We start from the raw sequence: 257,488 nt of genomic DNA, 5'->3' as shown, positions 1-257,488 counted from the left end.
GAAGCCTCGCCCTTGCCCCCAGACCCCACAACAGGAGCTGGCCTGTGCTCATCCAGGAGGTCGGGGCCTGGAGCAGGCGTGCGGGCCAGCCACCTCCATAGTCAAAAGCCCGGTAGTCCCTTCAGGGGCTGGGCTGGGTGCCAGGACGGCCGGGGGCAGAGGAGGAGAAAGAAGCAAGACCCAGGCCCAGGGCTTGCCCCGCTGGGCTCAGGCCCCGCTCAGCAGAGCAGGCATTCGGCTCTGGGGGCTGCAAACACAGGCCAGCCCTCACGTGCAGCCCTGGGGAACTGCGAGTCAGAAGGAGGGGTGCCGGTCTGGAGCTGCCTAGGACAATATTTGGACAATTTTTTTTTCTTTGAGATGGAGTTTTGCTCTTGTTGCCCAGGCTGGAGTGCAATGGTACGATCTCAGCTCACCACAATCTCCGCCTCCCGGGTTCAAGCGATTCTCCTGCCTCAGCCTCCAGAGTAGCTGGGATTATAGGCATGTGCCACCATGCCCAGCTAATTTTGTATTTTTAGTAGAGACAGGGCTTCTCCATGTTGGTCAGGCTGGCCTTGAACTCCTGACTTCAGGTGATCCGCCTATCTCAGCCTCCCAAAGTGCTGGGATGATAGGTGTGAGCCACCACGCCAAGCCAATGTTTAGACAATTTAAGTGAAACTGAATGAAAACCAGGCAGCTCACTTCTGTCCCTCTCGCGGCCATAGCCGATAGGTCTCTGCAGACCCCAAGGCCAGGTGAGTGAGACCTGGCGGCCAAGTGTGGGCCTGGCTGGCATCCTGAGCCTGCTCCCACCCATGTCTTGCCCCTTCAGGGGATCTCCCACCCTCCGTTCCTGCTCCTGCAGGAGCACAGCCCTCTGTCCTCTAACCCCCAGCCTCCTCAGAGCCTCCCCTGCACCACAGACCATGGTGGGGGCTGCGGCCTGAGACTGGTCCCACCCTGTGAGGTGTCCATCCTCCCCTCCCTCCTCTCCTTGGGGCAGGCCTGAGCCCCCACTTCCAGCCCTGTGAGGGGTGCGGTCAAGATGGGTGCCTGGCACCAGAGCAGGGGCCAGCAGGACATGATGGCCTGGGACCCAGGTACTGAGGCAGGTGGCAGGGGCTGCTACGGGGCTGGGCATCTTCTGACCTCTCCTTTGAAGCTGCGGCTGGCTTTGGACCCAGACCCCTCAGCTAAGAATGGGGTTGGGCGGTCCGGGCTGGGTTCACACTGTGCGTTTCTGGGCGCTGAAGCCCACCTCTCCTCAAAGACCCCTCTGCCTGCCTCTCCCCACTGGGGCTGCCTTGTCCCTGGTCCCAGTGCAGCTTGCAGCTAGGACATTCCTGTCCCCCAGCCCTAGCTCTCAGACGAGTGGAGTCTCCATGGGGCACAAAGAGCTGGGTGGCACTGAGGCCCGGTGCAGTGAGGGGCCTGCCGGGGACTGGAACTCAATGTTCGGGGACAGTTTCTTGTCCCCAGGGTCCCTGGGCCACGAAAAGCTCCAGGGTCAATCCAGAGTCCCCAAAGCCCAGGCCTGCTGCCCAGCCCAGTTCACACTGCCACCCCTGCATCCCTGGGGTCTGCTGGGTGCTTCTACCTCCTCCTCCATCCTAGCAAGCTCCTATTCACCCCTGAAGACCCAGGCAGAGGAAGCTCCCCTGACTCAGGCTGGCCTTGTCCCCTGCCCTCTGCTCAGGCTTGTCCCCTGCCCTCTGCTCCTGGGAGATGGCAGTGTGCAGGTGTTCTGCAGGCAAAGCCCGTGGCGGGCCTGGGTGTTGGACCCCCCTTTGTCCAGGCCTCCCTAGAGGAGCCAGCCCTGCACCACCACAGCCCTGGGCTCCACCTCGGCCCTGTTGTGTCACGTACCTGCGCCCTGGGGGGATGCTCAGAGGGGTGAAGATGGGCAAGGCACCTGCGTTCCAGCAAAGGAGCAGGCACAGAATGGGGAGGAGGGAGGAAGGAGGGTGTGGAGTACAGGGCACTAGTGCTCCAGCCTAGTGGGCACCAGGGAGCTTTGGGTCTGACCTGGAGGTCACAGGAGCCACTGCAGGTGTGGGGTGGGGCAAGATGTGGGGGATCCCCTGGCCGCCATGGGCACAGGGGACAGGAGGCCACCCAGGACAGCAAGGTCCCTGTGGGGGCTGGGGCTGGGGTCAAATGTGAGAAGGGTGTAATTTCAGGCCTTTGTAGATGGCCTTGGGCCTAGGTGCAGGCTCACACCTTCCTAACCTCCCGCCCTGACCTGGGGCCCCTCCCTGACGTGGTGGGCAGAGCCCAAGCTGGCTGGGGTGCCAGGTCCCACCAGGGTATTAGGGGGCAGGGCCTGTGAGGCCGTACCCCTGGAATCACTCAGCCCCGGGCCTGCCACCCGGGAGATGAAAGGCCCTGCCCCTCTCGGGGCCCACATGCCCTTTGAAGGCTGTGGGAATGCCTGCAGGGCAGGCGAGTGCCAGGCGTGAGGGGGTTGCTGGGGCCAAGGCGGAGGCCCAGAGGACGGCCCAGGCCTGCACCGCCTCCTGGCTGAGCACCGGCCACCCTCCCAAGGCCACATTGTCCTGCACTTCCCAGCTCTGAGGTGCCAGTGGATGAGGGAGGGGAGGGGGCAGGGACGTACGCCCCTCTTAGACCTGGGACCCTGTCTCCCATCTGGACTGCCTCTAGAGGCAGGGGCCCTGCATGTGGGTGTGAAAGCAGGGTTCACCCACCCAGTTCGGGCCTTAGTGACATGCACTCAGCCACAGCCACAGGGCCCTTGAGGAGGCCGCCTGAGGCCCCTCCCCCACCTCCTCTCCAGTCCAGGGTGGGAAGACGGGTCTCCGGCCATCCCCTCTTCAGGGGTCAGCACAGAAGCTCCAGCCAGAGCCTGGTTCCTGCCCTCTTCAGGCCAGGGCTGTAGGGGGATGTCCTGCCACTGGCAGGGGTCGGCCGCCTGCCCTCACCCTCCTGGCTCCGGCGGGCGCGGCTGGAATGTTTGCCTTTGCTGTTTGCCCGGGGCGGGGGGGGCAATGGGGGGGTGAGCGCGGCCCCCCGGGGAGCCCTGTCCCGTCCGGCTGGGTCCGCCAGGCCAGTCGGCCGTGGAGGGGACCCTCCGGCTCCGACGGGGAATTCCAGGGCCGGCGATGGCGCAAAGGGTGCTTCCTGCCCGCGGCGGTCCCTCGCCTGCTCCGGCCCGGGCGGCTCCGACTGGGAGACCCGAGCCCAGAGGCGCGCCCCGCCCCGCCCCGCCGCCCCCTCCGCCCGCTCGCCCGCCTCCGGGGCTCCTCGCGCGGCTCGGAGATTATGCAAATCCCCAGTGGCTCCTTAATTAAATCCCTAACGAGGCGCTGGGGCCGGGCCAGGGGCGGCGCTGAAAGCCGAGGTCACGCTCCAGAGGGGCCCGGCCCGTCTGCGACCAGGGGGCCCCCGCGCCCCTCCCGTCCTGGGAACCACGGCGCAGCCGGAGGGGGCGGGTCTCCCCTCCCTCCCCCTCCCCCTCCCCTCCCCCTCCCTCCCCTCCCCCTGCCTCCCACCTCCTCCTCTCCTCTTCTCCCTTCCCCCCTCGCCTCTGCCCCGCCCGCCCGGCAGCTCCCAGCCTCGGTGTCCCCACCGGGCGGCGCGCGCGGACCCTCCGGGCGCCGAGGGCTGGGGTCCCGGGCGCGAGGCCGCCGGGTCGGGGGCGGGGCCGGCGGGGGCAGCGGCCCCCCGCGCCCCGCGCTCCCCTTTCAGCCGCCTGTTGTTGGGCCAACAGCTCGGGCCGCGGCCGCCTGAAAGGCCGGGATTAGCGAACATTAGCGGCCTTTGAGCGGCGCCCGGGGCGCCCCTTCCGCCCGCCACGCCCGCGCCGGCCGGAGCCCCCCGCCCCGCGCCCCGCGGCCGGCTCTCGACCCCGCTCCGCCCGCAGCGGCCCGGAGCTGCCCTTTGTGCAGAGCTGGGGCGGCCCGTACCCTCGTGCCCTTCGGAGACACCCAAGGGTGTTCCCCAGGTGGAAGGGGTGACGCCCCCGCTAGGTCACGGCCACCGCCCCCCAGCCCACCCTACCTTCCACCCCCACCCCAGGCGCCGGCTTCCAGCCCTTCTGCGAAACCCCAGCACCGCCTCCTCCCGGCAGCCTGCGGGAGTTTCCTGGGCTCAGCCCCGGGTCGCTGGGTCCCTGCAGGCCTCCCGTCCTCCTGGAAGCCCTGGCTCCAAGGTTCCATAGGCAGGTTGGCACCCTTCTCTACCCCTTCCCCCCCGCCCGCCGCCTCACTCTTTTCTCTCAAAGTGATTTCTGGGCCCTGGGGCCAGAGGGGAGGCTGCTCAGGAGAGGTCGCTGTCCCCAGACAGAGCTCAGGGCCCGCTCACATATGCGGAGCGCTATCTGAATGTCCGGCCCTATCCCAGGACACCTGACCCAGATTACATTACAAAAAGAAGGTGTTGTTACTACCCTCATTTTACAGGTGGGAAAATGAGGTGCAGTGAGGCAGCCCAAGGTCACCCCACAGCAGGTGTGGAGGGGGAACTTGACCTCAGCCCCAACACCAAGGCTGTCCTCGCGGGTTCTCACCTGGCCCCGCCGTCTCCAGGGCCGCCTATTTAGGATAATTGCTGGCCCAGGAGCCCAGGGGCTCTGCACATCTGCCCAGCCCTGCAAGGGCCTAGGGCCAGGGTCTTGGCCTGGACCACAGGCGCGTGGCTGGCCCTGCGGTCTACAGGGGATGGCCTGGGCCAGGCTGCCCTCTCTAATCCTCCCTCTGTTCCTGCTCATGCTGGCCCGAACCGCAGCTCGACCCTCGCTGCCGCCCAGGACTCGCCTCCAGCAACCCAGCCCCAGGGACACGTGCACACGCAGGCACACACAGGCACACGCAGGCACAGGCACCCCAGCAGGCGCCCCGGCCTCGGGAGAGTAAACATCTTCACCAGAGGAAGCAGCAAGCCCTCTCCCAAGAGAAAAAATGTGGCCAAACCTGACCCAGGCAGGCCTGTGGGGGGCTGGCTGGGGGCCCTATTCCTGCTGCCACCCAGAGTCATGTTGGCCTCTGAAGTTTAGTGGTAAAACATTGACAGTCCCCTGCCCCCCACCCACAGGCCTAGCACCCACACGGGTTGCGTTCTGGGAGGAGCGTGGGGCCAAGCAGACCAGCAGGGCTAGGCAGGTGGGCACCAGGTGGGCACCTACAGGTGCTGTTGCCCCAGCACACGTGTGGGTGGGCTGCAGTGAGTCCCCAGAGGGCTGTATCGGCGGGCCCCCTCTGCCCCCTGCATGCCCACAGCCCTGTGTCTCCTGATACCCCCACCCTGTGCCCAGACAGTTCAGGACCAGTTCAGGCAGGTGTGGGGCCTGTGGGGCTTCAGGGGGAAGCCTTGGCTGTAGGGGGCACCCGTTGGAGCCTATCAATGCCCAGGGCAGAGGCTTTGTGGGTCCTGCCTGCCAGAGTCCTCTGTCCTAGGCCCCAGGGTGATGAGCCTGAGCCCAGGAGCCCTATCTTTGCTGTTTGGAGGAGTTTTTGGGCAGCTCCGACCCCCTTGCCTCTGGAAAGGCAGAGTCCTCTGAGTCCCCCATGGCTTCCACCCTCCTGGCCAGGACAAGGATGGGCCTGGCCGGATCCTGTGACTCTGAAGAAACCACAGGAGCCTGGGGTTTGCAGTGGGAAACCTGATCAAGTAATGACAGGGTTGATGTGGGGGCAACTGGCTAAGGGGGGGGAGCACTCCTCCATGGGGATCCCATGGCCTCCATTTCCCACTGAGACCAGGCAGCAGGGCCAGTTCTCTGTCTTTGCTCTTGTACCTTCAACCCTGGTACTTTCGGCAGCTCCTGGGTCAGTTGGGACTGCTCTCCTGGAGTCAGCTCCAGGAGGGGTGTCAGGCCAAGGGGAAGCCATGCCCCATGCTTCGGCCAGCCTGCCTCTTTGTCTCATCCCTGAGCCACCTCCAGGCCCAGGTCCTAGGTGAGGGCTGGGACAGCAGGGAAGTCACGTGGAGTGAGGAGGAACCACAGTTCCCAGGGGCCTGCAGCCCTTCAGCGCCCCGAGGCAGGGCTCAGCTGCCCCACTCAGGGCTGCCCTGAGGGGGCTGCCCCACTCAGTGTCTGGGCTGGACCCCTCAGGCCTGGTTTCTAGCACCTGACCAGGCCTATGGGCAGCTCCCAGGAAGCCCAATGCAAAGGCGGACGTGCAGGAGTTCTGGAGGATTCTACAGTGGCTGGCCACACCCCTGCGCCCACTAATAGACCAGGATCCACCGACGACCCTTTCCCACCACCCGAAGACACTTTGTGGCAGGCCTATGTTTGCTCAGCTTTCTAAAGGGGAAACCGAGGCAGGCACCAGCATGCAGCGACTACCTTGGTCACCCTGGCAGGAAGGAGGAGGGCTGGTGAGGAGGGGGATGTGGCCTTTCAGCATTCATGGGCGTGGGGCGCTACTGTGCAGGTTCAGGCGGGGCGGGCTCTGGGGTGGAACCGGGGCGGGCGCCAGAGCCTCCCTGGGCCCCGCGGCAGCCCGGGCGGGCAGCTTTAATTACCGCTCGCTGGGCCCATTGAGCCTCGCGCTAATCCGGGCCGCCGCCGCGGGCAGCCCAGGCGGGTGCCCCCTCCCCCTGCGGCCCGGGCACGGGGTCCCCGGGTTCTCACGTCCCGCCGGCCCCAATTAAAGCGAGCTCGGCGGGGCCGCTGCTGTGCTAATGAGCTCTGTGGGCCTCTGGGCTCTGTGCCGGGGGTGCAGAGCCGGTGGGGGTGGAGCTGGCTCTGAGAGGGTGACTTGGGACCATTCCTGGGAAAAAGCCCCAAAGACTCCCCCACTCCGTGCCCACCCCCCAGGAGAAGCACCTGATGGGGGAAAGGCTGGCAAAGCCCTACGGGGTCTGCAGGACTCAACCCCGGAAGTCAGGACACCCACCATCGGGCAGGGGTGGGGGAGGATGGCTTTCCGGAGAGCAGCGTGGCCAGGTGGACACCGGGCTCAGGGTGGGGTGGAGTCTGCCCACTGTCTCAGCTCTCTGAGGGCTTCCTCTCCTCCGGACATGGTGGTTGTGGGCACTGGTGGCCTGGGACGAAGGCCATGCTGGTGCATGTTCTGGCATCCACCTGGGGCTTGACTCCTGTGGGACACAGACACTAGGGGGGCCCCCTGGGCTTTTCACTCAGAGGAAACCTAACCCCAACCTTAACCCTAACATTGGGACCTGAAAGGCAAAAGGCAGGTGAGGGCTGAGGTCTCTACAGCCCAGGGCTCCAGGCTCTGCAGCTCTGGGTAGCAGAGGAGGCAGGGGAGCAGGACCAAGGACGTCTCAGGCCCACCAGGGGTGCCCGGCCTCAGACTGCACAGGGCAGCCCTGTGAGGTCCCTGGGGGCTCTGTGGGTTTGCAAATCTCTCCCCACCCAGGGCCTTCAGGTCACTCTGGGGCGCTGTGACCTGACCAAAGACCTGGGCTCAGGGTTGAGGCTTGGCCATGGCGATGGGGAGCTATAGTGATGAGGGGGTCCATGGCGACAGGAGGACCTGTGTCAATAGGGTGGTGGCACAGCACACAGGACTCATCAGGGAGAAACTGGAGGGTCCCGGGAGGGTCCCTGGCCAGACTGCGTGCCCGAAGGTCATGAGGACAGTGGGTGGGTGCTGGGCAGGGGCTCTCTGTCTCGGGTGGCGCGTCACTGCCGGGAGCATCTACTTTGCTTGGCTGGCCTGGTGTGCTGTGTGCGGCCTGCGAGTGGCCACCCCTCTGTGGGTCCAGTTGCCTGTCTGGAGGCCAGGCTGGGTGTGTGGGGACCCTGAGGGGGCTAGAAGTGTGGGCCAGGACCCCTCCTCCCCCACCCCAGCCTGCCTGGTGCTGGGGCCTCGCGGTTTTGCTGGGGCCTCTGGGTCTGGCTTGTGGCGCAGCCCCGCCCCCGCCCTCCAGTTCTGCACCGCAGCTCGGGGCCCCAGACTCTGAAGGGGGGCGAATGGGGGCCTTGGCAGGCAGAGGCCCCAGCTCAGCCCACAGAGGCCCAGAGAGGAGCCACTGGCAGTCTACAGGGGGCTCGGGGCAGGCATGGGGAGGAGTGGGAGCACGGGCCTCGGCTTCCTGGTGCCAGCAACATGTGTCCTGATCCCTAACCTCTCTGACCTGACCACTTGCAGGGGGCCTGGGGCCTGCTCAGCAGGGCACTAGCAGGGACTCTGCCCTGGCCCCTCTGTGCACACAGACACGCAGGCACACGGACACACAGGCACACGTGTGCACATGTCTGTGGGCGTGGGGCACACCCATGAATACATGGCCCCTGGGCAAACATAGTCCTCAGCCCTGGGAGGGGTCCCTGGGAGGGGCCCTGGGTCTGGCCCCTGGCAGGGTCTGGGCTCAGTGGGTGTTTGTGGTGCCTGGCAGCGGTGGAGGCCGGGAGTGTGCAAAGTGGCCTGCAGCCTGCGTGATGGTGGCCCAGTTTACTGGGGGAGCCCAAGCCTCCGAGGCGGGGGATCAGGGGTGACTGTGACCAGCCAGCTGTCAGACTGGACCACAGGGGTAGGGACATTGCCCAAAGCCAGCTCCATGCCATGCAGAGGTGTGGGTTGACCACACAACTGTGTCCAAAGACCCAGAGATTGTGGGGACCCAGGGACAGGTCAGTCCCTCCCCACCACCCCATCTCAAAGCATGGGAAACTCAGGCTACTGTCAGGGGACACTTATGGTACCATCAAAAGATGCTCATGTTCCTGTCTTCCCAGGGCTGGGCAGATGACGATGGCCAAGAGTCAGGCAGGGGCTGGGGGGTCTGGGGAGTTGGCCCAGGCCTCCACCTCCTTCCCCCACATCCTCTCTGGCCACCTTGTTTGACTGGGGGATGAGGGAGGGGCCAGTTGTGTCCAAGGTGGCTTGTGTTCTGGAGAGGAAGGGACCCTTTGGGTCCCCCAAGCCTGCTGCACTCCCACCCCATGCCCCTCCCTCTGGGCCTCCTGATGGAAGGCAGGAAGGGGGGTTCTCACTTCCAACTGGCCCTCCCCTGGGCCCTGGCCCACCGTGCCCACCTCTCTGCCTGGCTCAAGCCAGTGCCAGCCCTTGTTCCCTGGACAGCCGGTGAGCGCTGGAGGTGTTATCTCTGACAGGAGCAGAATGGAGTCGTCGCGCCCAAAGCAGGTGTCGGCGCCTGGGATGGGGCCAATTGGAAATCCGACCCTGCTCACCACCCCCCACCCGCTGCAAACCTGGCGGGGCCGTCCCGTCCCGGGAGACGCAGAGATTAGCACGGCTCCTGTCCTGTCCCTCCCCAGCAGATCTGCCCCAGATATGGGCAGGGGCCGGCATGCAGGGGCTGGAGCCACCTCCAGAGAGAGATGGGCTCTAGAGGTTGGGTCAGGGCCGAGTGGGTCAGCTGGTTCTCTGGTGTTGGTCTCCCATTTGCCGGGTGGGGCCACCCCTGCAGCATCTGAGTCTGTGGGGGCCCAATCTCAGATCCCAGCTCCCTTCCTGCTCAGATGGCAGCGAGATCTGGGTCAGGGTGGGGGCCGGGAGGGAGGCACATTCAGGTTGGTTGGCTCACCCGGCTGTTCTCACACCGGCCTCCCTCCGGGCATGCCGGACCCAGACCATCCCCAGGGGGTGACAGTGAGCTGCCAGCTGACTGGCTGCTGGCCTCTGCCTGCCATGACCTCCACGCAGGGCCCTCAGGTCCCACCTCCCACCCCTGCTGCCCTCACTGGCCATGCACTTCTGCTCTCAGACCCCCGACTCAGCTGTGGCCTGCTCTGGGAAGCCCTTCTGAGCCCTCCACCCCAGGCCTCAGCCCCACCTCCCCTCGTGTTCTCATTGCCTGAGATGGGCCTGTTGGTCTAGATGGAGGCTCCCCTCTGCCCTGTGGCGCTGTGCATGGGGTGCGGGCAGCTGCCAGACCAGAGCCCGTGTCTGTTCTGACCCCTCATGGCTCAACGTGGGTGATGGGGAGGTGGGCCCCAGGACAGGGGTGAGGGGACCTCAGGAGTCATCTTCCAGCAGGCACAAATCCCAGCAGGTGCTCAGCTCGGGCCTGGGACAGCGGCTCTGGGCTCTAGGGCTCCTGAACTCGATGCTGGGCTTGTGGCCCTCTCCTCCGGGCCGGCTCTCCACGCCCAGGTGGACAGCTCCCAGGCCCTGCGCCATCCTCTGGTGCGGCTCAGCCAAGCCCCCAGCCTCACCTGTTGCTGGGAAGGCAGCTTCAACTTCTTGGCCTTCCTGCCTCCATTCTCCTCCATTCAGCCTGGGCTGGTTCCTGAACCCCACGTCCTGAGTCCTGATCGTGGGCACTTCCCTTGGAGAGAGGCCCCTCAGGCCATGTCCTGGCTCAGGGAAGGGTGGGGGTGTTAGGTGTGCCCCTGACTGAGGTTTTTGACACGGTTGTGTGAGGCTCTGCTGCAGCCTCGTCTCCAACTCCAGACCTTGGGGATTTGCCCGAAGTCCCCAGGCTATCCACCTGCCTGCCCTTTCCTCCCTACCCAGCCGTATGCACACGGGGTCCTGGCCAAAGCAGCTGAAGCTGCAAGAGCGTCCAGCCTACGAGGCCACGGCGGCCTCAACCAGGCTGTGTCTCCCAGACTCGTCCCTGGGCTCAGTGCAGCTTCTTGGCCAGGAGTCCGAACTGTGAGCCCCACTGGCTACTATGGGCCTTTTCCAGCCATGAGGGAACCCAGGCCCCAGAAGGAGGATGGGTTTCTCATTCTGCCCAGGAGAGGCTCAGGGTGGGCCGATATTGTCAAGAACCCCACCCTACGTGGGCCGCCTACAGATGCTGGCCTGAGCACATCAGAAGGACAGAGCTTTGGTCTTAGGAAGGTGCCTCTTGGGCCACGTCGGAGGATGGGGCTGAGGCTGCCAGTGCTGTTGAGGTGGGCCACGGGGTCAGGGCAGAGGCTGCAGCCCTGGGGTGTCAGGCTATGTGAGGGCAGGCTAATTCTGAGCAGGGGGGCTCTTGGTGGTCTGTGGCCCAGCGTGGGGGGATGGCGGGTCTACCCTATTCATGGCAGAACAGGGTGGCTTGGGACCCAACATAGGTCACCCAAGGCACAGGGATGCTCTTCCCACTGCAGGCCAAAGGAGCACTGGTGCATGGGATAAGTAGACCCCACATTGGCGGGTTTTCCCCTGAGGTCCTTGGAGGGGTAGACCTCCAGACAAAGGCCAAGGACCAACTGCAATATCCCCCAGAGGGAGCTGCCCTTTGGGGCTTAATTAGGAGCTCCTGGGCACCAGCAGGCCGGCCCAAGGGGGCCTCTGACATGGTGGCTCACACCTGCAATCCCAGCACTTTGGAAGGCCGAGGTGGGAGGATCACTTGAGGCCAGGAGTTCAAGACCAGCCTGGGCAACATAGCAAGACCCTATCTCTTTTTTTTTTTTTTTTTTTTTTTTGAGATGGAGTTTTGCTCTTGTTGCCCAGGCAGGAGTGCAATGGCACGATCTCGGCTCACTGCAACTTCCACCTCCCAGGTTCAAGCGATTCTCCTGCCTCAGCCACCCGAGTCGCTGGGATTACAGGTGTGCACCACCATGCCCGGCTAATTTTTTGTATTTTTAGTAGAGACAGGGTTTCACCATGGCCAGGCCGGTCTTGAACTCCTGACCTCAGGTGATCCGCCTGCCTTGGCCTCCCAGAGTGCTGGGATTACAGGCGTGAGTTGGCCTCCCAGAGTGCTGGGATTACAGGCGTGAGCTACCGTGCCCAGCCAAGACCCCATCTCTAAAATAAATAAATAACCCAGGGGGCCTCTGAGTTCTGAGTTCTGTCCATGCCCATAGCCTCCAGCACTCCCTGTGGGACAGCCCCCAGCTGGAGATCTGGGGTCCCGCGTGCCCTGCACCTCACATCCTGGACAGTGGGGCTCCCTCCTCACCCTCAACCTGCTCCTCCCATGGTGTCCCCAAGTTTCCTGCCCTCACTGCCACCCTTGCTTCAGAGACCACAGTCACAGTGGCTGAGAATCACCAGAAGTCCGGCTGCCCTGAGCCAGCCCACAAAGCCCATTGGCCGTGGATGAGCGGACACTGGACAAACAGCCACAGGCCCCATGCTCCAGCTGGGCGGGCCAGGCCACTGACATGCCCACAGCTGTGTCTCCGCGGCCCATGAATGGACCGTGTCTGTCTGGACAGGCGCCGGGGGCTGGCAGGCGCAGCGCCTGGGACACAGTGGACAGTGCTGGGTCAGCGCTACTCGGCTGCCGGGGGCAGGTAGAAGCCTCCCACCCCTTCCCGACCCCCACTGGACCAAGGGCCCAGGACTTAGCAGCAGGCCTCACCACACACGCCGGGGGCTGTCCGCTGTGCTTCAGGGCTCCAACTGCAGCATGTGCCACCAGGAAGTCCTCCAGGAAAAAGACAGCCCCTGCCTGCCAGCTCCCTCAGGCCCAGGCAGCCCCAGGCTCTGTGTGAGTCAGTGTGCAAGTGCAGAGGCCAGGGCTGTCTGCCTCGAGGGAGTTCAGACTGTGGTGTGTTGGGGGGGATGGCAGTGAGGGGCAGCAGGGCTCAGCCCCAGTCCTTCCCCTTTTCATAAATGTGCTTCCGCCCCAACAGCTGATCAGTCAGCAAACCCATGTGGCTGGGCCTTCCAGCCACACCTGGGCTCTAACTCTTCCCGCCCTCACGGCCACCACCTGCTCAGGTCAAGGTGGTCTCCTCTCACTGGGACCCATGCCCACCTCCCCCCTGCATCGGAGCCCCTGTCCAGCAAACAGTCTTTTGAAAACCTTATGTAGGTCACATGCCTCCTCCATCAGCTCCCTGAGCCCCCATTTCACTCCAACAAAAGTCTCAATAGCAGCTCGCAGTGGCCTCCTCCCGTGTCCCAGGGGCCACTCGGCTGCCAGCCCGCCCTGTTGTCCTCAACCTTGACCCTGGCCTCAGGGCCCTTGCAAGCTGTACCCTGGGTCCGGGTGATGCAGGGACCTGGCCACAGCCCGTTCACTCGTTGTCTCTCAGCCCCACCCTCACTGGCCATCGTGTAGGTGGCCGGGGCCTGGCTGGCCACGTGAGTGCAGCACTGCCCGCGCTAGGATTGCATCTGTTATTCAGCCACAGTGCTCATCCAGGCTGGGCTGGGCGGCTGTCTGCTCACAGGCGTCTGCCACTCCTGGAGGGCACACAGCTTGCTGGGCCATGCGGGCCGGGTGGGCAACAGAGCCTGCAGTCCCTTCCGTGGGCCTCCGGCCCAGCCCCCCCATCCCACAAACACACACACCAGACTCTCCCCAAACATGAATCCATTTCCATTTGTACCACTGATTGTCTGCACGGACAAAGGCCCCTTTCAGACATGTCAGAGGTTCAGCAAATAAATAAATGAATGAAGTCCTGGCAGAGGAAGGGGTATGGGATGGGCTGGGGGGTGGCCGGCACCTCCTGTAGGTGGCCCAGCCCTCAGAGGGTGCCTGAGCTGGGCAGATGGCCCAGGGCACCAAGGGATGGGCCCCCACCTAGGTGGCTGGAGTTGTGTTTGGTGGGGTTTGGAGTGTAAGAATGGAAATTGGGGGTTTTACATGCTCCTGCAAAGGTGAGGCAGGCTCTGTGTGGAGTTGGGGTGCCGGGTGATACACCCTGGCTGCTGTGGGAGGATAGACTCAGAGGCCCCAGGCCCGGGCCGAGCAACGGTGGGTTGACAGGTCCCTGTGTGTTCTCAAAAGCTGGGAACATCCCCACGCGCCCCTTCTTAGGGTTTCGGCTTGGACTCGGACCCAGGGACCACCCTTAGTCCAGGGGAGTAACCCACCTGGTGCGTCTGAGCTCCACAGTGTGTGAGCTGGAATGGGGGCCCCCATGAGCTGCCTTCCGGGGAGGAGGCTAGAGCTTCACCTCTCTTCCTGAGACCTTCCAGCTCCACAAGGCTGGAGCTCAGGGGGACATGTGCCCCAGGAGGCTCCTCCCAGCCGTGCCTGGGTCAGACCCCCTGAGACCCCCGTGCTGCCCCCAGCCTGGGCCTGAGGATGCCTTAGGGGTAGGCCCAGGGTCCCACCCCAGCCTCTTCCACCAAGGGGGTCGGGGTACCCAGAAACCTCGAGTGTGGCCCTGAGCTCCTTCTGCTCCAGTCCCCATCCTAGGCTCCTGGTGGCTGGAGTGGGGCCCTTGGGAGGGTGAGGGCTGCTCTTCATAGACGGGCAGGGCCCAGCTGGTCTGGGAGACTGCAGACCATGGGTGGGGCTCCCCAGTCAGGTCCTAGCCCAGGCAGGGACCATGTAGGGGTTATCCATTGTCCTTTCCCCCAGGGCAGAAACAGCCAGAAAGAATCTTAGCTGGGCAGCTGGAAAAGGGGGCTGGCCAGATCCAGGAGGACTGCCTGGAAGAGGGGGCTAGGGAAAAGGCCTGCAGAGGTGGCTGGGCCTGATGGGAGCTGGGCTGGCCGACTGCAGGGCTGGCCACTCCAGTCCTGCCCAGCCAAGCCCCCAGGGCAGCGCTGACTCCTGGCCATTCTGGGGACAACAATAGCAGGCATTTAAATTCCAATTGAGTCGGCCAGAGTGGCCGCGGGCGTGAGAACGGGAGCCCCCACCCCCAGCCAGAGCCCCGCCCGCCACATTCCTGCCTCCCCGGAGATGGCCGTGGCCAGGGCCGTCGCCAGGGGGCCGGGAATGCGGCGCTCAATGGCTTGGGACAAGGGCCCATTGAGCAGTGACGGCCAGGATTGAGCCGTCAGTGCCCCCCACTCGGGACCCCTCCTCTGTCCCTGCCCCTCCCCCCAGCGTTACTGGTGTCAGCTGCTCCAGGGACCCTGCTGATACTCTTCTGGGCTGGGCCCTGAGCAAGCATGGTCCTGGGGTCCATGTGACTGACCGCTGGCCTCCACCTCACATGCCCTCGCCACCTGGCAGCAAAGGGGCCTCCCGCTTCACGCCTCTCTTCTGCCTGAAGCCCCAGGGGATTCCCAGTGTCCACAGGCATCAGAGGCCATGCTTCTCCAGCCACAGGGCCAGCTGCCCGCCACCTCCCTTGCACTGCTTGGTCCTCCTCCAGCCCAGCCCTGTTCTGTGGCACCCAAGAGGCCTTGCCTGGCCGTCACCCACCCTCGCCAGCCCCAGAGGGAGGGACCCCTTTTCCTGCTCTGCCCAGCGCCTGCCTCGAGCCTGGCACTCAGGGGCACCTACTGTATTTGAGGAGTCAAGGTTTTCATGCAGTGTGGCCCCCAGGACCTCAGGGCATGATGGCCTCAAGAAAGCCTGTAGGAAGTGAGGGTGAGAGGAGGCATGGCAGTGGCCCCTTGTCCTGAACCCGCTCGAGCCCCGTGGTCAGAAGCCCATGCCAAGAGGCCAGCCCAGGCCCCCCGAGCCTGCATCCCACCTCAAGCCCGGGTCTCCCTCTCTCCTCGGCTCTGTGATGCCTGCCACAGACCAGGGCCCATCAGTGTCCATCTCCCACCCAGACAGGGTCCCCGCCAGCCCTAAGCATGGCCAGCCCAGCATGCTTTGCTCAGTCCTCACACTGTGTCTGGGCACAGCCAGGGCGGGAGCGTGTCAGGAGAACCAGGGAGCCTGGCCTGGGATGGGGTGGTCCCCAGGCTGGCCAGTGACAGGAGGCATAAAGTCCTCAGCTGCTGGGGCCTCGCTTGGGAGAGAGCTTGAAGCTGGGGGAGGCTGGCACCACGCCCAGGGGACAGGTGTTGAGGGGCCCACCTGAACATCTCCTTCCACTCTGCTTGGGAAAGGAGCTCTTGCCCCCGTCCCCTGACCACCTCGATGGAGGATGCCCTGGCGTGGGGAGAAGGGAGCATGCATGGCTGGAATGGGCAGCCTGCCAGGCCTGCTACCTCCCCCAGCGAGTGGCGGGAACCCCAGACAGGCCCAGTGACGGGCCGAGGGGCAGGACCTGGGCTTCCAAGTGCTCCCAGGGAATGGGGCCCGGGACTCCAGGCAGCATTACCCGCTAGGCTCAGCCTGACCATCCGCACGCTCAGGACCTGGCCCAAGCACTGCTGAGATCCCTGGAGCAGGGCCCCATGCAGGGCTGACGCACCAGCCTCCTGCACAAAGTGCCCAAGAGCCCCACCTCCAGCCCAGGCCACCATGTGGCCTTCGAGGACAGGGCCATGGCCTATGGCCCAGATGAGCCTCCAGGGCCGGGAGCAGCCCCTGACACCTGGGAGGTGCTCACTGGGTGGCTGTGGATTGAATTAATTAGTGAAGAGCGAAGGGTCAACGCCTGATTCACAAGAGTCCTGTGAGGGCCGGTGGCCCGCAGCACAGGCCTCTGAGGTCCCCAAGCCTGGCCCTCGCTGCCCTGGGGTTCGGGGAGCACAGGCCTGGAGCAGGGCCCTCTGCTGGCCTCAGTCTCCACACCTCATCAGCTGGGCTGGGCGTGGGGCAGGGCCCGTGGCCAGGCCCTAGGGTCAAGGACAGCTGCAGGAGGTTCCTCTGGGAACTGCCTACCCCTCGGGGCCCCAGCTGGCCTCAGTCTCGCTCTGGTCCAGGCCCAGGTACCACCCTAGGAGCTCACATGTCCCGAGGGGCTGCCCACCTTTCAGCCTCCTCCCCAAACCCATGGGGTCATCTGATGCCTCCAGGCCACTGTGGAGGCTGTGCCTGTGGTCAGGAGGCCCACACCTGGCGGGCAGGATTTGAGAGTAGACGGGAGGGTTGAAGAGCCCTGGGGGGTAAGGTAGGGCGGTGGGGAGAGGATGCAGAAAGAAGGTCCGGGGAGCGGCCAGGGGAGGGTGGAGAGCGAGGTGGTCAGAGAGTTGTTCGGAAGCCCTAGCTGTGCTGAGCTGGCCGGGAGCCCAGAAGCCGTAAGAGTCCCCAGCAGGTGGAAGGCTGAGGTGGAAGAATTGCTTGAACCTGGGAGGCGGAGGTTGCAGTGAGCCAAGATCGCGGCACTGCACTCCAGCCTGGGCAACAGAGTGAGACTCCGTCTCAAAAAAAAGAGTCCCGAGCAGGAAGGGGACTGAGCCCACCCAGGTTTCCATGGGCCCTAGAAGGTCTGAGAGAAGGGACTGAGGAACAGGCACCATGGCGAGGCTGCGAGAGGGTGCTCAGACATCCCGTGTGGGCAACAGGGCCCGGACCTCAAGTGGATTTTGAAAACAACACAGCTCCAGCAGCGCTGTGAGCAGGGCTGGACCCACCACAGCCTCACCTCGCTCCCTGCGGCCTGGCCTGTGCCAGCTCCTGAGGCCCAGGTGGCCCTGCTCAGTGTCTCTCAGCTCTGGGGTCCCTTGGCAGGCATGGTGTCCAGCCCAGAGCTGGTTATGAGTCCCCCGTGGCTCTGCCCTCTCCACTGCTCCAAGGCACATCTGCAGGGTGGGGTCCAGAGTCTCAGCCCTGGGAGGGGGAACATGGGCACAGATGCCAAGGGTGGGGGTCGAGCCCTCTGTCAGCCCACAGAATCCCGCTGCACTGCTCTCTGCTGAGCATGGGGCACCTTCTTTCTCTCTTTGCCCTGCCTGCCGGGCAGCTCAGACCAAGCCAAGGGCCCAAGGGTAATAATTCTCTCTCCCCAGGTTCTGCAGTGTTTTTTTTTGTTTGTTTCTGGGCCTCAATAAATCTGATGTATAGGGCTGGGGGCGGTGGCTCACACCTGTAATCCCAGCACTTTGGGAGGCCGAGGCGGGAGGATAATGAGGTCAGGAGATCGAGACCATCCTGGCTAACACGGTGAAACCCCATCTCCACTAAAAATACAAAAAAAAAAGCCGGGCGTGATGATGGGCACCTGTAGTCCCAGCTACTCAGGAGGCTGAGGCAGGAGAATGGCGTGAACCTGGCAGGCGGAGCTTGCAGTGAGCCCAGATCGCACCACTGCACTCCAGCCTGGGCGACAGTGAGAGACTCCATCTTAAAAAAAAAAAATTGGCCGGGCGCGGTGGCTCTAGCCTGTAATCCCAGCACTTTGGGAGGCCGAGGCGGGTGGATCACGAGGTCAGGAGATCGAGACTATCCTGGCTAACATGGTGAAACCCCGTCTCTACTAAAAATACAAAAAACTAGCTGGGCGTGGTGGCGGGCGCCTGTAGTCCCAGCTACTTGGGAGGCTGAGGCGGGAGAATGGCATGAACCCGGGAGGCGGAGCTTGCAGTGAGCCCAGATCATGCCACTGCACTCCAACCTGGGAGACACAGCGAGACTCCATCTCAAAAAAAAAAAAAAAAAAAAAAAAAAAAAAAAAAAAATTACAATAAATAAATCTGATGTATAAAAGCTGTGTCTTCTCAGAAGCTTAAAGCTCCAACTGGGCATGGTGGCTCCAGCCTATAATCCCAGCACTTTGGGAGGCCAAGATGGGCAGACTGCTTGAGCTCAGGAGTTCGAGACCAGCCTGGGCAACATAGCAAAACCCCGTCTCTAAAAAAAAAAAAACAAAAATTAGCTGGGTGTGGTGGTGCTCGCCTGTAGTTCCAGCTACTTGGGAGCTTGAGGAGGAAGGATGGCTTGTGCCTCGGAAGCAGAGGCTTCAGTGAGCTGAGATTGCACCGCTGCACTCCAGCCTGGGTGACAGAGCCAGACCCTGTCTCGAGAAAAAAGTAAAAAAAAAAAAAAAAACACAGGAAGCGTACAGCTCCACCGTGCCAAAGCTGTGCAGGGTACACGTCTCTCTGTTCCCAGCCCTGAGGCCTGGATAGGATGAGAGGACCCAGCCCGCTAACCCAGTGCAGCCCCAGCCCCGGCAGAGTTACCACCCAGACCTGCAGCCCCGGGCCGGACTGGGGGTGGGGCAGCCCTGAGCTGGGCCCATGCTGTTCACAGGAGCCAGCTGTCTGCTGTTCGACTGGAGTCCTGTCTCTCACAGAGTCCCCGGTCAAGCCTGGGTGCCCTCTACTGCCTGTGAGCCACACAGCAGGTCTGGGGGCTTCCTGCCGCCTCTCCTGAGCATGCGGCCCCACAGGCGTGCCCGCCTGGGCAGCTGCTCCAGGGTCTGGGGGCAGCCCAAGGCAATGCCCAAGCAATAGCTCACAGCGCCTTCCAGAAGTCTCCAGACACTGAGGCCTCTCCTCGCAGACCTGGTCACAGCTCACAGCCTATATTGCCCCCACTCTATGGATGGCTGCATGTGTGAGCCACGGCCATGCAGGGAGCCCGGTCCTCCGGGCTGGGGCCGGCCCTGAGATGGGACGCACAGTCAGGAGGTGGGTGATGGCCAAGGTGAGGGGCTCGGGGAGGGGGCCGGTCATGGCATCAGAGCCGGGTTACTATGGGGCCTGGCCATTGAGGACAAACGGGGTGATGACAGCAGGGCCCCAGGAGGGAGCCTGCAGCCCATGACATTCAGAGCAGAGCATGGGAGATGTAGGAAAGGGGGTCAGAGGACCTACTGGGTCTTTCGGGGTGTACAGTGCCGGCAGGTGCCCAGTGCCTCCGGCCCCTCGTCTGAGGGCAGTGGAGACAGGTGGTGGGGGTGGTGCAGGGCGGCTGGGTAGAACCTGAACAGAGAGGCCCTGGGGAACAGGCTGGCTGTCGAGTCTCCACCTGCCCAAGCTGATTTCTGGCACTACCAGTTCCGTGAGCTCCACAGTAGCAAGCAGTGGGGTCCTTTAAGCTCCCCAGGCAGAATGCCAGGTCTGCACCCCTCACGGGCCTGCATGCATGAGCCGAGCAACCTGAGTCAAGGGCGTCCTTAGGAGAGGGCGTGTGGGGCCGCTCTGGGGGTCCTGCCGTGCTGTGCTGGGGCCACAATGTCAACGTTGCAGGGCAGAAAGGTCCGGTCGCCTCCCTGTGATCCCTGGGCAGGACCATTTTGTCCTGGGGGAGCTAAGGGTCTTCCAGCAGTAAGGGGTGGGTGGGCAGAGGCAGGGATGGGGGTGGGATGGGGGTCTCTTTGAGACTCACCGGCCCCTGGTTTTGGAGATTTGCCCCTCCCCCTGCTCTTCAGTGGGGTGGATCCGGGAGGACCACGGAGCCCGCAGTAGCTGGTGGACCAACCCTGCCCAGCAGGCGCACTGATTGCCCCAAGGCAGGGCTGGAAGCCCAGGCAAGCCCAGGCCTCTGTGGGGCCAGAGAGGAAGTGGGGAAGGAAGAACCTCTGTCGAGGGAGGTGCCCGCCCTTGGACTCGGCTTGGTCTGAGTTTCCTGGCAGCCAGGGCAAAGAGAGAAGGTGCCCCAGACTCAGGAGAGAGTGGTGCAGCAGGGTTCTGTGGGCAGACGGAGGGCTCAGCCTCCACCCTTGGCACCTAGGGTGGGGGTCACCTGCAGCCCGTCCATCTCCGCAGTGCCTACCCTCCAGGAACCAGGTTAAAGGCTGGGCAGGGGTATGGGGACCAGGGCTTCAGTCCCAAGGTGCCTGTGCCATTGTCCTGCAGTTCCTGCACTGCCAGGAGGATGATCCTTGAGGGCTAATGAGCCCCACACGGCCGGGGCGAGCCTCGAGGCCAAGACACAACTCTTGTGGAACCCTGGCAGCTTCTCTGAGGTGGTCATGTGGAAGACGGGGGTGTGTCCTGGTGCAGCAAGCTGGGGGTTGCTTGGGAGGGAGGACGAGCTTGACCCAAGGGAGGGTGCTTGATGGGCAGTCCTGAGGTGCTCAGCCAGGGAGGGGCTCTGCGTGATATGCTGTGCACTCAGGGCAGGGGCTGTCCTCCCGAAACTGAGCTTCTTCGCTTGTCTTCTGACTCACTTATCTCCCCGAGCCCCGGAGATACAAGGATCACAGGCGGGGGCCCTTTCCTGAGCTGGCCAGAGCTGGGCAGGATACTTTGGGTACGCAGCTTTTGTGGGCTAGCCTGGAAACTGGGCTATCCTGGACACTGCACTGGCAACAGGTTGTCTGGAGCCAGGTCAGGGCACATGGGGCTGGAGAGAGCCCTGAGCCAAGGCTGTCAGCTGAAGCCTCCGACACTACTTGTATCCCTAGGACAATCACACATGTGGGCACACGCGCACGTGACCATGCAGGCACGGGTCCGGGCACCAGACTGTGCTGCCACCTGAAGCCCCTGCCCTGGCTTCGGACGCCCATTTGGCTGGGCACGGCAAGGCGGCGGCCTTGGCACAGGGAGCCTGCCCAGCCTTGCTCTGACCCAGTTTTCCGTGCCCAGGCAGGCGGGTGGCACTGGAGTGGGGGCTCCAGAGCTTCTCTTTGGCAACACCAATCCCTGGGTCCGAAGCAGCTCCGCAGGGGCACCTGGCTGGCTCCATGTGCCCTGGGCGTGTCCTCTGAGAGGGTGGGTGCACCCCCTGGGATGTGACCACCCAGCCTCAGTGGTTTCACACCCTGGAACCAGTGCCATGCCCCTGCCTTCTGTCTGTGGTCCCTAGGCACACAGCTGCCGCTGCCTGAATGCGCTCTGCCTGCCCTGCCTTCTGCCTCTAGATGAACGGACCTGTCATCCAGGGACCGATCCCTGTGGCCCTCCACTCTAGACCTGCAGCCTGCTTCCTTGCCCACTCCTGGGGGTCAGTCACGGCCTGGCTGGAGACCAGATCCTTGAGGGGTGAATTTGGGGTTAAGCCTCAGAGCCATAGGGCCTGGGCAGACCTCAGAAGACATCCCGGAGAAGGGAGGGTGGAAGGTCCCCATGGGCAGGGAGGCGCAGGGAGCAAAGACTGCTGGGAGTGGGGAGGGGAGCTGGGCGGGCGGAAGGGCGGCCGTGGGAAGCCAGCCCTAGCCTGGCTGGCCTGATAAGCTGCCCCTTTGATCCGCACTGAGGCAACACAGACCCCCATCCTGAGATAACCCCAGGCCCGGGACCTGAGGCTCTGGTCAACCCGCCCTCCCTAGTGTGCACTGCCCTGCCCCTCCAGCCCTGGGTGGACCCTGGCCCTGACAGTGACTGGTCCTTGCTCAGTTGCAAGCTGGGTGGGTGCAGTGTGAGCCCAGGCCTGGCAGGCACTCCATGTGCCCCCACCCCAGGACCTGCTGGTCCTCACCCTGCCCTCAAAGCCTCCCCGGCCCAGTCTCTGTGCCCAGCTCTCTGTCCCCTCTGGTTGGGCACGGGCACCTCCCCCGCCCCCCGGTTCCCATCCCCTTCACTGTGCCCCTGGGAGGCCCCTGAGGCCCCCACTCCCCAGCTGGAGCTCAGCAGGTTTGAGGCCCTTTGGGCAGCCCTATCTGACCAGGGCTATGGTGTGGCACAGGTGTAGGCACAGGTGTGGCATAGGTGTGGGCACCAGTTATATGTGGGGTGGGTGCGCACTGCCTAGGCACCTTCTCCCGGGCGCCTGCCTCTGCCTGGCGCCGGTCAGCACCCCCATGCCCTCAGTCCCTCCCCTGCCCAGGTCAGTGGACAATGAAGCTGTCAGCAGACCGGGGCCGGGGGGAGGCAGGCAGGCGTGGCGGGGGAGGGAGGCCTCAGGAGGTGAAGATGACTCTATTAGGGGCTGCAGACCTTGCTCCCACTGTCCTGCCCAGCCCTGGGGCCTCCGAGAGCTGGAGGCAGAGGTGGCCCCAGGCTCGGGGCAGAAAGGGGGGGGCGTCTTGTCCATCAGGGCCCCAGTCAGCCTTGGGGCTGGGTCCTTGGAAGGGCAGGCCCATAGATGGAGGAGCCCAGAGCATGGGGCTGGCCACAGGTGGTCAGGGAGGGTCCGAGTGTGGCTGAGAGCTGCGTAGGGATGAGGTGTCCAGGGTGCTGATATCCCAGCCCTGCCGGCCTCCTAAGGCACCCGCGGCCCGCATCTCCCTGCTGAGCAGAAGCAATGGGGGACACTCTACCCAGTGCCTCAGCACACCTTCGGTCAATGGCTGCTAGGATATACCCCAACTGTAAAATGGAGCAGCCCTGTGGCTTCAACAGACACCCCTCCCCAGTGCCTGCGGCTGAGCTGGAGTGGCAGGAGGGCTTCCGTGGGAGCAGGTGGCAGGAAGCACAAGGGCTGGGGGACCCGCAGAAGCTCCGCGCCTCCGGGAGGCTGGGGCCAGAGCAGCCTTCTTGCAGGGGCCCTGGTTTCAGCCCTCACCCTGACTGCCCTGCTGGATCCAGGCAGACAAGGCCCCACATACACCACAGCAAGGGCCCAACCCACCAGCCAGGCCCTCTCCTTGGCAAGAGGCAACTTCTGTTGTTGACAGAAAGGCCAACAGCTGGGCTAGGGGAGGTCTCCAGGGACCAGCCACGTCCCACTTCCTGGGGGCTGGAGAGGACTAGGGAGGGTGGCCCGGGGTCCGTGATCATCAGGGCCTGGCCTAGGCCTTCTCTCCCAGATTCCCCCAGAGCTGGAGTCCCCAGAGCCATGCCCCTTCCCTTGCATACCCAGGTTCCCGGGCCGTCTCCTCCTGGACACTTGCGGATGTTGCCCCTGCTCTCCCCACTGCCCTCTAAGCAGGCGTGAATAGTCCCTCACAGCTTGGGAGACTGAGGCCCCCAGGAGGTGCCTCTTACCCAAGACCTTGGAACCGGGTGAGGTCCTCCGGGCCCACCAGGACCCGCCTCAGACATCAGGCTTTGCACTTACAGCCCCACTGCCAGGCCAAGGGCCTCCAGCTGCAGCCTCTGCCGTCATCTGCCAGGTTCCGGGGCTGAACATCAGCGCCCTGTGCCCCTGCTGAACGTGCCGGGTGGGGCCTGGCTGGAGACTGCACCTGGAGGCAGGGCTCCTGAGGAGGCTGCCCAGGGAGCCAGAGCCACACAGCTGCCTCCTCTAGTCAGCCCTTGCCGGGGCAGCGTCCTGCAGTGGCTGGGGGTGGGGCGGGGTGGGGCAGGGCTGCCGTCCCTCATGCTGCTGGGCACCTGGTCTGGGGCAGGGGGCTCCGGCCCATCGGTCTCCCTAAATACTGTGGTGAACCCCCCACCCTTCCCAAGCTCAGCTGAAATCTCCCTGGAGCAGGGCTGTCGCATTAGACCACTGAGCGCCTCCTGCTGCCTGCGGCCCTGTGCCTCAGTTTTCCCACCTGTCAAGTGGGGGTTGGTGATGCGGCTGGCATGAAGTTTCTGTCAGGAGCCACCAGCACTCCACACCTTGCCATCCACCAGTTCTCAGCCACACAGAGTGTGGGCTTGCCCCAAGTCAAGCCATTGGTGGGGGTGGGGCCATCCCCACGCCCCCGGCTGGGCTGAACGGGATCTCCAGCCTCTCATGGGCAGCTGCCTGCTGGGCCCAGCTGGCCACTCTGGACTCTTGGGCCCTGGCCGGAAGCACCACTGAGGTTGTCCATGGCTTGGGGACGGGCGAGCAGAGGGTGGCCAGGTGAGGCCCTGAGAAGGGACTCTGGCCGAGGCTGGCCAGGTGACAACCAGAGTGGCGGGCAGGGCTGAGAGGAAGGGGCATCCCGAGGAGAGCGGAGGCCGCGGAGGGAGGAGGGTGTGACGTGGGGTTGGACCGGCGGCCCCGAGGCCTGGATTCCTAATTCAGCCGGAGCCTGTGGAGTCGGGGCTTGTTTATTCTTGGCAGGAAGGCTGGTGCTGGGGGGGCAGAAGTGGGGAGTGAAGCCTTTTCAAAAAATAATAATAATAAAAACGCTCATTTAGAAGGCTCCCAAGGCGTGCTGAACTCCAAAAGGGTCTTGGAAAAATTGCTGAGAAGGTTTAAGTGTAAATGGACCCAAAACACCATAATTAAATTTCCCTTAAATTTACCAGAGTTTGGGGTCAAAGAAAAAATAAAACTTAGAGAAAATACACTTGAGGTTTCAGGCCGATGCCAAGTGCTCAGGAAAATAGACTGTGAGCTGCTCAGCGGCTACCGGCCTGGCCCCGCCATCCTGGGAGCGGCCCAGCCTTAACCCCTCCCTGGCCAGCCCTCCGCTGCCTGCCCCACCCACCCCTGCGGGGGACCCCACCACCACCTCCTGCTGCTTCTACACGTTGGAGCAGCCCTCCTGTGCCAGCCTCCAGGCAGGGAACTGGGACCCCCCACCAATCCCAGGCTGGGGCAGGAGCCCAGGGGGAGCCTGAGTGTTCACCCCCGCCCCCATCCCTACACCTCTCTCGTGTCTGCAGACAGCTCTGGTTTCCTTTCTTTGCTCATCTGGGAGCAGCCACATTTTCCAAACCAAAGTCAGAACTTGAGGTCTAGTGGTCTGAGAGAACCAAACGGCAAAAAGGCCAGAATGTTTGAACTGGGACTGTCCCGGCATATCCAAGTCGACAGCCTCCCAGCAGCTCATGATTCATGGTGTTACCCTTTTTCCTCAGCCTGCCAGGAAGCTCAGAGCTAAAATTAAGGATCTTGCTAGCTTCGTTGGGTTAGGGATTTGGGAATTTTTTCTTCTTCTTCTTCATGTTCTTTAAAATTTCATTTCTGTCATAATGAGCAAATCAAGGTTTGTTTTTTTAACTCAATACTCTTCAAATTCCCTGAGAATAAATTTAAAAGGCAAAGTCAGGCATGATGGCACATGCCTGTACTTGGGAGGCCGAGGCAGGAAGATTGCTTGAGCCCAGGAGTTCAAGACCAGCCTGGACAGCATAGTAAGACCCTGTCTCAAAAATAAAATAGAAGGCAGAAACTACGCATAAACTGTAACAGTTATGGCCCCACTAACAGCCCAGCCCAGTTCAGCAGGGCTATCCAGGGGCCCCTTTTCCTCCATCCCATGGTGGCCTGCCCTGATCCCTGGCACCCAACCCTGTGCCCTGCCAGTGTGGAAGGGCACTAGTGGTTCCTGGGGAAGGTGGTAGGAGATGGGGAGCTCCCAGGGGAGATCGCATGGCTCCCAGGGGTCCCATGGGCAGAAGGGACTTGATACCCACTCGGGACCTCCGTGTCCCCTGTCCTTCCACTCAGCCTCATGGCAAGGCCGAGGGAAGCTCCCCGCAGCAACCCCTGCCCTAGGCCAGGTTCTGATCACAGAGGGGAGCTGGGCAGGAGGCTCTCTCTGGCAGCTCCCCTGCCTTGGGTTCCAAGTCTCCAAGCCTTGGCCTCCCTGCCTGCCTCCCTGTCGGGAACGGTGGCACTGCCTGCCCGGAGCACTGTGGAGAGCAGGTGGTGCGGAGCTGAGTCTGTGCTAGGAACGTCCCCTCTGTTGAAGGTGCCTCTGCCATTTTCCGAGTACCTGCAAGGCAGGCATAGGAGAGGTGGGTGTGAGCAGGGCTGTGGGCAACCTGCTGAGGCCCTGCACCCAGGATGGGCCTCCCTCCCAGGCACCCTCTGCCACTCACCCACACAGGACCCAGCAAACCAGGCTGCCCAGCTCTGAGTCACCACCGGGGCTGGGCTGGGCCAGGCCATCAGCCCCACGTGCCACTTGCCTTGGCCCCTGCCTCCCACGATCACCTTCAGGGGGGAACCCCTGGGTGTGGGCCTCAGGAGGTGGGTGGGGGTGCAGCGGGAGTGGGTAGGGAAGTGTAAACTGGGGTTCAGCAGATGGGAAGTTCCTGTCCAGCCAGCACCTGCTTGGAGCCTCCTGCACATGCGGACCCTCAGCAGGCTCCCCCAATCCTCACCTGCCCTCCCTGCCCCAAGGGCCCCAGAAGGGCCTACCTCATCAGGTACCAGGAGGATGAAGCCGGATAATATTGCAAAGGGTCTGTGGAAACGCTTGGGCAAGGGCGCTGTGATGAAATCGTGGCTACTGACGGCTAATGTGCAGAGAGTCACCGAAATTCAGGAGTCGACCAGCCGGCCTGGCCTCACCTCAGTGTCGGGGGAATGCTACCTGCACCTGTGGGCTTGGAAGCAACTCATTTGAATAAGCCAATTATTCAGACAATACTAAACTGAGCTTTCAGGCAAGACCTCCCTTGGCCCTGGCAGCCCTGGGGCAGAGCGGCCAGCAACTTGCTGGTGGCCATGGTGGCACTAGGACCCCGTGAAAGCAATTTGGCAAAATTAGCGGAGTCATGGAAATGCTCCTGCCCTTTGACCTAACTGCTCCCAGACAGTGCCACTGGAGAAGCCATTCAGAATGTGGAGGGCGCCAGAGGAGGCAGCTGCCATGCAGTGCATAGTGGGCAGAACGGCAGTCCCCAAAAGACATGGTCATGTCCTCATCCCTGCAGCCTGTGAACCTGACCGTATTTGGAAAACGATCTTTGCAAGTGTAATTAAGGTGAGAATCTTGAGATGGGGGGATCATCTTGGATTATCCAAGCGGGCCCTACATCCAACGACAAGTATCCCTATAAGAGATGGAAGAGATGATGTCAGAGTGGGAAGCAGAGGCTGGAGCAATGCGGCCATGAGCCAAGGGACACTTGGAGCCCCCAGGAGCTGCAAAAGGCAGGAAGGTCCTCCCTGGAGCCTTTGGAGGCAGTGCAGCCCTGCCTACACCTTGATTCCAGACATCTGGTCTTCCAGACTGTGAGAAAGTAAATTTAAGTCAACTAGTGTGCAGTAATTTGTGAGGGCAACCTAGAAATGCAGGATGCTACTGAACGAGGGAGTCCCAGGCTGCAACTGGAGGGAGAGGCGGTGGGCTGGGGCCAGGGCTGCGGGGAAGAAGGGAGGGAGTGGGTCATCAAAGTGCTCGGTCCCCAGTCCCTCCTCCTGCCAGCACTGCCCACTGGCCAAACCCACCCAGAAGCTGGAGACTAAGGGACCCTGAGAGATAGGGTCTGCAGGATCAGGCTTTCAGGGACAAATGGGAGAGGGACTGGGGTAGGGACACACGGGAAACAGAGCCCTACTGGGCATTTCTGCCAAGGAGAGGATCCTGGTGGGGAAGAAAGCAGAAAGCTATGTGTCCACAGATACATGGATGCTCCCCTCCTAGAGACCAGGGGCCGTGGGTGCAGAGGGAGCCAGTCCTTCTTGGTGGTAGTGGGAAAGCAGCCGACTGCTCCACTGAGCCCTTCTACCTACAGAAGGGGCCCCGCTCAGCAGCTGTTCTCTGAGGGAGACCTGCCCCATGCATGAGCTCCTTCCCACAGTCCCATTCAGTCTCCCAGGGGGAGGGGCAAGACTGTCAGGAGATGGCCACACGCATCCTGGTGCTTTCAGAACCTGATGACTTAGCTGGTTAAGAGAGCTAAGGCTGGGCCCGGTGGCTCACACCTGCAATCCCAGCACTTTGGGAGGCCAAGGCAGGTGGATCGGTTGAGGTCAGGAGTTCAAGACCAGCCTGCCGAACATGGCGAAGCCCCGTCTCTACTAATGATACAAAAATTAGCTGAGTGTGGTGGTGCACACCTGTAATCCTAGCTACTCGGAAGGCTGAGACAAGAGAATCACTTCAATCAGGGAGGCGGAGATTGTTCGAGCTGAGATTGTGCCACTGCACTCCAGTGCGGATGAGAGAGTGAGACTCCCTCTCAAAAAAAAAAAAAAAAAAAAAAAGAGCAGGGCCAGTGTGCTGCTGTGCCCTGGGGAGCGGTGTCCTGGGAGGGGCCTGACTGGCAGTGGCCTGGGGCTGTGCTCTGGAGGGGGCTGGACAGTGCACTTGGAGGTTAGTGAGGCTGGGCCCCAAGATGGTCTGGGGACATGGACTTGGCCAGAGCAGGAAACAAGGGTGGCCGAGGACAAGTGCTGAGCCACCAAGTGGGCACAGAGAGGTGGGCATGAGGGCTCCCTGGGAGCAGAGCCCTTCCAAGGCCCTGAGGTCAGTCCAGGGACACCCTGGCCTCTGGGAGCTGCAGGGTTGAGCTGTGCATGGGCTGGGTAGGGTCAGCAAACAGCCAGTCACTGAGGGACTTTTAGCGCCCATTTTCCTGATGACTACATTTAGTCCTGGAAGCCACAAGCCAGGCGGGCAGCAGACTCGGCTGGCCCTCCCCCCAGCTCACTGGCTCCCATGGGCTCCGGACCCCCTTGGGCTTTGCCTGAAGATGGGAGCAGTTGGCCTTTTCCTTGTGAGGGTGGACACAGAAGCTAACAGTCATGTGGGGTAAGGGGACCCAGACACCCGCAGCGTCCCACGCAGGGCAGTATCTTCCCCTCCTGGGAACCCACCTCACCAGTCCCAACCCTCCTCAGCTGGACTCTGAGCCCGCCCCGTGGAGCCTAGAACCTCGGGCCAGCTCAGGCTCTGCCACCAGCTCTTCGTTATTCTCCCTCAGAGCCGGGCTGCGCTCCCCAAGCCAGGGGTCTCCAGCCCCTGCCCTTCATTCTAGGCCGGGCAGGCAGCCAGTCCCAGGCCTGTGTCCTCCTGGGGGGCAGGGGTAGGGACCTCTCGGGGCTGGGCACTCAGGCGGCTTAGGTGCATGCGGCTCGGCCCCAGGTTAGTCAACGCAGCCTCTGCTCCTCGCCAGTCAGGTACGCAGGCCGCGCCGGGCTGCCCCAGGCCTGCGGCGCACACCGGAGGCTCGGCCTGGAATGCCGCCCTGCCCTCCTCCACCTGAGGAATTCCCGCTCACACCACAGGGTTCAGCTCCGCGGCATCTTGGCGACGCCTCCTGACATCCCGACCCCCGCCGAGACCTCCCCTCTGAGCTCCTGAGCACAGCCTCAGGGGACCCCAGCTGCGCGCTGTGCAAACGGAGGCCTGCGCTCGCCCTCGGTGCGCCCCGTGCCCACCGCCCACCGGGCCGCCCCGCGGTGCGATTGGGGGCCTCGCCCGCCTGCCCCGGCTCCCACGCCCTCGAGACCGCCGGGCGCCCCCGCCCGGCCACGCCCCCTCGGATGCCCCGCTCCGCCCCCCCTCGGATGCCCCGCTCCGCCCCGAGGGGGCGTGCCTTGCGCCCCGGCGAGTCGGGCGGGGGCCGGGCGGGAGCGGGGCGGGGCCGGGGCGGGGCGCGGACCGTCCCCCACTGGCTGCGGCGCGCGGGGCAACCCAGGCTCAGTGCGCGGTGGCGGCGGCGGCGGCGGTGGCGGCGTCGCGAGCAGCTGGCGCCGCGCGGTCCTGCTCTGCCGGTCGCACGGACGCACCGGCGGGCCGCCGGCCGGAGGGACGGGGCGGGAGGTGGGCCTGCGGACAGCGAGCCGGAGCGGGAGCCGCGCCTAGCGAGCCGGACTCCGGCGCCCGCCAGGTCGGTGCTTGGGTCCGGGCAGGCGCGCGGAGGGGTCCAACGGTGCGCGCGGAGGGGCCGGGGCGCGGCAGTCGCGGAACCACAGCAGTCCCTGCGGCGGGCCGGGCCGGGGCGCGGGCTTCCCGTTCCGGAAAGTTTGCCGCCGCCGCCGCCGCCCTGGGAGGGCTCTGCAGCAGCCAGGGAGGGAAGGGGGAGGAGGGAGGAACCGCGGCGGGGAGGAGGCGGCCGGCGCCAGGCGGCCCGGGAGCTCTGGGCGGCGGCGGGGGCGGGCGGGGCGGCTGGGGGTCGGAGGGGTCGGGGCGCAGGAGCCGGCCACCGCCGCTTTCGTCCCTACCCGCGCCGCTAACGAGCTGCCCTCCTCCTCCCGCAGTTTCCCAAGCGGCGCCCGCCTCCCGCCGGTGCCCGCGCCGGGCCGTGGGGGGCAGCATGCCCGCGTGCGCCGCCTGAGGACGCCGCGGCCCCCGCCCCCGCCATGGGCGCCCCTGCCTGCGCCCTCGCGCTCTGCGTGGCAGTGGCCATCGTGGCCGGCGCCTCCTCGGAGTCCTTGGGGACGGAGCAGCGCGTCGTGGGGCGAGTGGCAGGTAAGAAGGGACCCACTGGGCACGGGAGGGGCCGGCCCGTGCGGGCAGAGGCGTTGGGGACGGGAACCGGCCCCAGGTCGGAGGGAACTCCGGGTGTGAGTGACGCCCCGGGGTCAGCGCCCGGATTCCGCTGCCTCCTTCCCGGAGAGCGCGGCCAGCGGTAGCGCGGCGACTTGTGGGGCGCCTGGAGCCGCAGGTACCCCCCAAATGCGAGGCCGCCACGGGGAGCCAGGCCGCAGCCCCATCCCCTGCGGCTCCCCAGCCCTGGCCTGTCGGGAGGGCGCGGGTTTCCCCATTTCCACGATTCCCGCTGTTCTTCGGGTTCTGCGCAGACGGAAAGTTCCCATTGTTGGCGTCCCCCTCCCCCGGGCCCCAGTTTGTGGCAAGCTTCGGCCAAGGGGAGAGGCCGGACTTCAGAGGGTGGGTGTGCGCGTCAGCGAAGCCCGGCCCCTGCCCGCCGGACGAGGCTGCAGCCTCCAGCGCCCCCGCTGCCGACCCTGCCAGTGCCTGGGGGCTGAGGGCGCTTCCCCGTGGGTGCGCGCCGAGCTCCAGGCGAGCGAGGAGCGCGTGTCCCAGCGTCGCGGGCCCTAGACCGGGCTGGCGGTCCAGGTCCTGCGGGACGTCAAGGGTCTGAAGGGAGGTGAGGGGAAGGGGCGCCCGGCCCGCCCTGCACGCGCGCCGCGGTTCCTCGCGGGTCGGGCCGAGAGCTCCGCTGCCGCCGCCCCGTACACGCTGCCGGCTCCGGGCGGGCGAAGGGGGCGCGCACAGCCCAGCCCGGCGGCCGCGCGGAGGGAGGCCCTGGCCCGGTGAGTTCGCGCCCCACCCGGGCCCAGGCCCGAACAGCCGCTCCTTTGTACCTCGGCGCGGCCACAGACCGCGCATTGATGGCGGCGCGGCGGCTCGCGGGGAGGTGTGAGCGGCTGCGGGCGCGGCGGGCCGGGGAGGGCGCCGGGAGGGCCGAGGCAGATGGCGGCCGCCCCGCCCGCGCCCCCGCGCCCCTTTCTCCGGCGGCGGCTGCAGCCTCCCGGAACAATGTCATTTTTTTTATGAATGAAAGTGGCCCGGCGCTTGAATGTGCGTGTCATTCAGCGGCGTGACAGGGGCCGTCGGGAGGTCAGCGCGCGCTTTTAGCGCCTGCTCGGGCGGCCCCGCTTCCAGGGGTGCGGGAGGGGCGGCCGCGGGGGGAGCCTGGCTTTCGTATTCTCATTCAGATAAAGATATTACTCCCTGCGGCCCGGGAATGTCAGCCAGCCCCGGGGAGGGGCGGCGGCCAGGCTACGGAGCCTCTCCCGGATCCCCGGCGGGCGCGCGGGGCCTCCCCTACTCGCCCCTGGAACGCCCCGCCTCCCGCCTTGGGGCGGCGACCCCGCCCGCACTGGAGCTGGTGAAACAGGTAGTGAGTTGATCGGTCAATAAACTTAATCCGGTTCCTTAACAAGATGGGCCGGGCAGTAAAAATACAAAGACCTCGTGAAATGGACTGAGGTCTAGGCTGGCGCTTGCCTGGGAACATAAATTGTGGAGCCTTGGCTGGCAGTGGTCAAGGGCGGTGGGGAAGGTTTTGGCCCCTGGACTGCCCTGGCCACCCCAGGCCCTGCCAGGACAGCCGCCATCTCCCCAGAGGGCTGTGTTCCTGGTTGGAGCCTAGGGGGACCCCCCCAGGGTGCAGGGAGGAAGACAAGGTCGGCTCTCCCACAGCGCCACACCCCCCAGCAGGGGTCTCGGGGTGCAGGGTCTTTCCTGAAGGTGCTGACTGAATCCTCCCCCACCCCTCCTCTGCCGGGCTGGACTTTGAGCCGCGTGGGCCTCTGGGTGGTTCATTAACCTGGGCTGAGCGTGGCCTCCAGGTCCTTGTGTGAGCCTAGGAACCCCTCGTTACTCACCCCCCAGCCCCCCAGCTCTCAGGTACTTGGAGCTGGAACTGAGAATGGGGCACCCCTTGTTACAGCTGAGCTTGGGTGGGAGTCCAGGGGCTTGGGGGTCTCCTGGAGGAGGGGGGTCCAAAGTCACCCCATCTAGGGAGGCAGGCAGCCCTCACCTGAGTGACTGAGGAGTGAATGAGCTGGGAGTGGAGCCACCTTTGGTGGGGTAAGGGGTTGGCCTGGACCTCCAGACTGCCAGCCCAGGCTCAGGTGCCCTCTTCGAACCTCAGTTTCCTCACCTGTCCAAGAGAACCGATAATGGCAGGCTGTTTGAAGGATTAGGCCGGATAACCCTGGCAAGCCCTCTTTAGCCTGCCCAGCCCCCAGATTCCTTTTTTCCTGACTTTATTGTGAAACTCTGAAGAGGAATGTCTCCAGGTGGGGAGACAGGGAGGCTGGACTTTTGGAGGCTTCCTCCTCTTAGGCTATTTTATGGCCCCTGCCTGGCAATACCTCCTGTCCCCCAGAGAGCTGCAGAGAACTTCATGTGCATCCAAAACCAAAACGTGTTGTTCCCTGACCCTAAGCCCTCATCTCACCCCAAAACCCAAATAAACCCCTGGGGCAGCCAGCTCTGGAAGTGAGTCTGAATTTGCTCCTTGTTCTCTGGGGTCAACCAAGGGGCTTATGATGGAGCAAGCCTCCCCCACCCTCTCACCCATGCTCCTTCACATGCACTGGGCCTCCACTGCAGAGACCTGGAACCTGGAGGAAGGTTCCCCAGGCCAGAGTTTAGCCGTCCCCAGCACCCTGGCCTAACGGTCATCAGTCCTGGGGCAAGAGACCCAGGGCAGGGAGCGCCTCTCACCCACACTCTCACTTCTCCAGGCACCCAACAGGGTGTGGTGCCTTCCCTGAGCTCCTGGGCCTGTGGGGTGGGATTTTCACATTGTGCCACAATGGGGGAAACTGAGGTACATGACCAGTGAGTGGCAGAGTCTCTGGGACTAGGAAACATCCCCCAGGTCCAGCACAGCCCCTCTGGCACACAGCAGAGGGCCGTTGTTGGCATGTGGAGCCCAAGTAGAGGTTGGCACTGTGTGGGGTTGGGGCGCCTGCAGGAGCACGTGTTGTGGGATCCATAGAAAGGGGGGCTACCCCGCCTTGGGTACAGCAGGAGTTTTGTCTGCGATGTGTTTGGGCACCAGTGTCTGTGTGGTGTCAGTGGGGCCTCCCTTTTGTTGATCAAGAAAGAAAACCTTTCCTGGGGCTGCTGGGAGGCTAAAGCTCTCCCATGCCTGGCAGCTGGGTGGGGTATGGGGGCTCCACCCAACTGCTGACTCCCCAGGGGGGTCAGACCTTGAGCTCACAGTGGCCACTCATGCCTTGTGTCACAGCGTCCTTCACCTGGTGTTCCCCACCCAGCCTCTGCTGGGGTGCCCTGGCCTCTGTTGGCACCTAGTAGGCAGGCAGCAGGGGAGCAGTCAGGGCTCCACCCTCCCCACCACACACGGGCAGATGGCCACCGGTGTGGCTGGCCTGGGGCTGCTCTGTCCCCCATTCCCCCGCGCTGGACCAGGCTGAAGCGAATACTTGTGTGGATGGCTTGACCTGTTGTCTCCACTCAGACCAAACCGGAACCAACCGGCTGTTGCCCTTGGGCCAGGGCCTGCAGCTGAGGCTGCCATGACCAGCCTGTTCTCGGCCTTCTGGGGGGCCTCGAGCAGCTCCCAGCTCTGGGTGGTCCCCACAAGACACTGGCCAGAACTGGAGGGCTGGAGGTCAGGCCGGGAGCCCCCCTGGCTGCAGGGTCCCTGCAGGGGCAGTCTTTGAGCTGTGGGTCCCTGTGGGGTGAGGGCTCCCGTGATGCTTCAGGGGATGAGTGTGGGCCCTTCTGGCTGGCAGGGTCACGCTGGGCACTGGGCGTGTGTGGCTGGATTAGGTGGGTTGGGGAGAATAGGGCCTGGCCAGGCAGTCAGGGACTGGTGTGGCCAGAGTGGGCAGCTGGGTCCCCGAATCTAGGCCACGCGTCTGCAGAATGACAAGTGATGGCGCAACCCGCCCAGCTGGGTCTGAAGAGGGAGGCTGCCTGGGGGACCACCCACCCCCGTCCCGGCCCCAAGCCCAGGCCTCCCGCCTGCACGCATTGTCTGGCCCTGGCAGGGAAGCCTAGGGGTGATGGTCCCCCCAGCCCTGCCCGTGGTGTGTCCTTGGGTCACAGGCTTTGGTGGCTCCGGGGAGCTGGGAAGCTGCTGGGGAGGGACCCAGGGGCCGCCTGCACGTTTGCCCCTGTGGGTGAGCCCCAATCCCAGCATCTCAGCTCCCAGGGAGGGATTGGGGCTGCTGACCTGCTCTGTGGCTCTCACAGCTTCCTGCCCCCAGCCTGGTCCTCATCTGTGAGGGGGCCCCTGTCCCCCTGCAGGCAGCAGGACCCCACCACCAGGCCCCCTTGAGGGCCCACCTGGGCCTCCCCAGTCCCCGGCCTGTGAGACCCCCCTGGCCAGACCCAGCGACGTGTTCGTACTTTGCTCTTCTCGGTGTGTTTTCTGTCATGACTGCTGTGTGGAGCTTCCATAGGAACTGCAGGCTACAGAACCTTGTCCGCCCCAGGGAGCCCTCACCCCCGCCCCAGCCCCCTTGCGCTGCCCCGGCCTGTGCTCTGCCCGGTGAACCTGTGCATTGCCCCCCAGATCCGTCCATATGGCCACGTGACCCTGCACCTCCTCCTCCTCGCCTGTTCTGTTCCCTGGCTGTCCATCGGAACTGCTCTTCAGGCCCATATGGGGTGTGGGGGCTGCTGAGAGGGACGGGCCCCTCCTGGGGTGAATCTGCACCACGAGGGGGCTGGGCGACCAACCCTGTCGTGGTACCTCTGTCGTGGTACCTCTGTCGTGGTACCTCTGTCAAGTACCTCTGTCGAGCTCAGTATCCTCCGAGCTCCATTTCAGCCGAAGGCCAGCGAAGGGCAGCCTGTCCCCTTTGCCCCCAGCACCTGCCCATTGTGGTGCCGCCTGTGAGACAAGCAGGGATTTTATGTTTTCAAGCAGTTGAGCAAATCAAAAGAACGAAGAGTCTCACTTTGTGACACTTTGAGATTTGAATTCTCCGTGTCCATGAATGAAGCGTTGTGGGGGCACCGCCGTGGGGCTGGCTGCAGGTTGTGTGGGGAAGGCGGCTGCCACACCAAGGCAGACCGGAGTCCTTGGGACAGAGACTGGTTGGCAAAGCAGAAGATAGAGACCTCTGGCCCTTTCGGGGCACGGTTTCCAGCCCCTGGTCTGGTGGGACCCTGGATCTGGGTCAGAGCCTTCCTCACTCAGGGCGGCTGAGGCCTCCACTGCTGTGTCTGTAAACGGTGCCAGGTTTGGGGGTGCCTGCCTCATGGTCGCCCATCTTGCCCGCAGAAGTGTCCGGCCCGGAGCCCAGCCAGCAGGAGCAGTTGGTCTTCGGCAGCGGGGACGCTGTGGAGCTGAGCTGTCCCCCGCCCGGGGGTGGTCCCATGGGGCCCACTGTCTGGGTCAAGGATGGCGCAGGGCTGGTGCCCTCGGAGCGTGTCCTGGTGGGGCCCCAGCGGCTGCAGGTGCTGAATGCCTCCCACGAGGACTCTGGGGCCTACAGCTGCCGGCAGCGGCTCACACAGCGCATACTGTGCCACTTCAGTGTGCGGGTGACAGGTGAGCTCTGGGGCCACGCCAGCTACAGAAATGAACCGAGTGCCGGGCTCCCTGAGTCCCTGTGTGGGTCAGGAGCGGCTGGGGGTCTCTCTGGTCATTAGTGGAGAGGAGGGCACCCCCAAGAAGTGTTGCCCAAATGGGGGACTCTTCCTCACCTGGAGGGGCACCTGGGGGCCTCCTGGGGCAGGTTGGGCATTGGACATGGCCGTCTCTGCCTTGCAGATGCTCCATCCTCGGGAGATGACGAAGACGGAGAGGACGAGGCTGAGGACACAGGTGTGGACACAGGTGGGAGCAGGGTCCAGGATCAGGCCGGCCACGGTGGGGCCTGCTGCCACTGCCAAGCCCTGCCCTCCACAGGCAGCTAAGGGCCTAAGGCCCTGGGACAACCTCCCTGGGGTTACCCCAAAGGTCCAGTCCCCTCAGGATGCAGGAGGGGCTGAGCCACTGACATGGCTCTAGATGCCCGACCCTGGCTCCCTGGTGGCAGAGTTGTGGTGCACGGGGACACCCGTGTTGCTGATGGGGAGACTGAGGCACAGGGCCCTAGGGGTTCTAGGAGCAGGAGGAGGCCAGGGCTGGCCTGTGGAGCTCTGGTGTTGGCCATAGGCGAGGTGGACACTGTAGGTATGAGCGTAGCACGGCAGGGCGCTCAGGTGGCTGCCATCGGGTGGATGGACCCAGGGTGAGGGCGCCAGCCGGAGGCACCTACCACAACCAGTGGCGGGCAGGGTGGCTGGCAGGAGGGTGGCTGGTGGGTGGGCTGCAGCTGTGGGAGAGCTGTCGGGGACGATGCCTGGTGTCCCGGCCTGGAACACTGGCAGGTGGACTTTGCCAAGTTGTAGAGCGGGGAGGTGGGACTTCTGGTTTTGGAGGGACTCTGAGGTGAGTGCGTGCAGGGAGGGTCACCATGGCACAGACGTGGGGGGCAGTCACGACTTGCAGGCTGATGGTGTGTGGGCCGGGTCCCTGGGCCAGTGGCGTGAGCAGGTGAGGAGGGGAGGCTGAGTCCATGAGATAAACTGAACTGGGGGAACTCACCCTGGGGGTTTCCAGGAGGCCTGGGAGGGAGCTCAGCACCCTGGGGTGCCTCTTTCCAGCCCGTGTCCACGCTGCTTCTTGCTGGGCCTCAGTGCCCCTGATGGGTGTGTCCCCGGAGGGGGCTGGCCGTGAGGTCACTGAGAGGAGGACTGCTCCCCTCCTGGGGGATGCCAGCTCAGCCTTGCCCGGAGTCCTGGCAGGAAGGCAGTCCCAGCCCTGAGGAAGGAGAAAAACCAGTTGGGCTGTGAGGGAGGGGTGGTGGGAGCCCTGGACATCGAGGTGGGAGGAGGCAGGGCCTGGGTGCCCGTCAGACTCGGAGCTCTGCAGAGGGTGGTGTAGGGTCTCTGATTCCTGTGGGCCCATGCTGCACAGCTGCCTCCAAGGCTCCTGGCTCTGCAGGTGACTGGGCTCCTCTCCCGATAAACTGCTCTCAGGTCCTGGCTTGTCCACTACATCAGGCTGCCCCCTTGGTCCTCAGTCTCCCCGTTGGTGGGCCTGGCCCCTGGCAAACCTCTCTGGGCGGGTGGGCTCCCCTGGACAACGCCCTGTGCCCCGCAACTTCACAGGTCCAGGCAGAGCATCCTGGAGGGAAGGGAAGGGGAAACATGGCCCAGCTCTGAGAAAGCCCTGGGATGGGAACGTGGTGTGGAGGCTCCTGGGAGCCTCATCCCACCCTCTTCCTACACAGGAGGGGAAACTGAGACTGGGGGTGGGCAGGGGCAGCTTTGGGAAGGAGGTTGTTCAGAGGGGCCTCTGCTCCCACTCGGGTCATGGCCTTCACGTGCACCTCGGCCAGCAGGGGCCCCTTACTGGACTCGGCCCGAGCGGATGGACAAGAAGCTGCTGGCTGTGCCGGCCGCCAACACCGTCCGCTTCCGCTGCCCGGCTGCTGGCAACCCCACTCCCTCCATCTCCTGGCTGAAGAATGGCAAGGAGTTCCGCGGCGAGCACCGCATTGGAGGCATCAAGGTGGGCGCGGCAGGGTGGCTCTGGGCCTGGCAGGCGCGGTGGTTGCTGCCTCCACTCACTTGTGCCCCGCTGCAGCTTCGGCACCAGCAGTGGAGCCTGGTCATGGAAAGTGTGGTGCCCTCGGACCGCGGCAACTACACTTGCGTGGTGGAGAACAAGTTTGGCAGCATCCGGCAGACATACACGCTGGACGTGCTGGGTGAGGGCCTTGGGCTGGCATGGGTCTGGGCCCGCAGTGGTGGCAGCGGTGAGGGAGGGGTGGCCCCTGAGCATCATCTGCCCCCACAGAGCGCTCCCCGCACCGGCCCATCCTGCAGGCGGGGCTGCCGGCCAACCAGACGGCGGTGCTGGGCAGCGATGTGGAGTTTCACTGCAAGGTGTACAGTGATGCGCAGCCCCACATCCAGTGGCTCAAGCACGTGGAGGTGAATGGCAGCAAGGTGGGCCCCGACGGCACACCCTACGTCACCGTGCTCAAGGTGGGCCACTGTGTGCTCATGGGTGCTGCGGCTCGGGCTCCTGGGCTGGCCCCAAGGGTGCCCCATGGCTGGGGGTTGCGTGAGGATTGGGGATTAGGGGTTGGAGCTTCGGGGGAAGAAGCTGTGGGGGTGCTCGTGGGGCCGAGTCTCAGCCACCCCACACCTCGAGCCACAGGCAGCTGCGGTGGGAGCTGTTTCTGTGTCTGCAGAGGGCCAGCCTCGGCCACTGAATCCCTGACATGGAGCTGCCCACAGGGGCCTCTCGGGGGTGGGTGTGACTCGGGCAGCAGTGGTGCCCCAGGACAGGAGGGCAGTGGCCAAGCCCGCCAGGCCCCCTCTGGACCTCAGAGGCAGTGGCCGAGCCCCGACTTGGCCAATTGGCAGTCGTCAGCTGTGTGCATTGGGGCCCGAGCTTACTGTCTGCCTGCCTCCCGGAGCCCTTAGCTCTGTTCCCACGGCTGCCGGGTGGGGGCCACTGAATTGGGACAGTTGCGACACTCAAAGCCCAAAGAGAAACATCTGTTCAGAGAGAAGACGGTCTGATGGGGGCGGGGAGCAGGCCCAGGGCGAGGGTGGAGTCCAGACCCTGCCCAGAGAGAGGCCACCTCCGGCCCTGTCCAGGGCCCAGGTTCTGCAAGAGCCCCGGGGAGGGCAGGCCAGGCCAGCGACCAGGGGCTGTCTGAGGGTCTGGGCTGGGTTGTTGGGGTGGAGGCAGAGACGTGCATCCTGTGGAACCACAGCCACCGTGAAGTGCCTCCACGCCTCCTCCAGGCAGCCTTCGGGGCTGACGCAGCCCAGCCTCCGTCTGTACCTTGGGGGTCTCCCATATTCTGCCTCGTGCCCGGCGGGGCTGCCTCAGGGGCGTGCCTGAGCCGGGTCTCTTGTCCCCGCAGTCCTGGATCAGTGAGAGTGTGGAGGCCGACGTGCGCCTCCGCCTGGCCAATGTGTCGGAGCGGGACGGGGGCGAGTACCTCTGTCGAGCCACCAATTTCATAGGCGTGGCCGAGAAGGCCTTTTGGCTGAGCGTTCACGGGCCCCGAGCAGGTAACGACTCTGTCCCATGCCGGCCGGCACAAGAGCTCCAGCTCCAAGGCCCTGGCCGCGCGCCCTGCACGCCCCGCACGCCCAGCCCTGCTCGCTCCCGCCCCCGGCTCGCGCTCCGCTCGTGGCCGCCTGGGCAAGGCTGGCAGCTCCAGCCTCCACGGTGACCGTCCGCTTCGAGCCCTGTGGTCTGCGCCGACCCTTCCCGCACGCCTGCGCCCCGCACAGGAGGTGCCCGGTGCCCACCGGGCCGGCTCCGTGCCGTCTGTGAGCGCCCCCTTCCGCCTCTCCGCCCCCGCCCGCTGCCTGCTCGCTTCCGCAGCCTGTGTGTCCGTGTGTCCATCCTCCACCTGCACCCGCCCGGCTCTGCGCTAACCCGCATGCTGCCTGCCCGCCTGCCGCTCACCTGGGACAGAGGACTCGCCGGTGGAGGGGCCTGGCTTCGGGCTCGGTACCGGTGCACCAGGCGGAGGGCCCTCGGCCGCGTGGCGGTGACCAAGTTGGCGGTGGCTGAGGAGTTGGTGGTGGCGGCGTTTTCCTTGCAGCGGCTGGATCCTGCCGTGTGGACTCTGTGCGGTGCCCGCAGGGCGGTGCTGGCGCTCGCCTATCGCTCTGCTCTCTCTTTGTAGACGGCGGGCGCTAATACCACCGACAAGGAGCTAGAGGTTCTGTCCTTGCACAACGTCACCTTTGAGGACGCCGGGGAGTACACCTGCCTGGCGGGCAATTCTATTGGGTTTTCCCATCACTCTGCGTGGCTCGTGGTGCTGCCAGGTACCGGCTTCTGCTGCTGCTGCTCCGCACTGTCTCGGGGACGCTGGCTCGGGACATGCCACAGCCGCCAGGACGGACGGGAATCCTGTAGCTTATGGCTGCCCTGCTCCTTGAGCCCTCACACTGGCCCTGTGCCCGGTGTGGGGACAACGTTGGCCTGGCCCGGTCCTGGTCCCAGAGGGGCCCCATCAGCCCCCTCGAGCCCCCTTCCCGTCTGGGTCCCCAAAGGCCCCTCCTGCGGCTCTGGTGTCTCCTGGGCGCCTGGTGGCGGTGTGGGACTGGCTGGCTCTGCTGGGCTCCTCCTCTCCAGGGTCTGGCCCTCCAGACTCACCCGAGTTACTGACCGCAAGACCTTCCAGACAAGGCGGGTGCTGAGGTTCTGAGCCCCCTCCCGCTCCCAGTGGTGCCTGCAGCTCTGAGCCAGGGGCATCCATGGGGGCCCGGGGTGGGGGCCAGGCCAGGCCTCAATGTCCGTGTCTTTGCAGCTGAGGAGGAGCTGGTGGAGGCTGACGAGGCGGGCAGTGTGTACGCAGGCATCCTCAGCTACGGGGTGGGCTTCTTCCTGTTCATCCTGGTGGTGGCGGCTGTGACGCTCTGCCGCCTGCGCAGCACCCCCAAGAAAGGCCTGGGCTCCCCCACCGTGCACAAGATCTCCCGCTTCCCACTCAAGCGACAGGTAACAGAAAGTAGATACCAGGTTCCGAGCTGCCTGCCCGCCGGGCCTCCCGGAGTCCCCCTCGGCCCACGCTGGTCCTTGGCTGTGCGAGCCCTCTCTGCAGCCAGGCGGGCTCACCTCTCCTTGTCTTTGGTCACCATGTAGAGCCCAGGGTACTTTGGGACACAAAACATTCTAAAAATCTTCATTCAATGCTGGTGGAAGTCAGAATGCCCCCGCTTCCGGCCCAGCACTGACCCCCAGCTGTACCTCCACGCCCCATCGCCCACACGGCGCCAACCTGCCCCTGCTGACCCAAGCAGGTGTCCCTGGAGTCCAACGCGTCCATGAGCTCCAACACACCGCTGGTGCGCATCGCAAGGCTGTCCTCAGGGGAGGGTCCCACGCTGGCCAATGTCTCCGAGCTTGAGCTGCCTGCTGACCCCAAATGGGAGCTGTCTCGGGCCCGGTCAGTGGTGCTGAGGGCTGGCGTGGGCTGTAGGGGGCTCGGTGGTGGGGGTGACACAGCTGCCAGGCAGAGGCCTGGCTGCGTTTAGGGGCCATCAGGGATGTGGTGGATGTTGGGTGTGGCTGGGGCTCTGTGGAGATGCTCCTGGGAGGGGTGCATGGCAGTGTTTCAAGGTGCCGTATTTGGAGGGGCAGCAAGGGCAGGAGGCCGTAGGTGACACTCTTCATCCTTACGAGCAGGCTGTAGGGGGAGCATGGAGGGCTTCCTGGAGGTGGTGGCTCTGGGCCTCAAGGGCTGGGCCAGGCGGGGGTGGGGACCGTGGTGGGCTGAGAGTGGATGAGCTTGCACGCTCATGGCCCCTCTGCCTCCACTGCCAGGCTGACCCTGGGCAAGCCCCTTGGGGAGGGCTGCTTCGGCCAGGTGGTCATGGCGGAGGCTATCGGCATTGACAAGGACCGGGCCGCCAAGCCTGTCACCGTAGCCGTGAAGATGCTGAAAGGTGAGGAGGGGGCGACCAGGGGTGCAGGGCCGGGCTGGGGGTGCCGCCGCCTGACACAGGCCCTCCCTCCTTGCACAGATGATGCCACTGACAAGGACCTGTCAGACCTGGTGTCTGAGATGGAGATGATGAAGATGATTGGGAAACACAAGAACATTATCAACCTGCTGGGCGCCTGCACGCAGGGCGGTAGGTGTGGTGGTAGCGGCGGTGGTGCCAGGTGGGCAGCCCTCCTGGGTCTGGCAGCCCCTCTGAGGAGCCCGTGCCCCCAGGGCCCCTGTACGTGCTGGTGGAGTACGCGGCCAAGGGCAACCTGAGGGAGTTTCTGCGGGCGCGGCGGCCCCCGGGCCTGGACTACTCCTTCGACACCTGCAAGCCGCCTGAGGAGCAGCTCACCTTCAAGGACCTGGTGTCCTGTGCCTACCAGGTGGCCCGAGGCATGGAGTACCTCGCCTCCCAGAAGGTGAGCAGGGTGGCAGGTGTGGGTGGAGCAGGCTGGGCACTGCCCTTAGATGCTGGGAGCAGCAGGGAGAGGTGGAGAGGCTTCAGCCCTGCCTCCCATCCCTTCCCCAGTGCATCCACAGGGACCTGGCTGCTCGAAATGTGCTGGTGACCGAGGACAACGTGATGAAGATCGCAGACTTCGGGCTGGCCCGCGACGTGCACAACCTTGACTACTACAAGAAGACAACCAACGTGAGCCCGGCCCTGGGGTGGGGGGTGGGGGCCATGCCAGGAGGACACCTGGCGCCAACACTGCCTTCCCACCCCCTCCCAGGGCCGGCTGCCCGTGAAGTGGATGGCGCCTGAGGCCCTGTTTGACCGAGTCTACACCCACCAGAGTGATGTGTATGTGTCCTCCAGACCCCTGGCTTCAGGGGTGGAGGCGGGAACTGGGCAGAGCCAGGACCCCAGCTGCAGCCCCCACGCCTGTGCCCTGGGGCTCTTGGGCGTGGTCTCTACCCCTCCCTGGGGCAGCAGCGCAGCCCTGGCCTGTTCCCCTGGTGCCTGCCCAGGTGTCTGTCCTGGGAGTCTCAGGACAGCCTGACCTCGCCTCCCCCTGCAGCTGGTCCTTTGGGGTCCTGCTCTGGGAGATCTTCACGCTGGGGGGCTCTCCGTACCCCGGCATCCCTGTGGAGGAGCTCTTCAAGCTGCTGAAGGAGGGTCACCGGATGGACAAGCCGGCCAACTGCACACACGACCTGTGAGCGCCATCCCTGGCCCTCCACTGGCTCCTCGGGTGGGAGGCCCTCCAGGGCTGGGTGGGGTAGGGACTGGCAGCCCTTCAGGATGTTCCCGAATAAGATGGGAGGCGGCGGGGCTCACACCTGAGCACCCTGCCCGCAGGTACATGATCATGCGGGAGTGCTGGCATGCTGCGCCCTCCCAGAGGCCCACCTTCAAGCAGCTGGTGGAGGACCTGGACCGTGTCCTCACTGTGACGTCCACCGATGTGAGTGCTGGCTCTGGCCTAGTGCCACCCCCATGCCCCCCCTGCCCCCGGCCATCCTGCCTCCCAGAGTGCTGAGGTGTGGGGCAGGCCCTCTGGGGCACAGCCTGGGCACAGCGGTGGCTGTGCGAAGAGGGGCTTTGTGGGACAGCGCTCACCCCACCTCCCACCAGCAGGAGTACCTGGACCTGTCAGCGCCCTTCGAGCAGTACTCCCCCGGCGGCCAGGACACCCCGAGCTCCAGCTCCTCAGGGGATGACTCCGTGTTTGCCCACGACCTGCTGCCCCCGGCCCCACCCAGCAGTGGGGGCTCGCGGACGTGAAGGGCCACTGGTCCCCAACAATGTGAGGGGGTCCCTAGCAGCCTACCCTGCTGCTGGTGCACAGCCACTCCCCGGCATGAGACTCAGTGCAGATGGAGAGACAGCTACACAAAGCTTCAGTCTGTGTGCATCTGTGTGTGTGTGTGTGTGTGTGCGCACGCACATCCGTGTGTGTGTCTGCGTGCGTGTGCATCTCGTGGCCTCCAGGTGCAGAGGTACACCCTGGGTGTCCCTGCTGCTGTGCAACGGCCTCCTGACGTGCTGCAGCACCAAGGGGCCTTTGTTCTGGGGGGACCCAGTGCAGAATGTAAGTGGGCCCACCCGGTGGGACCACGGGAGCTGGGCCCAGCATGGCCCCAGCCTCTGCCTTTGCACCACGGGACATCACAGGGTGGGCCTCAACCCCTCCCACACCCAAAGCTGAGCCTGCAGGGAAGCCCTACGTGTCGAGCACCTTGTTCCTGGGGGTGTTAGTGGCACTGCCCCCCGACCTCCAGGCTTTCCCAGTTCCCACCCTGCCCCTCAGAGACTGAAATTACGGGTACCTGAAGATGGGAGCCTCTACCTTTTATCCAAAAGGTTTATTCCAGAAACTAGTGTACATTTCTATAAATAGATGCTGTGTATATGGTATATATACATATATATAAAATATATGGAAGAGGAAAAGACTGGTACAACGGAGGCCTGCGACCCTGGGGGCACAGGAGGCAGGCGTGGCCCTGGGCGGGGAGGGAGGCCCCAGGGGTCTCACCCATGCAAGCAGAGGAGCAGGGCCTTTTCTGGCACTGCAGTTTTGTTTTAAAACTGGACCTGTATATTTGTAAAGCTATTTATGGGCCCCTGGCACCCTCGTTCCCACAGCCCAACACTTCTAGCATTTAGCCAGCCACATGGCGGAGAGTTTTAATTTTTAACTTATTAACAGCCGAGAAGGTTTATCCTGCCTGTAGAGGGACAGCCAAGAATGTACATCCAGCCTGCCCCGGAGCTGGAGGATTCCCTCCAAGCCTAAAAGGTCGTTAATAGTTGGAGGTGATTCCAATGAGTAAGGATATTTTATTTCCTTTGTCCTCCTTTTTCAGGAGAATTAGATTTCTATAGGACTTATCTTTAGGAGATTTATATTTTGGACTTCAAAGCAAGCTGGTATTTTCATACAAATTCTTCTAATTGCTGTGTGTCCCAGGCGGGGAGATGGTTTCCAGGGAGGGGCCGGCCCTGCGTGCAGGTTCAGATGTTACTAGATGTTACAAGTTTATATATATCTATATATATAATTTATTGAGTTTTTACAAGATGTATTTGCTGTAGACTTAACACTTCTTACGCAATGCTTCTAGAGTTTTATAGCCTGGACTGCTACCTGTCAAAGCTTGGAGGGAAGCTGTGAATTCAGTTGGTTGGTTCTGTACTGTTACTGGGCACTGAGTCTGGGCAGCTGTCCCTTGCTTGCCTGCAGGGCATGGCTCAGGGTGGTCTCTTCTTGAGACCCGGTGCATGGTGGCCAGAGGTGTCACCCAAACCTGCAGGTGCGATTTTGTTAACCCAGCGACGAACTTTGCAAAAAATAAAGACACCCGGTTCCTAACCTGGCTCTGAGGTTTCTGCCTCCCGTTCTTCTGGGATAGGGGAGGGAGGGGTCACTGGCCACTGGGTGGTCCCAGGTGGATGCTGGCAGCAGCACCGAAGGTCCCTGGTGGTCTGGGAGCCCCAAGGGCGAGGAGACTATGGGAGGGCCCTGGTGGGAGTGAGCAGGGTGCCTGGGGGTGCACTGCCCTGGCTGCTCCCAGCTTGTGGGTTCCTGAGGTGGTGGTGGTGGGGAGGGTCCTGTCCCACTAGCTGTGAGGCAGGCCTTCCCTCATCACCCCACCCCTGGCATCCGCCTTCCCAGTCAACTGGGGAGCTTTCTGGGCATCCCCCCCATGGAGCCAAAAGTAAGCAAAACCCTCTTGGGGCCCTCGGGGGCTACACAGGTGGCCACTCTCTGGGTCAGCCTCTGCCCTCCCAGGCTGGGCAACTAGTGCCCCCACTGCCTTGGGCTCCATCAGGGTCCCCCACAGTGACACAGCACCTTTGGGCAGATGAGGTGCTGATGGGGGTGCTGAGAACCCAGAGATGGAACCGGGCCCTTGCCCAAGTTCATAGCCCTAGCAGGGTGGGAGGACAGCCTGGTGAGAGCAAGTCTGGGAAGGCTTCCTGGAGGAGTGCCATCTCCTGACTCCCCACCACCCTCTGTGTTGTCCTCCCCTCTGCTCTCCTCCCTCTTGTCCTCCCCTCCGCTCTCCCCATCTGTGCTGTCCCCACCTCTGCCGCTCTCCCTCTGCTCTCTTCCCCCATCCCCTCTGTCCTCCCCACCTCCCTCTGCCGCTCTCCCTCTGCTCTCCTCCCCCATCCCCTGTCCTCCCCACCTCCCTCTGTCCTCTCTGCCATCCTCCCTCTTCTCTGCTGTCCTCCCCGCTGCTCTTGTCCCTTCTGCCATCCTCCTTGTCTCTCCTCCCCTCTGCTGGCTTGAGAGCAGGGTTTCCCAACCATGGGCTGCATGAACTTTCACTCTATACTCTGGCTCCAAACTCACCTTTAAGGTCAGGGGGTGTTCCTGGCCCCCGTTTCCTGGGCAGGCAAGGGTTTAACTCAACCCCATTCAGGGAAGCACATGTGGGCGCAGGCCTGGTGGAAGCAGCACAGTGACCTCACAAGGGGCTTTCCCTAATGCCCACACCTGCCCAGAAACCCCATGCTGGGCCCGGAGGCAGGTCTGACGATGGGACGCCAGATGACAGTGGCAGGATGGGGAGGCCTACATGGGCCTGAAGGTCACAGGCTGAGGCCTGCAGGGTAGTGGGGCGACCAGGCCAACAGGCAGGCAGTGACAGCAGTCACACCAGGCCGGCAGAGCATGGGGCTCGGAGCGCAGGCCGGGGGCGCCACCTAGCGCTGGCTGGCAGTGTCCCTGCTACAACTTGAGGCACTTCTCCAGTCAGGGCCCTGGTGGACCTCTGGTGGGCACAGTGGGACCCTGAATGGGTGCTGGGGACCAAAGGGCTGGGCCACCGGGAGAACAGTGGCCCATGAAGGTGCTGGTGGGCCAGTCTCCTCCTCCTCAGAGCGCTTCCTTAGAGAACCCAGATGGCAGAGCATAGTCCTCGAAGCTGCCCCACCAGGGGCTCCCCAGCTGCCTCCCCCTGTCCCATAAGAAGGTGAGCCCATGAGAGACCCCAGCTGTCAGCACAGCTGAACCTCCACCATCAGGGTACCCTCTAGTGGCTGGGCATGCTCTAGGCTGGCAGGGTCCCCGCCCTTGCTGTCTGCTGATGGCTTTCTGAGGGGGACGTGTCTCATGGGAGGCCCGGCTTCCAGGACACAACTCGTGGCTCCTGGGGTCACCAAGGGCACCGGGTTTGTTCATAGCTCTTGGGGTTGCTGTCCCCATGAATGAGCACCTCCCACCCCAGCTGTGGGTCCATCATTTCCTCTGATCAATAAGGGCCTAAGGGTCAAGGGAGGCCCTGAGGGAGGACCCTCAGTGTGAACAAACCAGCAGCCAGGGCCACAGAGAAGCCCGTGAGGCACCCACAGGGCCTGGTCCCAGTGTGGGCAGAGCCACCTAAGGGATGGCTTCTGTCTACCGAGAAGGGTTGGAAGCCAAGACGCCGTGCTGCTACCCTGGCACTGGAACCATCCACGCACTCCTGCAGCCGGGCCACGCTGAGGCAGGTAGGCATCCAGAGGTCCGGACGGGGGCTGCCCTCCATGCCCCCAGGCCATCACACGTCCCTCAGGGTGTCTGGGCCCTGCCTGTGGGCTAGACTGCAGGCTGAAGGCCCTGCCTCGTCCAGGACTCCTTAGGGCAGTACTTGGCGCCCTTTCCCCTCAGCTGCCTGAGGAGTCTTTCGGAAGAGCTGGCCCTCCTGGGTGACACCTCGGCCAGGGTCCCAGCCGCTAACCCCAATACTCCCAAGAAGACACTGAGGTCCCCAGAGCAGGGAGAGCATGACCAGGTGACAGGGCCACTGGCCTGGAGAACGTCCCACACTGTTCCATGAGCTCACACTGTCACAGGACCTGGGAACGTGGGCCTCCTGACCCTGCAGACCATCCTGCAGAGCAGGAAGCGTGAAGCCAAAGGCTAAACCCATGGAGGGCGGCCCAGCACTCAAAACCCCAGGGATGGTGAGGCTCCTTCCGGAACTGGCCTCGCAGCCACGCGCACCCCAAGGCCCAGCCCCTGCAGCCACGTGGACAGCACTGCCGGCTTCCACTAGCTCCTGTGTGCCCAACGGTTCAGAAATATTATTACTCTGCACTGTTACAGGAACAGATTTGATGTTTTAATAAAAATACGAGTTCTACAAAAGGTGCTTAACACGGCCCAGGACGGGCTCTCCGGTGGTCAGCCCTAGGACCCCTGAAGGACACACAAAGACAAAGCCGGCTCGCCAGCACGCTCCTGCCAGCACCGGGACCCACTGGGAGACACTGCAGGTTGTCCTTCATTAAAAAAAAAAGTCTGGATTGTGACATTCCAAAAGGAGTCTAGAAGCTGTATGCCCAATTCCTGAATCCCTACGCTAGAACTGAGTTTAGGCTGGGCGCAGTAGCTCACGCCTGTAATTCCAGCACTTTGGGAGGCTGAGACGGGTGGCTCACCTGAGGTCAGGAGTTCGAGACCAGCCTGACCAACATGATGAAACTCCGTCTCTTAACAAAAACACGCCCGTAATCCCAGTACTTCGGAGGCCAAAGGTGAGCGGATCACGAGGTCAGGAGATGGAGACCATCCTGGCTAACACGGTGAAACCCCGTCTCTACTAAAAATACAAAAAAATATTAGCCGGGTGTGCTGGTGGGCGCCTGTAGCCCCAGCTACTCGGGAGGCTGAGGCAGGAGAATGGCGTGAACCCGGGAGGCGGAGCTTGCAGTGAGCTGAGATCCTGCCACTGCACTCCAGTCTGGGAGATAGAGTGAGACCCTGTCTCAAAAAAAAAAAAAAAAAAAAAAGCCAGGCATGGTGGCGGGTACCTGTAATCCCAGCTACTCAGGAGGCTGAGGCAGGAGAATTGCTTGAACCCAGGAGGTGGAGGTTGCAGTGAGCCAAGATCGCACCACTGCACTCCAGCCTGGGTGACAGAGCAAGACTACGTCTCAAAAAAAAAAAAAAAAAAAAAAAAAAAAAAGAAGTGAGTGTTTAGCTGGAGTGAGGAGGAAATACTGAATTCCCAGGTCAGGAATTCCAGTTCCATTTTCACCAGGCACAGATATCCCAGCTCCTGAAAAAGGTCAAGACTGACGGTCTGGCACTGGGCAGGTGTAAGAAAGGACTGTTTTAAGAACCTTATTACACAAAGCTCTTATTTCTGGATCCACCACTGCTTACATTTGCACCCGGACACCACTTTGAGGTGCAAGAAGAAAGGTCAGGACATAGAGAAAAATGCACACAGAACGATGAGAGAGGATGATGAGGGAGCAAGCCTGCATCAGAGCACGGCTGATGTCTCGGAAGCCACCAAAGGCACCCACCAGAGCCTTCCCCACCTGCCAAGCCCCTGCAGCACCCGGAGGGCAAGCCGGCTTCCTGGGGCCATGCGGAGTCCAGGGCAGAGGGGACAGTGGGAGGGGCTGCCTGTGGCAGTGGCTGTTCACATCAACAGCACTCAGCCGAGGCAGTGAGGATGAGGACGAGAGCCGGGGCAGCTGACTGGGCCCAGGATACAGCTCACAGGAGGGGCGTCTGCACACACCTTGCAACTGCAAGGCTTCTTCTCAAAGGCAAGTACACTTGGACAAACCAACACGAGGCTACTTACACAGGGTGAGAGAGTTCATAAATATTAATTAAGGATCTAAAACAAACTTCTTTCTCAAATAATTGAAATCTGAAAGCTTTTGGAAGCCAACTGTCCCTGAACAAAGTTTTACAATCGAGAAGTATCTCCTGTTCCTATTTTGTCAAGTTTCTTTGATGGCCGAACAAAAAGAAGCTTCAAGTAATGGAGAAGGCATCATCTGAGTGCAGCTGCTTTCCTGGCTGCCTGTGCCGTTCCTGTCTTCCAAATCCTATGCTTGGAGGCCCCCGGAGGGACATTTTTGCCAGGAACCAACCTGACGTTAAAAAGATGAGTGTGACACAGCTGGCTGGGCAGGAGGGTGGAGGTGGCCACAGGAGTCTGCCCATGCCCTGGCCAGCCCGACCATGCTGCCGAGTGCTGAGAGGCCGCCCCACCCAGAGGGCACAGGGCAAACCCTAAGCACTGAGAGTTTTGCCCGTGAAGCCTCAGGGGATGCCCTGTGCCGCATCCTTGTGCCTCGTTGACCAGTCTGCTTGCTAAAGGAGCCCAGGGACCTGAGCCTGCAACACCGTGAGGGGTGAGAAGAGCATGCTGCTGTGGGTGCACCGGACTCAAACCTCCCATCAGAAGTTACAAAGAACCCCAAATGCGCTTCAGAGTTCCGCCAACCCCTGAGCCAGGCTCATCCCTGACACAGCGAACCCACTGCAGCCCCCGTGGCGCACACCCCAAGCACCACCCAAGGGAGCCCCATGGCCAGGGCTGTGTCAGTCGCGCCGCTTGGGGCAGAGACGGCTCTTGGGGCAGGCAGACCGGTGTGGGAAAATTCTACGCCAATCAACTGCTTAAAGAATTGGGGAAAATAGAAAGTCAAGAAAGGGCTCCGATACACAAGGGAAACCGCATGTGAGAACCGGCACTCCCAGCAGGGAGATGTCACTCTCCAGAGGCCATGGAGATGGCAGACACCTCTGTCTCCACAGTGACCCAGATCCAACTGAAAGTGTGCAGGAAGCCAGGTCTATTGACGTTGAAATCCAGAAACCAAGGTCCACAGGTGAATGGAGGCATCTTCAGCCCTGAGGAGGCCAGGCTGTGTCTCCTGATGCCTCTGAGGGTGGGCACAGCAGGCAGCTCCCTGTGGGCAGAGTCCACGTGGTCCTTATTCCCCTCCCTGGGGACAGGGCAGCACAGTCAGACGCTGAGACATGAGGCCACACGCAGGGGGGCACCTTCCTGCCTTGGCCTAGCCCGACCGCCTCTGGAGTCAGGAGGCCGTGGCAGCCACACCACAGTGTGGCTCCAGACACGATTCTGTGGACGGATTCCAGGATTCCAGACAGATTAAATCTCCGTGGAATGATGAAAATTAAAATTTACTTGATTATGGAAGTCTCTGATTTATTCCAGCCAAAATATTAAATGAGCCACTAAGAATCACCACAAAGCAATCGCCAGGGTGGCGGCACAGCAGAAGGACGGGTGCCCAGGCCGGTGGCTCTAGCTCTTCACCTCTGCGACCTCCTTCTCTGCCTTCTCTTTGGCCTTCTCCTTCTCCTCCACCTTCTCCTCTTTTTCCAGTGTTGCTACAATCTCGGCCACCTGGCTGGTGGAGATGTGAACATCTTCTTTGTCCACCAGCTCAATCACCTACACACATGGGAAAGGGAGAGGCTCAAGTGGCTGCACCCTGCAGCACAGTGAGGCGGGGCGGGTGGCAGCAGCATGCATGCAACCGCTGCCTGTGGGCCCCTGGGTCCTCAGAGCACCAGTTCCCCCAAGGGGGGCCACAGGCCCTGGGGAAGGGGCTCAGAGAGTGGGAGGACAAAGGAGCCAGGGGGCTGCCTTGGCAGGTGGCAGACAGCACAATGGGGCTGCCAGGGTTCAGTTCCTGCTCTGGTCGGGAACCTGGGCCATGGCTTCTCAGGGCAGAGTATGGTGACATGCAGGGACTTTGTCCCCATTCTGCCACCCAGAGCAGCAGGGAAGGGAAGGGCAGCTGTGCAGTAGATATCGGATCCTTGCTTCCAAACTGAACTGCAAGGAATCAGCCAATGTTCCTGATAGACGTTTAGAAAATCACTAACCTGAACCAGCCAACGCTTGTGATAGATGTCTGGAAAATCACTAACCTGACACATGCACTGGGAGCCACGAGGCAGCTTCCCCTCAGAGATGTCAGTGATTGGGAAAATTGGCGTCCACACTCAGGCTACAGCCCTGCCTTCCCTCCAGAGACTGGATCTTGGGCCAGGGTCTCCCGGGTTACCCTGGAACCTGAGTGGCTGCACTTGGGAGCTCAGCCCAGCAGTCACCTCTCAGCCTCGGTGGCCCCTGGCAGGTGTGAGCTGCCCCCCGGGTCCCGAATGCAGACGCCTCTCAGTCTCGGGGGTCCCCGGCTTCCCTACGCAGACACCTCTCAGCCTCAGAGGTCCCCGGCTCCCCTATGCAGACGCCTCTCAGCCTTGGGGGACCCTGGCGGCTATGAGCCGCCAACCCGGTTCCCTGTGCAGTTGCCTCTCAGCTTCAGGGGCCCCTGAGAGGTGTTTGCCGCCCCCCGGCCCCCACTATGCCACCAGCTGGGGGTGGGGTCCAGGGAGGCGCGTTGTGGTCACTCGGCGCGTTTGTTGTCTCAACACTTGAGTTTGTAACTTCAGTAATTTCTCACTTCTGATGTTTCCAATGAGAGCAGTGGCTCAAAGGAGCAGTCGCAGCGACAGACCCAAACCCGACAGGAAGGGGTAGCTGCCCAGGAGGGTGCCGGGCATGCAATGAACAGTCCCCCTGCCCCGCCCCACCCCAGAGCAGGTGGCAACTGGCCCGCGCGGTCCGCAGTGAGGCCCACCTTGACAAGGTCGTCGATGTTGACCTTGCCATCCTTGTTTTCATCCAGTGCTGCAGCCAGGCTGGTGAGCTTGCTTTCAGGAATGTGCTTGACTTGCTTCATGGCACTGATGAGCTCGGCGACACTGATGACGTTCTCCCTGTGGGAGCACAGCCTGCATGTGGCCATGGGCAGATGTCCTGCTACACGGGGCCTCACTGCCCACACCTGTGGCTGCAAGTGGTCAGCACTGACACAGGCAGCTCCACGTGAGCCAGGAAACCCCCAAGGTATGATCCCATCCTGAATACACTGCCAAGAGCTCCCAGAGCCAGCCTGGACACAAACACAGAAACACCACCGGGTCCAGGGTTTCCACGGGCATGTCTGCCCCTCAGTGGCCACCCCTCCGGGGCCATGGCTGCTGGGCAGTGGTCCTCAGGCCTGTGGCCACTTGGCAATACTTTCATGATCATGGAGGCTGTGGTGCTCTAGGCAGATGAGGGCCTCCAAGAGCAGGGACAAGAGCATGAGCAGGGTGCCACAGGCAGCCTGCCTATAACGCTGTGGGGGTGGGGGTGGAGATTTGGAGCCTGCAGGGCACCAGCTGTTGCCCAACAGCTGTTTCATTCGCCCAGAAGGGACTCACACAACGGCAGCTCCCTCAGCCACTGCTGCAGCAATCTGGGACATGTCGGGCAAAGAGAAGGCCGACTGCCGGAATTGGTGTCATTACTGAGTGTGGGTGGGGTCAGGAAGAGGGAGAGGCAAGAGAGAGCCTGGTAATTCGAGGAAACAGAAGCCAAGAGAGGCGGAGGCTGGAACAGGAGGGGAGAGGGCTGTGGGAAGAGGAAGAGGGGCCAGGAAGGGAGGAACTGCTCTCAGAGAGGCAGAGACTGAGATGCCAGTGGGTCCCTGGCTGGGACTGTTGAGTCAAAGGAGGAGAGGCAGCTAGGCAGAGGCCAAGATGTGCCCTTTGGAGCCAGAAGGGCCCAGCTTGGATCCAGCAAAGGGACCAGGCATCCTGCGTGAGTCTCCCATCCCTCTCCCACGCCCGCCACCTCACTCACCCCGTGGGCATGCCGCTGGCCGGGGCCAGCTTGCCAGCTTGCTGGTCCATCTCCAGCTGCGAGATCAAGCCGTCAATCTGCCCGATCATCTGCTGCACCCTTTTTGTCAGTCTCTTGCTGGCTTTAGATTCTTCCACGTATTTTTCTTCACCAGTCTTTGAAAGCTCCTTCTTGATCTCCTGCAAGTCCTAATAAAATTATTTTAGTTGTAAAAAGTTTGTCTTAAAAGAAAAACAGGGCCAGGTGCAGTGGCTCACGCCTGTAATCCCAGTACTTTGGGAGGCCAAGGCGGGCAGATCACCTGAGGTCAGGAGTTCGAGACCAGCCTGGCCAACGTGGTGAAACCCCGTCTCTACTAAAAATACAAAAATTAGCTGGGCATGGTGGCAGGCGCCTGTAATCCCACTTACTCGGGAGGCTGAGGCAGGAGAATCGCTTGAACCCAGGAGGCAGAGGCTGCAGTGAGCTGAGATTGTGCCAACGCACTCCAGCCTGGGCAACAGAGCGAGACTCTGTCTCAAAAAAAAAAAAAAAAAAAAAAAGAAAGAAAGAAAAAAGAAAAAGGAATCTGGTTGGGCACAGTGGCTCATGCCTGTAATCCCAGCACTTTGGGAGGCCAAGGCAGGAGGATCACTTGAGGACAGGAGTTCGAAACCAGCCCAGGCAACATAGCGAGACCTTATCTCTATTAAAATTCAAACAAAAAATTAGCCAGGTGTGGTGGTACACACCTGTAGTCCCAGCTACCCAGGAGTATGAGACAGGAGGATCGCTTGAGCCCAGGAGGTCGAGGCTGCAGCGAGCCAAGATCACACCACTGCACTCCAGCTTGGGTGACAGAGCGAGACCCTATCTCAAAAAAAAAAAAAAAAAAGCTAATAAATTAACTTGTAAAGGTAATTAAATCCATTAATTCAAACCAGAGAAAGTTACAAACTGTATTTCTATCATACAAATTTCTTATTTTTGTACACTGCCTTTTTAGCAAAAGATACAGAATCTACTCTGAATCTCAATTTCCTTCATATTTGTTAAAGAAAAATTAAGTGAACGAATTAATCAAGGAAATTAAGTGTCTTTTTTTTTGAGATAGGGTCTTGCTCTGTTGCCCAGGCTGGAGTGAAGTGGCATGATCTCAGCTCACTGCAGCCTCCAACTCCCAGCCTCCCACTCCCAAGCAATCCTCCTGCCTCAGACTCCGGAGTAGCTGGGAGTACAGGCACACGCCATCATGCCTGGCTATTTTTGTATTTTTTGCAGAAATGGGGTTTCACCATGTTGCCCAGGATGGTCTCAAACTCCTGAGCTCAAGTGATCCTCCTGCCTTGACCTCCCAAAGTGCTGGGATTATAGGCCTGAGCCGCCAGTGCCCAGCTTTAAGTGTCTTTTTAAATTTGAAGTTGTTTTTTTCCCCACGAATAAACATCATGGGGAGGCGAGGAGAGGGGAGGGAAGGAACAAGCTGAGCTGGTGATAAGCACCTCACATCCAGTGGAGAACCCACAAGGCATGAGGCTGTCATAAATCCAGAAATGGCAAATTATTTTTGCCAATTGAAAAATCAGTCATCACTACCAACAGAGCTATGAAAACAGTTTTAAAAAAGTCATATTGGCCGGGCACGGTGGCTCACGCCTGTAATCCCAGCACTTTGGGAGGCCGAGGCGGGTGGATCACGAGGTCAGGAGATCGAGACCATCCTGGCTAACATGGTGAAACCCCGTCTCTACTAAAAATACAAAAAACTAGCCGGGCGTGGTGGCGGGCGCCTGTAGTCCCAGCTACTCGGAGGCTGAGGCAGGAGAATGGCGTGAACCTGGGAGGCGGAGCTTGCAGTGAGCCGAGATCGCGCCACTGCACTCTAGCCTGGGTGACACAGCGCGAGACTCCGTCTCAAAAAAAAAAAAAAAAAAAAAAAAAAAAAAAAAAAAAAAGTCATATTAGGGGCCGGTCGTGGTGGCTCACGCCTGTAATCCCAGCACTTTGGGAGGCTGAGGCGGGTGGATCACGAGGTCAGGAGATCGAGACCATCCTGGCTAACACAATGAAACCCCGTCTCTACTAAAAATACAAAAAATTAGCTAGGCGTGGCGGTGGGTGCCTATAGTCCCAGCTACTCAGGAGGCTGAGGCAAAAGAATCACTGGAACCCAGGAGGCGGAGGTTGCAGTGAGCCGCCGAGATCACGCCACTGCACTCCAGCCTGGGCAACAGAGCTAGACTTTGTCTCAAAATCATATTAGGAAGTAATATTTACCAAAAAAAAAAAAAAAAAAAAAAAAAAAAAAAAAAAAAAAAAAAAAAAAAAAAGAAAAAAATCACCATGGAAGAAAAGAAAAGCCACTTTTACATAATCATGAATAAGATTTCATCATCGGCCGGGCGCGGTGGCTCAAGCCTGTAATCCCAGCACTTTGGGAGGCCAAGGCGGGTGGATCACGAGGTCAGGAGATCGAGACTATCCTGGCTAACATGGTGAAACCCCGTCTCTACTAAAAATACAAAAAACTAGCCGGGCGTGGTGGCGGGCACCTGTAGTCCCAGCTACTTGGGAGGCTGAGGCGGGAGAATGGCGTGAACCCGGGAGGCGGAGCTTGCAGTGAGCCGAGATCACGCCACTGCACTCCAGCCTGGGAGACACAGCAAGACTCCGTCTCAAAAAAAAAAAAAAAAAAAAAAAAAAAAAAAAAGATTTCATCATCAAGTGACCAAACTCTTCATGAGACACCTTCCCATGTTTAGAGACTAAAAGATGTGGCCAGGCACGGCGGCTCACACCTGTAATCCCAGCACTTTGGGAGGGCGATGCAGGTGGATCACTTGAGGCCAGGAATTCGAGATGAGCCTGGTCAACATGGTGAAATCCTGTCTCTACTAAAAATACAAAAAATTGAGCTGGGCGTGGTGGCACATGCTTGTTGTCTCATCTACTCGGGAGGCTGAGGCACAAGACTGCTTGAACCCAGGAGGTGGAGGTTGCAGTGAGCTGAAATTGTGCCACTGCACTCCAGCCTGAGCAACAGAGCAAGACCTTCTCTCAAAAAAAAAGGTGCACATGCATCTGTGGCCAGAATGGCACACAGCCACATTCTAGAAGATTGGTCCAGCCAGAATGGCTATGGAAAAGTTACTGTATAGGTTTATTTATAATTTGCTTTCCTCTCCAAATACTCTCTGGCCAGCTTATCGAGTATCTGACGGAAGTATTATGTAATACTTTTGGGGCCAGTACAGCGATTTTACTCTTCTTGCAGTCTCAGAGTCCAGGGAGCAAATCCCACCCACCTCGCTGTAGTCCTGCATGTCCTCCTTCAGCAGCTCCAGCTCCTCCTTCTCCTTGGTGAGTGACTTCTTCTGTTCCTGCAGCTTAGAGCAGGCATCGCTGAGGATGTCAATTTCCTCCTTAGTGATCTGTTCCTCCTGAGATAAAAATGGTCAAATAATAAAGCCTGAGCCAAGGGAAAGAACTAGCCTGTTCCCAAGTGACCGGCTGCTCTGTTCATATTATATGGACAGCCCAGGGCAAGAGTCTCACTGGACACTCATTGGTAACAAGAGACCAGCAGGGTTCAGGTTCAGTGCTATGCTGGCTGCATGCATGCAGTCACTGTCTGCCCTCATATGCCGAACCGCATTTGTTTAAAGCGTGTCATCTATGAATTGACACATGTACTGTGAAACCTTCACTACAGTCAAAGAGTCACCTCCAAATGCATCTTCATGTCCCCACTGGGACCCGCCGCCCACCCCCAGCAACCTCAGGTCCACCTCCTGCCACGGCAGACTTGGGTGCGTTTTCTAGCATCTGAAATAGACGGATCAGCCAGTGCACGCTCTTTTTTTGTCTGGCTTCTCTCCCTCACTTATTCTGAGATGTGCTCCTGTGGTCGTGTGTTTCTTGTTTTTTGAGACAGGGTCTCTGTTGCCCAGGCTGGAGTGCAGTGGTGCAATCATGGCTTGCTGCAGCCTTGATTGCCCAAGCTCAAGCAGTCTCCTGCCTCAGCCACCCCAGGAGCTGGGACTACGGGCACACATTGACATGTCTGGCCAACTTTTAATGTTTTGTAAAGACGGGGTCTCACTATGTTGCCCAGGCTGGTCTCAAACTCCTGGGCTCAGATGATCCTCCCACCTCGGCCCCCCACCGTGCTGGTATCACAGGTGTGGGCCCCGCACCCAGCCCCTCTGTTGGGTTTTTCTTTCCCTCAGCAACACTTTACAGCAAGCACTTCGTGGACAGCATTTGCATATCTTTTTCCAAATTTATCCCTAAGTAGTTCATTTCGGGGGGTGCCATACCGTTCAAACCTTCTCTGACTACTCATTACCATAGTGAAGCACAATTGATGTTCACACCATTTGTAAATAAAGAGTTTTCCTTTTTCCTTTCTGATGTATATGGTTTTGTTTTCTGTATCCAACTGCCCTGACTGAAACCCCCAGGCTGATGCTGAGCTCAGACACCAGCTGATGCTGAGCTGAGGACAGACACCCTCATCGACGTCTCACCACTGAGGGTGATGGCAGCTAGAGGTGTTTCAGCGGATGCTTTTGACTGGGCTGAGAAAGCTGCCCATGTGTGCAGGACATCTGCGTATCAGGAACGGATACTGGGTTCTGCCCTATGCTCTTTCTGCAGCTACCGAGATAAAACATTCCCGGCTTTTCTAATTTAGTCGGTTGTTTTTTTTTTTTTTGAGACGGAGTCTCGCTCTGTTGCCCAGGCTGGAGTGCAGTGGTGTGATCTCGGCTCACTGCAAGCTCCGCCTCCCAGGTTCACGCCATTCTCCAGCCTCCCAAGTAGCTGGGACTACAGGCGCCCGCCACCGCACCCAGCTAATTTTTTATATTTTTAGTAGAGACGGGGTTTCACCGTGTTAGCCAGGATGGTCTCGATCTCCTGACCTCATGATCCACCTGCCTCGGCCTCCCAAAGTGCTGGGATTACAGGTGTGAGCCATCGCGCCTGGCCAATTTAGTCTGTTAATGTGGAAATTACATTTAAAAAAATTTTGGCCAGACGCAGTATCTCAAGCCTGTAAACTCAGCACTTAGGGAGGCCGAGGTGGGAGGATCACCTGAGGCCAGGAGTTCGAGACTAGCCAGGCCAACATGGTGAAACCCCATCTCTACTAAAAATACAAAAATTAGCCAGGTGTGGTGGTGGGCACCTATAATCCCAGCTATTCAGGAGGCTGAGGTAGGAGAATCACTTGAGCCTGGGAGGTCAAGGCTTCAGTGAGCCGAGGTCACGTCTCTGCACTCCAGACTGGGCAAGAGAGTGAGATCCCATTTCAAAAAAAAAAAAATTCAAGCCAATTTGTATTTTTTGGACAAATCCCATGTAATCATGATTCTTTTTACATAATAGTTCTATTTGATTTGCTAAAAAGTTTAATTTTTTTTTTTTTTTTTTGAGACAGAGTCTCATTCTGTTGCTCAGGCTGGAGTGCAGTGGCGCAATCTCTGCTCACTGCAAGTTCCACCTCCCAGGTTCACGCCATTCTCCTGCCTCAGCCTCCTGAGTAGCTGGGACTACAGGCGCATGCCACCATGTCTGGCTGATTTTTTGTATTTTTAGTAGAGACAGGGTTTCACCATGTTAGCCAGGATGGTCTCAATCTCCTGACCCCGTGATCCACCCACCTCGGCCTCTCAAAGTGTTGGGATTACAGGTGTGAGCCACTGCACCTGGTCCCAAAATTTTTTTTATGGCTGGGCACGGTGGCTCACCCCTGTAATCTTAGCATTTTGGGAGGCTGCGGCGGGAAGATCACTTGAAGTCAGGCGTTTGAGACCAGCCTGGCCAACATGGTGAAATCCCGTCTCTCCTAAAAATACAAACATTAGCCAGGTCTGGTGGTGTACGGCTGTACTCCCAGTTACTTGGAAGGCTGAGGCAGAAGAGTCGCTTGAACCTGGGAGGCAGAGGCTGCAGTGAGCCGAGATGGCGTCACTGCCCTCCAGCCTGCGAGTTTAAGATGGAAGGCACCAGGAGGCATCCCATGTAGGCAGCACAGGTGCCTGGAGGCTGCACCTCACAGGCTGGCATGGGGAGTCTGAAGATGCCGCAAGCCCAGATCACCCCACAGGAGGTGACAGCAGGTTGGGCCTGTGGAGGAGGCTTCACCTTGAGGGGCCACATTGCCCTCCATTGTCTGTGCAAGCTGACAAAGGGCCCTGAAACCTGCCGACTGGCATCTCTACCTGCCACACTGTGGGCCAGGGTGCCAAGTTCCTGGCAGCCTCAGCTGTCGTGCACCCAGGCACAGTGCAGAGCCCAGCCGGACTCACTCTCTTCCCAACCACCAAGCCTCCCAGGGGCCCACTGGCCTCATCCTCAACCCCTTGCACCATCTCCTCTCACTGAGGGCTATAGGTGCCCCAGCTAACCTGTCCCCATCCCTGCCCCACAACTGTCCACAAAGCCAGGCCACGCCCTCCTCAGCCTCCAGTGCCCCAGAACCTGCCTCGTTACCTTCAAGCCCCCCAGCACCGGGGCAGTGTCCTTCAGGGTCTCTGACCGCAGGACTGTGTCAGACACTTCTGGCTGCAGCTCAGCCCCTAGCCTTTGGGGAACGGCTACCACACGTTCGGGCTCAACGTCCTTCTGAAAGGCAAGGCGACACCGGCCCGGCGCCCGCCGTCACACAGAAGCAGACTTCTCAATCCCCGATGCTCAGAATGGATGGCAGAGGCCACATTGGGAGCAGGCCTGCCGGTGACAGCGGGCAGCACACCTGCCACAGGAGGTCCCTAGGGAGGCTTCATGCAGCTGCCAGGTCACCTGGGGCCCTCTCTGGAACAGGCTAGAGCACCTCACCCATCTCTGGTCTCCCCATGACTCCACCAAGCTGTCCTGTCACTTGCAGAGAAGGAGGCTGAGCCTGTGGGTGGGCACCATGCATGTGACCCAAGAGGACCACAGGGCCCGCGTTGAAGAGGAGCCCAGAGCCTGGGGTAGTCTGAGGCTCCTCTGCCAGCGCCCCTCACAGCAAGTCCCTGAGGAGAGAGTGGGCACTGCTGTGTGCTAAGCTTGCCCCTCTGAGATGGCTAAGGTACATCTCCCATGAGCACCACCGTGGCCATCAGGGAGTCCCAAAGTCAGAGTTGCAGCCACCACACCCGGGCACCCTGTCTCCCTGACTACTCCAGGGGGAAATAAAAATGCAGGACAGAGCTATAGGGCCACGCACGTGGGGGGCCAAGCACGCGGGAGGCCAAGACTGTGGGCTTGTGGGGTTTCTAGGGAGGCTGGGTCAGGACAGCCTCATGCCCCACGGAGCAGGGCCACCGCTTACCGCCGCCTCCGAGCGCTTCTGCAGCTCCTTCTCGCGGTGCTCCTGCTGGATGGCCGCCTCCTCTTGCAGCGTGGCCTCCAGCTTGGCCTTGTTGTCCACCTGCTCGCCCTCCACCTCGGCTGCCTTCACCTGCGCTTCCTTTGCCTTCAGAAGAGGGTACACCTGGGAGTGAGCCCCAGAAACTGCCAGAGGCCCCTGCTGTCCCTAACCTCTGTCCTCTGCCCCTGTCACCAGCTGGGCTTCACACACAGGACAGAAGGCACTGCCGAGGTGCCGCCTGCAATTGCTGGGAGTCCTCTGGGCCACCCTTTGTGCTCGCCCGGTGACTCCTGACGTGCAGGGAAGGAGCACAGGCGCTGCTGACACAGTTCCAAGGGCCGTAGCACAGATCCACAGCAGCCAACATGTGGCCAGGTCAGGACCACACAGGGGATGGCAGGCTAGGGGCCGGTGAAGAGGGATGGAAGGAAGGGGACAGGTGGCTGGGTGGGGGCAATAGCAAGGGGGTAGAGGGGAGGTTGTGTGGGTGGGGGGCTCCTTGCCCATGGTTGAGGAATGAGCACTCTTGCACGCCTCCCCCGACCACAGAAAAGCCACCCCAGAAGAGTGGGGCCAGCTATGAAGAGATGAGGTAAAAGGGGTCTCCGACAGCACGTACCACAATCTCTGGGAGGGTCTGCAGTGTGGACTTGAGCTGGTCGGCTGGAGAGAGGGTGTCCGGGAGGTACATGGCCCGGGACAGGATGAGCAGTGATGTGGGGATTTCCTGATGCAGGTGCAGGTCCAGCCACTGCAACCAAAGCCACATTCAGCAGATGGGCAGCCCCTCAACCCCACCGCCAACACAGCAGGTCAACCCTTCTCATCACCAGAAGAGCCCTCAGAGAAGATGGTGTCTCAAGTTCTAAAAGGTCTATTTGTTGCTCTGCTGTGTGAACCGATGACGGCCTTAGTAAACAAAACACCAGAGAGGCTCGGGGGTCAACAGCCCCCACAGCGAGGACCCCAAGGGCCTCAGAACAGGGCACCAACTCTCCACTTAAAAACACCCCAGGGGGCCGGGCGCGGTGGCTCAAGCCTGTAATCCCAGCACTTTGGGAGGCCGAGGCGGGCAGATCACGAGGTCAGGAGATCGAGACCATCCTGGCTAACACGGTGAAACCCCGTCTCTACTAAAAATACAAAAAACTAGCCGGGCGCGGTGGCGGGCGCCTGTAGTCCCAGCTACTCGGGAGGCTGAGGCAGGAGAATGGCGTAAACCCGGGAGGCGGAGCTTGCAGTGAGCTGAGATCCGGCCACTGCACTCAAGCCTGGGTGACAGAGCAAGACTCCGTCTCAAAAAAAAAAAAAAAAAAAAACACCCCAGGGGCTGGGCACCTATAATCCCAGCACTTTGGGAGGCCCAGGTGGGCGGATCACCTGAGGTCAGAAGTTAGAGACCAGCCTGGCCAACATGGCGAAACCCCATCTCTACTAAAAATACAAAAATTAGCCAGGCATTGTGGGGCGCGCTTGTAGTCCCAGCTACTTGGGTGGCTGAGGCACAAAAATTGCTTGAACCAGGGAGGCAGAGATTTTATCGAGCTGAAATCGCGCCACTGCACTCCAGCCTGTGTGACAGAGCAAGACTCTGTCTCAAACAAAGAAAACCAGCCCAGGTCAACATATAATGGGCCCGCAGAGGCAGTGCCACTGAGGCCGGTCAGCACTCAGGCCCCCGCAGGCTCTGCACAGACCAGGTTCTGGGACTGGCTGCTTGAGTGACACCAAGACAATCCTCCAAATGCGCAAGAAAGACCGTGACAATGTTTGGAGACAAACTGAACATGGGGCAAAACATGAGAACAAACCCTAAGAGAAGAAAGGCAACGCTGAGAGGTGGGTAGAGAAGGAAAGTGTAAACACATGACACTCGGGCCCCCAATGCACCACACTCCCCTGGGGGCTGAGGGGCTTGGGAAGGGACGGCATCTGCCCCCCTGCTCAGATGCCCCTGTGTGTGTGGCCCATGTCCCCACGGAGCTCCAGAAGGCTGGGCAGAGTGCTAGGGAGGTTAGCACCCATGCCAGACACAGAGAAGGCTCTGCTGGGGAATCGATGGAAGACGCAGCTGTGGAAGGCAGGGGGTGCCACAGGATCACACCATAAATACTGTCTGTGTCGAGAGGGGAAGTGTGTTCACACACTTTCATCTACTCTTGCAGGTTGTGTGAAAAACCCGGCAGGAGGATGACGACCAACAAGGGCATGCCAGTGCCAGGGCACTGGGAGGAAACTGGCTGGAGCCCTGCACCCCTTAACCTTTCCATGTAAGAGTGAGTGGCCGGGGCCACCACTGCCCAACCTACAAGCCACTTGATCTGACGGCACTGGGAACAGGCACCTGCTCAGGGCACGGCCAAGAGAGGGGGCAGCTCCAGACGTCAGACCACGCCATGCCACCCAAACCTTCCATGGCCCCAGTTCAGAAAGAATCAAAATGTGAACATGTCTGACATCTCAGAGGTGAACTCTAGTCCTCATCTGACTACAGATAATCAAAATAGTAAGTTACTAAGGTCTTTAAAATCAACTAAAAGCAAACAAGAAAAAATCAAAGCAATATTCAAAAGGCAATGAAAAGCGAGAATGCAGGGGTGTGAATGTGATAAGACCAGAAGGGTGAGAAACAGCCCAAACATCCTAGCCGTCCCCAGAGAGGTCAGAGTGTCGCCTCGCCAGGCCCGCCCAGAGTTTGGGAAAAGCCTCCAAGTGGCCTTTCAAGGCTGACGTTTCCCTTGAGCCGATGCTGGCCTGGCATAAGGCAAGTATTCACGCACCTGCTTCAGCTGGCCCCTCAAGCGGTCTTCCGTGACGCCCAGGGCCCGCATGCCTCGTGCCCGACATGCCGCCTGCAGCTCCTTGACGTTCAGGCTGTCCACCCCTTCCTCAGCAATCAGCTAGAAAACAAAGCAGTGAATTATCATCCGGGACAGCTGCTGGTGGGTCACCGTGTCTATGTGAACACCTCCAGAGTAAGTGGCTAACAGGTTTTGCCAAGCAAGAATCAAACCACTGCCACCAAAGCCCAGTTCTAGGTTTGAAGTGGCTGGAACCCTGTGATGGAGGGTCAGGATCTTGGGAAGTGCAGAACGGCCACGACCAATCCCCTGAGACAAAGAAGTCCACCTCCATCCCTCTGTCCTGATGGCAGAACCAGCCCCACCCTGGCTACTCCTGTCACCTAATGTTTCTCCTGATCCCCACAGTCCACCATCTGCCAAAGTGTGCCCAGGATGGAAAAGAAAGAGGGACAGAAGGAGAGGGAACCAGATACTCTGAAGATACATCCTGACCCCATACCCAAAGGGCCCCTCTCTTCTGCTCAGCCCAAGGTCACTGTGACCCCAACTGGAAAAGCAAACAGGAGTCCCAGAGATAGAAGACACCAAGGCATACAGGGAGCAACAGGTGAAGAGAGACACAGAGAAGTAATGACAGCCACCACTAGGTAGATGCTGGCAACAGGGCTCCCACGCCAGGACTCTGCAGCAGGGCCCATCATTTTAGAGTTCACTCCACCTCACAACCACCCTGTGGGGTAGGCAGTACCACCATCTCCACTTCTAAAACCAAACTTGACATAACTGTGGACACACATCCAGTTTTAACAAGTAACAGAGCTCCTGTGCATAAGATGCCTCCCCTAGTGTAATGTCTCACCAGCAGCACTGCAATGAGCACATGCCACCCACCCAGTCAAGACAGAGGCCACCTTCCCCAGCTCCCGGTGCTGTCCGTTCAGATACGCTTGTCTCCACGTCTGCAGCTGTCACCTGGAGTGCTCTCTGAACAGGATCATGCCGGACGTCACCTCTGGGGTTCCCTGAGGACCCACTGGGGGTGCTGTGGGTATGCTGGGTTAGGCCTCTCACTGCCACGCAGCATTCCACAGCGTGCGTGCCCTCCTTAGCCAAACCCTTCGCCCACCGAGCTGGGCTCCTCTGGTTGATCAGCAATGAAGCTCTTTCTGTCTGCTTTCTCCTCCCTGTCCTCCTGTGGGCTGGCTGACCTCTGTTAGATTTCGCTCTGGGGGTCTGAGTCTCTGTGCAGCATTTTTAGTGTTGCTCTGCGGATTGCGACACACAATCCACGGGCGCAGCTCACTGCAGTGCGGTGGGGTCGGCACTCCCCCACGAAGGCAAGCACTGAAGCCTCCCCTCCGTCTGTTCTCAGCTGTCGCCTCCACCGCATCGTCACCTCCACCCCACCACGGAGCACGTCCCTCAGCCTCGCTTGCTACAGAAGGTGCAGGGAGAGCGCAGCCTGCTGTGCCGACCCTCACTCTGGTTGCTGGGAACTCCTCCTGCTGCCACGAGGTACTTTCTGTTACTGTTTCCTCTCTGGTCGAGGAGCTTCCCTCAGCCCTTCCTTTAGGGGAGGTCTGCTGGTGACAGTCGCAGCTTCCTTCCCTCTGATACTGCCTTGGCTCCCCGTCATCGCTATATTTTTGCTGGTGATAGATCTTTTAACAATTGAAAAATAATGCTCCACGTCCTGTGGTCTCCACAGTTCCTGGAGAAATCCATTGTCATTCAACTTTTCCCCTAATAGTAAAGATGTCGTTCTTGGCCAGGCACAGTGGCTCACGCCTGTAATCCCAACATTTTGGGAGGCCGAGGTGGGAGAATCACTTGAGCCCAGGAGTTTCAGACCAGCTTGGGCAGCATAATAGTAAGACCTCATCTCTACAAGAAAAATAAACAAAACTAGCCGGTGTGGTGGCGCACACCTGTGGTCCTAGCTACTTGGGGGGCTGAGGTGGGAGGATGGCTTGGTTCTGGGAGGTCAAGGCTACAGTGAGTTGAGATTGTGCCACTGGACTGCACTCTAGACAGGGCAACAGAACAAGACACCATCTCCCCCAAAACCCAAAAAAAGACCTGGCATTCATAAATGAAACAACAACCACACACACATACACACACGTGTGCGTGCACACACATACACACACACACACACACACACGATGCCTTTCTCTCTTTGCCTTAAAACTATTGTCTTCAGGTTCATTAGTTTGACTCTGATGTGACTTGGTGTGAATTTTTTTGGATTTATCTTATTCAGGGTTCACTCAGCTTCTGACGTTTGCAGATTTACATCTTTAACTGAGCCTGGGAAGTTTTCAGTCAGCCATTATTTCTTGAGGTACTCTTTCAGCCCTGCTCTATCCTTTCTCCTCCGGAACACCAGATAACACAGATGGTCAACACTTGCTACAGCACAGGCTGTGGGGCTCTGTTCAACGTTTTCTACTATTTTCTCTCTGTTGTTCAAATGGGTAATTTCTATCATTTTATCTTAAAGTTTACTCGTTCTGTATTTTATCTTCTCCATTCTGCTGTTGACCCCACCCAGGTTTTGACTTTGGATACTGTATTTTTCATTTGGTTCTTCTTTTTTATTTTTATTTTTTTAAGAGACAGAGTCTCCCTCTGTTGCCCAGGCTGGAGTGCAGTGACACAATCATGACTCACTGCAAGCTCAATCTCCCAAGCTCAAGCAATCCTCCCGCCTCAGCCTCCTGAGTAGCTGGAGCTACAGGCGCAAGTCATCACGCCCAGCTAATTTAAAAATTTTTTTGTAGAGGTGGGGGTCTCACTATGTTGCCCAGGCAGGTCTCAAACCACCGGGCTCAAGGAATCCTCCCACCTTGGCCTTCCAGAGTGCTGGGATTACAGATGTGAGCCACCGCACCTGGCCTTAGTATCTTCTCTGAATATCTTTTAATATTAATATTTAATAATATCTTTTCTTCTCTTTCTTTGCCAAGATCTATTTTTCAAGTGTTTTACTCTGTTGTGGCTTTTGTAGCTTTGCATTGGTGGCTGTTTGAGGCCCAGGTGCAGGGTCTCTAACTGTCATCTCAGGGTTGGTACCAGGCGTTGCCTTTTCTCATTCACTGATACCTTCCTGCTTCTTCAATCTAGATCTGACTTCCAGTTTGTCGCAGCTGACCTCCTCTGGTGCATGGTGGCATGGGTGGTGGGTATTCTAATTTGCACAGAGTTTGCAATTGATGATCTGGCATCTACTAATCCCAGGGCCAAGCTAACAAGGCCAAAGCTGTTTCCACCTCCCTGTGGTCCAGCTTTCAAGCACCAACCACAAACCCCAACGTCTGTGTTTCCCTTCCTGCCCAGTCAGACATGTCTCCACCTGCTGCACACAAGGAAGGCAGGCATCGTCCCCCCGAGCTTACTGCTCCCCATGCGTGTGGAGGCTTTGTGGGGCCAAGTGACAGGGAAGCTGTGGGTAACACATTTCTCTCAATGGCACTGACCTCTCCATGTTGTCACTCATTCACATCCATAAGCTAAATCCTAGGCATATTTCAGAAGTGGTGGGAGAGCTGCCTCGGAAGAAATGCAGGCTCCCCACCCAGCCTCCACAGACATCCGCGGGAGCGGTGCTGCTTGCTACCGCTGGGAGCGGGTGCGTGGGAGTTCCAGCTCTCACAGGTGCCTCTCCCAGCAGGAGGGCAGAAGCATCTCGGTACTGTCTCCTACCTGGCTCCCACGGGCACAATGGTAGACATGGCCTTGTTCCTGCTGGGCAGTGGTCAAAGTCCCAACTCCCCGCTGGGTCCCCCAGGCCACCCCAGCAGTGGGGAAGTGTGGCGGACACACTATCAGATGAGAGGAAAGCTCAAGCCCCCGACGTGGTCTCCACTGACACTACAGGGGCTGGCCCCGCTCAGCCTTCTCTGACACCATCCCCGCCAGGGCTAGGGTGCCTGCTGGGTCCCAGCAAGGGCAGGATACAGGCTTCCCACATGGCCTTGCCTTGATTCGTAGGAATGACTGGCCCTCAACCTGCTCACCAGAGATGCAGGCATTCCCTTCCTGGAAGAGGCCAACACTGCCCTGAACCTCTTTATCTTCCATAGGCAACGCCTGCATCCAGGAAAAACGAAACACTGCAAACAAAATCAAAAGGGAAAGCAAAAGAAAAAGGCCTACGGATCACCCAGTTATTAGAGTAATCAATGTGAACTAGAGTTAGTGCGTTCAAGAAGACAAATGACAAAACGAACAGTTTTACCTGAGAACTGAAATCTTAAATTAAGAGCTCCTAATATGAATAAAAGAGTAATCAGCTGGGCACAGTGGCTCACACCTGTAATCCCAGCACTTTGGGAGGCCAAGGTGGGCAAATCACTTGAGGTCCAGAGTTCGAGGCCAGCCTGGCCAACGTGGTGAAACCCTGTCTCTACCAAAAAATACAAAAAATAGTCAGGCATGGTGGCGGGTGCCTGTAATCCTAGCTACTCCAGAGGCTGAGGCAGCAGAATTGCTTGAACCCAGGAGGTGGAGGTTGTAGTGAGTTGAGATCTCGCACTGCACTCCAGCCTGGGCAACAAGATTGAAACTCCGTCTCAAAAAAAAAAAAAAAAGGAGTAATCAGACCCAGAAGGAGGGCAGCGCCCTGAAAGCACAAAAGGGCGTGAAACACAGTCAAGTGCGTGCGATGGACGGGACAGGGCAAAGGGGCAAACGGACCCTCGATGAGGCCCCTCCTCATGGGAGGAGAGAGGCACGGAGGCGCCGTCATCAATAAGCAGGACGAACACAAAGACAGACACACCTAAGCAAGTTATTGTAAAACGGATGAAATCCAAACACAGAGAGATCATCCGAGAAGCTGCCAGAGAAAAGACATCCATCTTCAAAGGATCTGCAATCTGCAAGTGGCAAGACTCCTAGTGAGCTTATTTTCCATTGTTCAGCATCTTCCCGAGTCTCTACAATGAGGACATGCTGCTTTTGTCATCAGGAAAAAAAAAAAAGGTAAACGCTATAGCTGTGGCGCAGAGTGTGGCCGGCTTACCTTGTCGTCTGCTTTTATGGAGCGCAGCCGCATGGTGAGCTGGAAGCGCAGGAAGTTGTTGGTGCCGATGGACTGTAGCTCCAGCAGCTTGCACAGGGCCACCAGCTGCGGCCGCGTCAGGTTGTCCAGGGTAAGCTCATCCTCAAATAATTTGGAAAAACGCATGATTTCCTCATTGCTAGGCCTCTCCCCCGTCTCCCGGATCTGCGGAAGTGGTCACAAGGGTCATCCCTGGGGTACGTGCCCACCCAGCTCCCTCCCATGACCAATCACATTCCCAAAAGGTGCTGCCTCTCATCCTCAGGGACTCAAACCATTGACTTCTTTTTTTTTTTTTTTGAGACAGGGTCTCGCTCTGTCGCCCAGGCTGGAATGTAGTGGTGTAATCTCGGTTCACTGTAACCTCCGCCTCCTGGGTTCAAGCGATTCTCCTGCCTTAGCCTCCCGAGTAGCTGGGATCACAGGCTGCGCCACCACGCCCAGCTAATTTTTGTATTTTAGTAGAGACAGGATTTCATCATGTTGGCCAGGCTGGTCTCAAATGATCTGCCCGGCTCAGCCTCAAACCACTGACTTCTGACTCAAGTGCTGGGCTAGCCTGGGGAGAGGTGGTATCTGGCCTCTGGACCTGCCCTTCCTGAGCCAGTAAAGCTGAGGCTGCTGTCTGCTGGGGGAGAGGCCTGGGCCTACCGGCTGCTGCATGCAGGTCCTGTGATCCTCTCTCTGCCACAAAAGTGGCTGGGACCCTGCTGCTCTGGGGCAGGAAGAGGTGCACCCGTATGCACCGACATCTCCCACAGATGACTGCCTGAGCCTTGGGGGAGGGGTGTGCCATCTAGCTCTTTAGGGAGAGCTAGATTCCCTTAGCACAGATCACTCAGAGCCCTTTGGGTGACCCTCTGTGGTTCCTCCCACCTGAGGGACAAGCCACTAGCTCAGTCTCTGCCAAGAGCTGGGTTAGGAGGGTCCCTAGCAGAGAGGACAGACGAGGGAGGACGAGCCTGACTTGGTGCCCAGCTCAAATCGTAACATGCAGGATGCCAGCTCCAAGACATGGTTTCAGGTGTGCTCCTGGGGGCCACCCTATGCAGCACACCAAAACGCGGGTGACCGCAAGCACGTCCTTCTTGGCAGCTCGGCAGCCCAGGAAAGGTTGGGACGAGCCCCTCCTCCCACTCTGCAAGGTGCAACATCCTGGGTGAGGCTCCCAAAGCATGGCTCCCCCTAGAACATCTTGCTGGAACCACCACCCACTCCTTGGGGGCTCAGCAGCCCCATGGCCGTGCCGCCCCCTTCCAAGAGGCTTCTCTGTGGTTAGGCCTTGGCCTGGCAGTCTTTTCTGTCAAGGGTCAGACAGCAAGTATTTCTGGCTTTGCAGCCGTGGAAACCACTCGCCTCCGTGCTGCAGTGGGAAAACCCCACAGACAAGGCACACGCATGGCTGGAGTTTCTAGCCCCAGGTTTAAGCTCTTCCTGCACTTCAGACATCCTTCTGACTCCGAAGTGTCCCAAGTCCCTCAAGCCAATGACACTGGCCTCGTCAGCCCCATCTGGTCCTCAGGGATCTCGTCCATGGCACCCACCCTCTCCCCCATCCTCACCTCACGCCACATGACCACAGGAAACCTTGAGGGCCGCTCCTCCTCTAGAGCCCCCACTGCTCTCACAGTCCAGGCCTCTGACCAGCCCCTGGGACCTGGGACCTTCTTGACTGAGTCTAGCCAGAGGGCAGTGCCCAGCAGAGGAGCCCGGCCAAGCCACCCACACCTCACAACATCAGGGTCTCGGGCCCCTCATGGGTCAGATTCTACTGTGCCTGGAGGACTGCAGGGTGATGAGACACAGACACCCGTGATTCTGAAGGCTGATGAGGAGCAGCTACCACAGCTCAACTCACTGGGAGCTCAGGGAGGCCAGACTCCTGACACTCCACTGGCCCCCAACTGAGCCTCCTGGGTAAAGTCTCAAGCGCCAGCCAGCCACCTGGGGGAGCTCCACTCTGCTGAGCACAGCGAAGGGGAAACAGAAAAGCAAGGAAGGCTCCCTGGTGAGGTCACAGGGACTCAGACGCATCACAGCACCTTCTGGAAAAATACAGAGAAGTCTTTGGTGGCGCTGCCCTTGGCTGCCTTGTTCTTCAAGGCCATCTCTTCGATGGTGTCCTGGAGGAACTTGGCCAGCTCCAGCTTGACCCGAAGCTCCTTCTTCAGTCTCTCCTCCTGCAAGGGCAGAGAGGGCACTGCACTCCAGGCCCCGGCCTCTCCTGCCGGCACCTAGACCCTGGGGCCTCCTGGAGGGTGGGCTCAGGAGTGCACTCCAACTGCTCAGACTGTGGTTTGGGCAAGGAAAACATCTCACGTTTGTGCCCAACCCCCACCCCCAGAAACATTTCACAAAACACTGACTCATATAAGTGCAATACATTCTCAAACCCTTTTATTTCATGGTTTTAAAAAATACCCCTGTGTGCCAGGCACAGTGGCTCATGCCTGTAATCCCAGCACTTTGGAAGGCCAAGGTGGGTGGATCACCTGAGGTCAGGAGTTCGAGACCAGCCTGGCCAACATGGCAAAACCCCGTCTCTACTAAAAACACAAAAATTAGCCAGGCATGCACACCTGTAATCCCAGCTACTTGGGAGGCTGAGGCACAAGAATCTCTTGAACCCAGGAGGTGGAGGCTACAGTGAGTTAAGACTGCACCACTGCACTCCAGCCTGGGTGACAAAGTGAAACTCCATCTCAAAAAACAAAACAAAACAAAACAAAACAAAACAAAAAACAAACAAACTCGTGTGATCCCCTAAAGCAAAGGTCGGCACACTTTCCATTAACAGGCTAGACAGGAAAGCATTTGGCCTTCATGGGCTGTGTGGTCTAAAACAACTGCTTAATTCTGCTGGTGCCTCACAGACAAGACACATGATTGGGCATCGCAGGTTCCCACAGGGGACTGAGAACAGGCAGGGTCCAGATCTGGCCTGTGGGCTGCAGCTGGCTGACCCTGCCCCAGAAGGACCTCACAACTCCCCTACAGCATGAGGAACACTGGTCTAGAAAACCTGTATTTTAAAACACATTGAGCTGGAAGCAGTGGTTCACACCCGTAATAACAACACTTTGGGAGGTCATGGCAAGAAGATTACTTGAGCCCAGGAGTTTGAGACCAGCCTGGGCAACATAGCAGATCTTGTCTATAAAAAACAAACAAAATAAATTAGTCAGGCATGGTGGCTTAGCCTGTAGTCCCAGCTATTCGGGAACTAAGACAAGAGGATCACTTGAGTCCAGGAACTTGAGGCTGCAGTGAGCAGTGATCGAGCCATTGCACTCCCGCCTCGGTGACAGGGCAAGACCTGTGTATGGTGGTACACGCCTATAATCCCAGCTACTTGGGAGGCTGAGGCAGGAGAATCTCTTGAACCCGGCAGGCAGAGGTTGCATGCAGTGAGACAAGATCGCACCACTGCACTCCAGCCTGGGTGACAGAGTGAGACTCTGTCTCAAACACAAATAAATAAATAAATAAATAAATAAATAAATAAAGAGAAACAAATCCAAAACCCAGCATCCACTGAATAATTATCGCATAGCAGCACAAGGACGATATGAAGATACATAAAGTCTCGAAAATGTCTAGCACTTGAAATAGTCACAAACAAGGAAGCTACCACAATGAATTTCAATCTTGTTCCAAAACAAGCAGTTGGGATGCCGCCCTCACCTTGATGGACTGAGTCTCAAATGTGGATGGCAACATGTTGGGGAAGAGCTTCACAGCAACTGGCAGCAGAAACTCCATGAACGGCACCACCACGAACACGAGGAATGGCACCAGGCGGAAGAGGTCAGCGCAGATCCGGAGAAACTGGAAAGGGGTGGAATCCATCAGAGGGGAGTAGAGCACATGTGGGAACAGGGGCAAGGGGTGTGAGCATTTCTCCTATAACGGTTTAAAGGCACAACCTCAGGCAGCGACTCACACAACCCACTGAGGACTCTAAGTTCTAGAACCACTCAGCAGACCACTACCGAAACCCACTTCTTTCTCAGGGTCCAAAGCAAGTACCAGCAGCCTCCAGAAAAGGAGGGTATAGTGCTGACACCAAGGGCCACTGGGTGCTCCCGGCGATTCGGTCCTCCAAGGACACTGGCCAGCAATCCGGGCTCGGGGCCAGCAAGTGAGGGCTCAGGCTGAGGACTGGGCATGACTAGAGTGGTGAGGGGTCACCAGGATGGGCTGACCCATACCTTCTCCTGGAGGGTGCTCTAGAAGCAGGGCTTCTCTCGTGTTTCCTCAGACTATACTACAAAGCAGTCATTAGGAAAAAACCCAAGTATTTCATTGACATAAACAAACTAGTGCTTGATGCCATTAAAGAAACACCCAATTTGAAACAATCAGAAATCCCCGGGAAGCCTGAACAACTGCTGGAAAACAGCGTGGGTGATGCTGCCCCTCCTCGGTGCTGCTCACGTGGGTCCTTTGGCCAAGGTGTTCCGTGTAGTTCCTATGTTTCCACTGGCAATCCCAGGTGTGAGCAATCCCAGGGAGACGCCCTGAGAGCAGCAATGTCCTCTTCCTCCTCCCCAGCCTCTCTCTCCCGACCCTGCATTCATGGAGCCAGCCTCTACTCTCATGGACACAAAACAGAAGCTCCCTAACTCTCCTATCTGTCATCTGTAGGAGGGGAGAACCCTGCCTTCCTGTACATTCATTTTTCTATTTATTATTGCACTGGACCCATGGACTCCTATATTTTTTTCACTCATTACAATTTATGACTGTCTTTATTCCCAAACGGTGCCGTATTTGGGCAGGACATATCCTTAAAGCTGGTACGTGTTTTTTGATATGTCTCATTAATTTTTTTAGCAGTTCTACTGAGGTGTAATTAATATACCATAACATTCACCTATTTTAAATAAATTTGGCCGGGCGCGGTGGCTCAAGCCTGTAATCCCAGTACTTTGGGAGGCCGAGACGGGTGGATCACGAGGTCAGGAGATCGAGACCATCCTGGCTAACATGGTGAAACCCTATCTCTACTAAAAAAATACAAAAAACTAGCTGGGCGAGGTGGCGGGCGCCTGTAGTCCTAGTTACTCGGGAGGCTGAGGCAGGAGAATGGCATAAACCTGGGAGGCGGAGCTTGCAGTGAGCTGAGATCCGGCCACTGCACTCCAGCCCAGGCGACAGAGCGAGACTCCATCTCAAACAAACAAACAAACAAAAAAAAAATAAATAAATTTGATGATTTTTGGTAAATTTATACATTGTGAAATCATCACTAAAATCCAAATTTACAACTTTTTTTTTTTTTTTTTTTTTTTTTTTTTTGAGACAGAGTCTCGCTCTGCCGCCCAGGCTGGAGTGCAGTGGCCGGATCTCAGCTCACTGCAAGCTCCGCCTCCCGGGTTCTCGCCATTCTCCTGCCTCAGCCTCCCGAGTCGCTGGGACTACAGGCGCCGCCACCTTGCCCGGCTAGTTTTTTGTATTTTTTAGTAGAGACGGGGTTTCACCGTGTCAGCCAGGATGGTCTCGATCTCCTGACCTCGTGATCCGCCCGTCTCGGCCTCCCAAAGTGCTGGGATCACAGGCTTGAGCCACTGCGCCCGGCTCTTTTTTTTTTTTTTTTTTGAGATGGCATCTAGCTCTGTCATCCACATTGGAGTGCAATGGTGCGATCTCGGATCATTGTATTTTCACCTCCCTGGTTGGAGCGATTCTCCTGCCTCAGCCTCCCAAGTAGCTGGGATTACAGACATGTGCCACCAAGCACAGCTAACTTTTTTATATTTTTGGTAGAGACAGGGTTCACCATGTTGGCCAAGCTGGTCTCAAGCTCCTGACCTCAGGTGATCTGCAGCGCTGGCCTCCCAAAGTGCTGGGTTACAGGCGTGAGCCACTGCACCCAAACAAGAAAATAACTTCTTAAATGTTTTAAACACAAAAGCGGAACTACAAATCCCATCCTCTTAGAGCACATTTAAGTGCACAGGATTATCTTTATTTTTTTTATTTTTATTTTTTGGAGACGGAGTCTCGCTCTGTCTCCAGGATGGAGTGTGGTGGCGCGATCTCAGCTCACTGCAACCTCTGCCTCCCGGGTTCAAGTGATTCTCCTGTCTCAGCCTCCTGAGTAGCTGCGATTACAGGTGCCCGCCACCACGCCCAGCTAATTTTTGTACTTTTAGTAGAGACAGGGTTTCACCATGTTGGCCAGGATGGTGTCGATCTCTTGATCTCCTGATCGGCCCGCCTTGGCCTCCCAAAATGCTGGGATTACAGGCGTGAGCCAAGGCGCCTGGCCAGGATTATCTTTAAAAAGGAAGGCTGGTGCCGGGTGCAGTGGCTCATGCCTGTGATCCCAGCACTTTGGGAGGCCGAGGCAGCAGGACTGCTTGAGGTCAGGAGTTTGAGACCAGCCTTGGCAACACAGTGAGATCCAGTCTCTACAAAAAATTTAAAAATTAGCCTGGTATGGCAGCAGTATCTGTGGTCCCAGCTACATGGGAGGCTGAGGTGGGAGGATCCCTTATGCTTGGGAGGGCTGAGGCTTTGGTTAGCTTTGAGGGTGCAATTGCACTCCAGCCTGGGTAGGGGAGCGAGACCCTATCTCAAAAATAAAAATAAGTAAATAAATACCAGAGTCACACAAACGTGATATAAACCCCAAGAGCTAGAAACCATGAGGTGTCCTTGGGAGGAAAGGGTGGAGCGGACAGGAGATGAGGCTGCACCTGGGAGAGTGGACTTGATTCTCACACAGGGCTGCACTCTCTGCGGCCCATGGTGTCCCACGGCTCTCACAGAAGCAAACGATATCTGTGCTGAAGAAAACTAGCTCACCACCTACATCATACAAGGTGTACCCCTCTGAAGTGAGATTCCATCTCTTTTAACTTAAAAAAACTAACTAAAAATAAACTAATCGAGCTTTTAGACTTAAAAACATAGCCACTGAAAATAAAACCTCAGTGGTTGCATTAAATAAGATTACTTCAGCTGAAAAGAAAATGAGTAAAATAGAAAGAAGACATCTAGATTGCAGCCCCGAGACAAAGACAGAAAATGGAGAATCTTTTTAGAACCGTGAAGGACAGCAGGAGCTGGTGCACCAGAGGCCAAACCAGGAGCCCCAAGAGCCTGGCCACTGGTGAGCAAGCAGGTTCTACGACAGATGGCAGATGTGGAACCTTGGGGTCAGGAGCACGGATCCCAACAATAAAAACAAACTCACCCAGAGAGACACACACAGCCCTCCAGACAAACCTGGAAGCAATAAGACAGACAGGGCCTGCACCTGCACCAGAAGTGCAACAGTGCCGACGCAGACCCCTCCCTGGAAACAGCAGCGGGGAAGGGGAATGGCATCGAGAGGGTCAAGGCATCGAGAGTGGGTGGAGGTGTGTGCTCAAAACTGCTGGTGGGAGAGTCGAAACATGAGCAGACGGTGTTGCAATTCAATTCAGTGGCTAGGTGCGACTTTGCATAGGTGTGGTGTTATGACAGGTATTAGTTCCTGGCTCAACTGCCCTTGTTACAGTCTTTTGTGATAATGTTAGGTGTGTCGGGCCTCGGGGGCAGGCCTCTGACCTCCCTACCCTCCTTTCACCTGCCCTCAGGCAGGTCACTAATCTTCCCAACTTCTTGACTATGGGTTTTAAGACCCTCCCTAAAGAGGGTTCCGCCCTATGCCCTGAGGGAAGGAATGCCCAAGAGGACTGGGTTCAAGGAGCTTCCAGAAAGCTGAACACGGTAGAGGTTCACCGGGAGTTGTGACCCGGGAAGCATGGAAGCTCCATGCCCCTTCCCTGTACATACCTTGCCTGATGGTCTCTTCACCTGTATCCTTTGCACTATCCTTTATACTAAACTGATAAGTGTTTCCCTAAGTTCTGTGAGCCACTCCAGCAAATTAATCGAACCCAAAGTGGGGGTGGGGGTGCCATCACACCTCATGTAGCCCATAAATACATGTACCTAGTATGTACCCACAAAAATAAAAAATTAAAACAATTTAAAAACAAAGAGGGGGCCAGGCATAGTGGCCCATGCCTATAATCCCAGCACTTTGCGAGGCCAAGGCAGGTGGATCACTTGAAGCCAGGAGTTTGAGGGCAGCCTGGCCAACATGGTGAAACCCCTCTCTACTAAAAATATAAACATTAGCCAGGTGTGATGGTGTATGCCTGAAATCCCAGCTACTCAGGTGGCTGAGGCAGGAGAATCACTTGAACCCAGCAGGCAGAGGTTGCAGTGAGCCAAGACTGTGCCACCACACTCAGGCCTGGGCGACAGAGTGAGACTCTGTCTCAAAAAATAAAAATAAAAATGAAGAGGGGTCGGTGGGAACCTAACTTGAAGCCAGTCTGTTAGAAGTTCCAAGAGGCCTGGACTTGAGACTGGTGGGCGGCATCCTGGGGACAGAGTCCTCACCCTGTGGGATCTGATGTTATCTCCAGGTAGATGTTGTCAGAACTGAATCAGAGGACACCCAGCTGGTGTCTGCTGTGTGGTCTTCTATGTGGATGACTGTTGCAGTGGAGGGGAGATGAAATACACGGGTAAACCGAGTTTTTCCTAGGCAATAGGTTTTTTTCTCTACCAAACAGAAAGCAAGCCCTAAAAATAACTTTCAAGCAATCTATAGAGTGAAAAGAATTTGGGCACGGCCCAGCACGGTGGCTCACACCTGTAACCCCGACACTCTAGGAGGCTGAGGTGGGAGGATTGTTTAAGCCCAGGAGTTTGAGACCAGCCTGGGCAACAAAGTGAGACCCCGGATCTACAAAAAACAATTAGCCAGGTGTGGTAGCACAAGCCCGTGGTCCCAGATACTCGGCAGGGTGAGGCGGGAGGATTGCCTATGCCCCGGAAATTGCGCTACTGCACTCCAGCCTGGGTGATACAGCAAGAAAAAAAAGAAAGGACTGGACATGTCCCCATTACCTGCCTGCGCTCCCGGCGGGTCAGGGTGTGGCCGTTGAGGATGCGCCAGAGCATGCGTGCTGCGATCTTGGTGTCGATCCATAGCAGGCGGAAGCCATGGTAGTAGTGCTTCAGCTCGTCCAGCACCCTCTGCCCCAGGGACTTCTTCACCACCACCTCTGCGGGGGGGCTGTACACTGGGCCACCTTCCTCCAGCTTCTTGTTTTTGTCCTTCAAGGACTTGAGGGACTTCTCTACTACCGAGTCATCGCCAACAGGGCGTGAAGAGTGCCAGCCGCGCACAGGAAGGCACCGAGGTCCCACGACCACAAAACCCACAGAGGTAGAGGTCCATGGCGCTCCCAACACCGTGCGAAGGCACTCGGGTCTCAGAGTCCAACAGCCGAGGTGATCACCTCTGAAGGATGGGTACACAGGGTGGATGGAAGTGCAGCAGCCAAATGGAACATTCCTTGAAAAGGGAAGAGTAGAAAACAGTATTAAGAGCCAGCACTGGCCGGGCGCGGTGGCTCAAGCCTGTAATCCCAGCACTTTGGGAGGCCGAGACGGGCGGATCACGAGGTCAGGAGTTCGAGACCATCCTGGCTAACACGGTGAAACCCCGTCTCTACTAAAAAATACAAAAAACTAGCCGGGCGAGGTGGCGGGCACCTGTAGTCCCGGCTACTCGGGAGGCTGAGGCAGGAGAATGGCGTAAAAACCCGGGAGGCAGAGCTTGCAGTGAGCTGAGATCCGGCCACTGCACTCCAGCCTGGGCGACACAGTGAGACTCCGTCTCAAAAAAAAAAAAAAAGAGCCAGCACTAGCCTTTGACAGCTCAGCACCAAACACCAACAGCAGCAAAACCCACATGCCCCGTGCCATGCCATGTCACAACCACACACAGTCCCACCTACTTCCTGATGTTTGCACTGCCCCTGGGGAGCCCTTCGGAAGGGAGGCCAGGACAGCGTGCAGCCCCCTCAGCCCCACACCTCGTCGGACAGCAGCATGGGCTTGCTGATCCCCACAGAAGGGCGGGCAGGTCAGACACAAACACAATCAGCAAAGGATGGATCCCTGGGTGGGTCTCCCAGGCCCACTCCCAGAGACTTGGGGAGGTAGGGTGCATCGCTTTGGCACTTCGTGGGGGAATGGAGGGCAGAGTAGAGACTTTGTTGACTTTGGAGGTCCTCTCCTCCAACAAGTGACTTTCTGGAAAGACCCGTGGCTCTTGAGCAAGACCTGCAGATCAGTAAGGGTGCTCGCTGACCTCAGATCTCTACACTAGCTGTCTGCAGGCACCGGAGCAAAACAGTAAAATCCAAAGAATAAGGCCCAAAGCCCATCTCCTCCTCCTCTACGCACCTGTCCACTCTGGCACCAGCAGGCTCTGAGATCAGAGCCTCACACCTGCCCCCTTGCCTGGACATCCCTAGCTCACGCCCTTGCTTTACTCAGACCTCCCTGACCACTGCACCGCTCTGGCCTCTCATCCACAGTGCTGCCTCCTAGCGGGTGCCCTGCTGACAACTGGCCATCTTAGAGACCAGGTGCATACTGTGTGCACCACACTTGCTTTCTCCCAACCGGAATGTGGGTCTGCGAGGGCCAGAGAGCAGGCTCGAGGCCTCACAGGTGGCAGCGGGAGGCTGGCACTAACCCAGACCCATCTCGGTCCAAGCTGCATCGGCCCCAGCAGCCGCCTGTGCCGTATCCATCACAGAAAGGCCTTGAGGAGGCCACTGCAGCCCGAGCATCTGCAGCATGGACTGTGCCTGGCCCAGAGCCTACGGTTTGTGTGCAACACAGAGACTATCATTTGACCGCAACGTGGTGCCACAACACCATTTACAGTCCAAAATTCAAACAGCTGACCTGTGCGAGGCCCTTTCAGGCTCACGATCTCCTGCGTGTCTTGCCTGGCACACTAGAAACTCCCCTGCAATTGGGCACAAATCCCCCCTGGGTGGCCCGAGCTCACCTAAAAGGCCATGTGTGTCGCATAACTTCACATCAGCTCCTCCTGCTTCCATCAGTTCTCTGTGCCTGGCCTGACACCAGCGGCAAAGCCGGAGTTCCGGAGCAGACTGTTGGAGCTCAAATTCCAGCTCCACTACTTACTGCTGTGTGACCTTGACTGAGTAATTTAACCTCTCTGTGCTTTGGGAGCATTTCTAGTGAATTCGTGTGTTAATAGATACTAAGTACCAGGACAGTAACTGAGACATGGGAACACCCACCAACGATGTGGCTCCTGTGATTACCACTGCCTCACAGCCTCGGAGAAGCCACCGATCAGAGCTGAAAGCCAGGCGGAGACTCTCCGGACCCACTGCTTGTCTCTCAGATGGGGATACTGGGGGCCTGCAGACACAGGCCTGCCTCGGCTTGTAGCCCGGAGAGGGCAGTGCGACTGGTGCAGGGCACTGTCAGCCCAGGGCAGCTTAGAGTGAGCGCACACCAGGATCAGAAGCCCAGGCAGCGGGGGCTCCTCTCTGCACCAGTAATGGTCTGGGATCTCCCACAAGAACTCTCCCAGGCTCAGAGTCTTCCCTCAATTGCAGACAAGCAAACCCAACACTGACCTCATGGAAAGGTTCTCAAGAATACGGGAAAGAGACACATGGAAGGTGCCTGGTGGACACCGGTGAGGCCTGGGAGGGGCAGAAAGGGGGACAGGCACCCCCCCTTGGTCACCTCCCCCATCCCTGTGAGGGCAGCTCCAGGCTCTCTCCAGGGTGGCCCAGCCCCACCCACCATGTCTCTAGGTTCTCCCCAGCTCTGGAGTCACCTCTGAGCCAGGAAGAGGCCCCTGAATCCACACAGTCCAGAGTCAAGGCATGCCGAGGGCCGAGCCACACAGAATGCAGCAGAGCCCACGCAGCCTCAGACTGCCCCCTGGCCAGGCTGTGTTCCTTCTGTGAGGTGGGCTCACCTCCCAGTGTGGGTGACGACAGTGCCCGTGCATGGGAACACACCTCCTCCCTACATCAAGCTGAATTACACAACTTCCCAACCCTCAGTTAGCAAGGAAGATGGTGGCTTCCACAAGAAGGCATGATGCCAGCAGTCACGGGGTGTTGACAGGCAAAGACGAAGACTCAAAAAAACAGACCAGGCAGAGAAGCACAAGGCGGACTCAGTGAAGGCAGGGAGCCATCCAGAGTTGGACACACCCACAGGGGCCTGGTCCTCACCACAGTAACATCCCCCGGCAAATCCCATCAGCATTCACACTAAGTACAGATTTAGAAACAAAAATAGCCTCACATCAGCTGAGGTCTCCCCACTGAATGAGATTCAGGTTTGCTGGGTCTCACAACTGCTGTCTGACAGTCTGCTTAGCCAAAGTCTGGGCGCTGCTTCTCTGCCTTTGTTTCTATGGGAAAGAACGCTGGAAGCTGATACATAATGTCCATGATGTTCTCTTGGATCAAAAATACTCTGGCAGGGCGCAGTGGCTCACATCTGTAATCCCAGTGCTTTGGGAGGCCAACGTGGGTGGATCACTTGAGGCCAGGAATTCAAGACCAGCCTGGCCAACATAGTGAAACCTTGTCTCTACTAAAACTACAAAAATTAGCAGGGTGTGGTGGCACACACATGTAATCCCAGTTACTTGGAGGGCTGAGGCATGAGAACTGCTTGAAGCTGGGAGGTGGAGGCAGCAGGGAGGCAGAGGCTACAGTGAGCCAAGACCGTGCCACCACACTCCAGCCTAGGTAACAGAGTGAGATTGTCTTAAAAAAAAAAAAAAAGCTCTATCAGCTGAGCACCATGGCTCACACCTGTAATCCCAGCACTACACGAGGCCAAGGAAGGAGGGCTGCTCAATTCCAGGAGTTCGACCCTAGCCTGGGCAACATAGTGAGACCTTGTCTCTACAGAGGAAAAAAAAAAAAAAAAAGGCCAGGCGTGGTGGCTCACGCCTGTAATCCTAGCACTTTGGGAGGCTGTGGCGGGTGGATCACAAGGTCAGGAGTTTGAGACCAGCCTGGCCAATATGGTGAAACCCTGTCTCTACTAAAAATACAAAAATTAGCCGGGCGTGGTAGTGCATGCCTATCATCTCAGCTACTTGGGAGGCCAAGGCAGGAGAATCACTTGAACCTGGGAGGTGGAGGTTGCAGTGAGCCAAGACTGTGCCATTACACCCCAGCCTAGGCGATAGAGTGAGACTCCGTCCCCGGCCGCCCCAAAAAAATGATCCACCTACTCACCCTCAGAGATCTGGGCCATTTCAACTGAAGATTACCTGCATCTGTAAAATAACTGTTTAAAAAAACTAATGTAGGCCGGGCGCGGTGGCTCAAGCCTGTAATCCCAGCACTTTGGGAGGCCGAGACGGGCGGATCACGAGGTCAGGAGATCGAGACCATCCTGGCTAACACGGTGAAACCCCGTCTCTACTAAAAAATACAAAAAACTAGGCCGGGCGTGGTGGCTCAAGCCTGTAATCCCAGCACTTTGGGAGGCCGAGACGGGCGGATCACGAGGTCAGGAGATCGAGACCATCCTGGCTAACACGGTGAAACCCTGTCTCTACTAAAAAATACAAAAAACCAGCCGGGCGAGGTGGCGGGCGCCTATAGTCCCAGCTACTCGGGAGGCTGAGGCAGGAGAATGGCGTGAACCTGGGAGGCGGAGCTTGCAGTGAGCTGAGATCCGGCCACTGCACTCTAGCCTGGGTGACAGAGCAAGACTCCGTCTCAAAAAAAAAAAAAAAAAAAAAAAAAAAATACAAAAAACTAGCCGGGCGAGGTGGCGAGCGCCTGTAGTCCCAGCTACTCGGGAGGCTGAAGCAGGAGAATGGTCTAAACCCGGGAGGCGGAGCTTGCAGTGAGCTGAGATCCGGCCACTGCACCCCAGCCTGGGCGACAGAGCAAGACTCTGTCTCAAAAAAAAAAAAAAAAAAAAAAAAAAAAAAAACTAATGTAAATGGTTACGATTTATAGCTACTTGTCTGGTGACTCCAGGTGTGTATACTGTGTGACCAAAATAAAAAGTAAAAGTTTTTGGCTGCTGAAACATTACCACCATCCACAATTCTTTTTTTTTTTTTTTTGAGACACAGTTTTGTTCTGTCACCCAGGCTGGAATATAGTGGCACAATCTGGGCTCACCGCAAGCTCTACCTTCCAGGTTCACAAAGTTTTCCTGCCTCAGCCACCGAGTAGCTGGGATTACAGGCATGTGCCACTACACCCAGCTAATTTTTGTATTTTTAGTAGAGATGAAGTTTCACCATGTTGGCCAGACTGGTCTCAAACTCCTAACCTCAAGTGATCTGCCTGCCTCAGCCTCCCAAAGTGCTGAGATTACAGGCATGAGCCACTGCACCTGGCCTCATCCATAATTATTATACATATATTTTTGAGACAGACTCTCCCTCAGTTGCCCAGCCTGGAGTGCAGTGGTGTGATCCTGGCTCACTGCAACCTCCACCTCTTGGGTTCAAGTGATTCTCCTGCCTCAGCCTCCCAAGTACCTGGGATTACAGGCGTGCAGCATCACACCCAGTTATTTTTGTATTTTTAGTAGAGACGGGGTTTCACCATGTTGGCCAGGCTGGTCTTGAACTTCTGGCCTCAAGCGATCTGCCCACCTCAACTTCCCAAAGTGCTGAGATTAGAGACGTGAGCTACTGTGCCTGGCCTCATCCTTAATTCTTGATAAGTAAACAAGTCCATCAAAACAGCTGTACAGTCCTCATTGTTTAAATTTTCAAGTAGACGTTCAAAACTGGGAACTTTAAAAAAAGTTACGTGACTAAAGTACAGCTTTTATGTTTTGTTGTTGTTGTTGAGGCGAGTCTCACTCTGTAGCCCAGGCTGGAGTGCAGTGGCGCCATCTTGGCTCACTGCAAGCTCCGCCTCCCGGGTCCCACTTCAAGCAATTCTCCTGCCTCAGCCTCCCAAGTAGCTGGGATTACAGGAACATTCCACCATGCCCAGCTGATTTTTAATTATTAGAGATGGGGTTTCACCATGTTGGCCAGGCTGGTCTTGAACTCTGACCTTGTGATCTGCCCACCTCAGTCTCCGAAAGTGTTGGGATTACAGGTGTGAGCCACCGTGCCCGGCCAGCTTTTGTTTTAGTATGAAATTTAAATGCTAAAAAGTTGCTGGACAAATTCAACATCCATTCCTAATAAAAAGAGTAACAGACAGAACAGGCCGGGCGCGGTGGCTCAAGCCTGTAATCCCAGCACTTTGGGAGGCCGAGACGGGTGGATCACGAGGTCAGGAGATCGAGACCATCCTGGCGAACACGGTGAAACCCCGTCTCTACTAAAAAATACAAAAAACTAGACGGGCGCGGTGGCGGGCGCCTGTTGTCCCAGCTACTCGGGAGGCTGAGGCAGGAGAATGGCATGAACCCGGGAGGCGGAGCTTGCAGTGAGCTGAGATCCGGCCACTGCACTCCAGCCTGGGCGACAGAGCGAGACTCCGTCTCAAAAAAAAAAAAAAAAAAAAAAACCAGACAGAACAAAGATTACTTAAACCCAAAAGCTAACACCATATGTCACAAACACTACATTCTGTATTTCCTGCTATTGTGATACTGCATGACTGACTACAGCTGCTCTGACACAGATCTGGCTACTGAGCTAAGAACTGAAACCACCCCAGAAGCAGAAGCCCTGGGAAAGAAAAGGCAGATGATTACTGTGTACTAAGATCACAGCCATAAACTAAACCTGGGCTGCTACAAGAGCTGAACAAATAACAGGAAAGGGGTCAGATACAAGAAAATTGTACAACTTAGCAACTTACGGGACAGCAATAATCACTTAGAAAAGACAATGAAAAGAAATAGAAAATAATAAACGTCTGGAAATTATCTAAAATGCAATGCATGTGACCTATACAAAGAAAATAGGCCGGGTGCAGTGGCTCATGCCTGTAATCCCAGCACTTTGGCAGGCCAAAGTCAGGAGGATTGCTTAAGTCCAGGAGTTTGAGACCAGCCTGGACAACACAGTGAGATCCTGTCTACAAAAAATACCGAGAAGAAAAAAATTTAGCAAGGCGTGGTGGTACGTGCCTGAAGTCCCAGCTACTCAGGAGGCTAAGGTGGGAGAATGGCTTGAGCCTGAGAGATCAAAGCTGCAGTGAGCCATGATTGCACCACTGCACTCTAGCCTGGGCAATGAACAGAATGAGACCCTGTCTCAAAAAAAAAAAAAAAAAAAAAAAAGTAATATTCCTTCCCAACTGCTTTGATGGGTTTAATGACACTTCAGTTACGATCCTAAAAAGACTGCTTTAGAAGTGAAATGGTTCAGCTCATCTAGAAGGACAGACAAACACTCAAAGGAAAGTCCAGAGAGATGAGGTTTGGGGGAACTGGTCCCCAGGGAGGAACACCTGCTGGAGAACTCACTAAAGAAAATAACGGGAGCAGCTAGGCGTGGTGGCTCATGCCTGTAATCCTAGCACTTTGGGAGGTTGAGGTAGTTGGATCACCTGAGGTCAGGAGTTCAAGAAGAGCCTGGCCGATGTGGTGAAAATTCTATATTTTCGTACTAAAAATGCAAAAATTAGCTGGGTGTGGTGGCGGTGCCTCTAATCCCAGCTACTAGAGAGGCTGAGGCAGGAGAATCACTTGAACCCAGGAGGCAGAGGTTGCAGTGAGCTGAGATCACGCCACTGCACTCCAGCCTGGCGACAGAGCGAGACTGTCTCAAAAAAAAAAAAAAGAAAAGAAAATGCAACCGCAAGCAAAAAAACATAAGAAAATCAAATTTTTTTCTCATCCAAAGTTATAATAAAATTACGCTATTTGTGGACCTTAAAGTTGCAGTTTCTGCCGGGCATGGTGGCTCACAGCTATAATCTCAGCACTTTGGGAGGCTAAGGCGGGCGGATCACGGGAGGTCAAGAGTTCAAGACCAGCCTGGCCAATGTGGTGAAACCCTGTCTCTAATAAAAATACAAAAATTAGCCAGGTGCAGTGGAGCATGCCTGTAATCACAGCTACTTGGGAGACTGAGGCAGGAGAATCACTTGAACCTGGGAGGCAGAGGTTGCAGTCAGTAAGCATGTGCCACTGCACTCCAGCCTGGGTGACAGAGCAAGACTGTCTCAAAAAAAGTTGCAGTTTCAAAGAACCAACAGACATTAAATGAGACTTGCTGTACACCAAAATACTGACACTGGACACTTTGAAGGTTCAGTGGCCAGTGCCCACTCCAACTGGAAGTCCAAAAATTAAATTCCATTTAATTCCTGTTAGGGGACAGGAAGGCTTCTGTCCCCAGCCCTCCAAGTGAACTGGGCACTGAGGTTAGGAAAGCTTCTATACTTCCTAAAGATTAACTGAGGCATGTGACAATCATTTTCAAAATGGAAAAATAAAGGTTTAAAAGAAACAAAGAACAGGAAAGTAGGATACACTGTTTCCCTCAAAAGTCAAGAGTCACTGGTGACTCTCCACCATTTTCAAACCCTGTTTTCAAATAGACAGGTGCAGAGTGATACTGATTTACTCACAGGCAGCTCCTCAACCCCAGGGTGTTGGCACAGCTGAGATGAGCAGGATCCCCCGGACTACCTATAACAGGAACAGGGGAAAATAAATAAGTAGTAAATCAGGGATTTATACTGATACCTTTTTTTGTTGTTGGTTTTTGGAGTTTCGCTCCTGCGTCCAGGCTAGAGTGCCAATGGCGTTATCTTGGCTTACTGCAATCTCCGCCTCTTGGGTTTAATCGATTCTCCTGCCTCAGCCTCCTGAGTAGCTGGAATTACAGGTGCCCACCACCATGCCCAGCTAATTTCTGTGTGTGTGTGTGTGTTTTTTGTTTTTTGTTTTTTTTAGTAGAGATGGAGTTTTACCACGTTGGCCAAGCTGGTCTCAAACTGCTGACCTCAGGTGATCTGCCTGCCTTGGCCTCCCAAAGTGCTGGGATTGCAGGCATGAGCCACCGTGCCCAGCCTTTTGTTCATTTTTATTTATTTATTTGACTTTGCCCAGGCTGGAATGCAGTGGTACAATCACGGCTCACTGCTGCCTTGAACTCCTGGGCTCAAGGGATCCTTTTGCCTCAGCCTCCCAAGCAGTTGGGACTACAGGCATGCACCATCATGCCCGGCTAATTTTTGTAAAGACGGGGTTTCATTTTGTTACCTATTTGCCTAGGCTGGTCTCCAACTTTTGGCATCAAGCGACCCTCCTGCATTGGTCTCCCAAAGTGTTGGGATTACAGGCATGAGCCACCACGCCCAGCCTGATATCTTCTAAGTCTGAAAGAAGGCGGGGTGCCGTGGCTCACGCCTATAATCCCAGCACTTTGGGAGGCAAAGGCGGGTGGATCACCTGAGGCCAGGAGTTCAAGACCAGCTTGACCTACGGTGAAATCTCGTCCCTACTAAAAATACAAAATTAGCCGGGCATGGTGGCGCATGCTTGTAATCCCAGCTACTTGGGAGGCTGAGTCAGGAGAATCGCTTGAACCCGGGAGGCAAAGGTTGCAGTGGGCTGGATTGTACCACTGCACTCCAGCCTGGGTAACAAGAGTGAAACTCCGTCTCAAAAAGAAAAAAAAAAGGTCTGAAAGAGTACAGATCTCTTTTGTAGAAACCTGTGTGTGGGCCGGGCCCGGTGGCTCAAGCCTGTAATCCCAGCACTTTGGGAGGCCCAGACGGGCGGATCACGAGGTCAGGAGATCGAGACCATCCTGGCTAACACGGTGAAACCCCGTCTCTAACGAAAATACAAGAAAATTAGCCGGGCGAGGTGGCGGGCGCCTGTAGTCCCAGCTACTCGGGAGGCTGAAGCAGGAGAATGGCGTGAATCCGGGGGGCGGAGCTTGCAGTGAGCCGAGATCGCGCCACTGCACGCCAGCCTGGGGCACAGAGCAAGACTCCGTCTCAAAAAAAAAAGAAACCTGTGTGTGTAAGTTTCTGGAACCCAGTTCTGAGTGTTGGCAGGTTTCAGAACATTGCTAAGTGAAGGGTCTGCCCCAGTTAGGAAAACAGTATCTCAAAGTAGTCCTAAAGAAAGATGGGGAGCCTCAAGTAGACCCTGGCTCCAGACACCCCAAGAGGGAAGCCAAGCAGGCCAGCCCTAGGGAGGGAGCACTCCTACCAGTTGGCACCATCCCCACTCACTTCAGCTGGCTCTGGGAGAAACGTGATCTCTATGCAGACAGCCCTACAGAGCAAGCAATGACCCCAAGGGGCAAGAGCTGTAAGAATTACTACAACCACAGGCCGGGCGCAGTGGCTCATGCCTGTAATCCCAGTGCTTTGGGAGGCCGAAGCGGGTGGATCACCTGAGGTCGGGAGTTCAAGACCAGCCTGGCCCACATGGTGAAACTCCATCTCCACAAAAAAAAAAAAAAAAAAAAAAAAAATTAGCCAGGCATGATGGCAGGTGCATGTAATGCCAGCTACTTGGGAGGCTGAGGCAGGATAATCACCCGAACCCGGGAGGCAGAGGTTGCAGTAAGCTGAGATCACGCCATTGCACTCAAAAAAAAAAAAAAAAAAAAAAAAAGAATTACTAGAACCACAAACACCAAGAGTAAGCCATTTCTTGTATAAACAACAAGTGATAAGCGTACAGCACATTTCTAGGATTTCAACATGTTTTTGATGTTTTCCCTAACTTGCTGTAGTTCCTACAAGCATAAAGTCGGAGTTAATTCATACTACCGACATTCAGAGCCCACTGTGGTCAAACTTCATGCTGGGAACAAGACAGGAATAGGAGCAGCAGGGCCAGAGGCACCAGCCCATGGAGGTGTCAGGCCAGGCTGTGCAGAGGCTAGGTGGTACCAGAGCCAGCAGGTGGCACCTTGAGATGCCCAGTGGCCTTGAACCTCTAGGCAGTGGGGTTGCAATGAGTCCTCAGCCAGGGAGCAGAAAGTGCAGGTTTAAGATGGGGGAGCTCACTCCAGCCAGCCACGAGAGCCAGCATGAGAGGAGGGACAAGATGGGGAGGGCAGGCACTGATCCTGCTCCCAGCGGACCCACTTGTCACTTCACCTCATTTAACAGGAGGCAACCCTCATGCTTCTGTGGGGAAGGAAATTCCTAGCACGTGCCACATTTATGGCTTGTAACAGTCTGGTCTGTAAATTGGGAGCTGGGTTAAGGGAAAAATGTTAGCTATGTTCTCATACACATCAAGTTACATTTTAAGTTAAAATTTAAAAGCACAGTGCAAGTGAACACACCAAGACCCTTCTCACTCCAGCTGAGACCAGCTTTGGTCCCTCACCTTTCTCCACATGAAGGGGGCCCAGCACATTCTCCACTATCCTCCCCACGCCATGGCACCTTCGGCCCCTCCACCCCTGCCCTGGCCAGCTCCTGCGCCTTAAGGGCTCAGCCCAGCAAGCAGGAAGGCTGGCAGGTCCCCAGAGCTCCCTGATCTGCCCCCCGCAGTGATCCTACCTTCTCTCTAACACTTGCTGTCCCACGGGCTCCCTTACTAGGCTCTCCCTAAAACCTGTTCTGATGGCTTCTGTTCCCAGCTCTCCAAGGAACCCCAAGTCAAGGCCATCCAGGGCGATGGGGATCACTGCTCCATGTCCCTCATGAGCACAGATGTCATCTGTGGCCAGGCCCTGCTGGGAGCCCTTCTGTTCTTTTTTCCAACATCAATGAATTCTCCAACTGGGAGTCCAACAATTTAATTCCATACTGACACTACCCGGAGTTAGCCTACAGGGTAAGGGCTCAGTCGACAAGACTGCCCCCACTCCATATGCCCAGGCTACCCACATTTCAGCTGACTACAAATTTGAGGGTTCCCATGACTGCCTTGGTTTTGATAATTCACAAGAATGACTCAGATGCCAGCAACGGGCTCTACTTACTATCACAGTTTATTATAAAGGGTGCCTAGGAACAACCAGATAGAGAGGCCAAGACGCCAAGGCCAGAGAGGTCCTGAGCACAGGATCCTTTGTCCTGTGGAGCAGGGTGAACACCAATGGGAAGCCTCACCAGCCTCCTCACCCGGAAGTTCTCATCAAGGCTTCATGATTGATTACAGTATTGGCCTACTGGCCATGGGGACTGAACTAAATCTCCAAACCCTCTCCCTTCCTGGAAGAGGCAGGAAGTTCCCACCCTCTAATCACATCACGGCCAGCGCCTCAATCTATCTAAGGGCTTGCCTAGAGTCACCTCATTAGCATAAACTCAGGTGCTGTGATAATGAATAATAGAAGACACTCCCAATCTCACGCCTGTAATCCTAGCACTCTGGGAGGCCAAGGTGGGTGGATTGCTGTTGAGCTCAGGAGTTAAGCCTGGGCAACACAGAGAGACCCTGTCTCTACAAAAAATAAAAAAAAATCAGCTGGCAGGAGGATCGCTTAGAGGCTGCAGTGAGCCATGATCAAGCTTCTGCACTCCAGCCTGGGTGACAGAGCAAGACCCTGTCTCAAAATACAAATAAACAAAAAAAGACACTCCCATCATTCAGGAAACTTCCAGGGTTTTCAGCCCTCAGTGCTGGTGCCAGGATCGGGTCAAAGAACAAATATATTTCTTATCATAACACACCTTTCTTCACCTGGCTTCCAGGAGACAATGATCCCCTTGCCACTGCTGGGACATCCTCCCTACCTGACCTCCACCTCTTCCCCAGGCAATCTCTTCCCTGACTTGAATACACACCCCCCACAGGTCTGATGAGCACCGCACAGTCCACACCTCCAAGAACTCTCAACTCACCCCCTGCCTCGTGCTCCTCCCCAGTTTCAACAAATGGCACTGTTGTCCCCAGGCAGCTCAGGCCAGAGGTCACCTCTCCTACACAGCCCTTAGGGTCAACCCCGCTTCTACTCATAAAGCGATTTCCTCCCAAAGAGGACAATATGGAGAGGCAGGAGAAGAGTAACTGGGCAGTGAAAACCTGACCAACACCACTTCAGCCTACCAATCAAGGTCAATATCAACAGTGACAAATCATTTGGACAGCATGGAGCCTAGATATGATGTGATGAGGATGCTTCACCTCTGTGGTCTTCCTCCAGAAAAACCATCTTTCCCAGCTTGATTATGAGGAAACATCAAAAAATACCAGTAGAGCAGCAAGCACCCTACACTCCACCTGAGCACTACTCCTCAAAGATGTCAAGGTCACTGCAGACAAGGAAAGCCTGAGAAGTAATCAAGGTGGGTAGTGCAGATGGGTCCTGGGACAGAAGAAAGACCTTAGAGTGAAGAATAGGAGAGTAAAGAAAATCTGAACTTTGGGAGGCCGAGACCATCCTGGCTAACACGGTGAAACCCTGTCTCTACTAAAAAAATACAAAAAACAAGCCGGGCGAGGTGGCAGGCGCCTGTAGTCCCAGCTACCTGGGAGGCTGAGGCAGGAGAATGGCGTAAACCTGGGAGGCAGAGCTTGCAGTGAGCTGAGATCCGGCCACTGCACTCCAGCCTGGGCGACAGAGCGAGACTCCGTCTCAAGAAAAAAAAAAAAAAAAGAAAATCTGAATACATTATGGACTTTAGTGAACAGTAACAGATCAAGGTCAGTTCATTAACTGTGACAACGAACCCTACTCATGTAAGATGTTAGTAGCAGGGGCCTGCAGCACTCCACTTGATGTATCACTCATAGGGGTTCAGGGACCTCCTCCACAGTCCAGCCCTGGGTTGTGCTGGCTCTGAAATCCCTATTGTTCCTACAGCAGACCTGCCAGTGTCCCTGTCACAAAGTGCAGTAGTAACTACGGAAGACATTTGTTTTCCTGAAATGACAGAATCACACATAAAAAGTTAATTATTATTATTTACCAAAAACCTGCTACATAAGCATGAAGTGGCAAAAGTACTTTTATCACCATCAAGAGGTCCAGAGAGAGCTCTAACATCTAACACAGCAACTGGAAAGACCAAATGCTGAGCTCCACCTTCAGACTGTGCAGTTTCACCACCCAACATCCTCCCACCACTCCAAAAGTTTTAGTGGCTCACCAGCCATTATTGTTAAAAATTACAAGAATTGGGGGCCAGGCGAGGTGGCTCACGCCTGTAATCCCAGCACTTTGGGAGGTTGAGGTGGGTGGATCACCTGAGGTCAGGAGTTCGAGACCAGCCTGGCCAACACCAGGAAAACCGTCTCTACTAAAAATACAAAAATTAGCCAGTCGTGGTGGTGGGTGCCTGTAATTCCAGCAACTCAGGAGGCTGAGGCAGGAGAATCACTTGAACCCAGGAGGTGGGGGTTGCTGTAAGCCAAGATCACACCACTGCACTTTAGCCTGAGCAACAGATCGAGACACTGTCTCCAACAGATCAAAGGTGAAGTTGCTGGGAGCACACCCACTTGCACTTTTAGCAACATGGAGACACTGTCTCCAAAAACAAAAAAAAAACAAAAAAAAAAAAACCAAGAATTGGGAGGATACATTCAGGGCAACTTCAATCTCTCTCTCTGGGGGTGGGGAACAGAGACAAGAATTGAAGCTGGGTGTCTGGGCATGGTGGCTCCTGTAATCCCAGCACTTCGGGAGGCCAAAGCAGGAGGATCACTTGAGCCTTGGAGTTCAAGACCAGGCTGGGCAACATATCGAGACCTGTCTCTACAAAAAAATTACAAAAAAAAAAAAAAAAAATTAGCTGGGTGTTGTGTGGCACAATTAACAACTTGGGAAGCTGAGGCAGAAGGACAGCTTGAGCCCAGGAGTTGGAGGTGCAATTCGCACCACTGCACTAATTACTTTGAGTCCCCCTTAGCAAGTTTTATGTTTATTCCAATTTTACAAATAAGGACATAAACTCAGATAAGCTGGTTAATGAGAGAGAAGGAGGAGGTGGGCACACCCTGGAAGAGCATTCACTCCAGGCAGCACCTTAGGTTAGGGTGGCTAAGGCCACGCACCCTGAGGACCCTCAGGGCTCCGGAGTCCGCGTGTCCCCGGGTGCAGGTCGTGGCCTAATCACACCACAGGGGTCTGTGGGTGCTGGCATCACCTCATGGGTGACGGACCAGGAAGGCTCCCGCGGCCCAGCAGGTCCTGCTCGCCGGTGTCTGCCCGGCCCATCCAGTCTCGTCTCCGGGACCCCAAACGTGACTTAAGGGCACGGCCGACCTCGTGCGTGGACCACACGTTCCACGGAGCTTACTCGCGCAGGACGCGCCAGGGCTGCCCAGCCCTTCAGAACTTTCCCAAGCCTGTCTCGGAGGCAGTGACCCGCGGGGACCCGGCCGCTTAAGGTCACAGCACCAGGCAGAGGCCCAGCGGCTCCGCCCGGCGCTGGCGGTCCAGCCTGCGACGAGATTCGGGGCCCCCACCGGCCCACAGGGGCTCCGGAGGCCGGGACCGCCGGGACCGCCGGGATCCCGCATCACGCGACAACCAGCCCGAACCCGAGGGTCGTCCGCGCTCCCGACCCACCAGCCCGGAGCCGGCCCCGCCCTGGGCGCCCGCCGCTTACCCCGCGGGGCGGTGACCCGAGACGGCGGAGGGAGGCGGGCGGGCGCCCGGCCGCGGCAGCTCCTCAGTAAGATGGACGCCATGTGCCCGGGCGCGGCGGCCGCTCAGGCCTCCCGAGCTGCCTCCTTCTCCTTCTCCGCGGCTGCCGCGTCTCTATGCCGTCCCGGCGGCGCCTCAGGCCCGGCCCGTGCGGACGGCTGACGGCGGCGGCTGGCCTCGGACTGGCGGCGCTCAGCTCAAGGACCCGGCACCGGCGGCGGCCTTGTCCCAGCACAGACGTCCAGAGACACAGGGCGGGGCGGCCAGGCCGCAGCTCCCATTGGGCCCCTCAGCGCCCGCCGCCGGCCAGGTGAGGGGCGGACCGCACCACCGCGGACTACCGGTTCCGGCGTGCACCGGGACGGCCTGCACTCTGGGGCGCGGACTACCGATCCCGGCGTGCACCGGGGCGGCGGACTACCCCGAGGCGCGGACTACCGCTCCCGGCGTGCACCGGCACCGGAGCAGTGGGCTTCCGGGGCTCGCTGTATCCTGGTTCCCGTCGTACCGTGGACGCCACCGTTTGCAGCGTGGCGGCGCAGGAGCTGAAGGAGTCGGCCGCGCTTGCGCGGGTATTGTCTTTTCGTCTCCGGGCGGTGGCAACATCGGGTGTGTCCGGAACTTTTCTGGGACTAAGTCCTGCACCCACGAGTAGAAAACGGCTCCTGAGAGCTTGGGGCTCCAAGGGCAAGTCAGGGGACGCTGGGGATGGAGAGGCGCCCTTGTCGCCCTCGGCCGCGGTCCCTCGCCGGTCTCCCCTGCTCTGTGGCTCTACTTTCGGAGGTTTGCACTCCGGCGCGCGTAGCCCTGAGTGCCTCTTCCCTGCCTACCAGGCGGCCCTCCCCAGATACGGCGCTGCTCGGCGTCGGGGGTCCCCGGCCACCACTAGGGGGACGGGAGCGCAGGGTCCTGCCCCGAAGGACAGGGCCATGCCGGCCCCTGGAGGCGAGGGCACTAGGCTGGGCGGCGGCGCAGCCAGTACACCACCGCCAACCCCGGCACACCGCGTCCTCCCGTCTGAGCTGGAGGGATGGACGTGGGTCCTGCGTGGGCGCGGGGGGACCCCTCGTTTCGCTCTGGCCTAAGCAGCCCCTGGGGTCCCGGGCGCCGCAAGGGCGTCAGGTTTCCTAACCTGGGCCAAACCCCGTCCGCTCCACCTCCCAGTCCAAGAAGGAACAGCCGAAGGCCAGGACACCAAGGACCTGGCTCGGAGTCTCCAGAATTCCCGCCAGAGCTGGGCTGGGCTCGCGGACCGCTCATGCGCTGTCTCCCAAGAGCCTCCCCGCAGCCCATTTTAACAGCCAACCTGACTAGTCCAGGGAAGAGAGACCGTGCAGCCTCCTAGCAGACCGTGACCTCTGAGCCCCACCTTCCCCTTCCTTCCCTAAAATGAGGATCCCTGAGTTGGGGCAGAGAAAGCAGACAGTGAGAAATATGGGGACCTGCGGCGCTGGGGGCCCAGCTGGTCGAGATCTCCAGCTAGGAGATCCCCAGCACGGCATTTGCCCTGCCCTCTGTCTTGTTCAGGGATGTAACCTGCCTCCTTCTGCTTCTCCGCGGCACCTCAGGACACTGCCTGGGGAGGGTTTTGTAGTGCACACTCAGCATCTCTGTTCCCTGGAGCACATGGGGTGTGAAACGCCAGATGCCAGCCAGCTCCCCAGTCTTGAGAGGCTGGTTGAATGGCACATCTCCCTAGGAGGCTCCCTCCCCAGGGTCCCCTCCGCCCCTGCTGTCCGTGCAGTCGGTCCTCACCTATCAGGAAAACTTGGGTTTAGCCTGCTCGCCTGGGTGGTTTTCCCAAACAGGAACTGCCAGGTACTGGGCCTGGATGCGCTTGGATTCCCCATCTCAGGTGGGAGAAGGGGACATTGTTTAGTACAGGGCACTCTGAAGCCGTTTGTAAGTCCCTGTGTCCACACTGGTCAGTGGGCACTGCAGACATCAAATGCAGACTGAGTTTAAGCACAACTAGGCCTGAACCTAGGCCTGTGCTGCCAACAGACGTGAAGGGGCCCCGTTTCCACACATCCCTCAGGAGACAAAAGGGGGATACAGAAGGATAGTCCTTGTCTCCCCACCCAGGGTCAGGCCTGAGCTGGAGTGGACAGTTGGTCAGGCTCAGAAAGAACTGGACTTTTTATGGCTCAGCTGTAGGACACTGTCCTAGTCCTGGTCGGGACATTGGTCCTGAGCACCAGATGACCCTGCCCGATGCTAGCTAGGGAGGGAGACCCCAGGGAGGGGAGAAACAGGGCTCCTCCTGTTGATGCCGTGGGGTCCCAGGTGTCCTGACAAGGCCAAGCAGGAGGTGGTGACTGCCCCATCTGTGCTAGTGTCTGTTTACAGGACTTTGAAGGACACTGGACGAGGGGGGAAGCCCTCCCTGCAGCCTCCACCCTGCCCAAAGTGCCAGGTGTGAGGAAATGTGGAACACGCCCTTGCCTGCAGTTGGGATGAACCACCATCCCTGGACCAGGACAAGGAAAGCCTGGCAGTGGAGAGAACCACCATCCCTGGACCAGGACAAGGAAAGCCTGGCAGTGGAGAGAACCACCATCCCTGGACCAGGACAAGGAAAGCCTGGCAGTGGAGAGACAGTAGCAGGACTGATACAGGCAGGTGCTGTCTGCCATGCTTGTGCAGCCCAGGCAGGGTGGGATCTTAGATAAATTAATTTTCAACAATTAAAATAGCCGTGGTCAGGCGCAGTGACTCACACCTGTAATCCCAGCACTTTGGGAGGCCGAGGCAGGCTGATCACGTGATCAGGAGTTCGCGCCCATCCTGGCCAACATGGTGAAACCCTGTCTCTACTAAACATACAAAAATTAGCTGGGGATTATTAGGGTGCATCCCTGTAATCCCAGCTACTCGGGAGGCTGAGGCAGGAGAATTGCTTTAACCAGGGAGTCGGAGGTTACAGTGAGCCGAGATTGCGTCACTGCACTTCAGCCTGGTGACGGAGTGAGATTCTGTCTCAAAAAAAAAAAAAAAAAAAAAAAAAAAAAAAAAAAAAAATAGGTCAAAAGAAATAAGTAGAAATCTGGCATCCAGCCAGCTGACTGTGTACTCTTAAGGCTGGAATGAGGCCTTCCAGTCCCGCATCTCCATATGCAGCAGAACAAGGTCACAGAACCATGGCGCAGGGTTTAATAGCAAGCACTGTTTTCAGCCTTTCTCTCTCGCTGTCTCTTTTTTTTTTGGTTTGGGAAACTTCCTTTTCCTTCTCCCTATGTGCCTCACAAATCACGCATAACCTTCCATAGTCACTCATGTGTATACAAGTGACAGAGTAGAGAAACAGGACAGGAAGTCCTGGTAGCACACGGACGCATTAGGGAGGTTACGGATGTAGTTAGGGAGGGGGTTAGGGACCCAGTCAGGGAGGGGGTTAGGGATCTTGTTAGGGAGGGGGTTAGGGATTCAGTTAAGGAGGGGGTTAGGGACTAGTCAGGGAGGTTAGGGAACTAGTTGGGATTGGGACCTAGTTGGGTTTAGGGATCTAGTTAGGGAAGGGGGCTAGGGATCTAGTTAGGGAGGAAGTTAGGGATCTAGTCAGGGAGGTTAGGGAACCAGTTAGTGAACTAGAGAAAGAAGGGCTGTGTGCTGTACTTGACCCATGCTCTGGTGCAAAGCAGCCAGAGTTGCATTTGCCCAGATTGGGGGTTTGCTGGGAAGTATGATGAAAAAAGAGAGTCAAGGATGTTTGCAAGAGACTATGAGGCTTGTCCCAGGAATGTAAACTGAGGAGAGGGAAAGGGAAGAACAGGAGGGGGCAGTGGGAGACGGCAGAAGATAGCAGGATCACTGGCCTGCGGGCTGAGAGGGGTTTGGAGCCAGGTACCAGAGCAAGTAAGCTGACGAGAGTGGGATGCTCCACACACCAAGGGTGCTTGCACTTACTGGTGATGGCAGGGGCAAGGGTGACAGCACGGGAGAAAAACCTTGGATACCAGGTCACCTTCCTGCAGCTGGGAGAAACTTTCGCCAGGTACATGCAGCAGAAGCGGAGGTCAGCCTCCAGCCTCCAGCTTCCTCTCACCCCACTGAGGAACCACCTGCACATAAAAGTGGTGACTTTGGGCCAAGCACGGTGGCTCACACCTGTAATCCCAGCACTTTGGGAGGCTGAGGTGGGCCGATCACGAGATCAGGAGATTGGGACCATCCTGGCCAACATGGTGAAACCCCGTCTCTACTAAAAATACAAAAAAATAGCTGGGCGGGGTGGTGTGTGCCTGTAATCCCAGCTGCTTGGGAGGCTGAGGCAGGAGAATTGCTTGAACCTGGGAGATGGAGGTTGCAGTGAGATCGTGCCAGTACACTCCAGTGTACATGTACGCTATACTACGTTACACTTTTTGAGACATAGCTAGACTCCATCTCAAAAAAAAAAAAAAAAAAAAAAAAAGTGGTGGCTTTGGGTTGGGACATGGGAGGGCTGTGCATTTGTATATATATATATATTTTTGAAACAGGGCCTTACTATGTTGCCCAGTCTGGGGTGCAGTGGTATGATCACGGTTCACCACAGTCTTGACCTCTGGGCTCAAGCAATCTTCCTGCCTCAGCCTCCTTGAGTAGCTGGGACCACAAGCATGTGCCACCATGCCTGGCTAGTTATTTAATTTTTTGTAGAGACAGGGTCTCACTATGTTGCCCAGGGTGGTCTTTAATTCCTGGCCTCAAGTGAGCCTCCTGCCTCAGCTTCCCAAAGAAATGCTGGGATTAGGCAAGAGGCACCATGTTGACCTAAATTTGTTGGGTTTTTTTTTTTTTTTTTGAGACGGAGTCTCGCTCTGTCGCCCAGGCTGGAGTGCAGTGGCTGGATCTCAGCTCACTGCAAGCTCCGCCTCCCAGGTTTATGCCATTCTCCTGCCTCAGCCTCCCGAGTAGCTGGGACTACAGGCGCCCGCCACCTCGCCCGGCTAGTTTTTTGTATTTTTTAGTAGAGATGGGGTTTCACCGTGCTAGCCAGGATGGTCTCGATCTCCTGACCTCGTGATCCGCCCGTCTCGGCCTCCCAAAGTGCTGGGATTACAGGCGTGAGCCACCGCGCCCGGCCGGTTTTTTTTTTTTTTAAATTTTTTTATTAGAATCAATGGAACCCACTTTTTTTTAAGATAGGGTCCCGCTCGGTTGCCCAGGCTGGAGTGCAGTGGTGCAAAATCGCAGTTCACTGCAGCCTCCACCTCCTGGGCTCAAGGGATCCTCCCACCTTAGCCTCTAGAGTACCTAGGACTATAGGCACACGGCCACCATGCCTGCTTAATTTATGTATTTTTTGTAGAGATGGGGTCTCGCCACATTGCCCAGGCTGGTCTTGAACTCTAGGGCTCAAGCAATTCACCTACCTCGGCCTCCCAAAATGCTGGGATTACAGGCTCCCTGGTCCCTTTTGGATTTCCACTCTGGGAACAGCCAGCTGCCAGGTCACGAGGACACTCAGATAGAGAGGCACACATGGGGAAGAACTGAGGATAATCCATTTTCAGCAATAGATAACCAAGACAGGCTGTGCCTAGAGAATTTGCTCTAGGACACCATCCCAGTTCCCAGGGCATGGGTCCTGGTGTCTCAGCTGCATACCAAGCCTGTGGGCTGAGACGGGTTTGGAGCCAGGTACCAAAGCATTCATGAGGGACATCAGTGAGGTTAGAATGAGGTCTCTCCATGCAGGCTGGGCCAGAGTTTCTATGGCAGCTTGCTTCCTGTTAAGTCCAGGTGGCCTCATCCTGAGCAGGTGCAGCCCACTCCTCAGCCAAGGACAGTGTGATATCTCAGGCTTCCCTGCAAACACTTTCCCCTCCAGGGCCTTCCCCACAGATTCCAGCTGTGCTACTGCCCCCAGTTCAGTGGGGTGCTGCACACTAGCGCTCTGGCTGGGCTCCATCTTCTGCATATAGATTTTTTTTTTTCTTTAGTTTTATTGTACTTTAAGTTCCAGGATGCATGTGCAGAACATGCAAGTTTGTTACATAGGTAAACATGCGCCATGGTGGTTTGCTGCACCTAGATTTGCTTTTTATTTTTTATTTTTTGAGACAGAGCCTCTGTCACCCAGGCTGGAGTGCAGTGGTGTGATCATAGCTCACTGCAGCCTTGAACTCCCAGGCTCAAGCAATCCTCCAGCCTCGGCCTCTGGAGTAGCTAGGACTACAGGCATATGCCACCATGCTCGGCTAATTTTAAAATTTTTTGTAGAGATGAGGTCTCCCTATGTTGCCCGGGTTGGTCTTCAACTTGGGTTCAAGCCGTCCACCTGCCTGGGTCTCCCAGAGTGCTGGGATTACAGCAGTGGGAGCTACTGTGCCCAGCCACATTTGCTTTTTAGATCCTTCTACATTTGTGGGAAAACTGGTGAACTCTGAATAAACCCTGGTGATCAGTTAATAGTAAGGGACCAGTGTTGGTTTCCACAAAGCTACTCTGGAAATGTAAGATGTTACCATTCGGGGAAACCAGGTTGGGGGGCTGTCTATGATCCTCGCAGCTTGTCAGTAAATCTAAAATTATTCCAATAAAAAATAGTACAACATCTGGCTGGCTGGCAGAAGGGGAGGCAGCCTCCATCCTGTGTGGCTGTCCCAGACTGGCTGGGGTGGCACTCTGGCTGTCCCTGGTCAGTCCCTAACTCAGGCTGCCAAAGACGGTCGCCATTCCAGGGAAGAAGTGGCCCAACGCGCTCCCCAAAGTCGTCGCTGCAGGCACAGGGTCTAGGAAGAACTTTTATTTTCTTCCTTCTGCTGCTGTGGGTTTTAATTTCCTGCCATTTTCATAATTAAAAAAAGAAGTGCTATTTTAGCACAAAACTGTTTCTTTAGCCAAAGCTGGAGTGAGTGGGCAGCAATGGCTGCGCGCCCTGCTCTGGGTGGTCCCGACCCCGGGGAAGTCCCTGTGCAGAACGGGGGCTGCGGGGGCGGCAGGAGGAAGTGGGGGGCGCAGCACCCAGGCCTCGCTTTCTTCCCTCCGAGGGACCTCGAGCTGCAAAATCTGAAGAGCCTGGCTGGGGCCAGGTCGCGGGGTGCGCGGGAACCGGGGCCTGGGAGGCGGGGGGCCTAGCCAGGGCCTCTACGGAAGTGAGGCCAGGACTGGGCCGTGGAGGGGGAGTCGTGGCTGAGCGGGTGCCCTGTGGGCGGTCGAGGAGCCTGGGGACCTCTTCTCCTGCCTGGACACTGCGCTTGCCTGGCTGTCACCAGTCCCAGCCCTGCCGCCCTGCACGCCCTGGTGTGCAGGTGAGTTCCACGCCCTGGGGCTGGCTCTGACCTGACACAAGGTCCCAACTGTAGTTGCTAAAGTCCTGCAACTAGTCAGAGAGGTGTTGTAGAGCCAGGTGCTCATGGTTGTAATCCCATTGCTTTGGGAGGTGGAGGCAGGACGATTGCTTGACCTTGGGAGTCTAAGACCTGTCTAGGCAACTAGGGAGACCCCCGCTCTGGAAAAAAAAAAACAAACCAAAAACCAAAAACGAAATCGGTCGTGGTCTTATGGGCCTGTAGTCCCAGGTACTCAGGAAGCAGAGGCGGGAGGATCGCTTGAGCCCAGGAGGTCAAGACTGCAGTGAGTCGTGATCACGCCATTGCACTCCAGTGTGGGCGACAGAGCTGAGATCTTGTTTCAAGAGAGATTTTTGGGCCCTAACCCAGTATCTATAAGTGCGAGCTCATCTGGAAATAGAGTCTTTGCCGATGTAATCAAGGTAAGATAAGGTTATTAGGAAGGGCCCTACTCCAATAGATCTGCCGTCCTCATAAGAGAAAACAGACTCAGGCAAGGCGGAGGCCACGTGACCACAGAGCCAGGGTTCAGAGGTTGCCACCAAAGGATTGAGGCAAGCACCGGAAGCTGAGGAGATACCAGGGAGGACCCTCCCCAGAGCCTCCCACCCTGCTGGCACCTTGTTTTCAGGCTCCTAGCCTGCAGAACGATGAGGGTAACTTTCTGGCATTTTGTGGCCCTAAGAAACCGGTAGGAGGGAGAAGCAGGCCTAGGAGCCCCTAGTCCAGTCCAGAGGTAGTGTTCACGGGGCTATGGGGGATGAAAGAGGGCTCTGGAGGAAGTTGTCCCTCAGCTAAGAGCTGGCACAGCGAGAGGGGTAAAGTTCAGATTGGTGCTTGCCAAAGGTGGGTGTCTGTGGCTATCCAAGAGGTGACACCAGTGGGGGTCACCTTTCTGGCCTGGGGCTCTGCTTGCTTGGGTGGCCTCTCCAGGAAGCATCTTTGTGGGGAGATGGATTTCCAGTTGCCCCCAGGACTGAAGCCTGGTCCTGATATGTGGTTTATTCCTGGAGGTGACCACTGGGACTCAGCCAGGACACGGGGAGGGTCTCTTTAGCTGGATTTCAGCGCCCATGTCCATCACCCCTACTCGATGGGGACCCCAACTCAGTGGAAGCTCTGTTCACATGGCCCCGAGAGGCTTTGCAGTGCTGCCCGTGGGCTTCCAGTGGCTGCAGCTGTCACTCCCATGGGCCATCCCAGGGGACCAATGTGGCCTTCAGGCTGAGTGGGAGCTGGGACAGAGCCAGATCTTGGGAAAGGTGAAGTTCCAGCCTGGAGACCAGAGTGGTTAGGGCTGGGAAAGGGTTGTTGGGAGGCCCTTCTGGCCGTGGCTGCAGCTCTGCTTCGGCTCTGGATCTGCTGGGCCCTGAGTTGAGGGGATGGGGCCTCCTTCCCTCCCCTCCTTGGAGGCAGGAGCCACCTGGGGCCTGGGAGGCGGGGCAGCTTGAGACTGCTGGTTTCCACTTGGAAGCCCTCTTTATCCGGCCTGGGATGGAGAAAGGCTGGGGTCAGAGTGCACACATCTCCATGGAAACGGCAATGAGCCTGGCCCCTGGGGGACCCCAGCCCTGGTGGGGGTTGGGGAGGCCAAGCCGGGGCTCAGGGGCTCCTTTGGCAGCAGCCTTTATAGGGAGGTGCGGGCCAGGAGGTGCCAGACATGCAGCCATGAAGAACCACATGGAGGGAAAGAGGACTCTCCCTCCTAGGGCTGCAGGCCCCAAGTAGGCGGTGACTCCACAGCTGACAGCCAGATACGGAGCTTTTCTTTAGAGAAAAGAGGAGAGTCATAAAGAGATCAAAACAAGGCTCCGCCTGGCTGCTGCTGTCCTTAAGCACCTGCTCAGTGTCACTCTGGGCCCACCCAGGACCCAGGCCCCCCTCCAGTGGCCCCTACCAACCTGCCTGAGGCCTGCTCTCCAAGAACAACTTCTCTCAGCCTCCAGGGATGGGGAAGCAGCCCTGGCTGTCAGAACATCCCAGCAGTCTGTGTACCCAAAGCGTTGCCCTGCGGGACTGAAACATCAACAGCCCATCCTGGAGCCTCTCAGATGAGCTTGGACGACACACCTGCAAATGGCGAGCACCTCAGACCAGGGCCTCCTTTCCCCAGGAACCCACCAGAGGTGTCTGGTGTGGACCTCTTCCTTCTTTTTTTTTTTTTTTTTTCTTTCTTTCTTTTTTTTTTTTTTTTTTTTGTTTTTTTTTTTTTTTTTTTTTTAGTAGAGACGGGGTTTCACCGTGTTAGCCAGGATGGTCTTGATCTCCTGACCTCGTGATCCGCCCGTCTCGGCCTCCCAAAGTGCTGGGATTACAGGCTTGAGCCACCGCGCCCGGCCTTTTTTTTTCTTTCTTGAGACAGAGTTTCTTACTCTTGTTGCCCAGGCTGGAGTGCAATGGCACAGTCTCGGTTCACTGAACCTCTGCCTCCCAGGTTTAAGTGATTATCATGCCTCAGCCTCCCAGGTAGCTGGGACTGCAGGCATGCGCCACCACACCCAGCTAATTTTTGTATTTTTAGTAGAGATAGGGTTTCACCATATTGGCCAGGCTGGTCTCAAACTCCTGACCTCAGGCATTCCACCCGCCTCGGCCTCCAAAGTGCTGGGATTATAGGCATGAGCCACCACCCTGGCCCCTTCATGCTCTTGAGAGCAACAACACGCATCACCTTTGGGGAGAGGCCCTTGGTGTGTATGGGTGGGGATTGGGGTACAGAGCTGGCCAGACTCACTGCAAGGGGCTCAGGATCACCCGAGAGAGCTTGTCTGGGCTGAGGGAGGCTTGTGCTGGGCAGGAAAAGACCAGCCAGCCCCAGATAACTTTCTTCCAGGAAATCCAAACACACACTTGCATGTTTTGAATACATTTACATGTTGATTGTACTATTCAAAATGCAGGTTTTTTGGGAAAAGGAGCCCTAATTCCAAATCCGTAGAATGAAATGAGACGTAGTGGTATTCCTCTCACGCTGCGGAGATTTAAATGGTGTGGGGAGGCAGGCGGTTTCCAGGCCTGTGCCCTAGAGGGATCCAGGGCTTGGAGAGGCACCTGTCCTCCTCCCCATAGCCAGAGGCTTTTGGCCACTGCCCAGATAGACACTTTCTAGGGGCCTCTGGCGGCCTGAGGTGAGCTCTGGCAGTGACGGCTGTGGGGCATCTCCTGGCAGCTGCCCAAGCCTACACTCTGCACAGGACCCAGCAGGGCCTCATCACTTAGGGTTTGGAGGAAGAATAAATAATTTGGTAACCCCTTCTAGTGGGGACCCTGGGGAGGGCTTCCTTGGGCCCCAGTGTACTCCGGGGCCAGTCCCTTCTCTAGTGGGAAGCAGAGGTAGCCTGTGGCTGATCACCAAGAGGTCTTTTCGAGCAGGCTTTGTTCTGTCCGCCTGCCCTTTAGGCTCTTTCTGGACCTAAAACCTCAGGCTCCCCACTCTCATCCTGCTTGCTTTTAATGGACCCTGCCTGGCCTTAAGGACCTTTTTCTCATCCCTTTCAGACCAGGAGAAGGAGTACTGGACTTAGCACTCCTGAGTGGCTGGAGAGACCTGGAGGATTTAGGAGTAGGCTGGGCCAGGGTTGGAGCCTTGGGTCACAGCACCTGGTCTCAACAGCAGGGCACAGCTGGGTACTTGTTTCTATCGGCAGGTGACCTGGCTGCAAAGTCTGGAGGCTGCACCAGCTGATGTCTTATTCTGCAGCCTAAGGTGTCTGAGGCCCAGGAACCAGGACTGTGGGTACACAGCCTTGTCCAGAAAGCTCACATCTCAGCTCCCGGCACCCCTTCTAGTACCCACACCAGCACCTGGAGTTGGGGCCTGGGCAGGAACCCAGTCTACTAGAAAAGAAATGAGCGCAGGCTGAGCACCATGTGGGAGGCTCCCAGGCTGGCTCCTGCCATGTGCTTCCCATTGTACAGACAGCCTCCAAGGGGTGGAGGGGCTTGCCTGGCTCCCACAGCTCCAGTGCCAAAGGCTGTGCCTCTGCTGTGGGGACAGTGCTCAGGATCCTGGGAAGTAAAAAAGCCACTGCTCACCTCCCTCTGCCCCTCATACCTGCCCCAGCCCCAAGTCTTTGTAAATGTCTCTGTCTCCACTGCCTGAGTCCAAGCCCGCTGTCCTTGCCACCTCACCCCCATGTCCCCGACTCTAATCCAGCCACTTCAGCTGCCATAGGTCAGGTTCTCCAGAAGCCTTATTAGGGACAGTATCAATCTGCTCGGGTTACTGTAGCAAACACCACAGACTGGGTAGCTTAAACAGTTTAAGAAGCCAGACACGAGAGATCAAAGTTATTTCCAAAGTTGGTTCCTTCTTAGGTTGCCAGGGAGAATGGGTCCCATACTCCTGCCAGCAGTCATTGGCGTTAGGAAGCATCACCCTGACCTCTACTTTCATCTTCACATGGCTTCTCCTTGGTGTGCCTGTCTCCAAGTTTTCCCTTTTTATAAGAATACAGTCATACTGGATTAGGGCCCACCCTAATGACCACATTTTAACTTGATTACTTCTGGAAAGACCCTCATCTCCAAATGAGACCACATTCTGAGGTATTGGGAGTTAAGACTTCAATGTATCTTTTTTCTTGACTAATAAAGTTTAATTTTTATATATTTATTTCTTCAGACAGAGTCTTTTTTTTTTTTTTTTTTTTTGAGACGGAGTCTCGCTCTGCCGCCCAGGCTGGAGTGCAGTGGCCTGATCTCAGCTCACTGCAAGCTCCGCCTCCTGGGTTCACGCCATTCTCCTGCCTCAGCCTCCCGAGTAGTTGGGACTACAGGCGCCCGCCACTGCGCCCGGCTAGTTTTTTGTATTTTTTAGTAGAGACGGGGTTTCACCGTGTTAGCCAGGATGGTCTCGATCTCCTGACCTCGTGATCCGCCCGTCTCGGCCTCCCAAAGTGCTGGGATTACAGGCTTGAGCCACCGCGCCCGGCGACAGAGTCTTGTTCTGTTGCCCAGGCTGCAGTACAATGGCATGATCTCGGCTCACTGCAACCACCACCTCCTGGGTTCAAGCAATTCTCCTGCCTCAGCCTCCAGAGTCGCTGGGATTACAAGCATGTGCCACTATGCCCAGTCCAATATTTGCATTTTTAGTAGAGACTGGGTTTCACCACATTGGCCAGGCTGGTCTTGAACTCCTGACGTCAGGTGATCTGCCTGCCTTGGCCTCCCAAAGTGCTGGGATTACAGGCGTGAGCCACCACACCCGGCCTTTTTTTTCTTTTATGAGACAAGGTCTCACTCTCTCACCCACTCAATTTTTGTGGGGTTTTTCTTTTTCTTTTTGAGACGGAGTCTCGCTCTGTTGTCCAGGCTGGAGTGCAATGGTGCAATCTTGGCTCACTGCAACCTCCACCTCCCAGATTCAAGTGATTATCCTGCCTCAGCCTCCCGAGGAGCTGGGATTACAAGTGGCTGCCACCACAGCTGGCTAATTTTTGTATTTCTAGTAGAGACGGGGTTTTGCCACGTTAGTCAGGCTAGTCTCGAACTCCTGACCTCAGGTGATCCATCCGCCTCAGCTTCCCATGCTGGGATTAACAGGGGTGAGCCACTGTGCCCAGCCTAAAGTTTAGTTTTTAGAGCAGTTTTAGTTATACAGCAAAATTGAGCAGAAAGTGCACCCAGGTCCCATATAGTCCCTTCTCACCCACACACCCAGCCTCCCCCATCATCAGCATTCCCCATTAGAGTAGTACATTTCTTATAATCAATGACCCTACATTGTCACATCATTATCACTGAAAACCCAGTTTTAGGTTCACTCTTGGTGCTGTACATTCTTGTATCCACTGTTACAGTGTCATATAGAGTATTTTCACTGTCCTAAACATCATCTGTGCTCTGCGTATTCATCCCTCCCTGCCCTAACCCCTGGCTAATTTTTTGTCTCCATAGTTTTGCCTTTTCCAGAATGTCATGGAGTTGGAATCATACAAGTTTGTAGCCCTTTCAGATTGGCTTCTTAGTTTTCTGTTGCTTATAGCAGACTACCTGAAACTGGATGATTCAAAAAAGAAAATGAATTTATTTACTTACTTATTTTTGAGACAGGGTCTCACTCTGTTGCCCAGGCTGGAGTGCGGTGGCAGTGGCACAATCATGGCTCACTCAGCCTCAACCTCCTGAGCTCAAGTGATCCTCCCATCCAGTCTCCTGAATAGCTGGGACTATAGGCATGTACCACCACACCCAGTTGATTTTGCAGTTTTTTTTTTTTTTAATAGAGATGGAGTTTTGCCATGTTGCTCAGGGTGGTCTCAAACTCCTGAGCTCAAGGAGTCCCCCATCTCAGCTTCCAAAAGTGCTGGGATTACAGGCATGAGTCACTGCACCTGGCCGGAATTTATTTCTTACGGTTATGGAGGTTGGTAAGTTCAAGGTCCAAGAGGTGTGTCTGATGAGAGTGTTCTTGCTGGTGAGGACTCTGTGAAGCGTCCCAGGCGTCCCATGACAAGGGGGCTGAGCATACTAACTGCTAGCCCAGGTCTCTCTTCCTCTTGTTATTTCTGAGAGATGGGGTCTTGCTGTATTCAAACTCCTGGGCTCAAGCAGTTATCCCACCTCAGCCTCCTGAGTAGTTGAGATTACACCCTGACAGTGAGGATCTTCTTTTCACGTGCATCCTTGCCATCCGGATATCTACTTTAGGGAGGAGGCATCTGTGGAGGTCTTTTGTCCACTTTACTATAGACAGGATCACATTCTGTTGCCCAGATTGGAATGCAGTGGTGCAATCACAGCTCGCTGTAGCCTCATGTAACTCTTGGGCTCAAGAGATCCCTCTGCTTCAGCCTCCTGGGTAGATGAGACTACAGGCATGCACCACCATGCCTGGCTGTTTTTTAATTTTTTGTAGAGACAGGATTTCACTATGTTGATCAGGCTAATTTCAAACTCCTAGCCTTAAGGGATCCTCCTGCCTTGGCCTCCCAAAATGCTGGGATTACAGGTGTGAGCCACTGCCTTTTTGTCCACTTTTTAAGACAAGGAAGGTCTTGCTATGTTGTACTGGCCGGAGCGCAGTGGCTATTCACAGGTGCAATCCCACTACTGATCAGCATGGGAGTTTTGACCTGCTCTGTTTCTGACCTGGGCTGGCTCCCCTCTCCTTAGGCAACCTGGTGGTTCCCAGCTCCTGGGAAGTCACCATACTGATGGCAAACTTGGTGCAGACATCTGATTGGCATAGCCCAGAGCTCCCGGATTCAAATGATCCACCTGCCTCGGATTTCCAAATAACTACAACTATAGGTGTGAGCCACTGTGCCTGGCTTGTCCACTTTTTGTTTTTTTATTTTTATTTTTGAGACAGTCTTGTTCTGTCACCTAGGCTAGAGTGCAGTGGCATGATCTCGGCTCACTGCAACCTCCACCTCCTAGGTTCAAGTGATTCTCCTGCCTCAGCCTCCTGAGTAGCTAGGATTACAGGTGCCCGCCACTATGCATGGCTAATTTTTGTTTTTTTTTTTTTTTTTTTTTTTTTTTTTTAGTAGAGACGGCATTTCACCATGTTGGCTAGGCTGGTCTGGAACTCCTGACCTCAGGCGATCCACCTGTCTCGGCCTTCCAAAGTGCTTGTATTAAAGGTGTGAGCCACCGTGCCCGGCCCTGGCCGTCATTTTAAAAATTCATTTATTTGTTTGGTGATAGAGACGAAGTCTTGCTATGTTGCCCAGTCTGGTCTCCAACTCCTGGGCTCAAGCAATCCTTCCACTTTGGCCTCCCACAGTGCTGGCTCACACTTCTCACAGGTGTGAGCCACTGGCCTTGGCTCCATTTTGAATTAATTTTTTGTTTAGGGTGTAAATTCTGTGTCTAGCCTGATTTTTTTTGCATGTGGACATCCAGTTGTTCCAGCACCATTTGTTGAAATGTCTTTTCTCCATTTCCTAAAGTCAAGCTCAGTTGACTCCATTATGTGGTCTATATCCGGGTTCTCTATTTTGTTTATGGATCTATTTGTGTATTTTTCCACCAGTACCACAATATCTCAATTACTATAGCCTTACAGTAAGTCTTGCAGCAACACTTTTTTTTTTGGGCGGGGCACAACTCAACCTATACAGGGCCCAGCACCTGTGAAGGGACAGCAGTGGAGACGGCGCGGGAGAGGAAGAGGGGAGGTGAACTGTGGCCACTCCTTGGCGGCTGGAGCTGGGTCCGGGGAGGCAGAACCTGGGCTGAGGTGGCGTTCTATAGCCGAGGCCGGGCAGCAAGACCCTTCTTGAGGGGAACTCGGGTGGCGCACTTTAACAAAGCTCTCCTTGACCAAACTCTCGCCAGGCTCCCCTGGGCCCTCTTCTCAACGAGGCCTCAAGCTGGGCCTGTAAAGCTCGAGCAGACACTAAAGCTCAAGGCCGAAGGTGTCCCCGGCTCCCCGAACCTGCTTAACAGAAAACCCAAGGCTGCCGGCTCGGGCAGCACCTGGAGGCAGGAGCCGAACTTCCATGAGCGGCAGGCAGCAAATCACATCGGCTTCAGCGGCCCGGCCCTCTCGCTTTTTGCAGCGTCTGACTTCCCCGCTCGCCCGCGCCGCTTCCTCCTCCTCCCGGAGCCGCACGCCCGCGCCACCCCGCTAAGCCCGGCGCTACCGCAGCGGCGCTGGGGCAGCGCCCCTGGACCCGGCGTCCTCCCCTTGCAAGCGGTCCTCCCGCAGCCGCACCCAGCTCCGGGCCGGACCCTCGCCGGGGGGACTCGTTGTTCACGCCCTGCGGCCGTTAGGCGGGAAGAGCACGACGCCCTGCCCCGTCGCGGCGTCTGACCCTCTCCGCCACGTCTATGCTGAGGCCCCGGGCCCGCAACGGCTGAGCCTCTGCGACGGTTTTCCCACCCGTCCCCGCACTGCCGCTCCACGAGGCGCACGCCGCCAACCGCCTTCCGCGGGCCGCGGGCCCCAGGCCCCGCGCCCCTCTCACGGGACAGGAGTTTGCGGACCCAAGCGGGCGGGCCGCGCGCCCAACGCCGGCCTACGCGGCCGCGCGCCCACGGCTCTGGGGCGCCGGCTCCGGACGGTGATTGGGCGCGGACCGTGACGTCACTGCGCGCGGCGCCTGAGGCCGCCGGGTCTGAGCCGGGTGCGCGCCGCCGAGTAGCGGGAGCAGGGCGCGCGCCCGGCGCTCCTCTGAGGCGGCTCGCGGGGTCCGCGGCCCTGCCCTCCCGGCGCTGCCAGCCCCGCCCGGCCGCGCGGCCGCCACCCGCCGCGTGCCTGCCCGCCCCGCCCGTGCGCGGCCCCGGCGCGGATTTGAAAAGCCCGGTCCGCGGGCCCCGCGAGCGCGGCAGCCAATCAGCGGCGCGCACTTTTCCCGCGGCTTCTGCGAGGCGGCGGCGGCCCCGGCGGCGGCGGCGGCGGCGGGCGGGAGGCGCGGGGGCGGGGTCGGCGCCGCGCGCGAGAGCCTCGGCCTGGCCGCGCTGCGCCCGCCGCCGCCGCCCCCTCCCCGTCTGGGCCCTTACGCCGCACGGCCCCGGCCCCCTCCTAGCCTGCCGCTCCGGAGAGCCGCCCGCCGAGGATGCGACGCACCGCAGGTCACTGGGGCGCCCGCCCAACCGTCGCGGGCCGCCAACCGCTGGGGCCGGGAGGCCGGGCTGTGGGAGGCCTGAGGGGCGGCGGGGAGGACCGCGGAGGCCTGAGGGGGCGGGAGCCCCGGGAGGACTGAGGGCACCGAGGAGGCCTGAGGGGCCGGCTCAGGGGATGGGGGACCGGGAGGCTGAGCGGCCCGAGAGGGTCGTGGGGACCGGGGGGACCGCGAGGACCGCGGAGGCCTGAGGGCCGGCGGGAGGACCGGGCGGACCGCGGAGGCCAGGACGCGTCCGGGCAGGGGAGGGGCGGCGGCCTGCGGGCGGCGGCGGCTAACGGGGCCGGGCGGGCGGGCGCGGCCATGTTGGGCCCGGCCGGGCCCTGCGGCTGCACCTGTGCCCGGCCCGGCCGAGGCGGCCGCCTTTGTTCCCGCGGCGCCGAGCGGGTCGGGCCGGCCTTTGTGCTGCGCCCCCGGTCCGGGGCGGCCGCGGTGGGAGGGGCAGGTTGGGGTCCCGGGGCCGGCGCCGGGGCCTGGGGTCGGGCCGAGGATCGCTTTTTGTTTGCAGACGGTGTCCGGCGTTGACACTCGCGGCGCCCGGGCGTTGGTCAGCGCGGGCGCTCCCCCGGGAAGCCGGGCCGCGGTCCGGCCCTTGGCAGGTGGAGGCGGGGGTGAGCCGGGCGTGGGTGCCCTGCTGGGGGGCTGCGCGCCCTCGGCCTCCGGGCCTCCCACCTGGGATGTTCCCCTTGCACCAGTATAGAGATTGATAGTCCTTGAAGCCTCAGGACATGAGATGGGACCTGGCGACTGAATGGCTGGTTTTGCTCCACTCACAGGAACCGTGGTTTAAAATCTCGGCGTTTAAAAAATGCTAGTCTTGACTTTCGGTAGAAATAAAATGGATGAGGATATTATGGACCCATTGCAGCACCAATCTTTCTGTGCCCACGATGGGCTTTGACATTCAAGTTGAAACATAGTATCAAAACTGATGTGGTGACGTTAGTCATTTTTAGGTAGATAACGTGTATTGTGTGTGTGTGTGTGAACAGACCCTGTGAGGACAAGACTAACTTGATAAAGTTCAGACCTGGCTTAGGAGGAGCTCTTCAGTACTACCCACCTACTTCACAGACTTTCAAGCCTTGATTTTTAAATGAGTTAAATGCCAACATCACGCATTGATTATATTGACTCTATTTTGTGTATTTTAAATATTATCAGCATGGAAAATAACTTAGGAGCCATCCCATTTATGAACTTGGGACTTAAACTTTTTAATTTTCCCAAAATGTTTTAAGTGCCCTAGTTACATATTTAAATGTGATGAGAGCAACAATATTTTAAAAAGCAGAACGCCAGCAACATAAAGCAAACAAGTTCTGTGAGCACAACCTTTCCTTGTGTACTTGATGTGTGCTCTCATTCCCCACAACTGATGATGGTTCAAATCTAAACTGCCAAATGGAGATGAAGAGGACTCATGCTGTAAGCACGATTACTTTGAGTCATTTCCTTTTCTTTCCTTCCATTTTCTCAGCCACCCAAACCCAGCAACCTTCAGTTTTGGGCTGATGGTTGGTAGAGTGAGGACTTACTGCACAATTTTGAGTTTCTGTAAGCTTTTGTGAACAGCTCTGATCTATTCAGTGCAAAAATCGTCCTCTCCTGACTGCTTTACTATCAAAGAGTCTGGCCTCTGATTCTAACAGTAAACATTTTATTTTAAGAGTATGAGGTAATTGTCAATTTCAAACAATGATGGACAATTTATCTTACATATTCTTGTGTAACATGTAAACTAATATAACTTGTGGAGACATACAGAACAAAATGATAAGGTCAACAGACTGTAGGTGTGACTTGGTTTGTTTTTATGCAATCAGCTTATCCAGGGCTTTTAAACCAGTACCTGCTGAAATGTGGGGACCCAAACGAAGCGTTAATCAGAATCCTGGAATGAGTCAGGAAGATAATCTGAATAGGTAGACTACCCACTCTTCCTAATCCTGTGGGAGTTACATGGGTACAGCCTTCTGCCTATTCAGATTATCTTCTCCTAAAAGGAATCAAATCTTACAAAGTTTACTCACATAGCAGAATGTGAACTTTTTTTTACAGTTTGAAGATTCAATGTAAAACATGCAAAAGTAGCTGGAATTAGTCTTGCTGAGCTGCAGGATTCTCTTTACTAAGTAAGAACTTGTATGAAAGGATGTGCTAAGATGGTGCTGAAGTTCATAATCCAAACATATTTTGTCCTGTGCTATTTATTTATTTTTAGAGACAGAGTCTCTCTATGTGGCCCAGGCTTGAGTGTGGTGGCTATTTCAGAGGAGAGCGATCATGGTGCACTTCAGTCCCAAACTTTTGGGCTCAAGTGATTCTCGCACCTCAGCCTCCTGAGTAGTGGGGACTACAGGCACACTCAGCCTTCCTGGCTCTGCCTTGTCCTTTTTAGCGGGGCAAGTGGGCAAATAACCTTTCTAAGTAAATAATTAATCAGCGGGAACAGAAGCCATAAGGCTTTGTACTCATATATTCTGATCCAGGTGCTTGGTTTTGCCTTTTTTTTTTTTTTTTTTTTTTTGGTGGGCTGCCCATGGGCATAGAATGCATACAACTTTGGATAAGCATTTTAGTCTTCTGAACCTCAGTCTCTTGTTTTGCTTGATTGTGGTAAATGTGACCTTGTTCTCTGAATATGTGGTACCATGTCCTGACTCCAGGCCTTTGTGTGTGCTGTTCTTGGGTGTGGACTGCCTGCCACCTGTCCTTCCTCTTTGAGCATAATTCATGGCTTTTTAATGGCCACTTGTGACCTTTCTCCCCTGTTGGGTTAACTCTTAGAGGTAGGACTCTGTCATTGCCTTGGGCAGCATTGCCTCTGCTGGTGCCTTCTCATGGCAGACACTCAGCAAATGCTGAATACATGGGTATATGGCTTAGAGTAAACAAACTGCCCATTTTAATGCCAGTATCTGGCCTGTTTGCCTCTCTGTTTTGTAAGTAATGGAGCATCTGGGAGAAGAAGCTGAGTCTGGAAAGGAAATGGCTTGACTAAGGTCACTCTGAAACATTGCAAGTATATAAGTACAACAAGTAATAGGACAGATCTGTACTACCACCAAGATGGAGCGAGAAATCTACCTCGTCGATTTCTCTATCCTTGGTCAAGACAAAAAAAAAAAAAAAGTACACAGAATACAATAGAAGAGATGACACAGGGGCTTTAGAGGATTAGGCTTGTATTTATAAACTGTATGATTTGCTAATTCTTTTTTAATGAATGGTTATTTGCAGTGAGTACTTTGGGGGAGAAAAAGACTTATGTTGGTTACCCAGGGACTCTAGCATTTTATATTTGTCTGTTGGTTGCAACATTGCTCTTTTCTTTTGAGACAGGGTCTCACCTGTTACCTGGTGTGGAATGCAGTGGTATAATCATAGCTCACTGTAACCTGGCACTCCTGGGCTCAAGCTCTCCTCCCAACTCAGTCTCCTAAGTAGTTAGGACTACAGGCAGTTGCCACCATGCTTGGCTAATTTTAAATTTTTTTATGGAGATAGTCTTGCCATGTTTGGGCTGGTCCCTGTAACTCCTGGCCTCAAGGGATCTTCCTGCCTTGGCCTCCCAAAGTGTTGGGATTACAAGTGTGAGCCACTGTGCCTGGCCAAGTTGCAGTATAGCTTTTTCCTTCTTTTTTTTTTTTTTAAAGACAGGGTTTTGCTCTGTTACCCAGGTTAGAGTGGAGTCATATGATTACAGCTCACTGCAGCCTTAACTACCTGGGCTCAATCGATCTTCCTACCTCAGCCTCGTGAGTAGCTGGGACAACAGGTGTGTGCCACCATGCCTGGCTAATTTTTGTAGAGTCGGGGTTTCACCATGTTGCCCAGGCTGGTCATGAACTCCTGGGCTCAGGTGATGCTCCCACTTCGGCCTTGTGCCTGGCCTGCAGTATAGCTTTTGAAGGAATTGATTGATTTGATGAAATTTGGTTTGCTAGTTAAAAAATCAAGACAGATTGGCCGGGTGTGGTGGCTCATGCCTGTAATCCCAGCACTTTGGGAGGCCCAGGTGGGCAGATCACGAGGTCAGGAGGTTGAAATCATCCTGGCTAACATGGTAAAACCCCAAGTCTACTAAAAAAAAAAAAAAAAAAAAAAAAAAAAAAATTAGCCGGGCGTGGTGGCGGACGCCTGCAGTCCCAGCTACTCAGGAGACTGGCAACGGAGAATGGCGTTAACCCGGGAGGCAGAGCTTGCAGTGAGCCAAGATCGCGCCAGGGCACTGCAGCCTGGGAGACAGCGAGACTCTGTCTCAAAAAAAAAAAAAAAAAAAAAAAAAAATCAAGACAGGTTTTGGCCGGGCACAGTGACTCAAGCCTGTAATCCCAGCACTTTGGGAGGCCGAGGCGGGTGGATCATGAGGTCAGGAGATTGAGACCATCCAGGCTAACACGGTGAAACCCTGTCTCTACTAAAAATACAAAAAATTAGCTGGGCATGGTGGTGGGCGCCTGTAGTCCCAGCTACTCGGGAGGGTGAGGCAGGAGAATGGCATGAACCTGGGAGGCGGAGCTTGCAGTGAGATGAGATTGCGCCACTGCACTCCAGCCTGGGCGACAGTGAGACCCCAGTCTCAAAAAAAAAAAAAAAAAAAAAAAAAAAAAAAAGATTTCAAATTAGGTTTGTATTAGCATCTGCCTTCCTAAAACCACCTGGCCCCAGATGAGTTTTCAAAGCATCTTACTTTCTGTAATACTTAATGGTTTCAACAAAATATACAAGGATAGAAATTGCAGTGTTGGTTAGCTGAGTGATGGCCTCAGCTCAAAAACTCCAGTAGTGGATAGACACAGTGGCTCATGCCTGTAATTGCAGCACTTTGGGAGGCTGAGGTGGGAGGATCGCTTGAGGCTAGGAGTTTGACACCAGCTTGGGCAACATGGGGAGACCCCATCTTTACAAAAATTTTAAAAAATTAACTGGGCATGGTGGTGTGTGCCTATAGTCCCAGATACTTGGGAGGCTGAAGTGGGAGGTCACCTGAGCCCAGGACTTTGAGGCTGCAGTGAGCTATGATCATACCACCACACTCCAGCCTGGGAGATAGCACAACCCTCTCTCAAAAAAAAAATCAAACCTAAACACAAAACCCTAGTAGTGAGACTACCCTAGTGGGTGTGTAGAAAAAATTCTGTTTTTTTCTGGAAGGAATTGGAACCTCAGTTTTTAAGTTGACTTGGTTGGCATTGAGACAGCTGATGATGTGAATTAAATGTGTTAGGCCGTTGGCTGGTGCGGTGGCTCACTCCTGTAATCCCAGCACTTTGGGAGGCCAAGGCAGGCAGATCACCTGAGGTCAGGAGTTCGAGACCAGCCTGGGAAATGTGGTGGAATGCCGTCTCTACCAAAAATACAAAAATTAGCTGGGTGTGGTGGCGGGTGCCTGTAATTCCAGCTACTCGGAAGGCTGAAGCAGGAGACTTGCCAGAGCCTGGGAGGCAGAGGTTGAAATGAGCCTAAATCACGCCACTGCACTCCAGCCTGGGTAACACGAGACTCTGTCTCAAGGAAAAAAAAAATTGTTACGCTTTTAGAGGATCTGTGCATGTTAATAATGTTCTTATATTTTGATGGTTTTCATATATTTTTGCTGCTATATTATGGAGGCTAATGATCAGAAAGCATTTTTCCAACTCCAGTTTTACTGTCTTCAGGTAGTTCTCTACACACTGCCTTGTTTTTTTAAAATACAGATGTCCTGTGTGTCCCCACTCTTCAGGGGGTGACTCTTACTGCCCATTGGGGTCCAAGACCAGTCTCTCACTGGGCTTTCTGACTCTCACTGCACTACGCGTTTTGCCTTCATCTCAGTTATTCAGCTTATCTCTTTCTGCCGTGTTTTTCCTCTGGGCCTTTGCATGGTCAGTTTTTGTTCCTTTCTTCTGCCCCTGTGCCCCCTTACCCCATGTGTGTGGGGGCTAGGCATGCTTTCCCTCTTCCTTCCCTCTGCCAGGTCTCAGCTTGGGCCCCACACTGAATGCCATCCCTGACTCCCTGACTGTTTTGGGAGACCCTTGTCTTTTCCATCTTCACCCACTCCCATTCTCATTCTGTTACAGCCACACGGGCCTCTTGCCTGCTCTGAAGCCCTGCAGCTCTGCTGCCTCCGACTGTTGCCCTTGCTCCTCCTTTGACATGGAATGCTGTATCTGTGTGGCTTGTCCCTCACCCTCCTTCAGGTCTTTGCTTATACTTCTCCTTCTCAGGCACCTTCTCTGACCACAGATTTAAAGTACTCTGTTGTGACCAGGTACTATTACAGTTTATCTGTGATCCTGGTGCTTTATGAAGTCAAAATGGGAGGATCACTCCAGCCCAGGAGTTTGAGGTTGCAGGGAACCATGATTATGCCACTGCATTCCAGACTGGGTGACAGTAAGACTCTGTCCCAAAAGAAAAATAAAATTAAAAAAAAATTATTATATATGTACACACACACTTCTGAGATGGAGTCTCACTCTGTCACCCAGGCTGGGAGTGCAGTGGCACAATCTAGGCTCACCACAACCTCCGCTTCCTGGGTTCAAACGATACTCCTGCCTCAGCCTCCCAAGTAGCTGGGATTACAGGTGTGTGCCACCATACCCGGCTAATTTTTTTTTGTATTTTTAATAGAGACTAGGCCATGTTGGCCAGGCTGGTCTCGAACTCCTGACCTCAAGTGATCTGCCTGCCTTGGCCTCCCAAAGTGTTGGGATTACAGGCGTGAGCCACCATGCCTGGCCAAAACAATTTTAAAAATTACTCTGTTGCTATCTGACACTCCCCATCTGCCTTAGATTTTCTCCATAGCACATACCTCTGACATTCCATGTGTCTTTCTGACTGCATTGGGTCATCTGTGAAGGCAGGGACTTTTCTCCTTTCGCTTGGCTTGCTGTCATATCCTCAGCACCTGGAATGGTACCTGAGTGACTGTCAGGCATTCAGTGACTATTTGAATACATACACAGCCCTCAGTACTTTGTATGCTTTAGGGGGCATAATATGTCCCAGCAATGGTGTGAATGAAGAGGAGTGGTGTGAGCATGTTTGCCTTGGTGTGGAGTTGGAAAGGTGGAGGGCCATGGACTGGTGGCAGAGGTCACAGAAAAGCCTTATGCATCACTAGCAGGGGTGGAGAGCCGTGACTTTACTAATGCACAGGAGGCGAGGCTGGGGAAGTGTGGACAGGTGGGAGAGAATGAGCAGAGGCAGCATTGCCGGGGCTGGACCACAGTGTGAGAGTGGTGCAGGAGCGGGGTCCCTGTCCGGACCTTAGAGATGGAAAGATTGGGTAGTTGCTGGTACCACTGTTACCTCTCTGTGAACCAGGGGAAGGGAAAGTGGGCCTTGCTTCTGACCTACCTCATTTCCTTCCAGAAGGTAGCTCTGATCTCACCTACCTGCCTAAAAATGTGTTACTGGAACTTCACTGTTTGCTTAGAAGAGAAAGCCCTGGATCTTGAGGATGGCGTGTGGTTCCTGTCTGTCTTTCCTTCATATATCTCTGTGTGTGTGTATGTGTGTGTGTGTGTGTATACACACACCACATTTTTTTTTTTTTTTTAATGTGTATTTTTTCTTTCCTCTGTGACTCTGGCCAGTGATCCTGCCTGTCTTTCTAGCGTCTTGGCTGGCCAGTCCTTTGTGGTTGCTGTGAGATCACATCATGCTGCCTGTAGCTCTTGTGATGAGCCGCGCCCTGTCCCATGGATCTTTGCATGTGCTGTTGCTTCTTCCTGACTTGCCTAATTTTGTGTTGCTGTGGTGGTTTTATGGCTCACCCCTCATCTCTGTGAAGCCTTTCACTATTTCTACCAGAACCAGGTGTTGCAGACCCTGGGCCCATGGCACTTGATATGTGTGTGTGTGTGTGTGTTTTCTCCCAAGTTTGTCATGCCTTCGTGAGTACTGGGCCCTCTTATGGCAGTTAGCCTGTTGCACAGGCTCTTGTCTCATTCTCTTTTCCATGTGAATTTTTCAAGTTGAGAGCCCTTTGATTTGTCTTCAGTGCCTAGATGTGGAAAGCACTTAGTTAACAAGTGGAGATAGTTTTTGGGTATTATTCTGTTTTCCTAATGATTTTTATTTCATAAATACGTGAATTTCTAGATTTTTGGTTAAAATATGTGTTAGAGGCTGGGCGTGGTGGCTCATGCCTGTAATCCCAGCACTTTGGGAGGCCAGGGCGGGCAGATCATAAGGTCAGGAGATCGAGACCATCCTGGCTAACATGGTGAAACCCCGTGTCTACTAAAAATACCAAAAATTAGCCGGGCATGGTGGTGGGTGCCTGTAGTCCCAGCCGCTGGGAGGCTGAGGCAGGAGAATGGCGTGAACCTGGGAGGCGGAGCTTGCAGAGAGCTGAGATCATGCCACTGCACTCCATATCCTGGGTGACAAAGCAAGACTCCCTCTCAAAAAAAAAAATGTTAGAAATAGGAGGCTTCTGTGTTCTTTCCCCTCCAAAATTTGGAGTTGGTGTAATCTTTGTACAGCCTTGCTACATGAATCTTTGAGCAGCAAAGCATCTTCTCATTGAATCCTCACAGCAGGAAATTGAATCCCGAAGATGTCAAGTAACTGATTCAAAGTCACAAGGCTGTATGTGATGGAGTTAGAACTCCTACAGGGCCTGACCTCTGATTCTGCGCCCTGGGAACGAACTTGTTTTGCCTCTCAGGGAAAACTTTAACATATAGCTGTCTATATGTGGATGGAAGACTGAGCCATTATATTTCTGCCAGTCAGTATGGCAGTGTACTTCTGTCTGATATTTCTTCATTCATTGAGTATCAGCTGTGTGCTAGTGATGAGCCAAGACCTATGTCCTTCTTCCCATGGGTTTTATAGGCCTGAAACGGGATGAAATGGGGCGGGACAGTGAGCAAAGGTCATATCTTTGAAAAGCCTGTGAAATACTTCTGTCAAAAAGAAAAAAAAATCAAACCTGAGTCCAGTCAAGCTCCTATGTTTAACAATCTACAGGAAATACGGGGGTGAGAGAAACATGCTGAACTATACTACAGAGTTGCCATTGGCAACACTGAGAATGTGGGAAACTCTAAGACCAGTAACCCATACTCATCAACAGGGAAAAATGTAGGGGACTGATGACAAGAGACTGGAGGTACATGGACTAATTTTTATCGTAGGGTTTATCTGTGTTAGTGTCAGGCCAGTCTGTTAGAGAAACAACTGAATATCATTTATGATATTTAAGACAATTAGAATTTGGAACATTGATTATATTTATTATTGAGGAATTATTTTTATTTTTACCTGTGGTAGTGGTTTTGTTGTGTTTAAAGTAATTCCTGCCTTTTAGAGGTGCATACAGACATTTACCAATGAAATGGTACATCATCTGGGATTTGTGTCATGATCCTATGGGAGCGAGGGAGCCGGTTATTTGTGGTTACATCAGGACTTCAGGACTGGTCTAGGTTGAAAGTGGTATGGGCACATGGGTTCTAACTTTTTTTTTTGAGATAGGGTCCCTCCTGGGCTCAAATGATCCTCCCACCTCAGCCTCCTGAGTAGCTGGGACACAGGTGTGTGCCACCACACCTGGCTAATTTTTTAATGGTTTTTTTTTTTTTTTTTTTTTTGAGATGGAGTCTTGCTCTCTGTTACCCAGGCTGGAGTGCAGTGGCGCGATCTCGGCTCACTGCAAGCTCCAGCTCCCGGGTTCACGCCATTCTCCTGCCTCAGCCTCCCCAGCAGTTGGGACTACAGGCGCATGCTGCCACGCTCGGTTAATTTTTTTGTATTTTTAGTAGAGATGGGGTTTCACCATGTTGGCCAGGATGGTCTTGATCTCTTGACCTCATGATCTGCCCACCTCGGCCTCCCAAAGTGCTGGGATTACAGGCGTGAGCCACCGCGCCCGGCCTGTTTCTGTTTTTAAATAGAGACAAGGTTTTGCCGTTTTGCCATGTTGCCCAAGCTGGTCTTGAACTCCTGGACTCAAGCAGTCCTTCTGCCTGCACCTCCCAGAGTTCTGGGATTACAAGTGTGAGCTACTCCTCCGAGCCCTGGTTCTAACTATTCTCTCCACATTTATGTGTTAAGTTTAGAATTCCTTATCACACAAAGCAAGTCATGAAGGAAAGATCTAAGTGCATCTAGTAGGGAGGTTATACCTGACAGGGCTTTGGGAAAGACTTCTTGATGGGATAGACACTAGAGCAGGGAGCAGAGAGCAGAATGAGGGTTGGGTGTTGGCTCCATGAGGGTAGGGGTGAGTATCAGATGAAGGGAAGAGCCTGTGCAGAACTTCCATGATAGAGCAGGAAAAAGCTGGTATGGCTGGAGCAGAGGGAGTCGGGCACGTTCTTTTAGGTCCTATTAAGAGCAGTGTAGGCCGGGCGCGGTGGCTCAAGCCTGTAATCCCAGCACTTTGTGAGGCCGAGACGGGCGGATCACAAGGTCAGGAGATCGAGACCACCCTGGCTGACACGGTGAAACCCCGTCTCTACTAAAAAATACAAAAAACTAGCTGGGCGAGGTGGCGGGCGCCTGTAGTCCCAGCTACTCGGGAGGCTGAGGCAGGAGAATGGCATGAACCCGGGAGGCGGAGCTTGCAGTGAGCTGAGATCCGGCCACTGCACTCCAGCCTGGGCGGCAGAGCGAGACTCCGTCTCAAAAAAAAAAAAAAAAAAAAAAAGAGCAGTGTGAGGTTTTTAAGGGTGATGGTGTGACATGAATCTATTTGCTTTGGAAAGAGGATTCCTTAGATTGCTCTATAGATTGAGTTGGTGCTGGGGAAGGTTCGGGAAGAGTGTGTACAGAAGCCCAATCTGTGGTCACTCTGTTCAGGTGAAAACCTTTCCGTTGTCCCTGCTTTGGGTCCCTGATTGGATTGGACAGCCCTGTCTCCTTGAAATGTGGTTTGGCCTGTGATTTGCTCCGGCCAGTGGAAAGTGACATGCAACTTCTGAGTGGAAGGGCTGAGACACATGCTTTATCATATTCCCTTTCTCTTGTTTCTGACTGTGGAAACAAACGGATGTGTACCATGGGCAAGAAGGAAAACTTAGGGCCAGGCGCAGTGGCTCACGCGTGTAATCCTAGCACTTTGGGAGGCTGAAGCGGGCAGATCTCGAGGTCAGGAGATCGATACCATCCTGGCTAACACAGTGAAACCCCGTCTCTACTAAAAACACACCAAAATTAGCCGAGCGTGATGGCAGGCGCCTGTAGTCCCAGCTACTCGGGAGGCTGAGGCCGGAGAATGGCGTGAACCCGGGAAGTGGAGCTTGCAGTGAGCTGAGATTGCGCCACTGCACTCCAGCCTGGGCGACAGAGCGAGACTCTGTCTCAAAAAAATAAAAGAAAGAAAGAAAGAAAACTTTGGGTTGAGCCAAGTAACAGTTTTGGGTTTGTTACTGTACCATAACCAATCTCCAGTGGTTCTCAAAGTGGTCCCCAGACTGGCAGCATCAGTGGCCTGGATGCTAGTTAGAAATGCACGTTTTCAGGTCTCAGATCTACTGCATTGTAAACTCTGGAGTGGGGCCCAACAATCTGTGTTCTAATGTGTCCTTCATGTGATTCTGATGCCCTTGAATTGAGAGCTACTGTCTGAGTTTCCTGACTGATAAGTCAGGAGACTGTTGGCGTCAGTCTTGGTGAAAGAGCTTGGTGGTTGGCCAGTGTTGGGATTGTGGGTGTGGAGAAAAGTGGACAGGCCTAGCTAGGAAGGCTTCTGGAGTAAAATTGATAAGTTGTGTTGTTTGGGATAAGGAGAGATGAGGGGAAGTTCTGGTGCCAGTGATAGCCCTAAGTTTTTGTCTGACAGAACCAGATGGATGGAGGTGCCATTTACTGTCCAGATAGCGTTCTTTCTGTATGCATTTACATTTCCTTCCATTTCACGGTTCAGAAACAAGAGAAAGCCCATTAAGAAATAAAAATTTGTGAACTTCCTTAGCTAGAGTAACAGTTTCTCAATGAACCCCACCTTGATGACTCTCCCCCCATTAAAAAGTGTACTCCCTCTGCAGGACTGGGTGCGTGGCTCAGGCCTGTAATCCCAGCACTTTGGGAGGCTGAGGCAAGCAGATCACTTGAGGCCAGAAGTTCGAGACCAGCCTGGCCAACATGGCGAAACCCTGTCTCTATTAAAAATACAAAAAATTAGCGGGGCGTGGTTGCACCCACCTGTAACCCCAGCTACTTGGGAGACTGAGGCATGAGAATCACTTGAACCGGAAGGTGGAGGTTGCAGTGACCCGAGATTACACCACTGCACTTCAGCCTGGGTGACAGAGCAAGACTCTGTTTCCAAAAAAAAAAAAAAAGTGTACCTCCTCTGCTGTCCTGATCCCACCTTGTTTGTTGTCCCCATCTGCTCTCTCAGCTGTAGTGGAAGCCCCATGAAAGCAGGGCTCTTGTGTCTTGTCCATGACTGCGTTCCCAGAGTGAGCAGCCTGGGTGGGTGCTCAGCATGTGTGAGCTGAAGGAGCTGCCTAGATGACAATGAGGAGTGAATGTGGCCCACATGGAGCTGCACGCAGGAGTTGCGCTGCTGCCTCTCATTATCTGTTCGTGTTTTTCTACACGGTAGCCTAGGATAGAGGCTGGAACTGTCACGAGAGCATGGAGAAGCTTGTTTAACTTAAGACAACTTATTCTTCCTTAAGTGGGAGAGAAAAAATGACATTTCAGCAGAAGCAGTACTAACTACAACGAAAACTTACAAAATTATACTACTGAGAAAGTTGCAGGCATAAAAATTAGATTTTTCCCCCTTTTTTTGTAGGGGAGGAGATGGGGTCTTGCTCTGTCACCCAGGCTGGAGTGCAGTGGCGTGATCTTGGCTCACTGCAACCTCTGCCTCCTGGGATCAAGCCGGCCCCCCAAGTATCTGGGACTATGGGTGCATGCCACTGTGCCTGGCTAATTTTTGTATTTTCTTGTAGAGATGGGGTTTCGCCTTGTTGCCCAGGCTGGTCTCGAACTCCTGAGCTCAAGTGATCTGGCCCACCTTCGCCTCCCAAAGCACTGAGATTACAAGTGTGAGCCACTGCTGGCCCCTTTTGTTCTTTTTTTTTTTTGAGACGGAGTTTCGCCCTGTCACCCAGCCTGGAGTGCAGTGGCACAATCTTGGCTCACTGCAACTTCCAACTCCCTGGTTCAAGTGATTCTCCTGCCTCAGCCTCCCGAGTAGCTGGGATTACAGGCATGTGCCACCACGCCTAGCTAGTTTTTGTATTTTTAGTAGAGACGGGGTTTCACACCATGTTGGCCAGGATGATCTCGATCTCCTGACCTCACGATCTGCCTGCCTCAGCCTCCCAAAGTGCTGGGATTACAGGTGTGAGCCACCGCACCTGGCCTCATTCTTTATCTGTAAATTGTATACTTTATTTGTGGAAGACAAATGGATTATGTATCGTGTTAACAGTGTATTGGGTTCTTTTCAGTTGAGTTCTGAAATCTGCAAGTGTATCTTTAAAATTCAACTGCCTGGGCCACGCCAGTAATCCCAGCACTTTGGGAGGCCGAGGCGGGCGGATCACCTGAGGTCAGGAGTTTGAGACCAGCCTGACCAACATGGAGAAACCCCGTCTTTACTAAAAATACAAAAAATTAGCCGGGCGTGGTGGCAGGAACCTGTAATCTCAGCTACTCAGGAGGCTGAGGCGGGAGAATCACTTGAACCTGGAGGCGGAGGTTGCAGTAAGCCGAGATTGTGCCATTGCACTCCAGCCTGGGTGACAAGAGCAAAACTCTGTTTCAAAAAAAAAAAAAAAAAAAAAAAAAAAATTCAACTGCCTGTAACTCCTTTGAAACAAATAATAGTGCTGCTTGTTTGTCCAGTATCTACCTTTTTAGGCTGAACGCATGTCTATTTTTTATATACCAGTATGTTCACAGCTGCTATAGGCATTTCAACAGATCAGTGGATTAAATCAGTAAAGAGCAGAAACAAGACATTGCCAGTGCCCTCAGGCTCCTGCTTACGGATCAGTGGAGCATTATTGAGGGCTCTCTACTGATTCAGAATAAATAGTAACAGAATGAATTATGGTCATTGCCTTCTCTATTTTCTTTGGGAGAGGGGGCCCTGGTCATTCTTGTAAGTTGATAACCTTCTGAGGTAAAGGACATCGGTCTCAGTGGCCCCTGTTTATGTGTATTTTGATAGGACCTTGTCCTTGCTCTGCATTTCTGCCTCTGGGGAGTCGCAAGTGGCTGCTTGGGGCTACGCATAATGCTGGAGTGTGGAGGCATGCTCTGGGTCCTTGAGCCTGGCTGCTGTTCATTGTTGTGCCTTCTTGGTGGGTGCCCCTGTCTCAGGAGCTGTTGTTGCCTCTCTTGGTACCCATGTGCTGTTCCTCTTTGTTACCACCCAGAGGTCCCTGCAGACCTGGGTCTGAGGTCCGGGTTCCGCAGAGCTGCCCTGATACAGGCAGTCCCTCACTGCTCTCTTCCCCCAGGGGAAGTTCCAGTCGCAGTTCCACAACTCAGTAGAGAAACTGAGTTGTGTGAGTTCCAGCCTAGAGTTTATATAAATTTTATTTCCAGAGATGTGCAATTTGACACATCGTTATGGCAAAATTAGCTTAAGTATTATTTTTCATAATTCTATAATCAGAAAATATCTTTTATGAATAATTTGTATAATACAGAAAAGTGGAAGGAAAAATACAACTCTGCCCTCACCAACTAAAATGTTGAAGCATATTTTCAGCTTATCTTTTCCTTTATGAAACTAAAGCACGTCCATTGAAGACATGTGCTTTGTGAGTCTTGTAATCAAAGGTGACAGTCCCTGCTCTGCTCCCTTTCAGAGTTCCATCAAGGCAACCTCTGCTCTTTCAGCTGTTTCCTTTTTTCTTTTTTCTTTTTGAGACAGGATCTCACTCTGTCGCCAGGGCTGGAGTGTGGTGGTATGATCTCAGTTCACTGCAACCTCCGCCTCCCGGGCTCAGGCGATTCTCGTGCCTCAGCCTCCTGAGTAGCTGGGATTACAGGTGTGCACCACCATGCCCAGCTAATTTTTGTATTTTTAGGAGAGACAGGGTTTCACTCTGTGGGCCAGGCTGGTCTTGAACTCCTGGCCTCAAGTGATTCACTCAGCTTGGCCTCTGAAAGTTCTGGGATTACAGGCTTGAGCCACTGCGCCTGGCGTTTCAGATGTTTCTATTTATCTGTACTTTAAAAAGTAACTTGCGGCCAGGTGCGGTGGCTCACGCCTGTAATTCTAGCACTTTGGGAGGCTGAGGTGGGCAGATCACGAGGTCAGGAGATCGACACCATCCTAGCCAACATGGTGAAACCCCGTCTCTACTGAAATACACACACACACACACAAAATTAGCCAGGTGTGGTGCCATGTGCCCGTAGTCCCAGCTACTCAGGAGACTGAGGTGGGGAATTGCTTGAACCTGGGGAGGCGGAGGTTGCAGTGAGCTGAGATTGCGCCACTGCACTCGAGCCTGGGGACAGAGCAAGACTCCGTCTCAAAAAAAAAAAAAAGTAACTTGCTTATTTTGCTAATTTTAGAACTTCCAGATTGATATATGTTCAGTTCTGTCTGTGGAAGATGATGAAGATTTAGCTTTCTTACCCGCCCTTCTTACCTCCCATGTTACCTCCCTACTTCTTTCCAATATTCCCAATGTTATGGTGGTTTGATGATCTATTCCAGAACTTAGTGGCTGAAAAAACAACAACCTGTATTTGTTTACAGTTTTGTAAGTGGGACGTGGTCTGCCAGGGTTAGCTTGTTTCTCCTGCTCCATGTGATGCCAGCTTGTTGGTACTGGCTGTCAACTGTGAGAGTTCAGTAGGGACTTTCAGCCATGGACTTCATTCTCCCCAGTGTGGTCTATCCCATGAGGCTGCTTGGGCTTCCTTGCAGCATGGTGGCTGGTTCCATGAGGGAGGAAGTGAGATTTGCCAGTTGTTTTAAAGGCTAGAGTGAGAACTGTCATCACTTTTGACATGTTCTTCTTTTTTTTAAATCCCCCTTGCTCAGTTATAGCAAGTCCCCACTTTTGACATGTTTTGTTGGTAAAAACAGCTACAGGGCCAGGCTAGAGTCAGGGGACTGGGGAAGCAGACCTTCATGTCTTGGTGGAGAGAGTGACAAAGAATTGTTGGCCATCTTCATTTATATTTTATTGGTGAGGTCTTGCTCCCCTGTGCAGGCGAGAGTGCAGTGGCACAATCATAGCTCACTGTAGCCTCCAACTCCTGGGCTCAAGCAGTCCTCCTACTTCAGGCTACCAAAGTGCTGGGATTACAGGTGTGAGCATGAGCCACTACACCTGGCTAATTTTTGTTGGCTGTCTTTAATCTACCACACTTTTATAGCAAGTTTTGGTTTAAATGAATGTAAATTGTTACATTGTTCAGCTAAATCATACACTGTGATGGATAATACTTGTATGAGTTCTTGTTTTCTGTTGGCTTTGTTTTCCATATATCCGTTACTAATTCAGCCTAAGGTTTTTCAAATGAACTGTATAAAAAGCCTTTGGGATGGTCAGTTACACTAGATTTGTCAGTTCCTTTTTTTCTTTCTTTTTCTTCTGTGATGACCTTTCTCCCAGAGCTGTCTTCCTGCTCCAGATTGGACTCCTCCCTATTCTGCTGCACAGCTGTTCACATTATCTTCTGAGATGGATCATCTGTTTTTTTGGATCTCATGTCTTCCTTAGTTTACCTTCATATTTGGTGATACGCAGTCTGGTAGTTATCTTAAAATATGTGTGAGGCAATGTTTATTAAGACTGTATGGCTGGGTGCGGTGGTTCACGCCTGTAATCCCAACACTTTGGGAGGCTGAGGTGGGTAGATCACCTGAGGTCAGGAGTTTGAGACCAGCCTGGTCAACCTGGTGAAACCCTGTCTCTAGTAACAATACAAAAATTAGCCGGGCGTGGTGTTGGGCGCCTGTAATCCTAGCTACTCAGGAGGCTGAAGCAGGGAGAATTGCCTGAACTCGGGCAGTGGAGGTTGCCGTGAGCTAAGATCGGGCCACTGCACTCCAGCCTGGGTGACAGAGCGAGATTGTCTCAAAAAAAAAAAAAAAAAAGGCTTTATATGCCCATCATCTCTGCATATTTTTCCTCAGAATTTTGAAGGTATTACTTTATTTTTTATTTTTAAATTGTTTTTATTTTTATTTTTTTTGAGACTGATTCTTGCTCTATCCAGGCTGTAGTGCAGTGGCAATCTCGGCTCACTGCAGTTTCCACCTCTGGGGTTCAAGTGATTCTCTTGCCTCAGCCTCTGGAGTAGCTGGGATTACCGGCATGAGCCACCGCGCCTAGCTAATTTTTGTATTTTTAGTAGAGATGGGGTTTCACCATGTTGGCAAGGCTGTTCTCAAACTCCTGGCCTCAAGTGATCCACCCACCTCGGCCTCCCAAAGTATTGGGATTACAGGTGTGAGCCACCACTCCAGGCTGCTTTATTATTTTTGAGCTTCCCATGTATATAATTTTTTTTTTTTTTGAGACAGAGTCTCACTCTGTCGCCCAGGCTGGAGTGCAGTGGCATGATCTCGGCTCACCTCAACCTCCACCTCCCAGGTTCAAGTGATTCTCCTGCCTTAGCCTCCCAAGTAGCTGTGATTACAGGCACCCACTTCCATGCCCGACTAATTTTTGTATTTTTAGTAGAGATGAGGTTTCACCATGTTGGCCAGGCTGGTCTGGAACTCCTGACCTCAGGTGATCCACCCGCTTCGGCCTCCCAAAGTGCTGGGATTACAGGTGTGAGCCACTGCGCCCAGCCCACCTTTTTTTTTTTTTTTTTTTAATTGAGATAAAATTCACATAACATTTATTGTTTAAACCATTATAGAGTGTATAATTCAGTGGTGTTTTTGGTATGTTCAGTGTTGTTTAACAGTCCCTGCTACCTAATTCCTAAACATTTCATCATCTCAGTAAAAAAGTCTGCACTATTAAGCAGTCACTTTCTACCCTCTCCTCTCCCAGCCCCTAGCAGTCATTCTACTTCTGTCTTTATGGATTTGCCTATTTTAGGCATTTTACATAAATGGAATCATACAGCATGTGGCCTTTGTATCTAGCTTCTTTCACTTAGCATAATGTTTATCTATGTTGTAGCATAAATCAGGACGTCATTTCTTTTTATGGCTAAATATCCATCGCATGGATAGACCATTTTGTTCAACCGTTTATCAGCTGATAGACTGTTGGGTTGCTTTTTACTATTATCAGTAATGCTGCTATGAACATTCTTGTACAAGGTTTTTTTTGAGACAGAGTTTCGCTTTTGTTGCCCAGGCTGGAGTACAATGGCACGATCTCGGCTCACTGCAACCTCCGCCTCCTGGGTTCCAGTGGTTCTCCTGTCTTAGCCTCCCAAGTAACTAGGATTACAGGTGCCCGCCACCACACCTGGCTAATTTTGTTTTTTTTAGTAGAGATGGGGTTTCACCATGTTGGCCAGGCTGATCTCGAACTCCTGACCTCAGGTGATCACCTGCCTCAGCCTCCCAAAGTGCTGGGATTACAGGGGTGAGCCACCACGCCTGGCCGTTTTTTTCTTTTTTGAGACAAGGTCTCACTCTGTCACCCAGGCTGGAGTGCAGTGGCACGATCTCGGCTCACTGCAGTCTCTGCCTCACAGACTGACACGATCTTCCCACCTCAGCTTCCCCAGTAGCTAAGACCACAGGCACATACCACCACGCCCAGCTAAGTTTTGTATTTTTTGTAGTGACGGGATTTTGCCATGTTGCCCAGGCTGATCTCGAATTCTTGGGCTCAAGCGATCCTTCTGCTTTGGCCTCCCATAGTATGGAGGTTACAGGCGTGAGCCACTGTGCCCCGCCTACATGGAATTGTTTTATATGAGAACAGAGGTTCTTCCATCATTCAGTGATAGCAGGGTTGAAATATATTTCAAGTAGACTAGTGTGATATATTAGAAAATGAGAGTATTTTAGGTATGTGTAAATCATATTTGCAAACTTGGGTTTTCCATTTCAGTCTCTTCCGCCCCTGGAGGAATGGGTTGGAGCTCGGTCCGTCTCGTGGCCTGGCTCTGGGGAATGTCCTGAAGATCTAACTGCTGTCCTAGTGTTGAGACCTCCTTCTGCTCAGTTAGATTGACAAATTATCAGAGTGGGCTTTAGCTGACATCTAAGCCAGTGGGCAAGGTGGGAGCAGTGAGGCCTACTGTGTCTGAGATGTTAAAGCTCCCCAGAGGGCTGGGTGCGGTGGCTCATGCCTGTAATCCCAGCACTTTGGGAGGCCGGCGCAGGCAGTTCACAAGGTCAGGAGATCGAGACCATCTTGGCTAACACGGTGAAACCCCGTCTTTATCAAAAATACCAAAAAAAAAAAAAAAAAAAAAAAAAAAAAAAAAATTAGCCAGGCGTGGTGGCGGGCGCCTGTAGTCCCAGCAACTCGGGAGGCTGGGACAGGAGAATAGCATGAACCCAGCAGGCAGAGCTTGCAGTGAGCCGAGATCATGCCACTGTACTCCAGCCTGGGTGACAGAGCGAGACCCCGTCTCAAAAAAAAAAAAAAAAAAAACCTCACCAGAAATGCGCACTAGGACTTACCCAGCCCCAGTCCAGGAAGGAATAGTCTTCCTCCCTCCCCACCGCCCTCTGCGTTTCTCTTTTCCTAGCATATCTACACTTCCTAATTTCTGCCTCTCTCCTCTAGAATATAAGCACCTCAAGAATAAGGAATGCATTTTGTTTGTTGCTCTATTTCCAAGTGCTGGAGAACTTGTGGGACTCATTGGTTCTTTATTTTCATTTCTTTATTTTTATTTTAATTTTAGAGATGGGGTCTTACCATCACCATGTTGCCCAGGCTGGTCTCCAACTCCTGTGCTCAAGCGATCCTCCCTTCTTGGCCTCCCAAAGTGCTGGGATCACAGGTGTGGGTCCCCCACACCTGGCCTGAGTGAGTGGGTTCTGAATGGTGACTGTTGTTGTCCAGAGCCTTCCCCCTGCTTCGGAGAGCGGAGTCCCTCCCCTCATGTTGGAGACCTCCCAAGGTCCATGTGGTCCTATAGGGGCTGTTCAGCCTCCCTAGCCCCTTAATGTGTCAGGTCATATTGTATATATTCCGTGAAATGTGAATAGTTGTATAATTCCTAAGCACTTATTTTAAGAAACAGCAATGTGATGCTTAACTCTTCCCACCTCTGTTCCTGTCCCCCTTAGAAAACTACTGATAACTCTTTTTTTTTTTTGAGATGGAGTCTCGCTTTGTCGCCCAGGCTGGAGTGCAGTGGCCTGATCTCAGCTCACTGCAACCTCTGCCTCTCGGGTTCAAGCGATTCTCCTGCCTCAGCCTCCTGAGTAGCTGGGATTACAGGCATGCACCACCACGCCCAGCTAATTTTTTGTATGTTTAGTAGAGATGGGGTTTCACCATGTTGGCCAGGGTGGTCTTGAACTCCTAACCTGGTGAACTGTTCACCTCAGCCTCCCAAAGTGCTGGGATTACAGGCATGAGCCACCGTGCCCGTCCTAGAACCACTGATAACTCTTAACTGGTAATTTCTCTTTTAACCTCTATATTTTTATTTTTCACTTGAGTGCTTAAATATTTTCATCCTTTTTACAATGGTCATATTGCATTTGTATTTTTAAGGTATTTTAAGAAGAAAAATATTTATAAATGAGGAATTCTTAGGTTATTAGTCTTCTTCCTACAACAGCACATCTCCAGTACAAATTTGATTCCTCTAAGTCGGCCTTCCCAGGTTTGACATCTCTAACTCTAATCCCTTCTGTTCTTTGTCCTTGTGATTTTACATCTTTCTTTTGTGAAGGAGATATGCGTATTAAACTCTGAGACTGGGCTCGGTGACTTAAATGCCTCCAATCCCAGCACATTGGGAGTCGGAGACGGGTGGATCACCTGAAGTCAGGAGTTTGAGACCAGCCTGGCCAACGTAGTGAAACCCCGTCTCTACTAAAAATACAAAAAAATTATCCAGGTGTGGTGGTGCGTGCCTATAGTCTCAGTTACTTGGGAGGCTAAGGCAGGAGAATCACTTGAACCTGGCGGAGAGGTTGCGGTGAGCCGAGATTGTGCCACTGCATTCCAGCCTGGGCGACAGAGAGAGACTCTGTTTTAATAAAAAAAATAAACTCTCAGTCTTTGCATATCGCAAGATGAATTTTGCCTCTTTTTCTTGTTTTTGTTCTTTTGTTTTGAGATAAGGTCTTGCTCTGTCCCCCAGGCTGGAGTGGAATGGTGCTTTCTCGGCTCTCTGCAATCTCTGCTGCCCAGGCTCAACTGATCCTCCTGCCACAGCCTCCCAAGTAGCTGGGATTATGGGCATGCACCCAGCTAATTTTTGTATTTTTTTTGCAGAGACAGGGTTTCGCCCTGTTGCCCAGGCTGGTCTCGAACTTTTGAGCTCAAGTGATCCACTTGCCTTGGCCTCCCCAAGTATTGGAATTACAGGTGTGAGTCACTGCACCCGGCCCATCCCTCGTGTTTGAATGATAATTTATCTGGGCATAAAATTCTGGACACTTGTGGTGGCACTAGGTGGGCATTTATTTTCCCTTAATGCTTGCTTGATTGATTAACAGACAGTCTTGCTCTGTAGCCCAGGCAGCAGTACAATGGCATGCTGATAGGTCACTGCAGCCTCGAATTCCTAGGCTCAAGTGATCCTCCTCCTTCAGCCTCTGAAGAAGCTAGGATTAGCTTCTAGGACTATAGGTGTGTACCACTCTACCTGGCTAAATTTAAAATTTTTTTGTAGAGATGGAGTCTTACTATGTTGGCCAGGCTGGTCTCAGACTCCTGACCTCAAGTGATCCTCCCACCTCAGCCTCCCAAAGTGGTGGGATTACAGGTGTGAGCCGCCATGCCTGGCAAAGATTTTCTATTTGTTCTTCATGCTCTGTCATTTCAATACACTGTATCTAGATGATTTGTTTTCATTTATTTTGCTGAGAACCTAGGGTACTCTTTTAATCAGAATACCTAATTTTCCTTTCATCTCTGGAAAATGTTTCATCTCTTTGAAATTTGTTGGCTGGCCGAGGTGATAGTCTGGCTGTGCAGATAGTCTACATTTTGCTTATCTATTCATCTGTTGATGGACCCCTGGGTTATGTCTACCTTTTGGCTACTGTAATCGCAGCACTTTGGGAGTCCAGGAATTCGAGACCAGCCTGGGCAATGTGGTGAAACCCTGTCTCTACAAAAAATACAAAAATTAGCCAGTGTGGTGGTACACGCCTATAGTCCCAGCTACTTGGGAGGCTGAGGTGGGAGGATTGCTTGGGCCCAGGAGTTCTAGGATGCAGTGAGCTGTGATGGCACCATTGCACTTTAGCCTGGGCAACAGAGCAAGATCCTGTCTCAATTAAAAAAAAAAAAAAGAAAGAAAAATGGAAAACTTGTCTTTCCCTCATCCTCTCAAGCCTCTCCAACTAGAACTGCATTGGAATGTAAGCTCCTTGAAGGTAGAGTATTTTTGGGGGTATACATAACATAAAATTTACCATTTTAACCATTTTAAAGCATTTAATTCTAAGGTCTTAAGTGCATTCACGTGGTTGTACAACCATCACACTATCTCCAGAACTTTTTCATCTTCTCAGACTGAAAGTCTGCCCCATAATTCTCCATCCCTCTTTCTCTTCCCCCAGCTCCTGGCACTCACCATTCTACTTCCTGTCTCTATGAATTCTATTCTGGGGACCTCACGTACATGGAATTTTACAGTATTTGTCTTTTTCATGTCTGCCTTATTTCACTTAGCATAGATAGTGTCTTCAAGATTCATCCATATTGTAGCAGATATCAGCATTTCTTTCCTTTTAAAGCTGAATACTACTCCACTGTGCAGATAGTCTACATTTTGCTTATCTATTCATCTGTTGATGGACCCCTGGGTTATGTCTACCTTTTGGCTACTGTAACAGTGCTCCTGTGAACATGGTGTACAAATATCTTCTGGTTCCTGCTTTTAATTCTTTTGGGTAGATAGTGTTTTTCACCCCGTTCTGTTCAATGTTATAATCCCAACACCTAAAATCAGTGTCTTGCACATAGTAGGCACTTTATAAATATTTGAAAGAATGAAACATTCATGATCGTTATGTCTTAATTTTACATGGTTTTCATCTCTTTATCAGCCTTCTTCCTTGCTGATTCACTCATATTTATCTTCTAATCTATTACATTTTTAGCTGTGCCTGGTCTGTTATATTCAACTCAACAACTGAGTTTTTAACTTCAATACCAATACCTTTTTTTTTTTTTTTTTTTTTTTTTTGCAAGTTTGTAAATCATGAAAACAGTAATTTCCTGTTCCTCTGTGGAAGACCTTCCATATTGTCCTGTGCCTGGCTCCTGGAAGATCTCCCACTGCTGGTGGGAGGCTGTGTTTACCTCAGGGGCATCTCTCAGTGGCTCTCCCGGGGGAGACGGGGGCTCCCCATGAGCAGTTCTCAGGTCTCCCTGCAGGCCCTACCAGTGTCACTCATTCTAGACCTGTTTTGACATACATTTTTTGGTCTCAGGATTTAGCCTTCGTAGGCAGAGGCTTGGGGTTCACATTTCTCAAGGGTGGCTCTGTCACCCCAGTGGCCTCTGGTGGGTGTTTGCTGAGGGCCCAGCCCTGGGCTGGCTGATAGAGGGGCTCAGGTGATGATGACAGCACTGTGACCACAGATACCTGGTGATGAGGAAGTCCTCTGCCTAGTGGTGGCTTCTTTTCCTCCTTAATGTTTGAAAGTACCCTGCAAGGTGGGTCCTCTGTCCTCAGGACATGGAGTGAGGATGAGTGGTAGAGTCACTTGGCCGGGGTCCCACAGTTTAGTAAGTGGCAGAGCTGGGATTCTAGTCCAGGTAGCAGCCTCCACACTTGGTGCTCCTAATCACTGTAGCCAGCTGCTCTCCATGACTCCTCTCCTTATGGCTCAGTGCAGGAAGCCCAGTCAGGCCCAGTGCCCTGTCCTGCACCTCTGCTCTGTATTCCGGCTGCCAAGCCCCAGCTCTTAAACTCTGGGGTCCTGCCATGGGCAACCTGCACCCTATGAGGCTCAGACTGCTGTTCTCTTTTCATTTCTAGACCTGGAGATTTCTCTTTTTTGCTTTGTGTTAGGCAATGTAGCTGACAAGGTCTCGCTGAGTCACGAGGCTGGAGTGCAGTAGTGTGGTCACAGCTCATTGCAGCGTCAAACTCCTGGGCCCAAGCCATCCTCTCAACTCAGCCTCCCCAGTAGCTGGGACTGTAGATGTGCGCCACTGTGCCTGGCTAATTTTATTTTTTGTAGAGACAGGGTCTCACTATGCTGCCCAGGCTCGTCTTAAATTGCTGGGTTCAAGCAATCCTCCCTCCTTGGCCTCCCAAAGTGCTAGGATTACAGGTGGTGAGCCACTATGCCCGGCCTCCCTCCCCCCCTCCCTCCTTCCCCTCCTTTCTTCCTTCCTGAACTCTTTTCTTTCATTTCTCTCCTTCCTTCCTCTCCTTTCTTCCCTTCTCTCGTTCTCTCTTTCTCTGTCTCTCTTTCTGTTTCTCTCTCTCTCTCTTTCTGTCTTTTTCTTTTACCTTTATTTCTTACCTTTGTTCGTTTTTTGAGACAGGATCTCACTTTGTCACCTGAGTGGGAGTGCAGTGGTGCCATCTTAGCTCACTGCAGCCTCGACCTCCCAGCTTCAAACAATCCTCCTGCCTCTCCCCTCCAAAGTAGCTGGGACTACAGGTGTGTGCCACCACGCCTGGCTAATTTTTGTATTAGAGACAGGGTTTCACCATGTTGGCCAGACTGGTCTCGAACTCCTGAACTCAAGCAGTCTACCTGCCTGAGCGTCCCTCAGTGCTAGGGCTATAGGCGTGAGCCACCATGCCTGGCCTCTTTTTTTCTTTAAAACAGCATTTTAGCCATCTTCACCAGAAAATTTCCATAATGTATTAATATTGTGACAACATTAATAGAATTCCTGATGTTGAATTATCCTTATATTTTTGGATAAACTCTTTTTGGCCATGTTATCTTTTTTTTTTTTTTTTTTAATACAGTGATGGCTGGGTTTGATTGACTTCTATTTGGGGTAGTTTCAGTCAGTTCTTGACTGATCTTGTCTATAGCTTTTTTTTTTTTAATACTTCTTTTTTTCCTGGTTTTGGTATAAGGATTGTGCTAACTTTGCATAATATTTTGGGAAACTTTACATCATGTTCTATGTATGTTTCCATCATTTTTTTTTTTTTTTGAGATGGAGTCTCACTGTGTTGTCCAGGCTGGAGGGCAATGGTGCGATCTCGACTCACGGCAACCTCCACCTCCCACGTTCAAGCGATTCTCCTGCCTTAGCCTCCCTAGTAGCTGAGATCACAGGTGTGCGCCACCACACCTGGCTAATTTTTGTATTTTAGTAGAGATAGGGTTTTGCCATGTTGACTAGGCTGGTCTCGAACTCCTGACCTCAGATGATCCTCCCGCCTTGGCCTTCCAAAGTGCTAGGATTACAGGCATGAGCCACCATTCCTGGCCTGTTTCCATCATCTTTGAATAACTTAATAAGAATAAATTATTTGTGATGAATAATAATGCAACAGCTAAAAAGACTAAGCTGTATTTGTACATATCATCATGGGGAAATAAAGATATGTTGACTGACTAATCAAGTTGCAGAGCAAAGGTATGATGGTGTTTATAGCAATACAAACTGCATGCAACAGTTCTGTGTTAATGGATACATACTATAACCTGGGAGGATATATAGGAAAATCATGATGGAGATTGCCTCTGGGGGACAGCAAATGGAACTTATACGTTGGAAATAAGGTAGACTTCATCTTTGCTTTATGCATTCACTCCTCACCAGACTGGTGGGAGGCAGCACCTAGAGGTAGAGTGCTTATATTTGAGTGCTGCCCCTCTGCTTCCCAGCTGTACTACGTGGGTGTCACAGCCCCTGCACCTGTGGAGTGGAAGAGTCATACCTACCTTACAGTGTTGTGGGTGTGGAGGTGGATGGTCTGCCTAGGCGACCCTGGCTTCTTGGACCTGGCAGCCCCATGAGGGCTGGCTCCTGTTCCTCCTTTCCTTTCCTAGTTCTCAGGTTTCGAGACTGCCTTCAAACCAGAGTGCCACAGAGGAAGCACTAAATACACATTTGTAGTGGTTATTATTTGTAGTTCTTTTCTTTCATGTTAAAACTAGAAGTGGCTGGGCATAGTGGCTCATGCCTGTAATCCCAGCACTTTGGGAGGTCGAGGTGGGTGGATCACAAGGTCAGGAGTTCACGACCAGCACCAGCCTGGCCAACATGGTGAAATCCCGTCTACTAAAAATACACACACACAAAATTAACTGGGCCTGGTGGCACACACTTGTAATACCAGCTACTCAGGAGGCTGAGGCAGGAGAATCGCTTGAACCCGGGTGGCAGAGCTTTCAGTGAGCCGAGATTGGGCCATTGTACTCCAGTCTGGGCGACAGCGAAACTCCATCTCAAACAACAGCCATAACAACAAAAAACTGGAAGCAAATGTGGCAGAATGCAAAAAATTGTCTTTCAAGGTGGTGGGTATATTCGTTTGTCCTATTGTTCTTCATACTTTTCTAAACTTAAGAACTTACTCACTCCTTGCCTTCCCCAACATAAGAAAGATTGTTAAACCCATGGGTATGGTGGCTCACATCTGCACCCAGCACTTTGAAAGGCCAAGGCGGGTGGATCGCTTGAGTCCAGGAGTTTGAGACCAGCCTGGGCAACATGGTGACTTTGTCTCTACAAAAACACAGAAATTAGCCGGGCATGGTGGCAAGTGCCTTATACTCCTCACAGCTGCTCAGGAGGCTGAGGCAGGAGACACTTGAGCTTGGGAGGCAGAGGTTGCAGTGAGCTGTGATCATACCACTGCACTTCAGCCTGGGTGACAGAGCGAGACTGTCTCGGGGGGGAAAAAAAAAGGTGGTTTGGGCTGGGTGCAGTGGCTCATGCCTGTAATCCCAGTACTTTGGGAGGTTGAGATGGGAAGATCCGTTGAGCCCAGGAGTTTGAGATCAACCTGGACAGTATCGTGAGATCCGTCTCTACAAAAAATGGATTGAAAAGTTAGCTGAGCATGGTGGCATGCACCTCTAGTCCCAGCTACTTGGGAGGCTGAGATGGGAGGATTGCTTGAGCCCTGAAGGGTAGAGGTTGCAGTGAGCTGAAATTGTGCCATTGCCCTACACTCCAACTTGGGTGATAGTGAGATCCTGTCTCAAGGGAAAAAAAATTGTTTGGCAGGGTACAGGGGCTCCTGCTTGTAATGCCAGTACTTTGGGAGGCCGAGGTGGAAGGATTGCTTGAGGCCAGGACTCAGAGACTAGCCTGGTCAACAAGACAAGATTCCATCTCTACAAAAAATTTTATTTTTATGTTTATTAATTTATTTTTGAGACGGAGCCTCACTGTGTCACCCAGGCTGGAGTGCAGTGGCATGGTCTTTGCTTGTTGCAGCCTCCACCTCCTGGGTTCAAGCGATTCTTCTGCCTCAGCCTCCCAAGTAGCTGGGATTACAGGTGCGTGCCACCAAGCCTGGCTAATTTTTGTATTTTTAGTAGAGTTGTGGTTTCACCATGTTGGCCAGTCTGGTCTCAAACTCCTGACCACAAGTGATCCACCTGCACTGGCCTCCAAAAGTGCTGGGATTACAGGCATGAGCCACCTCACCCAGCTGCTGAACTTTTCACCAAATTGGGGAACTTTTAGAGGGCCATTGTTTTCTCCAAATATTTTTGCCTTTTTTTTCCCCTTCTCCTCTTTCTGGGTGGGACTCCAGACGCTTTAATATTGTTTCACGAATCAGTGAGGCTCTGTTTCCTTTTTTTTTCTCTCTCCTTTTTAGTTTTGCTCTGTAATCCAGGTTGGAGCGCAGTAATGCAATCATAGCTCACTGCAGCCTTGAACTCTTGGATTCAAGTGAACCTCCTGCCTCAACCTCCTGAGTAGCAGGGACTACAGGCGCACATCACCACGGCTGGCTAATTTTTGTATTTTTCGTAGAGATGGGCTCTCACTGTCTTGCCTAGGCTGGTCTTGAATTCCTGGACTTGAGTGATCCTCCTGCCTCGGCCTCCCAAAGTCCGGCCACATTCCCCTTAAGAATGGTTTTGTGACCGAGCGCGGTGGCTCACGCCTGTAATCCCAGCACTTTGGGAGGCCAAGGTGGGTGGATCACGATGTCAGGAGATCAAGACCATCCTAGGTAACACGGTGAAACCCTGTTTCTACTAAAAATAAAAAATTAGCCAGGCGTGGTAGCGGGTGCCTGTATCCCCAGCTACTGAGGAGGCTGAGGCAGGAGAATTGCTTGAACTCGGGAGGTGAAGGTTGTGGTGGGCTCAGATCGCACCACTGCACTCCAGCCTGGGTGACAGAGCGAGACTCTGTCTAATTGTGTCCAACAGCTGGAATCTCTTTTCAGTTATTTTCATAAGCTAGGCTGCTTGGAATCAGCCTGGAATTTGGGCAGAGTTTATAGGCAGAATTTGGGGCTCCCCTCTGAGACTCTGTCCTTGAGATTTCCCCCCTCATTTTATAGCTGTTACAGTTGCTTCAAACTCTCCTCAGTCACACATTTAAAAATGGAGTTTACCCAGTGCTGTTCCATTTCTTTCAAGAATTGATTCCATCCATTTTCTCTCTGCTTTTGGTTGCTCTCAGTTCCTTCAGGAGGTGTTTTTTTTATATTTTGTCCAGGGTTATAGTTTTTACCTGTGGGACAGTTGGTATGATATGAGCTAGAAGAGGAACTGACTTTGATCTACCTTTTTTTTTTTTTTTTTTTGAGACGGAGTCTCGCTCTGTCGCCCAGGTTGGAGTGCAGTGGCCGGATCTCGGCTCACTGCAAGCTCTGCCTCCCGGGTTCCCGCCGTTCTCCTGCCTCAGCCTCCCGAGTAGCTGGGACTACAGGCGCCCGCCACCTTGCCCGGCTAGTTTTTTGTATTTTTTAGTAGAGACGGGGTTTCACCGGGTTAGCCAGGATGGTCTCGATCTCCTGACCTCGTGATCCACCGATCTCGGCCTCCCAAAGTGCTAGGATTACAGGCTTGAGCCACCGCGCCCGGCCGTTCTACCTTTTTAAGAAATTGTGCGGGCCAGACAGAACACATTTGTGTGTGTTTTGGTGTTAAAGAGTTGTCCAAAGCACATGAAACTGAACTGGGACTTTAACGTTTTCAAGGTTTTACATTTGCTCTTTTCTTCCTGTCTCCTTCCTCGGCTGTCTACTTTTCTGTGGAGACTGCAGGTTGTAGACACCAGCGGCCCCCTATTGCTGCACGTCAGGTGTCTTCCCTCTCAGTACTGTGGACTTTTGGGCTGCATAGCCCTGTTGCCCGGGCATCCTGTGCGTAGCAGGAGGTGCAGCAGCATCCATGACTACCACCCATCATAGGTCAGGGGCCGCCCCCTAGTGGTGGTAATTAAAAAATGCTTCCAGATGAGGCTAAGTGTTCCTGGGGAACAAAATCCTCCCTGTTTGAGAACCGCTGTTCTAATCCACGGGCATCTCTGGTCCTTACTGTATTCCGTTTTTTCCCAGTGTCTGATGCTGTTGGTTTCTGCCTTCTCAGAGGGCTCTTGTTGGAGCTTTTGATGGTGTACACCTGAGAGATGCCTTCCCAGCTGGGGCGGGTGCCTACCTGTTTCTTATTCCTAGCTGTGTTTTGGGGCTCTGGCCCCTTCACTAGGTGTCTCAGATTAGGGACTGTAGCTTTGCAGTGAAGACCCCACACCACCACACTGCAGCCAGAGTCATCTTCCTAAACTGCGTACTTCTGCACTTGGGCTTCATTGGCCAGTGTGGTGCACTGGCAAAGTGGCTCAGCAGTGTTGTCCTCAAGTAGTTAATCTTCAGATAGTAGCTAAAATATGTGATGTTACTGCTGTGTTCTTTCTTGTTTAATTTAGGCCTGAACACGGAGGGGATAGTGGACTGTGATAAGAATACTGGGTTGAGCATAGCCAGACCTGACTGGGAATGCTTTCACCCTTGGAGACTCTTGGTTTTTTGCTTCTTATTTTCATCAACCTGGAGCTAATCCTGTGCTTGGAGTTGGAATATCTGGTTTTACACTTTGCTGACCAGGTCATCTTGGGCACATTCTGAGCCTGATACCTCAGCTGTAACAGGAGGGACTGGGACGAACTCTTTTCCTGTTAGTGTTGATTTTGCTTTTATGCTGTTCTCTGTTGTCCTTTTGCATAGGCCTGTCATTATGCCAGCTGCCTCACACATATTAGCTCTTTTAAGTATATGCTGGTGGACAGGTGGAAATCTGTTTTTCAGGGATGATTGACAAATTAAGTTATGCGTCCATGGCCATGCTGTGGATTATTAGTGGTATGATTGGAGTTTGCTGTCTTGACTGACTTTCATGTTTTTCCTTTAAAAAATGATTCCTTGTTCTTTCCTTTCAGCTTTATCATTTTTTGATTCCGTGTAATTTTTGTGATACTAAAACTGCCTTCTGTGACCTGAATTATTATAAAAACATCATAAATTACTTACAAAGAAAATCAGACCCCACAAAGCTGTAGAGGTCCTGGCATACCTATCCTAGGTTTTAAATGTAATTGCTTTTTCTTTCTTTTTTCTGTTTTTAATACCATAGTGTTCTAAGAACGGAAGCATCTGGGCTGAATGGAATTTAGCATCAAGCAGAGTCCCCTTTCTGTTCAGAGTGTTGTAAAGTGCATAAAGATGAAGCAGGCACCAGAAATCCTCGGCAGTGCCAATGGGAAGACTCCGAGCTGTGAGGTGAATCGCGAGTGTTCTGTGTTCCTCAGCAAAGCCCAGCTCTCCAGCAGCCTGCAGGAGGGGGTCATGCAGAAGTTTAACGGCCACGACGCCCTGCCCTTTATTCCAGCCGACAAGCTGAAAGATCTTACTTCCCGGGTGTTTAATGGAGAACCTGGTGCACACGATGCCAAACTGCGTTTTGAGTCCCAGGAAATGAAAGGGATTGGGACACCACCTAACACTACCCCTATCAAAAATGGCTCTCCAGAAATTAAGCTGAAGATCACCAAAACGTACATGAATGGGAAGCCTCTCTTTGAATCTTCCATTTGTGGTGACAGTGCTGCTGATGTGTCTCAGTCAGAAGAAAATGGACAAAAACCAGAAAACAAGGCAAGAAGGAACAGGAAGAGGAGCATAAAATATGACTCCTTGCTGGAGCAGGGCCTTGTCGAAGCAGCTCTTGTGTCTAAGATCTCGAGTCCTTCAGATAAAAAGGTATCTAGGAGACGTGTCAGGGGTCATGTGACCTTGAGCAGTGAGCATGGCCACCGTGTAAGGGCACCTGCACGAGTACTGGGGTGGGCGGAGGAGATGAGAACAGGTCTGGTACTTCCAGCCACTTGCCTGAACCCTGGCTGTGGGTTGGAGGGCGGGCTCCAGGATGCCCTGGCACTGCCTCCTCAGTTCTCAGCTGGCTGCTGAGCCTGTTGAGAGGTCTAGAGAGGTGAGCTAAGTGTTCAAGATTCAAATGGCTAAAAAGAGGCAATGCTTGTTTTTTTTTTTTTTTTTTTTTTTTTTTTTGAGACAGAGTCTCTCTTTGTCTCCCAGGTTGGAGTGCAGTGGCCGGATCTCAGCTCACTGCAAGCTCCGCCTCCTGGGTTCACACCATTCTCCTGCCTCAGCTTCCCGAGTAGCTGGGAGTATAGGCGCCCCCCACCACGCCCGGCTAGTTTTTTGTATTTTTTTAGTAGAGACGGGGTTTCACCACGTTAGCCAGGATGGTCTCGATCTCCTGACCTCGTGATCCACCTGTCTCGGCCTCCCAAAGTGCTGGGATTACAGGCTTGAGCCACCGCGCCCGGCCCATGCTTGTTTCTTAATGTGGTTCTGCCAGTTTCAGAGCCCTGGCTTGACAACATCAGGTTACACTCTTTTCAAGGATCTCATCTCCAAGGTGTTCTTTAGCCTGGTGTGGTCAGTGGAGACATGCTGGGCTCTAGAATGTGACTTCCTAAGTCTGCACCATCTGATGAGTGGGGAAGCAGAGCTGTGCAGCGGTGCGCCTGCTGTCCTTACCCTGTGGTTCAGTGTCCACTTACTGTCTTCTCAGCCAGGTGGTCCAGCAGATGGCCTGCCTCCCTGAGGCCTAGGGATGTGTCTTTTGCCTCCCATTCTTGGTTCCCAGGGCAGAGCCCAGCACACTGGACACAAGCGAATGAGTGTTTCCTCATCCTAACTTGAGATGGAAAGATGTGGTGGTGCTGCTCCATTCTGCCTGGTGGTTGGTGTTTCCATGCCTTCACGTGGCATTCAGATTGGCCCTGACACTCGGATGAATATAAGCCATGTGAAACAACTGAGGGGCCATGGCTTTGGCAGAAGGAAGGAACTCTTGATGGGGCAGCAGTCCCTGTTCATCTGGTGGTCGATAGGGTGTTGCTCTTTAGTTGCTGCTCCTTGGAATTGTTAAAATAATGAAGAGCTTTGAGAGTTAAAAAAATGTTTTTTGATTACTCAGGAGCTATTTAGTTCTTCCTCATGTAATTGCAGTGGCAAAGTTTCTTAATTTTATTTTTTTTTTTTGAGACAGGGTCTCTGCCCAGGCTAGAGGGCAGTGGTGTGATCATGGCTCACAGCAGCCTTGACCTCCCAGGCTTAGGTGATCCTCCTACTTCAGCCTCCTGAGTAGCTGGACCACAGGTGTGCACCACTATGTGCCCAGCTAATTTTTTGTTTTTTGTAGAGATGGGGTCTTGCTATGTTGCCCAGGCTGGTCTCAAACTCCTGGGCTCAAACGATTCTCCCACCTCCGCCTCCTGAAGTACTCGAGTTACAGGTGCGAGGGGCCGTGCCCAGCCTAGAAAGATTTTTTGAAGTGCCCATGGCAGTATTGAACCTCATGGTTTTGCATGGGAAGAGGCCTGTGCAAGTTGTCAGAGAACTAGCTGTTTTGTTTTGAGACAGGGTCTTGGTATGTTACACGGGCTGTTCTCGAACTCCTGGCCTCAGACGATGCTCCCGCATCAGAGCTGGGTTTTTCTTTTTCCTTCAACTGAAAAAAAACAAACCAAACAAAAAAACCTGGCTTTTATTCCTAGCTCTGTCCCTTGGTTTTGTTAAAACTTGAGTAACTCACCTGAATTTTGACTCTCCATCTGCAGAGTGGGGTCAGTAAATGTAAACCTGGGTTGCTGTGCAGTAATCTGGTTGCGGTTCTGAAAGTATGTCAGGCCTGGTGCAGTGACTCACACCTGTAATCCCAGCACTTTGGGAGGCTAAGGCAGGAGGTTTGCTTGAACCCAGGAGTTCAAGACCAGCCTGGGCAACATAGCGAGACCCCATCTCTACAAAAAATAAAATTACCTGGGCATGGTGGCACTGCCTGTGGTCCCAGCTACTAGGGAGGCTGAGGTGGGAGGATAAAAACAACATGAAAATGTGTCACGTGGCAGCTCATGCCAGTCCTCACCAGCGTGCTCATGGCAAGGTTTTGGGCCAGCATCTTTAGCTCACAGATGAGAAAACTGAGGCCTGAGGCAGTGGAACAATCTACCCATGTGTATAGTGCTCTGAGGAGCAAGGCCAGGGATTCACCCTTGGCGGGTTGCAGCCACGCTGGCTGTGCTTGTTTCCACTGGAGAGCGCAACTGTGCGTGGCTTGTGGGAAGGAGTTTTCTTTGGTGGAATGTTCAGCCTCAACCTACCCATCATGTTCTAGAGATGGAGAAATTGAGGCTCAGAGAGCCCCAAGGACTCAGATTACATGTGATGGAGCCGAGACTTGCTCCTAGTCCTCCTTGCCCTTGCCCTCACCACTCTAGGATGGTTCATGTTGGTGACACATGGGCTGCTGAGAACTGATTGTCAGACATGACTGGGGACAGGGATCAGTATGGATTTGGAATTCTGTGAGAATTCCTTTTTGACCAGTTGAATAAAACACCATTGAAGACCCTCTATTAATAGTAGGCCAAGGAAATAGATTTATATAGAGATCTTCATAATGTTGAACACCTGCTCTGTGCTATGTGCTGTCCTGATCCTTTAGCTGAGAGGGAGAGACACATTTTTTTTTTTTTTTTTTTTGAGACAGAGTTTTATTCTGTCGCCAGACTGGAGTGTAGTGGTGCAATCTCGGCTCACTGCAACCTCCGCCTCCTGGGTTCAAGTGATTCTCCTGCCTCAGCCTCCTGAGTAGCTGGGACTACAGGTGCTCACCACCACTCCCGGCTAATTTTTTGTAGTTTTAATAGAGATGGGGTTTCACCATGTTGGCCAGGATGGTCTCGATCTCTTGACCTCATGATCCACCCGCCTCGGCCTCCCAAAGTGCTGGGATTACATGCATGAGCCACTGCGCCTGGCCTTTTCTTTTTCTTTTTCTTTTTTTTTGAGATGGAGTCTCACTCTGTCGCCCAGGCTGGAGTGCAGTGGCACAATCCCGGCTCACTGCAAGCTCCGCCTCCCAGGTTCACGCCATTCTCCTGCCTCAGCCTCCCCAGTAGCTGGGACTACAGGCTCCTGCCACCACGCCTGGCTAATTTTTTGCACTTTTAGTAGATAGAGTTTCACTGTGTTAGCCAGGAAGGTCTCAATCTCGTGACCTCATGATCCACCCACCTCGGCCTCCCAAAGTGCTGGAACTACAGGCGTGAGCCACCGCGCCTGGCCTGAGAGACAAAATTTTAATGAAACGATGTTGAGGCTCTCATTTAAAACACAGCAAGGGAGCACACTCCATTTTTGGGGGTCTGTGTGTATTTGGACATTATAGCCTAATGAATCCTTGGTCTTCTGGATACACAGGTAGTGATTGGATGTGTTAGTGTTTGTCTTTTGTTGTTCATTTTCAGATTCCAGCTAAGAAAGAGTCCTGTCCAAACACTGGAAGAGACAAAGACCACCTGTTGAAATACAATGTCGGTGATTTGGTGTGGTCCAAAGTGTCGGGTTACCCTTGGTGGCCTTGCATGGTTTCTGCAGATCCACTCCTTCACAGCTATACCAAACTTAAAGGTATTGTGTTCTTTGGGTTATTTTTCCAACTGTCTTCTGCACTTAATCTTTCTCATCTCCAAGCTTCTTTCTTACTCTTTCTAAATAGCCCTGCTGTGGTTCATTTCTGCAGCTTTACCTAAAGTTAGTGATTGATTCACATGTGATGTGTTGCCATTTCTTTTTATATTCAACTCAAATACGTATTGCATCTGATTGAATTAGTGTTAAGGGAGATATGACCTTTGCCTTGTATAACTTCTGTTTTTATGATAGTTTATTATTTAGTTACAATGATTGCTTGTTTCAGGATGATTTGCAACAAGAGTGTTTTATGCTAAGTTTAAGTTGTAAAAATGTCCAAGTGAATTTTATTAGGCCTATGGGAAGATGGAAAACACTGGAAATGATCATCTTTGTCTTATGAAGCTTGGGTAGATAAATTGATTTTTATATGGAGCAGCTGATGTAACATATTAAGAATGTAAGGCTGGGTGCGGTGGCTTACACCTATAATCCTAGCACTTTGGGAGGCCGAGGCGGGTGGATCACTTGAGGTCAGGAGTTCGAGACTAGCCTGACCAACATGGTGAAACCCCATCTCTACTAAAAATACAAAATTAGCTGGATGTGGTGACGCACACCTGTAATCCCAGCTACTCAGGAGGCTGAGGCAGGAGAATTGCTAGAATCCGGGAGGCAGAGGTTGCAGTGAGCTGAGATTGCGCCATTGCATTCTAGCCTGGGCAACAACAGCGAAAACTATGTCTCAAAAAGAAAGAATGTTCTATGTCCCTGATACAGAGCAAATAATAGTTGGTCAACCCATAAATGTGTTTTTAGAGGAACAGTAAAAGGTAATGTGGTGGTTTTTTTTGTTTGTTTTTTTTTTTTGTTTTGTTTTTTGTTTTTTTTTGAGACGGAGTCTTGCTCTGCCGCCCAGGCTGGAGTGCAGTGGCCGGATCTCAGCTCACTGCAAGCTCCGCCTCCCGGGTTCATGCCATTCTCCTGCCTCAGCCTCCCGAGTAGCTGGGACTACAGGCGCCCGCCACCTCGCCCGGCTAGTTTTTTGTATATTTTAGTAGAGACGGGGTTTCACCATGTTAGCCAGGATGGTCTCGATCTCCTGACCTCGTGATCCGCCCGTCTCGGCCTCCCAAAGTGCTGGGATTACAGGCTTGAGCCACCGCGCCCGGCTTTTTTTTTTTTTTTTTGAGATGGAGTCTGGCTCTGTCGCCCAGGCTGGAGTGCAGTGGCCGGATCTCAGCTCACTGCAAGCTCCGCCTCCTGGGTTTACGCCATTCTCCTGCCTCAGCCTCCTGAGTAGCTGGGACTACAGGCGCCCGCCACCTCGCCCGGCTAGTTTTTTTTTTTTTGTATTTTTTAGTAGAGACGGGGTTTCCTGTGTTCGCCAGGATGGTCTCGATCTCCTGACCTCGTGATCCGCCCGTCTCGGCCTCCCAAAGTGCTGAGATTACAGGCTTGAGCCACCGCGCCTGGCCGATAATGTGGTTTGAGGTTTTTCTGAAAGTTCTTCTAGAGTGAAGTTGGAATTTAGTTTGAGCAAGTTTCAATGTGGTGAGTGCAGAGTTAGAACTGAGCAAGTTAGTGTCACCCTGTGATCTGATCTGTACACCCTCTGGAAGTGTGGCGTCTAGAGCCAGGCCAGACCAGGCCAGTGCTCCAGTCCAGTAGTCAGCCTCTTATGACCCCTTGGTGGTCCTTGCGTACATGTCCCCTTCTGGTCTCTGGCCGAAGGCCTGAGCTCCTGTGGGGGCAGCGTTGCTGCCTTTGCTATGAGCTTACGTCTTTGCACTGACACCTGCATGGTCAAACAGGTTGGTCAGCTGGCTGTGGGAGCAGGTGGCTGTTAGAAGTGGAGTACAGTGGTGCCTCCCTGGCAGATGTAGATGTTAGAGGGGCAGGCTGACGATGAAGAGACCTCTGCTGAGTCCTGGGTGCCCTTGCCTGAGTCCCGCCCTGGCCTCCTGTCCTGTGAGGCACAGGCATGTGTGCTCTGCAGGAGTTGTGGCAGAAGAGCCTATGGTCTGGCTTCAGCTCTGTCTCCGTGGAGGACCTTTGGCATCCTTGGCTTGCAGAATTGGGAGATTTCCTTTCCAAGGGGCTGCAGGAACCCTAGGGTGTACCCCGGGGTCTCTACACTTGGTCAGAATATGAAAAAACAAATGCTGGTTGAGACAGAAGTTGTCTCCTCTTTGTTTGGGGATGGACCTTCAAGCCTTTGCAGCCCGGGTGCAGGCACACATGGGTGTGTGTGAGGGGTTGCTAATTCTTTCTCTGCTTTCTAAAACCAGGCACAGTCTCCACACAGCAAACCTTGTGACTCCCATGTCATTTGTCTGTGTGGCACACAAGCAGCTCTTACTGATTTCCTTTTTAGCGTCTGGGGATATTTACTTGTTTATGTGATGCCATCTTTAGCTTTTAGCCTCTCATGCCTGTGAAACTGAAGTAGTCTTTTGAAAGTTTCCTTGTTCTTCCTATTAGGGTTTATTACTTTTAATTTCTTCTTTTTTTTTTTGGGATGGAGTCTCGCTCCATCACCCAGACTGGAGTGCAGTGGTGCAATCTTAGCTCACTGCAACCTCTGCCATCCAGGCTCAGGTGATCCTCCCATCTCAGCCTCCTGAGTGGCTGGGACTACAGGTGCGTGCCACCACATCTGGCTAATTTTTGTATTTTTTTGTAGAGATGGGGTTTCGCCATGTTGCCCAGCTGGTCTCAAACTCCTGGGCTCTGGTGATCTGCTTGTCTTGGCCTCCCAAAGTGCTGGGATTACAGGCGTGAGCCACAGTGCTGCAGCTCAACTTTAATATCATTGCATCTTTCCCCTGCCTTGGAGTTAAGTAATTCCTGTAGTCTACAACAGCTTCTCTGACATTCAGATATACTGTTATTTTTATTCATCTCTCTTTTTTTTTTTGAGACACAGTTTCATTCTGTCTCCCAGGTTGGAATGCACTGGCATGATCTCAGCTCACTGCAACCTCTGCCTCCTGGTTTCAAGCAATTCTTATGCCTCAGCCTCCCGAGTAGCTGGGATTACAGGCGTGCGCCACTACGCCTGGCTAATCTTTGTATTTTTAGTAGAGACAGGGTTTCACCATATGGGCCAGACTGGTCTCAAACTCCTGACCTCAAGTGATCTGCCCGCCTCAGCCTCCCAAAGTGCTGGGATTACAGGCATGAGCCACTGTGCCTGGTCTCATCTCTCTTTCTTTGCTTGATTCCTGGACCTTGCACTGTGGCTAAGTGCTTTCACTCTTGTGCTTATGGCACTGTCATGTTACTCTCTGTGATTGAGGCTAGAACTCAGGAATCAGCCTGCCAGGGTCTAGTTCAGCTGGCTGATCTTGATAATGAACTTAATCTTGTTAAGCTTCCCGTTCCCTGTATATGAAAATGAGGAAGATGATACCATCACCTTCATGGAAAGGTCTTAATGCAGTGACCACCGGACGCTTGTATTAGCAATTGTTATTATCCTCACTTTTACTTTTAAAACCTGAGTTTTTATTTTATCAACCCTGATTCCCTTGGTTTCTTCTATAGCTGCTTCCTGAAAACCTTCCTGTTTGACCAGTTATTAACCCTGCAGCCACCTAGTATTTGGTTAATTTTAATAGTTTTGTATCTGTTTTTAAGTGTTTGCGTGTCCTCGGGTATTCCCTCAGTTTTCAATATATAATGCCAAATGGGCATACTTGGATTCTAGTTTTTGTGTGTATGCGTGAAATATTTGATCTATTTTTTTTATCTATCTTAAAAACTTTCAAGTCAAACAGCACAGCAGACACCTTTCCCCTCATGTAGATTCTCCACCTTGAAACATCTTGTTCTACCTGTTGCATCTCTCTTTTTTTTTTTTTTTGAGACAGAGTCTCACTCTGTTGCCAGGCTGGAGTGCAGTGGCGCGATTTTGGCTCATTGCAACCTCTGCCTCCCAGGTTCAAGTAATTCTCCTGCCTCAGCCTCCTGAGTAGGTGGGACTATAGGTGCACACTACCACACCCAGCTAGTTTTTATATTTTTAGTACAGGCGGGGTTTCACCATGTTGACTAGGATGATCTTGATCTCTTGACCTCGTGATCCACCTGCCTTGTGGCCTCCCAATGGGATTATAGGCATGAGTCACTGTGCCTAGCCTCCATCTCTTTTGTTACGTGATATCTGGTAGCTGTCGTGGCACTGTTACCCCCAAATACGTCAGAACAAGGACAGTTTCCTTGTTGACTCAGCACCCAGCCACATTTTGGGAAACATCACATCAGTAACAAGGTCTGTTATTGTGCTAAAAGCAGGTATAGGGGCATGTCCCCAGCAGGCCCCATACCTGCCTTTTTCTGCACTTTGGGGTTGAGGTGCATACTTTGCATCTGGTGGTTGTGCCTCTTCAGCTTTTGCTAGTCTAGAACAGCACTCCCAATCCCCAATTCCTCATGACCGCTTTAGTTTTCTCATGATCAGACCTAGGTCAGAAGGCCAGGTTGTATCTCAAAGTTGGAACCTTGAAAGGTAGCTTTGGCCCTTGACTAAAGATCTGTGTGCAGAAGAAGGGAGTGTCCTGCACCAGCCTAGGCTGGGCAGTGGCCTTCCTCACCTCAGCAGTCTGCTTCTCTAGAAATTATTGTGGAATGTAGAGTAGGAGGCACAAGCAAGCCTACTTCAGAAGACTGATATATACTTTTTTTTTTTTCGTGACGGCATTAGAGTGTAAAAGATACGTACATTTGAAAAGCTGTTCAGAAGGAGTCAAGCCTGGGTAGATACCCTTCAGCTGAAAGGAGATTTAGATAATCTTAAAAAGAAAAGGAGTCAAAGGAAGTAAGTAGAACAAAGAGAAGTGAGGGAAGGACAGAGTGCTAGTCAGACCACATTAAGAGGAGCTTATGTGTCAACTGACCCACTCCTGGTAGGCGATGGCCACCAGAGCTCTCTGTGGAAAGGCACAGGTACCCATTGTCACTAATGAGGGACCTGTGGACTGTGCTTGTCTGTCCCAACAGTGTAGCTTTTGTTGTTGTTGTTGTTTTGAGATAGGGTCTTGGCTCTGTTTCTCCATCCAGGCTGGAGTACAGTGGCACAATCATAGCTCACTCCAGGCTCAAACTCCTGGGCTCAGGTGACCTTCCTCCTGCCTTGGCCTCCCAAATTGTTGGGATTACAAATGTGAGCCACCATACCTGTCCCCAACAACCATGGCTTTAGCAGTCCTTGATGATTCATCATGGACTTGGTAAATGGTAACTGGCTATTACTGCACTTTCTACCTTTTAGCTGTCATTTTTCTGTGAAAATGAGCTCCCCCTTAAAAAAATAAGTTATGTATTTTAGTCCTTATTTTCTTGAATCCTCACATTGTCCCAAATTTGACCAGTGGGAGTCCCATTAAGTTCCTTTAAGCTGTATGCCTTTGACATGTCCCTGTCAACCCCTGAGCACCTCTTTATGTTCTGGTAGAACAAGATGTTCCAGGCTCATCTTGTACTGTTTTCTTTTTTTCCCCCCAACCCTAGCATCAGCCATTTCTCAGAGAAGGCCTAGGTTCTTTGAGTACAGAATGGTATGTAGGAGCCCAGGTCTGGTCGCTGGTTGTGTTCATTGCTCTGGGAGACAGAGTTTGCAAGGGAAACTCTGTGTGCAGTAGGTCTCCAAGCAGGGCTGAGCCCTTGCTCCAAGTGGAGCTCTTGGGTCCATTTTTGATTCTCCAACACTTGGCCTGCAGCACCCCATGATGAGAGTGAGACAGTGAATGGTGAGTGTCGTTTTGGAAGGGCAGGGACGTGAGGAAGAGATCTGCCATGGAGTGGGCTGAGCATGGGTCCTGTGAAGCCAGTACTTTTGTATTTTTCCACCCTCTATTCCTATCCTGTTTTTTTGGTTTTTTTTTTTTCCTGGAGACGGAGTCTTGCTCACTTGTCCAGACTGGAGTACAGTGGTATGATCTCGGCTCACTGCAGCCTCCACTTCTGTGTTCAAGCGATTCTCCTGTCTCAGCCTCCCGAGTAGCTGGGATTACAGGAGCACACCACCATGCCCAGCTAATTCTTGTATTTTTAGTAGAGCTGGGGTTTTACCATGTTGGCAAGGCTGGTCTCAAACTCCTGACCTTGTGATCTGCCCAACTTGGCCTCCCAAAGTGCTGTAATTACAGGCGTGAGCCACCATGCCCGGCCCCCATTTAAAAAAAAATTATTTATCATGTGTGGGATTTATGGACCAGCTTGAATCTTTGTGTGTGTGTGTGTGTGTGTGTGTGTGTGTGTATATATATATATATATATATTTTTTTTTTTTTTGAGACAGAGTTCCATTCTGTCACCCAGGCTGGAGTGCAGTGGCTGGATCTCAGCTCACGCAAGCTCCGCCTCCTGGGTTCACGCCATTCTCCTGCCTCAGCCTCCCGAGTAGCTGGGACTACAGGCGCCCGCCACCACGCCTGGCTAATTTTTTATATTTTTAGTAGAGACGGGATTTCACCATGTTAGCCAGGATGGCCTCGATCTCCTGACCTTGTGATCCGCCCGCCTCGGCCTCCCAAAGTGCTGGGATTACAGGCGTGAGCCACCGTGCCTGGCCGAATCTTAGTGTATCTTAGTAATATACTTAAGTTTTGAAAACTGAAGTGTAATATACATGCAAAAATGAACATAACTCATAAGCTACAGCTAAATCTAGATTCTTTTGGAAATAAAAATTTCCTTTGGAAATCTTAAGTTAATGAAAGTCTTAGTAGCATTTTTGTAATTTATAGCAGCAGAACCTGTGTTAGCTACTATCTACCAGGCACCTAGGTGGGCTAGCAGCTTTGAGGCTCAACCTTTTTTTGAGACCAAGTCTTGCTCTGTTACCCAGGCTGGATGGAGTGCAGTGGCACAATCTCAGCTCACTGCAACCTCCACCTCCCAGGTTCAAGTGATTCTCCTGCCTCAGCCTCCCGAGTAGCTGGTACTACAGGCGTGTGTTACCACGCCCGGCTAATTTTGTATTTTTGCTAGAGACGGGGTTTCACCATATTGGCCAGGCTGGTCGAGGCACAACCTTTTAAGTTGGAAACAGAAGATAACTATACGTTTTAGATATCATACTCACTGGTTTTCTCTTTAGATAACTGTGGTCTGGAATCAAGTAATTTTCTGTTGTGGAGATTTTTGTTGTCACTTTTTCTGTGTTATGGAAGGGAATGTTAAGAATTAACCCTCATTGCTTTATATAGGAAAAAAATACTTCCAGCATTTTCTAAAAATATTGCAGGTAATCTGACTTTCTCATGTCTTGTGCTATTTGATGGTATAACCTTCTTACTAATTTGTTTCTTGCTTGTTCTATTAGTTGCTGAGAGGTGTGTTAAAATTTCCCATGGGATTGTGGATGTGCTGTTTTTCTACTTGTAGTTCTGGCAGTTTCTGCTTTACCTATTTTGGGGCTCTGGTGCCCTCCAGAGACTGAACTGGGAAACTTAGGCATGGTCATGCTTGTCCTTTGTTTCCCAGGGAGCTCTGTGGTCTCATGTCCTTGTGACTTTGCTCCTGTGCTTCCTTCTTGGCTTCTGCAGATACCTGGCCTTGTCTGCATCTTTATGGCTTCTCTTCCCTCCCTGGAGCTTTATCTCTGAGGCAGCGTTGTCTCTTGGTGGGGTTCATTTTGCATGCATGGAACTTAACAGGCTCCACAAAATCTGGAGAGAAACTCTGGCTTAGTTGAGCCCAGAGAGTCACAGACTACCTGTAGTCTAATGGGCTGTGATGGGGAAAAAAGGAACATAGTACAAAATTAGGTACCAGGACTGTTAATAGAAGCCAGGTTCTTTTAGAAGAGGATGTAGGTGGGGAGGTCAGTGACATGCATTTTTATATAGATGGTAATTAATGAACATCAGAACTTGCATAGGAAGAGGGCCAGGTGCAGTGGCTCATGTCTGTAATCCCATCACTTTGGGAGGCTGAGGCAGGTGGATGACTTGAGGTCAGGAGTTCGAGACCAGCCTGGCCAACATGATGAAACCCTGTTTCTGCTAGAAGTACAAAAATTAGCCAGGTGTGGTCGCAGGCGCCTGTAATCCCACCTCCTCTGGAGGCTAACGCAGGAGAGTCGCTTGAGCCCAGGAGGCGGAGGTTGCAGTGATCCGAGAGTGTACTATTCACTCCAGCCTGGGCGACAGTGAGACTCCATCTCAAAAAAAAAAAAAAAAAAAAAAAAAGAAATTGCATAGGAAGGGAGAATTACTAATACATAGTACTGGGACACAACTAGTTAATTATTGGTAAAATGAAACAATGAGATATTCACCTCTTAACTTGGACCAAAAGATAGTTCATGTGGATTAAAGAAACCCACAAAAATAGTAGAAAATTCGGTTATGTTATCAAATTTCTAGATAGGAAGGAACTTCAGAATGTTACACTCATTTATTTTACAAACTTGGGATTGATTGCAATAATCTCTTCTGCTTTTTTTCCCACCTGACATGCAAGGAGCATTGATCTGTGTCATTATTTATAAACATGGGTTAATTTTATATTGTGTGTACTGTTACAGGTTTTCTTTATTATAAAAATGCTATAACATACCTGTATTGATTTTCATTACTAAGAAAAAGTTCTTACGAAGTTTTAAAGTAATGGAAGAAGTCACAAATCCCTTGACATATCCTTGAATCTTAGGTATTTTCAAATCAAAGAAGTTTGAACACTTAAAAACAAGTCAAATTGTACTGAAAGATTAATAGTGAAAAATCATCCCCTGCCTTCCTCTCTCCTCCCCAGAGGTAATTATTTTTATCTCTTTCAACATTTTCTTCTACTTCTAATACTTTGATTTTTTCATGTAGACATTTTTCTGTTAACTTTTTATCATGGAAAATGAAGATTGAGCTCTTTAGCCATTTTCTATTTCTTTCCCCCCATTCTCCCCGTATAATTAAGTCACTATTTGTAATAAATGAAAAATAAGTGTTTACATAATTTTGACTATGTAAATATCATTCAGTGAAAAACCAAGTTGTGTTCTGTAATTGCATTTTCCTTTTTGTAAAATCTTTTGTTTTCCTTGGAGTTAATTATTGCCTTTCTTTTGAAATCATGTGCTATGTTGTCCATATAGCCTTAATTTTTTAAAAGTATTCATCTCCTCATCCTTAAAACTCATCCTTATTATGAAGTTAGTTTCTCCTGTTTATATATTTATGTAGTTATTTTTTCGCCTTAAAAAAAAAAAATGAAAACCTGGGTTTGTGTCTCATCTTCCCTTTCTGCTCCTTGGAACTCATCTTTTAACCCTCTTCCCTTACTTAGATTGTCTTTCTTTGTAAAAAAGTTCTTTTCTCTCATCTTTTCTTCCCTTGGAGCTCTCTCCTAGAATCTTCCTTTTTTCTGCTTGAGTCTGGTTTGCTAGCACTCTTAACCTTTTGCACTGCAGTAAGCTTAGACTTTCTTTAAGCTGCTTTCCCTAGTTATTTACATTGTTTTCTGTAGTTCTATGTGGGCGGCAAGCCACCCAGGTGCCGAGGCAAGAGACTGAAGGCACAGGCTGTTCCAGTCTAATAAAGAAAATACTTAAAATAAGAATAGTTATATTAGATATAGAATATAGACATGATTATGTATGAATATTATCAATCATTAGTTTGTAGTATTATATTACTCTTTATTCCAATGCCAATGTTATAATAATCTCTGTTCTACAATTATAACCTAGGAAAAACCAGGCCATACAGAGATAGGAGTTGAAGGGACACGATGAGAAGTGACCAGAAGACAAGTGTGAGCCTCTGTCATGCCCGGAGAGGGCCACTAGAGGGCTCCTTGCTCTAGCGGTAACGCCAGTGCCTGGGAAGGCACCTGTTACTTAGCAGACCAGGAAAGGGAGTCTCTTTTTCCCTGGGGGTGTTAGAGAAGACTCTGCTCCACCACCTCTTGTGTAGGGCCTGACATCAGTCAAGCCTGTCTGCAGCCATCCGGAGGCCTAACCGTCTCCCTGTGATGCTGTGCTTCAGCGGTCATGCTCCTGTTTCACTTTCATGTTCCGCTCTGTACACCCGGCTCCACCTTCTAGAGAGCCGTAGCAGAATTAGTGAAAGTACTAAAGTCTTTGAAATGCATAGAAGAAATAATGATGTAAGCTGTCCCCCCTCTCTCTCTGCCTCGGCTACCAAACAGGGAAGGGCCCCCTGTCCGGTGGACACGTGACTTGCGTGACCTTACCTATCATTGGAGACGACTCACACTCCTTCCCCTGCCCTCTTGCCTTGTATCCAATAAATAACAGCGCGGCCAGGCATTCGGGGCCATTACCGGTCTCCGCGTCTAGGTGGTAGTGGTCCCCCGGGCCCGGCTGTCTTTTCTTCTATCTCTTTGTCTTATGTCTTTATTTCTATATCATCTCGTCTCTGCACACAAGGACAAAAAACCCATGGGCCCTGTAGGGCTGGTCCCTACAGTTCTATACTGTGTTCTTTCTTGATTAAGTTTCCTTTTTTCCTGGAGTCTATTTTTCGTATCTTAAGATAGTTTGTATGGGAAGTAAATTTGAGTCCTTGCAATTCAGAGTATGCTACTTTTTTTTTTTTTTTTTTTTTTGAGATGGAGCCTTGCTCTGTTGCCAGGCTGGAGTGCGGTGGCGTGATCTTGACTCATTGCAATCTCTGCCTCCTGGTTTCAAGTGATTCTCTTACCTCAGCCTCCCGAGTAGCTGGGCTTACAGGCACACACCACCATGCCTGGCTAATTTTTTGTGTTTTAGTAGAGACGGGGTTTCACCGTGTTGGCCAGGCTGGTCTCGATATCCTGATCTGAGGTGATGCGCCCACCTTAGCCTCCCAAAGTGCTGGGATTACAGGCGTGAGCTACTGTGCCTGGCCCAGAATATGCTGCTTTTCTGTCTTCACACTTGATTGATGGTTTGACTGGGTATAGAATTTTATGTTGAGAAGAAATTCCCCTAGGAATTTTGAAGGTATTACTCCATTTGTTTATAGCATCCAGAGTTTTTGGCCATTCTTCACATAATTTGCTATTATTCACATACCTTGCTATTCTATTTCTTGTTCCATTAAGTTGGAGGCTGGTCTTTCGCCCAACCCCAAGCGGCTTGAATTTCAGCAGGGTGTGCTCTGCTGTGGATGTTGGGACATTTAGGGCTGTTTTAGTTGGAGACTTGATTTTGGGTTTATTCTTGGAGCTTCTCTGTTTCTCCAGAAAGCCTATTATTTGGGTATCCGACCTCCTAGATTGATCTTACAGGTTGCTATGGAAATAGGTATTTTTCATCTTAATTTTTTTCTTCTTTCTGGGAGATTTCTTATCTTCCAGGCTTTCTTGTTGAATTTTTTTTTCATAGTTGTATTTTAGAATTTCAAATACCTCTTTGTTTTTCTGTGTTCTCTTTTCATAGCACACGGGGTTTCTCTATTGGGTGTCTTCTCTTCCCTTGTCTTGTGTCTGTGGCCCTGCAGAGGGCCATTCATTTCTGTGTGTTTTGGATTCATTCATACTGGATGCTTCCCTGGGTCCAGGGGTTCCTTGGTGCTAGGCTTGTGTTTAAGAGCACAACACTTAGAGCTGCCTGCACCCATGGGTGGAGAGGCTTGGTTATCCCACCCTCCTTTGCGTTAGAGGGTCTCATTGGCCATTGGCCACTTAATTAGGGGAATCTCCAAAAGACTCACTGGAGAGGTTTTTCCTCTGGAGCACTTCAGGTCTTCAGGAAGGATCCTTTGATTCCTCGGGGCCAGTTCTGCATGAGGGGACAGGGAGTGGTAACCGCCACCCTCCCCACCTCACTGCCCCAGGGAGATCCCCTCCCTCTTCTCACCTGGCACAGAGATCTGACCTTTTAACCTGCTTACCTGTATTCACCTTCTCATTTGACTTCAGTGGAATCTGGTACCTCCTCTCTTGGATTTTGGGCCTGTCTCTTTCTTTCCTCATCCAGTTCCCCCTGGCTGCATTGTGGGACATGGCTTCTTCCTCTCAGCTAAGAGTAAGAGTAGTGGGCATCTGTGGGGTTACTCTCTGGTCTGAGCTGCTCTCTGAGGCCACTGATGCTCCTGCCCTCCTAGCACTGTGAGACAGCGGGGTAGCTAGCTGTTAGGTAGCAGGGCTGGTATTTGAACCCAGGTCGTGTGATGCCAGTATACTGCCTCCTTCACTGCCGCTGTCACTCTTTTCTTGCAGATGTCTTCTTGTCTTATTTAGTATCTTTCTAAGAGGGAATAAAGGAGTGTATTTAGCTAGTCAGCTAGCTAGCTTTTTTCTTCTTTTTTTTTTTTTTTTTTCTTTTTTTTTGTTTTTGAGACAGGGTCTGGCTCTGTCACCCAGGCTGGAGAGCAGTGGTACAATCTTGGCTCACTGCAACATCTGCCTCCCAGGCTCACGCCATCCTCCCATGTCAGCCTCCCGAGTAGCTGGTCCTACAGGTACACACCACCACACCCGGCTAATTTTTGCATTTTTCGTAGAGACGGGATTCTGCCATGTTGCCCAGGCTGGTCTCAAACTCCTGAGCTCAAACAATCTCCCCGCCTCAACCTCCCAAAGTGTTGGGATTACAGGCTTGAGGGACCGCGCCTGGCCTGGTTGGCTTTCTTTCCAAGTCAATTTTTGAACCTTATCTGAGTCTCTTGTAAGTTAGTTTCCCTCTTTGGCATGTGGCATGGTAGGGATAAGTATAGAACTTATTTTGACGTTAACAGGCTCAGACAACACCAAGGAAAACAACTGCAAAACAGCAGTAGATTTGACTAATTTCATCCCAGAACTAACTTTCATTTTCTAACATTTTATTTTAAAAACTAGGTCAGAAAAAGAGTGCACGCCAGTATCACGTACAGTTCTTTGGTGACGCCCCAGAAAGAGCTTGGATATTTGAGAAGAGCCTCGTAGCTTTTGAAGGAGAAGGACAGTTTGAAAAATTATGCCAGGAAAGTGCCAAGCAGGCACCCACGAAAGCTGAGAAAATTAAGGTGATAGATGACCCTTCAGTCTACTTTTAAACCAGAAATTTAATTTTTATTCTTTAAGTTAACTTATTTTGTTTTGAACTTATACTTACTTGCTCGAAATATTGTAATGGCTTAACAATCTCTTTCATTGCTGACTTTTGCCCAAGAATGCTATGTTACAATATGATAAAGTTTTTTTAGAGACACAACTTTTTTTTTTTTGCTCATTTGATGACTCTCAGAGATAACTTGCTTTAGAATTTTTATTTTTATATGTATACACACACACACATATATATACACACACACACACACATAGAGAGGGATTATATTAATGTAATGTGATAGGAATTGATTTCTGGTTTAAAGAAACAATAAAGGTATTATGTTGGGCTGAGTTCTAAAATTGGTTTTTATATGTTTTTTATTTCTATTTTTAAAAAAATTTTTTTGAGATGGATTTTTACTCTTATCACCCAGGCTGGAGTGCAATGGCATGATCTCGGCTCACTGCATCCTCTGTCCCGCCGGATTCAAGCAATTCTTCTGCCTCAGCCTCCCAAGTAGCTGGAATTACAGGTGCCTGCCACCACACCTGGCTAATTTTTGTATTTTTAGTAGAGACAGGGTTTCACCAGGTTGGCCAGACTGGTCTTGAACTCCTGACCTCAGGTGATGCGTCTGCCTCGGCCTCTGCAGGTGCTGGGATTATAGGCAGGAGCCACCACACTGGTCAAGTTTTTTGTTTCTAAAATTATGTGAAAATGTAAAAGTATTCTTTTTTTTTTTTTTTTTTTTTTTTTTGAGACAGGGTCTTGCTCTGTCGCCCCAGGCTAGAGTACAGTGGCATGGTCTGGGCTTACTGCATCTACCGCCTCCCAGTTCAAGTGATTCTCGTGTCTCAGCCTCCCTAGTAGCTGGGACCACAGGCACGCACTACCATGCCTGGCTTATCTTTTGTATTTTAGTAGAGACGGGGTTTTGCCATGTTGGCCAGGCTGGTCTTAAACTCCTGGCCTCAAGTGATCCATCTGCCTCGACATCCGTAAGTGCTGGGATTATAGGCATGAATCATGTGCCTAGCAAAAGTAGTTAACTTTTATGTTTGTGTAATGAAACTTATAGTGTCTCTTTTTTTTTCCCCCCCAGCTATTGAAACCTATTTCAGGGAAATTGAGGGCCCAGTGGGAAATGGGCATTGTTCAAGCAGAAGAAGCTGCAAGCATGTCAGTGGAGGAGCGGAAAGCCAAGTTCACCTTTCTATACGTGGGGGACCAGCTTCACCTCAACCCTCAAGTAGCCAAGGAGGCTGGCATTGCTGCAGAGTCTTTCGGAGAAATGGCAGAGTCCTCAGGAGTCGGTGAAGAAGCTGCTGAAAACCCCAAGTCTGCGAGAGAAGAGGGCGTTCCCATGAAGAGAAGGCGGAGGGCCAAACTGCGTAGCTCTGCAGAGACCCTGGAGAGTGACCCCGATGTAGTGAAGAGTACTCCTCAAAAGACGGCAGAGGCTGACCCCAGAAGAGGAGTCGCGTCTCCTCCTGGGAGGAAGAAGACCACAGCCTCTACGCCACGAAGCAGGAAGGGAGATGCAGCATCCCAGTTTTTGGTCTTCTGTCAAAAACACAGGGATGAGGTCAGTACTAAGTTGTGTTTCATGCTAGCAAGTTTCAGAATTTGGGGAACATCCCTTCAGTGCAGAATCATCTCTTTCTCAGCATTATCAGGAGAATCTAGCGTGAGTCTTGCATAGATTTTAGATCTAATAAGTAAATATTATTAGTGAACAGCCATTCTGACCCTTGAGGGAAAAGATACTTGACTTGCACTCTGGGTTCCTAAAATATTCCTCCTAATGTGGATAAGAAGATACCGAGAACAGGCCAGGCATAGTGGCTCATAATCTCAGTACTTTGAGAGGCCAAGGCGGGAGGATTACTTCAGCCCAGGAGTTTGAGACCAGCCTGGGCAACATGGTGAAACCCCATCTCTACAAAAATTAGCTGGGCATGGTGGCACATGCCTGTAGTCCTAGCTGCTTGGGAGACTGAGGCAGGAGAATCCCTTGTCTTGGAGGCAGGAGGATCCCTTGAGTCCTGAAGGCGGGGTTTGCAGTGAATCGTGATGGCATCACTGCACTCTAGCCTGGGTGACAACAGAGCGACACTGTGTCTCAAAAAATAAAAAAAAAAACTGGCACAGAGGGAAGTGGGTCTCATCAGGCTGCGCTTTGCTTGAAGTGTGTGGCCATGTCCTTAATGTGTGACTCTAGGTTAGCATTTTCTCCAGCAGTCTGTTCTGAAGCTTCCAGTGCAGGATGTGCTCATCTATAAAGCTCATTGTATTCACTGGCACTGAGGGTGTTGATTTATTTCCCTGACATTTAAAAGGGTAGCAATGTGATTAAGACATTTATATAATTTTCTTAATTGTTTACATAAAATAAACAGTCTGTTAGTACATAATAAAGGCTGTGAGAACTGAAGGAGTTGGGTTCCCCACTTCCAACTTTTGGTTATGTTACTTGGAGTGCGTCATAGTCTAGTGCTTAAAAGGCTTTTTTTAAGTGTTCATTTTAAATTTACTTCCATAGGAATTTTCCATTCAGCAGTCTTAAGTCTATGTGGTGATTAAAGGTATCAAAAACAATAGTGTCGGCCAGGCGCGGTGGCTCACACCTGTAATCCCAACACTTTGGGAAGCTAAGCTGGGCAGATCACAAGGTCAGGAGTTCGAGACCATCCTGGCCAACATGGTGAAACCCCGTTTCTACTAAAAATACAAAAAAAAATTAGCTGGGCGTGGTGGTGCATGCCTATAATCCCAGCTACTCAGGAGGCTGAGGCAGGAAAATTGCTTGAACCAGGGAGTCGGAGGTTGCAGTGAGCCAAGATCGCACCACTACACTCCAGCCTGGCGACAGAGTGAGACTCCGTCTCAAAAAAAAGTCTGTCTTTAGAAAGATTTCCATGAATCTTTAACCAGCATGTATTTTGTGGCAGGCAGCATGGCACAATAAGGAGCCATGAGGAATTCAGGCAGAGATGCATAAGTGGGTGACTGTGGGTATTCTAAGAAATCTACTGGACATGATTTTTTTGTGCCTCTATGGGATCTGGAAATTCTGCCAGAGAAAGTCATTTGAGTGATATCTTCAAGAGTAATCCATGGCTGGGCGCGGTGGCTCACGCCTGTAATCCCAGCACATTGGGAGGCCAAGGTGGGCTGATCACCTGAGCTTAGGGGTTGAGGCCAGCCTGGCCAACATGGTAAAACCCTGTCTGTACTAAAAATACAAAAATTAGCTGGGCATGGTGGTGTGTGCCTGTAATCTCAGCTACTCAGGAGGCTGAGGCAGGAGAATCACTTGAATTGGGAGGCAGAGGCCATAGTGAGCTGAAATCATGCTACTACACTCCAGCCTGGGTAATCCATAGGGCTTTTCTCAGGAATGCAAGGGTGGTCTGATGTTAGAAAGCTATTATTGTGACTTACTGTGTAATGCTCATCTCCATAGAGGGAGAAAAGGCATTTGATAAAATTCATTGCTTTTTTTATTAAGTAAACACCCCGTATTATGGGGTATATGTGATACTTTGGTGCATGTGTTAAAGTTCATTGCTTTTTCTCCTTGGGAGAGGCTGAGGTGGGAGGATTGCTTGAGCCCAGGAGTTTTGAGGTTACAGTGAGCTGTGATTGTGCCACAGCTTTCCAGCTTAGGTGACAGAGTGAGAGACTGTCTCATAAAAAGAAAAGAAAGGCTGAGTGTGGCGGCTCACACCTGTAATCCCAGCACTTTGGGAGGGTGAGGTAGGAGGATTGCTTGAGCCCAGGAGTTTGAGACCAGCCTGGGCAACATGAAACCCTGTCTCTAAAAAAATTTTTTTTTTAAATTAGGCAGGTATGATGGCATGTACGTGTAGTCCCAGGTACTTGGGAGGTTGAGGCAAGAGCTTGAGTCCAGAAGTTTAAGGCTGTGGTGAACCATGATCATGCCAGTGCACTCTAGTCTGGGCCACAGAGTGAGACCCTGTCTTAAACAAAAAAATTACTGCTTATTGATAAAAGGTTAGTAAACCAGGAATAAAAGGAAACTTCCTAAATCTGTTGAAGGATATGTATCGGAAACTTTCATCGAGGATATTACTGATGAAACTTTAGAAGCATTCTCTTTAGGCCAGACATGGTGGCTCATGCCTGTAATCCCAGCACTTTGGGAGGCTGAGGTGGGTCGATCACCTGAGGTCAGGAATTCAAGAACAGCCTGGACAACATGGTGAAACCCCGTCTCTACCAAAATTATAAAAAATAAGCTGGGTGTGGTGGCGGGCACCTGTAGTTCCAGCTACTTGGGAGGCTGAGACAGGAGAATCGTTTGAACCCAAGAGGTGGAGGTTGCAGTGAGCCAAGATCGTGCCACTGCACTCCAGCCTGGCGACAGAGCAAGACTCTGTCTCAAAGAAAAAAAAAAGCATTCTCTTTAAAGTCATGAACGAGAGCCAGGTACAATGGCTCACACCTGTAATCCCAGCATTTCAGGAGGCCGAGATGGGTGGATCAGTGAAGGTCAGGAGTTCGAGACCAGCATGGCCAACGTGGTGAAACCCCATCTCTACTAAAAATACAAAATTTTGCCAGGTGTGGTGGCGAGTGCCTGTAATCCCAGCTACTCGAGAGATTCAGAAAGGAGAATCGGTTGAACCTGGGAGGTGGAGGTTGCAGTGAGCCCAAATCATGCCACTGCACTCCAGCCTGGGCGACACAGTAAGACTCTGTCTCAAAAAAAAAAAAAAAAAAAAAAAAAGAATGAGGAAACCGTTTTTCACCATTTAATAAACATTGTACTGAAAATACTAGCCAATATTAGGCCGGGCACGGTGGCTTACGCCTGTAATCCCAACACTTTGGAGGCCGAGGTGGGCAGATTACTTGAGGTCAGAAGTTCAAGACCAGCCTGGCCAACATGGTGAAACCCCGTCTCTACTAGAAATAAAAAATAATTAGCCAGGTGTGGTGATGCGCGCCTGTAATCCCAACTAATCAGGAGGCCGAGGCAGGAGAATTGCTGGAACGTGGAGGCAGAGGTTGCAGTGAGCTGAGATCACGCTACTGCACTGCAGCCTGGACAATAGAACGAGTCTTCGTCTCTAAGAAAATGCTAGCCAATATTATAAAGGAATAAAGCTGCTGTTGTTTACAGAAGTCTATGTAGAAAACTCAAGAGAATGTACAGGAAATCTTTTAGAATTAATAGAGTTCACCAAAATTGGTGGATATAAAATTAACATACAAGTGCAGCATCAAAGACGAAATGTAATGTTAAAAAAGATACTATTGATAATAGAAACAAAAATGTCAGGTACTGTGGAATCAGTATTATGAAATATGTATGTAACTTTAGAGAAAAATAACATATTTTAGCAGACCCCAATAAAGATATATTTATATATGGGAAGATTCAAGCTTCTGAAGTTGTCAATTCTCCCTTTAACAATCTATAAATTCAGTATAATTCTAATAAAACTTCTAACAGGAATTTCTTTGCCCTTTGTAAGTGGATGCTCATGTGGTCACATTTGAAGAGAGGCTTGGCCTAAGGACTTGCTCTACCAGATAAGAAGTTCTGTTATTTAAAATAACAGTATTTGGCTAGGTGCAGTGGCTTACACCTGTAATCCCAGCACTTTGGGAGGCTGAGGCGTGCACATCACCGGAGGTCAGGAGTTCGAGACCAGCCTGGCCAACATGATGAAACCCTGTCTCTACTAAAAATATAAAAATTAATTGGGTGTGGTGGCAGGTGCCTGTAATCCCAGCTACTCGGGAGGCTGAGGCAGGAGAATTGCTTGAACCTGATAGGCAGAGGTTGCGGTGAACTGGGATTGTGCCATTGTACTCCAGCCTGAGTGACAGAGCAAGACTCTGTCTCATAAAAAACAAAATAGCAGTATTCACGCAGGGCAGTCATATGGTCCAAGATGGGGCCCACAACAGGCTCCTGAGCATGTGGACATGGATGGGAAAGGGCTGCAGACCAGCTGGGTGGGATGTCTGCACTGGACATGGTGCTTGGACCACTGGTGGTTTATGAACTTGGCCAGCATGGGAGAGGAGCTTTGTCACCATGGGAGAGGGAAGGATTTCTTAAACAAGCCAAACTGATAACAGGCCATAAAGGAACTGTGTAAACATGAAAATCTAGGCCAGGCGTGGTGGCTCACACCTGTACTCCCAGTACTTTGGGAGACTAAAGCAGGAGGATTGCTTGAGCCACTGCACCACTTCAGCCTGGGTGACAGAGACCCTGGCTCAGAAAAAGAAAAAATTCTTATGTGTCAAGGACACCATGAACACAGTGAAAAGACAAATTCTGTAAGGAGCCGAAACAATTCGGAAGGAGAAGGGCAAATTTCTTGGAGAGCCAGTAAGTGCATCAAGAGATGCTGCTTCACTGTGGCCGTGCCCAGGGAGCTGTATGTTATGATCCTGGTGGGGTGGTCCTTCTCAGTCATCAGGTGAGCAGTCATCAAATTCAGAACAGCCGGGTATTGAGAAGATGAGCAACAGTGGGAACGGAGAAGAGTGGGACTCCTCGTACAATGCTGGTGAAACATCATTTATTACACCTGTTTTGAGAGAAATTTGGCAATATCTAGTGAAATTGAAGATGTGCTTTTTTTCTCGTACAGTTTTACTCCTATTTACCCTAGAGTAATTTTGCCCTTGCACCCAAAGAGAGACCACAGTGTTAACCAAAAAGTTACCGAGTGACAGACTATGGTGTGTTCCTACGGTGTAACTGCACATCAGTTAAAGTGAACTCATTGGATGTCAAAGAAGAAACAAATTGCTGAAGGGTATGCACATTCTATCACTTGTGTAAAGTTTGAAAAGGGCCACATACCCATAATTGAGTTTAACCTGTCTCTTTCTCTGCGTCCATCCAAAAAGTGTAAGTGGGCAGCTGTGAAGGTGTTTGCCTCTCTCCAGGAGCCAAGAGGTCTACCCAGGGAGGAGCCATTAACACCTCGTGGAGTAACTGTGGTCATTGTTGGATATAAAATGATACAAAGCAGGCCAGGTGCAAGGTGGGAGGATCACTTGAGGCCAGGAGTTTGAGACCAGCCTGGACAACATAGCAAGATCTTATCTCTACCAAAACTAAACTAAAATAAAATGGTATAAAGCACTCAGCAATGTGTGGACAGCCACCGTTTCAGGCATGTTGGGGGAGGGTGCAGTGGCAAGCTCTGAATGGACACCTCAGTGTTTGACAGCTAGGCCTGCACAGGGTTGGTGAGGTGCTGTATGTTCTTGGGCCCTGAGGCTGTGTCGGGTGGGAACCACCCCGTCAGCCACTCTGGCATGTTGCTCGGCTGTGTCTCCACAACCTGTTCACTAGTTAGGAATTGTGAAAAAAAGTGGGTACCTGAGAAAGCCACTGTCCAAAGACCACCTTATTGGCTTTTTGGGACCCAAGTTGATCTCAGGTGGTCCTTCTAGTGCTAAGAAATGTGCCAAAAACGAAAGTCTGGATTGGCACTGTACTAAAAGTAATATAAAACCAAACTGAAGGTGTACAGTTAAAATTGAGTTCTAGGCAGGGTGCAGTGGCTCGCACCTGTAATTCCAGCACCTTGGGAGGCCGAGGACGGCAGGCTGCTTGAGGTTGGTAGTTCGAGAACAGCCTGGGCAATACAGTGAGACTCCCATCTCTACAAAAAAAACAAGAAAATTAACGGGGCATGATGGTGCACACCTGTAGTCTCAGCTACTCAGGAGGCCCAGGCAGGAGGACCACTTGAGCCTGGAAGGTCAAGGCTGCAGTGAGCCATCATTGTGCCACTGCACCCCAGTTTGGATGACAGAGCGAGACCCTGTCAAAGCAAAAACTACAAAAAATGGAGCTCTGTGTTAATGTCCAGCACTGCCCTGCCCACCCCTGGTCACTGATGGAAGGCCCATGGGGCCTCCCTTCCCTCCACTGGACTCTGGCTGGGTGGTTTTGAGGAATTTTCTATTAGAAAAGCAGTGACTATTAGGATGCTCTTTATAACTGTTCTGTAATAAGCAATTCTAAACTTGAGGAAGCTCCTCCCTGCTTCCATCTGTAACCTAGGTCTTCCTACATTGTTTTTTCTTTTTTGGGAGCGCTGGTGCACACAAGGATGGTTTTTGTTGGGTTGTCAGTTAACCAGGGGCCATCCCTTGAGATGCAGAGTCAGGTGGAGCTTCCCTGCTGTTTCCTGGACCTTCCTTTTCTAGGGTCCCTAGATGGAAGGCTGACTTCAGGACTTTTTGTTGCTACTTGCTGACTCTTTAGAAGTCATTTTCTTTTTCTTTTTTTTTTTTTTGAGATGGAGTTTTGCTTTGTCGCCTAGGCTGGAGTGCGAAGGAGCCACCTTGGCTCGCTACAACCTCCTCCTCCCGGGTTCAACCGATTCTCCTGTCTCAGCCTCCTGAGTTGCTGGGACCATAGGCACACGCCACCACGTCCGGCTAATTTTCGTATTTTTAGTAGAGATGGGGTTTCACTATGTTGGCCAGGCTGGTCTTGAACTCCTGACCTCAGGTGATCCACCCGCCTTGGCCTCCCAAAGTCCTGGGATTACAGGTGTGAGCCACTGCACCCAGCCTAGAGGTCACTTTCTAGCTTTGTTTCTCCCTACTAGTGAAGAAATGTACTTCTTTACATATATATAAAGATTTTTTGTTTTTGTTTTTGAGACAGGGTCTTACTCTGTCGCCCAGGCTGGAGTGCAGTGGAGCAATCATGGCTCGCCACAGCCTTGACCTCCCTAGGCTCAAGTGATTTTCCCACCTCAGCCACCCTAGTAGCTGGGACTAGAGCCATGTGCCACCACGCCTGGCTAACTTCTATTTTTTATAGGGATGAAGTCTCGCTATGTTGCCCAATCTGGACTCGAACTCCTGGCCTCAACCTGAAGTGATCCTCCTACCTCAGCCTCCCACAGTGCTGGGATTACAGGCATGAGCCAGTGTTCCTGGCTGGCTCCAGTATAAGCAGCATTTTCACTAGCAGGCTTTTTTCGCCTGATTTTTTTCTTTTGAGACGTAGTCTTGTAATGTCGTCAGGCTGGAGTGCAGTGGCATGATCTCAGCTTACTGCACCCTCCGCCTCCCAGGTTCAAACAATTCTCTTGCCTTAGCCTCCCAAGTAGCTGGGATTACAGGTGCCTGCCACCACGCCCAGCTAATTTTTGTATTTTTAGTAGAGACAGGGTTTCACCATGTTGGCCAGGCTGGTCTCAAACTCCTAACCTCATGATCTGCCCGCCTTGGCCTCCCAAAGTGCTGGGATTACGGGTGTGAGCCACTGTGCCTGGTTTGGCTTGAATTTTTAATTTTTTTTTTTTTTTAATTTTTGAGACAGGGTCTCACTCTGTTGCCCAGGCTGGATTGCAGTGGCGCAATCACAGCTCACTGCAACCTCCGCCTTCCAGGTTCAAGCGATCCTCCCCTGTCAGCCCCCCTAGTAGCTGGGACTACTGGCATGCGCCACCACACCCAGCTAATTGTTGTATTTTTAGTAGAGACGGGGTTTCACCATGTTGGCTAGGCTGGTCTCAAACGCCTGACCTCAGGTGATCTGCCCACCTCGGCCTCCATAAGGGCTGGGATTACAGGCGTGAGCCACTGCACCAGCCTGAGTTTTTAATTTTTAAAGCCTTTTCTACCTTTCCTGGTCCTAGTTTTTATACATCCATTGGAGTGGAACCAGTGCTTTATGTCTCAGTTCTTTGTACATGCCTTGGTATTAGTTCTATCTATTGTTGCATAACAAGTTACCTCAAAATTTAGTGGCTTAAAACAACAGCGTGCATTTATTGTCTCAGTTTCTGTGGGCCAGGAATTTGGCAACCGCTTAGCTTAGTGGTTCTGCCTCAGGGTCTCTTGAAGTTGCATTAAGATGTTACCTGGGGCTACATCATCCTAAGGCTTGACTGATGCTGGAGTGTCCGCTTCCAGGGTACCTCCCCTCACTCATGCTGCTGGCAGGAGGCCTCGGTTCTTCACCGTGTGGCCCTCTCCATAGGGCTGCTGGCGTGTCCTCACAACTTGATGGGGGCTGGCTTTCTCCAGAGCAAGTGATCCAAAAAAGAGCAAGGTGGATATCTTTTATGCTCTACACTTGGAGTCATATGCAACCATTTCTGCACTGTGATATTGATTACGCTGTAAGCAGCGTAAGCAGTAGTGGGGGCTTGAGCTCCAGGAGGCAGGGCTCACGGAGGGGTGGGGGGTTGTCTTGGAGGATGGACCTAAACATTCTTCACTGAAGCCTGAAAGCAAAAGGAAACTCTAAAAAATGTTGGGGGGAGCACAGTGCAGTGCCTCATGCCTGTAATCCCAGCACTTTGGGAGGCCATGGCGGTCAGATCACTTGAGGTCAGGAGTTCAAGACCAGCCTGGCCCACATGGTGAAACCCCTGTCTCTACTAAAAATACAAAAATTAGCCAGGTGTGGTGGCACATGCCTATAATCCCAGCTACTCAGGAGGCTAAGGTGGGAGAATCACTTGAACCCAGGAGGCAGAGGTTGCAGTGAGCTGAGATCACGTCATTGTACTCCAATCTGGGCCACAGTGAGACTCTGTCTTTAAAAAAAAAAAAAAAAAAAAAAAAAAAAAAAAGACGTGTAGGGAGCAGGTGGGATGAAGGATGAAGGAGGGGAATGTGATCTGAAGACTGTGATTTGTAGAGTCTCCAATTATATTGGCAATGTTTTAGTCAGCTGTGGGATTGTGGAAATTTGGTTTTCCATGTTTTTTGGTATGTTTTAAATTTTTATTTATTTTTGAGACAGAATCTTACTCTGTTTCCCAGGCTGGAATGCAGTGGCACAATCGTAGGTCACTGCAGCCCTGAACTCCTAGGCTGCAGTGATGCTTCCACCTCCGCTTCCCAAGTAGCTGTGACTATAGGCACTTGCCACCATACCCAGCCAATTTAAAAATAATTTTTTTTTTTTTTTTAAACATGACCTTGCTCTGTTGCCTAGGCTGGTCTCAAACTCCTGGCCTCAAGTGATCTTCCCACTTAGGCCTCCCAAAATGTTGGGATTATAGGCATGAGCCACTGTGTCCAGCTTGTTTTTGATATGTTAAGAATAATGAAGTGGTGACTATTGAGTGCTTACCACATGTCAGATACTTGCCAGTATGTTATTGTACAAAAGTATATTTAGTACTCCTCAGAATGACCTTATAAGGTAGATATAAATTATCTCTGCTTTATAGCTGGCTAACCTGAGCTTAAAGTTGTAAGGTTTCAGTGAGATGATGCAGTCAGGAAGTAGAATTGGGACCTGACCCTAATTGTGTGTGTGAGTGTGCACTTTTATGTTTTCAGAACTCGTAACCATCATACCATACGGTTTCATTGTGAAGCTGGGAGACTTTAATGAGGAGTCATTGCTCTGTTAACCTAAAATGATGATGATACTTTCCTGGCTTCCCTACAGAAGCTGTCTGTGGTGGCTGTCTTGTGAGGCGGGGTGATTGCAGGGTGCTTGTGACTCTGCTTTGATGAAGCAGTAAAGGACACTGTTACGATTCATCCTAACTGGGGGCTCTGGAGTCATGGTGGGTGATGGGGTGCTAGGGGCAGAGGTGGGTGGAAGGGCAGCAGGCCTATGAAGGAATGTGCTGTGTTTGAGGAGATGAGAGGCAGGTGTGCTGTGGATCCGAAGCCCTGTGCAGAAACTTTCGCTGGTTGAAGAGCTGAGGCCCTTGGAGCTTGAAGAGTTGGGCATGGGTGGGCTTATGGAGTGGGTCATGGCAGCAATCAGGGCAGGGCCTGCTGGGTTGGGAGGGATGTGGCAGGAGTAGGCATATGCAGGGCTGGGGACAGGGACCCCACAGGGAACACTGGTGGAGTGCTGGAGGTCAGAGCCAGACCTGGAACTTCAGAAGGTGCCCTTGAGGTGGGAGGTCCCAGGCAATTAGGCTGGGGGTGTCTGCAGGTTGTCTAGAGAGGTGGGTGGGCATTGGTGGATGTTGGTGTCCAGGCCAGGGTGAGGACAGGAGGGAGTGGAGCCCATGACTCATCCAGGCAACAGGAGGGCAGATGGTGGGGCCATAGGAGGCTATAAGAAGCCATCTGTGGTGACTATCTTGTGAGGAGGGGTTTGGGTTTGGGGGCAGAGGTTACCTGTATTGGCTGGGCAGGTGGTAGGTCCAGGTGGTGATGGTAACCAGCCAACACTAACCTGATGGTTCCTTAGCACTGCCAGGTGGAGTGTTACTGCCCCGTTTCACAGAGTGGAGGCAGAGACAGTGGTGGAGTGTTACTGCCCCGTTTCACAGAGTGGGGGCAGAGACAGTGGTGGAGTGTTACTGCCCCGTTTCACAGAGTGGGGGCAGAGACAGTGGTGGAGTGTTACTGCCCCGTTTCACAGAGTGGAGGCAGAGACAGTGGTGGAGTGTTACTGCCCCGTTTCACAGAGTGGGGGCAGAGACAGTGGTGGAGTGTTACTGCCCCGTTTCACAGAGTGGGGGCAGAGACAGTGGTGGAGTGTTACTGCCCCGTTTCACAGAGTGGGGGCAGAGACAGTGGTGGAGTGTTACTGCCCCGTTTCACAGAGTGGGGGGAGACAGTGGTGGAGTGTTACTGCCCCGTTTCACAGAGTGGGGGCAGAGACAGTGGTGGAGTGTTAGCAGAGACAGTGGTGGAGTGTTACTGCCCCGTTTCACAGAGTGGGGGCAGAGACAGTGGTGGAGTGTTACTGCCCCGTTTCACAGAGTGGGGGCAGAGACAGTGGTGGAGTGTTACTGCCCCGTTTCACAGAGTGGAGGCAGAGACAGTGCCTTCACTCGCCAGAGTCCACGGAACTACCTAGTAGAGGAGCCAGCGTAAGAGCTGGGTCTGGCCCTGGAGCATGCTGGTTGGTACCGAGCCAGTCAGCAGACTGTTTCCAAAGGGCTGGTGAGCAGTGAGGGCTCTGTTCTGACTGCTCAGCTCTGCTGTTGTGGCAGGAAGACAGCCATGGGCAGCATGGGAACAAATGTGTGGGGCTGAGATCCATAAAACATTGTGGACACTGTTGTTTGAATTTCCTGTAATTTTTGTGTCATGAAATATTATGACATTTTTCAGACATTGAAGAGAAGCAAGTGGTGGGTTACACCTGGCTGGCAGGCATTAGTGTGTCAGCCCTGTGCCCTGCTCTCAATATCCGTGGCTCTCGGACTTGGGGACACATTAGCAACCCCTGGGAAATCTTTAAATCACTGAGGCCAGACCTGCCGGATTGGGTTGATCTTGGGTGGGACCTAAGCACCATGGGATTTCAAACCCCCAGGTTATTACCAGGTGCAGCCAAGGCCCCAGCATCAGACTTCAGTGTGTCTGCGGATCATCCTGGAGACCTTGTAAAAGTACAGATTCCTGGTAGGCAGGTTGGGGTGGGGCCTGGGAGTCTGCATTTCTAGTATGCTCTGGGTATTGATGCTGGCAGCCCTCGTGTGGCTGGCGAGTAGGGAAGCCTCGTCTCTTGGCTGTGCAAGGTTGTCTCCGTGTGCTGACCTGGGCTGTGACAGAAGCCAGCTTGCACTCTTTGGTGTGTGCCTTCACCCCTGTCCAGCGCCTGTACGTGAAAGACGAGAGTGGGTGCTGCCCAGTGAGGATGCTGAGCTGAGCCCACCTCCATGCTCAGGGGCGGCGTTCGTTCCTGTGGCACTGGCTCTACAGCTAATTTTTCAGGGATGCCTAGAGGCTGGGTCTTAAGTTAGTTAGTGGCTTTGGAAAAGTATGTATATATTTTTGTCATGTATCGTTTCCAGCATTTACAGAAGTAGAGTTGAAGTGTTTTCACTGGCACTGTTCTCATGTATGAGTTTTTAGTGAGTCACAGCATCAGTTAAGCACTACTTTTCTTTCTCTTTTTTTTTTTTTTTTTTTTTTTGAGGCAGAGTCTCGCTCTGTACCCCAGGCTGGAGTGCAGTGGCGTGATCTCGGCTCACTGCAACCTCTGCCTCCTGGGTTTACGCCATTCTCCTGCCTCAGCCTCCCGATTAGCTGGGACTACAGGCCTCGCCACCACGGCCAGCTAATTTTTTGTATTTTTTGTAGTAGAGACGGGGTTTCACTGTGCTAGCCAGGATGGTCTCGATCTCCTGACCTCGTGATCCGCCCGCCTCGGCCTCCCAGAGTGCTGGGATTATAGGCGTGAGCCACCGCGCCCGGCCCAGTTAAGCACTACTTCTCTTTGAAGCTTTTATGGACATAGTTCCATGATGTGGGAATAAAAATGCGACACACTAAGTTCTAAAGGGCCGTGCATTTAATTTCATGCAAAACAAAACCCAGTGAGTTTTACGGATTTAACTTCTCATTGCACCTTCTCCCGTGCCCACAGGTGGTGGCTGAGCACCCAGATGCTTCAGGTGAGGAGATTGAAGAGCTGCTCAGGTCACAGTGGAGTCTGCTGAGTGAGAAGCAGAGAGCGCGCTATAACACCAAGTTTGCCCTGGTGGCCCCTGTCCAGGCTGAAGAAGACTCTGGTAAACATAGCATTATGCTGGTGTCCTCCGCTTGAGTTGATGTGTGTAGTGTAGCAAACTGAGCTCTGGTCTTGGAACTGTAGGGAAGTGTGTCCACTCTCCCCGTTTCTGACCCGTGGGGTTTGGACCAGCGGTCCAAGTGCGTGTGGTCACAGTAAAAACAGCCTCTGCCGTCTGTGTTTCCTGGCTTATGAGAGCTATTCTGTGTGGTCCTGACTGGCCTGTGGCTCCCTTGCTCTCCTGCTCAAGTTGAGCAGCCACTGTGGTCACGGCTGCTGATGGGGCTGTGTGAGAGAGGACAGAAGAAGGAAGGGGAGGGAAGGTTGTCTCTTGGATTCCAGGCTTACATGATATGGTAGCGTCAGCCTTCAGGCCTGTGACTTCCAAGGAGGCAGCACTTCCCATGCTTCTGAGAGCGACCCTCCTGGTTTCGGCTATAGTCTGCACCTTACAGGGGCCTGGAGTGTGGGCAGCTCCTGGCCTGTTTGCCCGAGAGCTCATAGCGCAAGAAGGGTGACTGGACTGACCTTGAATTCAGGTGTCCTTTGGTCCTTCCTAGGCCTTCGGCTTAGAAAACAGAAAGTGCTACTTTGCCTTGGGCAGAGCTGACACTGTAAGATTTGAAGATGTGTAACAATGGTTAGATTCGTGATATGTGTGTGCTTGGACACAAATTGTGGAAGACTGATATTTGAATGTAAAAATAAGTGACATATCTGGGTATCAATGTAAAATACCAAAGTACTGTATCTCTGAAGATTCATCATTGAGGAGCTCTGGAGAGACCAAACATAAAGTGTTTCAAGACTCACCTAAAAGAAAGTCGGAGCCCAGAAGCGATAGGGTCTGGTCACATGTGCTGCTGTCACCTTTCTCTTTATCAGATGTTTTCCTCTTGATTTAGGTGTTTCTAGATCTCTTCATCAACTATCTCATTAATCTTGAATTTTGTTCAGTTTGCTAAGTGTTCATTGCAAATACTGTAATTTAGAATAGCAAGGATATTTAGGACTTGTATATTTTCTTGAAAAGAAAATATTCCTCACTCTATCAATACGCTAAATTTAGAGACATGTTCCCTTTAAATGACTGGCTTATGTAAAAATGAGCCAGCTCTTCCTGAAGCCAGATTCAGCTTACCCTCGAAGTGTAAGCATAAATTTGATGGTGTTATATTTTGCTGAGTGCTTAGTGGATAGAAGTGACAGGTGAGTTTCTGCCTACAGTGTGTGTCAGGTGTGTGCAGGTTCTTGGGTGCCCTTTAATCCTGACTCTCAGGTGACCCTGGTGCTAACAACTAAGATGGCACACCACATCTTTGTCACGCGCCCATGGCCTCAGTGTTAGAAATCTACACAGATGTCTGGGCACGGTGGCTCATACCTGGAATCCCAGCACTTTGGGAGGCCAAGGTGTGTGGATCACTTAAGGCCAGGAATCCAAGACCAGCCTGGCCCACATGGTGAAACCCCATCTCTACTGAAAATACAAAAAAATTAGCCAGGCGTGGTGGCGCATATCTGTAATCCCAGCTACTCGGGAGGCTGAAGCATGAGAATCTCTTGAACCGGGGAGGCAGAGGTTGCAGTGAGGCAAGATCACGCCACTGCACTCCAGCCTGGGCGACAGAGCAAGACTCAGCCTCAAAAAAAAAAATCCAGCCAGGCACAGTGGCTCGTGCCTGTAATCCCGGCACTTTGGGTGGCCGAGGTGGGCGGATCACCTGAGGTTGGGAGTCCGAGACCAGCCTGACCAGCATGGATAAACCCCATCTCTACTAAAAATACAAAATTAGCCGGGCGTGCTGGCACATGCCTGTAATCCCAGCTACCTGGGAGGCTGAGACAGGAGAATTGCTTGAACCTGGGAGGTGGAGATTGCAGTGAGCCGAGATTGTGCCATTGGATTCCAGCCTGGACAACAAGAGCGAAACTCCATCTCAAAAAAAAAAAAAAAAAAAAAAAAAAAAAGCCCGAAAATCCATATAGATGGATTGTTGCTTATTTCTGTGAGAAACGGCTGCTGCTGCCTCATCCTGGATGAATGGAGAGGTGCTTAGGAGGTACTGTGTCAAGGACCTCGCCTGTGGGAAACCAGAGGTGCGGGGCTGGCGTTGTGCTCATGAACAGGTGTTCTGAAGGCAGACCTGCCTGAAGGGGTCCTCGAGAGTTTGGCTGACTGTGCCATATGGTGCCTATGCTTGGCAGTGGCTGAGCAGGTCCTGCTGCCGACCATTCCACAGGCTTCTTCCTCAGGCCGCCTTTATGCCAGCCTGCAGCAGTGTGGCCAAGAGTGGAGCTTTCATGAGGGCTGCTTACCTGACCCCCATCACGCCAGGCTGGAACTGCAGCTGGTAAGGGCCCCCATGCTCTGGCTGCTGACTCTTCTTTTGCATTGGCCTAGACCCGAGGTGAGGCTCTGTGAAAGCATTGGCACCAGGGCCTGGACACTTACTTGTAAGTCCAACTGAGGCCTTGCTGGACCCTGTGGAGCTGAGCATTCTTTTGCTGGTGTCTTCTGTCCCAACAGTAGTGAGGCTTGAGGGTGACAGTGTCCTTCAGGGCAACAGTGTCCTTCTGCAAGATGTTTTATGAAGAGTCCATTAATAAAAACCCTGAACCTGTCTGTAAAGCAGTCATGCAAATGAAAATATTGGATTTATATTTAAAATCAACATTGGCATGTTGAAATTAATCATCTGTCTAGAATTTGCACTCTTATTTCACACCTTACTGTCTTAGGTCGGTGTTGTTTGGATGCCTTAGGTCTTGGATTAGCGGCTATTCCTGGGAACACCTAGCACATGGCACAGTTGAGCAAACATGGAGGAAACTGTTAATTTGCATATATAAATGTAGTGTTACTACTTAACATGGTTCTTTAAGGAAATGTTTAAAAAGTAGTAAGTGGTTTTTTTTTTTAAAGTTCAACTTAAATTCCACAAGTCTTTGAATGTTAGTAAGGAAAAGATTATTATTATTTTTTTTTAAGACAGAGTTTCATTCTTATTGCCTAGGCTGGAGTGCAATGGCACGATCTTGGCTCACTGCAACCTCCACCTCCTGGGTTCAAGTGATTCTTCTGCCTCAGCCTCCCGAGTAGCTGAGATTACAGGCATGTGCCACCATGCCCGGCTAATTTTGTATTTTTAGTAGAAACGGGGTTTCTCCATGTTGGTCAGGCTGGTCTCGAACTCCCGACCTCAGGTGGTCCACCCACCTCGGCCTCCCAAAGTGCTGGGATTACAGGCATGAGCCACCCCACCTGGCCCGATGGCTCACACTTATAATCACAACACTTTCAGAGGCTGAGGTGGGATGATCACTTGAAGCCAGGAGTTCAAGACCAACCTGGGCAACATAGTGAGATCCTGTCTCTATCTTTAAATAAATAAATATAAAAGTAATAAAAAAGAAAGTTCTGGAAGTCTTTTAGGGTAAGGTGAGTTACTAATTGGACAAAAATATATTGCATACTTGCTGTGTGCTCAGGTTTGTTTACAAAGGTTCAGATAAGCAGTTTTGTAGATAAAATGTAAGTCTGATATTTGAAAACCATTTATTACACCCCTGTCCTGGGCACTGTGGTAGCCTTGGGGGGATTGCTGAATAAGAAAAGCAATCCTGTCCAGGAGCAGTGGCTCATACCTGTAATCCTAGCACTTTGGGAGGCCGAGGTGGGCGGATCATGAGATCAAGAGATCGAGACCATCCTGGCCAATATGGGGAAACCCCCTCTCTACTAAAAATACAAAAATTTGCTGGGTGTGGTAGTATGCGCCTGTTGTCCCAGCTACTCGGGAGGCTGAGGCAGGAGAATTGCTTGAACCCGGGAAGGGGAGGTGGCAGTGAACTGAGATCACGCCACTGCATTCCAGCCTGGGGAACACAGCAGGACACCATCTTTTAAAAAAAAAAAGAAAAGAAAAGCAATCCTTGGAATCCTTGGCCAGGCAGGATGGCTCATGCTTATAATTCTGGCACTTTGGGAGGCCAAAGTGAGCTGAATGTAATCTCTAAGGTTAGATACAGTCGCCAGTTTTTTTGTTGTAAAGAGATTTGATCTGTAAGACATAAGCCCTGGAAATCAGCAGGGTTACAGGAAACACATCACGCTGGATCTATATGTTGAATGCCCTGGGTATGTTCTCACAGTGCTTTGAAGGCAGCTTTTGGAGTGGTTTTCATCTACGTTTTCCCCATCCCCCATTCCAGGTAACGTAAATGGGAAAAAAAGAAACCACACAAAGAGGACACAGGACCCTACAGAAGATGTTGAAGTTGAGGACACACCCAGGAAAAGACTCAGGACAGACAAGCACAGTCTTCGGAAGGTAATTGTGTTCCAGGTTTGCCCGACCTGTCAGTGTGTATGCTGCGGGACTCTTGGTGCCACTTTTTCCCTGCATGGGAGCACACACGAAATGCGGGTGGCGGTACACTCAGCTCCTCCCAGGCTGGTATTCAGCAGAAGGCTTGCATTGCTCACAGAACCCCATTGAGAAAGGCTGCTTAAGAAAGCAAGTTCTTACCCGCCAGGGGTGTTATCACAGAAACTGATGATATGTTGCTTTCCAAGAAAACAGACATCCAAATGCTTTGAGTAATACTTGTTTTTTAGATTGGACAAAATTGTCATTAAAAATGACCTCTTCGGCCAGGTGTGGTGGCTCACATCTGTAATCCCAGCACTTTGGGAGGCCGAGGCAGGTGGATTGCTTGAGGTCAGGAGTTCAAGACCAGCCTGGCCAACATGGCGACACGCCGTCTCTACTAAAAATACAAAATATTAGCCGGGCGTGGTGGCATGTGCCTGTAATGCCAGCTACTCAGGAGGCTGAGGCAGGAGAATCACTTGAACCTGACAGGCAGAGGTTGCTGTGAGCTGAGATCACGCCACTGCACTCCAGCCTGGGCGACACAGCAAGATTGTGTCTCAAAAAAACAAAACCCCAAACACCATAACCTCTCTATAGGGCTTATTATTCAGGATGTAAGTAATGAACTGGCATGAACGTCCATTAAGGATATGTGTTACATGTCAGTAAAAAAGTCAACAATTCATTAAAGGCAATGAACCTAGATTTTGTAGACTCATTTTAGTTCATTAGTAATTCATGTTATTGTTTACTGAATGGGAATACTAAACAGCTGTGCAGGAAAAGGGCAGCATAGCTACAAAGCCAGCCCCTGGTCCTTCTGCTCCTCACTTACTGCCAGCGTGTGTCCAGGGGCACAGTTTGCCTGGTGCCTGCAGGGGAGTGAGACCAACCAAGCAGGCCCTGGGTTATCCTGTCTAGCATATGGTGCCATGCATGTAGAAGACGTGAGCCCTTTTCCGTGTATGAAGTAGTGCCATTCATTTCAGCTGTCTCAGATGTCCGTCCAGTTAACTTTTTCATGAACTGAGACTTTAATTAGACTTAGTACTTTGAATTTCTATTTTATTTGATAATAGTTCTGGCTGGGTGTGGTGGCTCACCCCTGTAATCCCAGCACTTTGGGAGGCTGAGGCAGGTGGATCACCTGAGGTCAGGAGTTCGAGACCAGTCTGGCCAACATGGTGAAACCCCATCTCTACTAAAAATACAAAAATTAGCCAGGTGTGGTTGCACATGCCTGTAATCTCAGCTACGCAGGAGGCTGAGGCAGGAAAATCACTTGAACCTGGGAGGCGGAGGTTGCAGTGAGCTGAGATTGCGCCACTGCACTCTAGCCTGGGTGACAGAAGGAGACTCTGTCTCAAAAAAAAAAGTTCTGACAGAGTAGTTGTATATTTGTGATTTTGAGTAAAGCTTCATTCTGTCTTTCACTGATCTAAATTAAAATGTTCTTTTTATTTCAAAGAATGGAAAATAAATCTCACATTGCTAAGGTGTAAATATGTGGACACCATATCATTCATCTTATTTCTTTAAACTCGTATTTATAGTTGAGAGGAGCAGGCAGGCCCTGCCCCATTTTTCTGGCCAACAGAACATTCTTCTGGGGCACCTGCCATCAGGTGAGGTTGTTGAGCGAGCAAGTGTTCAGCAGTAAGCTAGGTCAGATTCACCTGTAGTCACTAAGGTTTATAGTTACCAGGAAGCGTGCACTTAATATTTGCTCTGGTCGCCTAAGTTTTTTTTTTTTTTGAGAGTGAGTCTCACTTTGTCACCCAGGCTGGAGTGCAGTGGTGCAATCTCAGCTCACTGCAACCTCCGCCTCCTGGATTCAAGTGCTTCTCCTGCCTCAGCCTCCTGAGTAGCTGGGATTACAGGTGCGTGCCACCATGTCCAGCTAATTTTTTTGTATTTTTAGTAGAGATGGGGTTTCACCATGTTGGCCAGGCTGGTCTCAAAATCCTGACCTCAAGTAATCCACCCACCTCCGCCTCCCAAAGTGCCGGGATTATAGGTGTGAGCCACTGTGGCTGACCAGGTTACCTTCTATTAAAGTAGCCCTTTGCTGGCAATCATACTGAAACTGATTGCTTTGAAATATTTGTGTAAATAGTATACCTAAAAAATACGTGACCCTGGAAACTCAAAATACTAAAATTCACATTAAGTGGCTAGTAATGTTTTATTAGCTACTATCTCAGGAGATAGCACATGATAAAAAGAAGTAGTGGTGTCTCTTCAGATTTGGGTTTTATAAACCTGATCCAAACCACATATGACACCCAATGTGCACTGAGCACTTCTGACATGCTGGGCACCGTCTCAAGTGCATTCTCCTGTCACCTTGTGCATGATCCTCTGGACTCCACACCACTGCATCCTGTCTTACCAGCTCTGGTTCCAGGCAGGTGGGTGAGATTGGGTATGAGTGCAGGAGTGGCAAGTCGTTCCCTGGGCAGCACTGCTCTAGTGCTCTGGGGACAGGGCATTTTTCAGCCACACCCTTCAGAATCTCGGCCCTCGATAAAAGCTTCATGATCATTTCTCCCTTTTTTTGCTTTTCTCAGTTGTGACATATTTTACTGATGATCCTTGTTCATTAGGTGTATCGGGAGTTTGTCTAAAAATTGGAAATCCTCAGTGTAGTGATACTAGTAATGTTGGTCCTGACTTAGCAGAGCTGAGTCTAACTTGATTGGGCACCTCTTGAATGGAAGAATCAGTTTTTCTCATGTTCATGCTCTGCTCTGGGTTCAGTGGAGAGTCTAGGTGCATGTTAAATACGACTTGTATCAGGTGTCTTAACCACATGACTGCAGCAGGTCTTGGCGTGGCCCCACCCACCTCGCCCTCCTGACAGATGCGAGAGCGGGAGGTGCGAAGAAAGAATCAGTCCAGATTGTGAAAAAAAGTCTGAGATTGGGCAACCACGGATGACTTGTGTGTGGAACACATTTCCAAAGGAAGAAGTTTCTGCCACGAAACTTTTCAGCAACCTGTGTTCATTCACATGAGGAGATTTTTTCCTTTCTTTTCCTTTTGTTGTTCTTTTTCTTTTTCTTTTTTTTCTTTTTTTCCTTTTTTTTTTTTTTTTTTTTTTTTTTTAAATAATAGAGAGACACAATCACTGACAAAACGGCCAGAACAAGCTCTTACAAGGCCATGGAGGCAGCCTCCTCGCTCAAGAGCCAGGCAGGTAATGTGGTCAGCGCCCTTTCCTTCTTGGCTTCTGGGTGCCCAGGCTGGGCTGGGTGGGCGGGTTGAGAGTGTGAAAGGGGAAGGCCGGGGCTGGTGAAGGGGAACAGGCCAGGCGAGGAATCCACAATTAAGCTAGGAGTGAAAAAGAAGGAAGGGAGGTTCTCTTGCAGTTGAAAAATAAACTGTTTTAATGTGTATGGCTGTTTTGAAGGGTTTGGCTAAATTTTATTGAAGTTACTTTTTACTTGGCTCTATTATTTTCAGTTTGAAATTTTACTAGAAAAGTGATTTCAACTAGAAGTTTTCAGGTTTCTTGATGGTGCCAGTTGCTACTGTAGATTCTGTCACCCTTCAGTACCCTGACCCTCTGCATGTAAGCTAACAGTAAGGGCTCATTATTTATATTTCACATGCTAAAGAAACTAGCTTAAAACATATATGAAAAATAACTGCCAAAAAATAAGAGGGGAAATTACACTTCCTTTTACCTTTTAGGTATCTTTTTGAAATACCTGTTTGATCCCTTATTGAAGAAGTCATACCTTCTCCAACTCTTAATTAAAAGGAAAACAAAACCTTGGGGGAGGAGAGTGAGGGGGGTTGGGAATGGCTCTGTTTTTCTTGTTTTGCATGAGGTGCTGGACTGGCTTTTAAAAATCGGTTAAACAGACTCTTTTTTTTTTTTTTAAAACATTTGTGAGCAATTGGACATTTGAACACCAGCTGATGATATAAGAGCATTATTACTTTTAAGCATGAGAGTAGTGTGGTTATATGTAAGACTTCAGGTTTAGAGATTTGTGCTAAACTTTTTATAGATGAAATGATATGTCTGAGATTTCCTTCAGAATAATCTGGCAGGGGGACATGGAACCAGATATGGATAGAGCCGTGCTGGCCCCAGGTTGATGTTTTTGGGGGCCAAGTAGTGAGGACATGGGGTTCATTGTACAGTTTGTCTGCTTTTGTTTATGTTCAGATTTTTTCCATGATAAAAAGCCAGAAGGACAAAGGAATTCAGAAGATTCATCTTTAGAACTTCACTTATTTGAGGGGTAATTTTAAAGCAGTAAAAAGATTAAGGGTTTATGATTTGAAACTTTACAAACCAAAATTATTTTACAGCAACGAAAAATCTGTCTGATGCATGCAAACCACTGAAGAAGCGAAATCGGGCTTCCACGGCAGCATCTTCAGCTCTTGGGTTTAGCAAAAGTTCATCTCCTTCTGCATCCTTAACTGAGAATGAGGTAAAATAATAATAATAACAGTAACCATGGCATTGGTATGAAGGCCATTTAGCTGCCCACGCTGCAGTGTGAGTAACGCTCAGACTTCATAAGTGCAGCATTGGTGCTCACTGCCAGTGCAGATGCTTTAGGGCCTCATGGCTATCTCACATTCATGAAATGGACAAACAGTGCACTATGTTAGTTTGAGCACTTTTTATACACACGCACACAGTGTGTACATGTACAGGTATACTTCAGTCTTGATGCAGTTTCATAGTTCTTAAAATCTGTCTTAAGAATGTTGTGTTCTGTGTAGCCCTCACACTGTAAGAGTTCACATGGAAGTAAGTCTGCGTTGGTTCTGAAAGGGCACAGTGTCAGTTGAGCTGACATACTGAGTGGGGTGGAGGGCGACTCACACACCACACCTGATTCCTGTTGCTTCCAGACCTAGGCTCATGGAGGAAGCCAAAGATTTCTTTGTTCTCACGCATTTCATGGCTTTGATCCTTTAAATTCTGGCACATTTTTAGTTACTTGAGTGTTGCGGTGAGTCAGAACTACCACTGTAATATGACTCCTGTGTTCTGGACTTGCAAAGTATATGATAGCAAAATAAAGCCATTTGAGACTGCTGCCTGCCATCATTGTAACATGACACTTAGACTTTATCATCAAACCTAAAATTTTTGCTGTTGCCAAAAACAAAACAAATAGCCACAGAATGTAGGTGTGACACTTTTTTGTTCAGAGGTAGTTTTGGTTTCCTGATTTTTAGGGATTACCTTCATAGAGCTTTGGAGTTTTAATTTCTTGTATTTGGTTCTCCGTGATGCTGATTTTCTCATTGTAGACATGGGTCCTGTTTTTGTCATATTTATGAGGGGATGATAACTGGGGGCCCTTTTGGAACAGGGTAGTGAGGCAAGGGCTGGACAGGCCCCTTACTCGTGCTGAGTCAGAAGGCGGCACTTCTGACCAGGTCCCTGCTGTGGTCCCCAGGAAGGATGGGGTGTGCCTCAGTTGTTTCCACTCGTTAGAGGAGGGTAGGCCTTCCAGTGCAGGAAGGTCAGGGACCTGGGCAGCCTGTGCGGGCCTTAGAGAGCTCTGCGGCTTGCTGCTCTGAATCCTTCGTGGTGGTGCAGATAGCGACCACTCCTCCGAGTGGGATTTTCTGCAGTGACTCAAACCAACTCAGTAGTGGCTGAGACCTGCTCATGGATGGTGGGACTGGGGCTGGTTTACAGTTTGATACATGTAGATAACTAAGCATTTGTGACGTTGGGACACACTGGAGAAAATGCAGTAAGAATTATTAACTGAAACATCTAGGAGCTTACTGAAATATGGAAAGGCAAATTTTATACAAAGTATTTTTCCTTTCTTTCTGTCCAAGTTCAGGTTAAAATCCTAGAAAATTAAATGAAAGGTCATTTACAGTTCCAAAGAAGAATATTAAACATTTTTCACTGAAGTTGAGATTTTTGCTTTAAACAACATTTTTAATGAGTTTTTCTGTTATCATAATTTTGGTCCAGTTATTCACTTGAGTTGTTGCTTATCCTGTTGTCAGGTACAATAGAGAGAACATGGAGCCTGCTGGAATCTTGTCTGTTATTCCTAATCCTAAGTCATGTATATCAAAGACTTTGATTCAGAGTCATGCATGAGGCTAGTGCAGCAGGGGTTGAGACCTGCCCATGAGTCAGGGGAGCTCAGTCTCCCTGGCCTAGGCAGTTGTTCTGACCTTGAGAAGACTTAGATGAAGTATTTTATCATCATTAGACTTAACTTTTAATTCTTTAGAATGTCAGAAGTTGATAGGCTGTTAAATACATTTATATAATACATTACATATGTGAAATCAATGCACCTTCCTACATTTTGAAGGTGATGCATAGATCCCATAGTGTGCATCATGTTCCTTATATGAAAACATTTAAATTACTGGGTCTTTTCCATTAAGCTACTTTTGTATGGCTTAGATAAATCTTCCATTAGTGTTCATTTTTATAGAATTAATGCTGTTAAAACAACTTTAGGTGAACAAATAAACTTGTCTGTTATGTATTAATGCGACTGAGCTACAGTAAATGTTTGTGATGTTTCCAATACTGAATGCCTGTTAGCATATGAGGCAAAGTGTAGTGTTATAAAAAACACTCTGTTGACTGCTGGGCCCGATTCTGATGTGAGTTAGGTGACCATGAGAATTGCTGTTTGAGGTCCACACTGACACACACCCATTTGGGTCACACCCCCTTTGCATGTTTGTATTTCCTCCCTTTCATCACATTTGTTTGAAATAAGGTACTTTCATAGGGTTGGTATTTCAGAACACTTTAGGTCATGTTATAGTTTAAATTCTTCTTGAAAAAGGTATATGTGATAAAAATTTTTATTGAAATAATTATTACATGGTACTACATCACCCTGAGGAAGAGAATAGATTAAAATTACACACTTGCATGACAAAGGCCTGTGAAGGAATTAATGTGATTTGTTTTGTAACTTCATTTTTTATTCCTTTAGTAGAGCAAATTCTTATTTTTTTCGCCTTCACTGGTAACAGCTTTTGTGGGAGCCCACACCAGTCAAGTTGGATTTGAACCCAGCTGCCCTGTACTGCACTTAGAATGATGTAATATTCCAGGATGCTGCTGCAGGTGGCGTATCATCGTACACACTCAGTGACATTTCTATCACAATCATTTTATGGAAGATGTGTGATAATCTGTTTTTACTGGTATTAATAAACACATACAATGAAGAAAACAGATAACAAATTTTAAGACCAAGGTAAGATACCTAATCAAGGCCATTTAATCAATCACATTCATCTCATAATAGAAACACGTTCATATTCCAGTGGTCCATGTAGATTTCAAGTTGAAAGGCAGGCCCTTTAGTTGGGGGCTGTCCAGAGCTGCAGCAGGGCCTTGCACGGAACGGGTGGCCCTCTTAGAGTTGCTTCTCCTCTAGTTTTTAACTCGCTGGATTTTTGTGGAAAATATCAGCGTCGGTACCCTCAGAAACAAACTAACAGCACATGTTAGGAGGAGTCCTCATCAGCTGTTCTTATTGCCAATGAGATATGTTCAGTATTGTAGATACTACACTAATTTCCAACATAAGAGGCAGGAAGAGTTTTGATTCTATCCTTTTTTACTAAACAGTTTTATTACGACACTAGATACAGTAAATTTTTAGGAAAAAATACCATTTACAGTATTGTTGTGAACCATTTAACCCTTTTGATCCAAGGCCCCAGACCAGGGGGATACTGTAATCAGGTTATTTATACCAACTGCTGCATCGGTTGCTTTTGTAGAGCATCAGCCCTCATGTTTCATTGTCTTAATGTAGGGGAGCAGCCTGGTGTCCTGCCCCAGGTGTCCGCATTTTTGCATGGCGAGGAAAAGGCTTACTTGCCCTTCAGCTCATAAAAGCAGAAGGTGTACTATTCACAGTACCATGCGAGTAGCCCACAGTTCATTCCCAGCAGATTCTTTGGCTGTGTTTTATCTTTAATGAACGTTTCTGACTAATATTTTGTTGTAAACCATTAAGTAATGTAACGCATGTAAGACGCTTAGGGTGCCTGGCCAGGACTCCACGGTTTCCTGTTGTGACAGTAATAATGGTTATAATAATAAAAATGATAAAATCGCCATCATTCTATTTTTATCCAAAAGCATAAATTTTGCTTTGGCATGAACAGTGGTCCTCTTGACTGCATTATGCATGCGAGGATGAAATAAACCTAGAAGTGGCAGAACACTGGATTTGTGTGTGTGGCGCTTTAGGGTGCTGGACTACATGGCTGAGGGCTGGTTGGGTCGCTCTATTGGCTCTGCTCAAATGTTGCAGGGTACGTAGCCCCAAAGATGGCCTAGGAGCAATCTAAGCTATGTTACTCCAAAGGACATGAAAAAGCTCAAGAGTAAAATTAAAATTCTCCAAAAAAAATCATGAAATTTAAAGATGGGGAAAAAAAGATGGTATAAAAATGGCTCTGGTTCAATAAGCAGTCACCCAAAGTAAAGACTCTACCCTGAAAGGCTTTTGGTGAAAATGAAGGTTATTTCATTTGAAATTACAGCATGATGAATTTTGCGTGGGTGACCAGCCAGCTAGCCCATAACTGATAGATGCATTAGAAGTCAGCCAATGTGTTGGTGCTCCCTCTCTATTATGGAGAAAGTGAAACCCTGCAAATGACCAAATGGTTTCCAAAGAGCAGCATGACATCAGCATCAGCTGAATACCCAAGGAGCACACGGGGGAACATGGACGGGCATGACAGTGTTTCTCAGCGGGAGGTGACATCGTTCCCTGGGGACATTGAGAAGGTGGGTGGGGGTTAGTGAACTCAGCACTCTGCAGTGAGAAGGACAGTCCCATGTGTGGCAGCACTGCCCCACTTCAGATGCCAGGAGTGGGCTCATCATAGAGGAGCGGAGTTTTCCAAGAGGGCCATCTCCTGGTTTCCTGAAGGAGGTGGCTGGAAAGAGCTCTTGTTTTAAAAGAACTTAGAGAGGACCATTGGCTTGCCAAGAGTACAGAAATTCATTATGCTACTAATTTAACATGGAATTCCTTCATTTCATAAGAACCTCAAAATAATGGTGATACATTCTAGCCTTAAGACATTTGAATTGCCGGTTGTTGAGATGAATTTTGGTTGTCATACATGGAACCATTTTAGTCCCATTTGACTCGCTTCGGACACCACACCATGTCTGTGCCTGGCGAGGGGAGGTGGCTCTCTAGTGTAAAACTTGAGGCATTCACAAGAGGTGAAAACTTGTCAGAATATATAGAAGATTAGATTGTAGCTGTTCTAAAAATGTAAGTACTCCATTGTAATAGGGTGGCATCTTGAGGTAGTGCACGTATTGGCAATAGAGGTCCTGAATTGTTTTTCTAAGACTGATCTGAGAGCCACTGGACCATCAAGCCTTTATATATCTGCTTCTAAAATTGCCCCACCTGCTCTAGATGGATCTGTGGGTCTTTCCTCAGTGTTCATGCAAAAATTAAATGTCTTTTTTCAGTCATACGGACTCTAGGTGTAGTTGCATCTCAGTGCTATCTTGAGTATACATTTTATTTCTTATAGCTGTATCTCCCAACTAGAAACAGCTCCAGTGTTTTTAAGAGACTGTTCCTTAAAACCAGTAGGAAACTTAAGTGAGGTTTCATGACACACAATCTTTCATATGGTGAAAGGCACAGGGTGACTGTGTGTGATGTGCAGAGTCCTCGGACAGGAGTCCGGGGGTCCTCTGTCCCACTGCTGTTTCTTGAGTGGGTGGAGTGGTGCTTAGAGGATCTCCGAAGGGTCCCTGCAGCTCTAGGGGGATCTGATTTTGTGTTTTTTGTTTAAGTACTTCACACAGAAGCCTAGGTAGATTTAAAATGGGGTGCTCAGGGACTGGGGAACAAGACGCGGGTGGGGTGGGAAGATGGGCATTTGGAGAGTTTCATGTAGCTGGAGACTTTAAGAGCTGAGCACACCAGAGGAAAGGAGGGAGGATGCTGTGTGAGAGCCATGCTGTCAGGAGCAAATTTGCTGCTCCCATGCTGCCCTGACCCTGGCCCTGGCCTTCCTTGCCCACGGTTTGTGCCCAGAGGTATGTGTGAGGCTGCCAGCACAAGTGCTGAGTCTGTCACAGAAATGTTTAAAAAAGAAAAGTAAGGTTATAAATTGGCATCTAGTTCTAAAACCAAAAAAAGTGCCTGTGGATGTATATAAAATTAAGATGATAAGAAAGTGCTCCTGAGAGGGCTCTTGCCAGAAGCCTGATGTGAGTAGGTGGCACCTGTGGTAGCAGGGCTGCGAGCTGGGCTTCTGTCCTCCTCTGTGTCCCGGCATGGAAGACAGTATAAGCATTTCCAAATGAGGGAAAAGTCCTTGGCTCGTTTGATCGAGTTAAGTTGAAAGGGTTGCCTTGGCGGCAGAGGCTCCTCTGATGGCTGACATCAGTCACAGCATCTGGGCCTGAGACGTGCCTGGAGGACTATAAAGCCACGATTCCCCTCACTGGAGAGGCTCCTGTCTGATAGCAGTAGATGAAAAATAAGGTCATTTTGACTTTGGCAAGCTTGCTTCATTTCTTTTTCATTTGACTTATAACACACTTCTCTAACATATCTAGCCCTTTTAAATTGTTAATTAATTTAAAGGTTCCTCTGACCAGGTAAACTTTTGTATACAGACCAGGTGAGAGCCCTTTTGACTTAGTGTGAAAATATAACATTTTATGCGTTTAAAATCAATAGGTTCATCACCTTAGTTTTAAAAAAATCTATAAACAGAGTAATTGCTGAGGTTTGCAGTTTATATTTGAGATTATAAAGCTAAATTATAGTCTTTTGCCAGAGAAACTGAAGTAACTATCATTAGAAAAGGTTTCTCAAAATACTCTCAAAGCTGTTATTGGCTTGTTATTAGCTTCTAAAATTTGCGGGCGGCGGTGGGGGGTCTTTCATTTATTTATTTATTATTTATTTATTTAGAAACGGAGTCTCACTCTGTCGCCCAGGCTGGAGTGCAGTAAGTGGCACAATCTCGGCTCACTGCAACCTCCGCCTCCTTGGTTCTGGCAATTCTGCCTCAGCCTCCCAAGTAGCTGGGATACAGGCGGCCGCCACCACACCTGGCTAAGTTTTGTATTTTTAGTGGAGACAGGGTTTCGCCATATTGGCCAGGCTGGTCTTGAACTCCTGACCTCATGATCTGCCTGCCTCACCCTCCCAAAATGCTGGGATTACAGGCATGAGCCACTGCACCTGGCGGATCTTGCTTATTTTAAAAGAAATATTCTGACTCATATTTTAGGACTTTGTGTCAACGAAATTGATTTTGATCACTTTGGGTACCATTTTTATTGTTTTACCTAGAATATTAGAAATTACCACTAATTTACCTGGCAGTGATGTCAAATTGACTAGCAGATAGAAAATTATTTGTATTATATTCATCTGATTCCTTTACTGGATGAGCAAGGGGCATGCTTCCTTTGGGACATTCTCACAGCAGGGTGTCTCTCCAACAGCCCAGCAGCCCTCATCTTGTTGGTTGGATACCTTTGAAACTCCATGGTTACGTGTTAGGTCCACATTTATGTTTTTTTCTAGCCTACCTGTAGCTGTTGGCCTTTTTGCATAAAACTCTCGGGTAATATTTTGAAGCATGCTGACCATCCAGGCATATAGAATTTTCAAGAAACGACTGAGGTAGGGGTGGGGGTTGTGGTCCGGCTGATGGGGGGTTTGCTCAGCACTGCGCTAGTGGAAGCAGGTGTATTGTGGGCAGTTTTGTCATTGTCCTCAAGTCCTTTACAGACAGTGCACAGCCTGCTGCCTGCAGTCAGCCAGACCAGGCTCCTCCCCAGCACACTCCCTGTGGGATGGCCGCTGCTCAGGACACAGTGGGACAAAGTTGGGTTGATAGGATATTTTAGACTCATTTTACTTTTGACAGGGGCAGGCCTTGAATTGGGAACAGCAGCCACCTGGCCTCACTCTGGCCACAGGTGACACTTGGTCCTTGCTGCCACCTGCTTGGGGCTGTGTGGCTACGGCTATACAAAAGCCTGTGCAGGTTAGAAGATGACTGTGGTGTGCAGCGGTGCTCTGTGAATGGAGACTTCCTCTATTCTCAGAGACTCACCCCCAGCCCTGACCCTAGAATTTAGTGGTAGCCAGGAAGTTTCTAGTTTGTGTAACCTAGAAGGGTCATTTTAATAAATATTGTTATGAACTATAGTATTTTAGATGATGAGTGACTAATTTTGACTAACATTTTACTGTGCTGTTAACTTGGAAGACCTGTTTGAGATTAGTCTTGATTTCACACTCATTTAATCTGCTGAGCACAGGGCTGTTGTCATTTGTAAACGCAAACACTGTGGAGGTACTTCTCGCCATCAACTTCCTTCTTTACAAAAGCATCACTTCAACATGAAAATTATGTCAGTTTATAGAAATATTTATTGTTCAAGGTCTGTAATTGTATTTCAAAAACGATGTCGTATTCAAGTTGTGAAGGGATTTGTTTTGTCAAAAAATTAAAAACTCAATGTGTATGACACCACTCTGAAGAGTAGGGGACTGCTTTGCAGTCACAGAAGGTGGCATCTGACTGCGGCTCATACAGGTCACCCTGAAGGGCCATGTGCTTTTAGCAGTTGGCTGGAATGTGTTCACTAGGTTCCATTATGTTTGGTAATATCATCTTGAAAAGTCCCTGTAATAGATCAAGGAGACTGCATTCCCTGCCCTGAAGGAATGTATTTCTAAGGCAAATAGGCAACTTGGTACTATCTTATTCTGAGTAGAGAGTGGAGAAAGTATTTTCAGACTGAAGAAAACTTTGAAAAGTCAGGAGCTAAGCTGCTCGGAGCTCAGTGCCGCAGCATGGCTGTGGTGGACGTGGGAAGCAACGGGAAAGTTCTTGACAGTCTGTGTCTGCTCAGTCCCTGCAGTTTTCCTTTCCAAATGCATCCCGTTGGATATGGAATAGATCGTAGATATTGTAGACTGAGATTTGGGACTGTGTTGGGACCGTACAGGTGAATGTGCCACCTCCACAAATGGCTTCTCCGAGTGAGTCACGTCACCTGGTGCGTGGAGGTGGAGCCTGCGGCTGGAGTAAGGCTCGCTGTGGGACGCCCTCGTACTTTGCTCTCCTTGCGGGTGGTTGCCGAGCCGAGAGCGTTGGATCCTCCCCGACTGTGGCTAGTTGTCTGTCCAGTGGCTGGGAGGGGGTGTGGTGGGAAAAAGTCGGAATCTTTACAATCTGTGTCATGGACTGTACTATTGTAAGGTCTGTATTCTGTATGTGGGTCCCAGACCCTGATCAGGAAATGAGCCTCATGTGTGTCTTTAACATTTATATATTTCCATTCAAAATATGTATTCAGTGTTTATTTCCTCAAAACAGACTTTGTTAATGTAGGAAATCTCTCCAAGTGGAAACGTGCTAACTTTTTCTGTAAATCTGAAATAAAAGGTGCTGTTCCTTCCTCTGACCCAGGACTGCTTTGTGTTTTCTGTCTTTCTCTCCATGCATTTTTTTCCTCATTTTTAAAGCTTTTTAAGTTTGTTCCACCACGTTAAGGGAAGAGCATGGGTTGGTGGATAGCGCTGGGGCTCTCTCCTCTGAGCCATGCAGAAGGCCCCTTTCTCTGGGCCTTGGTTCCCCCATCAGATGGGTCAGCTTGGGCGACTGTGTGGGTGACTCTCTGGGGCCCCAGACAGTGTAGCCACTGCTTCCCGATGCCCTGTGCTCCCCTGGCACCCCCTCCAGTCTCATCTCAAGTGCTCAGGTCCCCAGTGCTGAGTCCATATCTGAGGGGTTGTTAAATTTGGGGTTTGAACTCAGAGCATGTCAGGTGGCCCTTCGTGGGTGTTAAAGAGCAGGACGTGAGCTACGGCCCCCTTAGGGCCCTCCCGGCAGCCTCACAGTAACAGAGCCTTAAAATGTGTACTGCTTTGATTAGTGTTCATGACACTAGTCCATCTTCCTGGAAAAGGTGAGGAAATCAAGATTAAGAGGCCGCGTTTTCTTTAGACTTTGTGCTGTCAGGAGATGTATCTAGTGAGACGAGAAGAGCGGCTCACATCTGTCACCACCCACAGTCACCAGTCAGAGCCGACGGAAGCCCTTGGAAAAAGCCCACTCTGGCCGGGCGCGGTGGCTCACGCCTGTAATCCCAGCACTTTGGGAGGCCAAGGCGGGTCAGGAGATCAAGATCAGCCTGGCCAACATGGTGAAACCCCATCTCTACTAAAAGTACAAAAAAATTAGCCAGGCTTGTTGGCAGGCGCCTGTAATCCCAGCTACTCAGGAGGCTGAGGCAGGAGAATCACTTGAACCCAGGAGGCGGAGGTTGCAGTGAGCTGAGATTGCGCCACTATACTCCAGCCTGGGCAACAGAGCAAGACTCCGTCTGGAGGGGGAAAAAAAAGCCCACTCTAACATTACTCTGAAGTCAGCAAACACTTCTGTGTTTGTTTTTAATTTGTTTTTCTTCCATCGCTCCCTGTAATGTCAGCTAAATGTGGAAAAGCTCATTGATAAGGTCACAGGATTGGTCAGAGTCCCTGGTGGGGTTGGCTTTTATTTTTTAATGTGGCCCAATTCCAATTTCTAACTTTGTGTTCATTGGCAAACAGCAAGCCCATAACATGATTACTTGTTTTTGTGATGATTGAGGTGTACAGGAAATGTAGTTTACGCTTTTGCTCTGTTTCATCTCCAAAATTCAGTGTTCAACACTTACTTACCTAACGTCAAATAAAAACCAAATTTTTTAAACACTTGATTTGACAGACAAGAAGATTCTCTATTTTATTCATTTAAACATTTGTTGATGCTGCTTGTCAGGTGAGGGTGAAACGCTGTGTTCATGAGGGTGAGGCTTCAGCCTGGTCTTCAGTGATTTCTGTTAAATGAAGGGGAGACAGAGACAGAAGAGATAGAACCTGCGAGCCGTTCCACTCGCTCAGGGATTCCATGCCTCTATCCCAGACCTTTTACCTATAGACTCAGATGTGAATCAAGTAGGTAGATTTTACCTTGCCTTTGCCCACCTCACTTCTCTGGTGGGGAGAACAAGTGAACTGTGAAATACCAGGAAAAATAGGCAATGGGAGAAAGAAGAGAAACCGAACGGTCAGCCTGTGGTGTGAGTCCGGAAGACTCTCCTGACTGCACCCCCGCATAGGCACATACTTGGAAGGACACATGGTCTCCGCCCCGGAGGCAGCTGGACAGCATGGGCACCTGATGAGGCTGACACTTCCTTCATCTGTGGTTCCTTTACACGTTCGTTTGGTGTTAGCATGTTTCTCCCACCTTAGGGTAGTAGAACCTGAACAGACTAGGTAAGAAGGGCCAAGATTCTTGTTCCCAAAGCCTGTCTTAGTTCACCTACTAGAGCAAATTGGATGTTCATAACACTTCCTTCATTTTAAGGAATATGCCTCTTATATGCATATATATGCTAAATACTAGGTAGAATAAAGTCCATTTTTGAATTTTCTACATAGTCTAATTACGGGTTATGTTATCACAAAAACCAGTTGATGATGGTTCCACTGTGAAATCACTGGCAATACAGGCCAGTGCTGAGAAAGACTGGAGGGTGGTGGAGTTGGGCGGGACGAGCCTGCCTGCAGGGCGTGGCCACCCACTGTGTTCTGCGACTAGTGAACTGTCATCCGCCTCCTTCATCTCTAGGTCTCGGACAGCCTGGGAGACGAGCCCTCGGAGTCCCCATATGAAAGTGCAGATGAAACACAAACTGAAGTGTCTGTCTCATCCAAAAAGTCTGAGCGAGGAGTTACTGCCAAAAAGGAGTACGTGTGCCAGGTGAGGGGAAGGCAGCATCCGCTGTGTCTGTGCTGGTGTCTGACTGGGGCCCTGGTATGCAGAGCGAATTTGTAGTGTCTTCTCTCTTCCCTCTAGACCCCTTCCCCAATCTCACCATCACTCACTGATCTCTGTTTTGAAGGGGTCAGACTGACTGCCGGTGGAATCCTGGGATTAAGTTGCCTCCATTAACATCCATAATTCGCATGTAGGATGAGATTTGTATACACATGTAATCCACACACACACATACATAAAGTTCCTGTTGGAAAAGCCGAAGTGCTAGGCCTGTTTTAGCTTCACTGATGACACGCACACCAGACAGGCCAGGCTGTGGGCTGAGGGGGCCATCACTAGACCTGTGTCTGCCCCCAGGACACCAGCCAGGCCACCTACCCTCTGTGATTCAGTCCTGCCCCATCCGTCAGCTGAAGATGGCATGGGAGCTTCCATGCCAGGCAGTTGATGAGGGAAGTGTGAATACTGCCTGCACTCAGCGTGGCACCTGCCATCTGGATTAGGATGCCTTTGATTTCTGTTGATTTTCAAATCTGATTTAAAATACCTTGGATGTATCCTTCAGGGTTGTGATCCTGTTATTTCCTTTGCCATTGCTAAGGACTGGCCTCTTTCTGTAACAGTCATCTGGTTTTAATCTGATACTGTATTTGTTCGTTCTGTTCGGGCCAGACGTTTGCCCATGCATGTTGTTATATATCCTTGAGTAGCAAAATGGGATTTTCTGCTACTGGAGACAGAAGCAGACGGCTTACCTTGTGGTAAGAGGTGCAGAAGGGACTGCTGGGCGCTGCTTACCCGCCTGCTCTGCCCCCGCAGCTATGTGAGAAGCCAGGCAGCCTCCTGCTCTGTGAAGGACCCTGCTGCGGAGCTTTCCACCTCGCCTGCCTTGGGCTTTCCCGGAGGCCAGAAGGGAGGTTCACCTGCAGCGAGTGTGCCTCAGGCAAGTTCCCCCGGGCGGGCAGCTCTGCAGCTTGGCTGGCCACCTGCTCCTGCAACTCCCTGCACAAAGTCCTGCCCTGAGGTGCCTGCAGTGGACAAGCTCCCTCCCCATCTCTACCACCTGGCCCTCTCTGGAGCTTGCAGCCCACACCTGGCAGGTGTACCCACCTCTCAGTGGCTGCAGGGTTTGCTCTGATTTCAATCATATGTGCCCCCTTGGTACCTTTCCATCAGGTAGAGGGCAGGGTGGGGCGGGATGATAGGTCATGGGCTTTTCATCCTGTGGGCTGGCCTGAGCCTGTGCTGTGTGTGAGGCGGCCACCACAGGGCACTGCCGCTCAGACAGTGCCGCGTTAAGGGTACGGGTAACCTGGTTGGTCACCGAACACTGAAGTCCATAGGAACATAGAGTTCTTTACGAAGACACAGTGTCACCTTGAGCCTCAGTTTCAACAGAAAGAACAGCTCCAGGCTTGTCCTGAGTTGTCGGTGCTGTTGTTCTGCCTCCATGTTACTGCATCAGGTGTCACCTGGCACAGTCTGGGGTCTATGAGAATGATGAGAGGACAGCTGCACAGCCATGGCCCTTCCTGCCTACTCACCGGGCCCAAGGAGTCTCCTAGCTCATGTCAGAAAACTTCCTGGGTCGGGAAGACACCTGGAGAGTCTCCCAGGCCGTGGCAGTCCCACAGCAGCACCTCACTTCTGGGAGTGTCTGTCTGCCAGCCCAGAATCATGAGTGATGGCTCCACCACTGGCCGGCTGCTCTCAAGGAGGAAAGGCCTCTTTTCATAGGAGCCCCTTCCTTCAAGCTTCTTGCCGGTTAGACTGGGCCTTCCCAGCCAGGCTGCCTAGTAAGATTCTCCTGTATTTCAGGTGAAGCTGGAGCTCAGATTGCAGCAAGGTAATCCTTGATGGCTGGATCTTTTTGCTGGAGAATGCTTGGACTAGTGAGCAAGGTTGGAAACAGGGCCAGGTGCTTTAGCAATGTGGCTGTCTCTGAAGAGGAGCTGCTTGATTTTAGTGGCTCAGAACTGCAATTTAATTCTTGTTCTTTGCACCTCTCTCTCCACCCCTTCTTTAACTTTTTGTTAGGGATTCACTCGTGTTTCGTGTGTAAAGAGAGCAAGACAGATGTTAAGCGCTGTGTGGTAACTCAGTGTGGAAAATTTTACCATGAGGCTTGTGTGAAAAAATACCCTCTGACTGTATTTGAGAGCCGAGGTTTCCGCTGCCCCCTTCACAGCTGTGTGAGCTGCCACGCTTCCAACCCTTCAAACCCAAGGCCGTCAAAAGGTACAGGTGCACCTGCGCAGCCTTGCTGTGGATTCAGATGCAGGCCCATGGGCACTTGGGAAGGTGGGCTCTTGGGATTGTCACCAAAGAGCATTAATTATCTTGAGTGACTAACTGGACGTCAGCTGGGTTGGGTTTTCTTTGACAAAGGACCTGTCCCCCTTTTTCTTCTTTCCATCCTAAATATCACCCTAAAGATGCTTAACTTTAGGAGAGGGGCAACCTTTGGACCATTTTGATAGATTTTGTTTGTCCTGGCTTTTTTTTTTTTTTTCCCCCCTTTATAGAGAGAGTCTCGCTCTGTTACCCAGGCTGGAGTGCAGTGCGATCACAGCTCACTACTTCCTTGACCTCCCAGGCTCAAGCCGTCCTCCTGCCTCAGCCTCTTGAGTAGCTGGGACTACAGGCACATGCCACCACACCTGGCTGATTTTTGTAATTTTTTTTTTTTTTTTTTTTTTTTTTTGAGATGGAATCTCCCTCTGTTGCCCAGGCTGGAGTACAGTGGTACGATGTCAGCTCACTGCAACCTCCGCCTCCCAGGTTCAAATGATCTTCATACCTCAGCCCCCCAGTAGCTGGGATTACAGGCACGCGCCACCATACCTGGCTAATTTTTGTATTTTTAGTAGAGACAGGGTTTCGTCATGTTGGTCAGGCTGGTCTTGAACTCCTGACCTCAGGTGATCCACCTGCCTCAGCCTCTCAAAGTACTGGGATTACAGGCGTGAGCCACCGCGCCTGGCCTATTTTTATATTTTTTTGTAGAGATGAGGTTTCACCATGTTGCCCAGGCTGGTCTTGAACTATTAGGCCACTGCTCTGACCTCTTTTCTTTTTTTTGAGACAGGGTCTCCTGTTGCTGAAGCTAGAATGCAGTGGCGTGATAACGGCTCACTGTAGCCTTGACCTCCCAGGCTCAGGTGATCCTCCCACCTGGTGTGGACCACGATGCCTGGCTAATTTTGTTTATATTTTTTGTAGAGACGAGGTCTCTCTGTTGTGTTGCCCAGGCTGGTCTTGAACTCTTGGGTTCAAAAAATCCTCCTACCTGGGTCTCCCAAAGTGTTGGGATTACAGGCATGAGCCACCACGCCCAACCTGTTTGCTCTGGTTTTAATGGCCCATTATATGTAAGAAAACATCTTTATATTAAATTACATTTGGATTATCTAATGTTAGGTGTGTGGGATGAGGGTGGCAGGTTGTCTGTACTTCTTGACACCAGTGGTTCTTTATCAGGGGCAATTTTGTCCTCCAGGGGACATTTGGCAATGTCTGGGGATATTTTGGGGATCTAGTGAGTAGAGGCCAGGGGTGCTGCTCAACACTGCACAATGCCTAGGATGGCTGCCCACATGCCCCAGATGCCTGCAGTGCCCAGGCTGAAAAAACACAGCATTTTTAGATGTATGACCATTTTCTCAAACATTGTTTTGAAGCACCTTTGCTCTGAAAGCTTTTTTAAAATCAAATACCTCCATTTCATTTTAGCATTAACTTTTCAAATTCATGGAGGCTGAGTAATTATTAATTGCTCTTTTCACTGTGATTGGAGTCAATGTTCAGGGTCCTCAGGGTGTGTTTCTTTGCCTTCAGGTAAAATGATGCGGTGTGTCCGCTGCCCCGTTGCCTATCACAGTGGCGATGCTTGTCTGGCAGCAGGATGCTCAGTGATCGCCTCCAACAGCATCATCTGCACTGCCCACTTCACTGCTCGGAAGGGGAAGCGACACCACGCCCACGTCAACGTGAGCTGGTGCTTTGTGTGCTCCAAAGGTGAGGGGCCTGGGGGTGTCTGCGGCACACGCCTCACACTCCCAGGAGCCACGTGTCAAGGCAGGTTCATTCCTTGTCTGTGCTGTGTTCACTGATGTTGACAGTGTTCTCTGCGTCTTCACATTCATAGTATGTCGCAGTAGTTCTAAATTAATTGTAATCATTTCGCAAACATACAGGAAATTATTTGTGGTGAAAATGACGTTTGCTTTTGTGCTAATGTACAGATCGCTGTTTTTAAACTGATGTTTATAAGTTAAGGCTGTAATAGCTGTAGATTGTGAAGCACTGAATCTGGGCTGAGCCATAACAGACAGGCTAAGCCTGTCTGCCTCGCCCTCCTCTTGCAGGGGGGAGCCTTCTGTGCTGCGAGTCCTGCCCAGCAGCCTTCCACCCTGACTGCCTGAACATCGAGATGCCTGACGGCAGCTGGTTCTGCAATGACTGCAGGGCTGGGAAGAAGCTGCACTTCCAGGATATCATTTGGGTGAAACTTGGGAACTACAGGTGTGAGACATAGAATCGTATGCTTTTATGTTTTTTCTGTTCACATGTGTTCGCTTTACAGTACTTAAAGTATTGAAATTATTGTCGCTCTCTCTGAGGAGTCTGTGAATCCTGTTTTTAATATTTATAATAGATGGTGGCCGGCAGAAGTTTGCCATCCCAAAAATGTTCCCCCAAATATTCAGAAAATGAAGCACGAGATTGGAGAATTCCCTGTGTTTTTCTTTGGGTCTAAAGATTATTACTGGACGCATCAGGCGCGAGTGTTCCCGTACATGGAGGGGGACCGGGGCAGCCGCTACCAGGGGGTCAGAGGGATCGGAAGAGTCTTCAAAAACGGTACGGAGATTTTCAGAGAGAGTGAGACAGCACTCTCGTGCATTTTCTTACCCCTAATTTCTATTTTTAAAAATTTGATCTTTGTAGAAAATACTGGACTACACATTCAATCTGTATTTTTAAATTAGGGAAAAGTTTGCAGTCTGGTTTATTTGTTAAGCATACAGTAAGATACACTGATAACTTTTGTAACATTGGTTTGTGATTAGTTTCATTAAAATTCTGTAAACCTATTATTCAGAAATTATTTTTAGTACTAATTTACAGAAATGTTCCATGGCTTGCCTTTATGTAAAATGCAGATCTGAAGGAAGGGTCCTGTTGTCTGGACCTTGTGCAGCGGGCTCTTGGGGGCTCACTTTACCTTTCAGTGCATGAGGAATCAGGTGGTCAAGCAGACAAGGTGCTTGGCCTCTGATTCCCCAGCTGCGGGGAGGCAGGAGCAACGACGTGGCATGGCCGGCTGGCGAACCACATTTGTGCGAGGCAGGATGGGGTGTGACCCCTCACTGGAGGAACTGGTGTTTATGACACAGGTTGAGAGAGAATGAGGCCAGCAGGGAAAACCCAGGGTGTACATGTGGCTCATTCAGGGAGAAGCACACGCTGTGTTGCAGCCAGGTCAGTGCTCGCTCCTGTGTGGCTGCAGGCGGGGACCCACGCATTTAAAGCTCTGTTAGCTCCGTGCTGCCAAAAGCTTTGCAGGCTGCACTGAGTGGTAGGAGTGCATGGTGGTCACCCAGAGGCCTCATAAAGAACAGGTAGGCATTGAAAGAGTTTTAAAAATTATTAAGAGGGCAAGACGAAATTGAGAGGTGGCCTGATGTATTTGGTGTGACCGTCGGCGAAGTCTCCTGACTATGGATGTGGGTGTCCTATAGTGCCAGACCCCTTTGTGGCTGACTTGCGGCCGCAGAAACAGGGCAGACCACAGGACACGTCCAGCATTGACATGGGACTGGCCTCCTGCTCAGGACGGATTGTAGGGGTTTGTGTTTCCTCTATTCTTGCTTGAGCCTGTGGTTCATCTCTCAGAGCCCCTTTCGCTTCAAGAGGAGCTCAGCTGCATGTTTTGTTTTTTGTTTTGAGACGGAGTCTTGCTCTGTGGCCCAGGCTAGAGTGCAATGGTGTGATCTCGGCTCACTGCAACCTCCTACCTCCTGGGTTCAAGCAATTCTCCTGCCTCAGCCTCCCAAGTAGCTGGGACCACAGGCACCTGCCATCATGCCTGGCTAATTTTTTTTTTGTAGAGAACGGGGTTTTAGCATGTTGGCCAGGCTGGTCTTGAACTCCTGACCTCAGGTGATCCGCCTGCCTCGGCCTCCCAAAGTGCTGGGATTACAGGCGTACAGGTGTGAGCCACTGCACCTGGCCTCTGGTGCATTTTTATTTTCTGTCTGAGAACAGCAAGTCCCAGGCTTTGACCCTGGTGCTTTGTCCTTAGGCCATAGTGGAGGACAGGGAGCTCCTGATAGAACTCCGCCCTGGGCCTGCCTTGTAGAGAGGTGATGGCTGTTCTCTGAGCACTCCTCTGCCTCACACACTTGGCCACATTTAAAAATACCTGCCCACTGACAGTTGTTCATAGAGTCTAGTTTTATGGGAACCAGAAACTAATACTTAACATTGAAAGTTTAGAGTGAACTATAAAAATATGGAGCTTGAAAGTAGTTACCTTTATTTACTAAAATCTTTACTCCTATTTCATTGACTTTTTAGCACTGCAAGAAGCCGAAGCTCGTTTTCGTGAAATTAAGCTTCAGAGGGAAGCCCGAGAAACACAGGAGAGCGAGCGCAAGCCCCCACCATACAAGCACATCAAGGTGGCGTGTGGGAGCTGCGTGCACGCGTGTGGAGGGAGTTTTCCCCAGGGGCTGCGAGCGGTTCTCAGGCACACCCAGGCTATGGCTGGGGAGAGGACTGTCACCAGCCAGGATCTGTGGTGCCTGGCATGGATGGCCACGCAAGAGACCATGAGCAAATGGCATGGGGGGATCTGCATGGGGGTTCTTGGTTCCACCTTGGAGCATGAGGCTTGGCTTGGTAGCTAGCAAAGGGGTTGGGGTGACAGTCCTGACCAGGCTGCTTGGAGCAGGAGGAGCTGAGGGATGAGCCTCCCACCTCCACCAGGCTGTTGCTAAGTGCTGGGAGTCAGTCATATGGGAGCGGGGCTCAGTGACCGAGCCCCAAAGGCATAGATCCTCTACCTCAGAGACCAAGGTGGGGTGTGGGGTGGGGGGCTTGCCAGTTCTGTGTTTATTCTAGTGAGCTCCAGAGCCCCAGCAGGAGAGCAGGAGGAAGTGCAGCCAGGGCAGGGCTCTGTGAGAGCTCCAGGCCCCTCAGGGCTGCCTGTGCTCAGAGCTGGTGCCTCTTGGGCCGCATCCCCAGGAGCCTTGTGGCCGTTCCTGATGAGTGTTTGTGATCAGTGTGCCGGAAGTCAAGTGCTCGCTCTGCCTTTGCTTGTAAAATGTGGGCTGCAGTCAATATCTTTGTGTGTAAAGAAAGCACTCTGTATTCATCTTTATATAGTATTTTCTTTGGGATGGATTCCCAGAAACAGAATCACAGGGTCAGAGAGCCTGAAATATTTAGATTCTTGGGGAATATTCCCAGATTGTTCTCCGAAGGGTACAGTTTGTCACACCACAGCATCGAAAGGGGTGTCTTTCGCCACCTCTTTCCTAAGATTGTGCATTTCTACCCCAGCGGATTTTCAGCTATCTCTACTGCTTTATTATTTGGTTGCTTGTCTTTCACTAATGATAAACCACAAGGTCATGAGAGCAGAGGGTGTGCCCCCCTGCCCAGCACTGCTCCCCCTGAGGTGGCCTCCCATGTGGCTCGCTGCTGGTGCTTGGTAAAGGAAGAGTCAGAGAGATGGGTCGGGAAGCTGCTCAGAAGAGCTCTTACCCAGTGTTTGCTGGACACCCTGCAGTGTACTAAGCAGTCAACATGCGTTTTCTCTCTTCATCTTACAATGGCCTGACTGGATACGTGTCAGCTCTTGTTCATCAACGAGGAGCCACAGACACTAAGATAAAATAACGTGAGAGGGCGTTGGGTTGCCCTGCCTGCCTCCTGTGCTAAGAAGGCAGAGGAGAGCTCCTCTGGGATCTGGGGAGGGCTGTTCTGAGGAGTGTGTCCCAGTCGGGCCTCTGAAACTTTCTAAAAGGACACCTGGAGGCTGGGTAAGGAGAGGCCGTGGTGGGCGTGCCAGGGTATTCATTCCTTTGTGGGCCAAGACAGCTTACTCCTTCCCTGCAGGTGAATAAGCCTTACGGGAAAGTCCAGATCTACACAGCGGATATTTCAGAAATCCCTAAGTGCAACTGCAAGCCCACAGATGAGAATCCTTGTGGCTTTGATTCGGAGTGTCTGAACAGGATGCTGATGTTTGAGTGCCACCCGCAGGTGTGTCCCGCAGGCGAGTTCTGCCAGAACCAGTGCTTCACCAAGCGCCAGTACCCAGAGACCAAGATCATCAAGACAGATGGCAAAGGGTGGGGCCTGGTCGCCAAGAGGGACATCAGAAAGGTATGTGCCCTTATTGCCTCCCCTGCTTTTGAGAAATTACGGTTCACTGGGAATTAGACTTAGGTTTGCTTGTGGTGGTTTTGTATTCATGTGAGAATGGTATTTTTTGGAAAAAAAAATTTTTGTTTTTGTTTTGGGACAGGGTCTCTCTGTCGTCTAGACCGGAGGGCAGTGGCATGATTGTAGTTCACTGCAGCCTCAGAATCCTGGGCTCAAGCCATCCTCCCACCTCAGCTTCCCAAGCAGCTGGGACTACAGGCATAGATGACCATGCCCTAATAATTTTATTTTTTTGGAGATGGGGTCTTGCTATGTTGCTTAGGCTGATTTCAAACTCCTGGCCCCAAACCATCCTCCTGCCTAGGCCTCCCAAAGCACTGGGATTATAGGCAGGAGCCTTGGTGCCTGACCTGAAATATTTTTTTGAATTGAATTATTACAATTGAATATTTTAAAATGTTACATGAAAGATATCTGCTAAAACTCATACATTCCCTTAAAGCATGCCTTATGTCAGAATTCTGATGGTTATTTTTATGAAATGGAAGATTCGTGAAGTGACCCATTTTCCTCTGGGCTAGCAGCCAGGTGCTTGGGAGCACTCACCAGGCAGGCGTAAGGAGATTGCTCTTGTGAGGGGTGGTCCTGGCACAGTCTAGGACCAAGCTGTTGGTAGACACCAGGACTGCTGACCTCCTGCATCTGCTCCCAGACTACATCCCAAGGACATCCAGGGACTAAGAGACATGTGGAACTGCTGACCCTGATGTGTTCTGGCATGGCCTAGGGGTGGGTGGTCTCAGACCCCAGGTCCATACCAGGACTGATCCAGCACAGAGAGTTCATAAGCCTGGTGCCAGTTCCAACAACAGCATAAAAGGTTGCTTAGAAACACCTCCCCAGCATCCTTGTTCCTCACCTGCCTGACTGCTGATTCACCCAGACTTGCTGTATATCCTGTCAGATACTTTGTAGCCATTTTTTCTATTGTGGAGATCACTGTGTAAAGTGGGTTATGTAGAAGCTTGGTTATCAGACAGCCCTCCTGAGACAAGGTCATGTAAGAAGCAAGGGTTGGCATGTTGCCACTTCATGAATACTTAATACATTTTTCATTGGCAACCTTTACATACAGATATGTCTGAGATCCTTTGAATTTAATTTATGAAGACTTTGTATGCGCCCTCCATGGAGGTATGCTGATGTGTGTGGTGCCCGTTCTAAGTGATCATGATAGGGAGTCTTGAGCCCCGACACTGAGGATTGGTCAGCACGCTTTTTGTCATGGCCACATTCTTGTGATTTCCAGGGAGAATTTGTTAACGAGTACGTCGGGGAGCTGATCGATGAGGAGGAGTGCATGGCGAGAATCAAGCACGCACATGAGAACGACATCACCCACTTCTACATGCTCACTATAGACAAGGTAATGTGGAAGGGTACCCCACTGTGAGCTTCTGCAGTGTCCTGGACCTGGAGCCCTGATGGTCACCGGTAGAACTGGACTTTGCTCTGTGGCAGCGCCAACATTTCTCTCCTTGGCTGCTTATTTCCAAACATCTGCATGTTTTCTTCTGAGGTGCAGCATGTCTTTCAGCTGCGCCAGAGGGCTACAGCTAACCACCTCTGAGCACTCAGGCACCCTGAGGCTCTGCTTGTCCGGGTGTGCATGCAGAGCGTTCCAAGCAGCCTTAGAACAGGGCAGGGAAGTAGAGAGGACACAGACGAGGAAGTCTGAGCATCTTCTTTTGTTTTTTCAAAAAGATTGTATTTTATTTTTTAATTTTTGGTGCTCTTTGGATAAGGTCTCAGCATCTTCTCTGTTGTGTAGCAGAATCGTTTTTGGTTGGTTGTTGCTTGTGAAGCCCATGTTTCTAAGCATTTTAGAACCTAGGTGCTAGAGGGATCAATATTCTCAGGAAAAGGAGGATGGGATGATTTGTGTAAAAGTGGGCATGGATAAAAGACAGTGCATCTGGAGTGCTCAGCTCTGGGCCTGATGCCCAACCCTGACAGGTGTTGCCGGGCCCTTCCAGGGCAGCTCCTTAAATGGCCACAGCCCAGTGGGGGTGCATGTCATCCTTTCCCTCACACAGCAGGCTTTTGGCTTCTGGATAACTTCAGCTGGGGAAGTGTGGCCTCCTTAGTGCCTGAGTGGTCTTTGAAAGGAAGGGAGATAGAATACATGTTTCTGCCTTTTGTTGCCCTTAAGCTCGTCATCTAGTAGAAAAGTCTGGCTATTAAAGAGTAGATTAATAATAGTGCTTGAAAACCAGATAGACAATGATCACAGATAAAAATTGTTGAACATTTCATGGAAGACAGATGTGATGAGATCTAGAGAGAAAGGGCTGCTGTGAAAATAAGAATGGTTCCAGGGACCTTGTCAGGTGGTCCCTGGTGAAGCTAAATCCCCTACCCCTGCAGTAGTGGGGCAGCGCTGGCCAGTGGAGCCTGCTCCGGGCGAGCACTAGGCTCTGTGTCAATCACTGCAGGTCGTGGGGCTTAGACCTTTCAAGGAAGTCAGTGTCATGAAGGACAAAAGAATCCTGAGTTAAAAGAGAGTAACTAAAGAAGTACCCAGAGGAAGTGTGTGCTTCTTGATCAGAGCCTGAATCTGGGATGAGGAGCTATAAAGTATGCTTTTGGGGGCAGTGGGAAAAATTTTAATTTGGACAAGACACTGTTCTTCATGTTAAATTTTGTAGGTGTGGAAGGTGTTGTGGCTGCGCAAGAGAATGACTTGTGATGCGTTTAGGGTCAGAGGTCAGATATCGGTAACTGACTTTCAAAGGATCAGGGAAAAAATGTGTGTGTGTATACGTATATCCATATGTATCTCCATAAACACACCCTGAACCCCTCAAGCTGTGTGCAAGGTGAGCAAGAAGGATCCTGTTCTCCAAATAGTGGGTATCTGTGCTCAGGATCCCTGATTGCTGCTTCTGATCACGAAGGTGCAGACAAAGAGGTGGGCTGCCGTTGTTACTACACCTCCCTCAGTTGTTACAAGCCCCTCCCCCTCCAGCTGATGTAGCTTCAAGAGGATTTAAAGGGCCAGCACCAATTGCCCTCCTCTTTCATTTTTCTGTTTTTCCCCTTTTGGGAGCCAGACATTAAAAGACTAGGACATTCAAAGACAGCTTTGGGGAAAAGTAGATAATTTAGAAAATTAGAAAGTGACTATGCATGCTCAGGTAAAGGTACAGGCTCAAAAAAGATCTGGAAAGACCTTAAATTTACATCTTGGGTTGATCCTCTGCATAGAAACAGCCTGCAACAATCAAAAGAAAATAAGAACAATAAATAAAAATAACAAAAACAGCAAATCCAGGGCAAGGGGAGAAAGAATCTAATTTCTAGAGTTACCACATTATTAGACTTATTAGACTCACTTGTCCAGTGTTCAGAAAAACAATAACAACAACAACAAAAAAAACCCTACAAAGAGACAGGAAAATATGGCCCATTTAAAGGGAAAACAAAATAAACAGAAACTGTCCCTAAAAGAAAGGCCGGATGACAGATCTACTAGACAGAGACTCTAAAACATCTGTCTTAAAGATGCTAAGAAAACTAAAGGAAAACCTGCAGAAAGTCATCATGTATGAACAAAATGGCAGCATCGATGAAGAAATAGAAAACCTATAAAGAGAAACAAACAAAAAAGAATTGTTGAGCCTGAGAAACAGAAAAGAAGATTGAAGAAAAGTGAACGGAGCCTAAGGGGCATGTGGGCTACCATCAAACAGACCAACATATCTATTGTGGGAGTCCCAGATGGTAAAGAGAGAAAGAGGCAGAGACAACTTTTGAAAAAATAATGGCTGAAAACTTCCCAGGTTTGATGAAACACATGAATATAAACATCTAAAGAAGCTCAATGGACTCCAGATAAGATGAACTCAGAGAGACCTACATTGAGACATGTTATAATCAAACTTTCGAAAACCAGACAAAGAATCTTGAAAACAGCAAGAGGAAAGCTACTAATTACATACAAGGTGGACTAGTCTATTTTTACACTGCTTTAAAGATACTACCCAAGACTGAGTAATTCATAAAGGAAAGAGGTTTAATCGATGACTCACAGTTCCACATCACAGGGGAGGCCTCAGGAAACTTACAATTGTGGTGAAGGCGAACGGTACCTTTGCACATGGTGGCACGGGAGAGAAGTGTGTGAGAGCCCCAGAAAAACTACCATTTATAAAACCGTGAGATTTTGAGAGAACTCACTCACTATCATGAGATGGCATGGAGGAAACTGACCCATGATCCAGTCACTTCCCACCAGGTTCCTCCCTTAACACCTGGGGATGACAATTCAAGATGGAATAAGCTACACCATACCACAAGGGATCCTCAAGGAGATTATCAGCACATTTCTCATCAGGAATTTTGAAGGCCTACAGGCAGTGGGCCAATGTATTCAAAGTGCTAAAAGAAGAAAAAAAAAATGTTAACCAAGACTCTTATATGCAGTAAAACTGTCTTTCAAAGGTAAGGGTGAAATTAAGACATTCCCAGATAAAAGCTGAAGAAGTTTTTTGGCACTAGACCCGCCCTGCAAGTAATGGTCAAGAGAGGTAATGAAGAGAAGCCTTGTAGGTTGAAATGAAAGGACATTATACAGTAACTACAAGTTGTATGAAGAAGAAAGATCTCAAAGTAAATACATGGTCAGCTATAAAAGTTTGTATTGTTGTAACGTGGTTTATAACTCCATTCGTTTGTTTGTTGTCTACATGATTTAAGAGACATACATTTAGAGCCAGGCATGATGGCTCACGCCTGTAATCCCAGCACTTTGGGAGGCTGAGGTGGGCAGATCACGAGGTCAGGAGATCGAGACCATCCTGACTAACATGGTGGAACCCCATCTCTACTAAAAATATTAAAAAATTAGCCGGGTGTGGTGGTGGGCGCCTGTAGTCCAAGCGACTCGGGAGGCTGAGGCAGGAGAATGGCGTGAACCCGGGAGGCGGAGCTTGCAGTGAGCTGAGATCCGGCCACTGCACTCCAACCTGGGCGACAGAGCGAGACTCCGTCTCAAAAAAAAAAAAAAAAAAAAAAAAAAAAAGAGAGTGGCTCAAGCCTGTAATCCCAGCACTTTGGGAGGCCGAGACGGCGGATCACGAGGTCAGGAGATCAAGATCATCCTGGTTAACACGGTGAAACCCCATCCCTACTAAAAAATACAAAAAACTAGCTGGGCGAGGTGGCGGGCGCCTGTAGTCCCAGCTACACGGGAGGCTGAGGCAGGAGAATGGCGTGAACCCAGGAGGCGGAGCTTGCAGTGAGCCGAGATCCGGCCACTGCACTCCAGCCCGGGCGACAGAGCGAGACTCCGTCTCAAAAAAAAAAAAAGAGAGACATACATTTATAAAACAATTACTAGTTTAAAAGCTGGTGTTTTAATTTTAGTTTGTAAATTCTAACATTTTGTTTTCTATATAATTTAAGCTACTCATGCATTACTAGTTTTACTCATTAATTACCAGCTTGTGTTTTAGGGCACTCAGTATATAAAGATGTGAGTTTGTGACATCAGTGACTGAAAACGGTGGGGACAGAGCTGTAAAGGAGCAGGGTTTTTATGTTATTAAAGTTCAGCTTGTATAAATTCAAGTTATAACATTATATAGAGAATTGGAAAACTCAAGAAAATCGATGAAATCAAAAGTTGGTTCTTTAAAAAGATCAATAAAATTGACAAACCTTTAACTAGATGGACTAGGAAAAAAGAGAAAAGACTCACATAACTAAATCAGAACTGGGTGTGTGAAGACATTATTACTGCTTCTACAGAAATAAAAAAGGATTATAAGAGAGTACTGTGAACAATAGACAAATTCCTAGAAACAACCTACCAAGACTAAGTCATGAAAAAAATAGAAAATCAGAATAGACTTATAACTAGTAAAGAGATTGACTCAGTAATTAAAAATCTCCTGACAGGCTGGGTGTGGTGGCTCACGCCTTTAATCTCGGCACTTTGGGAGGCTGAGTTGGGTGGATCACTTGAGATCAGGAGTTCGAGACCAACCTGGCCAATGTGGTAAAACCCCATCTCTACTAAAAACACAAAAGTTAGCCAGGTGTGGCGGCTTGTGCTTAATCCCAGCTACTCAAGAGGCTGAGGCAGGAGAACCTCTTGAACCTGGGAGGTGGAGGTTGCAGTGAGCCGAGATTGTGCCACTGCACTTTAGTCTGGGTGACAGAGTGAGACTCTGTCTCAAAAAAAAAAAAAAAAAAAAAAAAAAAAAATCTCCCGACAAAGAAAAGCCCTGGATCTGATGGCTTCACTGATAAATTTTTCCAAACACTTACAAAAGAACTAATACCAATCCTTCTGAAACTCTTTCAGAAAAACTAAAGAGGAGGGAACATTTCCAGACTCATGCCATGAGGCCAGCATTACCCTGATACCAAAGCCAGACAGGGACGCTACAAGAAAAACTACAGGCCGGGCGCGGTGGCTCAAGCCTGTAATCCCAGCACTTTGGGAGTCCGAGGCGGGCGGATCATGAGGTCAGGAGATCGAGACCATCCTGGCTAACACGGTGAAACCCCGTCTCTACTAAAAATACAAAAAAATTAGCCGGGCGAGGTGGCGGGCGCCTGTAGTCCCAGCTACTCGGGAGGCTGAGGCAGGAGAACGGCGTGAACCCAGGAGGCGGAGCTTGCAGTGAGCCGAGATCGCGCCACTGCACTCCAGCCTGGGCGACATAGCGAGACTCTGCCTCAAAAAAAAAAAAAAAAAAAAGACTACAGACCAATGTCCCGTATGAACATTGATGGGAAAATCACCAAAATACAGGCTGCCCCTAACTTAGGGTGGTTTGCCTTACAATTTTTTGACTTTATGATGGCGTGAGAATGATACCCATTCAGTGGAAGCTGTACCCATACAACCATTCTGTTTTCCACTTCCAGTATAGGGTTCAGTAAATTACATGGGACATTCAAATTTATGTTAGATGATTTTCCCCAACTGTAAGCCAGTGTAATTGAGCACATTTAATGTAGGCAGGCTAGTTAGGATGTTTGGTAGATTAGGTATATTAAATGCATTTGTGACTTAAGGTATTTCCAATTTAGGCTGGGTGCAGTGGCTAATGCCTGTAATCCCAGCACTTTAAGAGGCCTAGGCCAGCAGATCACAAGGTCAGGAGTTCGAGACCACCCTGGCCAATATGGTGAAACCCCATCTCTACTAAAAATACAAAAATTAGCTGGGCGTGCCTGTAATCCCAGCTGCCTGGGTGGTGGGTGCCTGTAATCTCAGCTACTCAGTAGGCTGAGGCAGGAGAATCGCTTGAACCCGAGAGGCAGAGATTGCAGTGAGCAGAGATCACGCTATTGCATTGCAGCCTGGGTGACAGAGTGAGACTCTGTCTCAAAAAAAAAAAAAAAAGATATTTCCAACTTAACAGTGGGTTTATTGGGACACAGCCCCATTGTAAGTGTTGCCAGACACTGAGGTTCCAGCCTAGGTCTGCCTTCTCACCACAGGGAAAGCCAATCACCGAGGCAGTCAGTATTGCCAGAGAAGAAGGGCTTTCACGTGGGTGACATCAGACGGGAGACCAGCCTCAAATCCATCTTCCCAGCTGACTCAAGTGGTTATACAGGAGTTGGTCAACAGGCAGCAGGTAGTCAGTCTGGTGTCTTATTGTCAGGATGGGTGATCTGGGAAATTTCAGTTCTTTGATACTGTCTGGGAGAGAAATTGGGACAGGTTCAAGTGGAGCATCTGTGCTTGCAAACCAAATTGGCAGCATATTAAAAGAATTACACACCAAGGAACATAACCCTAGACCTCGCATTCTAGGGCCCTGCTTATCTATGACTTCAGACAAAGATGGAGAGAGCTGACCATCAATATAATTTAGCTGAACGAAATAATGAGATATTTTAGGAAGCAGAACATTGAATGTCAGAAGTTAAATGTGAGATCCAAGAAGTAAAGGTGAACAGACAAGTTTGTGGGTGTGTGGATATGTCTTAAATAAGTCAGGTTGTGTCAAATTATGGTGGATGATGATGACTGCATGGCAGGAAGAAGGAAGATGAAAAGGAGGAGGCATTGAACACTGACGGTCACAGGGAGCATCGGGAGTGTGGTGACGCCAGGGTGAGCTGCTTGTTTTGTGAGGGTGGAGGGAAGAGATTTATTAACCTTAGACTTCGTCACAGTATACATGTGACATCTACATGAGAAACTGCTAAATGAATAGAAGTGGAAGGTGTAACTTCCACACCATTAAAGGGTAAAAAGGAGAGTGAGGAAAAGTCAATTTAGTAGAACCTGAGGGAGGAAGATGGGGGAAGGAGAAATAATAGTAATTAGAAAGCACAGATTAAAAAAAAAATCAAAATATCAATTACCACAATATATGTAAGTGGTTTAAATGTGTAAGTTAAGACTAAGATTCATATTAGGGTTAGTACATAGTAACAACAAGGAAAGGCTCCCACAGGCCTTAATGTTTGTAGTTATTGGAGTGGAGGAGACACAGGAGACAGCATGGAGAGGAAGAATTAGATGAGATGCACATCTGACAGTTTGGAAAGATCCTAAAGGTAGTGTTCAAAGAAAAAACTAAGAGAATGTGATTCACAGCCAAACAAATTTATTCATAGGATTCTGGTAGCAGATGGCAGCTGCTCACTTCCAGAACAAAAAATGTACACAAAGTACATCTTCACTGAAACCATGGGACAAACAGACCCGTCCACTGAAGTCCAACAAGCAGAGAAAAGTGCTGGAGACCTGCAGTGTCGCCTGAGCACAGGGAGTGCAGAGATGTGGGAGTGTGGCCTGGCAGCCAGAGCAAGCACTGGGGGCCTGCTCCCAGCAGAGCTGAGAGTTGAAAGGGAGCAGTGGGAAAAGAAGGCATGGGGAGTTCCTGAGAAGAAGAGATGACGCATCTTTGAAAGGATCACCTTCCAAAAGGAAGGCAACATTCTGGAAGGCAGAGAGAAAGGGACCCAAGGCTCTGAGGGCCCACAGAGACTTGGGTTCTGTGGTGAGGAGACCTCCATCAAGCCGACAGCAGTGAGACAAACCTGGGATCCAGCCAGTACCCGCTCCAGGAAATCCAGCTTGTTCAGAGAATGATGAAAAGGTTATGTAAGAAAACTCCAGCCAGGTGCAATGGCGTGTGCCTATAATCCCGGCACTTTGGGAGACCGAGGCAGGAGTACTGCTTAAGGCCAGCCTGGAGTTTGAGACCAGCCTGGGCAACACAGCAAGACCTTGTCTCTACTAAAAAATAATAATAATAAAAATTAGCTGGGCACAGTGGCATGTGCCTGTTTTCCCAGCTACTCAGGAGGCTGAGGTGGGAGGATCGCTTGAGCTCAGGAGGCTGAGGCTGCAGGGAGCCATGGTCCTGTACCATTGTGCTCCAGCCTGGGCAACAGATTCTGTCTCTAAAACAAACAAAATCCTGACCCAAAACAGCAGAACTTCCTTATAGATGGAGAAAACCCACTTAGAAAAATTTTTATCACAAAGCAGATAAAAGTTATACCCTAATATTCATCACAAATTTTTTGAATATGAGGATTCAGAGATAGCCAGGCAGAAAGGAGAGCTAGATTGGAAACTTGTAGAACTCAGGAGTGAAACAAGGAAAAGAAAATTATTTTCTAAGCAAAGCCTAAACCTCAAGGAACACACTAGAGAGTAGGAACCACAAGGACTGCACGAGGGTGGATGTGGGGAGTGAGCGGAGTGCAGCTGAAAGAACCTGGGAGAGAGAGAGAGAGAAGGAAGGTAGGAAGGAAAGAGAGAAGGATGAGAGTGGCGCCTTGGGCGGCGGCTGCTGAGGAGAGGCGCTGTGCATTCAAGCAGGCCAGAGAGTGGTTCAGCGGGGCTGAGTCAGATTGGGCAACATCATAAATAGGATTACGGGATGCAGCCAAGAATCCTGTAGATAGGCAGGCAAAACAAAACAAAAAAAACCTAAATTGCTTCTAAGGGGAGAAATAGGGCCAGCTGGAGGCTCTTCATGGCAGAACCCAGTGCCCCGGACAGGGTAGGCTCCATGGAATGAGCCAGGGGTGTCCATTCAGCCATGTGACTCTCTGGGTGTAACGACTACAGAGATGCAGGTTGGAGCATAGAGAATTAAAGGAACACGTCCTTCCTGAGTCAACTGCTAAGAGATGAGCTCTAAGCCTTCAGCAGAATCAGGTGAAGCTCCAGCAACAGGATGGGCAGTGGCAGCAGCGTACTCAGCATGTTGCCCCCACCAGAAGGGGCAGTGGAGGAGCAGGAGAAAGGAGGGTAAGTTCATCCCCAACACTGGTGAGCCAGAGCCGCTGAGTCAGATGGGAGCAGAAGCTGAGGTGTGTTCTGGAGCAAAGGAGAGCATGAAGATAATGCCACTGATGAGAGCTGGGCTCGAGGGGCAGTTGAGGGAGGGGATCCCGGCTGATTTCAGTGTGCACAAGCAGGGGCAAGGGTGTCCGGGACGTTACATGTGGGCATGCAGGATGACGGGTCACGTAAAGGGCCGCCAATAGGAGAGGACAGAGTCCCCAACAGCAGGAGATCCAGCAGCCCCTCTGCCTCACAGTGAAAGGCTGAAAGCCCATAGAAACAAGCAAGACCTGAATGTGTTCTAACTGTGCCCAGCATATCTGGAAAGAGAAAATGGGCTCACTTACTTCTTAAAAGACTTCCAGATTGGATCATAAAACCGAACTCTCTGCAGCATGCAAGGAACAAAGATTCTGGAAGGTTAAAAATAAAAGTGTGGGCAGGCCGGGCTCAGTGGCTCACACCAGTAATCCCAGCACTTTGGGAGGCTGAGGCGGGCAGATTGCTTGAGCCCAGGAGTTCGAGACCAGCCTGGGCAATATAGAGAGACCCTGTCTCAATTAAAAAAACAATTGTGGGCAAAGGTATGCCAAGGTAGAGTGGAAGAAAGGAGTTGTTCTCAGACCAGGTGGAATTCAGGCCCCACCACTTTCAGTGACACAGAAGAAGGCTTTTTTGACACCAGAGCCACCACTGGGGATGAGATGCACCCTAAATTTAGGGCCTTCCCACTAGCCTGTGGGATCCAGGAGAAAGGCGAATGAAGACAGCTGACGGTGAGTTCACCTCTTAGTTGAAGGCAGAGATTCTGGACAGATGATGAGCATGAATTCATCTCGTCAAAAAGAAGGACAGAATATACTGGAGGAAGTGTTTAGAGACCAAGCAGAGACTCAGAAATTAAAAAACAAAACAAACAATAGAAATAAGTAAATCTCTTCTTACAAACCCACAACAGTGCTGTGTATTTTTCAGAGACACACGTACTGAGGCGTGAGGTCCGAGCCAGGGCGTGGACCTGTGTGTGAACATGGGAAGAGGGGCCTGGGACCTGTGAGGGTGTGTGCCAGCCGGCAGAGCGCACCTGAGCAGAATGAAGAGCAGTTCCTTGTGACCGAGTGGGGTTTACCCCAGGACCGCAAGGAGGGCTTAGCAACCCTGTCAGTAGGTAAAGGAGGAAAACAAATCCAGGGTCATTTTCATGAACACCAGAAGATAATTTGAGAAAATTCAAACCTATTCCTGACGAAAACTTCCCAAGAAACCAGGACTACAACTATGCTTACCTTGCTAAAGGACATCAGCGGCTGCCAGCTGATGCTTGGTGAGCCAGACACTTGTGGCCGGTTCAGAAATAAGTCAGGACGCGGCCGGGCGCGGTGGCTCAAGCCTGTAATCCCAGCACTTTGGGAGGCCGAGACGGGCGGATCACGAGGTCAGGAGATCGAGACCATCCTGGCTAACACGGTGAAACCCCGTCTCTACTAAAAAATACAAAAAACTAGCCGGGCGATGTGGCGGATGCCTCTAGTCCCAGCTACTCGGGAGGCTGAGGCAGGAGAATGGCGTGAACCTGGGAGGCGGAGCTTGCAGTGAGCCGAGATCCGGCCACTGCACTCCAGCCTGGGCGACAGAGCGAGACTCCACCTCAAAAAAAAAAAAAAAAAAAAAAAAAAAAAAAAAAAAAAAAAAGTCAGGACGCTCATGCCGCTCCTGTCCCCCCTAAGGCTGCAGCAAAGCAGCAAGAGGCAAATGGTGTCTCTTGGAGAATGAGACGGCTGTGTTTGGTGATGGCCTCATGTGAGCTGTAGTGACAACAGAGAGAGGCCAGGTCCACAGGTTTTCCTCTACCCTCCTCATGTATGCAGAGCCACAAAGAGCGTTGATGCATGTATGTGAATGCAGCAGGCTTCTTTGGAAAGTTTGGCAGTGTCACTGAAGGACACGAGAGATGACATGGACGAGTGGTGACACGGCCTATGTCCCAGCTGGGAAAGGAGAGGCTGTGAGGGTGGAAATCTTCCCCGGTGCAAGCTCGTTGTAAGCGCAATAAAAATAGCAAAAACGTTTAAATATACCTGGACAGGCAACTTCAGAGTCCACGTAGAAGGAAAGATCTGCAGGTCTAGCCAGTGCTCTATCTTGAAGCCTTACTGTAGGAAAGGTGGGCGTCCCCTGGGGGTGACAGTGCTCCCCATGGTGTTCCTGTGACTCCAGCGGGGCCCAAACCCAGGTGGATGGCCGGGGGGAGTGTGGCCAAAGCCAGGGCTGGGCAGCCCACGTACCACGCACTGATGCCTCCCCTCACACCACTTACGAAGGCCAATTCCAGATGGATTAACAGCTAGGAGAGGGGGAGATGGATGTTATAATCTGTGTGGTGGGAAAAGCTGCATGCAACTATTCAGCAAACCGAAAATGCATGAAGCAAAAGGGTAAAATAGTTGCAGCTTTGTGAGAAAAGGCATTGCGCAGGGAACATTCCTTTGGGAGCTGGGAAGCGATGGGAAAGGTTTCGACACATTTTTTTTTTCTTTTTGGAGACGGAGTCTCACTCTGTCACCCAGACTGGAGTTCAGTGGCACAGTCTCAGCTCACTGCAGCCTCTGCCTCCTAGGTTCAAGTGATTCTCCTGCCTCAGCCTCCCGAGTAGCTGGGATTACTGGTGCACACCACCACACCTGGCTAATTTTTGTCTTTTTAGTAGAGACAGAGTTTCACCATGTTGTCCAGGCTGGTTTCAAACTCCTGGCCTCAAGTGATGCTTGGCCTCCCAAAGTACTGGGATTACAGGTGTGAGCTGCCGTGCCCGGCCAACACATTGTTATAAAGGGGTCTGATGTTTGGAATATCTAGGGAAAACCTATCTGAAAATCAGTTAAGATAAATAAAACAGGGTCAAGACGTGGCAGGCAACCCACATATGAAAATTGGCCTGATAAGAAGGAAGTGGCACTGGGCCCTGCTGGTAATGGTAGGAATGTAGGTTAGACATGGTGCTGCCAGGCGTCAGAGGCTGGAGTTGTCATTGTTGGCTTTGGTGGCATGTCCCAGGTGCATGCCCCATGCTGTCCCTGTCCCTGGTGTCCTGCAGAAGTGATGTGCATGCCAATGTGCACGTCAGCACCACGGCTCAGCGCGTCGTGACGAAGCATCTGCAGAGGGCGGATGAGCACCCCCACTTCTGTGTTAGGGGGTGTCATGCAGGTGTTGAAGAGTGGCACTCTGGGTTGATTAGTGTATTTCATTATTGTGAAAAGCACCTTGCAGAAAACCACATTCTGGTACCATTTCTGGTTTTAAAGGGATGGCCTGTGTGGGTATGTAGAAAGGACAGGGGGCCAGCGGTCCCAGACAGGGGCACCCTGGGAGATTGCACCAGGACTGGGTGCATGGGCAGGTGTGTCAGAGGTGGCGTGTGAATAGTGACTCCAAAGCCTACTGCTTCCTGGGACCATGAGACAGCTAGCTTATAGATGTCCGTATGCCTATATTTATCTCTATTCACACACGTGGTTTTGCATGAATACATGACTATTATGCTTTATGTGGCCTTTTGATTTTCCCCCACGCGGTTGTGTGGTGGATCTGGTGGCTCCTCGGGTGGAGGCCGGGGCTGTCCGTCCCCCGCTGCTGGGTGGATATATTGTCTCCAGTTCCTACCTTTGGCCTCTAGGCACCTGGATTTCAGTGGGTCAGTTCTAGGCCACATTGTGCTTGCATTTGTGATTTCCAGGGCTCTTTATCAGATTGCTGTCTCGAAAGCCTTCCTGACAGCCCTGTGGCCACCCCCTCATCTCAGCCAACGTGACATCAGCGCCATGGGTGTCAAGTCAGAGCTCATTGTCACTCTGATCTGCATTTCTCCACCTTTGCCTGTATTTGCTCTTTGCAAATTGTTTCTTTGCATCCCTTGCTGGTTTTTTGGTTGGGTGAGGTTTTTTTTTGAGATGGAGTTTTGCTTTTGTTGCCCAGGCTGGAGTGCAATGTCATAATCTCCACTCTCTGTAACCTCTGCCTCCCGGGTTCAAGTGATTCTCCTGCCTCAGCCTCCCGAGTAGCTGGGATTACAGGCGCCCACCACCACGCCCAGCTAAATTTTTGTGTATTTTTAGTAGAGATGGGGGTTCACCATGTTGGCTAGTCTGGTCTCAAATTCCTGCCCGCCTCAGCCTCCCAAAGTGCTGGGATTACAGGTGTGAGCCACCACACCCAGCCAGGGTGAGTCTTGTTCTTGTCCTTGAGTGCCACTCGGCTAGGCTGTTGGTGTTGACCTTAGCTCCCTTGTTTGCCATCATGGAGGATGCTGGGAGCTCCGGCTTCCTGTCGTGTCCTTCCGGGCGCTCACTAAGGCTCGGTCCTCTCCATGTGGTCCTGACCTGTCCTCTGTGAGCAAGAGAAACAGGACTGGTTTGGGGGTGTCCTGTCTCAGTGGACACGGGGCACCACGGTTTTCAGTACAACAAGGAACACAACTTGTTCAGTGTGCCTTATGATGGTGAAAATTCCCTTTAAAAATAACACGATTGCTAACACTTGATCTCATATATCGCTTGACTTTCCAGGACCGTATAATTGACGCTGGCCCCAAAGGAAACTACTCTCGATTTATGAATCACAGCTGCCAGCCCAACTGTGAGACCCTCAAGTGGACAGTGAACGGGGACACTCGTGTGGGCCTGTTTGCCGTCTGTGACATTCCTGCAGGTACAAGCTCTGGGGACCCTGTGTGGGGACCCTGCGTGGGGCTCCTGGCTATGGGGACACTCGCGTGGGCCTGTTTGCCGTCTGCAGCATTCCTGCAGGTACAAGCTCTGGGGACCCTGTGTGGGGACCCTGTGTGGGGCTCCTGGCTATGGGGACACTCGCGTGGGCCTGTTTGCCGTCTGCGGCATTCCTGCAGCTACAAGCTCCAGACCCTGTGTGGGGCTCCGGCTATGGGGGCAGAGTGGCCATTGCTGCGAGCTGCGTGGGGCTGGACTGGAAAGGCTCTGGGGGAGGTGGGTGCTAATGTGGAGTCTCTCTTGGTTTGAATGTCTTTTACCAAACAAAATTGAAAGGCCATGGATCAAGCCAGTACAGATACGAAAATAACAGAGCATTTTGTTGACCTAATGCACGCCCTTAGCGTTGGAAGAGACAGGCAGGGGTTTCCAATTCAGTGTCTGTCTGCTCCTCCCAGGGACGGAGTTGACTTTTAACTACAACCTCGATTGTTTGGGCAATGAAAAAACGGTCTGTCGGTGTGGAGCCTCCAATTGCAGTGGATTCCTCGGGGATAGACCAAAGGTAAGGCTGTGATGCCCTCCTTCCGCCCAGGCTCTGTGTTGGCATTTTACACCCCTGGAGACATGTGCCTCACCGTGAACAGTGGCCTCCTCCAGGCTGGCTTGTTGCTGGACAGGTGGGAGCGAGGTCCCTGCTGTGGGCTGGGGAGGATGGCTCCCCAAGCAGGGCACAACAGTGCCTCTCAACAAAGGCCAGTTGTTAAGAGTTCCTCACTGAGAGTGTTTCCTGGGGCTGCCAGAACAATGCCCCACAGACGCAGGGCTTAACAGGAGCATATCGTTTCTCAGTTCTGGGGGCCAGAAGTCTGAAGTCAGGGTGTGGGCAGGGCTGTGCGCCCTCCGAAGCCTCCTCGGGAGGCTCTTTCCCAGGCCTGTCTCCCGTTCCTGGTGGCGGCCACAGCCCTTGCCGCTCCTTGGCTTGTGGCAGCACCGCCCAACTGTTCTCCCTGCGAACATGACTGTTGACCTGACCTTCTTATAAGAGCACTGGTCCTGTTGACTTAGGGCCTACCCTACTACTGTGTGACCCCCCATCTTAACAGATCTCATTGACAATGACCCTATTTCCAAATACAGTCACCTTCCAAGGTTCCAGGAAGGACAGAGATTGGGGGGGCACTCTTGCACCCCTTCCCTGTGCTGTGTAGAACCTGGGCCTGAAAGCCTGACAGTGGCACCAGCTCGGCCCTGAGCCGGCGTCTGTCCTCAGCCTTGTTGCTGAGGATGGTCACTGCCCTCAGGTCATTGCCACCCACAGGGCACGTGCCTGTGGAATTTCCCAGTGAGGAGACCCCGGGTGGTGGGCGGGAACTGTGACGCCTGTGGTGGCCTCCTTTGCTCGTGGGTCCCATCAGCAGATCCTGGAGCTGCGTGTCTGCTGAGATGCTGCTGAGATGCATCATTGCAGGCTTCCAGCAAAGCTCACTCTAGTCGTAGTCTTTGTTCAGCTTTTTCACGCTGAGTTGAGTGAGTCTAAGGATGTCTGGGGAGCACGGGGAGGACACTCCTCTCCTCCCCTCTTTGTGTTGGGCACCTGCAGAGATCTCTGAAGTTTCCGGATTGTAACTTGCTCTTCTGCCCTCTCTGTTTGCTTCAGCCTGTGTAATTCTTTCCGGTGATCTGTGCTTAATTCTTGACTCTAGACCTCAACGACCCTTTCTTCAGAGGAAAAGGGCAAAAAGACCAAGAAGAAGACCAGGCGGCGCAGAGCAAAAGGGGAAGGGAAGCGGCAGTCAGAGGACGAGTGCTTCCGCTGCGGTGACGGCGGGCAGCTGGTGCTGTGTGACCGCAAGTTCTGCACCAAGGCCTACCACCTGTCCTGCCTGGGCCTGGGCAAGCGGCCCTTCGGTGGGTGTGCAGCCTCATGGTGGCTTGGGGCTGTGTCTGTGTGGCAGGCACCTGATGGTGGCTCCTGCTGCCACTTTTCATGCTGACCAGGCCTCATCTGGGTGCAGGCGCATCGGGCACTCATGCAGCAAAGGCCCTGATCCAGGGTGGCAGAGCCTTTCTTTGTTCCACCAGCCGCACATTCTAGATCTCTGCATCGAGCAGAGAAGATATGTGGTGACGGGGTAGCCCCTGGAACCTCCATGAGGGATTCAGGCAGCCCGAGGCCCAGCTGCAGAATTGGGGCTCTCATCCATGCTGTGGGGGCGGGGCGGCCAGGAAGGAGGCGGCCCTGGGAACTAAAGCCCCTCCTAGGAGAAAGGCCTCTACAGCAGCCCCGGCACCTGCGTCTCCCTGGCAGCCCAGAAGGGTCTGGCCTGGCTGCACTACACTGGGAATGGAGGGGCCCAGAGCCCCTGTCCTGGATGCGCAGGGCAGGCTGTCCCCAGAGACACCTGTGCACCAGGAGGCGCCGCTGGTTGACGAGCTGCAGATCTGGCTCCGTTTGAAGGAAAGTAGAGTGGGCTCCACCTTCCAGCACCACGCATTTCAGAGATGACAGGCGCCAGTGGGAAACAGTAGCGTCTTGTTCCACTTGGTGATGAGACAGTCTGAGAAATGGGTCGTGAGATGACTCTGGTGCTGCACAAACATCATGGCTCACACCTAAGGGTGCAGCCGCCTCCGTTACAATCTTGCAGTGTGTCGCCATGGGGCTCATGACTGTGGAATCACAGAAGAAAAATTAAAAGGCCCTTACCCAAAACAAGAAACCAAAAAGAGGCCGGGTGCGGTGGCTCACGCCTGTAATCCCAGCACTTTGGGAGGCCAAGGTGAGCAGATCACCTGAGGTCAGGAGTTCGAGACCAGCCTGACCAACATGGTGAAACCCTGTCTCTACTAAAAATACAAAAATTAGACTGGTGTGATGGCACGCACCTGTAATCCCAGCTGTTCGGGAGGCTGAGGCAGGAGAAATGCTTGAACCCGGGAGGCGGAGGTTGCAGTGAGCCGAGATTGCAGAGAGCCGAGATAGTGCCATTGCATTCCAACCTGGGCGACAGAGCAAGATTCCATCCCAAACCAAAAAAACTACAAAAAGAAAATCCAGGCCAGGCATGGTGGCTCATGCCTCTAAACCCAGCACTTTTGGGAGGCCAAGGTGGGTGGATCACTTGAGGCCAGGAGTTTGAGAGCAGCCTGGCCAACATGGTGAAACCCCATCTCTACTAAACATACAAAAATTAGCTGGTCGTGCTGGCGGGCGCCTGTAATCTTGGCTACTTGGAAGGCTGAGGCAGAATCGCTTGAACCCGAGAGACGGAGGCTGCAGTGAGCCAAGATCGTGCCACTGCTCTCCAGCCTGGGTGACAGAGCTAGACTCCATCTCAAAAAAAAAAAAAAAAGAATTCGGATATTTGTGTGAAAAACAACACTTTTGTATGGTAAAGATGACACACGATAAAGTGTTGGCCATGGGTGTGAGAGGGTGGTCCCTAACCTGACAGAGCCTTTACAGAGTCATGCCAGAAAGATGAATACCCAAGTTGAAAATCAGTCCCTTGGGAGAGGGCAGGTCGCATGAAAATGAGCAAAGCAGCCCCTGCTTGTCCCCGCGGGGCCGGGGGACACTCCTGCACCCGGCACGGCTCCTCTCTCAGCTGCTGAAACATAGAGACGCTAACAGGTGGTCCTTAGGGGCCTGGCAGGTACTGTGGAGTCAACAGGCCCTGCCAGGGAGCCTGCCCGGACTGCAGTGGAGACAGTTTGTCTGCCCATCCTGTTAGCTGGAGCCAGCACTATTTTTATTTGTGTTCATTTGACCTGACAGTCGTAAGTCATCTTCAACCATGAGAAAGTTTAAGTTGTGATTCCGTCACTTCTGTGTGCTCATATCTTGTGTTCTGTTGCAGGGAAGTGGGAATGTCCTTGGCATCATTGTGACGTGTGTGGCAAACCTTCAACTTCATTTTGCCACTTCTGCCCCAATTCATTCTGTAAGGAGCACCAGGACGGGACAGCCTTCAGCTGCACCCCGGACGGGCGGTCCTACTGCTGTGAGCATGACTTAGGGGCGGCATCGGTCAGAAGCGCCAAGACTGAGAAGCCTCCGCCAGAGCCAGGGAAGCCAAAGGGGAAGAGGCGGCGGCGGAGGGGCTGGCGGAGAGTCACGGAGGGCAAATAGCGCCAGGCGGCAGCTTGGCCGGATCCACGGGCGGTGTAGGGCGGCCGGCCCTGCCTGCGGGAGAGGGCGAGCATGAACTGGCCCAGAGGACCCAGCTCGAGCCGCCAGGACACAGACGTACAGGCCTCCTCGGGAGGGAGCGCCTCCCCACCACTGAGCCATCCTCAGCAGCATCTGCTGCGTCTGCACTGATGACCGCCTGAGCCCAGCTCAGCGTTCCTGGACAAACAGCCTCACTCCTCAGCGTTACCGCCACACTTGAATTTCTCACAATGTCAAGGTTCCCTCCCACTCTTTATTTTTTTAGGTTAAAGTTAATTGGCATATGGAATGTTTTAATCTCCTCTGAAATGTGTAGCGTAGGCTTTTCCCGAGGGTCGCTAGAAACTCGGCTTCGCGTTGCTCTGCTTCTGCTTTCAGCGCCGTCGCCACTCAGGAGAGGCCGGGTAAGGCCCGTGTGAGGACTGACCCTGGATTCCTCAAAACCGCCATTGTGATCATTACTCTGCTCTTTGGAAATGGCTGTATCATTTTTTTGTACTAATGTGAATTGTTCCTCAGAAATGCTTCTTTTCCATCCTAGTGAGCAGCTGGCCACGCAGGTGGTGGCAGCAATGGTGTTGTAAGATTTCCTCCCGTCGTTTTTTCTCCTCGTGGATTTGAATGAAATGCCAATAACACGTCCACTTCAGCGTGTAGTTCCCGCGGAGCACTTTCGAGGCCTGGCCGGGTTGGGCCGCGTCTCACCTGGGCCTATCTTCTGAACTCGCTAGGTTCTTATCAACATTTGGGGGAGAACTTTGTATATTTTTTTCATTTGGCTTTTCTTTACCAGTTTCTGATTTTTATTCTCAATATATTTTTGCTAAACCTATTTCACAAATCACCACCGACTGAAATGTGTCTTTACTGATGCGACCCTGAGTTCCATGGCGAAAGGAGTGACTTCCGCAGGGCCTGAGACCACAGTCCGCTTAGAGCACAGGAAGTGACAACTTAGGGAGCCCCGCAGGGCGCGGCAGGCCCCAGGGACCACAGCACGCGGGTCTACAGAGAGACCCAGAGTCTAGCCCTCCTGCCACCCAGAGTGGCTTCCATGTCAGCACTCGGGATCCGCTGACGGAAGACACAGACTCTGCCGATCAGTCGCCCTCCGCCAGGGCACCCACTGAGAGGTGTGGTCGTGGGGGTGGAGGCCTGCCTGGCAGGTGTGCGTGCCCCGCCCGTGTGTCACGGGCACTGGTCTAGGCCAGGTCTGACACCCACTTTCCTGTGAGGTTTCGCTTTAGTTTTTAAAAGGTCCAGTTCTACAAAGTGAGACCTATCTGAGTACTACGTATGTTGTAAGAATTGGTTCTTTCTTGAGGGATCTCGACCCTGGGAAGTTTGGAGCACCCTGAGAAGGGGGCACGGTGTGTGCCTCTGCCCACGTGCCCTGAGGGGCTGCTTGTCTGGGAGGGAGGAGGGAGAGAACATTCAGCAGCAGGTGCTTTTTTATGGCCTTTTCTTAAAATAACCTAAGGAGGACACATCCATATTGCAGAGAAGTTTACAAAACTCCCCTTGAAAACTGCTGCTGAGGCTCCTGTTAATTTTCTGTGGCATCTTTTATGCCTTGGTAAACTGCAGTGTCTTTGGACCTGAGCCTGGCTACTCTGTGGTTTTGTGACCTGTAAGCGTGGGGTTTGGGGTGTGTGGCCTACAGGGTCCCACGCCTCCCTGAGCACTGACTGGAAGTTTCACTGACTGGTGGCTGTCCCTTCTCTCATCACAGTCTGCAGCAAAGTTAACTACACAGAGGACCCAGGGGAAACGAGCTGAGAGGCCACTGACTTGCTCGTGTGGCCGTGGCCTCTGAGATGCACTCGCTGGTTAAGATGGGGTGGGAGTGCTTTCCAGTTCAGACTCTTAACTTCTCTCAAATTGTCCTAAGAAAATACTGGATCGGCTCATAGATTTATGCTCCTTATGCCCTAACTTGGAAGGTTGTTATAGGGACAGGCCGGGCAGTGTCCTCACATACGTGTGGCCCTGGCCTTTAGAGTCTAAGGCTCCGGGGCCTCGCTGTCACTTGCCCGAAAGATCCTTTCCGGCAGCTAAGGGACTAATAATGCTTACGTCAAAACATCAGAATCGGCTTTGCAGTGCACTTTGGGGAGCAGATATTAACTTATTTTTGTGTTTGACAGTAGTGAAATATTGTGACTTTTAATCGCTTTGATAATACTTCCAAATTATTTTATGATCTTTCTGAAGGAAATACTGCAAAAATTTTAAATATGGTTCCTCCCCCTTTCCAAAACCTGTTAAACTAATGAGCAAATAACACTAACTTTGAATGTCTCTAGAATACCCGCTGATAACTCGGTGGAGCCAGGCTTTGGGGCAGCGGCCCTGAGCTTGCAGGGCTTCTCTCCACTGCGGCTGACCAGGCCCCAGCTGTGACTGTGGGTGTGGTCGGCTCCCGGCCCTGCCCAGCTTTGTTCTGAGGATGCGGTGGCTTCCTGATCATTGGCTTCCAATTCTTTGTCATTAATGTGAAGCAAAACACAAAAACTGCCCCAATCCCTCAGGATTCCTTGGCATCCGAAACCAGGATCTGCACCTAAACCCATACCCACCCACGTGTGGTCGCAGGGGATATGTCCGATTGGGCAGCTTAAAACGTGGTCACCTGTGGGGGAAACTCTTCAGGCACCCGAAGTGAGAACCCAGCTGTCCATCCTCAGGCCAGCCTTTCTTTTGGTGACGCCCGTCCGCGGCTGTCTGGGTTCCCTTCGTGGTGTTTGTCTTGACCTCTAAACCCCGGTGTGCGCAGTGCCCATCTTCCAGAACTACCTTATTTTCAAGAATTAAACCTGTTTTATAATTCAAGTTAATGCAAATGACTGTCAGTTGCCAAATATCTTGATCCTATGAGTGTAGTTGATGACTGTTAGTCAGTAGAGTAAAATGCTGTGTCCATGGGGTGTCACGGCCTCACCAGACCCTGTTGAGGTGTGAAATGCCCTGTCAGAAATTAAATACAAACTTAAATGTGCCTATTGGTGTCTAAACTTCATACAATATAAGGTCAGATTCCTTTTAGGAATACTGGGTGCTGTCACCAGGTCTGATAGTTAGACTTAAAAACTTGAAATTCACTTTTGGGGGGGATATACTGAAATAGAGATTTGAGACTTGCCAGTTGGGGGAAAATAGCATTTAAAATGGAAAGCTGTGTTTGGAAAATTGTGTATGAGTATTTTTGTATTAAAAACATTGTAAAGGCTTTTTTTCTTAACTTATTTTACATGGGATTGTTTGATTTTTTATTTCCAGTTACTTTGAATTGCAAAGCATCGGGCGTGGCGCTGATGCTTCCGATGGGTGGGGCTCCCTGTCCTGACTGTGTCATTTTGCCTTTGACCTGACCCGCTGGGGAGAGGCAGCGCCATCTTGGGAAGTATAACAAATACTGGAAATAGCAGGCGTAACTGACTTTGGAAAAATGCTTTCTTCTTTCAGAAATAATTTGCTTCCCAAATTCCCATTGAAGGCGAAATGGTCTGGAGAGAAGGAACCACTGCTGTCCCGCAGCCCTGCAGTCGACTGAGCCGGGTGGTCCCCAGGCCTGCAGCCAAGTCAAGGGAGTGCCCCGAGGGCTGACCCTACCTGTTCCTCACCCTGTGGGCCAGGGTGTCCTAGGAAGCCCCCAGCCCTGGACCACCCCATCCTGACGGCCGCCTAGGGAGGGACTGGGTCCCCGGAGCAGGGAGGACAAGCTGGCCCCAAACACAGCTATGGTGGCTTTCTTTAGAAAAGCTAAACTTTAATGGTTCAGATAGTTTTACAATGAAAATAGGTACCCAAATACTGTCTTAAATGTCCACAACTGTACAAAAGATGAATACAAAACTCCCAGGCAGGCACTGGCAGGGGACAAGGCCTGCCGTCTCCCACACTCTGGTGTGGTCAGGTGTCCCTGCCCCACCCCCAGTACCACCGTGCCAAGGGCACTGCCCCAGCGAGGAAAATAGAAAAGATTTTAAAAAGTAAGAGTCTAACAGGCAGAGCTGTCACTAAAATTAGGAAGTTGTAACTTTTTTGGTTAATTTACTACATTCAAAAATGGAACGTTGAGTCCAAAAAGTGTCTTAAATCACACAAAAAGGAACCCATATTAAAAATTTAAAAATAAGCCCAAAACACCCCAGAGAAATGCATCTAGAACTTAAAACAGGCTGGGTCAGCAGCAGGGCGGTGGCTGGGGGACCTCGTGGGCCAGGTGTCCGCTGTCTGGTTAATTTAAGCCGGCAAAGCCATCGTCCCTTGGAGCCCCCAAGTGAGGGCCAGCTGTGAGGCAGGTGGCCCTAGGACACGTTGGTCATGGGCTTGTACTTCTTGAAGCGTGTCCACTGACCCGTGGCATAGTTCATCTCGAACACTGTGTCCACCAGCATGGTTGTGCTGCCCTGGCCATCCGCCTTGGGCAGGTCCTCCGTGTGCTCGCTCAGCTTGATCTGGATCACGTCCCCCTGCTCCTGGCATGGGTTCTCTGCAGAGAGCAGGAGCTTCTGGGTGGGTGTCTGGGGCCAAAGAGCCCGCCCCCCACCCGGCCCGGTGCACCCCCAGACCCTGCCTAATGAACACACCTCGGGAGCCGGCCATGAAGCCCAGGATGAGGGCCTTCTCGGGCCGCGTCACTTTGTTGGCCGTCTTGAACATCTCCTGGGCAGCGAACATCTGCTCTCTCTACAGCGGGGAGAGGGGTGTGGGTACCAGGGCCCCACCAGGACCACCTCCTGCATCCCCCTGCAGGCACTGTGGCACCCCCATGCCACAGCAGGTGACCAGGGCCATACCACCTACCTGGTGGCCTGTGGGCCCCGCCAGGGTACACCTACCGTGAGCGACAGGTTCTTCTTAGGCTGCTGCTGGGCAGAGGCCTGGGTCTGTGGGGCCACCATGGCAACCGGGGGTGTCTGAGTGGTAGGGGCGACAGCTGGAGGTGTGGTGGGTGTCAGAGGCGAGGTGGGCGCTGCAGGCGTGGGTGTGGCAGGGCTCAGGCCGCTGTTGTACATGGGTGCCCGCTGCTTGAACTGCGCTGGCAGCGTAGGGCTCGGGGTGCTGGGCTCCTCTGGTGGGCGGCTGGCTTCTCGGGAGGACGGGGCTGCAGGTAGACCGGGGCCTGGTGAGGGGGCTGGACCCCTACCCTGTTCCCAAACCCTAGTGCTCCTGGAGGTGACAGGCTCAGCTCCCCTTCTCTGTCCTGCTACCCTCTGACGAGAACTCCCTGTGGCCCCCAGCCAGGGCACAGGCCCAGAAGCCCCAGTCAGAGGAGCAAGGCCAGTGGTCTCAGGCCTTTCCAGACCCGCAGATAACATGTCTGGACTCTGGCCAGCTGCTGGCCTGCAGCGGGTCCCCATACCGCAGGCACTGGTGGGAAGAGAGGAAGGCCGTATCCTCAAGCCCCTGGGGCCCAGGACCTGGCCTGAGGTGCTGTGAGCCTGGCAGTGCCCTCCATCTAGGGGGGATGGCCCTCGGCTCCCCTCCCGGCTACCCAGCAACAACAGCTGGGTCACCTGGCAGAAGACCCTTGCCAGCCCCATCCCCTTCCTGCGGTGTCCTGGGGCAGCTGTCTGTGCCCAGGACGGGCAGGGCAGGGCAAACAGCTGGTTTGTGTCGTGGAGCTCAAGCTGACAAGCAGGGCATCTGCCTCGGGTGGGGGACAACAGAGATGCAGGAGTGGGAACCGCAGCCCTGGCAGCGCCCATGGGCAAGGCCACGTCCTGGTGGGCAGCTCAGCTGGTTCCAGACTGGGGCCAGCAGACTCACCTGGGGGCGTCTCGGAGCTGGGGATGTAGGAGGAGGCGGGAACCACGCTGGGCGTGGAGGGAAGGTAGCTCGTGGAGGGCAGCGCAGGCTCACTGTTCAGGGACCCAAGTTTCTGGAACACAGAGTTTAAGGTTTCTCCCAGAAGAGGCCATGCTTCCGGCATGTGCTAACACTCACGGCCCGACCTGGAGCTCCACCGCCACAAGCTGTGGCCCCCGCCCCAAGCTACAGCAGGAAGGCGGGGGCCACTCTCCAGAGCTCCCTGGGCTGGGCAAAGGGACCCCTGGCTCCTGGTGCCCCAGCAGAGTTGGGGACTGAGCGGCTCCTGTGTAGGAGAGGGGAGGGGTTGGGGAGCCCAAACTGCCCATCTCTGAGGACAGAAGTGATGCTTTTTCTTACCACGAAGCATTGATATAAAAGGAAGAGGCTCGTGTAAAGAAACCCCGGACGCACAGCGACGGGAAGGAAGGAGCTTCTTATCCCCAAGTGACCCTGCAGTGTGGCCTCCTCCAGGCCCTGGCCTCAGACGACCCACTGTAGCCTCTGTGCACCTGCCGCGCCCCACGGCTGCCTCCTACCCGCAGGCAGGGCCTGGTCTCCAGGACACCGAGGCCTCTGACCACCCAGCACCCCCACAGGCCTGTCCTGTGCCCATTCACGGCCACCTGCAAGGCAGGTTCCACCAGTCCTGCCTGACAGGGGACACTGAGGCACAGGGGTGAGGAGGACTCCCCCAGCAGCCCATCCAGCAAGCGTGGGGCAGGTTCCCGCTCAGAGCCTGAGTTGGATGCCCATGTCAGGATGCGGCCCACACTGCCTCTCATATACACATATATGCATAAATACAAACCGCACACATATGTACATACACATATTATCCAACAGAACACACTAGAGTGGCCACAATCGGAACAAGAAGGGCACCTGCAGCGGTGCCAGACGTGGGGTGCTGCCCTGAGCCCTACCTGTGTGGACACCAGACCGGCCGCGTAGTCCGGGGTGGCGTTCTCCACCACAGTTTCCTCCTTGGCTGGCTTCTCCACCACCTCCGCATCTGTGGACAAAACAGGCGTCCTCACCAGTGCCCAGGTGCGTCTGCAGGCTCAGCTCGGGGCAGCAACAGGGAAGCAAACAGCTTCCCAGGAGAGGCCGCCAAGGAGCGAGGAGAAAAGCAGGCGCCCACCCACAGAAGAGGAGCCTCACAGGGGCACAGCCCTGCCCGCTGAGCGTGGACACGCCCCACCCCACCTGGGCAGGGCCCGCAGGGACCCCCACTGCCGCCTCCACGCAGGCCCCAATCCCCACCGAGAGTCTTCCTTCTCCTCTTCGCCTCTCGGCCAGCACCGACCATATCCAGCTCAGAGATGTCCAGCAGCTGCCAAGACAAGCACAGCCCTGCCTTAGTGACAGCCCCAGGGCACGGCAGGCCTCAGGGCGCCACAGGAGCTGGGGGACGGGCCCACCTTCACACCCCGTTCTTTCCTCAGCAGCGTCCTGGAAGGCGGGATGGGGGTCCGGTTCCCCGTGGGGCTGAAGACGCTGGGCGCCGTGGGGCTTCTGAAGGGCGCCTGCTTCGGGATGCCTTTGAGTGGGGCTGGAGGACGACAGCAACTGTCAGGGCCAGCAGCAGGGACCAGTAAACATCCTCCACCCCCTCTGAGCCCAGAACATCCCACCCCTTCTAGGCTAGCGCTGCAGTGGAGAAGGGCCAAATCCCTGGTGGGCAGCGGGCAGGACCCCCAGAATCCCAGACCTCAGGGAGCAGGGGAGTGCCTGGAGCCACAACCTCACACTTTGCCAAGACACCAAAGACAGCGGCACCCCAGCCCAGCCACAGGATCTCACCCGGTGGAGTCTCTCACCAGCACGGGGGGCTGAGCTCTGGCTCCTTCCCGTACCTCCACAGGCAGGGGCGCGAAGCCAGGCGCCTGGGCTCGAGGACTGCCCTCCCGAGCCTTGTCCTCCTGTCCCGAGGACGCTCCTGAGGCCTACGCCATTACCCACCAGTGCCCACACACACCCTCCAGGGCATGCATGGCTCTCATGGTGCCAGGACCGGAGAGAGGGTGCCCGGCGGACCATGCCGTTAGCACACTGGGACAGGCTGGACACACTGCTCAACAGCTGGCCCACCCTCCCTGGGACAGCAGGTGCAGCCCCAGCCCTGGGATGCCTGGTTGGGGTGGAAAGACAAGGGTCTGCTCCAGGCGGGGCAGAGGAGAGCAAGGTGGAACCTTGGCTGCGGTGGGCAGGAACGTGACCTGGGGATGGCCCCCCCGACGCAGGGACAACAGTCAGCAGACCCAAGACGCCTTCTACTAGGTCCCATGTGAACACTGTGGAATTATGGGAGCCCAAATAAACTGAGCCAGGCTGGTCCGGGGGCTGCATGGAGGGTGCCCGCAAGGCTGCCCTTTCAGCACCACCCATCTGCAGTTTACCCAGCTGTCTCAGCACAGGACGGCACCCGTCCTGCCCTCTGGCCCCCAGGTCACTCTCCAGCACCCTGTGGGGTGAGTATGCCCTGCTGCGGTTCCCAGGGGCACGCCGTATTCCTGTGATCAGGGTCCATTCTGCTTAAGCTCACACCCGGCCCTGAGAGCACAAATCAGGAAGGGCAGATGGAGGGGTGCAGGGGCGCAGCCCCGCGGGCGGCGGAACACGGTCACGCCCTCCCCGCGCAGCCTCCCAGGGACACTCGGAACCCAAGAGCAGCACTTGGGGCTGAGAACCCGAGCTGGGAAGGCCGAAAGCTGCTGCCGACAGCAGAGAAGCAGGGGCCAATGCTGTCCTCCGATCCCGGCCTTCCTGTCTCAGCACCCACGCACCCTCCCAGGGCGCTCCCCAAGGGGAGAAGCTGGTACAATTGCCCCGGTGCCTTCGCTTTCCCGCGCGCTCCCAACACTGCTGCCTGCGGGTCATTCACATGCACCACCTCCCCAACAGGGAGCCGAGTCTCCAGGTCAAGCTCTTAGCTCTGCCCTAAAAGCAAGGCTCGCAGCACCGGGGTGGGGGCCTTACTGGTGGTGTCCATCTTCCGCAGCAGCCCCCGGCCCTTGGCGTGGAAGGGCACCCCGGCGCTCCGCTTCAGCTGCTGGGCGGTCTCCGTGGCTGGAAGGAAGAGGTCACATGTGTCAGGGATCCTCAGAGTGAGAGCTCTTGGCCCTTGTAAACGCATCTCTGTCAAGCGGATTCATCCGACGGCCTGAGCCGTGAACACTGCATTCTCTCTAATGAGCAGCTGTTTCGAGCAGGGCCTGACACCAGCTCGCACATTACAACAAGTCAGAAACTCACTCAGGTGAGCAAGTTTCGGGAGCTGGGTGGCTGTGGCTGCACCTCCCAGGACCCCACGGCAGGGGGAAGCAGCAGAGAAGGAGTTGAGGGGCCTCACTGGCCCACTCCGACGACCCGGGCCTCCCCCTGGCTCAGTGGGAGCACCGTCCTCGCTGAGGGTCAGCAGGCATGGTCTAAATGCCTGCTGAAAAACACAAAAATATGAGGAAGAAACAAACGAAGAGATTTTCCTGACTTGGTTCAGTGAGGCTGAAGGGTCAGGGGACACTGAGTGCCCAAAGCACAGCCTGAGGCCGCTGCTGGCCTCCAAAAGGGATGCGTTCCACTGTGGGGTGGGGCCCAAGGGGCCAGCAGAGTCCTTCATGGGCTACCCGGTGCCCCTGGGGCTGCACGGAGCCTCCTGGACAGCGCTGGGCCCTGGCTGCTGCCTGTTCCAGCCAAGACCCAAGCACAGCTGCTGTCAGCCTTTTATTTGGATTCTCTAGAAACGGGGTATTGATGTACATTATAAATATTCATTCTGTATTTATTCAAAATAAAACGATTTTATTGTAATCTTTGTCGTGCTTTGGGAAAACGTTAAATGAAATGATTAAATATCTTTCAAGTCAAATTGAGATCACTGGCCACTCAAGAAGGTAGCAACGTGACAGTAAGGACGGTGCCCCTCCAGCCATTCACAACGGCACCCATCGTGCCCAACAGCGGGACTCAGCTGGCACAGAGTTCATTTGGTAACAGAGATTAGAGATGCCTTAACCTAAAATTCTGAAGTTTTTGATTTCTTTCTTTTTTTTTTTTGAGATGATGTTTTGTCCTTGTTGCCCAGGCTGGAGTGCAATCTCAGCTCGCTGCAACCTCCGCCTCCCAGGTTCAAGCGATTCTCCTGCCTCAGCCTCCCTAGCAACTGGGATTACAGGCCTGCACCACCACGCCTGGCTAATTTTTGTATTTTTCGTAGAGACGGGGTTTCACCATGTTGGCCAAGCTGGTCTTGAATTCCTGACCTCAGGTGATCTGCTGGCCTTGGCCTTCCAAAGTGCTGGGATTATGTAAGCCACCACGCCTGGCTTAAATTCTGAAGTTTTTAAAGCATGTTTTCAGAACACAAAGTTTAATATAGTGATAAATAAACTTCTAACAAAAAACTTCGGCCGGGCATGGTGGCTCACGCCTGTAATCCCAGCACTTTGGGAGGCCGACGTGGGCGGATCACGACGTCAGGAGATCGAGACCATCCTGGTTAACACGGTGAAACCCCGTCTCCACTAAAAATACAAAAAATTAGCCGGGCGTGGTGGCGGCGCCTGTGGTCCCAGCTCCTCGGGAGGCTGAAGCAGGAGAATGGCCTGAACCCGGGAGGCGGAGCTTGCAGTGAGCCAAACTCGTGCCACTGCACTCCAGCCCGGGCGACAGAGCGAGACTGTCTCAAAAAAAAAAACAAAAAACAAACTTCAGGCAGAACTTTATCTTCTTTTTTTTGAGACAGGGTCTCACTCTCACCCAGGATGGAGTGTAGTGGTGTGATCACAGCTCACTGTAGCCTCAGCCTCGCAGGCTCAGGTGATCCTCCTACCTCAGCCTCCCAAGTAGCTGGGAGCACAGGCACGCCACCACCATGCCTCGCTATTTTTTTCCTATTTTTGGTAGAGATGGGGTTTCTTGGCTGGTCTCAAATTCCTGGGCTCAAACAACCCACCTGCCCCAGCCTCCCAACAGGGGTGAGCCACCATGCCCGGCCCAGAACGCTATCTTGAAGGGGCAGTCTTGGTTCCTTAGAACCTAAAGAAACCTATGAGTGGAAACTACACAGACAAGGCCCGATGGCGGCCGTGGCCACTCACACTTCTGCAGCAGCTCCGCCCGCAGCGTGGCGCTCTTGGGTTTCCGCTTCAACTGAAAATGCTTCACCGGCGGCGTGAGGGGTCCCGCGAGGGTTGTCAGGGCGTTTTTGTTCAAGTACTGGCACTCCAGTGGCAGCATGGCAGACGCTTCACACTCGCCCACTGCACGGTAAGAACCACACAACAGTTAGGGCGCCCAGGCCGCAGAGCTCCCCGCTGAGAGGAGCTGGTGGCTGCCCGGCCCCACACCCTCCTCGGCGAGGGTTAGGTCATGGGAGCTGCAGCTGTTTTCGAGTCCCCGAGAGACTGACTCCCCACGGCTCCAGCAGAACACCCAGGAGCGTTTTCAGAACAGGAACGCCTGAGAGGTGGACGTGCCTCGAGAGGGCTGCAAACTGGAAAACGTTTGGCACCGCGGATATTGAGAACCACAAGTGGACATAGTACAGTGATTCCCGGAGGGCTCCAGGCACTTCTAGAACATAAAATGTTAACGGATCCCATCCCCGCGTAAGAAGGACCTCCCATCTGGGGCTTCTCTCTTCCCATCCCCAAGGGTAACCAGGCCGGTGGTCTCTCCTGGAATCCCAGCCCTCATCCAAACTGCCCACATCCATTTCCTCAGTCCGCATGGTCACCCAGGGTTCAGAGCCCGGGAACTGCCCCACAGGGACAGGCAACCTCCCACCTGAACTGGCTACGTGTCCCGCCTGGAGAAAAAGCACAGGCAGGCAGATGAGAGTTCACCGCCCTCGGCCTTCCTGCCTGCGGGACACTCCTGAGAGACACCAGCGGGGGGTGGGGTGGGGTGGACCTGTCCAGGCCACTGCTCCAGAGGCACCTGCGTGGTGTGTGTGCTCTCACAGGTGGGCAGAGGTGCCACCTGCAGGGGGGTGGCCAGGAGGGCCCCTGCAGGAGTGTGCAGCCTCGATGTCTCCATCCCACAACCCTGTCTCTCCGGGTGCTGCCCTTGAAGGAGCTGGGGCACAACGTCTGGGCTCTGAGGAACCAGTGGCAATTGTCCAAAGCAGGAGAGAAACTCAGAGAAGCACAAGCATCCCATCAACACATGTTCTTCAAAACCATCTACAAATTGTTTTTTCTTTTTTTAAGAGATACGTTCTTGGCCGAGCGCGGTGGCTCACGTCTGTAATCCCAGCACTTTTGGAGGCTGAGGTGGGTGGATCACGAGGTCAGGAGATTGACGCCATCCTGGCTAACACGGTGAAACCCCGTCTCTACTAAAAATACAAAAAAATCAGCCGGGCATGGTGGTGGGCGCCTGTGGTCCCAGCTACTCAGGAGGCTGAGGCAGGAGAATGGCATGAACCTGGGAGGTGGAGCTTGCAGTGAGCTGAGATCGCGCCACTGCACTCCAGCCTGGGTGACAGAGTGAGACTCTGTCTCAAAAAAAAAAAAAAAAAAAAAAAAAAAAAAGATACGTTCTCACCGTGGTACCCAGGCTGGAGTGCAGTGGCACGATCATGGCTCACTGCAGCCTTGGCCTCCCAGGCTCAAGTGAGCCTCCCTTCTCAGCCTCCCAAGTACCTGGCAGGACAGGCGCGTGCCACCACGCCCAGCTGATTTTTATTTTTTGTAGAAATGGGTTCTTGCTATGTTTCCCAGGCTGGTCTTGAACTCCTGGGCTCAAGTAATCTGCCCACCTCAGCCTCCCAAAGTGCTAGGGTTACAGGAGAGAGCCACGGAGCCTAGCCTTGCGAATATTTTCTAAGCAATTTTCAGTTCACATTTAAACAACTGAATTGCTGATATTTTCAACATGCATTTCTGAGCATGTACTCTGGGCCAGGGAATGTTCTGGGCCCTAGAATCTAGGATCTGCAGATACAACCTGAATGGGCAAAGCCCCTGCCCTCATGGAGCCAACCAGGAAGAGACCGCGAGTGGCGCTGACACCACCCCCCGCTGACCCCCCCCCCCCCCCCCGCCGACCCCGCCCCCCGCCGACACCGCAGCAGCGAGGATGGGGCCTGTGGGTTGTTTTGAGTTTGTTTTCAAAGATGGCAAAAAGCCAGGCAGCAGCTTACACGGGAGGAAGGTGTGTACATAGTTAATATTTTAGGAACCAGGACACATGGAAAAACGTAACAGTCTAAAAATCAAATTCATTTCAGAAAAAAACTTTTCAAGAAAGATCCATTTCCCTCCTCCCAACATGAATTAAAGCCACACAACATACCCTTTTCTCTAAGTTCTCCCAAAATATCCTGAACATTGGGATTCTGCTCCTCGAGCTCCAGGTTAAGTGAGCCCGTGTCCGGAAAGGACTTCAGGATGTCGGCGACCATGAGCACCCAGGGGTCCGAGTCGAGGCTGGCGAGCTGGATGATCTCCACCAGGGCGCCCTTCATCTGCAAGACAGGATGTGGCCAGTGCCACCGTGCCCTTGCCCACTTCTGAGCCCACTCCCTGCTGAGCTTCTGAATGGGCACTGGGCAGTGGCAGGGCTCTCTGGCAGTCTCCCCCAACACTTCCTCCTGAGGGCTCTCCTTCCTCTGAGCCCCCGGCCTCACCCCAGGGCCACCTTGCTTCCCTGAGCTGCCACAGCCACTGCCAGGTTGCAAGGCCCGGCATCTGGTGCCCCCCTGGCAGCCTCCCACCTCCCAGCAGCACCCAGTCTGCTGGGCTTGCTCTCCCCCACCGGTGTGCAGATGCAAGAAAACCTGAAGGCTGAGATGCCGGGGCCACCACCGCCCCCACAGAAAGCCTGCCGGTGGGGCATCCTGGGGATGACGGGCGTACAGCAGGTAGGTGCCCAGCACAGCAGAGCACAGGAGCAGGGTGGAGTCACCTGCCACAGGGGCTGTGTGCCCAGGCAGCAGGGGGTGGGGCCTGGGCAGCACCCGTGCCAGCTAAGCTGGTCAGCCTAGTCACCATCTGGGCAGGGATGGCCACCTCCAGGTCTGGACGGTGCTGGGAGGTGGCGTGCATGGAGGCTGGAGGTGGCCCCAGGACCTGGAGTGAGGCCAGGGCCTTTGGGAGGCCATGGGCGATGTGGATGGAGGAAGCAGGTGCACCCCGCGCTCCCTCAATGCCTGGGAGGCCAGATCCATCCACACCAGGGCCTGCTTCAGCCACATAAACCCCCTCCCACAAGGAAACGCAGAGAACCAGGCCGTGGCATGCCTGTGCCTGTGCCACGGGTCCACTGGGCTGCTCACAGCGTGAGACGGCTGGGCTGGCAGGAGCTGGGGTTGAACAACAGCGCCCTGCCCTGTCCGGACGCCAGGGCTGAAACCCCAGCACAAGGCATTCCTGACACCCACTCCCTGCGTCAGGCGCCAGAGACCTGTACTAAGAGGGCTGCGGCCATCACGTCCCCTTGAGCACCACCTCCTGGTGGCCTCTGAGTGGGAGGACCTTCCAAAGCTTCCCCTCAGACCTCACTGTCCTCATGGGCTTCCTGCCTGGAGGGAAGTTGGCTCGAGGGGCAGAGGTCAGAGGTCGTGCCAGGGGAGCCTGCCTGCTGCCAAGCCCCCCTGCATCTGCCCTGCAGGACACCCAGCTGCCCTCAGGAGTCAGGAACCTCCGTGTGGCCCAGCCCTTCTGTTCCTTGGGCATTAGGGAGGGTGTTGCCTCGGCCTCTGACCCTGTGCCCCCAGCCCTCACTCCCCACGCCCACCCGAGTTCAGGGAACAGCACACGCTGCTGGAGAAGATGCCACGTGGCTGCAGGAGGCGCTGCGCACACAGTGACTCTGGCAGCCGCACAGCCCCACTGTTCCCAGCCAGTGCTGCCTCCTCACAGCAACCCCAGGGAAACCCTATGCCTGCCAAGAGGCAAGTGGGCGGTAAAGATAAAAAAAGTCGGGGATGTTAATTTAAAACAAAAAGGACCACTGTTATGGAGTAAATGTTTTCTCTCTCCAAAATGCGTATGTTGAAGACTGTCTTACTCTACTTGGACATCTGTTAGAAAATGCTCGGCTTTCCCGGGTGCGGTGGCTCACGCCTGTAATCCCAGCACTTTGGGAGGCAGAGGTGAACGGATCACGAGGTCAGGAGTTGGAGACCAGACCACCCAACATGGTGAAACCCCGTCTCTACTAAAAATACAAAATTAGTCAGGCGTGGTGGCGCATTCCCGTAATCCCAACTACTCAGGAGGCTGATGCAGGGGAATCGCTTGAACCCAGGAGGCAGAGGTTGTGGTGAGCCAAGACCATGCCATTGCACTCCAGCCTGGGCAACAAGAGCAAAACTCCATCTCAAAAAAGAAAAAAAAAAGAAAAAAAAAAAAAAAAAAAAAAAAAAAAAAAAAAAAAAAAAAAAAAAAAAAAAGAAAAAAGAAAAAAAAAAAAGATAATGCTTGGCTTACACACAACAGAAATTTACTTCTCATGGTTCTGGAGGTGGAGAGTCCAAGATCAGTCAAGGCGCTGGCAGATTCCCTGCCTGGTGGGGGCCCCTTCCGGCTTCATGGAAGGTGCCTTTTGCTGGTGGAAGAGGGGAACGAGCTCCTGGGGCTTTTTTTTTTTTTTTTGAGACAGAGTCTTGCTGTTGTCACTCAGGCTGGAGTGCAATGACAGGATCTCAGCTCACTGCAACCTCCGCCTCCCCAGTCCCAGAGATTCTCCTGCCTCGTTTTCCCACGGTGCTGGGAATCCAGGCGCCACCACCATGCCCAGCCCGGGCCTATGTTGTGAGGTCTGTAATTCTTAGAGAGCAGGGGCCCTAACTCACTTCTGTACCCTTTACTGAATAAACTATCACATCATTAAAATCTCTCTTCCTCGTCCCTGGTATAAAGGACTGCTATTTACTAAGCTTTTAAGAGGAACAGGGCCGGGTATAGTGGCTCACACCTGTGCTTCCAGCTACTCGGGAGGCTGAGGTAGGAGGATCATTTGAGCCCAGAGGTTCGAGGCTGCAGTGAACAAAGATGGCACTACTCCACTCCAGCCTGAGCGACAGAGCAAGATTTCATTTCTTAAAAAAATTAAAAATTGGCTGGGCACAGTGGCTCATGCCTGTAATCCCAGCACTCTGGGAGGCTGAGGCGGGTAGATCACTTGAGGCCAGGAGTTCAAGATCAGCCTGTCCAACATGGCGAAACCCTGTCTCTACTGAAAATACAAAAATTAGCCAGGCATGGTGGTGCACTCCTGGAATCCCAGCTACTGGGGAGGGTGAGGCAGGAGAATTGCTTGAACCTGGGAGGTGGAGATTGTGGTGAGCCAAGATGGCGCCAATGCACTCCAGCCTGGGCGATAGAGTAAGACTCTGTCTAAAAAAAAAAAAAAAAAAACACATTATAAAACCAGTGAACTGGTTGCAGAATTTCATTCAGAAACACAAGTTGTAGCAGATGCCATGTATAAGGTTAACCTTATGTGTCAACTTGACTGGGCCATGGGGTACCTGGACAGTTAGTCCCTCGTGATTCTAGGTGTGTCTGTGAGGATGTTTCTACATGAGACTAACATCTAAATTGTACTGAGGCAGAGGGCCCTCCCTCCTGTTGAGTGGGTCTCATCCAATCAACTGGAAACCAAAGCAGAACAAAAATGCCGAGGAAGGGGAACTCCTGCCCGTCTGAGGTGGAAGATTGGTCTTCTCCAGCCTTCAGACTCAGGCTGGAACATCAGCTCTTCCTGGGTCTCGAGTCTAAGGGCTTACATCACTGGCTCTCCTGGTGTGTGTGCATGTGTGTGTCTGTATGCCCTCCTAGTTCTGTTTCTCTGGAGAATCCTGCCCGATACACTGTGGAACACATCCAGCCCAGTCATCTATTCTAGTCACCCTGTATCTATGGTCCTATGTAGAAAAGTTTAATTTTCAGAATGATATCCCTAAGGTACCAGACCCCTAAATAAATGAAAAAAGAAAACTAAGATAAATTAGAATGTCTTATAAACCTTTTTTTAAATACCAAGAAAATAAATAAAAATATTTTTCAGAGAAGTAAATTACCCAGAATGGCCTAGTCCTTTCACAGTCTAGTTAAATGAGGTCTTTATCACAATTTCTCGAAATACATAAGGACAAAGTCCAAGAAAAATACATATAAAATAAAGCTGGTATACTTACATTAATATTAGATAGAAGCAGATTTTAAGAACAAAACATTACTAAATACAGAGATCTCTATGTAAAGATCCAAGGTTGAGTTCACATGGTAACTATAACAACTATAAACTTGGATGCACCTAATAACACAGCCCCAAGATATATACAGCATAAGCTGAGAAGGAAAAATAGAAAAATCCATAATCATAATGGGGAGATCAACAAATCCTCTTCTCACTGATTTTTTTTTAATTTAAATCAAGCTGCACATGCCTGTGATACTTGGGAGGCTGAGGAGTTTGAGTCCAGCCTGGGCAACATAGTAAGACACCACACCTTTAAAACAACAGTAAGAACAGAATAGATTTGTACAACATGATTATAGAAATTTGGCCTAATGAACATCCACTGAGCAATGGATCTCAAAACTAGAGAATATATGTGATTCGCAAGCTTACTTGCAACATTTACAAAAACTGACCATATATTTTGCCATTAAGCAAATCTTAAATTTCAAACAACTAAAATAACATAAACCATATTCTCTGACAAGAGCTCAATACAGCTAGAAATTAATAATAAAAACAAAACTAAAATCTCTTCCCCTCCAATGTAGGAAAATTAAGAAACATTTCTAAATTACACAGGGATCAGTGAAGAACTTATTGAAATTTAAAAATATTTTTGACTTGATACAGTTCTGTGACTATCAAAACTTGTGGGATGCAGCTAACACTGTAATTAGAAGAAAATTAGTGCAAAAATTAGTGAAACAGAAAGCAAAGATCAACAAAACCAGAAGCTGGTACTTTGAAAATTCTTATAAAATCAACAAACATCTGGTGAGATGGATCAAGGGGGAAAAAATAAGAAATAATCACTACACATGCTTTTGACATTTACAAAGAAGATGTTGGGCTGGTCATGTTGGCCCGTGCCTGTAATCCCAGAAATTTGGGCAGCCGAGGCAGGTGGATCACTTGAGGTCGAGAGCTTGAGACCAGACTGGCCAACGTGGCAAAAGCCCGTCTCTAGTAAAAATACGAAAATTAGCCGGGCATGGTGGTGCACGTTTGTGATCCCAGTTACTCAGGAGGCTGAAACACGAGAATTGTTGAGCCTGGAAGGTGGAGGTTGCAGTGAGCCAAGATCACACCATGGCACTCCAGCCTCGATGACAGAAGGGTATTTGAGACACTCTCTCTACAAAAAATAAAAAAAAGAAAAGTAGGCAGGTATGGTGGTGCATGCCTGTAGTCTTAGCTGCTCACCAGGTTGAGGAAGGAGGATCACTTGAGCTTAGGAGTTTAAGGTTACAGTGAGTTATGATCACATCACTGCCACTCCAGCCTGGGTGACAGTGACACTATGCATTAAAACAAGCAAACAAACAAAACTCATAAAAACAAAAATCGATACCGAAAAATCCTCCCACAAAGTAAATTTCAGGTCCAGAAGGCTTCATTACCAAGTTCTACCAAATATTTAGGAAGAAATCACTCCATTAGTAAACAAACTTTCCAAAGAAAAAGAAAAGACGAGATACGTTACAAATCCTTTTCAAAGGGTAGCATAACCCCAATACCAAAATCCAACAGAGACAGTCTGGGTAAGTAAAACTACAGGTCAATCTCACCCAAGAACAAAGATACAATACAAAATCCCTATACAAAACCTCAGGATGATATAATCCAACAACATAAAATGACCAATTTAGACTTACCTCAGGAATGCAAGGTTGGTTTATAATTAAAGGTATTTTGTTAATGTGGTGAATTACATGTCAATAGATATTTAAGCATTTGATAAAATTTAAAGTTCCCTTGTGTTCGTACCCACTAGGATGGCTATATCAAAAAGATAACAAATGTTGGCAAGGATGTGAGAGACTGAACACTCAAAAATCACTATGGAGAATGTAAGATGGTGTAGCCACTAACATCCTATACAGGAGCGATCCTACTGGCATCAGGTTGGTGCCCCTCGAGGTCAGAGGTCCCAGAAGAAGGAGCAGGAACCCATCTTTGCTGTTCTCCAGCCTCCTTTAGTGACACCTCCAGGCACGGGAGTGAATCAGATGAAAATGGCCTGAAGAGAACCCCCAGCAAACTGCAGCAGCCCTACAGAAGAGGGACCTGACTATTGCAGGAAAAACAAACGAGCAGAAAATGACAACAGCATCAACAACAACAACAACAACCACAACAAAAGGCCCCATCCAAGGGTCAGCAGCCTCAAAGACTGAAACTAGGCAAACTCATGAAGATGAGAAAGAATCAAGGAAAAAATGCTGAAAACCCCAAAGGCCAGAGTGCCTCTTCTCCTCCAAATGATCACAATGTCTCTCCATCAAGGGCGCAGAACTAGATGGAGGATTGGATGGACGAGTTGACAGAAGTAGGCTTCAGAAGATGGGTAAAAATAAGGCCGGGCACGGTGGCTCACGCCTGTAATCCCAGCACTTTGGGAGGCCGAGGCGGGCGGATCACAAGGTCAGGAGATCGAGACCACGGTGAAACCCCGTCTCTACTAAGAATACAAAAAATTAGCCGGGCGCGGTGGCGGGCGCCTGTAGTCCCAGCTACTCAGGAGGCTGAGGCAGGAGAATGGCGTGAACCCAGGAGGCGGAGCTTGCAGTGAGCTGAGATCGCGCCACTGCACTCCAGCCTGGGCGACAGAGCGAGACTCCGTCTCAAAAAACAAAACAAAACAAAACAAAACAAACAAAAAAAAGATGGGTAAAAACAAACAAACAAAACAAAACAAAACAAAAAAACGAACTAAAGGAGCATGTTCTATCCCAATGCAAAGAAGCTAAGAACCTCGATAAAAGGTTAAGGAATTGCTAACTAGAATACCCAGTTTAGAGAGGAACATAAATGACCTGATGGAGCTGAAAAACACAGCACAAGAACCTTGTGAATCATCCGCAAGTATCAACAGCCGAATCCACCAAGCGGAAGAAAGGATATCAGAGTTTGAAGACCACCTTACTGAAATAAGACATGCAGACAAGAATAGAGAGAAAAGAATGAAAAGGAATGAACAAAGCCTTAAAAAAATATGGGACTTCATAAAAAGACCCAACCTACTACTGACTGGAGTACCAGAAGGAGACGGGGAGAATGGAAACAAGCTAGAAAACACACTTAAGGATACCATCCAGGAGAACTTCCCCAACCTAGAAAGACAGGCCGACATGCAAATTCGGGAAATACAGAGAACCCCACTAAGATACTCCACGAGATGATCAACCCCAAGACACATAATCATCAAATTCTCCAAGGTCGAAATGAAGGAAAAACTGTTCAGGGCAGCCAGAGAGAAAGGCCAGGTCACCTACAAAGGGAAGTACATCAGACTAACTAACAGCAGACCTCTGCAGAAACTCTACAAGCCAGAAGAGATTGGGGGCCAATATTCAACATTCTTAAAGAAAAGAATTTTCAACCCAGAATTTAATATCCAGCCAAACTAAGCTTCATAAGTGAAGGAGAAATAAAATATTTTCCAGACAAGCAAATGCTGAGGGATTTTGTTACCATCAGCCCTGCCCTGGAAGAGCTCTGGAAAGAAGCACTAAATATGGAAAGAAAAACCGGTACCAGCCACTGAAAAAACACACCAAAATATAAAGACCAATGACATTATGAAGAAACTGCATCTAGTGTGCAAAATAACCAGATAGCATCATGATTACAGGACCGAATTCACACATAACAATATCAACCTTAAATGTAAATGGGCTAAATGCCCCAATTAAAAGACATAGACTGGCAAATTGGATAAGGAGTCAAGACCCATCGGTGTGCTGTATGCAGAAGACTCATCTTACATGCAAAGACATACACAGGCTCAAAATAAAGGGATGGAAGAAACTTTACTAAGCAAATGGAAAGCAAAAACAAACAACAAACAACAACAACAACAACAACAAACGGGTTGCAATCCTAGTCTCTGACAAAACAGACTTTAAACCAACAAAGATCAAAGAAGACAAGAAGGGCACATTACACAATGGTAAAAGGAACAATTCAACAAGAAGAGCTAACTATCCTAAATACATATGCGCCCAATACAGGAGCACCCAGATTCATAAAACAACTTCCTAGAGACCTACAAAGAGACTTAGACTCCCACACAATAACAAGAGGAGACTTTAACACCCCACTGTCAGTATTAGATCAACGAGACAGAAAACTAACAAGGATATTCAGGACTTGAACTCAGTTCTGGATCAAGTGGACCTAGCAGATGTCTACAGAACTCTCTACCCCAAATCAACAGGACATGTATTTTTCTCAGTGCCACATGGCACTTATTCTAAAATCAACCACATAATTGGAAGTAAAATACTCCTCAGCAAATGCAAAAGAACTAAATCACAACAGTCTCTCAGATCACAGTGCAAATTAGAACTCAAGATTAAGAAACTCACTCAAAACCACAGAATTTCATGGAAATTGAACAACCTGCTCCTGAATGACTCCTGGGTAAATAATGAAATTAGGGCAGAAATCAAGAATTTCTTTGAAACCAATGAGAACAAAGAGACAATGGGCCAGAATCTCTGGGACACAGCTAAAGCAGTGTTAAGAGCGAAATTTACAGCACTAAATGCCAACATTAGAAAGCTAGAAAGATCTCAAATCGACACCCTAACATCACAATTAAAAGAGCTAGAGAGGCAAGAGCAAATTAACCCCAAAGCTAACAGAAAAAAAGAAATAACTAAGATCAGAGAAGAATTAAAGGACACAGAGACATGAAAAACCCTTCAAAAAAATAAATAAACGAATCCAGGAGCTGGTTTTTTGAAAAAATTAACAAAATGGATAGAACACTAGCCAGACTAATAAAGAAGAGAGAGAAGAATCAAATAGACACCAATAATAATAATAATAATAACAATAATAAAGGTAATAGCACCACTGGCTCCAGAGATATACAAACTACCATCAGAGAATACTATAAACACCTCTATACAAATAAACTAGAAAATCTAGAAGAAATGGATAAATTCCTGGGTGCATACACCCTCCCAAAACTAAACCAGGAAGAAGTCGAATCCCTGAACAGACCAATAACAAGCTCTGAAATTGAGGCAGTAATAACCTGCCAACCAAAAAAAACCCAGTACCAGACAGACTCACAACTGAATTCTACCAGAAATACAAAGAGGAGCTGGTACCATTCCTTCTGAAACTATTCCAAACAATGGAAAAGGAGTGACTCCTCCCTAACTCATTTTATGAAGCCAGCACCATCCTGATACCAAAACTAGGAAGAGACAACAAAAAAAGGAAACTTCAGGCCAGTATCCCTGATGAACATCAATGTGAACATCCTCAATAAAATGCTGGCAAACCGAATCTTGCAGCACATCGAAAAGCTTATTCACCACGATCAAGTCGGCTTCATCCCTGGGATGCAAGGCTGGTTCAACATATGCAAACCAGCAAGCATAATCTATCACATAAATAACCAAAGACAAAAACCACATGATTATCTCAACAGATGCGGAACAGGCCTTTGATACAAAATTCAACATCCCTGCATATTAAAAACTCTCAAGAAGCTAGGCATTAATGGAACGTATCTCAAAATAACAAGAGCTATTTAGGACAAACCCACAGCCAATACCATATTGAATGGGCAAAAGCTGGAAGCACTCTCTTTGAAAACCAGTACAAGACAAGGATGCCCTCTCTCACCACTCCTATTCAACATAGTATTGGAAGTTCTGGCCAGGGCAATTAGGCAAGAGAAAGAAATAAAGAATATTCAAATAGGAAGAGAGGAAATCAAGTTGTCTCTGTTTGCAGATGACATGATTTTATATTTAGAAAACCCCATCGATTCAGTCCAAAAACTTATTGAACTGATAAGCAACTTTAGCAAAGTCTCAGGATACAAAATCAATGTGATTTTAATAGGCAAGCAAAGAGTCAAATCATGAATGAACTCCCATTCAAAATCACTAGAGAATAAAATACCTAGGAATACAGCTAACAAGGGATGTGAAGGACCTCTTCAAAGAGAACTACAAACCACTGTTCAAGAAAATAAGAGAGGGGCCAGGCACAGTGGCTCACGCCTATAATCCCAGCACTTTGGGAGGCCAAGGCAGGCGGATTACCTGAGGTCAGGAGTTCGAGACCAGCCTGGCCAACATGGTGAAACCCCGTCTCTACTAAAAATACACAAATTAGCTGGGCATGGTGGCACAAGCCTGTAATCCTAGCTCTCGGGAGGCTGAGGCAGGAGAATTGCTTGAGCCTGGGAGGCAGAGGTTGCAGTGAGCCTCGGCTTGTGCCACTGCATTCCAGCCTGGCTGACAGAGTCTCGCTCTGTCTTGGCGGGCGGCGGGGCGGGGGAAGGCTGGGCACGGTGGCTCACGCCTGTAATCCCAGCATTTTGGGAGGCCGAGGCAGGCAGATCAGGAGGTCAGGAGATCGAGACCATCCTGGCTAACACGGTGAAACCCCGTCTCTACTAAAAATCCAAAAATTTCGCCAGGCGTGGTGGCGGGTGCCTGTAGTCCCAGCTACTCGGGAGGCTGAGGCAGGAGAATGGCGTGAACCCGGGAGGTGGAGTTTGCAATGAGCCGAGATCACGCCACTGCACTCCAGCCTGGGCGACAGAGCAAGACTCTATCTCAGGAAAAAAAAAAAAAAAAAAAAAAAGAAAATAAGAGAGTACACAAACAAACGGAAAAACATTCCATCCTCATGGATAGGAAGAATCAATATCATGAAAATGGCCATACTGCCCAAAGTAACTTACAGATTCAATGCTATTCCCAACAAACTACCATTGACGTTATTCACAGAATTAGAAAAAACTATTTTAAATTTCATATGGAATCAAAGAACATCCCGTGTAGCCAAGACAATCCTAAGCAAAAAGAACAAAGCTGGAGGCATCATGCTACCTGACTTCAAACTATACTTACAAGGCTACAGTAACCAAAACAGCATGGTACTGCTACCAAAACAGACCTATAGACCAATGGAGCAGAAAACGGACCTCAGAAGTAACACTACACATCTACAACCATCTGATCTTTGACAAACCTGACAAAAACAAGGAATGGGGAAAGGATCTTCTAGTCAGTAAATGGTGCTGGGAAAACTGGCTAGTCATATGCAGAAAACTGAAACTGGACCCCTTCCTTACAGCTCATACAAAAATTAACTCAAGATGGATTAAAAACTTAAATGTAAAACCCAAAACCATAAAAATCCTAGAAGAAAACCTGGGCAATACCATTCAGGACACAGTCACGGGCAACCACTTCATGACAAAAACGTCAAAAGCGACAGCAAAAAAAGCCAAAATTGACAAATGGAATCTAATAAAACTAAAGAGCTTCTCACAGCAAAAGAAACTATCATCAGAGTGAACAGGCAACCTACAGAATGGGAGAACATTTTTGCAATCTACCCATCTGATATCCAGAATTTACGAGGATCTTATATTTATAAGAAAAAAACAAACAATCCCATCAAAAAGTGGGCAAAGGAAGTGAACAGATACTTCCCAAAAGAAGACATTTACGAGGCCAATAAACATGAAAAAAAGCTCAATGTCACTGAACTTCAGATAAATGCAAATCAAAACCACAACGAGATACCGTCTCATGCCACTCAGAATGGCAATTATTAAAAAGTCAGGAAACAATAGATGCTGGAGAGGCTGTGGAGAAATACGAAGGCTTTTACACTGTTGGTGGGAATGTAAATTAGTTCAACCATTGTGGAAGACAGTGTGGTGATTCTTCAAGGATCTAACACCAGAAATACCATTTGACCCAGCAATCCCACTACTGGGTATATACCCAAAGGATTATAAATCATTCTACTATAAAGACACATGCACATGTATGTTTATTGCAGCACTGCTTACAAGAGCAAGGACATGGAACCAACCCAAATGCCCATCAATGAAGGACTGGATAAAGAAAATGTTATACATATACACCGTGGAATACTATGCAGCCATAAAAAGCAATGAGATCCTGTCCTTTGCAGGGACATGGATGAAACTGGAAGCCACCATCCTCAGCAAACTAACAAAGGAACAGAAAACGAAACACTACATGTTCTCACTCATAAGCGGGAGTCAGCTGAACATTGAGAACACATGGACACACAGAGGGGAACAACACACACCAGGGCCTGTTGGGGGTGGGAGTGAGGGGAGGGAACTTAAAGGGTGGGTCAACAGGTCCAGCAAACCATGGCACACGTAGACCTATGCAACAAACCTGCATGCTCTGCACATGCAACTTTTTTTTTTTTTTTTTTTTTAAGAAGAAATAAAGGGCACAGTGGCTCACGCCTATAATCCCAGCACTTTGGACTTTGGGAGGCCAAGGCGGGCAGATCACGAGGTCAAGAGATGGAGACCATCCTGGCCAACATGGTGAAACCCCATCTCTACTAAAAATACAAAAATTAGCTGGGCATGGTGGCGCGTGCCTGTAGTCCCAGCTACTCGGCAGGCTGAGGCAGGAGAATGGCGTGAGCCCAGGAGGCGGAGCTTGCAGTGAGCCGAGATCACGCCACTGCACTCCAGCCTGGTGACAGGGCAAGACTCTGTCTCAAAAAAAAAAAAAAAAAAAAAAATTACATTAAATGTATGATTCTATTTATATAAAATATCCTGAATAGACAAATCTATAAAGCAAAAAGTAGATTACTAGTCACCTAGGAGTGGGGAGGAAGAGGACTGGGGAAACGCTAATGAGTATAGGATTTATTTGGGGGATGATGAAAATGTTCGAAAACTGACTAGAATGATCATCAACTCTGTAAATATACTAAAAAGCACTGAACTGTACATTTTAAATGGTGAACTATCTGGCATAATTATATGGTACATAAATAATATAAATAATATATTTTTTCTTTGGAGACAGGGTCTTGTTCTGTAGCCCAGGCCAGAGTGCAGTGACGCAATCATGGCTCACGGCATCCTCAACCTCCCAGGCTCAAGCGATCCTCTCGCCACAGCCTCCCAAGTAGTTGGGACCACAGCCATGTGCCACCACCCGTGGCTAATTTTTATATTTTTTATGGAGACGGGGTTTCACCATATTGCTCAGGCTGATCTCGAATGCCTGGGCTCAAGCAATCCACCCATCTTGGCCTCCCAAAGTGCTGCGATTACAGGCATGAGCCACTGCACCCAGCTATACGTTATATCTTAATAAAGCTATTTTTTAAAAATTCATGATTAAAAGATTTTTTTACAAGTCTTTTAAGAAGAGAATTTCCTTAACTAGATAAAGGGTATTTATTAAAGACAACAGGGAACATGATGCTTACTGGCAAAACATTCCAAGTTCTCCCTGCGTGATCGAAGGAGGGTCCCGGCCAGTCCAGTGAGACAAGAAAAAAACAAAAGGTAATTGGAGAAAGAAAAATAATATGAAATGCACAGAAAAATCAAGAAGATTCTATAGAAAAAAATTTTTGCAACCAGCAAAACTTTAGCACAGATGCTAGTCACAAACTCATTATCCAAAAATCAGGCCAGGCACAGTGGCTCACACCTGTAATTCCAGCACTTTGGGGGGCTGAGGTGGGTGGATCACCTGAGGTCGGGAAGCAGAGGTTGCAGTGAGCCGAGATCGCACCACTGCACTCCAGCCTGGGTGACAGAGTGAGACTCCGTCTCAAAAACAAAAACCAAAACACAAAACACAAAAATCAACTGCGTTTCTTTTTTGTTTTTTTGTTTGTTTGTTTTGAGACGGAGTCTCACTCTGTTGCCCAGGCTGGAGTGCAGTGGCCGGATCTCAGCTCACTGCAAGCTCTGCCTCCAGGTTTATGCCATTCTCCTGCCTCAGCCTCCCCAGTAGCTGGGACTACAGGCGCCCGCCACCTCGCCCGGCTAGTTTTTTGTATTTTTTAGTAGAGACGGGGTTTCACCGTGTTCGCCAGGATGGTCTCGATCTCCTGAGCTGGTGATCCGCCAGTCTCAGACTCCCAAAGTGCTGGGATTACAGGCTTGAGCCACCGCGCCCGGCCTCAACTGCGTTTCTTAAACCAGCAACAAGTCAAAACTAAGACTAACAGACCCCATGTACAACGGAGTGGAAAATACTAACTAGGTGGTAATATATGAGATGCCTCTACGGAGATCATAAAGAACAGCTACATAGATATGGCCACACCCACAAGTTCTAAGATGCAATATGAAGAGGACAACACCCCAGAATGAACGGCAAATTCGGCTCAGCCTTAAAATCCCAGCAGGCAGGCTCTATGTGTTTAAGAAGTAAGTATGGAAGATACAGGCAGACGTGTGAAGGGACAAGAATAGCCAAAGATGATCCCAGAGAAAAATACAGTGGGAGAGTTTGCTCCGTCAGCTAACAAGACTTAGAAATAAAGTGACAGGAACCGACTTAGTGGGTTATTAGCACATCAATATGTAAATGACCAAAAGAACAGAGCACAGCCCAGAAACAGATCCACAGCAGAAGTTACAGTGCAGATCAATGGAAAAAGACAGTCATTTCAATCAACGTCCAGTGCTGGACTAACTGGACATCCACGTGGAAAATTAGACTCTCTGCTTCACACAATCAATTCCACACAGACTGAAGATTTAAGTGCAAAAGGCAAAACCGTACAGCTACGCCAAGATAACCCAGGGAGTGTTCCGGGCATGTCCCTTGGGGACACAATAGGCACCAATGATAGTGGGCAGATGAATACACCATCTACGTAAAAACTAGGAGTTTCTATTCATCCACGATTCCAGGAAGAGGCTGGACGCAAGGATCACACCTGTAATCCCAACACTATAGGAGGCCAAGGCAGGAGGATCACTTGAGGCTAGTTCAAGACCCGCCTGGGCAATATAGTAAGACCCCCCACCATCTTCATACACACGCACAAAAATTAGCCAGGCGTGGTGGCAGAGCACCTGTTGTACCAGCTAGTACAGAGGTTGAGGAGGGAGGACTGTTTTAGCCCAGGAGTTCAAGGTTAAAGTGAGCTATGATTATACCACTAGACTCCAGCCTGGGTGACAGAGTGAGACGCTGTCTCAAAAAAAAACAAAAAATGAAAAACAAAAGCCGGTCATGGTGGCTGACGCCTGTAATCCCAGCACTTTGGGAGGCTGAGGTGGGTGGATCACGAGGTCAGGAGATCAAGACCATCCTGGCTAAGACGGTGAAACCCCATCTCTAGTAAAAATACAAAAAATTAGCTGGGTGTGGTGGCGGGCGCCTGTAGTCCCAGCTACTCGGGAGGCTGAGGCAGGAGAATGGTGTGAACCCGGGAGGCGGAGCTTGCAGTGAGCAGAGATCGGGCCACTGCACTCCAGCCTGGGGTCAAAAAACAAAAAAACAAAGAAAAGAATTCCAGGAAGCTAAGTCAAAGGACAACTGGGAGATATTTGTAACTGAAAAAGGACTGACATCTAGCATTTATAATAAATAATAAAAAAGATACTCTTACAAAACAATGGGAAAAAAGAGAATTTAAAAGCAGATTTGAATATACAATTCTCAAAACAGAAAACCAAGAAGCAGGCCGGGTGCCATGGTTCACACCTGTAATCCCAGCCCTTTAGGAGGCTGAGGCAAGCAGACTGCTTGAGGTCAGGAATTCAAGACCAGCCTCGGCAGCATGGTGAAACCCTGTATTCCCAGTTACTCAGGAGGCTGAGGTGGGAAGATCACCTGAGCCCAGGAGGTCAAGGCTGCAGTGAGCCATGATTGTGCAGCTGCACTCCAGCCTGGGTGACAGCGCGCCAGACCCGGTCTTAAACAAAACAAAAAAACAAAAACAAAACACTCTGAAAAATAATTGGGCATAACCCTATGATCCCCACAATTCCACTCCTAGATATTATACCCTAGAGAAATCCCAAGATTCCAAATACCTGATGCAACACATCACAATAATGTAGTAACAGAATTATTTACAACAGCACACAACTGGCCATAAGCTAAATGTGTCACTGTGATAGAATGGATAAAGAGCTTCGTGCTCAAAGGAATACCACAGAGCAGTGAAAATCAAACCAACTCAGCTGCAACTTGGATGAAACTGTCAAGGTGTCCACCAAAAGGACACATGCACGCCGCACACAAAATACACTATGATACCATCACACTAAGTCCAAATCAGGCAATCAAGCTGTGCCATTCAGGGGTGCATAAATAATTGCTAATACCGGGGAGATGGTACAGAAATGATCACCTTTCCAAAATGAGGGAGGGGAAAGTAAGAAGGCTGTGATTACCAATGGGAGGTTTCCAAGAACAGGCATGGTTCTGTATCTCCACCTGTGTGAGGATCACAGGAGTGGCTCACGATGCTACTATTATTCGTGAAACTGAACAAAAATGCACTTTTCCATACATGTCATATCTCAATAAAAAACAATTACAACCTATAATATAATACGCCAGTAGCTGGGAACGTTTAAACAACCACGGGGCTTCAATAGTCTGCAAAACTACTTGGTTTATTTCGCACGGAAAGAGATACAATATAACATTGAGGAAAAATAAAACAAACCTCACACACCCACTCATTGGAATGACGCCAAACGGCGTGCAGAAAAGAGTAAAACGGACATAGAGCACTCCGGGCGGCCGGGGTCTTTGCGAGGTGAGAACAACAAAATGCAGTCAGCGGACACTGGAGCTACAGAGCACAGGCCGCCCCTTCCTCACGTGGGTTTCTCTCGGGACCCCCGCCCTCGCCCAGGTCACTGGGGCTGCGTCCCCGACGGGAGACCCCGCTGGGGCCGGCGCACCCCCGCCCCGAGAGTCTGTCGCTTTGGGACGGTGGGGGATTAGGGTGGTGAGGACTGGGGGCGGGGGAGGCGGGGGCGGGGGAGGATGAGTACCCGGGGGCCCAAGGAGGGGAGTGAGGATCTGGGGGTCGTAGTGAGAACCCGGGGCCCGGCGTGGAGGAGGCTGAGGATCCCAGGGGAGGTGAAAACTTAGGTAGGGGTGAGGACGAAAAGTAGGGAGGTGAGGACCCTAGTGGGGGATTCCCAGGGCGCGAGGAGGTGCGGGGGGGAATTGCTGAGAACCCAGGGTGGGGATGAGAACCGAGGTGGGAGATGAGGATCGAGGCGGGGGATGAAGACCCAGGGGGAGGTGAGGACTGGAGGGAGAGATCGGGAGGAGCGAGGAGGGGGCGTGAAGGCGGGGGCGTGAGGGCTGAGGACCCCGGGGAGGCTGACAGTCTGAAGGGGGATGGGAAGGTGGGAGAGGGACCGAGGAGGGTCCAGAGCAGGGGCAGGAGTAGGGTGTGCGGGTCGGAGGTGGGAAGGCTGGGAATCTGGAGGCCGCGGGGCGCCCCGCCTGCCTCACCTCGTCCACCGTGCGGCGCGGGAGGTGCAGCGTCCCGAGTAGCAACTTGAGCTTCACCGCCGAAGAGAGGCCATGGAAGCAGAGACGGATGTTGTCGATGACCGCGGCCGTCAGCAGGGACGCGATACTGGGCGGCGCCCACAGCTCGTCCGTGGCCCCTAGCTTGTTGTGCAGCCACAGGCCCGTGTCGCTCTCCCGCATGGACGCCATCTTGGGGGAAAGCGCGCGTCGCAGCCCCGGCATCTTATGAAGACACCTACGCGCCCTCGGCTAGGACCCCAACATGGCGGCGCCCGTCGGGCTGCGGGCTGCAGAGGCGGCGCAGGCAGCAGGGTCCCACGAGCGGGGCTTCCAACGAGAGCGCTTCTGGGTGGCGGCCGCGTCTCCGGGAAGCTCTGTGGCAACGTCGAGAGCCGGAACGACGGGGTGACGCCGGGCAAGAACTATCGGCTTCCGTAACGCATCATGGCGGCGCCCGCTGCCGACTCTCGGGGAGACCGCAAAAGATGACGTCACGAGCGGGCGCGCGTATTCGCGGCTTGGGAGCTAGGGATGTGGCCTGGCGTTCGCAGTGCAGGTGTCAAGTGCCGCAGACTCGCGGCCGTGCGTTGGGGCGGAGGTTCCCGGTGCGCCTGCCCCGTCCTCCGCTCTTCGCTTTCTCCCCGCTTGGGTCTCGGCGCGGACCTGGTCGCCCGCCCCCGCGGGCCCAGCACCTGCACAGAGAGGAGCCGCGGCCCTGCGGAGTGAGCCTGCGGGATCCCAGTCTCCGCGCTGAGCTTCCGTCCCCCGCTGAACCCGCTCTGCCCGTGGCGCGCCGCCAACTGAGCTGCGCTGAGCATGCGGATCGGAGGGCGCTCGGGGAGTGGTCCCGGGGCACCCGTGACCCCGCAGTGCAGGGAGGCCCCGGCCCCTACTCGGCCTGGAGCATATGGGCAGGAGCCAATAGTGAACTTTTCAGTTTTACGAGCTTGTCATTAGGTACAAACATGAGTAAAAGTTGAACCTCATTTTATTAAATTCATTTTACTCTTTTGTCTTTTTGACGAGGCCTTCCTATGCTGGCCAGGCTGGTCTCAAACTCCTGAGGTCAAGCGATCAGCCCGCCCGCCTCTGCTTCCCAGAGTGCTGGGGTTACAGGCCGGGGCCGCCTTGCCTGGCTTCTGTATTATAGTATCTTTTTTTAAAAGGTCTTTTCCTTATTCTTCCACTGCTATGCGCCTGCCGCCGTTCACAGCTGTTGCCACTGGGCAGTGGGAACGCAGGGAGAACAGGGCTCAGCCCAGCTGCTAGCAGTGCCCTGGCCTTGGCGGCTTGAACTTGGCAGTCCTGCGGAAGTCACACGGTGGAAACCCGCAAATGCTACAGATCAGGGCTGGAGCGGCGGTTTTGTTGACTGCTTAAACTGAAGAAAGTGATAGAGAAAATGTTGATGATGAAGATTAAACTTAAAACTGTGTCATGTCGATAACCATTACATTGCAAATAGCACATAAAATTTAAGAGAATATTTTTTAAATGATTTAAAAGTTAGTATCCAATTCAGCAAAGACAAGTTATTGACTAATGGGTGAAGTTGTGACGTCAGTGGGGCTGGTGCTGAAAGAAGTTTAATCATTAGGCCAGGCGTGGTGGCTAGTGTCTGTAATCCCAGCACTTCGGGAGGCCGTGGTGGGCGGATCACCTGAGGTCGGGAGGTCGAGACCAGCCTGACCAACATGGAGAAACCTCGTCTCTACTAAAAATACAAAATTAGCCGGGCATGGTGGCGCATGGCAGGCCTGTAATCCCAGCTACTCGGGAGGCTGAGGCAGGAGAATGGCTTGAACCCGGTTGGTGAGGTCTGCGGTGAGCTGAGATTTTGCCATTGCACTCCAGCCTGGGCCACAAGAGCAAAACGCTGTCTCAAAAAAAAAAAAAAGTTTAATAATTATAAATTGACGGTAAGGAATAGTTTAACAGTGGATACATATCAAATTTAGTATGAGAAGAGTGGAAGGTACTTCAAGTTGTGAAATCATGATTGAACCATAAACATTAGTTGGCTGAAATGGAAATTTTTGTTCACACAGAAACCTGTGTGCACACGTTTATAGCCACTTTAATTATAATAGCCCAAAACTTGAAACAATGCAAATGATTCTGACCCCAAACTGTCTGTAGCTTTCTGTAGGATACGCAGCACTTTTCTGTACACAGTGTTTGATGCATCTCGAGTCTTCAGTTTTATGCAGGATAAATCCAAGTTAACATCTGGCTTAACCAAGAAGACAAACCACTAGGAGGACTTATTTACAACGTCAGAAAACAATGGATTAATATTCAGAATAAAAAAAGGAATGCTTGTAAATCGATGAGAAAAAGACCGACAATAGACAAATGTGCAGAACATAAGAATAGGCAATTCATAGCCTGGCCATCATAGTGAAACCCCGTCTCTACTAAAAATACAAAAATAGTGGGGGCGTGGTGGTGCACACCTGTCATCCCAGCTTCTCAGGAGGCTGAGGCAGGAGAATCGCTTGAACCTGGGAGGCAGAGGTTGCAGGGAGCAGAAATCACACCACTGCACTCCAGCTTGGGCCACAGCCTGGGCCTGTCTCAAAAAAAAAAAAAAAAAAAAGGCAATTCGTAGAAGGAGGAACCCAAATACCCGAGAGGAACGTGGAGAGATGCTTAAATTCATCAGCAACCCGACAAATCCAGACTAAAATAACAAGATGCCTCATTACACCTATCAGATTGCAAAATTAGAAAGCCAAAGTTTTTTTCATTTTAAAATTTGGTATCCTATTGTTCCCACATTATTTGTCGAAATGACTATTCTTTCTGGACTTTTCTATCCTGACTTACTCATCTGTCTTTATGCCAATACCAGACTGCCTTGGTTACTATAGCTTTCTAAAATAAGCCTTGACATCAGGTAGTGTTAATTCTCTGACTTTGTTTTTTTGAAAAGTTATTTGGGTTATTTTAGGTCCTCTGTATTTCCTTTTTTTTTTTTTTTTTGAGACAGGGTCTCGCTCTGTTGCCCAAGCTGGAGTGCAGTAATGCAGTCTCAGCTCACTACAGCCTCTGCCTCCCGCCTTCAAGTGATTCTCATGGCTCAGCCTTCTGCGTAGCTGGGATTACAGGCATGCACCACCAAACCTAGCTAATTTTTGTATTTTCAGTAGAGACGGGGTTTCACTCTATTGGCCAGGCTGGTCTAGAACTCCTGACCACAAGTAATCCACCCACCTCAGTCTCCCAAAGTGCTGGGATTACAGGTGAGCCACCGTGCCCAGCCTGCATTTCCATATAAATTTTAGAATTATTTGTCAATTTCTACCAAAAAAAAAAAGGCTTCTGGCATTTTGATTGGAATTGTGTTGAATCTGTAGGTCAGTTGAGGGAGAATTGGTAACTTCTGTCTGGTGAACATGGTATTTCTCTCTGTTATTTGAGTCTTTGAATTCTCTCAGCTAGGCTCATAGCTATGTAATCCCAGCACTTTGGGGGGCCGAGGACGGATCGCTTGAGCCCAGGAGTTGGAAACCAGCCTGGGTAATGTGAGGAAACTCCATCTTTACAAAGAATATAAAAAGTTAGGCTGGAGGTGCGCCTATAGTCCCAGCTACTTAGGAGGTTGAGGTGGGAGGATCGCTTGAACTCAGGAGTTCAAGACCAGCCTGAGCCACATAGTGGGACTCTGTCTCTAAAAAAATAAAAATAAATTAAAAAATAAATTTTCTCAGCCCCATTTTGTAGTTTTCAATGTATTGGTCTTGCACATCTTTTGTCAGAATTGCCTCCAAGTATTGCATAACCTTGATGTGATTGTAAAGGGTGTTGTTTAAAATTTTTAATTTCCAAGTGTTTGTCGCCAGTATATAGAAATAAAACAGATTTTTGTGTATTGATTTTGTATCCTGCAGCCTTGCTAAACTCATTTATTTGTTCCAGTAGCTTTTTCATACTTTGTATTGGTTTTCTGCAAAGACAATCATGCCATTTATGAAGACAGTTTTATCTTTTTTTCTAATTTATTTGCCTGACTCTTCAACATGAAGAGTCCTTATTTTGGCCGGGCATGGTGCCTCACGTCTGTAATCCCAGCACTTTGAGAGGCCGAGGTGGGCGGGTCACCTGAAGTCAGGAGTTTGAGACCAGCCTGGCCAACATGGTGAAACCCCATCTCTACTAAAAATACAAAAAATTAGCTGGGCGTGGTGACAGGCGCTTGTAATCCCAGCTACCCAGGAGGCTGAGGCAGGAGAATCGCTTGAAACCAGGAGGTGGAGGTTGCAGTGAGCGGAGATCGTGCCATTGCACTGTAGCCTGGGCAACGAGGGAAACTCCATCTCAAAATCGAGATCAGCCTGGCCAACATGGCAAAACCCTGTCTCTACTAAAAATACAAAAATTAGCCGGATATGGTGTCAGGAGCCTGTAATCCCAGCTACTTGGGAGGCTGAGGCAGGGGAATTGCTTGAACCTGTGAGGCAAAGGTTGCAGTGAGTTGAGATCGCGCCACTGCACTCCAGCCTGGGGGACCAAAAGAAAAACAAAAAAAAGTCCTTATTTTTACTTTAAAGCAATAAATTGTACAACTTCACTGAATTTCTAAAAAACAAAAAAAACCCTAGTGGTATTTTGATTGGATTCCCATTAGGTTTGTAGATTAATTTAGAGAGAACTGACATTTTTATATAGTATATGATACATAGGCTTTCATTTTTCTTTCTTTATGATCTTCAGTAGACTTTACTATTTTTCTCCATATGGGGTTTTTTTTTTTTTTTTTGAGACGGAGTCTGGCTGTGTCGCCCAGGCTGGAGTGCAGTGGCCGTATATCAGCTCACTGCAAGCTCCGCCTCCCAGGCTTACGCCATTCTCCTGCCTCAGCCTCCGGAGTAGCTGGGACTACAGGCGCTCGCCACGTCGCCCGGCTAGTTTTTTGTATTTTTTTTAGTAGAGACGGGGTTTCAACGTGTTAGCCAGGATGGTCTCGATCTCCTGACCTCGTGATCCGCCCATCTCGGCCTCCCCAAAGTGCTGGGATTATAGGCTTGAGCCACTGCGCCCAGACTTTTTTTTTTTTTTTTTTTGAGACAGGGTCTCACTGTTGCCCAGGCTGGAATGCAGTGGCACCATCTTGGCTCACTGCAGCCTCTACCTCCCAGGCTCAAGCGATTCTCATGCCTCAGCCTCTCAAGTAGCTGGGACTGCAAGCATATGCCACCATGCCCAGCTAATTTTTGTGTTTTTCTTTCTTTCTTTTTTGGATACAGAGTCTCGCTGCATTGCCGAGGCTGGAGTGCAGTGGTGCGATCTTGGCTCACTGCAACCTCCGTCTCCCAGGGTCAAGCAGTTCTCCTGCCTCACTTTCCCTAGTAGCCTCCACCTCCCAGGTTCCAGTGATTCTCATGGCTCAGCCTCCCTAGTAGCTGGGATTACAGGCATGCACCACCACGCCTGGCTGATTTTTGTATTTTCAGTAGAGACGGGGTTTCACCATGTTGGCCAGACTGGTCTCGAACTCCTGATCTCAGATCTGCCCACCTCGGCCTCCCAAAGTGTTGGGATCACAAATGTGAGCCACAGCACCCAGCTTATTTTTGTGGTTTTGTTTGTTTTTTTAGTAGAGATGGGGTTTCGCCATGTTGGCCAGGCTGGTCTAAAACTCCTGGCCTTGAGTGATCTCTCCTTGCCTCGGCCTCCCAAAGTGCTGAGATTATAGGAATGAGCCACCATGCCTGGCCAGTTCTTTCTTACTTATTTATTTATTTTTTTTTAGAGATAGCGTCTCGCTCTTGCCTAGGCTGGGGCGCAGTGGTGCAATCTTGGCTCGCTGCAGCCTCGTAACTGAGACTACAGGCACGTGCCACCATGCCCAGCTAGCTTTTGAAATTTTTGTAGAGATGAAGTCTCACTATGTAGAGATGAAGTCTCAAAGTCCTGGCCTCAAGCAATCCTCCCACCTTGGCCTGCCAAAGAGCTGGGATAACAGATGTGTACCACCGCCCCAGGCCTCATACAGTTCCTAATCATTTTCATTACCTTAACTCAGATGCCTTAGTGTATTTCATGCTCTTATGAATGATATCCTATATTCTATTTTCCAGTTGGTTATTACGAATATGAGGAACACTATTTTTTTAAGTCGGACATACATCCAGCAACCTTTATGGACTCCTATATTTATTCTAATAATTGTGGGTTGATTTAGTTGGTTATTCTGAACTTTTCATTTACAAACAATGACCGTTCTGTGTCTTCCATGTATATTCATACTTTTCCTTTATTATTTTTTTGGTATTGGCCAAAGATTCAAGTCCTGTTGAACATTAGCAGGGCAGTGAGAATCCCGTTGTCTTGCTTCCAGTCATAAAGGTATATGTCCAATTTTTTTTTTTTTTAACAAGACAGGGTCTTGCTGTATTGCCCAGGCTGGTCTCAAACTCTTGGCCTCAAGGGTTCCTCCCGCCTCTGCCTCCCAAAGTGCCGAACCACCACACCTGGCCCATGTCTGAATTTTATCCATGAAATAACCTAGGTTATTAGTGGATCACCTTTGTCCACTTAAGGAAGTTTTCTTGCGTCCTTTATTTTCCAGAGTTTTCATCCTAACAGTGTTTCTCTTTAAGAAAAATGAGCTTTTCCGCATCTGTTGAGAAAATCTCACGCTACCCTTCCTCTAGGCTATGAATGTGGTTCCCAAGGTCATGATAGGATCTCTGATGTTCAACCGTCCCTGTGCGCCTCAGAAGAGCCTTACTTGTCAAGACAAATTATCTTTCAGGGCCAGGGCCAGGGCCTGGGCAAGGGGAGAGAGCTGAGGGAGGCTTCACAGGGGTCGAAACCCTCAGCCATCACAACAAATGGTATTTGAATGCACCATTTTACAAACTGAAAATCAATGCCAAGAAAAGTCAATGATAAACAAAATACTGACATTTTAAATAAAGACAGATAGTAACAGTGCCATGTCAAGCCATATTGGAGCTGAGGCAAGAAAACCAATCAGTAATACTGATGCTGTCTTCATTTAAAATTTTATATTTTGTTCACCATAGTTTTTTTGCATGAGTTTGGACTCTTTAAGGTAGTGCATTAAAATATTTTTTCTTTTAAATTATTTTCCTTTTGTAGGAGCTACTCTATTAATTGGAAAATATTTATCTTAATAACTGAGTATTTTGGAACCTCCTGAATTTTTTGCCCAAAACAAGTGCTTCACATACTTCACCCTAATCACAGCCCTGTTCGTCTTAACTTGCTGTGAATTTCTTTAAAATTTGCACCTCTGATTATGAGTGAATTGTCCTATAATTTTGTTTGTATATATTCTTTTTTATCTAGATTGGGAATTAGGGCTTTGTA

General features: G+C 52.1%; 4 protein-coding genes and 1 non-coding gene across 13 annotated transcripts; 3 read left to right on the top strand and 2 right to left on the bottom strand.

The window, feature by feature from the left end:
* The first annotated feature begins 30,012 nt into the window (after positions 1-30,012).
* FGFR3 (fibroblast growth factor receptor 3) lies at positions 30,013-45,050 on the top strand. Of its 6 annotated transcripts, none has more exons than XM_050792268.1 (17): positions 30,013-30,223; positions 35,490-35,759; positions 35,982-36,047; positions 37,600-37,769; positions 37,845-37,968; positions 38,058-38,248; positions 39,919-40,063; positions 40,549-40,739; positions 41,042-41,187; positions 41,565-41,686; positions 41,765-41,875; positions 41,959-42,149; positions 42,260-42,382; positions 42,465-42,535; positions 42,753-42,890; positions 43,034-43,139; positions 43,313-45,050. In XM_050792268.1, the coding sequence occupies exons 1-17, from the start codon at positions 30,115-30,117 to the stop codon at positions 43,457-43,459; spliced, it is 2,421 nt and encodes an 806-aa protein (XP_050648225.1). In that variant the 5' UTR covers positions 30,013-30,114; the 3' UTR covers positions 43,460-45,050. The 6 variants fall into 6 exon arrangements, with proteins under 6 accessions (XP_050648225.1, XP_050648224.1, XP_050648223.1 ...); XM_050792267.1 differs by having other exon boundaries at positions 41,039-41,187; positions 43,313-44,173; XM_050792266.1 differs by lacking the exon at positions 39,919-40,063 and adding an exon at positions 39,142-39,292 and having other exon boundaries at positions 43,313-44,173.
* A 2,718-nt stretch (positions 45,051-47,768) lies between these two features.
* LETM1 (leucine zipper and EF-hand containing transmembrane protein 1) lies at positions 47,769-92,994 on the bottom strand. The gene is made up of 14 exons (XM_050792280.1): positions 92,659-92,994; positions 85,747-85,807; positions 77,270-77,720; positions 72,038-72,181; positions 70,396-70,533; positions 68,315-68,518; positions 63,265-63,384; positions 61,104-61,235; positions 60,446-60,589; positions 59,623-59,754; positions 56,430-56,564; positions 53,146-53,333; positions 52,097-52,235; positions 47,769-50,901 (listed from the first exon to the last, which is right to left on the bottom strand). Exons 1-14 carry the CDS (start codon positions 92,738-92,740, stop codon positions 50,752-50,754), a joined length of 2,220 nt encoding a protein of 739 aa, XP_050648237.1. The 5' UTR covers positions 92,741-92,994; the 3' UTR covers positions 47,769-50,751.
* Positions 92,995-109,349: 16,355 nt separating this feature from the next.
* On the top strand, positions 109,350-223,056 carry NSD2 (nuclear receptor binding SET domain protein 2). 4 transcript variants are annotated; one of them, XM_050792256.1, is made up of 22 exons: positions 109,350-109,504; positions 140,153-140,778; positions 144,357-144,519; positions 157,315-157,481; positions 158,610-159,092; positions 171,837-171,981; positions 176,196-176,314; positions 179,477-179,558; positions 180,686-180,810; positions 192,044-192,175; positions 193,013-193,136; positions 194,231-194,431; positions 196,031-196,210; positions 196,561-196,717; positions 196,851-197,056; positions 198,776-198,879; positions 200,321-200,590; positions 201,900-202,016; positions 215,492-215,633; positions 216,109-216,215; positions 217,357-217,561; positions 219,514-223,056. In XM_050792256.1, exons 2-22 carry the CDS (start codon positions 140,182-140,184, stop codon positions 219,783-219,785), a joined length of 4,098 nt encoding a protein of 1,365 aa, XP_050648213.1. In that variant the 5' UTR covers positions 109,350-109,504; positions 140,153-140,181; the 3' UTR covers positions 219,786-223,056. The 4 variants fall into 4 exon arrangements, with proteins under 4 accessions (XP_050648213.1, XP_050648215.1, XP_050648216.1 ...); XM_050792257.1 differs by lacking the exon at positions 109,350-109,504 and adding an exon at positions 129,786-130,979; XM_050792258.1 differs by lacking the exons at positions 179,477-179,558; positions 180,686-180,810 and having other exon boundaries at positions 109,398-109,504.
* Positions 215,267-215,391, top strand: LOC126955863 (small Cajal body-specific RNA 23). The gene has a single exon (XR_007726149.1). It is a non-coding gene; the product is annotated as a small Cajal body-specific RNA 23 (non-coding RNA).
* A 519-nt stretch (positions 223,057-223,575) lies between the features above and the next one.
* On the bottom strand, positions 223,576-250,396 carry NELFA (negative elongation factor complex member A). The gene is made up of 11 exons (XM_050792311.1): positions 250,127-250,396; positions 232,944-233,115; positions 230,744-230,905; positions 228,624-228,713; positions 227,066-227,196; positions 226,908-226,977; positions 226,568-226,656; positions 225,603-225,714; positions 224,672-224,937; positions 224,420-224,519; positions 223,576-224,322 (listed from the first exon to the last, which is right to left on the bottom strand). Exons 1-11 carry the CDS (start codon positions 250,367-250,369, stop codon positions 224,138-224,140), a joined length of 1,620 nt encoding a protein of 539 aa, XP_050648268.1. The 5' UTR covers positions 250,370-250,396; the 3' UTR covers positions 223,576-224,137.
* Positions 250,397-257,488: the final 7,092 nt, after the last annotated feature.

This window comes from Macaca thibetana, chromosome 5 (genome assembly GCF_024542745.1).
Source record: "Macaca thibetana thibetana isolate TM-01 chromosome 5, ASM2454274v1, whole genome shotgun sequence".
Lineage (NCBI taxonomy): Eukaryota > Metazoa > Chordata > Mammalia > Primates > Cercopithecidae > Macaca > Macaca thibetana.
The sequence above is the reverse complement of the archived record's forward strand: the minus strand, read 5'-3'. Positions and strand labels throughout refer to the sequence as shown.

Excerpts from the sequence above, each read along its gene's own strand:
- FGFR3 (XM_050792265.1), top strand. The coding sequence starts at position 30,115 with ATGGGCGCCCCTGCCTGCGCCCTCGCGCTCTGCGTGGCAGTGGCCATC. Across the intron at positions 35,760-35,981 it reads CTTCAGTGTGCGGGTGACAG|ATGCTCCATCCTCGGGAGAT; the intron begins GTGAGCTCTGGG and ends TCTGCCTTGCAG. Across the intron at positions 41,188-41,564 it reads TGGGAGCTGTCTCGGGCCCG|GCTGACCCTGGGCAAGCCCC; the intron begins GTCAGTGGTGCT and ends CTCCACTGCCAG.
- NELFA (XM_050792311.1), bottom strand. The coding sequence starts at position 250,369 with ATGCCGGGGCTGCGACGCGCGCTTTCCCCCAAGATGGCGTCCATGCGG. Across the intron at positions 227,197-228,623 it reads GCGGAAGATGGACACCACCA|CCCCACTCAAAGGCATCCCG; the intron begins GTAAGGCCCCCA and ends GTCGTCCTCCAG. Across the intron at positions 224,520-224,671 it reads AGAAGAACCTGTCGCTCACG|AGAGAGCAGATGTTCGCTGC; the intron begins GTAGGTGTACCC and ends TCCCCGCTGTAG.
- NSD2 (XM_050792256.1), top strand. The coding sequence starts at position 140,182 with ATGGAATTTAGCATCAAGCAGAGTCCCCTTTCTGTTCAGAGTGTTGTA. Across the intron at positions 171,982-176,195 it reads CCAGGCTGAAGAAGACTCTG|GTAACGTAAATGGGAAAAAA; the intron begins GTAAACATAGCA and ends CCCCCATTCCAG. Across the intron at positions 196,718-196,850 it reads GTGAAACTTGGGAACTACAG|ATGGTGGCCGGCAGAAGTTT; the intron begins GTGTGAGACATA and ends TATTTATAATAG.
- LETM1 (XM_050792280.1), bottom strand. The coding sequence starts at position 92,740 with ATGGCGTCCATCTTACTGAGGAGCTGCCGCGGCCGGGCGCCCGCCCGC. Across the intron at positions 70,534-72,037 it reads TTGAGACTCAGTCCATCAAG|GAGGAGAGACTGAAGAAGGA; the intron begins GTGAGGGCGGCA and ends CTGCCCTTGCAG. Across the intron at positions 68,519-70,395 it reads TCTCTGTATTTTTCCAGAAG|ATCCGGGAGACGGGGGAGAG; the intron begins GTGCTGTGATGC and ends CCACTTCCGCAG.